We start from the raw sequence: 272,847 nt of genomic DNA, 5'->3' as shown, positions 1-272,847 counted from the left end.
TGTCATCAAATGCGAGACTTTCACTTTATGCGGGCTAAGGCGCCCCTTCTTGGGTATCCCCATCGCCAAAGCTGACGCAAAAATCCCTCCCGGCGAGGCCCGACTCGATACTCCGCTTTCATCCCCTTGACTTATCTCTCTGACGTCCTGAGATGTGAATCCACCTGGGACGCAAAAGAAGACCGCCTCACCATCCTGGAAGCTCCTACCATCGCCGGGCTTTTGTCTTTTAGATGGCTACAATAAAGAAAACCAAACATCAGTACACGAACTTCGTGGCACATTGGCCAAGCCCCCAACAGTTCCACTACTCACCGTCTCCTAAGAAGGCTGGGGTATTGGGCCCCACGCTTTGGCCGCGCCCCGAGGCCGATACCGCCATCGCAGGGTACACCTGAGTTAAGAGGAGAGGAGGTGATGCGGGACTGCTGAAACTTGAGCGGACCCTCGCTCCCCCCCCCCCCACCCCGACTTGCCGCAACTCCTCGGCCGTCGCCAAAGGCTACCGGGATGGTACCTTCACATGGAAAAGGTAAAGGCTTCATCGCAGAGTCCCGTGATACTTGCGGAGGACTCAGGAGGGTGGCAAGACAAGTCTGTCAGCCAGTCGGCGAGGAGTTTGGTGTAATACAAGGGGACTACCTGAAACACACAAATGACAATGGATGCTTAGAGCTGTACCAGAACTTGGCACCCAAGGCATAACAAGTGGTTCTTTCCACCAGTGACTTCTTACCTCATTCACTTGACCTTGACTGCTAAGATCTGGCTTTACCTCCTAAGAACAAAGACAAAGAACAAGCCTATAACACAGCCACCATTTATGTTTGCCCTGCAAAGACAAACAGTGACCGACCTTCATGTGGGAACCCCCTCACACGGTATGGGGCGCCCTGCCGCAGATTTAATCCGTCTGCATCTGAAGAAAGTGATGACAAAAGTCAAAGTGCTGCATGAGAACTTCACAGCTCCAGCCATCCTGTATGAGTCTAGGAATACCATCTTGAGGCCAAGCTACAACCTACACCACAAATTCCACATCCCCAGGCCTTGTCCTATTACACCCATACTCCACAGTATGCTGCAGGGCAGAGCAGCTCTGGGCCAGACCCACTCAGGCACCCGTGACACAGAAGATGACAAACAAGGGGACACAACAAGGAGAGAAAACTCTAGGCTAGATGATCACAAGGACCGAGCAAATGAGGAATGAGATGACCACGGCGAGACCGACGGTGAGCCAACGAGGCTGCAAGAACCCTGGCAGAGGAGGATGATAACAGAAGGGCTTATTCCAAGAACCGTAAAGATGGATGCCCGAGAATTGGACGGGTGGAACCCTCTAGCTAGCTTCACATTCTTACAAGCCTTCATCCTGTATAATGGATCATTGCAGTGCACAGCTGACAATGCAGCTCAGAACAAGACCTGAAAAGACACCCGACTCAACGTCGCTGAAGAGAGACGCGATCCTGATGCACCTCCAAGCTCACGAGTCAAAGGATCAATGGTATCGGCACCACACTGAGGAACACCAAGAACAGAGATGCTAAGAATAATGCCCAGCATTTGCGATAAGCATCTCAAAGGGCTAAGGCAGAAGACCTGTGACATGAGATGCACAAAAGACAGAACGCACAATAGACAGGTGACACATACCGGGACTGCTCTGCCCTGCGCACCTCGGCACTGTGATCAAAAGATAGACTTAAGCTTTATGGGGCCTAAGGGATACCCCTTCTTGGGTATCCCCACCTCCAAATCTGACTCAAAAATACCTCCTGGTGAGTCCCAACTCAACACCCCGCTTTCACCCCTACTGTGGGTCACAGGTCTCAACTTATCTCTTGGATGTCTGGGGATGTCAATCTGCCTCGGGTGCAAAAGAAGGCTGCATCACCATGCGGGAAGCTCGTGCCTTCACCGGGCTGGTTCTCTCTTAGTCAGCTACAATAAAGAAAACCAGACAAACATCAGTGCATGAACTTAGTGGCACCTCAGCCAAAACCTGTCAATTCTGCCACTCACCGTCTCCTAAAAAGGCTGGCCTCCTCAGGCCGCACGCTTTGGCCACGCTCTGAGGCCAACGCCATCGTCATCGTCACAGGGTATACCTGGGTTAAGAGGAGACGAGGTGATGCGGCATTGCCGAAACTTGAGTGGGCCCTCGCTCCTCCCTCCCTCCGCAACTCACTGCAACTACCCGGCCGTTGCCGAAGGCAACCTGGACGGCATGTTCAAATGGAAAAGGTAAAGGCTTTGTCACAGAGTCCTGTAATACTTCCGGCGGGCTAACGACAGCGGCGAGCCAGGTCCATCAGCCAGTTGGCAAGGAGTTTCACCATAATACATGGGGACTGCCTAAAGCACACAAATGACAATGGATGCTTAAAGCTTAGAGTGACAGAACTTGGCATCGAAACAATAACAACCGGTTCAGTACACTCACCACTTACCTCACTAACTTGACTTTGACTGCTGAGATCTGGCATTACCTCCTAAAAACAAAGACGAAGAACGATGCTGTAACACAGCCACCAATTACACTTGCCCCGCAAACAAACGGTGACTGACCTTCCTGCAGGAAACCCCCTCACCTGGTATGGGGCGCTCTGCCATGGATTAATCTGCCTGCATCTGCAAGAAAGTGATGACAAAAGTCAAAGGGCTGCATGAGAACTTCACAGCTCCAGCCATCTTGGGACAATCTAGGAATATCATCTAGAGGCCAGACTACACCATACATTACGGATTTAAAGGCCTTGGGCCTTGTTCTATTACACCTATATGCCAGAGTATGCAGCAGGGCAGAGCAGCTCTGGGCCAAACCCATGCAGGCACCCGTGACACAGGAGACGACAAAAGAGGGGATGCAATGAGGAGAGAGAACTCTCAGCAAAAAGCACGACTGCAAGCACATCAAAGGGCTGAGGCAAAAGACCTGTGACACAAGATGCCCAAAAGACACGGCATGCACAATAGACAAGTGACACAACATGCACTCGGATTGCTCTGCCCTGCGCACCTCAGCATTGCAATCAAATGTGAGGCTTTCCCATTATGTGGGCTAAGGGGCCCCTTCTTGGACATCCCCATCTCCAAAGCTGACTCAAACTCCCTCCCAGCAAGCTCCGACCCAACACCCCGCTTTCATTCCCTCCGTGGGTCATATCCCTCAACTTATCTCTCAGACGTCTGGGGATGTGAATCTTTCTGGGGCGCAAAAAAGGCCGCCTCTCGCTGTCCCAGAAGCTGCTGCCATTGCCAGGCTGCTTTCTCTCAGTCAGCTACAATAAAGACAACCAAACATCAGTATATGACCTACGTGGCATGTCAGCCAAAACCCAACAATTCCACTACTCACTGTCTACTAAGAGAGCCTGGGTCCTCAGGCCGCACGCTCTGGCCGCGCTCCAAGGCCGACGACATCATCGCAGGGTATACCGGGGTTGAGTGGAGACGAGGTATACAGCATTGCTGAAACTTGAGTGGACCCTCGTTCCTCCTCCCTCCCTGACATGCTGCAACTCATCGGCCATTGCTGAAGGCTACCAAGACGGTACCTTCACATGGAAAATGTAAAGGCCTCATCGCAGAGTCCCATGATACTTGCAGAGGACTCATGAGGGCAGCGAGCCAGGTCCATCAGCCAGTCGGTGAGGGGTTTCAGTGTAATACAAGGGGACCGCCTGAAACACACAAATGACAATGGATGCTTAGAGCTGTACCAGAACTTGGCACCCAAGGCATAACAAGTGGTTCTTTCCACCAGTGACTTCTTACCTCATTCACTTGACCTTGACTGCTGAGATCTAGCTTCACCGCCTAAGAACAAAGAAAGAATAATGCTGTAACACAGCCACCATTTATGCTTGCCCTGCAAAGACAAACAGTGACCGACCTTCCTGCGGGAACCCCCTCACCCAGTATGGGGCGCTCTGCCATGGATTTAATCCGTCTGCATCTACAAGAAAGCGAAGACAAAAGTCAAAGAGCTGCATGAGAACTTCACAGCTCCAGCCATCCTGTATGAGTCTAGGAATACCATCTTGAGGCCAAGCTACAACCTACACCACAAATTCCACATCCCCAGGCCTTGTCCTATTACACCCATACTCCACAGTATGCTGCAGGGCAGAGCAGCTCTGGGCCAAACCCACTCAGGCACCCGTGACACAGAAGATGACAAACAAGGGGACACAACAAGGAGAGAGAACTCTGGGCTAGACAATCACAAGGACCGAGCAAATGAGAAATGAGATGACCACGGCGAGACCGACGGTGAGCCAACGAGGCTGCAAGAACCCTGGCAGAAGAGGATGATAACAGAAGGGCTTATTCCAAGAACCGTAAAGATGGATGCCCAAGAATTGGACGGGTGGAATCCTCTAGCTAGCTTCACATTCTTAAAAGTCCTCATCCTCTATAATGGATCATTGCAGTGCACAGCTGTCGATGCAGCTCAGAACAAGACCTGAAAAGACACCCGACTCAACGTCGCTGAAGAGAGACGTGATCCTGATGCACCTCCAAGCTCACGAGTCAAAGGATCAATGGTATCGGCAACGCACTGAGGAACACCAAGAACAGAGATGCTAAGAATAATGCCCAGCATTTGCAATAAGCATCTCAAAGGGCTAAGGCAAAAGGCCTGTGACACAAGATGCACAAAAGACAGAGAACGCACAATAGACGTGTGACGTGTACCAGGCCTGCTCTGCCCTGCGCACCTCGGCACTGTGATCAAAAGCAAGGCTTAAGCTTTCTGGGGCCTAAGAGGTCCCTTCTTGGGTATCCCCACCTCCAAATCTGACTCAAAAATACCTCCTGGTGAGTCCCAACTCAACACCCAGCTTTCACTCCCTCTGTGGGACACAGGTCTCGACTTATCGCTTGGATGTCTGAGGATGTCAATCTGCCTCGGGTGCAAAAGAAGGCCACCTCACCATGCAGGAAGCTCATGCCTTCATCGGGCTGGTTATCTCTTGGCAAACTACAATAAACAAAACGAAACAGACATCAGTGCATGAACTTAGCGGCACCTCAGCCAAAACCTGTCAATTCTGCCACTCACCATCTCCTAAAAAGGCTGGGGTCCTCGGGCTGCACGCCTTGGCCAAGCTCCGAGGCCAATGCCATCGCCATTGTCACAGGGTATACTGGGGTTAAGAGGAGACAAGGTGATGTGACACTGCCGAAACTTGAGGGGGCCCTCAATCCTCCCTCCCTCCACAACTCACTGCAACTACTTGGCCGCTGCCGAAGGCTTCCCAGACGGTGCCTTCACATGGAGAAGGTAAAGGCTTCGTTGCGGAGTCCCGTAATGCTTCTGGAGGGCTCACCAGGGCAGCAAGCTGGGTCTGTCGGCCGGTCAGCAAGAGGTTTTGATGTAATACAAGCAGAACATCTAAAACACACAAATGACAATGGATGCTTAGAGCTGTACCAGAACTTGGCACCCAAGGCATAACAAGTGGTTCTTTCCACCAGTGACTTCTTACCTCATTCACTTGACCTTGACTGCTGAGATCTGGCTTTACCTCCTAAGAACAAAGACAAAGAACAATGCTGTAACACAGAAACCATTTACACTTGCTCTGCAAACACAAAAGGTGACGGACCTTAATGCAGGAACCCCCTCACCTGGTATGGGGCGCTCTGCCATGGATTAATCTGCCTGCATCTGCAAGAAAGTGATGACAAAAGTCAAAGTGCTGCATGAGAACTTCACAGCTCCAGCCATCTTGTGACAATCTAGGCATATTATCTAGAGGCAAAAATACACCCTACATTACAGATTTAAAGGCCTTGGGCCTTGTTCTATTACACCTATATGCCAGGGTATGCAGCAGGGCAGAGCAGCTCCAGGCCAAACCCATGCAGGCACCCGTGACACAGGAGATGACAAAAGAGGGGATGCAACGAGGAGAGAGAACTCTCAGCAGAAAGCTCGACTGCAAGCACATTAAAGGGCTGAGGCAAAAGACCTGTGACAAGATGCCCAAAAGACACAGCATGCACAATAGACAAGTGACACATCATGCACTCAGGTTGCTCTGCCCTGCGCACCTCAGCATTGCGATCAAGTGTGAGACTTTTCCATTATGTGGGCTAAGGCACCCCTTCTTGGGTATCCCCATCTCCAAAGATGACTCAAAACTCCCTCCCAGAGAGCCCTGACCCAACGCCCCGCTTTCATTCCCTCCGTGGGTCGCAGCCCCTCAACTTATCTCTCAGACGTCTGGGAATGTGAATCTTCCTGGGGCGCAAAAGAAGGCCACCTCTCGCCATCCCAGAAGCTGCTGCCATTGCCAGGCTGTTGTCTCTCAGTCAGCTACAATAAAGACAACCGAACATCAGTACACGAGCTTAGTGGCACGTCAGCCAAAACGCAACAGTTCCACTACTCACCGACTCCTAAGAGGGCCCCGGTCCTCGGGCCGCACACTCTGGCCGCGCTCCGAGGCCTACGCCATCATCGCAGGGTATGCCTGTCTTGAGTGGAAATGCGGTTATGCAGCATTGCTGAAACTTGAGGGGACGCTCGCTCCTCCTCCCTCCCTGACTTGCCGCAACTCCTTGGCCGTCGCCGAAGGCTACCGGGATGGTACCTTCACATGGAAAAGGTAAAGGCTTCATCGCAGAGTCTCATGATAGTTGCAGAGGACTCACAAGGGCAGCAAGACGGGTCCATCAGCCGGTTGGTGAGGAGTTTCAGCGTAATACAAGGGGAGCGCCTGAAACACACCAATGACAATGGATGCTTAGAGCTGTACCAGAACTTGGCACCCAAGGAATACCAAGTGGTTCTTTCCACCAGTGACTTCTTACCTCGTACACTTGACCTTGACTGCTGAGATCTGGCTTTACCTCCTAAGAACAAAGACAAAGAACAATGCTGTAACACAGAAACCATTTACACTTGCTCTGCAAAGACAAACTGTGACCGACCTTAATGCAGGAACCCCCTCACCTGGTATGGGGCGCTCTGCCATGGATTTAATCCGTCTGCATCTGCAAGAAAGTGATGACAAAAGTCAAAGTGCTGCATGAGAACTTCACAACTCCAACCATCTTGTGACAATCTAGGCATATTATCTAGAGGCAAAAATACACCCTACATTACAGATTTAAAGGCCTTGGGCCTTGTTCTATTACACCTATATGCCAGAGTATGCAGCAGGGCAGAGCAGCTCTGGGCCAAACCCATGCAGGCACCCGTGACACAGGAGAAGACACAAACAAGGGGATGCAACGAGGAGAGGGAACATTCGGCAGAAAGCATGACTGCAAGCACATCAAAGGGCTAAGGCAAAAGACCTGTGACACAAGATGCCCAAAAGACACGGCATGCACAATAAACAAGTGACACATCATGCACTCTGATTGCTCTGCCCTGCGCACCTCAGCATTGCGATCGAGTGTGAGACTTTTCCATTATGTGGGCTAAGGGGCCCCTTCTTGGGTATTCCCATCTCCAAAGCTGACTCAAAACTCCCTCCCAGCAACCCCCACCCGACACCCCGCTTTCATTCCCTCCATGGGTCGCAGCCCTCAACTTATCTCTCGGACATCTAGGGATGTGAATCTTCCTGGGGCGCAAAAGAAGGCCACCTCTCGCCATCCCAGAAGCTGCTGCCATTGCCAGGCTGTTGTCTCTCAGTCAGCTACAATAAAGAAAACCAAACATCGGTACACAGGCTTAGTGGCACATCAGCCAAAACGCAACAATTCCACTACTCACCGACTCCTAAGAGGGCCCGGATCCTCAGGCCACACTTCGAGGCTGGCGCCATCATCGCCGGGTATACCTGGGTTGAGTGGAGACACGGTTATGCGGCATTGCTGAAACTTGAGTGGACCTTTGCTCCTCCTCCCTCCCCGACTTGCCGCAACTCCTCGGCCGTTGCCAAAAGCTACCTGGATGGGTACCTTCACATGGAAAAGGTAAAGGCTTCGTCACAGAGTCCCATACTTGCAGAGGGCGGCAAGACGGGTCTGTCAGCCAGTCGGTGAGGGGTTCAGTGTAATACAAGAGGAGCGCCTGAAACACACAAATGTCAATGGATGCTTAGAGCTGTACCAGAACTTGGCACCCAAGGCATAACAAGTGGTTCTTTCCACCAGTGACTTCTTACCTCGTACACTTGACCTTGACTGCTGAGATCTGGCTTTACCTCCTAAGAACAAAGACAAAGAACAATCCTGTAACACAGCCACCACTTACACTTGCTCTGCAAACACAAACGGTGTCCAACCTTCCTGCGCGAACCCCCTCACCTGGTATGGGGCGCTCTGCCATGGATTTAATCCGTCTGCATCTGCAAGAAAGTGATGACAAAAGTCAAAGTGCTGCATGAGAACTTCACAGCTCCAGCCATCTTGTGTCAATCTCAGAATATCATCTAGAGGCCAAACTACACCCTACATTACAGATTTAAAGGCCTTGGGCCTTGTTTTATTACACCTATATGCCAGAGTATATGCAACAAGGCAGAGCAGCTCTGGGCCAAACCCATGCAGGCACCCGGGACACAGGAGATGACAAACAAGGGGACACAACAAGGAGGGAAAACTCTGGGCTAGATGATCACAAGGACCGAGCAAATGAGGAATGAGATGACCACGGCGAGACCGACGGTGAGCCAACGAGGCTGCACGAACCCTGGATGAAGAGGATGATAAGAGAAGGACTTATTCCAAGAACCGCAAAGATGGATGCCCAAGAATTGGACGGGTGGAATCCTCTAGCTATCTTCACATTCTTAAGAGTCCTCATCCTCTATAATGGATCATTGCAGTGCACAGCTGACAATGCAGCTCAGAACAAGACCTGAAAAGACACCCGACTCAACGTCGCTGAAGAGAGACGTGATCCTGATGCACCTCCAAGCTCACGAGTCAAAGGATCAATGGTATCGGCACCACACTGAGGAACACCAAGAACAGAGATGCTAAGAATAATGGCCAGAGTTTGCAATAAGCATCTCAAAGGGCTAAGGCAAAAGACCTGACACACAAGATGCACAAAAGACAGAGAACGCACAATAGACAAGTGACACATACCGGGACTGCTCTGCCCTGCGCACCTCGGCACTGTGATCAAAAGCAAAACTTTTGCTTTATAGGTCCTAAGGGGTCCCTTCTTCGGTATCCCCACCTCCAAATCTGACTCAAAAATACCTCCTGGTGAGTCCCAACTCAACACCCAGCTTTCACCCCTACTGTGGGTCACAGGTCTCGACTTATCTCTTGGATGTCTGGGGATGTCAATCTGCCTCGGGTGCAAAAGAAGGCCGCATCACCATGCAGGAAGCTCGTGCCTTCACCAGGCTGGTTATCTCTTAGTCAGCTACAATAAAGAAAACCAGACAAACATCAGTGCATGAACTTAGTGGCACCTCAGCCAAAACCTGTCAATTCTGCCACTCACCGTCTCCTAAAAAGGCTGGGATCCTCAGGCCGCACGCTTTGGCCACGCTCTGAGGCCAACACCATCATCGTCACAGGGTATACCTGGGTTAAGAGGAGACGAGGTGATGCGGCATTGCCGAAACTTGAGTGGGCCCTCGCTCCTCCCTCCCTCCGCAACTCACTGCAACTACCCGGCCGTTGCCGAAGGCAACCTGGACGGCACGTTCAAATGGAAAAGGTAAAGGCTTTGTCACAGAGTCCCGTAATACTTCCGGCGGGCTAACGACAGCGGCGAGCCAGGTCCATCAGCCAGTTGGCAAGGAGTTTCACCATAATACATGGGGACTGCCTAAAGCACACAATTGACAATGGATGCTTAAAGCTTAGAGTGACAGAACTTGGCATCGAAACAATAACAACCGGTTCAGTACACCGGTCACCACTTACCTCACTAACTCGACTTTGACTGCTGAGATGTGGCTTTACCTCCTAAAAACAAAGACAAAGAACGATGCTGTAACACAGCCACAAATTACACTTGCCCCACAAACAAACAGTGACTGACCTTCCTGCAGGAAACCCCCTCACCTGGTATGGGGCGCTCTGCCACGGATTTAATCTGTCTGCATCTGCAAGAAAGTGATGACAAAAGTCAAAGGGCTGCATGAGAACTTCACAGCTCCAGCCATCTTGGGACAATCTAGGAATATCATCTAGAGGCCAGACTACACCATACATTACGGATTTAAAGGCCTTGGGCCTTGTTCTATTACACCTATATGCCAGAGTATGCAGCAGGGCAGAGCAGCTCTGGGCCAAACCCATGCAGGCACCCGTGACACAGGAGACGACAAAAGAGGGGATGCAATGAGGAGAGAGAACTCTCAGCGAAAAGCACGACTGCAAGCACATCAAAGGGCTAAGGCAAAAGACCTGTGACACAAGATGCTCAAAAGACACGGCATGCACAATAAACAAGTGACGCAACATGCACTGCGATTGCTCTGCCCTGCGCACCTCAGCATTGCGATCAAATGTGAGGCTTTCCCATTAGGCGGGCTAAGGGGCCCCTTCTTGGGTATTCCCATCTCCAAAGCTGACTCAAAACTCCCTCCCAGCAACCCCCACCCGACACCCCGCTTTCATTCCCTCCATGGGTCGCAGCCCTCAACTTATCTCTCGGACATCTAGGGATGTGAATCTTCCTGGGGCGCAAAAGAAGGCCACCTCTCGCCATCCCAGAAGCTGCTGCCATTGCCAGGCTGTTGTCTCTCAGTCAGCTACAATAAAGAAAACCAAACATCGGTACACAGGCTTAGTGGCACATCAGCCAAAACGCAACAATTCCACTACTCACCGACTCCTAAGAGGGCCCGGATCCTCAGGCCACACTTCGAGGCTGGCGCCATCATCGCCGGGTATACCTGGGTTGAGTGGAGACACGGTTATGCGGCATTGCTGAAACTTGAGTGGACCTTTGCTCCTCCTCCCTCCCCGACTTGCCGCAACTCCTCGGCCGTTGCCAAAAGCTACCTGGATGGGTACCTTCACATGGAAAAGGTAAAGGCTTCGTCACAGAGTCCCATACTTGCAGAGGGCGGCAAGACGGGTCTGTCAGCCAGTCGGTGAGGGGTTCAGTGTAATACAAGAGGAGCGCCTGAAACACACAAATGTCAATGGATGCTTAGAGCTGTACCAGAACTTGGCACCCAAGGCATAACAAGTGGTTCTTTCCACCAGTGACTTCTTACCTCGTTCACTTGACCTTGACTGCTGAGATCTGGCTTTACCTCCTAAGAACAAAGACAAAGAACAATCCTGTAACACAGCCACCACTTACACTTGCTCTGCAAACACAAACGGTGTCCAACCTTCCTGCGCGAACCCCCTCACCTGGTATGGGGCGCTCTGCCATGGATTTAATCCGTCTGCATCTGCAAGAAAGTGATGACAAAAGTCAAAGTGCTGCATGAGAACTTCACAGCTCCAGCCATCTTGTGTCAATCTCAGAATATCATCTAGAGGCCAAACTACACCCTACATTACAGATTTAAAGGCCTTGGGCCTTGTTTTATTACACCTATATGCCAGAGTATATGCAACAAGGCAGAGCAGCTCTGGGCCAAACCCATGCAGGCACCCGGGACACAGGAGATGACAAACAAGGGGACACAACAAGGAGGGAAAACTCTAGGCTAGATGATCACAAGGACCGAGCAAATGAGGAATGAGATGACCACGGCGAGACCGACGGTGAGCCAACGAGGCTGCACGAACCCTGGATGAAGAGGATGATAAGAGAAGGACTTATTCCAAGAACCGCAAAGATGGATGCCCAAGAATTGGACGGGTGGAATCCTCTAGCTATCTTCACATTCTTAAGAGTCCTCATCCTCTATAATGGATCATTGCAGTGCACAGCTGACAATGCAGCTCAGAACAAGACCTGAAAAGACACCCGACTCAACGTCGCTGAAGAGAGACGTGATCCTGATGCACCTCCAAGCTCACGAGTCAAAGGATCAATGGTATCGGCACCACACTGAGGAACACCAAGAACAGAGATGCTAAGAATAATGGCCAGAGTTTGCAATAAGCATCTCAAAGGGCTAAGGCAAAAGACCTGACACACAAGATGCACAAAAGACAGAGAACGCACAATAGACAAGTGACACATACCGGGACTGCTCTGCCCTGCGCACCTTGGCACTGTGATCAAAAGCAAAACTTTTGCTTTATAGGTCCTAAGGGGTCCCTTCTTCGGTATCCCCACCTCCAAATCTGACTCAAAAATACCTCCTGGTGAGTCCCAACTCAACACCCAGCTTTCACCCCTACTGTGGGTCACAGGTCTCGACTTATCTCTTGGATGTCTGGGGATGTCAATCTGCCTCGGGTGCAAAAGAAGGCCGCATCACCATGCAGGAAGCTCGTGCCTTCACCAGGCTGGTTATCTCTTAGTCAGCTACAATAAAGAAAACCAGACAAACATCAGTGCATGAACTTAGTGGCACCTCAGCCAAAACCTGTCAATTCTGCCACTCACCGTCTCCTAAAAAGGCTGGGATCCTCAGGCCGCACGCTTTGGCCACGCTCTGAGGCCAACACCATCATCATCGTCACAGGGTATACCTGGGTTAAGAGGAGACGAGGTGATGCGGCATTGCCGAAACTTGAGTGGGCCCTCGCTCCTCCCTCCCTCCGCAACTCACTGCAACTACCCGGCCGTTGCCGAAGGCAACCTGGACGGCACGTTCAAATGGAAAAGGTAAAGGCTTTGTCACAGAGTCCCGTAATACTTCCGGCGGGCTAACGACAGCGGCGAGCCAGGTCCATCAGCCAGTTGGCAAGGAGTTTCAGCATAATACAAGGGGACTGCCTAAAGCACACAATTGACAATGGATGCTTAAAGCTTAGAGTGACAGAACTTGGCATCGAAACAATAACAACCGGTTCAGTACACCGGTCACCACTTACCTCACTAACTCGACTTTGACTGCTGAGATGTGGCTTTACCTCCTAAAAACAAAGACAAAGAACGATGCTGTAACACAGCCACAAATTACACTTGCCCCACAAACAAACAGTGACTGACCTTCCTGCAGGAAACCCCCTCACCTGGTATGGGGCGCTCTGCCACGGATTTAATCTGTCTGCATCTGCAAGAAAGTGATGACAAAAGTCAAAGGGCTGCATGAGAACTTCACAGCTCCAGCCATCTTGGGACAATCTAGGAATATCATCTAGAGGCCAGACTACACCATACATTACGGATTTAAAGGCCTTGGGCCTTGTTCTATTACACCTATATGCCAGAGTATGCAGCAGGGCAGAGCAGCTCTGGGCCAAACCCATGCAGGCACCCGTGACACAGGAGACGACAAAAGAGGGGATGCAATGAGGAGAGAGAACTCTCAGCGAAAAGCACGACTGCAAGCACATCAAAGGGCTAAGGCAAAAGACCTGTGACACAAGATGCTCAAAAGACACGGCATGCACAATAGACAAGTGACGCAACATGCACTGCGATTGCTCTGCCCTGCGCACCTCAGCATTGCGATCAAATGTGAGGCTTTCCCATTAGGCGGGCTAAGGGGCCCCTTCTTGGGCATCCCCATCTCCAAAGCTGACTCAAAACTCCCTCCCCGAGAGACCCAGCCCGACACCACGCTTTCATTCCCTCCATGGGTCATATCCCTCAACTTATCTCTCGGACATCTGGGGATGTGAATCTTCCTGGGGCGCAAAAGAAGGCGGCCTCTCGCCGGCCCAGAAGCTCCTGCCATTGCCAGGCTGTTGTCTCTCAGTCAGCTACAATAAAGACAACCAAACATCAGTATATGAGCTTAGTGGCATGTCAGCCAAAACCCATCAATTCCACTACTCACCATCCACTAGGAGAGCCCGGGTCCTCAGGCCGCACGCTCTGGCCACGCTCCAAGGCCGACGCCATCATCGCAGGGTATACCTGGGTTGAGTGGAGACGAGGTTATGCAGCATTGCTGAAACTTGAGTGGACCCTTGTTCCTCCTCCTTCCCCGACATGCTGCAACTCCTCGGCCGTTGCTGAAGGCTACCCAGACGGTACCTTTGCATGGAAAAGGTAAAGGCTTCATCGCAGAGTCCCGTGATACTTGCAGAGGACTCATGAGGGCAGCAAGCCAGGTCCATCAGCCAGTCGGTGAGGGGTTTCAGTGTAATACAAGGGGACCGCCTGAAACACACAAATGACAGTGGATGCTTAGAGCTGTACCAGAACTTGGCACCCAAGGAATACCAAGTGGTTCTTTCCACCAGTGACTTCTTACCTCATTCACTTGACCTTGACTGCCGAGATCTGGCTTTACCTCCTAAGAACAAAGACAAAGAACAATGCTGTAACAAAGCCACCACTTACACTTGCTGAGGAAACACAAACAGTGACTGACCTTCCTGGGGGAACCCCCTCACCCGGTATAGGGCGCTCTGGCACGGATTTAATCTGTCTGCATCTGCAAGAAAGCGATGACAAAAGTCAAAGGGCTGCATGCGAACTTCACAGCTCCAGCCATCTTCTGACAATCTAGAAATATTATCTAGAGGACAAACTGCACCCTCCATTACAAATTTCAAGTCCCCAAGCCTTGTTCTATTACACCTATATGCCAGGGTATGCAGCAGGGCAGAGCAGCTCTGGGCCAAACCCATGCAGGCACCCATGACAGAGGAGATGACAAACGAGAGGATACAACAAGGAGAGAGAACTCAGGGTGGAAAGCATGACTGCAAGCACATCAAAGGGCTAAGGCAAAAGACCTGTGACACAGGACACCCAAAAGACACGGCATGCACTATAGACAAGTGACACAACATGCACTCGGATTGCTCTGCCCTGCGCACCTCAGCATTGTCATCAAATGTGAGACTTTCACTTTATGCGGGCTAAGGCGCCCCTTCTTGGGTATCCCCATCGCCAAAGCTGACGCAAAAATCCCTCCCGGCGAGGCCCGACTCGATACTCCGCTTTCATCCCCTTGACTTATCTCTCTGACGTCCTGAGATGTGAATCCACCTGGGACGCAAAAGAAGACCGCCTCACCATCCTGGAAGCTCCTACCATCGCCGGGCTTTTGTCTTTTAGATGGCTACAATAAAGAAAACCAAACATCAGTACACGAACTTCGTGGCACATTGGCCAAGCCCCCAACAGTTCCACTACTCACCGTCTCCTAAGAAGGCTGGGGTATTGGGCCCCACGCTTTGGCCGCGCCCCGAGGCCGATACCGCCATCGCAGGGTACACCTGAGTTAAGAGGAGAGGAGGTGATGCGGGACTGCTGAAACTTGAGCGGACCCTCGCTCCCCCCCCCCCCACCCCGACTTGCCGCAACTCCTCGGCCGTCGCCAAAGGCTACCGGGATGGTACCTTCACATGGAAAAGGTAAAGGCTTCATCGCAGAGTCCCGTGATACTTGCGGAGGACTCAGGAGGGTGGCAAGACAAGTCTGTCAGCCAGTCGGCGAGGAGTTTGGTGTAATACAAGGGGACTACCTGAAACACACAAATGACAATGGATGCTTAGAGCTGTACCAGAACTTGGCACCCAAGGAATACCAAGTGGTTCTTTCCACCAGTGACTTCTTACCTTGTTCACTTGACCTTGACTGCTGAGATCTGGATTTACCTCCTAAGAACAAAGACAAAGAACAATCCTATAACACAGCCACCATTTATGTTTGCCCTGCAAAGACAAACAGTGACCGACCTTCAGGTGGGAACCCCCTCACACGGTATGGGGCGCTCTGCCGCAGATTTAATCCATCTGCATCTGCAAGAAAGTGATGACAAAGGTCAAAGAGCTGCATTAGAACTTCACAGCTCCAGCCATCCTGTATGAGGCTAGGAATACCATCTTGAGGCCACGCTACAACCTACACCACAAATTCCACATCCCCAGGCCTTGTCCTATTACACCCATACTCCACAGTATGCTGCAGGGCAGAGCAGCTCTGGGTCAAACCCACTCAGGCACCCGTGACACAGAAGATGACAAACAAGGGGACACAACAAGGAGAGAAAACTCTAGGCTAGATGATCACATGGACCGAGCAAATGAGGAATGAGATGACCACGGCGAGACCGACGGTGAGCCAACGAGGCTGCAAGAAGCCTGGCAGAAGAGGATGATAACAGAAGGGCTTATTCCAAGAACCGCAAAGATGGATGCCCGAGAATTGGACGGGTGGAATCCTCTAGCTATCTTCACATTCTTAAAAGTCCTCATCCTCTATAATGGATCTTTGCAGTGCACAGCTGACAATGCAGCTCAGAACAAGACCTGAAAAGACACCCGACTCAACATCACTGAAGAGAGATGTGGTTTTGATGCACCCCCAAGCTCACGAGTCAAAGGATCAATGGTATCGGCAACGCACTGAGGAACACCAAGAACAGAGATGCTAAGAATACTGCCCAGCATTTGCAATAAGCATCTCAAAGGGCTAAGGCAAAAGGCCTGTGACACAAGATGCACAAAAGACAGAGAACGCACAATAGACGCGTGACGTGTACCAGGCCTGCTCTGCCCTGCGCACCTCGGCACTGTAGTCAAAAGCAAGACTTAAGCTTTCTGGGGCCTAAGGGGTCCCTTCTTGGGTATCCCCACCTCCAAATCTGACTCAAAAATAGCTCCCGGTGAGTCCCAACTCAACACCCAGCATTCACTCGCTCTGTGGGTCACGGGTCTCGACTTATCTCTTGGATGTCTGAGGATGTCAATCTGCCTCGGGTGCAAAAGAAGGCCACCTCACCATGCAGGAAGCTCATGCCTTCATCGGGCTGGTTATCTCTTGGCGAACTACAATAAACAAAACAAAACAGACATCAGTGCATGAACTTAGAGGCACCTCAGCCAAAACCTGTCAATTCTGCCACTCACCATCTCCTAAAAAGGCTGGGGTCCTTGGGCTGCACGCTTTGGCCAAGCTCCAAGGCCAATGCCATCGCCATTGTCACAGGGTATACTGGGGTTAAGAGGAGACAAGGTGATGCGACACTGCCGAAACCTGAGGGGGCCCTCAATCCTCCCTCCCTCCACAACTCACTGCAACTAATTGGCCGCTGCCGAAGGCTTCCCAGACAGTGCCTTCACATGGAGGAGGTAAAGGCTTCGTTGCAGAGTCCCGTAATGCTTCTGGAGGGCTCACCAGGGCAGCAAGCTGGGTCTGTCGGCCGGTCAGCGAGAGGTTGTGATGCAATACAAGCAGACCATCTAAAACACACAAATGACAGTGGATGCTTAGAGCTGTACCAGAACTTGGCACCCAAGGCATAACAAGTGGTTCTTTCCACCAGTGACTTCTTACCTCGTTCACTTGACCTTGACTGCTGACACCTGGCTTTACCTCCTAAGAACAAAGACAAAGAACAATGCTGTAACACAGAAACCATTTACACTTGCTCTGCAAAGACAAACAGCGACCGACCTTAATGCAGGATCCCCCTCACCTGGTATGGGGCGCTCTGCCATGGATTTAATCTGCCTGCATCTGCAAGAAAGTGATGACAAAAGTCAAAGTGCTGCATGAGAACTTCACAGCTCCAGCCATCTTGGGACAATCTAGGCATATTATCTAGAGGCAAAAATACACCCTACATTACAGATTTAAAGGCCTTGGGCCTTGTTCTATTACACCTATATGCCAGGGTATGCAGCAGGGCAGAGCAGCTCTGGGCCAAACCCATGCAGGCACCCGTGACACAGGAGATGACAAAAGAGGGGATGCAACAAGGAGAGAGAACTCTCAGCAGAAAGCATGACTGCAAGCACATTAAAGGGCTGAGGCCAAAGACCTGTGACAAGATGCCCAAAAGACACAGCATGCACAATAGACAAGTGACACATCATGCACTCAGGTTGCTCTGCCCTGCGCACCTCAGCATTGCGATCAAGTGAGAGACTTTTCCATTATGTGGGCTAAGGCACCCCTTCTTGGGTATCCCCATCTCCAAAGATGACTCAAAACTCCCTCCCAGAGAGCCCCGACCCAACACCCCGCTTTCATTCCCTCCGTGGGTCGCAGCCCCTCAACTTATCTCTCAGACGTCTGGGAATGTGAATCTTCCTGGGGCGCAAAAGAAGGCCACCTCTCGCCATCCCAGAAGCTGCTGCCATTGCCAGGCTGTTGTCTCTCAGTCAGCTACAATAAAGACAACCAGACATCGGTACACAGGCTTAGTGGCACATCAGCCAAAACGCAACAATTCCACTACTCACCGACTCCTAAGAGGGCCCGGATCCTCAGGCCACACTTCGAGGCTGGCGCCATCATCGCAGGGTATACCTGGGTTGAGTGGAGACAAGGTTATGCAGCATTGCTGAAACTTGAGTGGACCTTTGCTCCTCCTCCCTCCCTCCCCGACTTGCTGCAACTCCTCGGCCGTTGCCAAAAGCTACCTGGATGGGTACCTTCACATGGAAAAGGCTTCGTCAGAGTCCCATGATACTTGCAGAGGGCGGCAAGACGGGTCTGTCGGCCAGTCGGTGAGGGGTTCAGTGTAATACAAGAGGAGCGCCTGAAACACACAAATGTCAATGGATGCTTAGAGCTGTACCAGAACTTGGCACCCAAGGAATAACAAGTGGTTCTTTCCACCAGTGACTTCTTACCTCGTTCACTTGACCTTGACTGCTGAGATCTGGCTTTACCTCCTAAGAACAAAGACAAAGAACAATGCTGTAACACAGCCACCACTTACACTTGCTCTGCAAACACAAACGGTGTCCGACCTTCCTGCGCGAACCCCCTCACCCAGTATGGGGCGCTCTGCCATGGATTTAATCCGTCTGCATCTGCAAGAAAGTGATGACAAAAGTCAAAGTGCTGCATGAGAACTTCACAGCTCCAGCCATCTTGTGTCAATCTCAGAATATCATCTAGAGGACAAACGGCACCCTACATTACAGATTTAAAGGCCTTGGGCCTTGTTTTATTACACCTATATGCCAGAGTATATGCAACAAGGCAGAGCAGCTCTGGGCCAAACCCACTCAGGCACCCGTGACACAGCAGATGACAAACAAGGGGACACAACAAGGAGGGAAAACTCTGGGCTAGATGATCACAAGGACCGAGCAAATGAGGAATGAGATGACCACGGCGAGACCGACGGTGAGCCAACGAGGCTGCACGAACCCTGGCATAAGAGGATGATAAGAGAAGGACTTATTCCAAGAACCGCAAAGATGGATGCCCAAGAATTGGACAGGTGGAATCCTCTAGCTATCTTCACATTCTTAAGAGTCCTCATCCTCTATAATGGATCATTGCAGTGCACAGCTGACAATGCAGCTCAGAACAAGACCTGAAAAGACACCCGACTCAACATCGCTGAAGAGAGACATGATTCTGATGCACCTCCAAGCTCACAAGTCAAAGTATCAATGGTATCGGCACCACACTGAGGAACACCGAGAACAGAGACGCTAAGAATAATGCCCAGAGTTTGCGATAAGCATCTCAAAGGGCTAAGGCAAAAGACCTGTGACATGAGATGCACAAAAGACAGAGCGCACAATAGACAAGTGACACATACCAGGACTGCTCTGCCCTGCGCACCTCGGCACTGTGATCAAAAGCAAGGCTTAAGCTTTATGGGGCCTAAGGGGCCCCTTCTTGGGTATCCCCACCTCCAAATCTGACTCAAAAATACCTCCTGGTGAGTCCCAACTCAACACCCCGCTTTCACCCCTACTGTGGGTCACAGGTCTCAACTTATCTCTTGGATGTCTGGGGATGTCAATCTGCCTCGGGTGCAAAAGAAGGCTGCATCACCATGCGGGAAGCTCGTGCCTTCACCGGGCTCGTTCGCTCTTAGTCAGCTACAATAAAGAAAACCAGACAAACATCAGTGCATGAACTTAGCGGCACCTCAGCCAAAACCTGTCAATTCTGCCACTCACCGTCTCCTAAAAAGGCTGGCCTCCTCAGGCCGCACGCTTTGGCCACGCTCTGAGGCCAACGCCATCGTCATCGTCACAGGGTATACCTGGGTTAAGAGGAGACGAGGTGATGCGGCACTGCCAAAACTTGAGGGGGCCCTCACTCTTCCCTCCCTCCGCAACTCACTGCAACTACCCGGCCGTTGCCGAAGGCAACCTGGACGGCACGTTCAAATGGAAAAGGTAAAGGCTTTGTCGCAGAGTCCCATAATACTTCCGGCGGGCTAACGACAGCAGCGAGCCAGGTCCATCAGCCAGCTGGCAAGGAGTTTCAGCATAATACAAGGGGACTGCCTAAAGCACACAAATGACAATGGATGCTTAAAGCTTAGAGTGCCAGAACTTGGCATCGAAACAGTAACAACCTGTTCAGTAAACCGGTCACCACTTACCTTACTAACTTGACTTTGACTGCTGAGATCTGGCTTTACCTCCTAAGAACAAAGACAAAGAACAATGCTGTAACACAGCCACCATTTACACTTGCTCTGCAAAGACAAACAGTGACTGACCTTCCTGCAGGAACCCCCTTAACTGGTACGGGGGCCCTCAGCCACAGACTTAATCCCTCTGCATCGGAAAGAAACTGAGGACAAAATTCGAAGTGCTGCATGAGAACTTAACAGCTCCAGCCATCTGTTGTCAATCTCAGAATACCATCTTGAGGCCAAACTACACCCTACATCATAAATTCCACATCCCCAGGCCTTGTCCTCTTACACCCATACTCCACAGTATGCTGCAGGGCAGAGCACCTCTGGGCCAAACCCACTCAGGCACCCGTGACACAGGAGATGACAAACAAGGGGACACAACAAGGAGGGAAAACTCTGGGCTAGATGATCACAAGGACCAAGAGAATGAGGAATGAGACAACTTAGGTGAGACCGACAGTGAGCCGACAGGGCTCCAAGAACCCTGGCAGAAGAGGATGCTAACACAAAGGCTTTATCCAAGAACCGCAAAAATGGATGCCTGAGTTGTACGGGTGGAATCCTCTAGCTATCTTCTCATTTTCACAAGTCCTCATCCCCTTTAGTGGATTGTTGTGGTGCACAGCCGTCAATGCAGCTCAGAACAAGACCTGAAAAGACACCTGACTCAACATTGCTAAAGAGATGTGATTCTGATGCAGCTCCAAGCTCATGAGTCAAAGGATCAATGGTATCGGCACCACACTGAGGAACACCAAGAAGAGAGATGCTAAGAATAATGCCCAGAGTTTGCAATAAGCATCTCAAAGGGCTAAGGCAAAAGACCTGTGACATGAGATGCACAAAAGACAGAGAACGCACAATAGACAGGTGACATGTACCAGGCCTGCTCTGCCCTGCGCACCTCGGCACTGTGATCAAAAGCAAAACTTTTGCTTTATAGGTCCTAAGGGGCCCCTTCTTGGGTATCCCCACCTCCAAATCTGACTCAAAAATACCTCCTGGTGAGTCCCAACTCAACAACCTGATGTCACCCCCTCTGTGAGTCACAAGCCTCGACTTATCTCTCAGACGCCTGGGGATGTGAATCTGCCTTGGACGCAAAAGAAGGCCGCCTTGCCATCGAGGAAGCTCCTGCCGTCACTGGGCTGTTCTCTCTCAGTCAGCTACAAAAAAAAAACCAAACCCAACATCAGTACATTAGCTTAGTGGCACCTCAGCCAAAACCCGACAATTCTGCTACTCACCGTCTCCTAATAGGGCCAGGGTCCTTGGGCCACACGCTTTGGCCATGGTCCAAGGCTGACACTGGCATTGCAGGGTTTACCTGGATTAGGAGGAGACAAGGTGATATGGCATTGCTGAGACTCGAGCAGACCCTCGTTCCTCCTCCCTCCCCAACATGCTACAGCTCCCCAGCCATTGCTAAAGGCTGCTCAGAAAGACCCTTCAAATGGAAAAGGTGAAGGCTTGGTCAAAGAGTCCCATAATACTTTCAGAGGGCTCACAAGGGTGGCGAGCCGGGTCTGCCAGTCATGGAGGTTCGGAGAACACAAGCAGACCACCTTAAACACACAAATGACAATGGATGCTTGGAGCTGTACCAGAACTTGACACCCAAGGAATAACTTTTTCTTTCCACCAGTCACCGCTTACCACGCTCACTTTACCTTGACTGCTGCTACCCAGCTTTACCTCCTAAAAATAAAGACAAAGAACAATGCTGGAACATTGCCACCATTTACACTTGCCCTGCAAACACAAACAGTGACTCACCTTCTTGCGGGAATCCCCTTCAACCGGTGGGGGACGCTCTGCCACAGATTTAACCCGTCTGCATCTGAAAAAGTGATGACAAAAGTTAAAGTGCTGCATGAGAACTTCGCACCTCCAGCCATCCTGTGTCAATCTAGGAATAACATCTAGAGGCCAAACTACACCCTACATCACAAATCTCAAGTCCCAGGGCCCTGTCCTATTACAACTATATGCCAGACTGTGCAGCCGGGCAGAGCAGCTCCAGACCAATCCCATGCAGGCACCTGTGACACAGCAGATCACAAACGAGGTGAAGGGATGAGGAGAGAAAACTCTCAGTGAGAAGAATGACTGCAAGCACATTGAAGAACTAAGACAGAAGACATGAGATGCCCAAAAGAGACAGGGCGCACAATCGACAAGTGACATGACATGCACTGGGTCTGCTCTGCCTGGCACACCTCGACCTTGTGATCAAAAGTGAGACTTTCCTTTCATGGGGCCTAAGGGGCCCCTTCTTAGACATCCCCATCTCTGAAGCAGACTCAATATTCCCTCCCAGTGAGCCCCAACCCGACACTCCGCTTTCATCCCCTCGACTTATCTCTCAGATGTGCAGGGATGCAAATCCTCCTCGGGCACACAAAAAGGCCACCTCGCCATCCAGGAAGCTCCTGCCATCGCCAGGCTGTTCTCTCAGTCAGCTACAATAAAGAAAACCAAACCAAACATCAGTGCACGAACTTAGTGACACCTCGGCCAGAACCCAACAATTCCGCCGCTCACCATCCCCTAAGAAGGCCAGGGTTCTCAGGCCGCACGCTTTGGCCGTGCTCCAAGGCCGACGCCATCGTCGCCACGTATTCCTGGGTTAAGAGGAGACAAGGTGATGCAGCATTGCTCAAATTCGAGCAGACCCTCACTCTTCCTCCCTCCCTGACTCACCACAACTACCCAGCCGTTGCTAAAGGGTGCCCGGACAGCAGCTTTGAATGGAAAAGGTAAAGGCTCCGTCGCAGAGTCCCGTAACACTTCTGGAGGGCTCACAAGGGTGGCAGACCGGGTCTGTTGGCCAGTCATGGAGGTGCTTCAGCATAATACAAGTGGACTCCCTAAAACACAGAAATGATTGTGGATGCTTAGAGGTGTACCAGAACTTGGCACCCAAGGAATAACAACTTTTTCTTTCCACCAGTTACTGCTTACCTCGCTCACTTCACTTTGACTGCTGCTATCTGGCTTTACCTCCTAAAAACAAAGACAAAGAACAATGCTGGAACATTGCCACCATTTACACTTGCCCTGCAAACACAAACAGTGACTGACCTTCCTGCGGGAACCCCCTCAACCGGTGGGGGGCGCTCTGCCACGGATTTAACCCATCTGCATCTGAAAGAAAGTGATGACAAAAGTCAAAGGGCTGCATGATAACTTAACAGCTCCAGCCATCCTGTGTCAATCTAGGAATAACATCTTGAGGTCAAACTACACCCTACATAACAAATCTCAAGTCCCAGGGCCCTGTCCTATTACACCTATAGGCCAGGCTATGCAGCAGGGCACAGCAGTTCTGGGCCAAACCCATGCAGGCACCCGTGACACAGGAGATGACAAACAAGGGGACACAACAAGGAGAGAAAACTCTCGGCAAGAAGAATGACTGCAAACACATTGAAGGGCTAAGACTAAATACACGAGACACAAGATGCCCAAACGAGACAGAACGCACAACAGACGAGTGACATAACATGCACCAGGACTGCTCTGCACACATAAGTGTTTTAATCAAAAGTGATACTTCCCCTTTATGGGGCCTAAGGGGCCCCTTCTTAGACATCCCCATCTCTGAAGCTGGCTCAATGTTCCCTCCCGGCAAGCCCTGACCTGACACTCTGCTTTCACCCCCTCAACTTATCTCTTGGACATCCAGGGATGCAAATCTACCTCAGGCATAAAAGAAGGCGGCCTCACCGTCCAGGAAGCTCCTGCCATCACCGGGCTGTTCTCTCAGTCAGCTACAATAAACAAAACCAAACCAAACAACAGTGCACAAAGTTAGTGGCACCTCGGCCAGAACCCAACAATTCTGCCACTCACCGTCTCCTACGTAGGCTGGGGTTCTCGGGCCGCACACTTCAGCCACACTCCGAGGTTGACACCATTGTTGCGGGGTATACTGGGGTTAAGAGGAGACAAGGTAATGTGGCATGGCTGAAACTTGAGCGGACCCTCAATCCTCCTCCCTCCATCCCCAACTTGCTGCAACTCCTCTGCCGTTGCCAAAGGCAACAGGATGGTAGCTTCGAATAGAAAATGTAAAGACTTCATTGCAGAGTCCTGTAATGCTTCCGGAGGATTCACGAGGGCAGCAAACTGGGTCTGTCGGCCGGTTGGTGAGGAGGTTGAGCATAATACAAGTAGACCCCCTAAAGCACACAAATAACAATGGATGCACCAGAAATTGATACCCAAGCAATAACAAGTCATTCTGTCTACCAGTCACTGCTTACCTCACCCACTTGATCTTGACTGCTGAGATCTAGCTTTCCCTCCTAAAAATAAAGACAAAGAACAATGCTGGAACACAGTCACCATTCACACTTGCCTTGCAAACACAAATGGTGACTGACCTTCCTGCAGGAACCCCCTCACCCGGTGTGGGGCATTCTGCCCCAGATTTAACCCGACTGCATCTGAAAGAAAGTGATGACAAAAGTCAAAGTGCTGCGTAAGAACTTAACAGCTCCAGGCATCCTGTGTCAATCTAGGAATATCATCTAGAGGCCAAACTACACCCTACGAAACAAATTCCAAGTCTCCAAGCCTTGCCCTATTACACCTATAGGCCAGACTGTGCAGTAGGGCAGAGCAGCTCCGGGCCAAATCCCATGCAGGATTTGCATGCAGCAGATGACAAAGGAGGGGACACAACGAGAAGAGAAAACTCTCGGCAAGAAGAATGACCACAAGCACATCAAAGGGCTAAAGCAAAAGACATGAGACAAGATGCCCAAAAGACACAGAACACACAATAGAGAAGTGACACAACATGCACTGGGACTGCTCTGCCCTGCACACCTCAGCACTGTGATCAAAAGTGAGACTTTCCCTTTATGTGGCCTAAGGGGCCCCTTTGTGGGTAGCCCCGTCTCCAAAGCTGACTTAAAAATCGCTCCCAGCAACCCCCTACCCAACACCCCGCTTTCATCCCATTGACTTATCTCTCAGACATCCAGGGATGTGAATCCTCTTTGGGTGCAAAAGAGGGCCACCTTGCCATCCAGGAAGCTCCTACCATTGCCAGCCTGTTGTCTCTTAGTCAGCTACAATAAAGACAACCAAATATCAAGGCTTCAACTTAGTGGCATGTTAGCCAAAACCCAACAATTCCACTACTCACCATCTCCTAAGAAGCCCGGGGTCCTGGGGCCACACACTTTGGCTGCGCTCCAAGGATGGCACCGTCATCGTAGGGTTAAGAGGAGACAAGGTGATGCAGCATTGCTGAGACTTGAGCAGACCCTCGCTCCTCCCCCCTCCCTCCCCAACTCGCCCCAACTTCTCGGCCGTTGCCAAAGTCTGCCCGGACGGTATCTTCGCATGGAAAAGGTAAAGGCTTCATTGCAGAGTCCCATAATGCTTTGGGAGGGCTCATGAGGGCAGTGAGCCAGGTACATCGGCCAGTCGGTGAGGGGGCTCAGCATAATACAAGTGGACCCTCTAAAACACACAAATGACAGTGGATGCTTAGAGCTGTACCAGAACTTGACACCCAAGGAATAACAACTTTTTCTTTCCACCGGTCACTGCTTACCTTGCTCACTTGACCTTGACTGCTGAGATCTAGCTTTCCCTCCTAAAAATAAAGACAAAGAACAATGCTGGAACACAGTCACCATTTACACTTGCCCTGCAAAGACAAATGGCGACTGACCTTCCTGTGCAAGCCCTCTCACCCGGTATGGGGCACTCTGCCACCGATTTAACCCATCTGCATCTGAAAGGAAGTGATGACAAAAGTTAAAGGGCTGCATGATAACTTGGGACTAGAAAACTGCAAGATGCCGCCATACCACTCCCGCCGAACCCCGCACCGACCGGCCGTGGTTGCTCCATCTGAGGTGTGGCTCAGGTGGTTATGCAAAGGTAAAGGTTACCCGTAAAGCCTTCTTTCTATTACACCTACCCCCCAGTCTATTCCACAGGGCAGAGCAGTTCCAGGCTAAACACAAACTCAAACAACACATTATGCTACAAACAGTGGGACGCAAGGATGATAAAAAAAGCTCTCTGAGAGAAGAATGACGGTGAGGACCGAGATGACGCCAAAAGAGATGACCGATGGCGTAGCGACAGTAGACGGAAGCGGCTCTAAGGAGCGGAAGAAAAGACTGTAATAGAGTGACCTATTATAAGAACTGTCAGTCACGATGATCAAGACAGCTGCAAAACAATGCTATGTTCAGAATGCTCCCTGTATCCTTACAATGTTATAAGCCCCAGGACATTACAACTCACGGCTGGAAAGGATGTATGGCAATACAGCCAGGAATGAGGCCTCAAAAGACATCTGACTCAACACTTCTGAGATGCGATTCCAAGACATGGCTGAGCCCGTCGGTAAGAGAACAAATGATATCGGTGACATGCCGAGAAGTACAAATGTTTGAGAACCTAGAGATGATGGCTGACACTTGCCATAAGGTCCTTGAGGATAAAAGGCAGACATATCTGATCCAAGGGATCCTGAAGACATGCTAGACAACACAACACAGACTGGAACTGCTCTGCACTGCATACCCTACAGTTGCAATCAAATGTGGAGCCTCTCCCTTTAGCTGTCCTAAGAGGCCCCTTAGAGAGCATCCCTTACCCCTACACTAATTATTAAGTTTTTCCCAGGAATTTCCAACTCACTACCCTGCTGCCATCCCATCTCCAGGTCATAGCCCCTGACTTATCTTTCGGATGACTGGCAATATGAATCCACATTGGATGTGAAATGAGTCCTCCTCAGTTGTCTCAGAAGGCCCCATAATAGCCAGGTTAGCCTCAAAGTCACCTACAATAAAAAAAAAAACACAACATCAATGCACAAATCTAGTGGCATATAGGCCAAATGCCCACAATTTGGCTACTCACCACCTCCTAAGCACATCCAGGTCCTCGGGTCTCTGGCTTCACCCAGAATCAAAAGCTGTGGCCATTATTTCAATAGACACGTGAGACAGCAAGGGGCAAAGTTATATGGTATTTCTATGAGTGCAGTGGATGCATTCGTGTGCTTTAAGATGTATAAATGTATCTGCTGTGCTTGGGAAAAAGCCTTAGGTAGCCCCAAATAGACACCTTTTCCCACCCTATGGCCTTCAAAACCCCTTTTAGCACTTCCTAAGCCAGCTACCCTGCTCACACTCTCCCAGCTGCAATCCATAACTTACCTATCGGAAGCCACAATTTTGGATATCATCTTTGATATGGGCAAGGTCCCTTTTATGACACAATGAATACGCTAAAAAAATTTGAAGCTTCATACTCAATACAACCTGGAAGTTACAATGCTCCTAAAGAAAAAATAAAACAAGAAGAAAAACTGAAATTAGAAAAGCACCTTACCACCCCTGAACACTCAAGCCAAAATTATGAGCCTAAATACTCCCTGTGTTCAACACTATCTTCTTCACAATGTCTTCAAAACCTCTGTTGCTTTAGAGGCTAAAAGCATCTACTGGGGGAAAAAAAAAAAAACCTGATATAAGCTGAAAGGCCCTCTTCATTAAAATGAGAGCAGATCTCCTACCCAGTCACTCCCAGGGAGGAAATAAATCCCCTTGGCAAAGGCTGGGGTTAATATACCCCTGGCCGGGTCCGCCTCTCATTCCCATCATGCCCCAGAAAAGGGAGGAGGCAATTACCACAAGGTATAAAAGCTGTCAAAGGAGCTATAGCTGCTTGGCTCCTCTGATTTAAATTCAAAGTGAGTAAAGGGCTGGAGAGAGAAAAAAAGCTCTTCAGGGAATTGATGATACCTTCTTTTTTACTACAGCTACATCAAGTAAAAGGGCAGAGACCAGGTAAGAAATAAAACTTTGTATTTTGGCAGCGTAGATAGCTAAGTGGGATAACTAGCTGTTAATTTGCACAGTTGTTCCTTAGTGATTAGTAAGTAGTACTTCACATGTGACTAAGTAGGGTGGAGAAGAGTAGTAATTATATGAATGGTGAAGCTCTCATTGGGACCTCTAATTAGGGCTAGATACATTATAAATAAAAATAACAAAACTAATAGACTCCTGGGTGCTGTTAGGGTTACATATGTGCTGGGCTTACTCCCATAGGAGATATTTGGTCCCGGGGCATGGGTAGAAGTGCCCTGAAATGCAGATTTAAACCCTTAAAATGCTGAAAAAGGGAGCACTTCCTTTAACTGAACCCCTAAAATGAGGAGATGGGGTGTTTACTTCCACTTAAGCTAATATGATGGCAAATAAATGGCTTCTCCCCTTTAATTTAATCCCCTAAAATATTTGGAAAAGAGGGGGTTTCCTCACTTTAAATCTCGCAAATGATACAGAAAGAGTAATTTTTCCCTCAGCTCAAACCCTTAAAAAGGGGGGACAACTGGGCTTCCCCCTCCATTTACACATTTGGATGATGAAAATGCAGGAGTTACCCTTAACTCAAACCCATAAAATAGCACAGTCAAGGTTTTCCCTTTCCATTTAAACTAGAAAATAATGAGAAATGGGGATTTGCTGTCAATTGATACCCCTAACAGCATAGAAGGGGTGGGGTTTCCTTCAAATGATACTATTAAAATTGCAGGGGAATGGGATTCCCCCTCAATTTTGATAGAGACAATTATGGAAAAGGAAGTGTTTTCCCTCAATTTAAGCCCCTTTTCTCCTAATAATACCTCTCTTTTCTGGGGCCTCTGGGGAGGGACTGACAAGATAAAAGGGGAAAGTTAAAAGCTTCCCTGTGGCGCCCGGCATGCTCGGGTGCCCAGGTGCATCTGGCTGCTCCCTAGCTCCTGCTAGGATGCTCCAACTGTTGTTCCTGGAGGGACACTTGGGATACCTTCATCAGCCCCTCTGAACTAGTAGCTCCCTGTGCAGGTGTGCCCGGGCAACCCTCTGAAGGCAGCTGGTCATGCCTGGACCTGCTGTGCCTTGGAGCAGGGGGTGAGGTGGAGAAAGGTCCTGCCGGTTGTTCCCTCCCATTCATGGGCCATTGTCTGTCCCTGAAACACTGGGGTGCCGGGCTTTCCTTTCTGTGGAAAAGAACCGGCCTTCTCAGCCAGGTGCCTGTGGCCAAAATTGGGATTCTGCCTCCAAAACTCCCTATGTCCTAGCTTTGTAATTACTGAGGAAATTTCCCTCAGATCATAAGCGATTACAGGTAATTTTTCCTCTGCAATCATTACTGAATTGTGTTTCTGTGAAGTGTTTGACACATCCCTTGAGGGGACGAGGGTTTGGCCGGGTTTTTTATGGCTAATCCTGACAGGCCCCGACAGAACCCGAGCTCCCCATCGCTGGTCTACCCCGAATTTCCGTGAAATATTGATATAGTTTATAAATACTCCCTTTGCCTGATACTCAGTCTTTCCCTGTCCATCCAGGGAGCAGATTACTCCATCCTTTGCTCCTGACCGCAGCTCTCCTGCCCCAAATGCCGGTTCTCACAGAAAAGAACTAAGCAGAAAACTGCTACAAGTGTTGGCTTTTAAAGTAAAATTCTTATTACATCTGGCTAAATGAGCAAAATAAATACAAGTATTGATGGTCATTGGGCGAAAGCTTTTCAGAACAGAAAATAACCATTTTGATAGCACAGATCCCATTTTGACAATAATGCATTCTTTGCATTTGGGAATCCTGCCCATATAGGGCATCTGAAAATTGGTATTTTGGAATTTGATATTTTGAAATGGGGACATGTTGATATTTTGGAACTTAATATTCTGGTATTTTGAAAGGGAATTATTTTGGTATTTTGGAACTTGGTATTCTGGTATTTTGAAAGTAGGTTACTTTGCTATTCTGAAACTTGGTTTTCTGGTATTGCAGAACTGGATTACTTTGGCAATTTGGGACTTGGTATTCTACTGTTTTGGAACCAAATTACTTTGGTATTTCTGGACTTGGTATTTTGGAACTGGATAACTTTGGTATTTCAAAACTTGGTTTTCTGGGATTTTGAAACCTAGTTTTCTGATATTTTTTACCTTGGTTTTCTATTATTTTGGAACTAGGTTATTCTGGTATTTTGGAATCTGATTTTTTTTTTTTTTTTGTATTTTTGTAGGCTGGTTTTTTGGTATTTTTGTGGGCTGGTTTTTTTTGTATTTTGTAACATGGGCTTTTAGTTTAGTATTTTTGTAACCTGGGCAGTTGCTATTTTGTAACCTGTGCTTGGCAGGGGCCTGTGGCATCCTAGTCCAGGCTCTCGGCTTCATTTGCCTTCTTTGACAGTGATTATCCTCTCATGGGAACTGTTACATCACAGACTGTACAATGAGACAGACTTCCCAAAACAGAAATAAATTCCAGCTATGGAAAATCTCACTGCCGCATTTAGAAACACTTCAGCAAAGACTTTGGAAAAAGCAAAGGTGATGTATGATTACCTGGGGCCCCAGAAAACTGAGGTGAAGGTGGGGAACAAGCAGACAGCAAACAGCTTCCACTGCTTCTTGCTCCAGACACTACTGCAAGTGCAGCTTCCCTGGAATTTCATGTCCAGTGTGTCTCTTCCAAGCTCAGCAGGCAAACGAACAGGTACTCCAGGATTTACTTTGTTTGTACTTCAGGCAGCACAGACCCTCCACGAGGAACTGGAATCCAAGGGTAGATCTAAAAATGGTCCTTCCTCCCACTTACCGCTCCACACTTTCTCCTTCCGCAGGTAGGATGCAGGTGCCTCGCAGAGGCAAGAACACTGCCTTTCAATTCAGTAGAAAACCTGCCAGAAAAAAACAGGACACCGGGACCGAGAGCCAGCAGCAATTCCTTAGTGTTTCTGTTCACAGCTGTTCTCCTGCTGCTTTTCTTGACAGGGGCTTTTCTTTCAAGGTCATTCCTGTATGGTTTTATCTTGCCAAATGTTTTAGAAAGTTGAGTTTCTTGAGAACTGTTTCATCCTGACATTTTCAGTGCTGCGCTTGCCACGATCCTTTGGATGCCCTAACTGCGTATCCAATTCAGGGAACACCAGTTTAGCCCTGGGCTGGGAAACAAAAGACAACAAACATTTAAAAATCGTCCCTGCCTTGAGGGTGTTCAGGCCCAGGAGAAAGCCCTTCCCACCACCCTCTTGGCCTCTTCCCAGTCTGAGTAACTGGAAATGTGCATCCAAACCCGAGTTAGACAGATTGGGGTGTGTTTCGCACACCAAAGACCACAGCCCCAAGCACTGGGAGCCTAAAGATGCTCTGGATTACAATTCACAGCCTCAGTGAACCCTGCAGAGTAAAGCCAAGTGGTTTCTCTTTTGTTGAGGGAGGAAAACGCATGACAGCAAGGGCTGTCACAGCTGACCCGGCCCTCGTGGGGTCAGCTGAACAGGATAACCCATTGAGTCTTGCTCTGCTGTTGAAAAACACTACAAACCCTGTGGCTCAAGGGTTCAAAATCTACTTTTTAGGTCAGCCAAAAGGCCTCTGGCTGAGACAATTCACTGAATTCACTGGCAGATCCCAAGATCTGTTTCCAAGTGCATAAAAACCTACACCTACAAAAAGGTCCCAAGCACAGTGGAGTTAAAGGTGCTCTGAGCACGGGTTCCTTGAACTTCAGGGAAATGATCCCGAGTCTGGCTTTGGGATGCTCCCACCTGCACCTTGTGTTCTCCACACCAGCCATCCTGCCTGGGAAGGCCAGGGGTTTTGGATGCCCTCTGGGAACCCCCAGGCCCCCTGCCAGTAAGCAATGGCGCTGTCTGTGCCTGCAGCCCTCACCCCAATTTTTGTCAGTGGGTGGTTCTTGATGTGGCAGTTGGGGACAGGGGTAAGGAGTGGCCCTGGCAGTGCTGGGGCAGCAGTTGGACCTGATGGTCTCAATGGGTTTTCCAGCCTCAGGGATTCTATGGGACAGCCTGTGACTGACCCAGCTGCACAGACAGGCACAGGGAAGCTGTTACACACAGATTATATTGCCATGAGCCAGAGCACTTCAGGGCATCCTTGAGAGAGTTGCAGAGAGCAGGAAAAAAAAATACACAGTTACGGCACTGATCGTGCTCTGTGGTTTGCAAGTGGGGCATGATCACCATTTTGTTTTTGTCTTGATAGCTCCAAAGAAAATAACTGTTGACCTGGCAGCAAAGATGCCACCTTCCTGATACTCCTGGCCCAGAACCATGGCCCAGCAGGCAGCTGCAGCAATCTGAATTATTTGTGCAGTTCAGAAGCTGCACATCCCTAGACCAATCCCTTGGGAGCATGAACCTTCCCACAGGCATTTTGTACTTCAGTGTGTACTTTCAGCACACTGGGACCATTCAAATCAGAATGAGGTCACTTGCTGACAGCACAGCATTAGGTCAGAGATATTGAGAGACTCACCAGACAATATTCATTATGGACTCTCTGTGGATGCTAAAAGGCAGGAGCAGAGAAATTTTTCAGCTCTGTAGTTTGTGAAGTTTTTCCTTTCTCATCCTTTAGCAGAGAAACAGAGAAATCCAGCTTCTCACAGCTTCTCTGTGAGAGCTTTCGTTCTCATGAGAACTGGATGGGTGGTAACAGTTTGTAAGAATGTAAACTATTTCTACACCTGCTATTGTTGTCAGAACACTAGAATTGTTTTCAGTCTTGTGAGAACAATATTTGGAAATGGGTCTCTTACTGCTTGGCCTATCACCTTGAGAGGTGGTGAGTGAATAAGCCAATCATGTAATTTCTTAATTGTGAATAACACTATAAAAGAGGAGAAATTCATTAAATGAGGTCTTAACTCTGCTTTGGCCATATGTCGTGATTCGCTGTTCTCTGGGGATAACAGCGAGAGACTCTCCATTCCCATTGTTCTGGCTGCAGCATCCTCATTTCTCACAGGTCTGTTTCAAGGACTCCCCTCAAAATATGGATTGCTGGTCCCAGTAGGGAATCCCCAAGGGCATTTTTACTCCCTGCAAACTGCAGGAATGACCAAGAACAGGTTCTGTCATAGGAAAAGCAGAGGATTGTGATGATTACACAGCTCTCCCTGTGAGGGCTTCAGTTTCTACCTGCAATTCTTGAGCAGCTCTGCCTTGGTCCCACCCGCCTGCTCCAAAATGCCTCCGTGGGGTTTAACTCCAGCTCTTTGGATCTGCCCATCCCCACGGCTCTGACAGACAGCACAGCAGGGGAACACCTGAACAGGTACAGCCAGGAGCACACCAAGGCCATCAGACCTTGCAGCACAGCTTCTTGTGCTTCAGGGCTTCCAGTTTTTTGGTACAGATTCACTGGAATTTAACCTCATCTAGCAAAATCATCTGGCAAGACTTAACATTAACTCAGGAATTCCAGTGCATCCCTGCACCACTGGGATTGCAACTACTGTACAAGCTGTGAGAGGCAGTGAACAAGCAGTGGATGGAAAATGATCCTCTCCTGGTCCCTGCTGGATTCCAGGAGCAGGGATCCTTTCCCTCTTTCCCCCTACCCCCCGTGGTGCCCTCCTCCCCCTCCTGCCCCACCCCGCACCCTTTCCAGGCTTTGTTCCACAGCTTTTGCCTCCGGACCTCAGATCCTTTCATTCTCCAGGAGCTCCCAGCAGCTCCACAGCCTTTCCTCTCCCATCCTGATCCTTTCTTCAGGAATGGAGCTGTGCATTTCAATTCCCTTCTCTTTTCTCCGACAATTCCCACCAACCCAGACCTAAAGCTGACACAAGGAACACTCGGTGCCCACAAATCCAGACCTGGCCATCCCTAAACCAGCAACTCCTGGACAATTTGGGTTCATTCCAACCTAACACTGAGGACTCACCTAATCCTTCAAAATTCCCAAGAAATATCCCATTGCCTTCAGCTCCCAGGGGATTCTGCTTCGTGCTCACACGGATTTGGGACTTCCCTGAAAAACCCGTGCAGGGCACGCTGGAATCCCCGATCCCGTGAATCCGGGGAGTGTGAAAAGCTCGGTCCAGCCTGGGCCCCCAGAAATTTTTGCCAAATATCCCCCAAGTCCTCGGGACAACAGAACTCTCTGGTACTGCATTTTTGGCATTGTAAAGCCTGGAATTACTTTATTCCTAGTGCTGGGCTCTGCATATGGCAGAGAAAATCCCAGCCTCCACACATACCCAGATTCCAAACTTTTTGATACATTTTAGCAAACCGAGAAATTCCCCTTCCCTGCTTCTTCTTAAGGGCATCCTTCTCTTCCCTTACCCGGCCTGCTCTCTCCCACTGGGCTGGGTTTTTCCCTTCCCATGCTAATTAGTCCCTACTTCTAGGAGGTTTAGGTACCTTTCTTCCCTGGGAGGGATTTCTTAACACAGCTACCGAGGCTTTGGGAGTCTTCTTTATCTTCTACTTTCTGGAAACACACCCTCTGATCCATAAATGCCACAATCCAGATGCCCAACTTCAACAAGACATCCTTTTTACCTAAAAACACTCACTCTCAACTCTTAGATCTTTTAAAGTTTTACCCCCGCAAAATTCCCCTGTTTTTCCACCGCTGAATTCCTCAGTCCTGATTCCAAGAATTTCTTGAATACCACGGGGCTTTTCTCAAGATTTACCCCCACAACCTTCCCTACGTGCCCACTGCTCATCACCTCATTTTTCCCTCAGTGTGTTCGTTCTCCACCCCAGAGAGTTTGTCAAGTGTTGCCTCCAAAATGTTCCCCCTCTGTCCACTACTGAGTTCCCCATTTTGCCTTCAAAATATTCATTCTGTCCCCTCCAGATTGCATCCACTTTTACCCCCAACATTTTACTTCCTCTACAATATTGATTAAACCTTTTCCACCCCAAAAATGTGCATTCCCTCCCTTAAACAGCACCTCAGCTTTTCCCTCAAAAATGCCCCAGAGAGAAACTCCGATTCAGCCCCCAAACTCCCATTTTCCTACACAAACAGTTCTTGTGGCCCCTCTCAATTCCCCCAGGCTTTCAGCTAAAGGAATAACTGGAAGCCTATTCCCTCATCTCTGCCCTCGTTTTGCTTTCCTGGAAAACCTTGCGATCCCACACTTTCTCCAAGAGATCTGCTGGGAGTACTGCAAGGTCTGCTCTGTCAGAGAGCCTGGGGGGTTTACAGCACTTGTTCCTCTGCATCTTCACCCTTTTATCAGGTTTCCCCTGGAATGGTGTTGTGGGAGAAGCTTGGAATTACCAGAAATGGATCAGGTTCACATTTTTTCCCCACCAGTTTTTATCTGGTTTGAAATTCCTGGAATTACCCTCAAATGTGCCCTAGAACACTGCTGTGAAAGGATCAATGAGAAGAACAGCCTGAAAGCAGAAAACCACCTCCAGCAGCAGCCGGAATGATCCCATTTCTGTTCTTACCTGGTCCTGCCAGAGCTCCCAACGGCCCTTCCCATTCCAAAACAACAGCTATGCAAGACATTCCTGCTGTCCGTGAGGGTGAGGTGCCAGTTCTGGATGTTCTTTGCTGTGGAATTGGACAACAAACAGAGCGTAAACGATCTTGGTGGCTCTTCCAAGCCAAACCACCCCGTGATTCCATGCGTGGATCAGCACCTGTCCCAACTCCATTCCAGAAACCTCCTCCCACTAACCCAGAACTTTCCTTTTTCCGCTCAACATCAGGGATTTGCTGCCGAGTGCCCCGGGCAGGGGACGCCTCAGCATTCCCTGGGACGCCTCAGCATTCCCTGGGATACCTCAGCATTCCCTGGGGTGCCTCAGCATTCCCTGGGCTGCTGTTCCATGCCGATCCCGTGTCCAGCGCCGTTCCGGGCTGCAGTGCCGGGCTCTCCCCACAAGGCGGCAGCACCGGGAGCGAGCAGCTCCGGCCGGTCCCGCTGTCTCGGGGCAGCTGCGCCTTTAACCCGCCCTGAGCCGGCGGGGCCGTGAACACAGCGGGCAAAAAACCCACCGATCCCCTTTATTTCACCCCCAGAGGCACAGGATCGCAGCATTCCCTGGGCTGGAAGGGACCCGCAGGGAGCATCGAGTCCAAATCCTGGCCCTGTACCCCAAGAATCCCACCCTGTGCCCGAGAGCCTTGTCCAGACCCAAACTCTGCCCCCAGGATCCTGAAAACACAGCGGGGCTGGGAGAAGGGTAACAAGGGAGGATTTTTTACATAGTTCTCCTTGTACGATCGTTATATAATCTTATTAGATAGTCCAGCAACCCCTCCCTGGGCCGGGACCCCCACCCCTGTCCCGGGACCCCCACCCCTGTCCCGGGACACCCATCCCTGGGCCGGAATACCGATCCCCCGCGGCCCCCACCGTCCGCCTGGGGCTGGCCCCGTTCCCCGCTCACCTCCGAGCCCGGAGCACCTGCCCCGGTGCCCCCGGCCCGGCAGCGCTGCTCCCCGGACTCCCCGCCATTGCCGCTGCGGGCGAAGAAGGGGGGGAAATTACCGGTACCACACCAATGTGGCGATGCGACCTTCTCAAGATGGCGGCGGTGGAGGACCCCGCTCCGTCTATTCGGCTGCCTGAATGCTCCCGCCTACCCCAGGCGCCGCTGACCCCACAGTCGGTGTCCGCATAGCGGGAAACGCCTCAGAAAATTGCGTGCAAGCGCAGGGCTGGCGTCGGTGTCGGCGTCGCATTCAGGCAGCCGAATAGACGCAGCTAGAGGGGGGCCTTCCCTGCCACCATCTTGAGAAGGTCAGAAAACAGCGTAAACGGCCGCCATCTTTTGTGTGGCGATAACCTAACTTCCGGTTTTGACGCCATCTTGGGTGCTGTCAGAAGCCACTTCCGGTCGAGCCGCCATATTTAGTGTGGTACGCATAAGGCCCCCGCCCCTCACAAGGGCTTCTGTCTATTCAGCTGCCTGAATCCGGCCCGAACTCCAACGGCGGCCCCGCGCTTTCCGCGCGATTTTCCGAGGTGGTCCCCGGTGCGAGGATACGGGTGGTGGGGTCAGCGGCGCCGGAGGCGGGCGACGGCCCCGCGACCGGCGGCAGGCATCGGTGGGGACACCTCTCCCAGGGGCCTATTGCGTCCGCCATCTTGAGGGTGGCGGAAGTGTAAACCACCCTCTGCAAGGTCCTGGCAGCTTCTAATAAAAACGCCACTTACGCCGCCCCGAAAGCGCCGAACTGCGCCTTCCTTTCCGAGCCGCCCCCTTGAGAGCGGCACGCGGGCGGCTCTATTCCGACCGTGCTTGCCCGGTGCTCCCCGCCCCGGCTCGCGCTGCGACCGCGCCTCTGCTGCCCGGCAAAACCGGCCCCGCCGGGCCGCCACCCACGCTGTCATTCGTCGCGGTCACCGCCCCGCACGGCGCCCACTCCTTTTCACCGCTCTGGCCCCGCTCATGCACGGCCGTGTCCCTTGGCGCTCCGAACCGTCCTTCGCCCCTCCCCTCCGCTGACAGACGCGGCCCCTCTCGCTCCCGCTCCTTGCCACGCTCGGCAGCCACCGAGGCCGCCGCTGTCTCGGCTCCCCCGGCCCCGGGCGGCAGCAGCGCCGGGGCGCCGTGCCGGGGGCGGCAGTGCCGCGCTCTCGCCACCAGGCGGCAGCAGCGCCCCTAGCTCAGCCCGGGGCCGGGCCGCGCTGCGGGGCACGGACAGAGCAGAGGCAAAAGCCGGCTCAGGGCGCTCTGCAGCTCCTGCAGCCCGAGCCTCTCGGCTCCTGGCGCCAGGCACTTGCTTCTTCCCTTCCTACAGAAAAACGCCGGCTCGTTATTCTCAAAACTTGCTGATCTCTATTCCCAGCTTCTTATATTCCTATATGCAACAGAGTAGAGAGAGAGGGCTGGCTTATTTCAAAATGAATTTACATCTAAATCCGTAGCATTTGTCTATAGATGTAGAAACAAAGAACTTGACAGGTTTGGGGATTCCACACTGTCATACACACATCCCTCTGTTACAGCGGGGATACTGCAACACGCATATATCAAACCAGGAGTCCCGTGGAAAAGAAATATATACACGGACGGATTCTTGCTAGATGTTTCAGAGATGTTTATTTCCCCAGCCGCATGGCCGGGCTCTGCTGAGGGACTCTCACAGTCGGGGCCCGAGCTGCTTTGCCCGCGCAGGGGAACACAAACCAACCAATGGGGAACGAGGCTGAGCAGGGGCAGGGAAACCCCGTGCCTCCCCCTCAGGGGCTACATGGCAGGGGAGGGACCCCAACATCTCACCCGTTTTATTTTAATAAAAGGAGAATGAAGACAATTGGATAAACATAACAAGAACAGTTTCAAAACAAAACAAGCCACCCTCCTGAGTCTTTAAATGTCCAAACAAATTCTGTGGAACATCTCAGGGCTGACAGAAGGGAGACAGAACTCTCTGGACATGCCTGTGGGGAAACTGAGGCAGGAGAGGGTTTAATTTCTTTCCTCCCCCTTTTCATCCCCCCATCGGCATCGGAAAGGGATTTTTGGGGAAACAATTGGCAAAGGCAGGGGTTTGTGAGGGAAACCATGGATGAAAAAACGGATTGGGAATAAACTGGGGATAGGGTAAACTTAGGAAAGGGTTCATATTGGGTATAGGGTAAAAGGGGAAATTAGGCTGTGGGTAGGGAAATTGCTGGAATGGATATTGTTTATAATTTTGTGCATAACGGCTGCCTTTGACGGGAATACCTCCAGGCCCAGTAACATTCGCTGCTTGTAAACCCTTCTTTCCTTGCACTATATCAAATTGAACAACTTCCCCACCTCCTACACTTTGCAGGTAATTTTTAGGGTTATTCCTTTTAATGGCAGTTCTATGGATGAATAAATCTTCCCCTGTATCATCTCGTGTTATAAATCCATAGTTGTTTTTCACATTGTACCATTTCACAGTTCCTGTGATTTTCGTTGCTAGAACGTCTCCTATCACGTGCTTGCGTGTTTGTCGTGGCTGCTGGTCCCGCGTGGCCGCCGCCTCGCCGACTCCGACGTCTCGGTCAGGCCCCCGCGCCGCGGCCGCTCTGCGCTCTCTGCACGGCCCCGCTCCAGCGCCTGTCTGGGCTCTGCACGGCTCCGCTCCGCAAACTCCACGCTGCTTCGAGAGCGGCCCCGTTCCGGCTCGGCGCTGCACTGCACAGCTTCTCGTGTCGCTGTGGAAACCGCCGCTTCTCCCTGCATAGGGCTCTCTGAGCCGTATGCACAGAGCGGGCTTCCACGCTGACCTCCGCTTCCTGGCTGCTCGTGGCCCACGGCACCCATGGCGCCTGCGGCATCGCTCCCTCACTCGCGGCCGCGTAGCCGGGGACCCCGAGACAGGGATGGGGTCCGCGGTAAGGCGCGCGCTCCCGAGGGGGCCGGGCGCATCCAGCGCAGGCACCTCCGCTGGCACAGCTGCAGTCATACACTCCTGGGGTGGCCGCCACGCGGTCTCGGCCACGGGAGAAGTATGATCTTCTGCTTTAGGGGTAATGGGATCATACAGATGCTCCTGAAGAGCGTCACTGATTATAAAGGATCCACGGAGAGCTTCTATCGCTAGTCCATCCCTTAGCTTATCACAGATCTCGTTCCAGAAACACTCCTGAGAATATCCAGGAGGTTTGATATCAAAAAGTAAGTCTCGAGAAATATAGGGGAACTCTTTGAAAAGCCAGATAAAAAAGTGTTCAAGATCTCCCGGTTCCAATACTTTTTTGTTTTGTTGTTCAAGGATCCCTTTTACTTCTAGATACATTTTTTTCTGTGGCTCAGAGAGCCCCATTTCCCACGATTCTTCCATAGTCCAGATATGCAATAGCAAAACAAAACCAAGAAGAGGAATCCAAAGTTTCCAGGGTTTACTCACACAAATCAGTCACGGGGATCGTTCTGCTCGCAATCTTCCACCATATGTTGCAGCGGGGATACTGCAACACGCCTATATCAAACCAGGAGTCCCGTGAAAAAAGAAATAAATATATACGGACGGATTCTTGCTAGATGTTTCAGAGATGTTTATTTCCCCAGCCGCATGGCCGGGCTCTGCTGAGGGACTCTCACAGTCGGGGCCCGAGCTGCTTTGCCCGCGCAGGGGAACACAAACCAACCAATGGGGAACGAGGCTGAGCAGGGGCAGGGAAACCCCGTGCCTCCCCCTCAGGGGCTACATGGCAGGGGAGGGACCCCAACATCCCTCCCGGTGGATTTTCTGGCAGTTTTGGGCCCCTCTGGGGGAGGACACCCAGCATTGGCCCCCCTCATTCCCCACTCACCTGCTCCTCCACTGCATCGTGGCTCTCCCAGGGACATTGGGGTGCCCCAGATGACATTCAGAGCCCCCGAGTCTCCACCCCCTCCGCCAGCCTTTTTTCCTCACCCCCAGAGAATGCACAAAACGAGACAAACTGCCCTGGACAGCAGCACGGCACTTTAATAAAGCCATTTCCATGCGTACATCCCCCAAAAAGGGGCTTGGCTGGAAACACGGGGAAGGCGCAGCAGAGGGATGGGGAAAGAGAGGGATGGGCAGCAGGACAGGGGGCCCTCAAGAGAAGGGCACCATGAGGGAGAGGGACCGAGCAGCCGATGCAGACAGGGACAGACAAAAGGACAGTGAGAGGGACAAAGAAATACAGTCACACTGCAGCACAAAGGAAAAAGGAGAGCAAGAAAGAAGGAAAGAGAATGATGCGGGTGGCGACGGAGACAGAGACAGAACAGGGAGAGGGATTGAGCAGAATTTATTCAATAAAGGTCAGTGTGGATTTCTTAAAAGAACACCAGGACATCCCTATCACGGAACTCTGCTGCCTGCTTCAACTTCACAGCTGTCAGGGAACATTTCTCCCCCCTCTCCTCTCTGCGGTGTTTATTAAATAAAGAGTGAGTATTTATTTCTTAAAAGAAAAACAAGAGAGAGTGAGGCAGTGAAAGGCAATGGCATGGGGAGCACACAGGACAAGAAAGCAACACAAAAGACACACTGGACAGAGAGAAGAAAAGAGCTGGAAAGTTGGATGTAAGGCTGAAAGAAAATCAGGAACAAACGCCAGGACTTTCATTAGAGCGTGTGGCTGACGAACCTGCCAGTAAAGCACCGGCTCGAACAGAACCTGCTGCTGGCACGGCTCGGCCCGGCACTCACTAATTAACATCTGTCTCTCGGCAGGGCCATGAATCCCCTGCTGGAACAGGAGGGGAAAGCCGAGGGGATAATGCGCACCGGGGTTGGTGCCGCTCAGCCCTAATCCCAGCCCGTGGCGCCAGTGAACGCACCCCGATCTCCGAACCTTCTCTCAGGGAAATCTCACCTTTACCCCTTCTCTTCCCCTCCCGGTATCTCTGTGTGCCCGGAACAAACACGAGGAGAGGTTTCTCTGTTGCAGGTTCTTTGGAAATCCTACACTGACTTTAAGAATGAGCAAGAAGAGTAGAAGACAACCAGGAAACTTTGCTGCCAACCAACATCAAACCCCTCGCACCAGAGAAGAACAAACAGCTCGTTTTTACGTGTCCAAATTCCTTCAAGTTTCAGCATCGTCTGTTTCCCGGCACTGTGGGAACTGCTGCGCACAGCACCACGAGTAAAACGCTCTCGTGTTCAGAAGGCACAATTGCAGAGAACAGACAGCAAAGCCATCTCGAGGCAATTTGGGCACACAAAACCCCCCTTTTTGCACCCTGAGCTTTCTGTTAAGCCACACCTGAAATTCCAAGTTTCTCTGTACACTGCCCCAGTGCTTCTCTCTTCCGTCAGCACCGCAGGCAGGACTGATTCCATACTCACAAACCCCCCTTGCCACGATCGGCGCTCTCTGCCCACCAAGGACACGGCACCGGGCAGGGACATTTCTCCCACTCCCCAGCAGAGACCTCCTCCTGCCACATCCAGGGAACTGCAGCCGCTCAGGGAACACCAACTTTCTCCTGAGCTGGGAAGAGGAAGCTGCAGCAATTAAGGCTGCACAGTCCACAGCAGCGAGAGCTCAGCACACGTCCAGAGAGCCAATTCCAGCACCTAAATTAAAAAAGAAGAAAAAGTTGATGACTTTTTTTTAAAGTTACTCTAAGTTCTTAAAACCAAACCAGCCTTTGCTCTTGATTTTGGCTCACTGATGCACACACACACAAGAAGCCAACGGTCACACAGGGCCTGCTTGCATAATTCCTGATCCAAACCCTCGCCTTTCCTGCCCAGCACTGAGGGAAATCTGACAGAGGACTCATAAAGAGCCCTCGCTGAGAGCAGTCATTGCCCCAGGCCTTCAGGCTTGGCAAGATTCTGTAGGGAACGGACCCAAATTCAATTCCCAAATCTCAATCTCTGACAAGTCCTATTAGAAAGACAGCGGACAGTCCATCAGAACACGGAATTAAAAGGCTGCACAAGGAATAACAGAAGCTTTCCCAGGAATAGCCCAAGTTCCTTTTCTCCCTCACTGGTCCGGGGCCGTGAGACCAAACCTTGGGCCCCAGGAGACAGGAGAGTTGTTATCAACACTCGAACCTCCCAAGCGTTGTTATTGCTCAGAGAGCTGCGCCGGTACTGAGCTACTCCCATGCGCCTGCACGGCTTTGGGGAGGGGCAAGACCACGTCCCACTCCTGCCTGGAGAAATTTCAACGCCCTAAAAAGTCATTTCCCTTCTCTCTCTCTGACCCATGGCCAAAGCAGCTGTGTAGAACAACCCAGGGGATTTATGGGAGGGCTGATCTCTCAGGAAAGACCCCAAACCCTGAGGAAACAAAACCATCCCCAATTTCCAGCTGAAAACACGCTGCTTCCTGAACGGCAGCGCACAAAACTCTCTATAGCCAGACAGGAGATGACAGACTGGAAAAAGCCAAAAGATGTGCTCTGCTTGCATGCACTCTCTGACTGGTAATTCCAAAGGAAATTCCCCACAGATCGTAAGCAGTCGCCTACAGTTTGTCCTCTGCATTCATGACTGCCTTGGCTTTCCGCAGAAGTGTTTCAAACATCCAGAGAGGGTTCAGGGCCTGGGCTGGCTCGTTTATGGCTCTTCCTGACAGGCCCAGGCCAAACCCAAGCACCCCCCTCACTGCTCCAGCCCCAGTTTCAGGGAAATATTGACACGGCTTAGAAATACTCTCCTTCCCTGCAACTCACTCCCTCCCTGCGCATCCCCAGAGAGGATTTACTCCGTCCTTTGTTCCCGACAGCACCTCTCCAGCGCAAATCCCACTTCACACAGACACTGACTAAGCAGACCTAAGGCAGTGGTTCCAATCCCCAGCTGCAATCCCCAACTCCCTGTCTCCTGCACAGCTCGTCCAAGCACTCCCAGCAATCTCACCTCGGCCCAGAGACTCTGTCCGCAGAGGGAAACACAACCCGATGGCACGCAGCTCTGGCACCACATTCCCTCTTCCCTTCTCCCTTTTTCCAGCACACCAGGCTGCTGGAAATGGCATTCCCTAGGCAGTTCATCCCAACACAGAGAAAAGGAGCCTGTGACTTACCCACACCATGGGCAGGACAAGGGGGGCCCTAGCTGGCTTTGGCTGCTCCAACACCAAAGCTCTTGGTCCCAAAGATGGGACGAGTTCAGTCCTGAAAGAGAGCAGAAAAGGGAAGTTAATCCCACTGTGGAATCTGAGACTCCTGCATTTCACATTTCCACTCTGGTTGCTCACCGTGGAGTTGTAGCTGTGGAAAAAAAGGGACAATGACACCAAATCAAATAAAAAGTGCCTTTTTTCCACCATTTTTATACCAGGCATTAAAAGGATGCTCATTTCTCTTCCAGCATTGTTTCCCTCATTTTAGCAGAACCGTTTTCATCCCAGACCCCCCTCGTCAGCTGTTCAATCCTCTGGCACTGGATTTGGACAAAGGAAGGGATGCACCTGGATTGCAGGAAATCACGGAGAGAAACCCCTCCAAAACCTGACAGAGAAAAACAACAGGAGATGCAGGAAGACACATCTCTCATTTGCACGTCCGGAGTGCTTTTCTAAAGACTTCTCTGCATCTGGATGCTCTTTGCACTTGGCTTTCTTTACAAGAATGCATTTGCTGCTAAACACGTCTCAGACCCTTATTTGATCAGGATAAGGTGGGATGGAGATGAAGACTCACACAGGGAATAGCCAGGGAGATGCAGGGCCTGGGAACATCAAGGACAGAGAAGAGAAGGAACAGGGATTGTTTTTCTTGTTTAGAGCCAGCAGTGCTGTGAGCTTGGAGAACCCACGGCACCGCAGGGATCCAGGGCAGGAGCGGGATAACTCCGGGATAAGGGGAATCTGCTCCCACTTCAGGGCTGTGCCAGTGAAGGAGGGGAATTTTTTAGTGCCTTCATTGCACACAAAAACCAAACCCAGCGCCACCGAGCTGGACTTTCGTGAGCTGCAACACAAAGTGGCCCCTGGCCTTTAGGGGAACACAACCTCACCGAGTCACGGAGCCAGGGGATGACACTTGGGAATGAGCCTTGCGGCCTGCAGCCAAATCAGATGAGGGAGCTACAGGAGCTGTGGGGTTTCCTGCTCTTCCTGCAACGCCATCAGTCCAGACCAGGAGACCTTTCCTGCAACAGATCTTCCCTGTAAAAGGGAGCTACACCAAAGCTCAAGCCCTCATTTAGAGACCCTTGGAAAAGCAAAGGTGAGAGGGGATTACCTGGAGCCCCAGGGGACCAAGGTGAAGGGGATGAAGAAGCAGACAGCAAACTGCTTCCACTGCTTCTCACTCCAGCAAGGGGAACATCCCTGGAATTTCACGTCCAGCGTCTCTCCCAAGCCCCACCGGCGAACCCACACGTACTCCAGGACTGATCTCCTTTGTACTTCCAGCAGCACAGACCCACCGGGAGGAACTGCAATCCAAGGACACACATCAGCAACCGTCTTCCCGCTTGGCGCTCTCTCCACATTTTTCCCTTTCCAGTGGGATGCAGGTGCCACCCCCCAGAGGCAGGAAAACTGCCTTGCAAGCCAGTACAAAACCAGCCTGGAAAGCCCAGGATGCCCGGAGCCAGCAGCCATTTCTCCTGGAGCTCCTGCTGACAGGCATTTGAAGCCTGCTGGGCCTCACAGCTGCTTTTCTGCCAAGGGCATTCCCATCTCTTATTTTTTAGCCCAAATAAAGGTTTGCAAAGCTGAGTTTTGTGAGAAGTGCTTCATATTTGGATTATTCTTAACTTGGGACTTTCCCTTGGCACCAAAATCAGGGGGTAAACCCAACATGGCCTCAAAGGGCCATAAGATCCCAGATATCCAATCCCCAGTTCCCTCAGGATTGATTCATTAAAGCTTTTCAGGGGTAATTTAGCAAACTTCAGGGTTTGGTGACTTCACCATCAAAGCAACATGAAACCTGTGCAAAAGGAACTTACCTAAAGCTGGCTAAAAGTGGTGCCCGCTGATGACTCATTAAAACACTCCCTTAAAAAGGAGCTAGGATTGATTCCATACTCACAAACCTCCCTTGCCACGATCGGCGCTCTCTGCCCGCCAAGGACACGGCACCGGGCGGGGACATTTCTCCCACTCCCCGGCACAGACCTCCTCCCACCACATCCAGGGAACTGCAGCTGCTCAGGGAACACCAACTTCGGCCTGGGCTGGGAACAGGACAGGGACAAGGAACACTTTGAAGTCATTCCCACCTCAACGCTGCCCAGACCTGGCAGAAAGCGCTTCCCACACCTCTCCTGGAATTCTCTTTCCCGGCCCTTCCAGCTTCAGAAGGCTTCTGTGGGGGCCTCAATTATCGGTGCAGCTCAGAAGCTGCACGCACCTAAAGCAGCCCCACGGGAACATGAAGCTTCCCTCGGGCATTTCATTTCTTTATCCCAAATATTCTCCCCACTCAGCAACAATCCAGAAAGAACAAAAGGGAAAAGAAGGAAGACCAATTAATTCTGACATAAGGAGTCTTGACTATCCCGACACACTGCCAGGTGAAAAAACATCCCTGCCACTCTAACAAATCCCCCTGATACTGTCTCCATTCTGTATCAATTATTTAAATGCTGTATTAAGGAGTGTAAGGACACAATGCTTGGAATTCTCAAAAACAGCTCAGCTTGGCTACTCCAAGCACTTTCCCACCCGGGGAGCTGAGCTGTCCCACATTTAAACGCCACGTTTGATCCAAATCCCATAGAAATCTGATATTGTTTGGCTACTGAGCTTTCCCAAAAGCTGTGCAGTCAAGCCTGGAAATCCTCACTGAAGCTTTGCCATGTCACATCGGGATTTACCCTTGGGAAAACCCCACTCTGAGCACTGGGGTTTCAAGAGGTTGCACCCGATGTTACAGACACAGAATTCCTGTGGGGTTTGGCATTTCCTGCACCTCCAAACATGTGAAAAGAATGAAGTGCAGAGTCCCGAGGCTCCATTATTGCCATTCTCCTCACATCCCTTTCCTCAGCTGCACGTGGCTTTGTGCCTCCTCTGAAGGGCTGGAAAGGAATTTGGGAACCCCCCTCAGCTTCTCTGGTTTTCAGCTTTTTCTCTGAGCCGGCCCAAAAGGCAAACAGGAAAAAAAAAAAAAAAAAACAGAAGTGCACAAAATCCCAGCCCCTCCCAAGATACAGCTCCTCACACTAAACCTTGGGAGAATCCCTGGTGCTTCCAACACTGCCGCAATCCCACCTGGAGCTGAGTTTACGGGGTGCTCTGCCTAATCCACATCCAAGCCTGGATAGCCCAAAGTCTGCAAGAAAAGAGGAGGCAAAGTGAAGGGGAGAGGGGGGAAAAAACAGAGTTTTGAGTTTTCCCCGTTTGCAACACGATTGAAAGGCAGGATGGAGAGGCTTCGTGGAAAAGAAGCACCAAAGGCTGCTTAATTCCCAGCAATTAGCGCTGCTCAGGTTGAATCCAAGAGGACAAATCCACCAGGATCAAACAGGAGCGGCGGACAGGATGGGTTATGACACAGATCTGTGAAGCTGGAGCTTTCTTTCTTCTCCAGGGCTCTCCCAGAAATTCTCCATGTCCGGACGTGCTCCCGCTCTCCCCGCTGGGGAGGACAGACTTGGATAGCCCAGGTGACTGGTGAGCCTAAAACAGTAAGTGATGCAGTGATCCAAGTGTTTTTCCCGAGGAAATGACATATTCTCTGCACCTGGGATAACCCATATCCCATGGCCTTCTCCAGGAAGAGTTCCAGCTGGATATGGTCTCCCAGAAAGGATTCCATAGGGGCTCACCTTCTGCTTGGAGCTCGGCTGAATTCCTCAGCAATGCCAGGGAATGCGGCCATTGGAGGCTTTGGGCAGATTGGGCTCATTTGCCTTTTTAGGCTTTGTTACCATCTCTCAGACTTCCCACTGGATTGTGATCTCCAAGGAATATGTAAATCCCATTCGATTCCTATTCTTTCGGACAATTTTTTGTGCCATTCCTGTACAAAATGAGGCCTCCTGTTCGGATGCTTTTCCCCACCGTTCCCCAGCAGTTTTATCTGCCAGTCCATTCCCTGCGCTCGTTGGGCTCTTCCCAGATCTCTGAGCTCCTTCACAAGGCAGGAGATCCATTTGGCCCAGGAACTGAACCCTCCCGAGGAATTGTCTGATGCCATCTCTGCATTTGACAGCTGATCCTTGTGCTCAAAGGATCCCTCTTTCTTCCCTCCAGCCAATTCCAAGGCTCGCTGCCCCCAGCTGGGAACAGTCCCCAGGCTGATCCCTGCAGTCTTCCCTGCCTGGATCTTGCTCAGGAATCCATGGGCTACAAATTTAAGAATTAATTCTTCTCACCCCTGCCCAGTTCTAATTCCAAAGGATTTGGTGGCTGCCTTACCCGGCTGGAGCCTGCTTCCAACTCTGTTCTTGCTGCTTCTGCTGCTTTCCATTTCCCAGGAATTCCACCAATGGAGCGACAGCGTTTTCCACCTCCTCCTCCAGGATTCCCTCTGTTGCATTTGGGTGCTGGAAGGATATCAAAACCAGGGCCTCACTATCAGGAATTATATCCCCAGATTTGTTCCTTTCCAAATGTCACCTCTTCCCAACAAAGCACTGGCCATCCAAGGAACATAGAGAGCGATGTGCTGACCACTGCTTACTCCTCTGGAATGTCAGAGCTTGGAAAAGTGGGTAGCTGGAGCTTTTCCTGGTGCTGCGCATGAGGTGTATTTTACTTAAGAGCCCCTTCCCGTGTCTTTCCCTGTATCCACCAAAAATCTACCTGTTCATTTCCCAGCTGCTGCCTCCCTCTTTTCCTGGATCCAACAGAATTTTAACAGGTGAATATTCCCCTCTGGAAGAGCACCTTTCATTCCAAACCTAAGAACAAACGAATCACTTTCCTTCGACCTTCCTTATTAGGATTCCACTGAGAGCAGTAGATGGAACATGATCCTCTCCTGGTCCCTGCTGGATTCCAGGAGCAGGGATCCTTTCCCTCTTTCCCCCTCCCCGCAGTGCCCTCCTCCCCCTCCCGCCCCACCCCGCACCCTTTTCAGGCTTTGTTCCACAGCTTTTGCTTCCAGACCTCAGATCCTTTCGTTCTCCAGGAGCTCCCAGCAGCTCCACAGCCTTTCCTCTCCCATCCTGATCCTTTCTTCAGGAATGGAGCTGTGCATTTCAATTCCCTTCTCTTTTCTCCGACAATTCCCACCAACCCAGACCTAAAGCTGACACAAGGAACACTCGGTGCCCACAAATCCAAACCCAGACCCGGCCATCCCTAAACCAGCAACTCCCGGACAATTTGCGTTCATTCCAACCTAACACTGAGGACTCACCCAATCCTTCAAAATTCCCAAGAAATGTCCCGTTGCCTTCACAGCTCCCAGGGGATTCTGCTTTGTGCTCACACAGATTTGGGACTTCCCTGAAAAACCCGTGCAGGGCACGCTGGAATCCCCGATCCCGTGAATCTGGGGAGTGTGAAAAGCTTGGTCCAGCCTGGGCCCCCAGAAATTTTTACCAAATATCCCCCAAGTCCTCGGGACAACAGAACTCTCTGGTACTGCATTTTTGGCATTGTAAAGCCTGGAATTACTTTATTCCTAGTGCTGGGCTCTGCATACGGCAGAGAAAATCCCAGCCTCCACACAGACCCAGATTCCAAACTTTTTGATACATTTTAGCAAACCGAGAAATTCCCCTTCCCTGCTTCTTCTTAAGGGCATCCTTCTCTTCCCTTACCCGGCCTGCTCTCTCCCACTGGGCTGGGTTTTTCCCTTCCCATGCTAATTAGTCCCTACTTCTAGGAGGTTTAGGTACCTTTCTTCCCTGGGAGGGATTTCTTAACACAGCTACCGAGACTTTGGGAGTCTTCTTTATCTTCTACTTTCTGGAAACACACCCTCTGATCCATAAATGCCACAATCCAGACGCCCAACTTCAACAAGACATCCTTTTTACCTAAAAACACTCACTCTCAACTCTTAGATCTTTTAAAGTTTTACCCCCGCAAAATTCCTCTGTTTTTCCACCGCTGAATTCCTCAGTCCTGATTCCAAGAATTTCTTGAATACCACGGGGCTTTTCTCAAGATTTACCCCCACAACCTTCCCTACGTGCCCACTGCTCATCACCTCATTTTTCCCTCAGTGTGTTCGTTCTCCACCCCAGAGAGTTTGTCAAGTGTTGCCTCCAAAATGTTCCCCCTCTGTCCACTACTGAGTTCCCCATTTTGCCTTCAAAATATTCATTCTGTCCCCTCCAGATTGCATCCACTTTTACCCCCAACATTTTACTTCCTCTACAATATTGATTAAACCTTTTCCACCCCAAAAATGTGCATTCCCTCCCTTAAACAGCACCTCAGCTTTTCCCTCAAAAATGCCCCAGAGAGAAACTCCGATTCAGCCCTCAAACTCCCATTTTCCTACACAAACAGTTCTTGTGGCCCCTCTCAATTCCCCCAGGCTTTCAGCTAAAGGAATAACTGGAAGCCTATTCCCTCATCTCTGCCCTCGTTTTGCTTTCCTGGAAAACCCTATGATCCCACAGTTTCTCCAAGAGATCTGCTGGGAGTACTGGAAGGCTTGCTCTGTCAGAGAGCCTGGGGGGTTTACAGCACTTGTTCCTCTGCATCTTCACCCTTTTATCAGGTTTCCCCTGGAACGGTGTTGTGGGAGAAGCTTGGAATTACCAGAAATGGATCAGGTTCACATTTTTTCCCCACCAGTTTTTATCTGGTTTGAAATTCCTGGAATTACCCTCAAATGTGCCCTAGAACACTGCTGTGAAAGGATCAATGAGAAGAACAGCCTGAAAGCAGAAAACCACCTCCAGCAGCAGCCGGAATGATCCCATTTCTGTTCTTACCTAGTCCTGCCAGAGCTCCCACCAGCCATTCCCATTCCAAAACAAGAGCTATGCAAGACATTCCTGCTGTCCGTGAGGGTGAGGTGGCAGTTCTGGGTGTTCTTTGCTGTGGAATCAGACAACAAACAGAGAGTAAATGATCTTGGTGGCTCTTCCAAGCCAAACCACCCCATGATTCCATGCTTGGATCAGCACCTGACCCGACTCCATTCCAGAAACCTCCTCCCACTAACCCAGAACTTTCCTTTTTCCGCTCAACATCAGGGACTTACTGCCGAGTGCCCCGGGCAGGGGACGCCTCAGCCTTCCCTGGGACATCTCAGCCTTCCCTGGGACATCTCAGCATTCCCTGGGACACCTCAGCCTTCCCTGGGATGCCTCAGCATTCCCTGGGGTGCCTCAGCATTCCCTGGGACGCCTCAGCATTCCCTGGGGTGCCTCAGCCTTCCCTGGGACCGCAGCGTTCCCTGGGACGCCTCAGCATTCCCTGGGATACCTCAGCATTCCCTGGGGTGCCTCAGCATTCCCTGGGCTGCTGTTCCATGCCGATCCCGTGTCCAGCGCCGTTCCGGGCTGCAGTGCCGGGCTCTCCCCACAAGGCGGCAGCACCGGGAGCGAGCGGCTCCGGCCGGTCCCGCTGTCTCGGGGCGGCTGCGCCTTTAACCCGCACGGAGCCGGCGGGGCCGTGAACACAGCGGGCAAAAACCCCACCGATCCCCTTTATTTCACCCTCGGAGGCACAGGATCGCAGCATTTCCTGGGCTGGAAGGGACCCGCAGGGAGCATCGAGTCCAAATCCTGGCCCTGCACCCCAAGAATCCCACCCTGTGCCCGAGAGCCTTGTCCAGACCCAAACTCTGCCCCCAAGATCCTGAAAACACAGCGGGGCTGGGAGAAGGGTGACAAGGAAGGATTCTATATATAGATCTCCTTGTACGATCGCTATATAATATCATTAGATCGCCCAGGAACCCATCCCTGTACCTGCACAGCCACCCCTGTCCCGGGACACCCACCCCTGTCCCGGGACACCCATCCCTGTGCCAAACACCCATCGCTGTCCCGGGACAGTCCCCGTTCCCCGCTCACCTCCGAGCCCGAAGCACCCGCCCCGGTGCCCCCGGACGGCCGCGCTGCTCCCTGGGCTCCCCGCCATTGCCACTGCTGGCGAAGAAGGGGGGGAAATTACCGGTACCACACCAATGTGGCGATTCGACCTTCTCAAGATGGCGGCGGTGGAGGACCCCGCTCCGTCTATTCGGCTGCCTGAATGCTCCCGCCTACCCCAGGCGCCGCTGACCCCACAGTCGGTGTCCGCATAGCGGGAAACACCTCAGAAAGATGCGTGAAAGTGCTGGGTTGGCGTCGGCGTGACGCTCAGGCAGTCGAATAGACGCAGCTAGAGGGGGCCTTCCCTGCCACCATCTTGAGAAGGTCGGGAAACAGCGTAAACGACCACCATCTTTAGTGTGGCAATGATCTAACTTCCGGTTTTGGCGCCATCTTGGGTGCTGTCAGAAGCCACTTCCGGTGGAGCCGCCATCTTTAGTGTGTGGCTCTGACGAAATTTCCGCCCTTTTGCCGCCATCTTGGGTGCTGGCAGAAGCCACTTGCGGTTGAGTCGCCATCTTTAGTGTGGTACGCATAAGGCCCCCCTCCTCACAAGGGCTTCTGTCTATTCAGCTGCCTGAATCCGGCCTGGACTCCGATGCCGGCCCCGCGCTTTCCCCGAGATTTTCCGCGCTGCTTCCCGGTGCGAGGATACGGGTGGTGGGGTCACCGGCGCCGGAGGGGAGCGACGGCCCCGCGACCGGCGGCAGGCATCGGTGGGGACACCTCTCCCAGGGGCCTATTGCGTCCGCCATCTTGAGGGTGGCGGAAGTGTAAACCACCCTCTGCAAGGTCCTGGCAGCTTCTAATAAAAACGCCACTTACGCCGCCCCGAAAGCGCCGAACTGCGCCTTCCTTTCCGAGCCGCCCCCTTGAGAGCGGCACGCGGGCGGCTCTATTCCGACCGTGCTTGCCCGGTGCTCCCCGCCCCGGCTCGCGCTGCGACCGCGCCTCTGCTGCCCGGCAAAACCGGCCCCGCCGGGCCGCCACCCACGCTGTCATTCGTCGCGGTCACCGCCCCGCACGGCGCCCACTCCTTTTCACCGCTCTGGCCCCGCTCATGCACGGCCGTGTCCCTTGGCGCTCCGAACCGTCCTTCGCCCCTCCCCTCCGCTGACAGACGCGGCCCCTCTCGCTCCCGCTCCTTGCCACGCTCGGCAGCCACCGAGGCCGCCGCCGTCTCGGCTCCCCCGGCCCCGGGCGGCAGCAGCGCCGGGGCGCCGTGCCGGGGGCGGCAGTGCCGCGCTCTCGCCACCAGGCGGCAGCAGCGCCCCCCAGCTCAGCCCGGGGCCGGGCCGCGCTGCGGGGCACGGACAGAGCAGAGGCAAAAGCCGGCTCAGGGCGCTCTGCAGCTCCTGCAGCCCGAGCCTCTCGGCTCCTGGCGCCAGGCACTTGCTTCTTCCCTTCCTACAGAAAAACACCGGCTCGTTATTCTCAAAACTTGCTGATCTCTATTCCCAGCTTCTTATATTCCTATATGCAACAGAGTAGAGAGAGAGGGCTGGCTTATTTCAAAATGAATTTACATCTAAATCCGTAGCATTTGTCTATAGATGTAGAAACAAAGAACTTGACAGGTTTGGGGATTCCACACTGTCATACACACATCCCTCCCGGTGGATTTTCTGGCAGTTTTGGGCCCCTCTGGGGGAGGACACCCAGCATTGGCCCCCCTCATTCCCCACTCACCTGCTCCTCCACTGCATCGTGGCTCTCCCAGGGACATTGGGGTGCCCCAGATGACATTCAGAGCCCCCGAGTCTCCACCCCCTCCGCCAGCCTTTTTTCCTCACCCCCAGAGAATGCACAAAACGAGACAAACTGCCCTGGACAGCAGCACGGCACTTTAATAAAGCCATTTCCATGCGTACATCCCCCAGAAAGGGGCTCGGCAGGCACAGTCAAGGGGGGAAGCCCCCAGAAGGCTCGGAGCTCCTCCCCAGCTCCGGTGTCACGGGCTGGCGGCTGGCCCGCGACACGGGGGCAGTGCAACCCACGACGCTGCCGCGGCTCCCGCTCAGGCTCCGCTCCGTTCCTGCGCTCGGGGCAGGGGCAGGAGCTGTCCCATCCCTTCCCTACCACGCCACTGCTGCCCCCCTCGAGGCTGCAGCTCCAGGATCCCAACCTGCGCTCACGGACACATCGAGCACTGCAATGGGAGCATGGGGGAGAGACCAGGAGAGGCAGAAAGAGGGAGTGGGAGCAGAGGGGACACAGGAGGAAAAGGAAGAGCAGGCTGCAGGATGAAATTGAAAAAAAACACCACCTGCTATGGGCAGCACGACAGAGAGGGATTAAAAAAGAATAGGGGCAGGGGACGGGACAGAAGGATCCCGTGAGAAACAACGGCACAGGGAGCACGACGGATCCACCGAGAATAAAAAGGAACAGCAGTGAGGCATGGAGAAGGACAGAGAGAAAGACGGAGCAGTAAACACACAGGAAAGACAGAGGGATAATACAGAGACAGAGAGGGAAATAAGGACGGAGGGAGACAATAGGGAGAGGGATTGAGCAGAATTTATTAAATAAAGGTCAGTATGGATTTCTTAAAAGAACACGAGGACATCCCTATCACGGAACTCTGCTGCCTGCTTCAATTTCACAGCTGTGGGGGAACATTTCTTCCCCCTCTCCTGTCTGTGGTGTTTATTAAATAAAGATCGAGTATTTATTTCTTGAAAGAAAAACAAGAGAGAGTGAAGCAGTGAAAGGGAATGGCATGGGGAGCACACAGGACAAGAAAGCAACACAAAAGACACACTGGACAGAGAGAAGAAAAGAGCTGGAAAGTTGGATGTAAGGCTGAAAGAAAATCAGGAACAAACGCCAGGACTTTAACTAAAGAGTGTGGCTGACGAACCTGCCAGTAAAGCACCGGCTCGAACAGAACCTGCTGCTGGCACGGCTCGGCCCGGCACTCACTAATTAACATCTGTCTCTTGGCAGGGCCATGAATCCCCTGCTGGAACAGGAGGGGAAAGCCGAGGGGATGATGTGCACCGGGTTTGGTGCCGCTCAGCCTTAATCCCAGCCCGTGGCGCCAGTGAACGCACCCCGATCTCCGAACCTTCTCTCAGGGAAATTTCACCTTTATCCCTTCTCTTCCCCTCCCAGTATCTCCGTGTGCTCGGAACAAACACGATGAGAGGTTTCTCTGTTGCAGGTTCTTTGGAAATCCTACACTGACTTTGAGAGTGAGCAAGAGGAGTAGAAGACAACCAGGAAACTTTACTGCCAACCAACATCAAACCCCTCGCACCAGAGAAGAACAAACAGCTCATTTTTACGTGTCCAAATTCCTTCAAGTTTCAGCATCATCTGTTTCCCGGCACTGTGAGAACTGCTGCACACAGCACAACGAGTAAAATGCTCTCGTGTTCAGAAGACACAATTGCAGAGAACAGACAGCAAAGCCATCTCGAGGCAATTTGGGCACACAAAACCCCCCTTTTTGCACCCTGAGCTTTCTGTTAAGCCACACCTGAAATTCCGAATTTCTCCGTACTCTGCCCCAGTGCTTCCCCCTCCTGTCAGCACTGTAGGCAGGACTGATTCCATACTCACTCACTTGCCACGATCAGTGCTCTCTGCCCGCCAAGGACACGGCACCGGGCGGGGACATTTCTCCCACTCCCCGGCAGAGACCTCCTCCCGCCACATCCAGGGAACTGCAGCCGCTCAGGGAACACCAACTTTGTCCTGGGCTGGGAACAGGACAGGGACAAGGAACACTTTGAAGTCATTCCCACCTCAACCCTGTCCAGACCTGGCAGAAAGCGCTTCCCACACCTCTCCTGGAATTCTCTTTCCCGGCCCTTCCAGCTTCAGAAGGCTTCTGTGGGGGCCTCAATTATCGGTGCAGCTCAGAAGCTGCACGCACCTAAAGCAGCCCCACAGGAACACGAAGCTTCCCTCGTGCATTTCGTTTCTTTATCCCAAATATTCTCCCCACTCAGCCACAATCTAGAAAGAACAAAAGGGAAAAGAAGGAAGACCAATTATTTCTGACATAAGGAGTCTTGACTATCCTGACACACTGCCAGGTGAAAAAACACCCCTGCCACTAACAAATCCCTCTGATACTGTCTCCATTCTGTATCAATTATTTAAATGCTGTATTAAGGAGCATAAGGACACAACGCTTGGAATTCTCAAAAACGGCTCAGCTTGGCTACTCCAAGCACTTTCCCACCCGGGGAGCTGAGCTGTCCCACATTTAAACGCCACGTTTGATCCAAATCCCATAGAAATCTGATATTGTTTGGCTACTGAGCTTTCCCAAAAGCTGTGCAGTCAAGCCTGGAAATCCTCACTGAAGCTTTGCCATGTCACATCGGGATTTACCCTTGGGAAAACCCCACTCTGAGCACTGGGGTTTCAAGAGGTTGCACCCGATGTTACAGACACAGAATTCCTGTGGGGTTTGGCATTTCCTGCACCTCCAAACATGTGAAAAGAATGAAGTGCAGAGTCCCGAGGCTCCATTATTGCCATTCTCCTCACATCCCTTTCCTCAGCTGCACGTGGCTTTGTGCCTCCTCTGAAGGGCTGGAAAGGAATTTGGGAACCCCCCTCAGCTTCTCTGGTTTTCAGCTTTTTCTCTGAGCCGGCCCAAAAGGCAAACAGGAAAAAAAAAACCCAGAAGTGCACAAAATCCCAGCCCCTCCCAAGATGCAGCTCCTCACACCAAACTTTGGGAGAATCCCTGGTGCTTCCAACACTGCCGCAATCCCACCTGGAGCTGAGTTTACGGGGTGCTCTGCCTAATCCACATCCAAGCCTGGATAGCCCAAAGCCTGCAAGAAAAGAGGAGGCAAAGTGAAGGGGAGAGGGGGGAAAAAACAGAGTTTTGGGTTTTCCCCGTTTGCAACACGATTGAAAGGCAGGATGGAGAGGCTTCGTGGAAAAGAAGCACCAAAGGCTGCTTAATTCCCAGCAATTAGTGCTGCTCAGGTTGAATCCAAGAGGACAAATCCACCAGGATCAAACAGGAGGGCCTGATAGGATGGGTTATGACACAGATCTGCAAAGCTGGAGCCTTCTTCCTTCTCCCGGGCTCTCCCAGAAATTCTCCATGTCCGGACGTGCTCCCGCTCTCCCCGCTGGGGAGGACAGACTTGGATAGCCCAGGTGACTGGTGAGCCTAAAACAGTAAGTGATGCAGTGATCCAAGTGTTTTTCCCGAGGAAATGACATATTCTCTGCACCTGGGATAACCCATATCCCATGGCCTTCTCCAGGAAGAGTTCCAGCTGGATATGGTCTCCCAGAAAGGATTCCATAGGGGCTCACCTTCTGCTTGGAGCTCGGCTGAATTCCTCAGCAATGCCAGGGAATGCGGCCATTGGAGGCTTTGGGCAGATTGGGCTCATTTGCCTTTTTAGGCTTTGTTACCATCTCTCAGACTTCCCACTGGATTGTGATCTCCAAGGAATATGTAAATCCCATTCGATTCCTATTCTTTCGGACAATTTTTTGTGCCATTCCTGTACAAAATGAGGCCTCCTGTTCGGATGCTTTTCCCCACCGTTCCCCAGCAGTTTTATCTGCCAGTCCATTCCCTGCGCTCGTTGGGCTCTTCCCAGATCTCTGAGCTCCTTCACAAGGCAGGAGATCCATTTGGCCCAGGAACTGAACCCTCCCGAGGAATTGTCTGATACCATCTCTGCATTTGACAGCTGATCCTTGTGCTCAAAGGATCCCTCTTTCTTCCCTTCAGCCAATTCCAAGGCTCGCTGCCCCCAGCTGGGATCAGTCCCCAGGCTGATCCCTGCAGTCTTCTCTGCCTGGATCCTGCTCAGGAATCCATGGGCTACGAATGTAAGAATTAATTCTTCTCACCCCTGCCCAGTTCTAATTCCAAAGGATTTGGTGTCTGCCTTACCTGGCTGGAGCCTGCTTCCAACTCTGTTCTTGCTGCTTCTGCTGCTTTCCATTTCCCAGGAATTCCACCAACGGAGTGACAGTGTTTTCCACCTCCTCCGGGATTCCCTCTGTTGCATTTGGGTGCTGGAAGGATAGCAAAACCAGGGTCTCTGGGGCTTTACTATCAGGAATTATATCCCCAGATTTGTTCATTTCCAAATATTATCTCTTCCCAACAAAGCGTTGGGCATCCAAGGACTACAGAGAGCGATGTGCTGACCACTGTTTACTCCTCTAGAATATCAGAGCTTTGAAAAATGGGGCTTTCCTGGTGGTACCCATGAGGGGTATTTTACTTAAGAGCCCCTTCCCGTGTCTTTCCCTGTATCCACCAAAAATTCACCTGTACACTCCCCAGCTGCTTCCTCCCTCTTTTCCTTTATGCCACAGAATTTTAACAGGTGAATATTCCCCTCTGGAAGAGCACCTTTCATTCCAAACTGTAGTGGTTTGGTCTAAAATACTCATTACTGTTTATCTTCTGTGAGATAAGAATTAGGAGAAATGCAAAGCAGGCACCAACTTGAAAGAATATAAAGAAGTTTATTAACAGACCTCAAAGAAGAAAAGGAAGAAAAAATTACACCACCTTCAGAACTCTCCTCCTCCCCCCACCTTCCTCCCTTCTCCCACTGACAATGTAAAAAGACAACCCTTAAGATGTTCAGTCTGTTTACCACTTCCATAATAACTTTGTTCAGTCCATTTAGAAAGAGAAGTCTCTTTTTGCTCGTGCTATGAAAACAGTATCACAACGAGACAGCCACCCACTTCCAAATATTGTTCAGTCCATTTAGGAAGAGGTCTCTCTGCTTGCAATGTGAGTCCCTTCCCCCGACTTGCAGCTTTTCCCGCAACTGCTTTCGAGGGTCCACTCTTGAAGTTTTTTGGGGTACAATTTTAAGGTTGAGCCGTTCAGAAACAAAGAAACAGAGGCCCTTCTCCTTCCCTGGGAGCAAAGGGTCTTCCCCATCTTCATCGTTAGGACTATCTCTGGGAGCATCTCTAGGAATTGAGGTTTTTCTCCTTTCCCATTTGGAGCAAAAGTCCTCATCTGGTTCATCTCTCTCTATCCAAACTTCTCATGAAATTACAGCTGTGTCAGCATCTGCTTATTGCTTACGAGTTGAATACTCCACTCCCCATATCTTCATGAAATTACAATGGGATACTCTGATATATCATAGCTTCACAACAGACTTTCAGCTTTAAGCATCTCCTCTCTCTCTTCCCTTAGGTTTTCAGCTCTTCACAGCAATAAAAGGGTTAATCTCACCTCGGCCTTGCAGCTGGAATGTGGCTTATCGCTGTTGGTCACCTGACCTCTGCCGGACAGAGGTGCCGCTTTGCTGAATCTCGGCCGCAGTGGAGAGGGGGGAGTTCCGAGCCGCTCCAGCTGCCCACGGCAAGGCAGTGGTGGGGGGTTCCATGGCTGGAACAGGCCCATGGCTCCAGGATGGCCGTGGCCTGGCCCGGCCTGGCCCAAGCAGGGCCTGGCCGGGCCCACTGGCCCCCGTACAGGGCCTGCAGCCACCTGTCCCAGCGCCGGAAACGAGAGTGAACTTGGGGGGAAGTTTGTCTATTCTTAAGTGTGTATCACAGAGGCGGTCACAACTTTAAGTGGCTTAAAGAATTGTCCATATTCAAACTGGCCAGCTGATAGGTTCTATCAGGTCCCAGAGGAAGCTGTAAGCACCTCTTAGCAAGGACACCCCTTCCGGGACTATGCTTGCTAACCTATGACACAAACCTAAGAACAAATGAATAATTTCCTTTGAATTTCATTTATAGTGATCTTTATGGCCGTGATTCCAACCCCATCCACAATAGCTACTTGCATACTGTCCTTTCCATTCTCAATCACTCTTATTCAGGCTATTTGCCAGATTTAGAAACGTTTTATTACACTGATACTTAGGAGCTGATTCTAAAAAGCAAACTGGGAGTAGCTCTTCAACTTCTCGTGGGGTAAAGGAGGTATGAAGGAGACATGGCAGAGGTGGCAACTGACCAGAGAGTCTGAAGCCTTGGAAAGTACAATTTAGGTCCCTGGCAGCTAAAACAATTTTATGGTTAGTTATGCTGTAATCCTTGTGCAGACTTTTAAATCTATACTATTTCTGTCCAGCATCTTTCTAACTAAACTTGTTAGAAATTTAGATTTAGGATTTGAATTTGAGTCCATTCACTACAAAATCTTACAAAGCCTGAAGGACTGGGGTGGTGAGTGCTCTCAGCAAAGGTTATTTATTAATATTATGTCAAATTTCCCTCAGCTACGGGCAGGAAAGGCGAGGGTTTCTGTTACAGTTGGGATACTGCAACACGCCTATATCAAACCAGGAGTCTCGTGGAAAAGAAATATATATGGACGGATTCTTGCTAGATGTTTCAGAGATGTTTATTTCCCCAGCCGCATGGCCGGGCTCTGCTGAGGGACTCTCACAGTCAGGACCCGAGCTGCTTTCCCCGCGCAGGGGAACACAAACCAGCCAATGGGGAACGAGGCTGACCAGGGGCAGGGAAACCCCGTGCCTCCCTCAGGGCTCCCGGGGCTACAGGGCGGGGGGAGGAGACCCCGACATTTCACCCGTTTTATTTTATTAAAAGGAGAATGAAGACAACTGGATAAACATAACAAGAACAGTTTCAAAACAAAACAAGCCACCCTCCTGAGTCTTTAAATGTCCAAACAGATTCTGTGGAACATCTTAGGGCTGACAGAAGGGAGACAGAACTCTCTGAACATGCTTTGTAGGGAAACTGAGGCAGGAGAGGGTTTAATTTCTTCCCTCCCCCTTTTCATCCCCCACTCGGCATTGGAAAAGGATTTTTGGGGAAACAATTGGCAAAGGCAGGGTTTTGTGAGGGAAACCATGGATGAAAAAACGGATTGGGAATACACTGGGGGTAATAGGACATAGGATAAAAGGGAAAGGTGGGATTAGGAAAGGGAGACTGTAGGGGGGGTTTACAATGGAGATATTGTCTAACATGACTACGATTTTTTGCATATATACTGCCTTTCTCAGGAACACCATCAGGCCCAGTGACCTGCGATGCTTGTAACCCTTTTCTACCTTGTATGATTTTGAATTCCACCACCTCTCCATCTCCCAAGCTTGGGATGCATTTTTCAGGGTTATTCCTTTTAATAGCAGTTCTATGCACGAATATGTCTTGCTGGTTATCACACCTTGTTATAAAACCATAATTTTGTTTAACATTATACCATTTCACTGTCCCTAAGATCTTAGCTACTATGGTCTTTTCCTTTTTCCGAGTGGCTGCTGTTTTCTGTCTCGCTGTGTCTTTGCTCTCTCTTTCAGTCGCTCCCGTGTTGGAACTGTGGGGGCTGCTGGTTCCGGCGCGCTTTTCCCAGGGTCGTGTTTGGGGCCGCGCGGGCCGGGCCAGGCCGCACCGCTCCGTTCTCCGTGCGTCGCCTCCTCTGCTCTCAGCTGTGTTGCCACTGCCAGGCGCTGCATCTCGGCCAGGCCCCCAAGCGATGACCCCCCCGCACTCTGCTCCAGCGTGTGTTTCGGCTGGGCACAGCTCCACTCTGCTGCCAGCCGCCACCCGCGCGCCGCCCCTCTCGTTCGGGCGCTCATGGGGCTCGCTCCACCACGCGCTGCGCCGGGCGGGCACTGCCGGGTCGCGCTGCTCCTGCCGCGCCTCGCTCCGCCACTGACACTGCGGCTCGCATGGCTCCGCCTGCGCACGGGAACCGTCTCACTGCTGCTCGCAGAGCGCTCGGTGCACGTGGCCTGGGTCACACGGTCCCTGAGCCAGGCTTCCCTTCACCAGGACACAGCTGACATTGCTCAACAGTCTCGGTTATTAAATAATATTCCCGAAAATATTCTTCCATCGGCATATATTTTGACTCAAATATTAACTGGGTCCAAACGGTCTTCCAAAAGCTCTTGGTAAGAATTAAATCCCAAGAAACATAGAAAAAGTCCTTAAACAACCATGCCAGGAAGTGTTTCAGTTCTTTCTGAGCTTGAATCAAGCTAAAATTTACAAATCGTTGTTCAAGAATCATTTTAAGTTTAAGATAAATGTCCATATGCGGCTCTGAAAGCCAAGAGTCTTCCCACGGTTCCTCCATAGTTTAGATATGGAATAGCAAAACAAAACCAAGAAGAGGAATCCAAAGTTTCCAGGGTTTACTCACACAAATCAGTCGCTTAGGGATCAGGGATCATTCTGCCCTCAATTCTCCACCATTATGTTGCAGTGGGGATACTGCAACACGCCTATATCAAACCAGGAGTCCCGTGGAAAAGAAATATATACGGACGGATTCTTGCTAGATGTTTCAGAGATGTTTATTTCCCCAGCCGCATGGCCGGGCTCTGCTGAGGGACTGTTACAGTCAGCACCCGAGCTGCTTTCCCCGCGCAGGGGAACACAAACCAACAATGGGGAACGAGGCTGAGCAGGGGCAGGGAAACCCCGTGCCTCCCTCAGGGCTCCCAGGGCTACAGGGCGGGGGGAGGAGACCCCGACAGGTTTCAGTTAGGAATTCTGCAAGCAAGGCCTGTATGACTGTTGATTTATTGTGTGTGTCACTGAGCCAGGGCTGGGACAAGGACTTGTGCAGGTACAGAGCTGGCACTGGAGCTGTTGCCTTTTGGAGCCATTTTAAAGGTCTGATTATAGAACATTTTGGGGGCTATATCCAGAGTTCAGTTTGTAGCTGGATCTCACTCCAAGTGCAAGCAGTCAGGTGAGGGTTCTTACGTGTCCCACCCAATGCCTTCTGCTCAGCCAGGCTGCAGCTGTTGTTGGCACAGACTGAGACTGGGGCAGCTTTTCCAGGGAACTGGAGATCACTAAGGACTGGTGGTGGTGGCATGAGGAGTGTATGAACCCATGGGCAGGTATCTGTGTTGTCCAAACAGGAAGTTTATAACACCACACTGAATCTGACTTTCTACCATGCAGGAATTTCTTGGGGTTTCTTGGGTTTTCTTATGTGGTAAGTAATGTGAACATAATGAAAGGTCAAGGCACGGGCATTAAAAATCCTGATGGTGCCAACTGACAGGTGGGGAGGAGCTGCCATCCCACCTGGAGCAACATCCCACCTCTGCAGGCACTGCCACACTCCCTTGGAGGTGTTAGCCAAGCTTGAGAATGCTGCCAAACCCGACTGCCCTTTCCCAGGCACACACTGCCAGCCGTGGCCAGCATCACAGCCCCGTACTGCATGGATTACTTGGGGAGAGCTCTCCGCCACGCAGATGCACCAGTAGCAGGGTATGTCGCCCCCAGAAGAGCTTATCTGTTGCTTGTTAACTGGTGACATAACTCAAACAGGACAAGCTGTCTTGTAGCGAGTTATTTTGGTGCCATGGGATCAACACTCCAGGCTGATAATGAACACCTCACCATGGAAGTGAGGTGAAAGACAAGCTGGAAAGATAAGCTGGATTTCTGGCTGACACCTCACTTTACAAACTATAAAAGCTACACCAAACATTCACAAAGCAGAAGCCTTCTGCACATTTCCTGCAAATGTGTGGAGTTTCTCTCCAGAGCAGGGATGCCTGCTTTGTGGTTACTCCTCTGGAGGTTGAGTGAAAGGACTCTGTGTACACTATTGTCATTTTGGTAGTAAGTTCCATTTGACTCCTAATCTATACTCTTTCTTTTGCTAGCTTTAAAATAAGTACCTTGATATCATGCACTTTTTTGTTTATACTGCGTAGTAACTCTGATTAAGACCTTCTGTCTGCTATTTCCTGTCTGTTCAGTAAGTAACTGATTTTATAAATTGACCTGATCTGCCATTCTTAGAACTTGAAGGCCAGAGTGCTTTCTTAAATTTAGCTGTTGCCAAAATCTGAGGCTAAGGCGGGGCTTGCCTGAGGCTCCCACTCCTTCCCTGACATTTTTGGCATAGTCGAAGAAGAGAAACAGACAAAAGGCTTAGCAGATTACCTACGAAGGCACAGTTTTCATGTTGAAACTGACGGTCCTTGTCCAGTAGATAACTGGTATGAGCGGGAAAAAATGCAGGAGAAAATAGATGAAAAATGGGGATCACCAAAAGATAAAAAAGGAGAAAGCATTATTTGTAGCGCACTGGCACTATGTTTAAAACCTGCACGGCAAGGGAGGGAACAGATGATAAAAGAAAACAGTAATTTGAGAAATGAAATAAAGGACAGAAAATGTAGAATTGTCTCTACAATACCAAAATGACCGATTGAAACAACAGTTAAAAGAATCCAAGGGAAAGACAAAAACCTGGGAAGAAAATTTAGAATTTACATTATGGAAAAAACCCAGAGATGATCATATCCCAGGAGCCTGATTTTGGAATGTTTTACAGAATTGGCTAAGTAACTGTTACTTCTTACATTTACATTGTCTGTTCATGGCAGGTCCAGCCTGTGCTTCAACTTAGTGCCACTCTGAGCTCTCAGTCCGCAGGGGAATTAACATTTTGGGAAGTTCTTACAGCTCTACTTAATGCTTCATGGATTAGCCTATCCATCCTGACCTGTTTCCTTCCCTCTCTCTGTCAGACTGTACCTGCGGCAAGGCCGAGGTGAGACCGGGATCTGTAAAATCTGACTCCGCGTCTTCCCAACGCTGAAGCCCTTTGCTATCAATGCTGATGGAGTGCAAGGTGCTAAAGACTGAAAACTTGTTCTTTTCCCCCTGAATCCCAAGACACTGTGCCCATAACAAACTCCTTTCTTTGTTGCACCTTAGGGATACTTCCCAAAGCAGCAGGCAGAGGACACACAGAGCACAGCTGGAGATGCTGGGAAGAGATCTCCCTTTGGGCTGTAGTCACAGATTAGGTCAGTGTGGTTCCTTGTGAACATTCCCATAGGACCATATGCTTCGTGTTTTCCAGGATTCCACCATGGACATGGTGCCATAAAATCTTGGTGGCCACAGTTCAGAATTTGGTGAACTTGAAGTAAAGTTGAGGGGTTTATCCACTAAGAAAAGTGGTGACTTATAAATTAAAGCAGAGTGGTATTCCACACTAGGGATTTGGGCTTGGTGCTAGCAGACCCTGTGCCAGATTTCCACTCAGAGACCTATCCAGTGAGGCCACCACTTCATGTGGAGGAAAAAACCCCAAAGATTCCAGGGTCCAGACTGTTAAACTGCAAGTGAACATCTCCACCTGTGGTGTCTACCAGGGAAAAAAGTATTAGCCAGTCTCCAAGCACTTGTCTATATTCCAGGTAGGCACTCATCTACGGAAATGCCTTTGCTTTAAGTAACCGAGGGATATATGCAGCCAGTATATAACCATGTGTATTTCTGTTCTCAGCCAAATCAAGCTTAGAGCCTTTTTACTACTTTCCCTCTTGGGAACTTTCTTTACTCGGGATTTTTCTGGGAGGCATCTGTACTATGTCTGTATAATGTAATTAAGATGCATTTGCTGTGCATCCATACGGATGGGCTGCAAGCACAGGGGAAAAAGTCTCGCCTTAGAACAGTGCATAAAATGAAATCTCCTTCTATTATTATCACACATTTTTCAGTACATAAAATATATTTAATGGAAACCAAAATCATCAAACAGTAAGTAGATTGATAAAGTTCAATGCAGCATCCCTTGTGCCCTGGCTGCAGCAGACACCTGACTGCACATGCGAACGAAATGTGTTTCTGGGGACCACTTAGTGCTCTGGATACTGATGCTGTCAGAGCTCAAAATCTAAGCTCTCAACAGATAGATCTGAAGAATCTGGAGGAAATGAAACAGCTATCTGATTCCTTCAGCTTCAGGAAGCCACAGTGGTAGATGTCCAAATGTGCAGTCAGTCGGCCACAAGATCTTTAACTCACATGACCAACAGTCACTGCAGAAAGAGAAATAATAATCTGTCAGAGGAAGCTGTTCACAAATAAAGATCTTCATGCATGGTTCCATGCAAGTTTCTTTATGCTGTTCCTTCCAAACCTTCTGTTTGTGAAGGTCTCATTCATTCAGGTTGCTTTTCCTCTGGCATTTCATCCGCATGTCTTGCATGAAGTTTCTGAAGGCTGGTTCTTCATGACTCTCCTCAGTCACTGGGGGAAGAAACGATAGTTCAGCACTATTCTACTTTTGTTATTGACAAAAGCTAGAGTCAGGATAGTCAGAACAAAACAGAACGTCTGTTGGATCTTCACCTACATTACAGGGCAAAGGAAATAAGTGATCCTAAACCTCAATGAACAGGAGAAGAATGAAGATTAAGTCTGTGAGCTATGTAAGAAAAAAACCACCCTCTAAGAACTTAGAAGATTGCTCCAAGACCATAGTCACATCAAAAGGGAAGAGATCCAAGGGCAGAAACTGTAAGGTCAGAAAGATGACGAAACAGCTGTGCATCAATCAGGGTCAGAGGTCACCGTGTGCCCCAAGCCTAACAAGTCCTCCGTTTTCTGTGTGTTATACACCTATCAATTACTTAAATAGAAAAATTTACAATTGAACTTTCACAAAGGTTGGAGAGTGATACCCCTGCACCAAACATTGCAGCTGGGCTTCTATGGATTCTGACACATGTATTTAGGTGACCGAATGTTTGCTTGTTTTCTAGGCTCTCTTTACAGTCCAACCAGGTAAGAAATACAGAGGGGATTTCCTGACTAGATGGGCAGCTTTCAGGCCTCATTCCCTTACCTTCATGGTCAATGTCGTCAGTATCACTCTCCCTCTCTTCCTCTTCTTCATTGAGAGTTCCTCGTGTTAGGATTAGCTCGGAGGGACCCATTGCAGAAGCATCATCGGGTCCTTGATGGGAAAAGAAATGGTTGTACACAAACCAGCTTGCTAAGGGTACGGTATTGTGAACACTGACAATTTCTATCTGCACATAAACACAGCAATTAACACCTGCTCTGAAAGGACAGAAAACTGCTTGTGGATCCCAAAGACACAGGACAGACTTCATCAGCACATACTTCATGTAAGGAACAGTGCCACTAACAGCACAGCTTTCTCATATTCTAATCTGTTTCACCCTTTCGAAAGTACTTCATTATTTTTAGTATGTCTGCTGCTTTAGCTACACAGCAGAGTTTCTTCCATGCCTGTGACTAACACAGGAAGAGCTAAGTGTGGCCAATCCCACAGGAACTAAAGCCCCACTCCTCTAACATGGAGCTGCTTTCACACTCTTGCTGTGAAACAGAGCAGCACTTCTCAATGCAAACTCTTCAGAAAACTTCTGCAGTGAACTTAATCTTCCTGGTGAGGTACCTGCCAGTGTGCTGCCCTGCACACACACACTGCCCATGTCCTTCCACAAGTGTTCCAGCTGCTCTCTCTTTTGTTTCTCTTGAGCCTCCTCCTGTAGAGAAAGAGTTACATGTGGATTCTGAGAACATTTAAAACACCAGTAGAAAAGTAACCTCACCCAAACCCAGCAGTCTGTCCCCCAGCCAGAGTGCAAAAGTCACGAAGCAGGTCTTACATTACAACTAAGGTTACAAAGAGCTTTTGACCAAACATGGACAGCAACCTCCAGTATGGTGGACTTACAAAACATTTTCAGAAGCATCAGGAAGCCAAACTCAGTGCAGCTGTGCCTGCAGAGAACCGTCCTTTGGACAGCTAGGACTCAAAGTGAGCAGAGCTACTGATTTTGGCACTGCAAATCAGTCTCTGTTACTAAGTCAAACCAGTACACTTCACTGGTACAGCAAGATACAGGGATACCCTCAACAAATCACTCAAGAATTTATTTTCAAGAACTCTCTATCCTCCTGAATGGAAGATACAAAATTATTTCCCAATCATTTTCTCACAATTAGCTCAAATATTAGCACTAAAGCAGCGAACAATATGTGTTTTATAAACATCTTTATTCTTGTAAAGATATGCTCCACCACATCTAGGGAAAAAAGGCAGATAGCAGACTCCTTCAGGACAGGAGTTTTCCCACACTGAGTATGACTAGTAAATGTAATGTTAGACCCTCTCAACTTAAAGGCAATTGTGTGCATAAAAGTAACCTCAAGATACACTACCCGCGCATACGTTACCTAAAAACACTTACCAGTGTTTTTCTCAGGCGCTCATATTCTGGACGATATTCTCTGAAAAGATAGAGTGCATTCAGTCTGAATCAACACATGATTTATATTAAGTAAGGATCACCTCAGAGGCTTCCTTCCTATCCCAAAAAAAGTTTTCTCTAGGCTTTCATGTTTGAGAGACATTTCAGAAGGACTAACAGTACTTTTCACCCAGATTTGGACTCTGAAACCAACAGATGCAAAATAAGTGAACATACTTAATTGAAACAGCAACAGTTCAAACCTTGATCACTGTATGGAATTAGAAAAAACTATTACTTCACATATTTGATGGCACAGATAGCTTTTGCTTTTCCTCTGTACAGCTAACACAAAAATTCACCTCTGAATAGTTCCTTTTCACTGCCACTTTTTTGCTGATGCTTGAAGTTTATTAGAAACCCTAAACTATCTTGGCTAAGAAAAGTGTAGAGTCCTTCAAATCAAAGGAGTTTCAAATCAATACCTTCAGGAAGTGTTCACTGGGTTAACTAACCCCTTACCTCTCATATTCATCTACAGCTTTAGAAAGCTGGATAAAAAACTCATCCAGTCCTGTGCCGAGCACTGCAGAAACACCAACCACCTGCAAAAGAAACCACACACCAGAACTGGAGAGTAACCAAACCAGTTTCTAACAACAAATAATTACTAATCTAATGATAGCCATTTAATCAGCACAGTGGCATAGGAATGTGCAGTAACACTTCTGCTTCTATCCATCCTGCTTTCAAACTCTTTCTCCACTTGCTGTTCATGTTTTTCACCTCTGTTTTTTGGTTGTTGCTGGTTTTCTGTTTGGTGAGTTGCTGCAGCATTTTGGGGGAGTGTCTCTTTGGGGAAGGGGCTTTGTTTGGGTTTTTTTAACAAGTTGGGCATTTCAAGAGAAAGTCAGGTCTTTCTATTGCTTACTTGTTTACTGTTAATAATCCAATCTGCACCTAGGGTTATAAGTAGTTAGTATGTATCAGTGTAGTAGAATTAAGAGAGCAAAATAGACAAGAACTGACCTTCTGGCTCTGAAATTACGGCTAGTAATTACGGCTAATAAATGAATTATTTATTACGTCTAATAAATTACGGCTAATTTTATTTAGCCACAGCAGATTTTATGAAGTCCCCAGTCCAACCCCAGAACAGCAAGAGGTGGAGAATTTAATCAGTTACTACGGCAATACATTCAACATGCACATCTCCTTCCTAATTTGAACTTGTCTATCATTACACTTCTGGCCATTTGTTCTGCTTGTATTAAATCAATTACCTAAAAATACATTTCATTAGGACTATTACTGGCCAGAATCAATCATCTTCTAATGAAAACTCTTCCTGTTTTTCAAAAGCAAAACAGTCTCAACTACTCGCTTTCAAATGGAAGACCTTTTGCAATAGAGCCTTGCACTTGATTATTAATACAAACATGAGACAGCTCTCCAAAGGATTTTCAGCATTATAATATGGTGACATATATTGTTTTTTATACTTTCCCTGCACTTAAGTACAAGCTGCAGTCTATGCTATAATCGTTGTATGACCTGCTCTCTAGTCCAGTGTTCTAACAGCTCTGATATGCAGAGAAATATGACCTAATTAACAAGTAAGGAACAGGAAATACTTTAATTCTGTGTATGGCACCACTACAATCCCTTTTGAAATTCTGTATATTGTTCCACATAGAACACTTTTTGTTCTGGCTACATTATCATTACCTATCTGAATGGAATCAATTATTTTCATTGTCTTTCTTTTAATATCCATAAAGCCGAGAAGGCTTGTTTTTACTTTAGCAAAAGCTGATGACAAACACAATTAGCTGAAACCTTTAGCGCAGACTATGGGATCAGTAACAGCCTCCAATGCATAGGGTTTCCTGAGGAACTGAATTACTTTGTCCTCTCAAAACCTGGTTAAGTGGGGAAAAAAACCCCCAACTTCTTCTCGCCCAAGCAAATATGGGGGGTGGGGGGGGAGGGTGTTTGTTTGGGTTTGAGATTCTTTCCGTTCTTCCCATGTACTAAATTGCACAACTGTACTAGACGCTTTCTGAACAAGGAAGATCACCTCAGACAGGAAACGCTGCAACAAAGAATGCTGCCTCTCACCAGCCTATCTTAGCTTTTTTCTCATGATTAATCACAATTCAGTATTAAATTATTCAGGCTGCCAATCAGCGTGACAAGTTACTAAAGTTACTGTGTTCAAATTAGCAAATCCTCAACATGGCTCATCAACAGACTACAGTTCAAAAGGGCAGTGCAAAGACCCTTTACGGAAGGACAGAATGGTTACAGTTGGATGATACCTCTGGAGATTATCTAGTCCAACTTCTCTGTTCAAAAGGCAGAATTAACTAGAACAGGTTGCTCTCGACTTTGTCTCCAGGGATGGAGACTTCACAATTTCTCTGGACCATCTGTTCCAGTGCTCAATCAGTAAAAATGAAGTAACTTTTTCTCCTCTTTTCCTGCATTTCACTTTGTGTCTATTGCCTCTTTTCCTTTCCCTGAGCACCAGTGAACAGAGTCTGCCTTTTGCCTTCCTTACACTCTACTCCCACCCTACATCAAAAACATTATTCTTGAGCTTTCTCTTCTCCAGGCTTTTATGAGAGGTGATAAACAGAAAGAAGATTCATACCTTCAGTGAACTGTAAAATTCATCTAACACTAAACTCATAGAACGAGTCAGGTTACTGACATAGGAGGTCTCTTGATTCAGGGCATCCTGAAAAGTCTCGAAGTCCTGCATCCATTCCACTGCGAAACTGTGGTCAATTATGTCAGTCTGGAAGGAGAAGGGAAAATATTCAGAAGTAATAATCTTAGCCGTAGGCTGTTATGTGCTCAAATAAAAAAAATCCATGTTTCAAAATGTTCATCTTTTCAAAATAGTCAGCCCTGGTCTGAAGTTTCGCAAGTTCTGTTTTTATCAAACCAGCTACATGAATACTTGAAAAGAAGACAAACAACCGCCCAGGATAAGAAGGCAACAACTGTCTAAGGAAACAATCGCAGGTCTAAAGCCTTATATGATTTACTGGAAAGGAGCATTCAAAAATTGCATACTGTACAATAATGTTCACAGTGTAAATAGTAGATCAGTGTAAAGAGTAGGTGTATATAGTATGACTGAAGCCAGACAAGAAAGTCCTCACTGAAATCCTAAGCTTTCCTGATTGCTTGGGGGCTGGGGGAGCAAGTGCCACTTCCACGCTGGGTAGCAGCCCATGGGGTCTCTATAAACGTGAGCTGTGTTCCGACCCAAAGAAGTTATAACCCAAACTCAGTGCAAGACAGTGGACACAAGCAGGTGAGATGGTTCCACAATTTTACATGGATTCATATGCACACAGTCTGAAGAGTTTCATAAACATCTTACCACATGCATATCCACTCAGCACAATATGAGGTGCCTAAAACTCTGATATATTTCATTTCCCTGCACCAGTGGGAACGAGGAAGATGAAGTATTGCCTAGCATTACTCAAGAGATTTGAGACAGAACTGAATCCACCAAGGGCCAAAGCCCGAGTACTTAGAATTCTATAAATAAAATTAAATCACCTCTACAAATTACAAATTGCTTTTTTTTTCCCTCTGCAAATCTTAAAATTCTAAAATCTGTTTGTCACTGCACATGTATCAGTTGCCCAGGATTCTTCCATTCTTATTAAGAGTAAATTTTTAAAAATTAAATTTAATTACATTTTGCTAAAAATTCTTAAAATGTTGTTGCCTTTACTCGTTAGAAAAAGCAAACATGAAATTAAAATAAGGTTTGAAGTTATGAATCCTAAGCCTCGGGCCTACCTTTCCTTACATATACTGATCAAGTCCCACTTCTTTTAGTCTCTTAAAAGGTGTATTTTCTTAAGAGAGAACGACTTTCCTACCTTGTGCCTTTTTCTATGGAGAAAAAAAAGCTTAGGAGCTTATTCTAAAATTACTGTCTAGAGTTAGAAAAAAAACAGTGTACAAAATCTTGCTCAGTAAGCAAGCAGGTATCAAAGATATGCATGGTTTGGGTCACTGGGCAGATGGGCGGAGCTGGGGCACAGTAGACATTAATACTACTTGGCTGGTGTGAGGAAAAATGTCACAGTCAAGGCACGGCCTATGGGAAATGTATGTGTGTGCACACAGAGCTTGCTGTGTTGGGGATCAAATACAAATTATGTCTGTGGGGAGCAGCACTCACACCAAAAATCTAATGGGATTATTTTAATATCTGAAATGATTATGTTTAAAGAGACAGCTGTTAAGCTCAAAAGCATTCCTTTAAGGCTGCAAGCGCATTACACAACAGTGGATGTGTATCTTTAGACTAGTGTCTGCCTCCCAGCAAATACTGGATCAAACATCTTTTGCTAAGTTTTGCCTGGTACAATATGTGGGATTCCTTCCTCAAAACATGCAGGTGTTACACCATTCCCACTGTGAGTCAGCCTGCTGCTGAGCAGAAACAACACTGAAGACAAATATTCTGTGGAAACAGGGAGTGTAAGAGCAGATTCCATAATGACCTCCCCCTTACATTACAGAGTTAAGTTTCCCTATAGCCCAGGCTTAAGGTCCAAAACATGTTTCAAAGTGTTAGTATCCTCTCTGACTTGAGAGTTTGGGTGCAACTGCCCATCCCTGATTATTCTTGTGCATTTGGATACCAGGTTAAAGACCTCTTTTAGATTTGGTTGTCAGCCTGCAGCCCCCTCTGTCTCTGTTTTCTAGAAAAATCTATTATTGTGGTAAAACAAAAACACCACAGCAAAGAAGCTAAGCAGAACAATATCCCACTAGGAAATGGAAACCAAAGCTTTAACTTACTTTGTTCATAACTACGATGAAAGGTAGCTTTGTCTTGTACAGGATACTGGGCAGGGAGACACAAAATAAAAAGTTTAACATTAATTTAAAACTCACTAGAATAGAAAGCAAGTTAAGCATAAGGCAGACAAGACTTGTGCAAAACTGAATACATTCGATATCGAAAGAGAATTATTTTCCTCTGCATCAATCAGAATGTAATTTTCACCCAGGTCCTGCTTACAATCGTTGAACAAAATATGCCTCCCCAAGACATAAGCACACATCTGTGAGACAGAAAATCTCTGACACACCTGTAGATACAAAAATTTTGCTAGCAAGGATTTTCTTGCTATTTTCTAAGTCCGTGAGAGACTTTACTCTCACAGAAGAGGTAGCAGAGTATGCAAACAACCAAGCCACCTGCAACCTTGAAAAGTCTTGTTTATGGTATAGTAGAAAAATATTTTGACAATGGATGCTTTAGGATTTTGGCCAATCACCCCAAGGGGTGGCTGATCCTTTGTCCAATTAGACTATGAAGAAAAAAGTCTATAAAAGAGTTTGTAAAATAATTAAATAAATCCATCTTGCTGCACAATTCCTGCCTGCTGGATCTTCTCTCCTCCTCCTCCCTATGGCTGCGGGACACAGTGATATACCCTAGGGCCTAGGCCTGCGGTAATACACACCCAGTTGATTTTGGTTACCATTTTCTATGACTCTCAGACCCCAGTTTTTAACTCCCTTTGCATTTTGCATTTGACTCAGACCTCAGGTTCTAAGAGACTGTGAACTCAGCGATGAATTCAAATAACACAGAACATCTATAAAGAAAAACTACATCGACGCAAGAGCTCACACATTCATTTCACCGTATATGTGCTATCACCTTTTGCTCAAACTAATGTCAGAAAATGAAGCATGCAATAAGACACGTTTTGCGCACTATTACAGTGATACAGCTCCTGACCTTGGTACAAGGATTGTGAGGGGTTTTGAAAACCTTTTACCAACATTTGCCATGAATTATGACAGCTCTAGCTATGCTGATCATTCCATAGGTATTCTGTCCCTGATTTAACATGAAAGAAAACAGATAAATTCATGTCTGAGAAAAAAATACAATAAATCAATAACTCTTTGCTATGCTGAACTCAAAACAAATCTTGAAGAATCTCTTAAAGTACCAATAACATCAAAAAATAGAGTAAGAAACTACGTATTTACATGAAGGAGCTTAAACTAGACTATCCTGATACGTCTTAGATAAACGGGTTTATAAGCAATAGGCAATGTTAAATCTATTGTAACTAGCATTCATCACGCCAAGGTCTCATGGACTATTTAATGCTTTCAGTGGGAGTTTTGAGCCAATGACCTCCAGATGTCCATTGAAACCTAAATTATTCTGCTTTTTCAATGAGAAAATCACTAAGAGAATAACCAAGCCAGTAGATTAAGTGGATATGAGACATCCAAGTGCAAAACTAACCGCACCCTGGACTGCATCAAAAGCAGCATGGGCAGCAGGGTGAGGAAGGTGATTCTCCCTTTTTACTCTGTTCTCATCCCATCTGGACATCCAGCTCTGGAAACCATGGTACAAGAAACACATGGACCTGTAAAGTGGGCCCCCAGGAGGCCATGTAAACCATCAGAGGACTGGAAGGACTCTCCTATGGAGACAGGCCAGAGTTGGGATTGTTCAGCCTGGAGAAGGCTTCAGGGAAGCTTTACTGCAGCTTTTCAGTATACAAAGAGGTTTATAAGAAAAATGGAGAGTGACTTTTTACCAAGGCTTGTAGTGGTTTTAAGCTGAAAGGGACATGCTGACAAATTTTTTCATGATGACAGTGGAAAGATATTGGAGCACACTGCACAGGGAAGCTGTGGTTGCCCCATCCTTGCAAGTGTTCAAGGCCAGGTTGGATGGAGCTTCGAGCAACCTGGTCTAGTGGAAGGTATCCCTGCCCACAGAAGAGAGCATGGACTAAATGGCCCTTAAAGGTCCCTTTAAACCCAAACCATTCCATGATTCCCCTCCAAAATGACTACCAAAGAGACACAGCAATTGAAGCAGATGGGCTGCGTTTCCAGCTTTTCTTACCTGCAGGCATACAGCATGTTGGACATAAAAGTGATAGGGCTAGTACTGCGAGAGGTGTCCATCACGTAGACAACAACTGACGGAAAAGAGGAAGCCTGGGAACACAAAGTAAAAGACAGTTTAATTAGAAGCTCACTGCTCAACAGACAGGTCATTCACACAACTTCACTGTCCAGTCATGTCAGAAGCACTTACCAAGGCCTCAGTTATGATGGCTCCTGACGCTGACCAAGTAAATACCTCAATTTGCCCTGGTGTGTCAATAATAACATACCTGGTAAGAAGTTACCCCCAAACAACAAGGGAAAATTAGTCAAGCACAGGGTCCTGTTCTGACTAGATTATCACCAGCATACAATGGTAAATGACATGGTTATTCTTTAACAGATGAGAAAAGCTTCTCCCAAACACCAAAGAGATTTATGGGCATGCCTGAAAATCTCCTGTGTTAATTTTGTAACTAAGAAGCATGTACTCTCAGGAGTTGAAGGCATCAACTTGAAAGACAGTTAGTAGTGCAAAATATTCAGAAAAATAATTAAATTGCTGCCTATTTGAACAGTGTGTGAGAGAAAATGATAGTCCAATGGAAGACAAGAAAACCAGAACTGTAATAAGAAGGCTTTTTTTTGGATGTATCCAAACAAAATCTAGTTTATCCATTCTATTCTCTTTTCTACATAAAATTTATATCAAGGCTGAAAAAGCCAACTAGAAATCATTCAGAGAAGCTTTTTAGAATTTCGCAATTTTCCCACAATGATGCCAGAAAAGCACAACTCAGTAGAATGTACTCACTTGGATGCATTTTGTCTTTTTTCAATAAACTTCATCACCTGATTGAAAAGGCAGAAATATATTTTGTATTTAGGCTCACAACAGGAAACTTTAATCTTCATTTCATAGCAGAAACTACATCAACTTGCACAGCTGCAGGTGTATATTAAAAGGTTAAAGTCTTTACACTTTTCAGAATGTGAAAACGCCCTACTAAGGAGGGGTGAAAAATGCTCAGACGCTGCATAGGTCAAAGATAACCTTGATTTTGTGTGTGTTCTAGTACCTGGCTAAAGAAATTAGTACCTGGCTAGAGGCAGCTGTTCCCTGCCTTTTCACCAAGAGATTGTCTCAATATCTGACATCAGTCCCCACCCCAGAGCTGATTTAGTGTTACGATTTAGGAGGTCTGTCAATTATCAAACAACCCCAGGAAAATTTAACAGGTTTCCAGAAGTGAGCTTCCCTACTGCAAAACCAGAGCATTCACATGGAAGATTTTATAGTAAACATGGTGCAACAACAGTCCTATACAAAGACTGAAGAATGCTCCGTACATGTGGCTTCTTAATTTTACTTTAAAAAAAGCTGAAAAACTGAAATCTCTCATATGAAAACTAGTGTGCTCTGACAGCATTGTAAAATACATGGTTCTGTATGGAGAGTAACTCCCCAAAAATATTAGAAGGCTAACCAAACACAGTGACCTCTGAGACTCGACATACACAAAACCCCCCCAGTCTCCCAGCACAGCATCATAGGAACAGCACATAGAAACAACCTTGTACCTGGTCAAATCTTGTAGCAAAGAGATTGAGAGAAGTCACTATTCCGCCATTTGGGCCTAGCCCATATCTGATGCTTCATTTAGGAAAGCAGATGGTTATGCAGACCCCAGAGGTCTTCTTTCTCAACTCTGACAACAGATGCACACTGGAAACCTTGAGATCAAGAGACAGCAGCCCTAATACGTGATTATGTCTTCTAAGTCATTCAGCAAGGTAACAAATACTCTCTTACCCAAACACGTGTGATTGACAGAAGGAAGAGGGGCTATGTGGCTTCTCCTTGCCATTTTTGCTTTAACTGCACAAGAACCAGTATTGACTCATAACATACTGTCTTCTCTATCACTACTCTCAATATCCAAACATGAGGCCAGATATCCCCTTTAGGCCCCTATTAACAAGGCACAGAAACTCCAGTAATGGCTAACAGACACAGTGAGGCAAATAATGCACTTACATATTAATTTGAAACTCATATTTAGGATGCTTTGCTGATGACCCCAAATCAAACAACAGCCAAAATCAAGAATCCTATCCCCCACCACCCTTATTCTTGTCTAAAATATTGAATTTAAGAGTCATACTTGCAAGTCAAAACCAAAGATTGTTGCACAAGCCATTACATAAGAGACCAAGGACCTCCACAGCCCTCTGGAAGTGCAGCCACTTTAGTGCAATGTTACTGCACTACAGTCACCAACACTGCGAGCAAGAGCAAACACCCCGATGTCCCTGAGATTCAGAGAGACAACAGTGCTTTGATTATGGTCAAATGGAGAAACAGTTTTCTCCATCTCCTACAGGCAAGTGGGAATTTCCATATTAGTCTATGACAAATAAAATTAGACTAGTTAAAACATAGGGGAAAGGCTGTTGGCTTCCACAAAAAAAAAAAATCTACCTAATAAGTATCAAATCTTGTAGAACACACATTCCTAACATCACATGCAAGAAATACACAGTCAAAACCTCTTGAGCTTCACACACCACTCTGCATTGGTGCAATCTCCCCCACCTCCTGCTCCTTCATCACAGTGTGCATGGGACAGCTTATTTTCAAAAACTTAAAATTTCAAATATCATTATTGAGACAAAAAAAGGATACTGTTTCATAACTTCTTTGTACTTCACAGTGTCCCTGATATCTAGGGGAGAAAGACATATAAGCAGTTTTCCAACCCCCAACTGGTTACCATCAGCTAACAAAGCATACCTACCTATCTGCATTACTAGAGAGCCAGCACTGGAACAGATACTCCAATCATTCCTCTGACATCAGCAAAACAACTTGGGTACCCACACTGTCTTTCTTATCCTTTGGAGAGGCTGGCTGGCATACTTCTCAGAGTGTAAGAGACAGGATTATCACAAAACTAGGGATTGGTATGCTCTTTGGAACAGCTAAACATAAGATCTGTTTCATTGCTAAAATATTTTCTCTAAAATTCGTGTCTCTTAAAGTGCTTTAAAAAGCTGTTTGTTGGTAGCATATGTGGATGTACGGAACCAGATCAAATCTGCTAATACTTTCATCACTGACAAAAAAAAGGCCTCTGGAACCCAAACACCTCCAATCACACCAGATGATATAAAAAATGTAAAAACGCGTTGGAAGGATGGCTTTGGTTCTAAAAATACCCATATCAGCGACTTTTTGGAGAAAAAAGCTACAATAAAAAAAAAAAAAAGTCTCCAAATCCTTCTTGTATTAGAACTTGGACTCTCTTATGGGAACACAAGCAGCCCAGCTGAACACCTCACGTATCCGCGTCAGGGGAACATACGAAAAGCACTCTCCGCAAACCGGTTCTGTCTCTATTTATGGCCCTACGTACTTGCTCTCTCCTGGAGGACTCCAGGCCGCTCCTCCAGCCCTGGCCCACCCGTCCCACAGGGCGCAGCACTCACCGATGTTGGCGGGGAAAGGCAGGTTGTGCACGGCAGGGTCCAGGTTGATCACGTACGGAGGGCAGCGCTGCCCGTGCAGGTGGGCGGCCAGGCGCTGCGGAGACACGGGGAGGTGTCAGGCCCCGCTGGGCACGGAGGTAGCCCCGGGGGCAGCCGGCGACTCCCCGAGACCCCTCGCGACTCCCGCAGCCTCCCAAGGCCGCGGCCTTCCTCACCTGCACGAAGGTGGTTTTTCCGGAGCCGGCCATGCCCAGCACTAGCACGCACACCGGGGCCGCCGCCGCATCTCCCGCCGCCGCTGCCATCTTCCCAGAGCCCACTTGTCCTTCCGGGGCGAGGGGCGGCTGCGGTCTCGACGTGACGCGCACGGACCCGGTTGTGGCCCAGCTGCCGCCCGGGACGCACCGCGGGCCCGCGCGGCCTCCTGGCGCTGCACGGCCCGGCGCAGCCCCGCGCGGGCGACAACAGCGCAGCTCGAGGTGGCCGCGCCGCCAGGGGCAGCCGGAAAGAGGCGGGCGGGACCGCGCGGGCGGGTGTGGCGCTGACGTGGCGGCCGCACCGGCACCATGCGGGGCGGCGGCGGTGGCGGCTCGGTGAGTGCCCGCAGTCTTTCCACTGGTGCCGCCGGTGGCTGCCCCGGGGAGCCTGGCTGGTCCGCGGGTCACCGCGAGATGGGCTCCGATGGCGGGACAGCGGGAGCGAGCCGGCTTCCCCGGGACCGCCAGCGGGGCTGTGCGGCCCGGCCCGACGCGGTGAGCGGCCCTGAACGGGCGGCGAGTGGGACGCGTTCTGGGCTCCCGGGTAGCAGCGGCGGGAGCGACCCCTCTCCGCCCGAAGGCCAGGCCGTCCCCCGAGAACTCGGGCCGGGCCCGGTTTTGTTCGGCCCGGAAGCGGGCAGGAACCCCGAGCAGGGCGCTGTTGGCGCCGGCGGTGCGCTTTGTCCGAAAGGCCTTCGTTTACAGGAGGACGTAGTTCGTGGAGTGTGCGGGTAGGATCGGGAACGTGGGGCTGGAACAGGGAGTTCCCCAAAGGATACTTAGCCTTCCCGCGCTTCGCGGGGACAGTCGGGGCCCGCAGGATGCCCGGTGTCCCTACTGGCACTTTCATCACCTCCTGTTGCCATATCAGCCTCCTCACCTCTGGGAGTTTCTCTGCTGTGCTTACGCATCGTCTTGCCCGGCTGGATGCTGTAGAGCAGCCCGTCTCCAGCAGCAGCAGTGTTCCAGCTCACCGGAATGGCCCACAGTCTATAGGCAGACAGAATTCACCACTCTCCATCTTTTCAGGCTCTGGGCCCCTGTTTCCCTTTTTCTCCCCTGTGCAAGGAAGGTGACTTTTTTGTTTTCCTTATGTCCAGCCGTTGGGCATTCCTGCATACATTAGGTCTCTGTTCTTTAGGTAAGAAGTAAACTGTAAATGAAAAAGCATGTAGAACTTAAACACCAGTTTGTGTAGGTGTTTCCTTCATAATTGCTGTTATTAACTTCTCAGAAAGGAAAGCCTGACAGATCATTTGCACTCTCCTTTTTTATTGCGCATCCTTAACTGCCACCGAAGCTCTTCATACTAATCCTCGCTCTTATGCAAATTTTTTTAGTTATAAAACCCCCATGAATCTTGAAACACATGCTACGTTTGCCAGTCATTTCCGTTCTAGCGGTAGATTAAGCCAACGAATTGCAGCAGACTCTGCCTGCCTGTTTATTAATTTTTATCATTGAAACCTCATAGCCCTGATTTTTTCTGGCTGCTGCTCAGTGAGGTTTCTCCACATTTCTCATGTGGGGATTTCCCAGATAATGCTGTTGACACTACTGTTTGGGAGTAAATAATACAAACACAAACATCCAATTGACTTTACTTTCAAAGGAGACAAGATTTGATTGTGAAGTCATTGATCAAGCAGTTACGAATTTCTCTCCTGCTGCTTCCCTGACAATTCCATGAGAAAACTCTGGGGCTGGAGGCCTGACACTCCATAGGCACAGTTTAATCATTCATGTCTTGCTATCAGTGCCTGCTACTGAACTACTTAACTGGTGGTTGGGGTGTCTCTCACCGTTGATAGCGTGCATCACATTTGACTATAAAGAAGACAGGTAATTTAGCCATCATTTCCTTTTTTTTCTGTTTTCTTTTTTGTGTGTGTGGTTTTTTGTTTGTTTTGTTTAGTTGGTTATTTCGGTTTTTTGCTTTTGGGGGCTTTGGTTGGTTGTTGTTGGGCTTTTTGGCTTTTTTTTTTTTTTTTTTTTTTGTTCTTCCAGTTTCTTAGCCGGTTCCTGTACATGGCAAAATACTGCCTTTGTTCCCTGGGTTACAGTTTTGGTATTATATATACTTCCACAGGGCAATGATTTTTATTTTCTAGTTGGCATAACTACTATTTTTTGTCCTGAGTTATCTAACGAAGAATGGCATTGAGTCGTGATTAGTATTTGGAAGAGGGTGGTGGTAAGTGATTGTCCACGCAATAGGAGCAGTGTACAGCAAATGAGTTGTTCATACCGACTTGGAAATGTACATTTAGATAGATGTGTTAAATTACATGTCTTAATAGGAGCATAGCAAGTGATAAGTGACAAAAAATCTGTTAAATAAGAAAAAGGATTCTGTGATGTGGATAAAGTGAACATCTGGGCAGCTGATGGAGTATGACAAAGTGAGATAAAAAATGAAAAGAGGGCATGGAGGAGACTAGTAACAACATTCTTGGCAGGATAAATGCAAGAATTACTTCATTAAGGAAAAATAAGTACTATGTAAAAACTAGCAAATTAGTATCTAAAATATTCGTCATGTGGTAAAGTATAGGCAGAAAACATGTACGGGTGAATGTACTGGAGACAAAGAACACTCCATCACATCCTGTTGCAAGGGGAAAGATTGGCTTTCACGTGGGGAATGTGGAGGGACTCATCCCTGTTTTGATTCCAGTTCCAATTCAGCTGGAGTTGGAAAGGTTAAGCACTCCCAGCTGCAGAAAACAGTGGTTTGTTTTTCAGAGGATGATGTGTGTACATCCTCAAAGTGCAGGTGATTGTGCTTGGCTGCATAGTGAAACATGCTAAAAGGAAACAAATGATGCTGCTAATGTGAATTATTCTCCTTGTTAGGATGCCAGGACTGGACATCACAGACAGCAGAAGCTCAAGAAGTCCTTGGGAAATAAGAAGTATGTGAATGGTTTTTTGTCCAGTTTGACTGAGGGCAAGAAAAAAGCTGAGAGGATCCTAGTGGAAAACCGTATCTGGTCTTTATATAATATTCTGAATTTTAAGAGCTTCAACAATTTTAATTAGTGTGTTGAGAGTCTCAGCTGACTTCACTTACTGGTTTGTAGGAAAAGTCCTTTTCTGATACTTCAGTGTGTATTAGCTTCCATTTATTTTTTTTAAGGATTTTAACATTGTGAAGATAAATATTTTAAGTCCAAATGGTGCTCCAAAATCTATGCATTTTGGGTGTGATTGCAACTTAAAGACAATAATTTGAGAATTCCTCTCCCCATGCTTCTGCAGTACCTTCTGAAACCTAGTATTTAATGACCTGAGCTGGTGTCATCAGTGTCCCCCCCCCTTATTAATTCCTGGATTGATGTGTTAAAAGGCGAGCTCCACAACTCAGAGTATTAATAGAATGGCCATCATAGTCATCACTCAAGTGATCTAGTTATTTCAGTTGGTGATTATAGTAGCAATGGGTTACATTGCAAAATGTTTCTGTTCCCTTTCTTTCATCTTTACATAAATGCTATTTGCCCAGAGAATAGATATTCTGTGTTTCTTTGACCTCTCATTCAGTTTTCTGTCATGTACAGGAATGTAGATGTCCAGGCATTTCAAGGCCTGAGAGAAAAACTTTGGAACGGTGAAGCAAAGTTCCCTCTGATCTCTAGGAAAAAAATTCAGTGCTGCTTATTAGTCTAAAGTAGTCCTAAGGTAGTGTGATTTGTGGGATATACTGGAAGATTGTCTTCACTGCTGAAAGCCTTGCTAGTTAAAATTCTTACTGGCATTAAATCTTTAATTGCGTAGTGCCAGCCCTGACTCTGGGAATAGAGACTGAAGGAGATCTTGCCCTTCGTGGGATGACAAATGTCTCTTTTGTAATGATGGGCTGCAGAAATATTCTTATATTCCAAGGATAAATGTATATATTTTTAATTGAGATTCACTTGACCCGCTTCTAAAGTTGAAAGTTTGAGGTAGGAGGAATATTTTTTTCCGTTCCTCTTGAGAGCTTACTAATGTCATTATCAAAAAGATGTACTGAAAAACAGCACTGAGGATGTTTTATCTTGCTGGCACTTTACAGTTCCCAAAACTCAGGAGATTCATTGAACTGTGAGATTAATTTTTAGAATACTTGGGAAGATGAAAAGGATGTTGTCTGTCAAGTTTATTGTGATTGTGTGTTTATGCATCCATATACACAGGAACTCAACTTGATGTTTTACAGGTCTAAGCAACTTGAGGAGGTGGAAACTGCTGTTCTAGGAGTGAACAGTAACTATGATGACACAGTCAGCAACATTTCCTCTGCCTCACCAAAGGCCCCAGTGAACGGGAGTGCAGAGCCCAGAAGCAAGCGGACCATTCGCAGGCCTGCTTACTGGTTGGAAATGAGAGGAATGAAAAGCAGTGTTAACAAATCTTCAGAAAAAAAAGGTATTTATCGCTGTTTGTTCAAGGCAAAACTGTTTTTCTCTCTGGTTCTTTTGTGAGAGATTAGTGTGCTTCTGAAAGACATGCTGCAGTTCATCCACAAATTACAAGCTTGCTAGTGCTTCCCATGTATTAGAAGAAATGAACTTGCGCCACTGCACAAATACGGATACAGTTCTCTGACATGATGCAGTTCCTTTTGAGTGACTTGTCTGTTAAAATAATCATTCTGTGGCTGAACTCGGTTCTGTCTGTAGAAGAGAGATGATGTAAAGAGTTACACCAGTCATATCAGAAATATGCTTCAAGAGCTTTAAAAACCTAACCATCTACACTAAAGATGGCAAAGGGGACCATTCAGCAGTATTTGGGATTAGACAGCTTTTGTGGTTGGTAGATTAATATTTTTTTAAGGATGTCTTTAATTCTTTTATTTTCTCACATTTGTCAGTTATTATTTTCTGATTTGGAATGGTTTGGGTCTTAGGTTGTTGCAGGAACATTCAGATTTGGCCTAGAGCTGTTTTCCAAACTTCTTGTGTGGAAAACGGAGTCAAAACTTCAGAGAGTCAAAACTTCAACCTTCTTTAATGCACTTTCTTCTTACCTCTTAAGTCAGAATCTGTATTCCATTCTGTTGTGGGGAGAGGCAAATTCGGTAGCTTGATAGAAATGAGATTGCTGTAGCTCCACACCCCCAGGTCCAGTCAGTAGCAAGACTAAGTATTTATTCACGTAGGAACAAACACAGACATACGACGTACGTAAACAGAAGCCACACAGATCAGCATTCACACAAACAGCACCAACAGCCTCCATCATTAAATACTCAATCTGCTCAGTACCTGACCTTTGGATCCCAGTCTCCTCAGCTGCTGGTCCATGGATGTACTGGCCCCTGAGGCTCACAGAGCTGTGCCAGTAGCAGGTGAAGACCTCCTTACAAACAGGCTCATACTCACAGACCCTGCTTGGTGTCGGACATGACAAGATTTGTATACTGACCAGTCACCTATTTACAAGCAGGTGTTCTTTGCTATCCTCCTACACCTCTTTTCCCACACTTGATCAACCCCAAACTGGGTAATTCTTTCCCTCCCTTTGATAGTACTCCTAAACATCCCAGTCTTGTGTAATCCTGAATTGTTCTCCACTCGGATACCATGTGCTACATAACCCTAGGCGTTAACACCATGCTCTCCCTTCTCACTGTTCCCCCCTTCCCCCTTCCAAAGGGTGCTTCAGAGAGGGGTTCCCACTGACTCATCCTTGTGGGGCTCCTGGGACAGACCCAGGATGAAGCTGTCCGTTTCTTCAAGTCCATAGTTGGTGTTCCCTGCCTACCATTGTGCTTCTGTGCTCATCTGTATTCATGGAGATAAGACTTTGCTAGGCTTGGAAATATTCAGGGCAGGCATTATATTATTTGGCTTTCTCTGTGCTCTTTTTTGTGTGAGTGTGGGTGAGGTTTTTATGACATAATCTAGCACCTTCTGTCTCTCTTCCTGAGGATTATTTTTCCAGGCCATGCTGTGGCACTGTTTCTTCCCTAGCTGCTGTATCAGAGGATTGTGGGTGGTGGGGTGCCTAAATGTTGCTGAGTTAGAAGGCTGTGTCCAGTTCAGGTGCCTCACAAGAACTACTTTTTTTATACTAAGCATTGAATATGAGGATAAGATGAGGCAGCAGTAAGACTCAGAGCTGTTATCCAGACTGAATACCAAGACTGAAGCATATCTGTTCTTACTTATCAGGAGAAGTACTTTTGAAAGGCAAGAGGAAATCTGAGGAAAGGGAAGGCAAAGATGTTAAAGAGTCTCCCAAGAAGAAGCAGAAGATTTCGGGTAATACAAATAACTTGTAATTCCTAATTACAAGCCTCCAGATACTTCAGACTTCTCTGCCGAAATGACATCTTCTGGAGTCTTCAAACTCTATTTCTAATTCTAAATGTTTTGTTCCAGGAGACTGTTGACTAGTGTCTGCCTAATCAGTGGGAGGTGATCTAATTTCCGTCTGTCTTAGAAGCCCAGCAAAGGGAGGGAGGAAGGGAATTATGGGAAGTATAGGCCAGTCTGCATCATTTTAATGTCCTAAAAGATTATAGACTAAATAATCAGACACATTACTCATAAATACCTGGAGATTGAGTAGCTGATAACAGTAATATGGGTTTGTTAAGAAGAAATCAAACCCAAACACTTTTCTTTTGCCACAAAGACCAAAGGGAGAAATGCTTGACATCATAGATCTTTCATTTCTTCAAAAGGTTTGTCAATCAGTGGTTAGATGCAAAAGAACGTGTACAAGTGGTGAAAGTAGGAGCAGGTGACACAGAAGTGTACATTTGTTGTCCAGTCCTGCGAGGATGAGGTTAGGAAAGCCAAGGCCAGCCTGGAGTTGAATCTGGCAAGGGATGTGAACAGCAACAAGAAAGGACTCTACAAGTACATGAACAGCAAAGGGAAGACCAGGGAAGGTGTGAGTGCACTGCTCATCAGAGGAGGAGAGCTGGTGACAAATGACACGGAAGAGGCTGAGGTACTCAATGTTTTCTGTGCCTCGACCTTTATCAGTTAAAAGAATCTTTCAGGAATCCCAGGAGCCTGAGACCAGACAGAGGGAAAGTCTGGAACAAGGAAGTCCTACACTGAGTGAAGGAGGAAAAGGTTAGAGCACTTAAACAAACTGGATTTACCAGATCATTTGCCAGTAGTCCTGGTTAAGTGGGAAGGTCTGAGAGGACTGGAGGTTGACCTGTGTGACACCCATCTGCAGGAAGAGTCAGAAGGAGGATCCAGGGAACTACAGACCGGTTGCTCTGGCTTTAGTGCCAGGGAAGGTCATGAAGCAGATTATCTTGGGTACCATCACATGGCATCTACAGGACAATGTGGTGATCAGGCACAGGCAGAATGAGTTTAGGAATGGCAGGTACTGCTTGACTAACCTGGTGTCCTTTTATGACAAGGTGATGCACTTAACAGATGAGAGAAAGGCTGTGGATGTTATTTACCTGGATTTTAGTAAGGCCTTCTGACACCATTTCCCACATCATTCTTCTGTAGAAACTGGATGCTCATGGCTTGGACAGGCACACTCTTTGCTGGGTAGAAAATTGGCTGGATGGCTGGGTGTACAGAGTCATGGGGAATGGAGTGACATCTGTCTGGGGCTGGTCACTAGTCATCTTCCCCAGGGCCCATTATTGGGCCAGTCCGGTTTAGTATCTTTATTGATGATCTAGATGAGGGGATTGAGTGCACCTTCAGTAAGTTTGCAGATGACATCAAGTGGGATGGGATGTGGATCTGCTAGAGAGCAGGAAGGCTCTGCAGAGGGATTGGGACAGGCTGGAATGATGGGCCAAGGCCAACAGTGTGAGGGTCAACATGGCCAAGTGCCAGGTCCTGCCCTTGGGTCACCATAACCCCAGCGCTCCAGGCTGGGGCAGAGGTGCTGGAAAAAGCCCTGGGGGTGTTGGTCAACAGTGGCTCAACACAAGCCCAGCTGTGCCCAGGTGAGCAAGAGGCCAGCCAGTGGCACCTGGGCTGTCCCAGCACTGGGGTGGCAGCAGGGCCAGGACAGTGCCCATCCCTGTGCTGGCACTGCTGGGGCACCTCCAGTGCTAGGGGCAGCTCTGGGCCCCTCCTGACAGGAGAGACCCTGAGGGGCTGGAGCGTGTCCATGGAAGGGAACGGAGCTGGGAAGGGGCTGGAGCAGCAGAAGCAGCTGAGGGAGCTGGTGGGGCTCAGCCTGGAGAAGAGAAGGCTCAGGGGAGACCTTCTCACTCTTTACAACTTCCTGACAGGATGGTGGAGCCAGGTGGGAGTCGGGCTCTGCTTCCACGGAACAAGTGACAGGACAAGGGGAAATGGCTTCAAGTTGCACCAGGTTTAGATGCGATACTGGGAGCAATTTTTTGCCCCAAAAGGACTGTCCAGCCCTGGCACAGCTGCCCAGAGCAGTGGGGGAGTCCCCATCTCTGGAGGGATTTGAAAGGCGTGTGGATGTGGCACTTGAGGATATGGGTTAGCGGTGGCCTTGGCAGTGTTGGGGGAATGGTTGGACTTGATGGTCTTAGAGGACTTTTCCAACTTAAACAATTTATGATTCCGAGTCCCGTGGGGCCTGACAGGTTGCACTGAGTGCTGAGAGCTGGCTGATGTCATTGTGAGGCCACTCTTGATTATCTTTGAAAGGTCGTGGTGACTGGCAGAGGTTGCTGGAGGCTGGAAGAGAGAAAATATCACTCGTATCTTCAAGGACAGAAAGAAGGAAGATCTGGGGAACTACAGGCCAGTCAACCTCACCTCGGTCCCTGGGAAGCTGATGGAGAGAATCATCCCAGAAAGCATTTCTGAACGCGTGAAGGGATTTGGAGTAGTCAGCGTGGATTCATGCAGGGCAAATCATGCTTAAATCAACCTGATAGCCTTCTACGATGAGGTCACTAGCTTGGTGAAATAGGAGTATGGAATGATGGTTCACGGTCGGTCCCTATATTAAATTCTAACTATTGTTTTTGTCACCGAGGACTTGGAAGTATGTAGACAGCACAAAGCTGAAAGTGACAGCAAGTGTACTGGAGAAAAGGCTAAAAGTGAAAGTGGTCTTGACAATAGAGAAACAATTTAAAAATAGAACAGAGAACAGTGTAAAATTAAAGGTGATATCATTTGGGAAGAAATACAGTCACAGCTGAAAAACAAAGAACAACCTCCCAGGAGTCAGTGCTTCAGAAGAGGATTCAAGATCTATATCAGATCAAAAGCTGGGTAGGGACCTGCAGCGTCATAGTTGTTTTTAAGAAGGCAGATGTTAGACTGAAAGCTTTGAGCAGGAATGTAGACTTTGTGAAGTAATTAGACATGTGAAGTAATTCTTTTACTCTAATGCAGGGTCGCTCATGGAATGCTGTTTCCAGGAGTAGGCACTGCAGTTCAGGAAATGTGTGGGCCAGCTGAAGAGGACAGGGATATGAGAGCAAACAGTATAACCCATACTGAAACAATAAGAGTTTTTTAGTCTAAAGAAGACGGGAATTAGTAGAGAAATGAGACTCTCCATTTTGGTTGTCATCAGGTGGACTCAGCCAAACTGTGCACAGAGGATGTTTCCATGTGAAGAGTTACCATTGCCTGAGCTTTGTGTATGAACAACCATAGAGCTTACAGATATTTGGGTGGGACTAATGCCTGCCACTGTAAATTAATTTTGGAAGGGAGTAGGAAACATAATCTTGACATTGCTTTAAAAAAAAAAGCATTGAACATTTCTCGATAACTTTGAGACAGCAGACTAAATAGCAGCCTTCTAGCAAAAAAATCTGCTTTTTATTGTAACAAAGCTAGCAGAACTGAATCTTCTGGCTTGTCTTGTTTGTGTTATAACAGGGAAAAAACAGCACGCTGGAACAAAACAGAACTCTAGAACGAAAGGCCACTGTGCTCAGAAAGAGCCAGAAACCTATGGCACAGGTAAGAAGAGGCAGTTGCTAAGAATTGTTTATGAAACAGATAAATGTGATTCTAGGATTTGAATCTGAGCAACAGCTGTGTTTCTGGTGTTTCTATTCAGTAGTTCACTTTACTGTTGACAAGGAAGAGCTGGCTGCTGTCCTGGCACTGTGTCAGTACTGCAGAGCAGGACTGAAAGGACTGCACACTCCCTGAGTGTAGTTCCACGTGCTCTTGCCATTGCCTAATGTAATAGTGAAGGGGGAATCACTTTTTGAGCTGAACAAAAGCCTGTTAAAATAGTTGCATTATTAAACTCATAAAAATATGTATAGTTTTTACTCAGCAGAATCTGTTTGCAGGAAAAACTCTGTAGCTGTTGCTGTTCCTTTTCTGGGAGCCAGAGACCCAAGCAGTCTGTCCTAGAAAAATAAAATTAGCCTTGATTCAGTGAGTGGAATGCCTTGGTATTTGTAGATCACAGCACTCATTAAACACTGCAGTTTTCTGCCAAGTGCTGTTTGATTCACAAACTTTTCCCCCAGCCTCCTGGAGAGGGACAGTCTGGGCCTGTTATTATTGGGAAAAGAGGAAAGCCTTTGGATCTTGTTAGAATTGGTAAGAATTCAGATAGATGGCTGCTAAACCACTTTCTTCCCACTACCCATTTCAGTAATTTATAATCCTTGTGGATTATGCTAAACTTTTGCCTGGGATTTCACAAAGAGGCCAGAAACTGGAAACCATGCCACACAGGCTGCTTTTCCCTGGCTGTTGAGTAACTTGACCTGGTGGTCTGTGGCTGCTTTTACTGTGAAAACACTTTTGCCCAAAGAAAAGTTTACTCAGCATGCTAAAGTAACTGTTTGACAGAAATTAGCAAAGGAAAAATGTTCATTGGTCAAGTAAAAGAAGGCTCCTTACAAGGGAACGGTAGATTAAAGAGTGTTTGTAAAATGGTCTTTGAAAAGGAGTGATGTGTGCCTTGTGACATTACATTCCTAAAGCTGTAAATGAGCTACACCTATTGAAGTGTAGCTGGACACAAGTTTGGTAGCATGTGACCTGTTTCTTTCTAGGGTTCATTGTGCACATCAGAGGAGGAAAAAAAAAGATCTTGCGTTAGCACTTGTATTCTAAACATAGTGTTTTGACAGGTAGTATGGAAGAGCAATGGTCTTTAGAGATTCAGGACAAAGGCCGAGTTACCTGTCCAACATGCCGGGCTGTGGTGAGAAAGACTGTAGAAGGACTGAAGAAACATATGGTAAATTGCAGGAAGGTAAGAACACAAGAGATGGGCAATGGTTTCTTTACTCCTCTTCAGCTTACCGATAGAAATGCCTGCCTGTTTTGTGTTGTATTTAAAACCAGTTTCATCTCATCATCATGTCCCTAAGCAAGAGTCCTTTATACATCTGTAAGAATAGTGCTTGGTGCTTCGTGCCTAGCCTTTTGCTGGAGGTTTGAGGTAGTGAACAAAGGTATAGTTATTTCATTGTTCCGCTAAATTTTACTCTCCATAAAATCTGTTCTTAGAAGACAGTTACCAGGCCCAAATAAATTGTTCTGCTCTCCTGCTCCTTTCCCCAAAAAGGTTTTTCCACTGCTTTGGTTAATTTACAATTACATGCGCCATGTCCCTGTTTATTCCTAGGAAATGTTCACATGTCATCACTGCGGGAAGCAGCTGAAGTCTTTAGCAGGGATGAAATACCATGTCATGGCAGACCATAACAATCAGGTAACACAACTGCTGTGTATTTAAAACTCCTACAGGCAGAACAGGCTTTGGTCCTTCCCTGGTACACACAGAAACAGAACATGGAGTGGCTTTTTTCAAGTGGTGTAGCTGTTCAAATCTAGTTTAACTATTCTTTTTCCAGTGAGACTTGACATCTGAAAACCAGTAGAATGTTACCAGACATGGTAGGCGTGCAAGATCATAGAAAGAGGGGATGAATTTCTGTTTAGGCTGGTAATAAGTCACACGTAAAAGGCATTCCCAATCAGAAGGGAAAAGATTAGGCTGCAATTTTCAGTCCTTTGCTAGAAAGCAGGAGGTTTTTCTACATCCAGAGCAGACTAGATTTGAGGTAAAAAAGCAGAAGCAGCAATTAGTTCTTGTCTCTCTGTACTGTAAAAATACTAATGCTACAATCTGCTTTTCCTCTTTGCTCTTGCTTTAAAGAAGGCAATGTCTCCTGTTGTAGTAGTGAAGAATTAGAAAAGGTCATTTGGAAGTTTGGGTAAAGTTCAGATAATTCACTCTGAAATTTTTTGCATAATTCCCAGTACTGCAGTTTCTGAACCTACAGCTGTATTAGTAAATGATGCAGGTCAGGGATCAGGTTCTGGCCCTGAGGATTAGGTCTGTTGCTCAGTTCTAACTTTTTACTCAGTCTAGGCGTAATATTAGGTAATGTAGGAAATAATATACAATAACCATCAGAGAGAGAATAAGGAAATTGAGCCGTAGTTTAGCACTGATGAGTAACTGTTACAAGCAGTCTGCTTCACTTTAGTCAGGCTAAGTGGAAGTGGTAGGACCAGTAAATGTTTAAGATGCATCATTTTCTGTCAGTTTACTCCTTTTAAAGATAATTCCTTTTTGGTTTGACCCCAGCCAGCAGTCAAGCCCCATGCAGCCCCTCGCTCTCTCCCCCACCCACAGGATGGGGGAGAGAATCAAAGAGTAAAAGTGAGAAAACTCGTGGATTGAGATAAAGACAGTTCAATAGGTAAAGCAAAAACTATGCACACAAGCAAAGCAAAACAAGGAATTCATTCACCACTTTGGCAGGGAGGTCCAGGCACCTTCAGGACCACAGGGCTCCATCTGGCATAATAGTGACTTGGGACAAGAAACGCCATCGCTTCGAATGTCTACCCCCTTCCTCCTTCTCCCCCCAGCTTTATATGCTGAGCGTGATACTGTATGGTCGGGAATATCCTTGGGGTTGGGTATCCCAGATATGTCCCCTCCCAACTGCTTGTGCACCCCCCCAGGCCACTTGCTGGCAAAGCAGTATGAGAAAAGCCCTTAGCGCTGTGCAAGGGCTGCTCAGCAACAGCAAAACCATCTCTACACTATCAACTCAGCACAATTCCAAAACACAGTCCCATACCAATTTTCACCCCAGCCAAAACCAGCACAGATATAGAAAGTGATCATTATAGTAAATACCTGTCTGTAAAATCCTAAGTTGCAGAGATTTAATTATTTTAGAAGCTTTCCTGCGCCAGTGTGTTGAGTAGTGAATTCCCTGTGAGAAGAACTGTAAATGCTGAGCATCCTGTGTTTTTCATTCATCTTTCTGCTGTGCTTTAGCCAGTTGTGAAGGAGGGAGAAGAATTGGATGAGCAGCTTGAGCGAGACCGCCTTCGGAAGGTTTTGAAGCGTATGGGAAAACTAAAGTGTACAAGGGAGGTAAGCTGCATTGTGCAAAGCGTGGATTAAACAGCAGTGGATGCATAAACATAAAACATGAGAGCACTGTTGAGTATGCTCTGGTGCTGGCCAAAGCAAGATTTGTTTCAAGATCTCAGCTGTGCTTTTAAGGCAGAGTAGCATAAAATCATAGAATAGTTTGGGTTAAAAGAGACCTTTAATAGTCATTTTAGTGCCAATTCTTTGTTGCAGATTTTGTCTGTCTGAATAGACTAACATTAAAGTTTTATACCTGCCTGTCTCTGCTCTGTTAGGAAAAGTGATAGTGCTTTGGTCAGCAAACTGTGAATCCTGTACACACTGGTTGTGTAATCCCTTGAAGAACTGTTTTCTTCCATGTATTTTTCTTCTGTGTTGACAGGGCTGCACGGGCAGCTTCACCAGCATAATGGGATACCTATATCATGTTAAAAAATGTGGGAAGGCTGCTTCTGAGCTGGAGAAAATGGCTATGAAGTGCCATCACTGTGGAAAAGCATACAGATCAAAGGCAGGACTTGTCTACCACCTCCGATCTAAGCACGGGCCGGTGAGTGCACCCTGCAGTGATTGTCAGGGGACTGTGATGGGACTTCAGCCACTCAGACTTGAGACGTGTTTAGGCTTTTGTCTGCTACTTTGATGGGTAATTACAGATCACAAATCTTTGCGTTTTCCTGCCCCTGGATTATTTTGTCCTTGATGGTTTCCTTCTAGCAGCAGCTGTTGCTTGTTTGTGACTAGGATGAAGTTTTTAATAGTAAATCAGCATGGCAACAGTAAATGACCTGATGAAAGACTGATGCTAACGTAACTCGTGAGATGCTTTCCTCTGCTCTTAAAAGACTCACCACTGGAGCAGAACAGGCAGTGCTGTGCTTGTTGTCCATGAGGGTTTTACAGTGAATGATGGAATACCTTTCAAGACTAGCAACTGCGTGAAGCTCTCTGCTTAAGCCTCACTGCTGTGACCACTGTGAGCAGATCTGGGGGCCTGTCTGACTAGTAGGATACGCTTCTGTCCTGTGTCCGTGACAGTGAACAATAGCTGCTGCAGCATATTTATGAGGGATTTGGCAGAACATCTGTTCCCAGTATTTAGTGTAACTGAAGTAGGAAGTAGTGAAGGCAGGTCACCTTTTTGGGCCTTCATTGCAGGTCACTTTCCTCCATGAGGAGAGAAGAACAGAGAACCTGAAAGAAATGAAACGGGAGCAAAACAACACAGGCAGAGTTCAGAGGAGATCTGCAAAGGTGGCGATCTACTATCTCCATGAGCTGGCTGGAGAAGAGCTGGCCAAAGAGTGGCCCAAAAGAAAAGTTCTGCAGGACTTGATTCCAGATGATCGGAAGGTACAAGGCCTTAAAAATGCTTTATAGGGTTCAAGTTTATACCTCCACATCTGATGAGTCTTGTACAGGCTCCTACCCCATGTTTATGGCACATGGAAAGCAATATGTTGTGTGGGGGATTGGGTTCTGCTCTCTCTTGTCTTAGATTACAGTATTTCTGCAGCAGCAATTGCTGTGGTGTAAGTGTTTTGTTCAGGCAAGCTGCAATGACTGTAAAGTCCTATTGCTGGAATTCTCAATGGGCATAAGGAACGTGGGCAGTTATGGGCATGATGTTGCTCACAGGTGATAGGCTCAAGATCACTCCTGCCATGCTGTAAGGCCCCAGCAACCCTTCCAGTCTCCCATACATGCTGTGGTATTTCACAGTGTTTTAGGCTTCAGAATTTCCAGGAGCATCTTTTAAGCTGTGAGGGAAACCCAAGGGAAAATGATGCTTTATGATTTCAGCGGGGTAAGTATATTTAGAGGAATTGTTGTAGTCAAGGCAGTGGGAAGTTTCAGATTCTGATACTGTGGGGGTCTTCTAGATTCAGTTATGTTTCTAGAGAGTCGGTGAGACAGGAAAACATTGATTGTTGGGAGTTTGCCTGTTAGAGTAGGAGAAGAGATAGCACTTCTCTCTCAGCCTGGAAGAGGAGGAGACTTACTTGGCATTCTGTGTAGCCAGCATTACTTCTAGCTCTCGATTCCGTCTTTGTCTCAGCTGAAATACACTCGTCCTGGACTGCCCACATTTAGTCAAGATGTGCTGTGCAAATGGAAAACGGAGATAAAGATGTACCGAAGAGTCCACTGTCCAAATCAGGTAACCCTTAACTGTTACTGAAGCCTCAGAGGGAACAGATTTCAGGTCTGTTTGAGCCAACAGCTTCCCACAACCTTGAAACTGCAGCTGGTCTCTCTGTGGGAGACAAATCCTGCTCTATCTCAATATGGTTGTTCAATGTAATCAAGACCCTGTTTAGTCTTGGGGATGTTTGGGGATGCTCCTTTTGTCCTTTGCATCAAAATGCCCTGGGGATTATCCTTTTGGGAACGTGTGTGAACACTGGAGAGCCAGTAACTTGGTGTCAGGCTGGTACAGTTTTCTCTTCCAGGTGGGCAGTTGGTCCATTTGGAGGTTTGAATAGTGGAAAAATGACAGGCCCCTGCTTTTCTATCTAAATCTAATCACAGAAGGAAGGAGTAGAGTACAAGAGTAAAGAGACTTTGTCTGGCACAGCGTTTAAGTTTTATTCATTGCACTGGACCAGCTTTAAGCCCTATTCAACCTGGCCTTGAGCATTTCCAGGGATGGGGCAGCCACAGCTTCTCTGGACAACCTCTGCCAGGGCCTCACCACTCTGACAGGGAAGAATTCCTTCCCAGTATCCCATCTACCCCTGCCTTCTGGCATTGGGAGGCCATTCCCCCTTGTCCTGTCATTCCAGGTCCTTGTCCAAAGTCCCTGTCCAGCTCTCTTGGGCCCCTTTCGGCACTGGAAAGCTTAGCTTCTTACAATACCTTACAGTCAGATCCAGTGAGAACAAATGGCCCCATTGGTGGAGGTGATGGTGGACATCTCCATGTGATGCATGCTGTTGGAGAGCCAAGGGTCAGTGGCAGCTGCCCTGTGGGTTTGGGGTACAGGGGATGCCTTCCCCCTGCCCTGCCCTACCCCACCCCCAGCGCTCTCTCCCCAGTATTCAGGCTAGTGTCATTTTCAAGTATCAGAATTGCAGCACCATGTTGTATGTGGAGCTGTCTCCAGAGAGCAGCTGTCCTGTGTCACCAGCCAGTAGCCCAGCAGCATGTCTTGCTCCTGCCTCCTGTTCCAGGACCTGGGCTGCGAGCTGAGCACAATGTGGTACCCCAAGACTGATGCCTGAAGCTCCCCATGGGACAGGCCTATAAAGCTGCCCTTTAACTGAGACCGGGAATGTTGTATGCTGTACTTCTGCTCTGTGCCACTAGAGACATGAGCAGTGCAGGAGGGAGAAGTGCCTTGTACCTGCCCCTGTGTGCTCTGTTTGAAATTTTTCTCTGTTGCAGAAAGCAAACTACCATTTTAGTCAGGCTTTTGATAGAGCATGAGTGTAACTGTCGCAGGAGTCTCTTTATTATGTCCAAGTGTGCTCAGAAACTGGAAATAAAAATACTAAGCTTAATGAAAACTTAACTCTTATACTGGTCTTTTTACCAGAACCTTTCTGGCTTTGTAGGATTAGTATCTGCCTCCCTCTACTTCTCTTTTGCGCTTTTGGGATTGCCCTCCTGACATAATAATGCTTTATTGTCCAGGAAGAAGTGATTTTTTGCTAGCATGTTGCTGACATGCTTTTTTTTTTACTGTTTCAGGGTTGTGAATCTGTGTATGGCAGTGTCTCAGGACTCAAATCTCACCTTGGCACATGTACCTTGGTTGGTAGCCTTCCTCTTAATAGCCCCGCTGTCCCTGTCCCTCTGATAACCCTTTATTCAAGCTCTTGTCCTGCCATCTGCTAATCTGAGATCCTCACAAGTTCATGGATTCGTAGAATGGTTTGGGTTGGAAGGGACCTTAAAGATCATCTCATTCCAACCCCCAATTTAGGTGCTCCGCTATGTGCTAAGGAGGTTGCCGTTGCAAACAATACTTGAGACCAGGAGGAAGCACCTTAATGGTATTCCTTTTAATGATACGGCAGTTCTACCTGTAGATTCACAGCTACAAGAGCAGTTTTTCCAGGTGCACTGCCAGAGACCTTACGGCATCTCAGAGAGCAGTCCTGTGCTTCATGGGCACAACTGCTCACTCATGTCAGTGCTCCTGTAGCTAAAGCTTTGTCTAGTGTGGATGAGAGTTTCTAGTTTTTATTGCCGGGTTCTTTCTGAGCAAGATTCAAATGAAATATATAGGTTTATCATCCTCCCAGTCCAGCAACTCTTGATGGATTTTTTTTGTTTGTTTGTTTGTTTGTTTGTTTGCTTTGATGCCAGGGAGACTTTGTGGCTGGTAAATACAAGTGTCTCCTGTGTGAGAAGGAGTTCATTTCAGAGAGTGGGGTCAAGTATCACATCAACTCTGTGCATGCTGAGGTAAGACAGAGTGGAACCTCAAACCCCAGGCTGTTGGAGGTGGGGAGTGTCTTAAGAAAATGCTGGATGTGTGCCCTGTTTTACTTTTTACTTGCTCACCGTTGGGAACAGGTTCCCTAAACTTAGCTGGTCTTATGTATTAGTCTGGGAAGCAAGTGTTCTGTCATATCACATGCCTTGTCCCAAGCTGCTGCTGCTCTGTTCAGCTCTGCAGCATTTCCTGTGCCTTTAACTAGGCAAATATCAAATCAAATCTGAATCCTCTGAGACAGAGTGACACCTGAGGAGACACATGAAAGAGCAGAGCGTTGTTAGGCAGTTGTCTTTCCACATTTCACATTTCAGGGAAACCTTGTCCCACAAGGCAGCTATATTTTAAGTTCTGGTAGGCTTTATTTGGTATTTCCACCACCATCGGTACCAACCTGTTGCCTTCTAAACCTGCAGGACTGGTTTGATGTGAATACAACGACCACCAAAAGCTTTGAGAAGCTAATGAAAATTCGCCAAAGGGAAGAGCAAAGGAAGCAACGGAAGAAACGTCCTTTGACCAGGGGCAAAAAGAAGAGAGCTGGCACCCTGGCTGCCAAGAAGCTCCCCACTGTTGGAGTTGAAAAAATGAGGAGAAGTAAGAGAGGTTGTCCACAGCGAGTGGACAACGAGAGTGCGAGCAGTGAGGAAGGGGCGCCCCAAGTTGCACAGAGAGCTGAAGTTCCAAAAACCAGCCGCAAGCGAGGCCGAAGTAAATCCCTAGAAGATGAGAAGGAGTAATTCTAAAGCTTTTCAGTTACAAGCCCCACTTCTGTCAGGCTCATTACCCACAGCACTAATATAAGCAACCGGATGTCTTTGGGACTGTGACTCAATTCTGCGGGTGACTTTGATACTGAAACTTCTGCATCTGGTCAGTTGTGAGGAATACAAACCAAAGCTGTGGTGCAGAGGCTGCTTCTCCTGGTGTGGTTCCTTTGGACAGTGACACTAACAGTGTACCCAGTGTATTTCCTGCTCTGGTTGCAGTCTCAGTTTGGTCATACTAGTTGCTTGTTTAGTGATTTCCCATACAGCAAGTGTCTGTTTTGTCATCTTCCTCTGATGGGTGAGATCAGGGTTCTTTTTTACAGTTCTTCCCAGAAGGGACTGACTAGCACAATGTTTAGGTGTCTTCAAGGGGGAAATCCTTTCTTGCACAGAATGCAAACTAAACATGAAAACAGTGCTGTGCAGAATGCAAAGGCTCTGGCTTGCCCTATCACTTTCCTGTCTGTTGTCAGCAAGGCTGCCACAAAAGCGATCTTCTCAGTGTTTGCTGTAGCCTGTTGCACAAGGCTCTATTTCGTACACTGGTGTTTAGGCTCAGCACCAGACAGTAACACGTCTACTTGGAAGGGATGGAACGTCATTATTACCCTTGTCAGGAGCCCACTGTTCCCCTGGCATCTGTCTCCTGTAATGCTGGACATTAAAGATATGTAGAAAGTCTTCCAGTGCAGCAAGGAGTGAATGCTCTCAAGCCCTTTGGAGATTCACTGGCCTTACAGAGCCCCCAGTAATTAATGTACTGAGATGGCCTTTGTGTGCCCTCTGAAGCCCACTTGTTTCATACTCGCCTGGGAAGCATACTGCAAGACAGTGCATACGTACATGAGCAGCCTGCTAGTGCTGGGACCATGTTCCATGGAGCTGCCTTGCCAGCATGTGGTTCTTTGTCATGCCAGTGCTCCCACAGTGTCCTTTTTCCCTGCTCGGTGGCAGATACTTCATTGTCTTACATAACCTGTTTCTTTTCAGTATCACCTCTCTGTTCAAATGAGGTATATTAGCAGTGGCTTCCCTGTGTAGAAAAGGTTAAAAGAAGAAGGGTCATTATTTTAAGTCATGTGTTGGCATTGTCTCTGGATCGTAAGGAATGATATCTTCCTGTGCTCCATAAATCATAGAATGTTAAGGTATTGGAATGGACCTTAAAGATCATTTAGTCTCACCCCCCGCTGCCACGAGCAGGGACACATCCCACTAGACCAGGTTGCTCAAGAACTTATCCAACCTGGCTTTGAACACTGCCAGGGTTGGGGCATCCACAACCTCCCTTGGGCAACCTGTTCCAGTGTCTAAATGCAGCGGATGTCATAGAAGCTAGCAGGAAGCAGCAGCACAGGCAGTCCTATTTTTCAAAGAATGGATTCTCCAGAATCTCTGTTATCCAAAGACCCACTGTACCAGAAAATTGCAAAATTTGCACTGTCTGACAAAGTTGCTGGTGCTGAAATTCACAGGGAAGCCATTGCAGTTCCCCAGTCTGGGGAACAGGCAGGTGTTTGTACATGTGTGTTAGTACCAGCATGATCACATTGTTCTTGACAGGGGGGAGTACTTTAGGTCCAAGCTGGTCTCAAGAACTGCCTTTGGAATCAGGTGCTACTGCCTATACAAGTGCTGTGCTGAAAGCAGATGTGTGGACTGTGCAGGGTTTGTTAAGTCTGCAGTGAGATGGGCAAGATCAAAAGACAGCAAAATAAAATGTCACCAATGCGAGAATGTGGTTTCTTGTCTCTCTGGTGCATGGCGTTCTTGGTACCGTCCCTCCTCGCACAACACGCCCCAGCCTGCCTATGAGGTTGTCCTGCATGCTCTGGCGGTGTTCAGTTGCCTTCATGGTTTCTCCTCAGAACTCCACAGCGCTGTACTTTGAGCAAACGTTCACTACCTTCCCACTCAGTACAATAAACCCAGGAATTAAATAAGGTTTTTCTTAGTGGTTTTCAGTCTAGAGTCCTATTTTCTGTCATTTTGAGTCCCTAACTGGACCTGCTCTCTAGATGTGGGTACTTTGTGACTACCTGGGTTTTGTAGTTTCAGTAACATACTCCTCCACATAACATGGCATGTGGGGAAAAAAGCATTCTCCAACAGTCCAGCCCAGTCCATCAGCATTAAAGCAGATTGTTTGCTGGACCGGCTCAAGCTGGTATGAAGTGGTGGCATTGCTGCCACTCCGCAAGCAGGAGAGAGATCTGTCCCGGAGCACCCGCATCCTGCTGTAGCGGGGCTAAGGCAGCCGTGCTCCACTGCTCTGAGGGCAAGGAATTTAGCAGAGGAGCAGAATCCCCTCCCTCACCTCCTGTCCACACTGCTGGATATGCAGCCCCGGATACTGGTGCTTTCTGGGCTGCCAGTGCACATGGCCAGCTTGTATCCAGTTTTGCTATCCCTAGGACCTTGTCCACTGTGCTGCTCTCCATCCATGGATTCCCCAGATTCTTCTGGATGACATCCCTCCTCTCCAGCAAATCAATTGCACTGAGCAGCTTGGATGAAGACATTACACAGCGTGGGCAACAGACCCTTGAGGAATGCTGTCCACTGCCCCAGCAAACTGGTCCTTGCTGTTATCAATTCTACTTGAGCAAGTACATATTTAGAAAGAGATCCAGTTTTGAAGGAATCAGAAGTGATAAAAGAGACCAGCTAGTCACTCAATACTTGTTGCAGTGATTCATTGTACTAAAAAATGCCATGTCTTCTCATTGGAACTTGTTTTCATTTCAGCCTCTGTATCCCATACTCCTGAGTCCTGGTAACTGAAATAGCTTTCCTGCATATTTGTAGTCATAATTAACTCCATACATAATTTGCTGTATGAGCTAAAGAGGCTTGCTAGTCTCAGTCAAAGCAGGTTTTTCTCTTTTTTTTTTTTCTGTTGTGCATTGTTCTTTGCTGACATGTTACATATTGATGGGTGCATTTTTCACTTTTTAAGTCCAGAGAGATGAACCAGGAACCAGCTGCAGTGTTCTGTAACAGTCTGGTTTATATAAGATCCAAAGATAACCTTGCTCTGCTCTCACCTATCTCTTTTTGTCCTCAACTCCACTACACTGTTGATAGTTACTTTTACCGTCTTAAGCACATTTTTCAGTTGTTTTGCAAATGCCTTTGAGGACCCATTTCTTTTGTTTTTAGAAACTCAGCAGGGTTTAAGGCCAGACGGCATATGATGAACATATTCTGAAACATTGTGGTGTATTTCACGAACTACTCTAGCAGAGACCTTAATAACTATGTTTTGTACAGTAACTTTTGAAGAAAGCTTGGTTACATAATCAATTTTTCATTGCTTTAATTTGTCATCAGCTTTTTTAATCTGCAGATTTTCTTTGCAATTGTTACATTATTTCATTAACGTTCTTGATAAAGATGTCAAATAGCTGCAGACTCTGGGATTCTTTAGGACAAATCCTTATTTACGCATTTAATGTATTCTACCAATGCTTGTATAACATGTGGGGCCAAGAACAAGGCCTTAGAGAAATTTATGATGTCAGCAGCTACTTTTACCAACACGGACTTGTAATGAATTGAAGAATGATGTTTACAGAAAACTCTTCTCTGTGAAACCACATGGGTTGGGTCTTACTTATGATGCCCCTTAATGTCAATTGTTGGTGTGTCTGGAAGATTTCAGACTAAACTGTACTTATGCTCATCACACAGCTTATCTTTTATAAAGTACTGGCACTCTTGCTTTGGGGGCCTGGAGGATTTTGGTTTTTTTGGAGGAGAGAGAATATATTTTGGTTTGCAAGTTGTTCAGTTGTTTTGTTTTTTTCTTAATCCTCGAGTGTTTCCCCAGTGTTCCAAGATTTGTTAAAAGTCATTTATAATTCAGTAATTTTCAGGAGATCACTTACCATCCTTCCCTGCAAGTTATGCAATGCAGTAGCTTTAGAATGGTTTAAGCTCTTTTAATAATGCCAAAATGTCAAAAAATTGGAGCTGTTCTATTGAGAGGAAACTGTAACATGGGATGCACTTCACACAGGGACATCCACTTAAGTTTGTCATTCCTGCCTGCAGGGAACAGTCTGATGCTGAGTGTGGCATGTGAGAATGAAATCATTGCAGTCATACACTTAGCTCTATCACTGTATCAGGTTGGGGTACATCCTATTAGTTTGTCATATCCCTATTGGTCAGGACACCACACCTGTGCCAGGCAAGCTCTTCCACTGCTTCGCTTTCCTTGGAGTGACATTACCTATAAATCAAATGTTTCCCTGTGCCGCTGCAGGTGTTTGGGAGCAGAGCCATGGCCTGGGACCAGCTCCTGGAGCAGTCTGGTCCTCAGTGCTTGCTTGGTGACCTTCATGGCAAGTGGAGGGTTAATGTCATCCTGGGATGCTGTGTGACTGATGCTGGTAATGAAACCAGCACTAAGCATGGCATTATTTCTTGAAGTGCTGCTTGACTCTGAAAGCCAGCTGCCTTCAAAATTAAGTAGGTCAATCTCATCATTAAAATACAGTGAAATGAGAGTGAGATTGGAGGGGGTGGTGGTTATGTTGGACAGCTCTGCTGAGACATTAATTAGTGCAGTGTCCTCTTTTATGCATGCTGTATCAGGTCCAAAAACCCATCTGAATTATGCTCAAAGGTCGTCTAAATCAGAGGCTTTTGTTTTCAAAAAGTGCAGTTGCATTTCAGAAGCAAGCCTCTGTCTTTCTTTGGAAGCAGGTAACAAAAGCTAGGTATTACTCAAACGTAGCCTGCATTGAACCACAGAATGACCATAACCAGAGACATGGTCCCAGTGACTGCCTGGGGAGACAGAGCCAAATTAAATTAAAGGAAAATCACAGCCAGTGCTGTCAGCTTTTTTTCCTCAGTTCTTCCTCATGGCCAAGGAGGCTCTTGGCCCTCTGCGCCACTGCAGTGTGGGCTGGTCCCTCATCTGCTGTTGGCTGGCCCTGCTCCCACTGGGCCACAGCCCAGGCACTGCCACAGGCAGTCGGTGCCTGGATGGGTGGTACCTGTGGTGCTGTTTTTGTGGACTTGGTAAAGAGGTAAACCTCAAAAGAAGACTTTTCCACACATAGAATCATAGAATGCTTTGGGTTGGAAGAGACCTTTAAATCTCAACTAGGACAAGGCCCTGCCATGAGCAGGATTGTCTTCTACTAGATCGGGTTGCTCAGAACCCCATCCAACCTGGTCTTGAATGCTTCCAAGGATGGGACACTCACCACCTCTCTGGGCAGCCTGTATGTGTGTCCAGCCACATACATTGTGAAAAACTTCTTCCTTACATCTAAGTTGACTCTCCTTTGGTTTAAACCATCGTTCTTTGTCCTATTTCACCAGGCCCTACTAAATAGTCCATCCCCATCATTCCTGTAGGCTTCCTTTAGGCACTGGAGGGGCTCTAAGGTGTCCCCAGAGCCTTCTCTTCTCTAGACTGAACACCACCAGTTCTCCCAGCCTGTCTCCAGAGCAGAAGAGCTCCAGCCCTCAGAGCATCTTCATGGCCTCCTCTGGTCTGACCCCAGCAGCTCCATGTACTTCCTGTGCTGAGAACCTCAGAGCTGAGTATCTTCAATTAGATTTTGCTGCAGCTGCAATTGGAATTTCCAAAAAAAATTTACAAGGTCCTAGACATCTTTAAAAAGCAAGACTGCCATGAATTAAACAGGATGGTTGTCTTGATGAGGGCTAGAGGAAGCATTTCGAGGAGACATTTGGCATTTTCAGGAGAGTGAGGCCACTGGGGGAATCCTGCAGGGATCCACACTGTACTGTTCAAAATGTTTCCCTCATGATACAGGAAGTAAATGGGCAGGGACTAAAGTCAGGTTTGAGGATTACACAGAGCAGTAAAAATGAAAAGGTAACCACAAAGAAGTGCTGAAGCATCTTAGAATACTGAGTGCTTGGAAGATGAAATTCAGTATTATAAAATGAAAGGGCCCAAATAACATCTATATATTGCCCTTGCAGCCCTTCAAAGATGGTTTGCAGTGGTGTTCAAGATGAGGATATCCTGAAAGCCTACAGGGTTACTTCATAACTTCTTACTGCTGAACTCTTTCCTCTTCAAAACATTTTGCCATGCTACATCAAATACCATCTTTCAAGACAGACTCCAACCACCCTGGCCCTGGCCCCTGCCTCAGAACTGCTGCTGTGCAGAGTACAGGCAAAGCAGGGAGGACACTTCCAGCCTACATGCACTGGCTCCAGGTGCTGCATCAGAGCCCACCTGCCTACTGTAGGGACATCACTGACATAAGTGGCTGGCTCAAAGGTCTGAGGCCAATCTGCACAGCTCCCTCCAGATGGGGTGGCTGGGTCCATGCCTCCCAAAAAATTCTAGTCTCTGATGTTCCTGGCCACCTCTCATCACCAGCCACTTTGATGCAAGGACTACTGCAGAACAGTCCCTGAGCAGGAGAGGGAGGTTCCATGGCACCACACCACTGCCAGGCCTGGTGCACACGTGGCTCTCCATCACACGGGCTGCCTAGTCACTGCCTTGTCTCACTGTCCCATGTCCCTGACAGCTCCCTGTCCTATGCCGTGGAGATACAGGTGTCACACGGGTTTGCCCTCCTTCCCACGCCACTTTGGCTCTGCACCTGGCCTTGTGGAGCACTGCACTGAGCAGAGACGTGTGGCAGAGCCAGGCTGCACAATGGCAAGCACGTACTCTCCCCCTTCTCCAGGAACTTCATCTCTGCTCCCAAAATATGGGAACAGTCACACAGTCAGCGCAAGCAAACACAAGGAGTGGATCCCAGTGCCAGTGATGCAGATGGCAAATTACTGGCCTTGTCAGAAGCAATGCCAGGGAGAGGGCGCTAGGAGAATGGCAGCAAGACAGACCTTGAGGCGGAGGAGTGTCTGGAAACTAAATCAACATTCCCCAGTCTCACACTGAGAGGACAATCAGCCCTGGTCTCCATGTGGGCCAGGCTAACATGGGCTGAAGTTCTACCCCAGACATGGAACAGGCCATTCCAGTCTCTGCAGCAGCCATATATATGCTTGGCAGCTGTCAGGCATCTAAAGAGAAGCTGTCAGCACATCCCCCTCAGTTTCATAGTTTCTAGGCTAAACAACCCAGGCTAATTTGGGCTTTCACCATAAGCTGCTTTGCCCAAAACTCCCTCTTAAGGGAGTTGTATTGGGTTTTCATGGCAGGGTTTTGGTAGTGGGGGGGTTACAGGGATGGCTTCTGTGAGAAGCTTCTAGAAGCTTCTCCCCATGTCCAGCAGAGCCAAAGCCAGCTGACCCCAAGACAGACCTGCTGTTGGCCAAGGCAGAGCCCATCAGCAATAGTGGCAGTGCCTCTGGGATTTAAAAAGGGAAAAAACTGTGCACAGCATCAGCCAGAGATAAGGGTATGTGAGAGCAATAGCCCTGTAGCCCCCCAGGCCAACACAGAAGAAGGTGCTCCAAGTGCTGGAGAAGAGATTCTTTTGCAGCCTGTGGGGTCCAGGGGTAGCAGGGACCCACCTACAGCCCACAAAAATCCACATGGCAGCAGAGACCCACTTGCAGCTACCAGAGGTCCATCGGGGAGCAGAGACCCACCCGCAGCCCATGGAGAAGCCCATGTGAGAGCAGAGGAAGAGTGTGAGGACCCTCCCCCTGAGGAGGAAGTAGTGGCAGAGACATGCTGTGATGAATTCATCTCATTCCCTGTCCCACTGCATTGCTGGGGGGGAGGAGGGAGAGAACTTGGGAGAGAGAACTAAGCTGGGAAAGAAAGGAGGTGTGGTGAGAAGATGGTTTTACGATTTGGTTTTATTTTTCATTACCCTACTTTGATTTGATTGGCAATAAATTAAACTAATTTCCCAAAATTGAGTTTGTTTTGCCCATGACAGTAACTGGTGAGTGAGCTCTCCCTGTCCTTATCCCAATCCATGAGTGTTTCATTATATTTTCTCTTCCCTGCCCAGCTGAGGGGCGGAGTGATGGGGCAGCTTTTGATGGGCACCTGGTATCCAGCCAGGGTCATCCCATTGAGTTTTCCAGCCAGTCCCAGGTGAGTTTTCTCCCTCCCTGAAGCCCAAGCCCGTGGCTGGACACCAAACCCAGAAGAGATACCAGTACTAACAGGCAAAACATCAGGCATCAGAGCCAGAGCAGGTTTCCAGAAGGCTGTATGCCCATTACAGAGGGGCATGACACCCCCTTTTTCGTGGCAGCTGGTCACTACAGAGCAGCATCTGCCTTGGGGTGCAGTGTTTGCCCAGTGCTCCCATTCTCTTGATGAAGAGGGTTAGCTTTCCTGCGTCACATTCAGTGCTTTGTGCTTTTATCTGAGCAATAACAAATAACCTTCTTTCACGGGCTGGGCTTTGACAGAGCTGCTCATCAACTTCCATCAGTTGTATGTTCACTGACCATGACAGTGCTGAATGCTTTTGCGGTTGATACACCTGTCAGATCACTTTTCAGCTTTACCAGGCTCTTGGCTTGTGTTGACTTCATGTGGTGTAAATGATCTGGGAAAGGGCTGAGTGGTAACACTATTATGAATATATTGACACACAGGAAACCCACGTCTCAAACACCATATGCTGTCTAGTTGTCCCATATTAAAAGGGTAAAAAATAAATGATCAGCTGTGAAAGATGACCAAGGTCTGCTGTGTTGCAGATGGTGCAGTGCAGATAGATAGCAAACTGTTATTACTTGTTTCTTACAATAGAAGCTAGGAAGCGCCAGAAGAAGTAATTGGGCATCTGGTCTAAATGCAACAGAATAAATTACTTTTCACATAGCACATAATTACACAGCAAAACTCTTGACTTCACAATACCCTGTGATAATAAAAAGTATAAATGTCTGTTCTTGGGCAGCACTGAATTCCCCAAATCCAATTATGCAGCAGATGGCAAAAAGATGCCATCACAAAATAAATAAACAAACACAAAAGGAGGATCAGGAATTATTAATGATTAGTGGGTATTAATGATTAGCAGATTGACTTTCCACATTTCATAAAGTTCACGAAGTGTTGATAAAGTGCTGATATCCACAGCCTGGTGACAGGTCTGAACCTGTTCCTTGGGTGAGGACAATAGGGGACTTTCCTGTAGCAGCTTTATAGAAAATCTCTGTGGTTTGCTGTACCTTTGCCCTCCATTATTATTATCACAGGGAATCAGTGCGTTAATTCCACTTCCATGGGAGAGAAATGGAGGATACAGCAGTCAGCACACAGACATGACTCAGTGGATGGGAATGAGCCCTCGCAACCAATTTGGAACATGGAGACAGCTTAATGTGAAGCAGCAGCCACAGAAGCCCTGGTGAGAGGGCATGGTGGGCAGGCATGGGGCTGGTGGGGAGACAGTCTGGGGTGCAGGGGCAGGTCTGGCATTCACACCCTGCCCAACCCTCCTCTAGGCCAGCCAGCAGCTGGTTGAAGGGCAATGCTCACCTGGAAAAGGCCATCTGAGTCACAGTTTCAGTTGCCAGATGCTTCCATAGGCACAGCTAGGTCACAGATGGCCATCAGAGGCTCTGGAGCAGGAAAAGGGAGCAGCCAGAATATGGGGAAAATAATTGCATGAGTGTTGTGTCCCCGGAGGAGAACAGTTACAGAGGTCTAGGACCCCCATGTCAGGACCCAGCTACTGCAGGTCATGTTGTGCTTTCATAAATCTGTGAATGCTCGCCTCACTAGTTAGAGGCTAACTAAGGCTTAGATTAGGGACAAAAAAAAACCCATGCATCCTTTGTGGGTTTCATTTAATCAATAACATTTATAGCCTATGAAGAATGGGGCAGATTCTGCACAGGCATATCATCAATCCAAACCTTTCCCAGTTGCAGAAGTCAGTTCCTGATGTGCTGGGCAGAGGAAGATGACAGCAGGGTGATGTGATGCAGGTACATGAGGCTCCTATATTGTGGGCAGGGCATCCTCTTGCTGCCAGCACCTCTCCCAGAACCTCACATTTGCTAGGGGCAGGCTGGGACTTTGGAGCCCGCAGGCCAGGCTGTAGAAGTGAGGATGGGATCTCAAGGCTGCTGCTGGATTTCCCCACTGAATTCCAAGTACATGGCACTGCAAGGCATATAATACAATTTAGATGCATTAGTTCCTGATCTGTGATTGCAAATTGAATTTTGCCTGGCCAAAACCCCAAATACTCAAATGATAATTAAATGTGTGTGAAGGGTTTGCACTCTCAGTATTTATTATTTATAGACTGAACCCACAAATGCAAATGTCGTCACCTGCTCCCAAAGCACACTATGCTCCCTGTGCACAGTCACTGAATTCCCAGGATTGTCCAGCATGTCCTTTCCCATGTCCAGCACTGATCTGGAAGGTGTGTGAAGCCTGGGAATGCCAGCCAGCCAACAGTGATGCCTAGGGTGATCAGACACAAAATTCCCCAATCACAGCATAATTCTCACCCTGCACAAGCAATAGGGCTGCAGCCTGGAGCATAGGGAAAGGACATAGAAACCGAATCACTTTTAAGTATTTTGGGGGAGGATGCACAATAAACTGTCCCACACTGCTAATGGCTACCTGTTTCTGCTATCAAAAAAATGGCATTACTCACTGATACCCAACACTGACAGCACTGAGCTTTTCAAATAACATTTCTGAGCACTACTGTGCAGGCCAGAGCAGTGCTGGGCAAGCCAGGGATCCTTGGCTGGTGGCAAAGACAGGCTATGGAGCAGTCAACATTAACATCAACAGCTAGCTCTGCAATAACCAAGTGGTTCTCACAGTGACCAAGTGAGAATGGACCTTGCAGAGAAGACATAACTGGCAAACTGTTCCTGTAAAATCTCTTGCAGTCACAGTTTTACAGTTGCCAGCTCTACCCCTGGTTTTCCTGAAGTTCCCTCTCCATAATGCAGACAGAGGGAGAAGGAGCTTTGAAACAGGACTCTGCTGGGAAAGCAATATCAGGCTCACCCTCCTCCTCACTGCTGTGGACTGCAGCAGCAATGAAGCTCAGCACAGGAAAGAGGCAGTCTCCTGATCTGCCAAGAGTGTCTGAAAAGCAGCATTGAACAACCTAGACGGGACCATTTTGATCACCTAACCTGCCATGCAGCTGCAGAGAACATAAATTCTGACAGGCTTCAGTTTCCACTTAGCTGGAACTTGTCTCTTGAACACAGGCACTGCAGATTAAATCCTTTGCATGGCAGTGTGACTACCCTGGTCTTCCACTGCTCTCCCCAAAGCACAGACCAATTCTCCTATAACTAGTAAAGACCTTTTGAAGTGACCAAATAAAGACTTTCAGGGGCCCTAGGGCACTGAACTATGGATGTCTGTGCCCACATGTCTGCACACATGCAAGCACTGATGTACTTTTGCTGTGGGCTGACCACATCCAGGGCATGGTCTAAGCTGCCATTTGGCTCCAGCTATGCTACACAGCAGGACAACACAGGCTTTAGCCAAGGACATCAGCTGGACAGAGAGGAGCCTCAGGAGTCCCCAGGTCTGCCCAAAATCACAGCTAGGCTGAGCCACCTTAGCAGCCCCTTGGAACCATACATTCCATCTTGGCTTTCAGTCTGCATTGCTCACAGAAAGTAGTAGGTTACTGCTGTAAGGTAGTAGAGGATGATTTGGATGAATTTCCTTATTTCTCTACCGCTTCATTAGGCACATCCAGTGCTGCCTTTCCTGGGGGTGGGGCAAGGCCCATGCCTGTGTCTTCATGCACACATGGAGGAGCACCCTGGAGGGTCAGAGCACCCCCAGCTGCAGAGAAGCTGTGGGACTGTGCTGGGGGCACCAGCTCGAATGTCGGCATCTGTCAGTGACCAAGAGTCGTGACACCAGTGCTGCTCGCTGCCATATGCGTGACCATGGGCCCACGGCCCAGGACACGTGCCTGCATGTGGAGCCTCTCGTGCTGGGGAGAGGGGCCGCTGGGGGTTATTGGGGGTACAGCATGGAAATAGTTGGCACTGAGGACTACTGGGGGTGCAGCACGGGGAAAGTGGGCGCTCGGGGTTACTGGGGGTGCAGCCTGCGGCAGGGCTTTGGGAGTTACTGGAGAACGATGTCGAGAGTAGCGCTGGTGGTTCCGGGGGCCAGGTAACAGGGTGGAGGCGGTACTAGCGGTTTGGGGGTACGGCTCGGGGGACTGGGGGCGGTGCCGGCCACTCCGGGGCACGGCTGAGAGGCGGCGCCGGAGCCGCCGCGGTGTCGGAGCCGCTGCGGTGCCGCTCGGGGGCGGGCCGGGCCGGGCGGCCGTTCCGCCGCCCCGTGCTGCGGCCGGGGCTCGGCCCCGCTCCGTCCCGCGGCGCAGGGAGCCGGGCCGGTGCCAGGGCCGCCGCCCGGCCGGGCCGTAGCCCCCACCGCCATGGCCCGCGTCTCGGCGATGATCAGCCCTGTCCTGGTGCTCTTCGGCTGCGACCTGTGTTTCGTGCGAGCCAGTAAGTGCGTCCGGGCCGGGAGGGGACCGGGGCTGCGCGCCGCCGCGGGGCTGGCGCCCGCCCCTGCTGTGGGCTGCGGTCCTCGCCAGATACCCGCGCCGACCTCACTGCATCCCCGGCGTGGCCTTTGCCGCGATCCCCGAGGACTCCTCGGGCACCCCCGGGGCGCCGCGGCCTCCGAGCCCCCTGTGCCTTCGACAGTGTTGCGTCCCCTCCCCAGGGGACGGCTGCTACCGCGCTGCCCTTCCCGGGGGCTCCCAAGGGCTCCCGCCACGGGCGGGGTGTGGGTAGCAGTGGGTGTTCTGCGCCCCGCGGAGCGCGGCCCCCGTGAACCGTCCTGCCCCGAGGGAGCTCCTGCCCCGGGCAGGGACACTCAGGGCTGCGGCGGGCTGGGGCCGGCCGGATGACGGGGATCCTGTCCCTTCCTGCCGGTGTTCGCTGGGACATCGAGCTCAGTGCACCCGAGGCGCCGCTGTCCTTGTGTCCTTTGACTCGCCGGGATGGCCCGCTGTGAGCAGCCGCTTCCTGCTGTCTGTTTGCCCCGCGACAGGTTACTGAGATATTAAATCGAATTGCGAGTACCAAACGTGTTCTGCTACATTCTGCCGTGTTGCAAAACACGGCCTGACAGATTCATGAAGAGATGCGGTTGGGGTGTTAAAAAGGGGCCACTTATTTTTAGATGTGCAGTCTGGTGCTTACTCCCTGCTGCAGCAGTAAGTTGGGCAAACATCTGGGTGCCCTTGAGCAGCAGTCCCAAGGGCATGGGCCAGGGGGCAGGGGTGGTCCACTCTCCGGATCACAGCAGAATGGGGATGGCACCGGTGGAGCCGTGCCCTGTCCCTCTGCAGCACCAAATCTGCCAGCATCTCTCGTGAAGGGTATCTGTCTGTTCCCTTTGCTGACCCATGGAGCTGGGATGCATGGTATATCTGATCCCATGTCCAGCCGCCCACCGGCCATCCCTCCCACTGTCCACTGCCTATCCCTCCTGCTGCTCACTGGCCATCCCTCCCACTGCCCTCTGGCCATTCCTTCAACTGCCCACTGGCCATAACTCCCTCCCAGTGTCCAGCCACAGGCTGCAGTGCTGCTGGCTCCTGTACACAGCCCAGCTCTTCTCACCCCTTAATCAGGCCCAAAGGAGCACACTGCTGTACAGACAGGACAAAACCTGTGCCAGGCCTTAAGTAAATGACTGTGCTTTCTGTGGGGGTACCCCTTTGGTAATATGGCTTTAATAAAAAGTGAAGCTGGATCATTTATAAATGATGTAGAATCATTAGCAGTTAATACATTGAGCAAAACAGTGGCACACTTTTCCCAGAGAGCCCAGCAGCATCTTGACTTTACAGCCAGAATGTGTTGGCTTCAGAGAGCGTGCTTTTTGGAGCCCTTGCGTTCACAGACCTTTATGGCAACAGCTCTGGCACGAAGCTGCCCTGATCTCAGCTGCAGAGCAGGCTGGACAGTATTAGATGCAATGTGGGGATTATACACAAAGCTTTGTCCTTTTGAGGTCTTGTAACAACTTTGAGGTCTCATCTGAATTTCATAGAATCCTGGAATGGTGTGGATTGGAAGGGACCTTAAAGTCCATCTCATTCCACCCCCCTGGTATGGGCAATGACACCTTCCACTAGACTTGTCTGCTCCAAGCCCTGTCCAACCTGGCCTTGAGCACTTCCAGGGATGGGGCAGCCATAGTTTCTCTGGACAACCTGTGCCAGGGCCTCACCACCCTCACAGGGAACAATTTCTTTTCAATATCCCATCTAACCCTGGCCTCTGGCAGTGGGAAGCCATCCGCTCCTTGTCCTGTCACTTTGTCCAAAGTCCCTCTCCAGCTCTCCTGGAGCCCCTTTAGGCACTGGAAAGGGCTCCAGTATCTTACCAGAGCATTCTCTCCAGGCTCAGCTCTCCCAGCCTGTCTCCAGAGCAGAGGTGATTGGCATTAAACATTGCTCTGTGTATCTGGGGTGAACTTCTCAAGTTTTGATTTCTGAGGCTTCTTGTCTTGTCTCTTCCTGATGGGTGTGCAAATCCCGTGTGCTCAGAAATGTATTTTCTGTAGTTCATTCAGCATCAAACTGATCAAGGAACACTGGTTTTTCTAATGCAGAACTGTAGCCTGGACACCAGGTCTCCTGTCACATAGGCTCAGGGCTGCTGGCCTGGAGTCTGCACCAAATGTGCTTAGGATGAGTGAGTTCTGGTGCACTGACAAGCCATGTGAATTGTGGCTCCATTATGCCCCCATGTCCTCTCACCCTTCTACTGCCAGTGAGGGACAGTCCCTGCACAGGGCCTGTGCAAGCTCTGGCTAAATACAGCTGGAACACTTGCCAGCCCTGTGTGGACTCAGCAGCATGGCTTGTGAATTGGTGCAGTGCCTTTGTTCTCAAATCATCAGGTGACTCAGTCCCAGGGCAGTGTCTCAGCATCCCTAGCCTGAAAACCTCTGCTGGGACAGGCTGGGCTCCTTGCAGAAGCCTAGAAAATTCTCGATCAGAGCTGGACAGCTGCTACAAACTCCATCCACAAACTTCTGTGTCACAGAGATGTCAGACCCTGTCTTTAATTTCCTCACATACACTTAAAAGGTTGGTAGTCAAACTGCCCCCATTGCGCATATTCAGGACTTAAAATTCTGTTAGATGTAAAAAAACCACCTAATTCATTACGGTGGATGTATCCTGGAAGCACCATGTCCTGTTCTTGTCCCGAGGCCAGCTGGCAGAGTCTGGTCATACCCATGGTATTAAACTCATGAGTTCCAAAGAAGGAGGCACATCAGTGCTACCTGTGAGGAATGGTTTTCTGGCTTGTCCTAGCTCCCAAGCCATGCCCAAGAGTGGCTTGGGCACATATTGGCTGGTGCAGACCAAATCAGTCCTTGGACCAATCTCCCCCACTGGATTCTTGGGCTGTTCTGACCCCATTATGTTTGCTAGCACATACCTAGCTAGCTACCTAACTAGTGGTAACCTAGGTCAACTGTTCTTACGCTTGAAGACAAGCAAAAACATGCAGCCCCCCATACACCCACACTTTGAAATGCCTGTGTCTGGGACAGTGCAAGGGAGCAGTTGTTTGCTGGCTGACACGGTATTAGCTGAGCAGCTGACCTGACACCAGCCGTGGCTGGGGTGGAAAACCAGACCAGGCTGGAAAATGGCCCAGTGGAAAAGGACCTGGGGGTGCTGGTTGACGGCAGCTAAACGTGATCCGGCCCAGAAGGCTAAGAGCATCCTGGCTTGTGTCAGCAATAGTGCGTCAGCAGGACTGGGGCAGTGATTTCCCCCTTCTGCTGGACACTGCTGAGGCACCTCGAATCCTGGTGTCAGTTTTGGGCTGCTCACAACAAGAAAGACACTGAGGGGCTGGAGTGTGTCCAGGGAACAGGTGACAGAACAAGGGGAAATGACCTCAAGTTGTGCCAGTGGAGGTTCAGGTTGGGTATTAGGTAAAATTGTGCCAGTGGAGGTTCAGGTTGGGTATTAGGTAAAATTTCTTCACTGAAAGAGTGGTTAAGCATTGGACAGGCTGCCCAGGACAGTGATGGATTCAGCATCCATGGAAGTGTTCAAGTAATGACTGGACACGACACTTTGTAATATGGTTTAGTGGGCATGGGGTTATTTGGTCAAAGGCTGGAGTTGATGATCTCAGAGGTCTTTTCCAACCACAGTGATTCTATAATTTCATCTGCAGGAAGCTCAGCTCCTCTGCCAGCAGAGTACCTACACCCCGAGCAGTGGACAGGGCTGAGTCTATGGCTTTGTTCAGCCTGTTTTGCTGTTGGCTTGTAGGCGAGCAGGGTGTGCACGCAGACAAAGCTTAGAGACTCCCTCCCTCTCATAGGTTAGTTATGAACCAGATTCCCACAGGCAAAACTCTACAGAGACACACTCTCTGTGGGATAAAGGATGTTTGAGTGTATCTTTGAATCCTTTCCAGTTTTCCAGACTCAACCTGTTATGAAGGAGAAAAACAGAATCCTGTGGTGTCCTTGTCTCTGGTGACCCTCTCTCCTGGTGGTGTGTCAAACTTCTGGAGACACACTCAGTCCCAGGGTCTCTCTTAGAACATGTTTTCTGGCCTCTCCTCTCTTTTAATTGCCCTTGGCAGACCACAACCCTGAATTTCTCAGAGTGGGAACCACAGCCTTCCTCTGGTTTGAGCTGAAGCTGGGTATATTCAGATCTGAATGAATGCACTTAAACAGCTAGCCTGCAAAAATCACCTTTCCTTGTCACTCTAACTGGGGTTGTTGTTGGTGTCATGGTTGTCCTTTCTCTTGTTCTCAGGTGCCCCCTGGAACTCTTTTTCTGTACAAATCACAGGACTGACCGTGTGCTACACAGGCAGCTTGTAGAAGGGCACTGACTTATGTGTGGGGAGTGAGAACACACAAACAGCAGCCTCAATGTCTTTCATGTGCTCCTGTGTCTAACTTCCAGACAAAATTTGGCTTTGTGTGCAGGACTGTGTGGGATCCTGCTGTGTTCTTAGTGCTGTGAAATCTCAGAGTGGCAATGGTGCAGACCATGGGTCAGTCGGGTCCACTTTCCATAGAACAGCAATGGCCAAGCATTGCTGCCAGCTTTGCAACCAACAGCACTGCACTGCTGGTGATGCCTAAGATTTTTAGCTTTTTATATTTTTCATATGTTTGGGGCTTTGTAGATTGTTAATGCATGGTTGTAGCTTTTAGTACTTTTCCTGTCTTTCTTCCCTACATTTAGGAACAATAAAATAACCTTATAAACACATTCCTAAAAATATTATTTAGTCTTAGTCCAAGAAGAGAACCAGGTACAAGGACATTCTGTTTTCCAACCAGAATCTGGAGCAGGCATAACAAAACTGGGGCAAAAGAAACTTCTGGACTGCTTCCAGTGGGGCAGGACCCCAGGAATTATTAACTAACCAACTAACCTTTTAATTGGACTGTATATGATAAGCATACTAATCGACTAACCTTATACAAATTGTAACATTACTATACCAAATATGATTTTTGCCATATTGTGTACCTGAAAGCTTTCAAGTAAAAGTTTACTTTTTTATTCATTCTAACGTTGTTGGGAAGATCTATTCTGTTTTCTAGGCATCACTGGGACAGCCAGCCCTGCCTTCAGCATTGGCCTTTCCTCCATGCCCTGGAGCAAGGAGTAATGCCAGGCAGAGGAGATGGCCAGATTGAGTCATAGAGTGTGTTTATTCCAAGGTGCCCCATTTCTGTGTCACAATCAATATATCATTGCTGTATCTGGGCTGCTTCCTACACAGTTCTGGGTGGTGTGCCATGCATTTGTGGTGTGCCCATCCGTGGGGCAACCCCACAGCTCTGTGCCTGTGTACTCATGCACACAGTGGGCAGGTGCCTGCCAGCCCAGGAAGCACCATGCTATGTGTGTGTTGCTGCTGGCAGGTCTCATGCTTGCCCATCTGCTGTGCCACTCATCTCCTGGGGACAGGTTTACCAAGGAAGGCGCTCCCTGTAGCCCTAGCCAATATGCTGCTATTGGCAGGTGTTGGAGAGGCCCCATGGTGATGTGCAGGGCTGAGTGCCTGTTCTGAGACATCTTCTTTTGCCTCTTTCCTGTGCCTCGCCTTGGTCCATGCCTGGGTCACCCAGACAGGCCACCGTCCCCTGTCAACGTGACTGTGACGCAGCTGAAGGCAAACTCTGCCACAGTGTCCTGGGATGTGCCAGAAGGAGACGTGGTCATCGGCTATGCCATTCTTCAGCAGGTATCCAGGATCTGTCCCCAGGGGGCTGGGGACATTGATTACCAGCATGCTCCTATGTCCTTCTGCCACAGTCCGGGGCTCCTCTGGCACCTGCCCGAGGACATCTCTGCTGCTGAGCAGCCCTTGCTAGGGTGCCCCATCTGAGCCATCCATCCTGGTGGGAGGCAGAAGACTGTGGGCTGCATTGGGGGGGTAGTCCCTCCAATGGCTTCCCTGGGATTTCTCTAGGTAAGGATGGTGCTTCAGCCATGACATAACCCTTCTTTGCTTGCTTTGCTCTGCCTATGAAGCCCTGGGTGATGGTGGCTTCTCCAGGGAGGTGCCTGGCTCTCAGGCCACACAGGGATTGCTGAATAAGCAGTGCTGGCCAGTCTGGCCCACCCTGGGGTAGATGGTTGCCTGGGAAGGGAGGAGTGAGGGCATAGCCCTGCAGCTGGGGACCTGTGCCTGGTGCAGCTGGAAGCAGCCTCCTGGGAGTGACAGCTCTTCCCTCTGGCAGAGGCAGGATGGGCAGATGCAGCGCTTCATCCGGGAGGTGAACACCACCAACCGTGCCTGTGTGCTGTGGGACCTGGCAGAGGATGCTGACTACATCATCCAGGTGCAGAGCATTGGCCTGTACGGGGAGAGCCAGGCTAGCAAGCGTGTCCACTTCCGCACCCTGAAGGAGACTGATCGCCTGCCTTCCAACAGCTCCAACCAAGGTGAGGCACCTCCTTCCAGCTCGCCCAGGTGCTGCTGGTGGGGCCATACCTGGAGGCCTGTACAGCAGATGAGCAGGGATTCAGCAACCAGTGAGGAAGGTGCTGCCCTGAGCAGCAGGCTGCTGGGGACACACAGGGTTGTACAGGCTGCTGTTGTGTCCACTATGTGTCCACAATAATGTCCCCAAGCTGTGGTTTGCAGCCTTCCTAACCCAGGTCTTAGAACTCATTCAGCTAGCCAGACTGGCCAGGACAGCTGCTGAGGCCTGCCCAACTGCTGCCCGTAGGAAGCCAGAACTGAACAGACTTTCAGATCTTCCAGTCTGCAGGCTACCAAAGGACAAATGACTGAGTCCCATGGTCTCCCTTACTACTCACACCTGTGTTGCCTTGGGGTTGCCTACATGCTGGTCCATGAGAGATAATCCAGGAGTCCCAGAGAGATGGTGCCCATAGAGGGCATGGGAGTCTGTCTCCAGCACTAACCATGAGAGGGATCTTGAGTATGGCAGGGCAAGCAGATGGCTGACTTTCCCCAGAAGTTCTGTGTTCAACTGACCTGACCTACCCTGGTCACTGTGTAGAAAGAGACCTTACTGATTCCCTACATGAACCCAAACAAGCTGTTGGAATCCCTGACTATCTTTGTAGCAAGGATGGTTTATCTGTCACAGGAAAGCTACAGGATGTCTGGGGGTCCTCTCCCCAGACAGAATGTCATCCCATACCCTTCCTTGTTTGGGGGAGGTGGGCTTCTCTCCTTTGGAGTTCCTCAAATCCTCCAGTGTTGCTGTAGTGGGAGAATATCTGCTACCAGCCCTGCTTGGGGGGGGTCTCTTCTCTGCAGGTGACATCACCATGGAAGGGCTGGACAAAGACCGGCAGCTGCAGACAGGCGAGATTATTATCATTGTGGCTGTGCTGCTCATGTGGGCAGGTGAGTGCCACAAGCAGTGTTCTGGTGGGCTGGGGCAAAGGTACAATCCGTGGTTCAGAAAGACGATGTGGCTCAAGGGAGTGCAGAGGCACATTGGTGAGGGTCTGGCACCCTTTCTAGTAAGTCCATTGAGTCTCTGTAGGAGTTGGAGACAGTGGGGTAAAAGGAGCAACCACAGCCACTGCTCAGCAGTAATGGCCTGGAGTATGTGGAAGAGCAGGAGACAGAATGGCACCTGGAATTACAGGGTGAGAGCATCCCAGCTGACAGTGAGGATTGTGTTGCTTGGGCCTTAGATGTCATGACTGATAACACTATCTGGTAGAGGCTGTACCTCAGTCTGCTAAAGCTGTAAAGTGGGTGATTTGCTCCTGTACAGCATGATTAAGGCCAGTGCTCCAGCAGGCAGCAGGTTGCCCTGGGAGCATGGGAGCCTAGAAGGTAAGTCAGCTCCTGACTGGTCACATGCAGCCGCTGTGAATGGGAAGTCATTGATCTCCTGCTCCCTTCCCAGTAAACATGGATTTTGTAATGGCATCTTGCAGAAATTTCTCCTTGCCCTGGCCTTGACACTTTTCTAGTGCGCTGGAAGAAAATACAAGATGACTCCTGGTAGTTTACATCTGGCATGGGTTGATGTGTCAGGATGCCAACTGGAAGGAGTCAGGCCCAGTCTGTGTGTGTCTGTGTGTTATCACACACACACTGGGGGTTGAGTGAGTCCAGCATGGTCACACCTGGGGGCATAGCTCCAGACTCCTGTGTCCAGGGTTCCCAGGTGTGGGACATGCTGCATGAGATGCATGCTGTTAAACCATGACAGAATGACTGACCCCAGAGCCAGTTTGCACAGACAGAGACAAAGGCTGGCTTTTGTGAGGGTCACAAGCTCAGTAACTTTAATGCCTTGCTGGAGGCACTCCAAAACCCATGCAGCTGCCCACTGACCTCACTGTCCCTCTTTGAGTGCCTCAGCATCTGCCTTTGGTGAGTGCTGAGCACCTCACGTGTGGCCCAATGGCCTTAGCCACATCCATGTCTGTCTGTCCAAGGAAACTGGCCTGGCCACATATGCAGAGGTACCCGAGGTGGTGTAAGCTGATGCAAGTGGGGGTGTGGGTGTGCAGCACCCCAAGGAGCCCTGGGTGCAACTGCTCTGCAGCTGGGATGCCATCGGGAGGGGAGACAGAGGCAGCCACTGTGAGGGAGTCCTTCATCCAGTCTATCTTTCGGCAGCGGTGATTGCCCTGTTCTGCAGACAATATGATATCATCAAGGATAATGACTCCAACAACAACAAGGAGAAGACAAAGCCGTCCTCAGAACATAGCACGCCAGAGCGACCAAGCGGAGGGCTGCTGCGGAGCAAGGTGAATGGGGAGGGCTGGCAGTGGGGATGGCATGTGGCATCTGCTGGGGCTTGCAGCCTGGACAGATTCTGACTCTCTCCAGAAATGGAAACACCCCAGCTTGTGCTCTCACCCCAGAGACTGAGGGCTTTTAGGGTGCAGTGAGCCCTGGTCTCTGGGGCAGTGTGTGTGCCCCATGGGTGATTGCAGGAGAAATATTGGAAGAGGTGATAGGATATAACAGCTGGGAGAGCTCTTGCATTGCAGGGTGGTACCTGATCTCTGACTGTAACAGACCCTTCATCATGCCCCCTCCAAGGCTGCACCTCTCCTGCACTGATGGACAGGTCTGGCTCCTGCCTGTTCAGGCAGGAGTGGACATGCTAGGGAGCTGTTCTCATGGTTCCTGCACTAGTCTGTCACTGCTCCCTTTCTGCCTTCACTTCAGCTGGCTCCAGGTCATCATCACACAAGTCATTCCAGAGCCCCTTCCTCACCCTGATGGGAGTGCTGTGCCAGGCTGTGGATGGGGAGGGAGCAGTACCTTCATCTGGCTGTTCCCTCAGCACCTGACATTTCTCCCTTTGTTACCTGCCAAAGACAGTGATTTATAGCCCTGATGCTCTAATGGGACCGTATGTTAGGTTTTTGCTTGTGTCTCATCTGCCGCCTCTGTCAAGGGTGGGAACTCCCCTCACTGTGTTGCCTGACTGCTCCACTGATACCACATCTTGGTTTCCAGCAGATGTCAGGAGCAGAAACTTCCTGTTTGGACTTCAAGGCCCCAGTTCCCCTCCTCCAGATTTTTCAGCTTGCTGATTACTCCTTGCCAAAGAGATCCCTCCTCTTGGATCCCTACTCCAAACTGACCCTGCTCTGCTGAGGTCTGCTGGTCTTAATGCCTGCCACAGCCTGAGGGGCTCTGACATGGGGTCTGATCCCAGTGGTGCAGCAAAGCAGGGTCTTAAAGCAGATTTTTCTCTCATAGAAGAAATCTCCCTCGGTCAATATCATCGAGGTGTAAGTGCAGCACCAGTTCTGCCGTCTGGGATCTTGGGTGTCCTGCCAGAGCCAAAGCAGGCCTTGGAAGAAGAGGCCAGCACCAGGCGCCCAGCCTGGAATTCAGCATGCGACGATCCACGTATCAGAACTCCCGCTTTCCTGAGGGTACCTGTCTGGAGATGTGCATGGAGCCAGCTCCCAAGCCATGCATGCAGAGTGTGGCCCTGCCCATCCCACATACCTGGCCCCCCTCCCCTCCCAGTGCAGAGCATGAAGTTGAGGACGGGTGGGGGCCCACACCACCGGCTAGGGTCGGGGGGAGCCAAGGGGAGCCAAGGGGCTGATGCACTGGCCTGAGGGGAGGCCACGTCCCTGTGCGCGGGCTTGTCCAAAGCCCTGGGTGCAGCTGTGGCACTGGACCCCTGCCCAGCATCAGGGGGCAGACCTTGCTCTCAGCTGCCTGTTTGGCCTTGGGGGTTGCTTGCAGAGAGCAGGAGCTGCTCCCCTCAGGGCCCTGGGGCTGAGGGAACAGGGCAGTGCAGGCATTACCCCAGCACTGCCAGGAGAGCTGTGCCCAGGTGGTAGGAGGGTTTGTCTGTGGGGCTGGGCCCAGCCAGTACAGGGGATGAGCAGATTGCTGCTGAAGAACAGGGCTCCACTGCACCTTGGCATGGCTGTGCAGGGGCTTCAAATTCTCTGTCTACTACAGAGGACAAAGACACAAGGGACAATGAGGAGCTAGTGCTGTCACAGTGCCTGGCCAGCCCACAGAGCCTGCAGCCGGGGCAGGGAGTGCTGGTGGGAGCTCCACAGGGCTGGGGGAGTGGACAGTGTCAGGGCATGGCTGTAGCTCTGCTGTGTCCCCAGTAGGGCTCAGTGCTGGCACATTCAGGCTTGTTGAGGGCAGCTGCCAAGCACTTTTGAGCAGCACCAGTGCCTGTGCTGCCTGGAGGAGACAATGTGGTGAGGCGTGCAAGATCTCAGTTGAAGGGAATAGGGTGAAACAAGGAGGCTCCCTGCTGCCCTGGCTGCTGCTCTCCCTCCATGCTCTGCTCTGCAGCCTGTCACATACAGGCTCTGCAGCCCTGGACTCAAGCATCACAGGATCCAGCGTCTTCCAGGAATAAATCTCCCAGTAAAAGCACTTTCAGGACTTTTCCTTCCAGGTGCTGCTCAGCTCCTGCTGCAGGACTAGGCGGGGAACGGACAGGATAAGCAACTCCTGTGGCAGGGTCTTTTCAATAAAAGCATCCTGGCTCAAAGGCAGCATCAGAGCTGCAGGTCTGTGTGTGTCCATGCATGCATACATGTACGAGTTCTTGAATGCATGTGTCCTGGCCTGTAGGAGATCTGTTCCTGCATGTTGTGCAAGAGCTGGAGGTCCTCCATGGTCACCTCACACCCCTCTGGCCCTTAGGGAGAGCTGCTGCTGCAAGCTGGGCCACATGGTGCTGCTGGACCAGCTGCAGGCTTTCCCACTGAGGGTGACATCTCTGCAGAGAGCAGAGGTGTCCCAGCAGCAGGACCAAGAAGAGGAACAAGGTCTGACCCTGACAGGCTGCTGGCCGGAGTGACCTGTGCTGCTCTCTGCTCAATTGAGAAGAGGGGTATCTGAGGAGCAAAAGCACCGTGGCGGTGGGATGCAACTGCTGCTGGGCTGTAACCTGGGCTGCAGGGAGCATGGCCACAGCTCCAGAGACACAAACACCTTGCTTTGCCTGCTAGCTTTTTTTTTTTTTTCAAGGAGGTACGTCAGAAAAAAACTAGGGCTGTCAGGGAAGTATAAGAGTTTTAAGGATGTTCTAGTGCCCTGGAAAAGGTTTAGAAGTTCTGTCTTAGAAGGTCACAGCAGACATGCCTGCTGTTATGAGATTTTTAGCCAGGCCAGAGGCACACACAAAGAATCAAATGTGTAGCAGAGGTGAGGAACTAGGGAAGGCATGAAAAAAGTCAAAACGCAGAGGTTGTAACCAAATAAAACAAACAACACAAAAGTCTGACATTAAATGTAAAATCAGGGTGTGTTGTTGAGGAAAAAACCCTCTCCCTCTGCAAAAAAACAAACCAAACCAAACCGAACCCCAATCCACCACTTCTTCTCAGGCTATGGTGGTGCAGGAGGGCAGGGAACTGCAGAGATGAGTGCTGGAAGCTGAGAGCCTGACAGTGACCTGCTTAGCCTAACAACAGTTACATGTTGCTCTGTACTGCCAGCTGAGGGAGAAAAGGCATGAAACCACATTCAATCTGTGAAACTACATTCAATACGCAAAACCACAAGTGAAAAAAAACCATGCACAGCTCCTGATTGATCCATGGCACCCCAGGCATCCCCAGTGCCTATGGCACTCACTGGGAGACTGGCCCTGCCACCCCAGCTGCAGCCAGCGATTGGTGCTCAGCTAGGTTGTCGGTGCCACCAGCCTGAGAAGGGCAGCTGTGCAGAGATGGGACAGGAACCTAGTAGTGAGGGCCTCGGCCAGAACACAGCTGCAAGCTGTCAGCTTCCAGAGAAACCAGACGTCCTGGTGGCTGCAGCCTCCCCTGCCCCATCTGGGGAAAGAAACCAAGTGCATGGCTTGCCTCTGTAGAGCACAGCTGGGGTGCAGCAGGGTACAGACACTTCAGAGCAGCTGGCACACAAGGGCTTGTGTCTGCCCTGGCCTCAGCATGGTCAGCGTCAGCTCCTGTCAGTACAGGTGACATTCACAGGTGCTCAAAACACCAGCACAGCACAGCAAAGCCTAAACCTGCTCCTCCCAAGTCACAAAGGCACCCTGAGCCCTGGCAGCCCTCAGCACAGGAGGAACAGCTCCCTCAGGGCTTGCAGCCAAGGAAGATGTGGGAGTTCCAGGCTCCATGAGCTTGGGGCACAGCAACCCTCACCACAGGCGATGGCAGCAGACACAGCACCCTGCATGCTTATGCATGGTACCCATCCAGCACTCAAACCCAAATGACAACAGTAAAAAACTCAGTTTATTTCTCTATAAAGGCAGAGCTTTCCTTTAAAAACCAGGTTGTTTCACTCGAGAGAGGGTATGGGGCTGAACTGCAGGGGCAAGGCCTTCATCATGCCAAGAGCTATTGCTCCCTGAGGGTGTACATTGCCTGCCTCAGGCAGGCTCAGAGCACACGGGGTGGTCCTGTGTGACCCAGGAGTGAGCAGAGTGAGGAGCATGGGTCCCCCAGCCCAAGCTGGGAGCAGCTGCAGCTTGAGGCAGGTTCATGCAGGTGGCACAGGACAAGGAGCAGGTGTTGCAGCCTGTGCACTCTATGGCAGCAATGCCAGCAGCCCCCGTGCCAGGAGGGCAGTGCCAGGGCAGGGGTGGGCACTGGCTGGCCCAGGTGCAGGCACAGGGTGAATCCTGAGTGGCTGGTCCGTTGTTGCAGAGATTTGGCTTAGCCCAGGGGAGTCTTGGGGCCAGCAGTCCTGGGACCAGTGCTGGGGGAGTTTCCAACCCCTCCCAGCACCTTCCAGCTGTCCGGGGGCGGCCCCAGGCGGTAGCACAGTAGCTGTGCTGTAGGAGAGCTCAACTGGGGCACAAGAGGTGTTAATTCTGAAAGGTGAGAGAAAGGAAGACATGGACCATAAGGCCTGCGAGGGGAAGCAGACGTTCCCAGGTGAGCATCAGCCCCATTTGCCTTACAGAGGACATGTGGGAGGATGAGCCAGTGCAGCACTGAAGGAACTTACCTGCTGGGCTGTGGGCTCCCCTCCCCAGCTCCTCCATGCTGCTTTGGAAGAGAACACAGCATCCATCATACTCCAAGCATGGCCTTCTGAGAGACATGGCATGCTCATGACGCTGACAAGGCAGGAATGGTGCTGCAGCACCAGGCACTGGGAGTGCAGAAGGCCCTAAGCCTCATTTCTACCAAACTCCCTCCCCAGGCCAGCCTGTCCTGAGATTGCAAAGCCATATCTCCTTCCCATCAGGAGCCCCATGTCCAAAGGGGTGGTGCTTCATTGGGCTACACGTACAGCTCCAGTCTGTGCATGCACTGGTTCCTGGGCGACACCAGCTCAGTCCGAGCTCAGACCTGGCCAGACCCCAGCTGGGTGCCCGCTGCCACGTATATGGAGAACAGCCATGATGGAATGGGCCGCTCAGGCCCACCACCAGCACTTCTGTAGACCTGCAGGTTAATTCTCTGCTGCTGGACTGTTCCATCAGCTCCTCAGCATAGGACACACATCATCAAGCTCAGCCCACATCCCCAGTCCATCCAGAAGTCAGCATGACCAGGCCTCCAGCCTGGTCCAGCCCCCAGGGAAATCAGTGGGAGAAGAGGGACAACTCCTGAGTCCCATTTGGGAGGCATGTCTGGACAGGCTGGCCTCAGCAAAGACTGGCAGAAACAGAGTAAGAAACATCTCTGGGTGCATCCTGGGGGTCAGCATCTGTCTCCCACATCTCTGCTGCAAAAGCTGGACTGCATGGTCTGTCCCTCCACCACTCAACCCTCTGTTCACTTGAGCTTTCGGCTGATAGTGGCAGAGAAAGAGCAGGAAGCTTCCCCCTTGGTTCCATGCAGCTCTCCTCCATGGTCCCACCATGCCCATGGCCCCAGTAGCTCCCTTGCATGGGGCACAGAGAAGGAAACAAGACAGGATTCACCAGAGAGATCCCTGAACACAAACAGCAGCTCACCACCTACCCAGATAAGGTTTCACTGACATTATCATCTTCCTCCTTCTCCTCCTCCTCCTCCTCCTCCTGGCAAGCAAACAAACAAAAACCCACCATGACATCTCACTGCATGGGCAGGCCTCTGCCAGGAGTGAGGCTGGGCTGCTCAGAACCCATCTGGCCCCTTTACAAGACAGTCACTCCCCAGGCACAGTACAAAGGCTTCCCACAGGCAGTGGGGGAAAGACTGGAGTGCTGGGCTGCCGGAACCCTCTAGGCTTGAGCACACAAGGACAGACAGGCTATAGCTTGTCCCACATCCCCTCCAGGAGTGAAGCCCCAAACACAAGCTGTGAGCATGGACAGAGCTGCTGACACAGTGCAGCTCTGCCCAGGGACAGTGGTGGGTGGGCACACCCTGCAGCTGAAGGGGCAGACAGAGACTACTGGGAGCAGGCTGCACGCAGGTACAACCCAAGCACTGCCAGGCTGGACTCACACGGGAAGCATGAGGCCAAGGACCAAGCATCCAGAAGCTCCCAGGCAGGGATACAGTGAGACCAGCATGACAATGCTCCAATTGCTGTGGCCATGCAGGAGGTGCAGTGCAGATGGGCTGGGCTGAGCCTTAGCCCAGGCTGGCAGGATGATGATCCAAGGGTCCTCCCCTTCAGAGGCAGCTCTCACCCCAGCCATGAAACCAGGTGTGCAGCCCAGGTCCTAGGACCCTGTGTGACAGAGCCAGCAGAGCAGGGCTGAGGCTGCAGCAGTGCTGGGCCTGACAGCAGAGCTCCAGGAGTACAGACACTAAGGAACTGCACCTGCTGTGTGAGCCACACAGCATAGTGCACCTCCTCACATCAGGCTGCCATGTGCGATGGGGACTGTGCAGGTATCAACAGGGTTCTGGGAGGGCAGGAGCAGGGAGCTGCAGAAGGGTCACTCTGTCCCTGGCCTAACTCCAGACAGCCCTGGGCATGGACCTGACTTGCACATACTGTACCCCAAACTGGTGTCTGAAGGGAGCGCTCCCTGGGGGGGCTGGCTCACAGGGTCTGCCGGGCTCACTGCTCTCCAAGACACATGAAGGGTGAAGGGGCTGATCCTGCCTAGAGCCTGGGACAGGGCAAAAGCAGCAGTTAGTGCCTGCAACCTGCAGAAAGCCCAGCTGGGAATGTACAGGCAGGACTGTGGGTGAGGAACAGGGAATCCCTGCCGTGCTGGCAGAAGGGTGCAAAGAAGGGTGAGGGGTCACTGCTCAGGGCAGGTACCACCAGGCCCTGAGCTGGGCTACAGCTCAGCAATGCACAGCAGTTCAGCACAGAGAGCAGGTACACCTCCCACCCCAACCCACCCCAGCCAGAGATGGGGGAGTGGCAGAGAACACAACCACAAGGACAACACTCTCCCTGCCTGGTGTGTAACACCAGCCAGGCAGCAAGCCATCTCCCCTTCCACACAGCCCAGGATAGGGTCCCACACCAGAGACACTGATCCCAGGGCTATGCAGAAGGACACATCTGAGAAATTCCTCTTACCTGCGTGTGTTGCTTCCCAGAGATCCAGCGCCATCTGAAAGGCCTGGGCCACAGTCAGAGTCACAGCCTGGGCCTGTGTACATGAAAGAGAGGGAATGTCTGCTTCCATCTGGGCCCTCAATCCAGGATAACCTCACTGCCTTGAAATCTGAGACCCCCAGCATCCCTTGCTGCCTTTCCCTGCAGAACACACAGATGGAAGGCCAGAGCTCAGTTCTGTGTCTGTCTGCCCCTGGGGGCCAGCCACCCCCAAGAGCAGACCCTCAGGAGCTGGGACAGGAAATCCCCCTTTGCTTACTCCCTGCCTCTGCAGCACATGAGCACACCCGCTCCCTGGCTCCTAATCCATCTGAGGTTTGCAGAGGTAATGGCCCTCTCTCACTGAAGGGAAAGAAAGCAGGCCCTTGCTCCCACCCATACCTCATGGAGCCAAGAGCAGAAGGCAAGTGCTTACAATCTTCTTCTTGGGTGAGAGGAAGGCATGGCACTCCAGTGCCCCACTCTCCTGGCTCTGGGCAACATAAGCAAAGACTTTATTCTGCAGCTTGTCTGTTGTACAGTAGGAGATCCTGTGGGCAGAAAGGAGCTGTCAGGACAATCCGGGACCCTGGCACTGGACTTCTGCTGCACTCCCAGCACATCAGCAAGCACTGCTGACAACCTGAGGCTTTCACCTGCCCAAGCTGACCACACAGCCCAAACCCCCAGCAAGGGCCAGAGGCTGCCTGGCACCTGCAGCAGGTAAGAGATCACTGCATCCACAGGCACTCCCTCCTGCACCGTCCCAGTGTACCTTGTAGTTTTCTGATGGCCAGCTCAACCCAGTGTGTGAACTCAAGCATTGGGACAAGAAGAGCACAGAGGGGTAGGCGATTGCCTCCAAGGACACAGCTGGAGGCCAGGCAGAGGGATGTTCTGACCTGGCACATCAGCTCTGGCGCTGAGACCTACATTTTGCAGCAAAGAGATGTCCCGTCTCTGCTTCCCATCTAGCCACCAGACTTACTGCCCTCACACCCAGCACCCACAGACACCCAACCCAGCCAAAGGACAAGTGGCAGCAGGAGAAATCAACATCAGCTCTCACAGCAACTGCCTTTAGCCCACCCATGCAAGCTGCAGTTTCTGGCAGCCTACAGCCAGAAGGGTGGTCCCATGGCAGTGGAGGCAGACATGCAGTCCTGTTCTAACTGTGGGGCTTTCCAATCACGAGCCTCAAAATCCTGCTGAATGCCAGAAGAGACAAGCAGGGCAAAAGGAGATGATGGATGGGCTGATGAACTCAAGGCCACCCAGGACCCTGCCTACACTCAGCCTCAGACAGTGTTGGGGGCACAGCACAGGGAGGGTACAGGCCTCAGGGAGCCAAGGAAAGACCTAAGTTTGAAGGTACTGCTGACAGAAGGCCCAGCCCTCCTTGGCTACTCAAATTCCCATCAGTCTTCAGCTGACTGCTGGGGAACACCCAGCCCACACCCATGACATGCCCACCTGTAGATGGAGATGTTCTCCACCATCTCTTTAGTGTCTGCATCCTGCAGCGAGATGCCCCTCGGAGACACTGTCAGAATCACCTTCTGAAACTTGCGAGCTCCGACCCGTGCCTGGCAGTAGAAAGACACCAGCAATTTCTGCAAACCTGGCAAGGGTCTTCACTTCACTCCCTTGCTGGAAGGAGCCCCACAGACTCTGTACAGTATCACTCACTTGGATACTTGCTGCAAAGACTCCTGCTGTAGGGATAGGACAGCAGAGTCTGGCAATCAGGCATGCCCTGCACAGAACACTCTTCGAATCTGTTCACACTACTGCCACACACACAGGAAGGGATAGACCCCACCTCCCCCAGAACTCCACCCTCCTCTCTGTGCTGTAGCAGGCACAGCTCTGCTCCCAGATAGGTTCAGGTGTGGGAGTGGGTGGCTGGGGCTGTCCTGCAGGAAGGCAGCTTCCCCACATCACACAGGCAGACACCAGTAGCCTCCTGCATGCCACCCTCCTCTTGGGAAGGGCACAGTCCCTCACTAGGAGCTCAGGGCTAGGACACAGACACCTCCCAGAGTCCAGGGGCTGGGCTCTGACCCCAGCACACCAGGGCCCCAGGACTGGGTCTCACCGTGGCCACGATCCTGCGGATGGCGGCAGCAGCCATGTCTTCTCCTTTTGGTTTTTCTACCAGCGTCATGCCCAGATACTTGAGGGTGAAGCACATCCCCTCAAGCAGCGGCTCCTGCATTTCGCCCCAGCTCTCAGGAAGCTCTGCGAAGACAAAAGCCCTTACAAGCCATGTGCCAGCAGCCCCACAGCTAGTTCCAGCAGAGCCACCCCATGCGTGGCTCACAGCAGCAGTGTTGCTCCCTGCCCCCAGCAGGACACTCTCCTGGCTCTGTGACACTAAGAGGAACAGAAGGAGTGGGCAGTTCACCCTTGAAGCTTTAGTCCTCTAGCCCTGGAAGTCCAGGCTCTGTCAGCACAGACAGCTCCTGCATATCTGCACAGGGCTGAGGATGCTGCAGCCCTCACTGCTATCTGCAAAAACCTTGCATTCCTGGGTCTCATCTGTTTCAGTCTCTGTGGTGCATTCATCTCAGCCACCTGAGCTGCTGGCACACCCGAAGAGCAGCAGCACTTACTGCCACGCTCAGATCAAAATCCCCAGATTGTCCCAGTGTAAGCAGAACCAAACACTTTGGCATCTCACTTGCAGCAGCAGGCTGCCAGAGCAGGGGCAGCTTAGTCAGCACTTGTGATCCCAGCTGGGGTGACTGGGAAGCAGCTGCACCACAGAGATGCTAGAGAGATGGGAATTGCCAAGGTATGTACTGTTCATGCTAAGCTAATACTTTCCAGGGTTATTTTCACCTCTTCCCTGGGATTTGCCCCCTGAGCATTACTGGCACACTTGCAGAAGGGTCCAACTCATAATTGGAATAATCTGAACCCACAGGAAAATCAGAAGCCTTTATTTGCACAGTGTACTCTTGCACAAGTGACAACTATCAGGGAGCCTGCCTGGTGCCATGCAGGCACCAGTGACCTCCACCCCGGGCAGAAGAACCCTGTGTCACTCCAAGCTCTGAGGACAGTCCACGTATACCAGGGCTGCCAGGGCAAGCGCTGCTGCTCCAGCAAAGCCTTGGGCAGCCAACTGAGAACAGCCAGACATGGCCCTCCTGTGCCACAGGGTGCCTGCGGGGTCATGGAATCATGGAGCGGTTTGGGTGGGAAAAGACCTTAAAGCTCATCCAATTCCACTCCTCTTCCACAGGCAGGGACACCTTCCACTAGACCAGGTTGCTCCAAGCCCCGTCCAGCCTAGTCTGGAACACTTCCAGGAACTGTGTCCTTGGGTCGGTCTCGGATCCTGCCGTGCCGCAGATAGCACGGGCTGGCCTGGCACACTCGCAGAGGACCAGGCGCGGCGGCCCGAGGGGCCCGAGGAGGCCGGGGAGGTGCCCTGTGCAGTCCAGCGTGTTCCAGCGCCTGGCGCAGCCGCCCGGGCCCGTAAGCCCACTGGCGCGGACGGCCTCGATTCACAAGTGGGGCAAGAGGCGACAGCCCGGGGAGCGGGGCAGGGAGGGCCCGGCGAGCGGCTGCAGCGCTACCGTGCCCCGCGGCCAGCAGTGCCCCGGCTCCCTCGGCCCGCCCCCCGACCCCCTCGCCTCCTCTAGCTCGGCTACCCCTACGGCCGCTCCCGCCCCCCCAGTCCTCCAGGCCCCTCGGACTGCCCTGCAGCAGGCAGCGGCCGCACTCCGAGCCCGACTGCGCCGAGCTAACGGCTCCCTGCCCGGAGCGATGCCCGGCCCCGACCCCCGCCCCCCGTCCGCACTCACTGCGCCGCCGGCGGAGACCCAGGCCGTGCCGGGCGAGGCGCGGGCTCCGCAGCACGGCGCGCCCCGCCGCACGCAGCGCCTCCATAGCGGAGCCGGGATCGAGCCGAGCCGATCCCTGCCGGTGTGGCGGGGGGGGGGGGGCGGTCCCCGCGGGCTCGACGCACTCGCGTCAGCGCGGCGGAGGCGACGGAGTTGCCGCGGCAACGGGGGCGGGGCGAGGCGGGCCCCGTGGCGGCGGCGGCGGCGGCGGAGTGGGCCCGTGGGACCGTCCCGGCCCAGGTGTAGGGCGCGATGCAGCTACGGCACGTGCGGACCCTGCTGGCCCCGCAGGTTGGGCCGGGCTGGGCCGGGCTTGGGGAGGATCAGGCCGCGGGGGTGCGGGCCGGGCCAGGCCGGCTTGGGGGGAGCGGCCCTGACCGGTCTGGGGGGCGTAGCGGCGATGCTGAGGCTGTCGTGTGACTGCTGAGCTGTGTGTGCCCAGCTGCTGAGGAGTGTGTGCCCACTGAGCTGCATGTGCCCGCTGGGGCTGTTATGTACCCGCTAAGCTGTGCGTGCCTACAGGACGGGACGGCGCGGGTGACCTGCATGGCCTGGTCCACCAGCAGTGCCCGGTTTGCCGTGTGCACCGCGGACCGCGTGGTGCTGCTCTACGACGAGCAGGGCGAGCGACGTGACAAGTTCTCCACCAAACCGGCAGACGCCAAGGTGAGTGGAGCCGGGCCGGGGCCGGGGCCGGGGCCGGGGCCGGGGCCAGGGCCGGGGCATGGGCATGGGCCGGGCAGCACTGGGGCAGCCGACCTTCCCGCGGTCACACCGACCCTCTCTGCAGTACGGCAGGAAGAGCTACGTGGTCAAAGGCATGGCCTTCTCCCCGGACTCCACCAAACTGGCCATCGGGCAGACGGACAACATTGTCTACGTGTACAGGATTGGCGAGGAGTGGTGAGTCTGCGGTGGGGTCCAATACGCTCCATTCCGCCCTGCCACGGGCTCCCTTAGCCTGATCCTCGCCCTGGCACACACTGCAGTGCCCGTCACCTGACCCGCAGGGAGTCACACAGGTGTCCATGGGGAGCAGCAGGTGAGGTTTCCTCGGCAGGGCCCTTGTGGAGCCCTGGCTGTGCATGCAGCTAGCTGGAGCCTGTAGAGCCGTGGCACACAGCTGCCCCACTGCAGCCTCATTTGCTGGCAGGAATAGTGCTAACAGCACTCAGAAAGGCAGTTCACCAGAATTTTGGAAGCTCAGAAGCTGGGGTCTTTCTGATTTTTTGCCTAAAGTTATGATAGACAAGCAGCATTGCAAAACTTCATGGGCTCTGTTTGGCAATATCAAACCAGACTGCATATAAACAGTAGGGTGACCAGAATGCACAGTGTTGCTGATAGTAATTTTTGTTCATATTTTTCTGCAGGGGTGACAAGAAGGTGATATGCAACAAGTTCATCCAAACGGTGAGACCCAGACTTCTGTTTGACTCCATTTTCTCTGGCATATGTAAGAAAAGAAAATGAGAGGTCTCTCTGCTCATACTCACAGGTGTACTTGGCCAAACTGTACTTAACCTTTAAAGATCCTAAGAGAATCTCTAAATTCTGAGGCGCGTATTGCTCATCAAGCTTCAGAGGTGTCCTAATGCCTAGGTACAACACAGTAAATTGTTGAACGATCAGTGCGATCAGTTACAAAACTTTGGGGACTACTTCAGGCATCAGTGGACAGACTGTTTTAAGGGAGTTGAAAGGGAAAAATAGGAGACACTCAGAGCCCAACTATTTTTCACAGGTTGGCAACTCTAAACTCCAAGATGCCTTATTAAACAAAATGTAAAGTGTGCAGAATTCAAACTGTGCAATTTACACATGCTCAATTGCCTCAGGTTTGTGATTTCAGTCAGGTGTGCTCCTTGGCCACTGTTGTGTTCTGCTGCTCTGGCTCTGCCTGCCTGTGTCAGAGAACAATCTCCCCAGTAGGCATTTGCCAAGGGTTGCCCCGCGATCTGTCTGGAAAAGGAAAAGGTGTTATGAATTCCTTGCACGGAAAGCCATCAGAGTGAGAAAATACAGTGCACTGACTACTTCTACCTTCAGAGGCAAAGCTCCAGCAGCTGCTCACGGCTTTCCAGGCAAGTGCCATCACACCAGGACCACCATACTCTCTGTGTCACCGAGAAAGTTCTCTGCAGGGTAGGAGGACTCATCCTCCATGGCCAAATCCCCAGAAGACATAGACAGAGCTGCTTCTGATGGAGTTGCTGGAGTCTCTGTGCCCAGCTTTCTCAAGCTGCCTCTCAGGTGAAGGGCAGCCTCAGCTTCTGGGTTGAAAGCTTACATCTCAGAGTTGGGTCATAGCCTATGGCTGTGGCTGCTCTGACTGCTCTGGGGAGCCCAAGGAATTCTGTGTCTCTGGCAACAGGAAAGCTGCTGGTCAGGCTCTGTTTCTCTATGGTTGAGCTGCTGCACTGAGTGGTCATGAGAATAGAGTGTCATGAGGAAAAGAGAGCAACAGGGACTTGGTGTCCATTTGTCCATTTCCTGAACAGGGTGGCTATCCCAGGTGTGGGCACCTTTAGCCTCCCTGGAGAGCTCTTTCCTTGTGTACTGCTTGCTGCTGGCCCCTCCAGCTGTCAGCCCATTGGGGGCCTGCTTGCCTCTCACAAGCTCAGATGCTGTGCATGGCACATGTACAGGTTTTTGTATTTTTAATGTAGAAATTCAGTCATTTTTTTTCTCTCATTCTCCTATTTCCCCATGCCTTTTCTGCCATTTGTAACATCCTTTCTTTTTTCTGGTGCTATATGTCTGGGGTTTTACCACCATGTCTGGCTTTCTCCTGTAACTAAATACTGTTATTTACAAATTTTTGATATGTTCAGTCAATATGAGAGATCATTTATTGAGCCCTTTCCCTCTCCTGCCACTGGGCACTCTTACAGTGATCACAGTGTGTGATCACACTGGCAAGCCAAGCCTCCTGCTCGAGAGCCAGGAAGCAATGAGCACATCACCACTGTGTGAGGCTTGTTCCAAAGATTTTGTTGTGTTAGACTGGAGAACAAGACTCTGTCAGATAATGAGGGAAATACACAAATTCCTGGGAAACGGGTAATGAAAATGGGTCTTGGTCATTGGTTGGACATTTTAATTATGAACAGTTTGGTCACCTTGGGGCGTTTTGTTGCCTGATTGTAGCTAAGTTTGCTGATATGGATGATCAGAGCAGGGATGGAAGATGAGATGAATAAATGAGGGTGTATATGTATCTTAAGCAGTCCCAGATGCTCAAAATGGGACAGAGAGTCAGTGAGGCTGGTGCTGGTGGCACGGTGCCAAACACCAGCCATCTTACGGACTAGAGTTCTGCAGGGTAGATGTGAAGGGCTTTCATAAACTTTCTTGGCCCTCTGTTACAATTGAGTTTTGTGGTCAGCTTTATTCATCCTTGTCAGGAAAATTAATCCACAAACCAGAGGTTTATGTCCAAAAAGGAGACAGAGGAGTCCTGTTACTTTATTCTAATAAAGGGAGAGGCCATGGGTCATTCCCCTGGGGTCTCAAATTTTTGGAGGACGAAGCCTCCTATTTATCCTAATTTTCCTGCTGCATTTCCCTCTCTCTTTCCCCATTGGCTGAGGTAGTTGAGAGGTACAGACTTCCTGAAACCTAAGACTCCCTTCTAACATATACCTCCCCCCCCCCTTTTTAAATTCCTATAGAGTTTATGGTTCTTCCCATTGTTTATTTCATCTCTCGGTATCCAGTTTCATTTATCCGTAGACCTACGGGCCTTTGTTTGTGAAGACAAATCTCTTTCATTCCATTCATCAATCAGTGGAATCCTTCCCATTGTTTCTTCTATCTCTCAGTGCTAGTTGTATCTCAGTGCTACCTGTAGCAGGCCCACCATTTGTTTGTAAAGACAAGTCCCTCATTTCTTTCATCCTGACCCCACCTCAGATTTCGAGAATACCTTTGGTTTGGATTTAATGAGCCTGTTTCTACCTGACCTACTTGGTAGCATCTAATAACCATTTTATGAATAATAACTCAGCACTGAAAAATAAAGGCTATTTCTTATTCATCAAATGAAGATCCAACAGACAACTATTCTCATAGCTATTACAGAAGTTGGCACAGTCTAATTAGTTTTTATATTTTATACTTGTTGCAAAAAACCTTTTAAAACAGCCATGATTTTATACATTCACCAATGGCATGTGGCAAGCCAAGTACCTGCTCAGTAAGTAATACTTTCAAAAGAGCTCTAAACTAAACACATCCGTATAACTTTGTTGCCCTCCCATAGTCCTCCTGAGCTCAATTACTTTGCCCCAGCTCTAGTTTAAGCTTCAGCATGGAGTAAGTCTTGTCCAGTATCTTCAGCTACTGTAAGGCCTGTCCAAATGCCTCATCTCTCCTGCCTGAGTGATGTCTGTTCATGAACTATTTTATGTGGCAAAAAGCAGGAAGCTGAGTAGGATGGAGCTCTTACCTCTCTTTTTATCTCCTCCTTTGCAGAGTGCTGTGACCTGTTTATTGTGGCCAGCAGAGAATGTCATTGTCTTTGGTCTTGCTGAAGGAAAGGTAGAGAAACTTGTTATTTGCATGACTTTTTTTCCCTTGCTGGGTCTGCCAGGTCTGCAAGCAGCTGGGCTGTGGGGTAAGAGCCATCACTGTGTGCCACAGTAATAGCAACAAAGGGATTACACCATGGATTTGAATTTTCTGGTTCCCAGTTAGTCCCAGGAGGTTCTACTAGATCATTTGGCTCTTTCTCCAAGCCTTTTTTGAAGTGTGAAAATGTGACTCCAACTTTTCCACTTCTAGAACCTACTGGAAGGCAATGAGCTTCCTGTGATTTCTTTCACTAGTCACAAACTGGGAAACTTCTGGGAATGTTACTTACAGTGAGGGAGATCCACAGACAAAAGCAACATTGATAATTTTCTCTTTCTCAGGTTCGTTTAGCAAATACAAAGAACAACAAGTCTTCCACCATTTATGGGACAGATTCCTATGTGGTCTCACTAACTTCCAAGTGAGTATGGCATTGCTTTGGCCTGCCCTGCTTTGGCTCAGTCTCGCACCTGCTGCTGGCTTGGCATAACTGGGACCAGTGTGGGAGGTTGACAGTGTCCTTGCTCTCAGTTACTTGTCGAGATAATAACATACTGTGCTCTCCAGGAGTTCCTTCCTAAAACCTGGTACCTGGCTGTGCCACACTGGCAGGCTGGTTATTCCTCAAACAGTTGAGGATGAAAGTCTCCGTGAGCTTACTTATATACCTTGATGTATTTGCATCTGTGACTTTATAAGGATTACATTTGTCAGCTTCATCTAGCTAATAACTAACATTAATCATGGTTAAGGGCTAAAAAAAGTAAGAACATTCTGCCAGCTAAAACTCCTGACACGGCTATAATTAGGAAAATAATCATAAAGTGCAATTTAAAATTATTTTAATTAATAAGATTTCATTTTAACTACTTTAGTATTCTTTATCCAAAAAAAAAATTAAGATATGTCATGGTCCTAGGAGTGGAATTTTCACTAAATGCTGTCATTCTGGTGACAGATACATGATTGCTGGATTGCTATAGTGTCCATAGAATTTGTATTCTGTTTTTGCATCTTCTAACCTTCATTAGAAAGTGTTTTTCTGGGTACATGATCTTTGGCCTGTTTCTTCTTCCTTGCTCTCTTCTCCGTGCTTGTGTCCAGAAGTACAAGACATCAATGATATAAACAATGGACTTAGGCCTGGAGTGTTTGCCCAGATGTTTTTTGTCTACATTATGTTTCTTTTAGGGATTCCCAGTATCATAATATCCAGCCTCACTTCTGGAACAGTTCCAGTGCAAGAGCTGTTTGATACACCTTGCTGGAAGCACTTGTGAGCAGAGTCATTATTCCACTGAAGGTCACTTAGCTTCTCCAGGTTTCTAGTAATAAAGAAAGTTGTTTACTGTGATTTTACATGGTGAAGATACTTAAATGGTCACTCTCCTTTCCACTCTCAGTTCTTATGTCTGCTTTATTTTACAGACACTGGTGCAGGTATTTGATATTTGTCTTGTCTTTGGAGAAGGTTCCTTTCATGAGGAACATCAGTGATGACCCTGGGAATGGCTGCTCTGGGCAGGGATATGAATATAAAGGTTCAAGTCCTACTGCAACATTGCATCATCCTGTCTGTGTTTTTCTCTAGTGTGTCGGGGAGGGGAATCCTGTCTGGCCATGCAGATGGAACCATAGTGCGCTTCTTCTTTGATGATGAGGGCTCAGGTGAATCACAGGTATCAAAGATCCTTTTTCAGTGAGCGAAATTCCTGTTTGCACAGCCTGTGTCCCAGCTCAAGAGCTCAGGAAAGGGATCAGGCTGTGGAGGGAGTGCAAGGCTAGAGAGAAGCTGCAGACTGTGCTTGCTAGCAAAGGTTTTGGGAAGCATTGATGGAGGCAGAACAGTGACTAGATGCTTTGGAATACACTAAGGGCAGTGGTAAGGGGGGAATTCATGTTTTTGCGTATGAGGCATAAGGCTGTTCAGGTGTCTGGAAAGATCTGATGTTTCAGTGTTCAGGAGAATGATGCTCGAAGAGGTAGGGTTCCATGGAATGGCTACTGTTGTCTCCACACTAAGCAGTGTATAGTTACCATAGTCAATGTTGAATTTTGGCTCACATTTTGCCCTTGGACACCCAGCATTTCTCCTGAGCCTCCTGCTCCTCTGTGCCAGGAGTCTCTCTGTGCTTCAGGCTGTGGTGAAGGGGATGCTGTTCTCAGATCTTTTTCTCCAGCTGAAGCAGTTTGAGCGTGGCTGCTCTCTGCTGTGATATCTTGAAGGTCCATCTATACTCTGCTGTGTTGGAAGCTCAGTCCCAGTCTAGTTAATGGTATCAGTCTTCTTACTGGCATCAGTATTCTTCTCTCACAGTTAAATGAATGTAATAGTTGATACATCACTCAGTTGTGGTTTCTGTCTTCCCACAGACTGAGCAAGCAGACAATGCTGCCCCCATGAACTGGGCTTTACAGAAGGTCCCATACTGGTCCCACTGGAATAGCTGAGTACAGAGGCCAGCTAGGGTTTGGGGCCATTCACGTGTTCAGGGTGTTCTTGTCTGTTGTAGGGTAAGTTGGCGGTGCATCCCTGTCCTCCTTATGCCCTCGCCTGGGCTTCCAACAGCATTGTGGCTGCAGGCTGTGACAAGAAGATTGTTGCTTATGGGAAGGAAGGCAGTGTGATTCAAACCTTTGACTACAGCCGGGACTCGTCAGAGAAAGAATTCACCACAGCAACCACCAGTCCCAGTGGCCAGTCCATTGTTATTGGCAGCTATGATAGGTACCATGTACCTGATGGAGAATTCTCCTCTTTATAGTCCTCCCTTTGTCAGCCACACACAGTTTTTCATGTCTCTCTTACCTCCTTTCTCTCACAGGTTACGTGTGCTGAACTGGAGCCCACGCCGCAGTGCCTGGGAGGAAGGAAAGCCCAAAGAAATAGCTCACCTATACACCATCACAGCTCTGGCGTGGAAGAGGGATGGCTCACGGATCTGTGCGGTTTGTATCATCAGTCAGGAAGCCTGAACCCTCAAGTCCTACACCAGGGTCAGCCTTATGCATGTTTGTGCATGGAAACAAAGTGGTGTGGTACAGGGAAGGCTTTGAACATGGTCATACTGATGTGGTCACACCGTCGCCCAGGGGTACAGTGCAGATGCTGAGGCCAAGACCTTATGCTAAGGAACTGCTGCAGTCGGGTGTGCGAATGCGAAGCTGTAAAACCTTGTGGCTGTTGGTGTGATGGCTCACTGGTTGCAGCAGCCCTTCTCTTTTCTCAGAAGCATGATGAGATCGGCATAGCTTCTCCAGAGCAGTCTCAGGAGAATTCTTTCTTCTGGGTACCTGTGAGAAGCAGTATACAAACTGACCTGCTAATTACACTTTGTGTTTCTGTGCTGTGTGTTCAGTTCAGTGTTCTCTTTCTTCTACTTTCAGCCACCGAGCCTTCTCTAAAATCAGATAGTTCTTTAAATCTCTTTAAATTAATCTTTCTGCATATTTTTCTCTAGTAACTTGAATAACTAAAAACACTTAAATTATTTAGGAAAGATGTTATTTACGACTTTAATAGTTTTTGCATATTTTTGTGTTCAACAATCAAGAATCCTTGAAATATTTTCAGACCAAGAATTACTGAATATGTGAACAAGTATTTTCAGAGAATGGAAAGGGGCTAAGGGGTAGGAGATCAGTGGAAAGAATGTGGGTGTTATAAAGAAAGAAGGGTAAAAGGATTCTGCTGGAAGGGAGGAGAGACTAGGAGTCTGGGAAAGGAAGAAGTGGGAAACTGAGAAGAGTAATGGGAAAGATGAGGATAAAGGTGGTTTTTAACCCCACGTCCTCCTGTTCCAGATTCATGCCAGTGTTTGGTAGTCTCCATTTTTCTGAGAATGGCTCAATCTTTCTGTTGTCTGGTCCTCCTGCATCTAACCTTGTCCTCCAGAACAGCTAGGGCCGGTGTGTTTATGTCTGACCTCTGATCCTCTTCATGGGTCTGAAAGCAGGGTCTGAAATATCTCTCCTTAACAGAGTTCATTGAGCACATGATGTGTTTTTGTCCCCAGGGTACGCTGTGTGGAGGAGTTGAACAGTTTGACTGTTGCCTTCGCAGAACCATTTACAAAAATAAATTTGAAATGACATATGTGGGACCAAGCCAGGTAAGAGAATATCTAATAAGGTATGAAATTCCTGATGAAAATGGCATGTTTGCCAGAACTAGACATGATTGGAGTTCTGCACCACCTGTGGTTTGTTCATACCAACTTGTTGAGAAAGGCTGGGTGGGAACTGGCTAGGATAAAGGACCATTGAGGTTATTTCCTACCTTGTGAATTTCTGTGAGGTACCTCCATGTCAAGTGCAGACTCCTGAAGGGATTTAATTCCAGCCAAATTTACCTTGTTCAAAATGAGGCAGTAAGGGAGAGCTGGCGGTCTGGGCACCCCACCCCTATGCAGTCAGGGGAGAGAGTACAGGACTCTTCAAAGGGGGCTTCTCCTTGGGGGCGTGAGTGGGCCTCCAGTTAGGCTAGTAACTAGTAACTTGTAAATGGCAAAAGTAAGAATCCTGCATGTCTACTACACCTGTCATCCCATGCAAAAGGAAAGGTCAGGTTTTTAAAAAAAGCAGAGGGAAATGATGTGAGGGGATATCCAAATATCCTAGTATCATCTACTGCCTAATCTTCCATGGGGCAAGAAGTCTGCGCTGTTCCTCTGTGCATGGCCTCATATTGCTATTTCTCACTTTCTCTAGGTCATTGTGAAGAACCTCTCAACAGGAACTCGAGTTGTGTTGAAATCTCAGTATGGTTATGAGATTGATGAGGTGAAGATCTTGGGGAAGGACCGGTACCTGGTGGCCCATACCTCAGACACATTACTGCTGGGTGACATTAGCTCCAACAAGCTCAGTGAGGTACTGGAAAATCTGTCATTTCTAGAGTGTCAAATGTTTAACTTCATAACTCAGAGGATATGATTTCTGCATGGGAACAATACCTCTATTTTCCAAGAATCATAGAATAATTCAGGTTGGAAGAGGCCTTGGAAGGTCTCTTATCAAACTTACTGCCCAAAGGAAAGTCAGTATTACATTCAGATATTGTTGCTCAGATCCCGTGGTTTCTCTAGTCCCCTGTTCCAATGCTTTACTGCACTCATGGAGGAAAGCCTTTTTCCTAAGTCTTGTTGGTATTTTGACTGCTGTTTTATGGCCACTTTTCATCCTTTCACTCCGTATCTGCCAAAAAAAGCCTGGCATCACTATATTAGAGGTTTCCTAAGCCTTTTCTTCTCCAGGCTGAAGAAGCCAAATTCCTTCAGCCTCTCTTCACACTGTAAGTGCTTCACTCCCAACCATCCTGATAGCAGTCTGCTGAACTTGCTCCAGTTTATCGGTCTTTCTTGTATTTGGGACCCCAAATCTGGATGTTTTACATATATACATTCCAGAGGTGAATGTACAAATCTTAGTGTGTTTAAAAGAAACAAAATAAAAAAACATCAAAAACCATTCGTGCCTGCATCCTGTTACCACAGCTTATGCCAGTGCCATTTCTGGTACCAGACAATTCACACAAAATCATCCATCCCCTGAGCCTCACAGTGCACTGAGTGCTGAGCCCATGTGCTGAGCCTGGAGAATGTGGGCCATAGGCTAATGTCTGATGAAAGCATTAAATAGGCTTCAAGGACATACTTGCTTTGTTCACAGAGGCATCACATGCTTTTAATCAGACTGATGGTGAGCTCATCAGTCTCTCTTGGAGCAGGAGCTCTGACTAGAGATTTGAGCTGGAGAATGCTGAGACTTGGTAATATAACTGAGAATTTGGCCAGAATGAAGCTCCCAGCTTTCTCTGCATCTTACTGTGCAGAGTTTTTCTTTCAATTGCACAGCTATACTCGCTTCTCAGAAGGAACAGGGCTGTGAGATTTCCATTTGCCCTCTTGCTGTCTCACTGGACTTCCGTTGAAGCCGTAACTTGGAGTTCATACTCTGTGAGGGAAGAGAACTGCTGTAGCCTTGGCTTTCAGTTTTCTGCTTCTCTGGCCACTTGTCTGTTGTTACCACAGGAGTTACTGTTATCCAGTGCTCTACTCAAATTTCCAATCAGTTGTTCCCCACTGGCACTATGCTGATCAGCTGTTGCTACCATGACCCTAAAAAACAAAAGGGTTCAACTACATGTGGTGTGGAGATTCTGCTCCCACCAGTGGTAGCAGTGATTCTGTGGCTATGATTAACAGAGGCAAAGGAGCTGTTTGAGTACTTCTTGTAATAAAGCTGGTCTGGGGAAGGTGGAGAAGGGCCTGTGAAGGAAAAGGGTAGAGGGAGTACCTTGGTCACACAAAGGCCTCTTGTTCGGAAGGCAGTAATATAATACACAAAGAGAGCTGGAGTCTGAAGCTGAGTCTAAAGAAAGGAGAGGAACGTGTGGAATTTGCAAGCTGAGAATGACTGAAAAACAGTGTTGGCAGCTAAAGTGATGGAACACCATTCCTTGTGCAGTGTAACTCTTGCTGTCTGTTGTGGAAACCGAAAGCTGGACAATGGACCCCAGCATGTGCAGACTGGTCCTGGTGGAGCTGTCAGCCTGTCAGCCTCACCCCGTGCCGTTGCTTTGCAGGTGGCCTGGCAAGGATCTGGGGGGAATGAAAAGTTCTTCTTCGACAACGAAAACGTAAGTAGGATGAGACAGAATGCTCCCCATGAATGGTGTGTAAAGCTGTGTGTGCACCAGCAAGAAAAGTGTCACCTGCATTTCTGGAAAACCCTGTTTCTCAGCAGTTTCCTGGATTTAGCCTCTTCATGCAGATCCCAATCTGCTTCCTCCCTGTACTTGCCTTTTCCACATGCCAGGTACAGAACAAGCTCAGTGTGTGGACTGACAGGTTAAATAAATCATAACCCTGAAGGAGAGAGAAGCAATGAAAAAGCAATGGCCAGAGAGGGTGTTAGAGATACACAATACAGCTATCATGGGGAGAGCTTGACTGCTGCAGGACTGGTAGGCCCACAATTAAAATCCCCAATCTTGAGGAAAAGCTGTCAGTCACAACAAGAAGCCAAGGACAGCTCCTTAGTCCTCCCAGAGTATTTAAATTTAGATTTGTGTGCAGCAGAGTTCTTTTCTGTGCCACTCACTGGCAGGTATGAGTGTTTGTGTCACTTTACTCTTAAGAGTGTATTCCCCTCTCACTATCAGGTCTGCATGATTTTTAATGCTGGAGAGTTGACACTGGTGGAATATGGAAGCAATGACATTCTGGGGTCTGTCCGCACAGAGTTTGTGAATCCTCATCTGGTCAGGTAATGGTTACATCTGTCTCTGTAACCAGCACAGGCATTTAGTAAAGTGAGCTCCGACACACAACTTTGGAAGTGTCCCACTCTGTAGAATGCAGCCCCCAGACACCCACTTCTAACAGTGGCCAGTGATGGGTTTAGTGGCTAGGTTATTGGCTGTCAGGTTTTAGAAGCACAAGAGCCTCTTTTCCTCTGATCTTAGTTCAGCCTGCCATGGCTGTTGCTGAAGAGGGACTTCCCGTGCATGTTCTCAGGCAACTCTGCATCCAGCTAGTCCTGGTACAGCATCATTAGGGACTCAGTTGTCAGCAGGACCTCCTCTGTCCCTCTAAAATTCTATACCCCTTGTTCTGATTTAGGAGAAGGGAGGATCATGGGCTGCTCAGAGCAATGTAACTAGTAACTAATTGTTATTGGAGACCCCTACTCCAGAGGGGTAGCTTCAGTGGGGGGAAGCCACAGATCAGAAAGCTTTATTTTCACTTGAGGCAGGTATAGGTACTGGGCAAGTGTTACAGGTTATAGAACTGCCAGAGGCTCCAGGTGCTCAGGGAAACTGCAGGCAAGTCAGGGAGGGACTATGTGACTCAAAGGACTTTGAGAGTAGTGAGAGTAACAGTCATTCCCTTCAAATCACAGTGTCCGTATCAATGAGAGACAGCAGCGAGGCGTGGATGAGAACAAGAGACTGGCTTACCTGATAGACATCAAGACTATAGCAACAGGTGACTGTAACCCTCCCTCCCCTTTTTTGCTAGCCTTCCTGATTCCTTTTCATTTTTTGTGCCAGGCAGCATATCCCTGAAGGTCCTCTGTGCATTCCCTCTGCCCAGCAGCAGATTCTTGAAGTTCCCCTTTGCATTCCCTCTGCCTAGCAGCAGTCTGCTGGAGATCAGGCTGTCCTACTTTCAGCAGGATGCTGCCTGTTATGGACACAGCCATGGGTGTCTGTGACTGTGTCCTGGACCCAGACTCTGTGTTGCCTGCATTGCCCATGAGCTGTGCTGTGCATGCTCATAGACAGTAGGAGAGAGTTGCTGCTGCTGAGAAGGCATCAAAATAAAATGTCACTGCTGTTTGGTGTTCATGTCAGAGTGTCTTTGCTGAGGGTCTTACCCTCAATAGGTCCCAGGCATCTAATTCCCCTGGCACAGCTTTGAATGTTGAGCATTTTGAGATACATCAGGTACTTACACAGTTTCATTTCTTTCCTTCCCAAGTGGATCTTGTTGGTGGCTACAACGCTGGCACGATCAGTCATGACAGCAAGATCGATTGGCTGGAGCTGAATGAAACAGGCCACAAACTGCTCTTCAGGGACAAGAAGATGAGGGTGAGGCAGGCACCTCAGGCCATGTGACAGGATGGCATGTGTGGGGAGAGGTAGAGACAGATATGCCTGAATGGAGGGAGGGAGGTGAGAAACACATGTGAAATACTCCTGATTTTTCGCTTACTGCTCCTTTGAGGAAGATTGACCGTATCCAGATTGCATGAGCTGGCAGTGTTGCATTCTTGAGTCACAGCTAATGCTGAACTTAGTTCCTAGACATTTTGCTTCATCTCATCACACCTGAAAATGAAAATCATAGATTCTTCTGTGGTACGTGTGTCTATGGTATTCAAAAAATCATGTCAGTCAGGTGAAGCCCCAGTGACTGGAAAAAGAGTAGGAGGGAGGACCCTGAGAAGTGCTGACCTGGGAGCCTCACCTCTGGGGTTTGGAAGATCATGGAACAGTCCCCCTAGAAGCGGTGCTAAGGCACATGGGGAACAGGGAGGTGATTCAGGACAACCAGGGAAGGTAATTCAGGACTGCCAGCATGGCTTCAGCGACAGCAAGTCCTGCCTGACCATCCCCATGGCCTTCTCTGATGGAGAGACTCCGTCAGTGGACAAGGGAAGGGCTATGAGTGTCATTTATCTAGACTTCTGTAAAGCCTTTCACACAGTCCTCCACAACATCCTTCCCTCTAAACTAGAGAGAGATGGATTTGATGGGTGGACTGTTTGCTGGATAAGGAATTGAGTGAACAATCACATCCAGAGAGATGGATTTGATGGGTGGACTGTTTGCTGGATAAGGAATTGAGTGAATAATCACATCCAGAGGGAAGCGGTCAACAGCTCAGTGTCCCAGTGGACATCAGTGACAAGTAGTGCCGCTCAGGGGTCTGTATTGGGACAGTGTTATTTTATATATTCATTAATGATACAGATGAAGGGATTGAATACACCCTCAGCAAGCTTGCAGATGACATCAAGCTGAGGGTGGAATGACACACCTGAAGGACAGGGCCATCCAGAGGAACCTGGACAAGCTCCAGAACTGCACACATGGGAATCCCATGAGATGCAACAAGGCCTGGCATAAGTTGTGTGCTGGACCAATCCCACAGTGAGGGCAGCAGGGGAGGATGGATTCTGTTCCTCTGCCCTGTTCAGGTGAGACCCCATCTGCCGTGCTGCTTCCAGCTGTAGGGTCCCAGCACAGGACGGACATGGAGCTGCTGGAGCAAGTCCAGAGGAGGCCACAGAGATGGTCAGAGGCCTAGAACACCTCTTCTATGAGGAAAGGCTGAAAGAATTGTGGTTGTTCATCCTGGAGAAGAGAAGGCTTCAGGGAGACCTTAGAGCCCCTTCCAGGGGCTCTGAACGAGCCTCTGAGGGGGCTGGAGAGGGGCTTTGGAGAGCCTGGAGTGAGAGGAAGAGGGGGGATGGCTTCCCACTGCCAGAGAGCAGGGTTAGATGGGATATTGGGAAGAAATTCTTCCCTGTGAGGATGCTGAGGCCCTGGCACAGATTGCCCAGGGAAGCAGTGGCTGCCTCATCCCTGGAAGTGTTCAAGGCCAGGTTGGACAGGACTTGGAGCAACCTGGTCTAGTTGAATGTGTCCTTGCCCATGGCAGGGGGTTGGAACAAGATGATTTTTAAGGTTCCTTCCAACCCGAACCCTTCTGGGATTCTATGATTTCTCCATCCATTTTGTTACAGACTGAAACAGGGACTTTCTTGTTCTCTTTTGATAGGTGTGTCATGAGACTAGCACAGTTCTCTCTTCTTTTTCTCATCTTGTCCTAGGTGAGGACAAGAACAAGTCTGGGACTTTTCAGTCATAAGACATCATATATATATAACAAAGTTATGCCATTTGTCAGGTTACACCTTCCAAACTGTTATGTTTGTTTTTGGGTAGTGTGTTCTACAAACAACCAACCTCTCACCTTATTGGCAGCAGTCCTTGCAATGGGACTGTGCCTGGGATGGACAGTTCAGCCCAAAATTGCAGAGGAAGGCCCTTCTTGGTCCCTTAGTTTGTTTCCGTTAAGGACTTTAGAGCCCATCTTCCTGTTCCAGCTCTGCAGCTGAGAGGGAACTGAAGTAGCACAAGGCAGCTGCACCAAGCAGTAAGGGAGGCAGGAATGTGCTGCTTAAAATGCTGCAAGGGTTTATAAAGGTCTTATAGCAATGTGTAAATGAGATTTTAGGATGTGTGTCTTGGGAAAAGTCTATTTCCTGATGAGTGATGTCTCTTTACAAGATGCCTGCTCAGATGTTCCTGTGATGTTTGTGTGAGCTAGCAGCCCAGCCACAAGTCCAGCTGAGCCTGTTCTCCTCTCCCACCTCCAGCTGCAGCTCTATGACATTGAAAGCAACACCAAGACGACCATTCTGAACTATTGCTCCTACGTGCAGTGGGTCCCGGGCAGTGATGTGGTGGTTGCTCAGAACAGAAGCAGTCTCTGCATTTGGTACAACATCGATGCTCCAGAGCGAGTCACCATGTTTCCTCTGAAGGTAAAAATCTGGAGACTTTGATTGCCTCCTGCAGTTTCTTACTTCCTCATGTGTGTGGGAGTAGCAAGGATGGTATGGCAGAAGGGAGACAGAAGGGAACTGTTAGTTTCTTACGGACAAAATGTGAGCTCATTTGTCAACTTTGTGGCAGACATTTCTGGCAGAAGATGGAGCAAGGAGCTGCTTCATGGCTCAGTCTGCTCAGTGCAAGCTCATTCAGAAGAACCATGACTGGCAGAGCTGTTGTGGTTCTGCCCTCACATCCCTGCAACCCCACATACTTCAGGTGAACAGGGGAGTATTGACAGCTGGTACTCTTTCTAGGGGGATATCGTAGGCTTGGAAAGGAGTGACGGAAAGACTGAAGTCATAGTATCTGAAGGGGTCACCACTGTGTCCTACACCCTGGATGAAGGCCTCATAGAGTTTGGAACTGCCATTGATGATGGGGATTATCACAGGTAAGTGCTGGATACGCCAATGGGGATGGCAGGTAGCTCGTATCACATGCCAGACACCTGAGAATCAGTGATCCGTGAATGGCAGCAGCACAGCTTTCCAGAGTTGAACTTCAGACTCTCAGCATGATGTGTGTGCCAGGTCTGGCTATAATGGACATCAGAGCCCTCCAGGAGAGGTTATTCAGCTTTTGTCTCCTTGCAGCTTTGTGGTTTCAAACTCAGGGAGAGACTGGCCAGTCTGGTCCCACAGACACAATAGGGCTTTGCTTAAGGTAGTTGTCAATTAATTGCAGTGAATAAGAGTGTCTCCAGAGCAGCCAGATGTGAAGTGGTGCTTGGGTGCTTTTACTGCTGCCCTTCCAGGGATGGTGGCAGTATTATGGAAACATCCAGGAGCTGTGCACAGTAAAAATTGACTGCCTGAAGTGGTCATGGCAGCCACCTGGGTACTGCTGACACTGTTACAGGGCTTTTAAAAGCAACCAGGGGAGTGTTCATAGATAGCACCATTGCATCTTCAGAGACTTTTTCAGCAGGGACTTGTATCAGACACAACACTTTAGACTTGTCCCACACTGCTACAGCCTTCTGCTGGTCATCTGCCTCTAAGTGCCTTAGCCCAGGTAGGAATAACCTAGATCTCTGAATTTTCCCTTGCTCTGTTAGGCTCTGTGTTACACTGTCCTCTTCAGAGCTGGCCACAACCAGCTGGCTTTGTTTTCAGTGCCACTCTGGTTACGAAGATCCTGTCTCACATTCTGGGATTTTCCTCAGAGAGCTCTTCTGTCGCTGAAAGTCTGCAAATCTCTCTATCTCAAGGGCTACTGCATTTTTGGAGACGCTGGAAATGTCCACAGAGACTGAAGCCATGTGGAAGACTCTCAGCAGACTGGCTTTGGAAGCGAGGCAGCTGCACATTGCAGAGAGGTACATCACATTTTCATGGCTTCAACATGCTCTTCGCTGAATCCCAGAAACCAGGGTCTGGCTAAAGGTGTGGCTCTGTGTATGGTCTGGAAGATTCACTGCATTGGAGACTTACATGTTCTCTATGCCAGGCCATGACTTGGCTTTTTCATCCCAGCCGGTAATGCCAGAACCAGGGGTGGGAAGACATCTCTCTGTGGCATAAATTTTTGTTGATGGTAGCCCAAAGCTGTGTATAGCAAGGACTCAGAGAGTTGACAGGCATGAACAAGCTCGAGGCATCGTGAAGCCTAGGGAGGTGAAACATGAGCCTTGGTCATGCTCCTGGATTCTCCCGTGGAGGAGGGCTAGAGGGTACATCTGAATATAGGTCTTGCCAAAATCCTTCTCTTGAAGTAGGGCTACCCCACCTCTCCCATTGTTGAGCTGGGTCTGCTGCCTGGGTTCTGATTTTCTTTTGGACCAAAAGTGGGCAACAAAACCCAACTATTGACTAAATGCTTTGCATTTTCCAGGTGCTTTGCAGCTCTGGGAAACATGGCAAAGGCTCGATTTCTGCATGAAACCAATGCCATTGCTGACCAGGCAGCTCAGGAGCATGTAAGTCAAACTTCTCCTGCTCTGCAGGGCAGCAGTCTTCCTGTAAACATTCATATGCACGTTATCTTCTGTGTCCTTGCCCATCAGTGTCATGCTACAGACCAATACCTCGTAGAAACTGCTGACATTGTCTTCCATCCACAGCTGCCAGGTCCCTCTCAAGGCTGGCCATTTTATACTGTCCTGGTTTGTCACTGCTATGATTCTCAACTGTCTTTTGTTTCTGTAATGACCCAGCCTCCACCTGCAGTCCCCTCCATGTTCCATTCTAGAACCTGTCCTTTCCCTCAGCAAACTGAACTTGCTGCTGTTGTCTGCAGGGTGGGGATGGCACAGACCATTACCTGGTGCGGGCCCGCTTGGCCATGCTAGACAAGAACTACAAGCTGGCAGAGATGATCTTCCTGGAACAAGTGAGTAAAGGAACAAGGAGTGTGTGTGCCCTATGCTGTAAGAGGATAGGAAGATGTTGCCTGTTCCTAGAAGACTTTTCTCCATGAAGTAGAAGGAGAACATATTCCTTGTTCTGAGGTGTAGGATTACCCTGAGATGCATGAGTGTGAGGGAGGATGTATATCCAAGTAATGGAGACAGTGCACTTTTTAAAGTGTTTTCTGCACATCTAACCCTGCCCACTGTGAGAGCTCCATGGCAATGTGTCTGCTCCTAACCTGGAGCATTCAGGTTTATGCTTTGCTTTCTGACACAGAATGCCACAGAGGAGGCCATGGACATGTACCAGGAGCTGCACATGTGGGATGAATGCATTGTGGTGGCCAAGGCCAAGGTACAGAATATTACTGCACTGGGCTGTGGGCTGGTCTGGCGTGGTAAATCTTCTGGTTGGGAGTCCATTCAGGGTCTGTGTTCTTTTCACCTGCCCTACCTTGCTTCTGCTTAGAAGGGTTCCACGTAGAAGGGAAGGTTGCACTGGTGTAAGTACAGACCTGGATGAATAGAGATAAAAGCTACTGAGATTGGTTTAGGAGTATCTGTGGCTTCAAAAAAGAATGGATAGTGCCATAGTACACAGGGGTGGCATTGTAGTTTCTGATAACTGGACAACAAGAGGCCTGGTGCTATGACCAGGTGTTCAGAGCCTGCAGGATGAGTTGGACAATATCTCATCCTACCCAGCTACACCAGTTCTGTGTTTCTCCATAGGGACACCCAATGCTGGAGAAGTTGCGTCGGGGTTACTACCAGTGGCTGCTGGATACCCAGCAGGAAGAGAAGGCTGGGGAGGTCCAAGAGGGACAGGGCGACTACCTGGCAGCCATCAGCTTGTATCTGCGGGCAGGGCTGCCAGCCAAAGCAGCACGGCTAGCCATGAACAGGGATGAGCTGCTCACCAATGGGGATGTCATCGATAGGATCTCCACAGCACTGATCAGAGGGGAACTGTATGAACAGGTGAATGGCCCTTCCCGCTGGGCTTTCTGCTTAGGGGCATCAGGGCCCTTATGCCATCCTCTGTACCTGTGAGACACAGGGGGACTGAGCTGGAAGGTAGCAGAGGTAATTCTGTGTCGATAAGTTTGGAGTTAACATTTATGAGGAAATCCTCACTGTATCTATTGTACATGCATGACATCTAGAATTACTGTTACTAATCAGGGAAAAGGTCTCATCTGATTGGCAACATGTCTCCAGAATATAGAGTGTCAGTAATAGTTAAGGAGGCCCTTAGGAAGATGGGAATCAATAGGAACAGAATTGTGAATCAAACGAAAACTTGGTATCACTATGGAAATGTCAGTGCTTCTTCATATCAGAATAAAATACAGCGTAAGGATAGTCTAAATGGAAAAGTTAAGGAAGCAAAACAAAGGAGTTGAAGACTGTCTGTAAAGCCATGAGTATCATAAAGAAGGGATATGATTATTCTCTGTGTCTAATAACACAAAAAAATTGAAAACTTATTATTAGGTGACAGTTTTAAAACCAAAAGGTGTTTTTCCCACAGCACATAATCATGTTAATGTAAGAAAGCAGTGCTGAGTCTGCCCAGTGCTCAATATCCTGGCCAACTGGCCTCTGGCAGGTGCTTAAGAAAGGAAAATAAAGAACAGGGCAAGCAAATATAGGGTGGCACTTTGCCTAGTGTGTTTTCATGGAGTCCAGCAGTTTGCAGCCTGTAATGTACCTGAACAGTTCTGTGTTAGAGCTCTTGACAGACTTTACTTCCATGAGCTTGTAAAATTATTGCTTGAAACACATGTAGATTTTAAGTTACAATTTTGGCTATGAGTTAGCCAGCTCAGTTAGATGTTGTGTGAAAAAAGACACTGCTTTTTGTTAGCTTGTTTTATGTCTCCTTTATAAATTACATTTCTCTAGTCTCAGTTTATCTTCAGCATTTTCTGGCTATTTCATTTTGACCCAAGAGAACTTTGTGCTTTTCCAAACCTGTCATTTTTTCTTCAGCTTTCAGTTGAAAGAATAACTGGAGCTCCCAGCTACTGGATGGTGTTACCAAAAGTATAAATAGTCCAAAAGTGATTAGACAAGTAATGGAGGTAGAGTCTGTCAAAAGCCATTAAATACGATGATGTGAGGGCATCATGACACAAACTCAGGCAGCTTCTACTGTGCAGGTTGTCAGAGACGGACAGATAGAGGAATGGCTGGTATATACTTGCTCTGTTATTACAGTCCTTCTCTAGATATGTGGTCTTGCCGCCATTCAAATACCGAAGGGAATGAGCCTTTGGTCTGCCAGGGTGGCTGTGCTGTGCTGGAGTCAATCAACAGAGAGGACAATGGTCTTGGCACGTGCTGACTTTCCTAGAAGTTCCTTAATCCCCATGCACTTGGTTAGTGGGGAAGGCAGAGCTGGTGCAGGAGTGTGTGTGGAACTGGTAGGGTATGATGATGTGGGGGGTGGTGGCTCTGGAAACTGGCAACTTGTATTTGTCATTAGGCTGGAGACCTGTTCGAGAAGGTTGGGAATCCACGGAAGGCTCTGGAGTGCTATAGCAAGGGCAGTGCCTTCCTGAAAGGTACTGTGCTCAGTATGTTCCTCCCCTTCATCTCCAGCAGGAACCTGGGTACTCTGGCCTGGTGGCAACACAAAATACTGCCCTGGAGCCTGGAGATGCCTGGATGCTCTGCAGCTTCCAGCTATCATATCATTCAGTGTATTTTCACTCAGTTGTACTTGAACATGCAGTCCCAGGAGAGTGTCTTGCTCCCAAGCCCTTGACCTTGCTGACTGCACCAGCATGGATTTGACCCAGCTCTCCACAGGGTCCAGGTTACTGGTAACCCATTGGAGCTGGAGTGACTAAGACAGTCGCCATTCCCCTCCTTCTGTGCCAGATCCAAGGCCCATGTTTGCCCCACAGTTCTGCTTCCCTGCTGGCCTCAGCATGACAGCTCTTGTGTCCCCTTACAGCCGTGGAGCTGGCTCGCCTAGCATTTCCTGCAGAAGTTGTAAAGCTGGAGGAGGCCTGGGGAGACCATCTGGTGCAGCAGAAACAGCTGGATGCTGCTATTAACCATTACATCGAAGCCAGGTGGGAGCAGGGAAAGGCTGTATAAGCAGCAGGATACTGGCAGGGTATGAAGTTGATACCTTTGTCTCTATAAGCAGGGGGTTTCCCTGAGTGAACCCCCACTACCCCGCTTAGCAGTGCCCCGATTGCTTGTGTGTGCCAGCCATTGATGCCTTCCCACATCTCTCCCAAGGTCTTTCAGTGCTGATTGTTCTTCCCTGCTGTCCCAGTTCTTTCATCCCCCTCAGTGCTGCCAGTTACTAAGCTCCTTTATGCTGCTTTAACTCAGGAAGCTGAATCAAGCAGCAGAGTGCTCTAGTCTCCCTGGCATAGTGTAGCTAGAGGAGATGCCTGCTGCCTGGCTCTAAAGACCGATGGGTTTGGTGCTAGGTGCTCAATTAAGGCCATTGAGGCAGCTTTGGGAGCCCGGCAGTGGAAGAAGGCCATCTACATTTTGGACTTGCAGGACAAACAGACAGCAGCCAAATACTACCTCAAGATTGCCCAGCACTATGCAGCTTTACAGGAGTATCAGGTGAGGCCACAGACCACAATCACCACTTGTCTGTGTGTCCCTTGGATATATTGAGTGTGGTCTTTTCCTGACAGGTTGCAGAGGAACTATACATCAAAGGAGGCCAGACCAAGGATGCCATTGACATGTACACACAGGCTGGGCTCTGGGAACAGGCTCACAAGGTAGAGCCAAAGCTTCTGGGAACCTCACCCCACTTGGTGAGATGGGTCTTCCATCAGGAGGTGGTAGTTCCTTGTGCACCAATACCTGATCAACCAGTACTCTTCCCAAATATGCATGCAGAGCCATCCAGTAGCAAGCAAGAAATCTGTTCCAAATATTTGCATCCTGTCTGTGGCCTTCTCTCTCTCACAGCCCTCTGTGGGTGCACCTCTGGCACAAATGGCCCTCTCCTGTGTGCTTTGTGACAGTGACAAGTGACTGCCCATTCTTTGCAGAGCATATAGCATGGATACCTGTTTGTCAGATCGGAAGGAAATTGGTTTTCCCCTTCTCCTTCAGTGCCATGTGTCAGGAAATTGCTGTTCATATTCTCCCCTGTGTGTTCCTTTTGGCAGCTGGCACTCAAGTGTATGAGCCAGGAGGACGTGACTGTGCTGTACATAACCCAGGCCCAGGAGATGGAGAGGCAGGGCAAGTATAAAGAAGCAGAGAGGTGAGTTCCTTCCAGTACTGGTAGCAGTCCAAGACTGAGTCCTGAAAAATTGGCTGTAGTGAGGAGGAGCCCTTTCCTGGGTTAGGAGTAGAATTTGGGAGTGGGGTTTGGAACAGTCAGAGGAACTTTCTCCACACACGGAGAACTAAAGCTGCTATTTCAGGATGTGGAAAGATTTCAGGGACTGGTCATGTGTTCGGCTGAGCCACTTGGATATGCTTGTGTTCCCAGGCTGTATATCACTGTGAATGAACCCGATTTGGCCATCACCATGTACAAGAAGTGTAAGATGTATGATGAGATGGTTTGCCTAGTAGCCAAGTACCACAAGGACTTACTCGGAGATACTCACCTGTACCTGGGCAAGGTGAGTACATCTCATGGCAGGGGTTCAGCTACACCAAGCAGGGGCAAGATTGTTGCTATGAACAAGTATTTGAGATCACTTAAATAATCAGTGGCAAGGGTATGAGCAAAAGTCGGGTTTAATATTAAGTGACAAAGCACGACAAGTTCATTGTCAGGATTCACTCTACTACTTACAGGACAGCTAAGACACAACAAGGGAAAACAAGCAACAACAAAACCAAACAAAATCCAGGCAATCAAAACAGAAATGAACTGAGTACTATTTAGGGACAGGGGGGTGTGTGTGTGTGTGTGTTTAGGTACATGTGACAAAAGTCAGTGTGGGCAAGGATAAAAAGGAACACGGCCTAAAAGCTTAACAGCATTCAAACTTAACAGTACATTACATTTGTTGCAATAAGGAGAGATGCAGATTTCCTAGGCTAGTGCAAAGGAGAGCCCTTTATTGCAAAAACCCAGCTTTTTTAAGCAGTTAGCCGGTTATCAGTTTACATAGTTTTAAGGCATAACAAACATAATTCAACCAACCACCATACACCATGATGTGAGCACGCAACAGTCATGCAGCATATTTTTCTACCCCTAATTCAGCTGTGTCTCTTTGCCACAGTCCTTTTCTACTTAGCCAAAGTAACAGGCCTGAACCATGAGTTTATGATGGCAACAAGGCCTTTGGTTTTACCTATGTGCAACACACCTTAAGCCTAACAATTTAACACAGGAAAACATTTCACTTACACCTAACTTCATTTATAGCTTAACAACAATCTAACAGAGAAATAACACTTAACAGCATTTAGCCTTACTTACAACTTCCAAGTTATACTTAGCAACTCAGCAGAAGGATAACACTTAGTAACACTTAGCTTATAACTTATGTTTAACAACTTAGCAAAAGAACAACACTTGACAGCATTTAAGGAAGTTTATAACTATAACTTAATCTTGCTTACAGGCCTAACTTACTTAGCTATCCAAGGTACTTAAACATCTAAGAAAGCAGCATTTCTCCCCGATTTAGTGTAGCATTTGGGCACATTTATGCACCAAGACAGAACGAGTCAGTGCCTACAAGGTACCTGTGAAAAATTCCCCTGAGAGGTCAGTGAAATACTCACTTCAGATGCTTTTGCATCTCCTGATGGGTGAAAGATCAGCCCTCGAGGAGTGGGGGTATTGGCCCAGGACACATCATTTTTCGGTGATCCTCCAAGAATAGCAAACCTGAGAGTTTGCTGGCTCTGAGAGGTGTTCCACTCAGCGGGAGATTGCTGGTCACAGCCTGCTGCGGTCCAGGAGGGCTCAAAAGGGTCTCATTTTGGTCTGCTGTTTATAAGACCACAAGAGAGTGGGCTTTAGTCATAACAGTGTTTCATCCTGGCCACAGTTTGGGTCAGTATTTCCTTTGAAAGTGTGACAACAGGAATGTTGTGCCATTCAGGCCAGAGGGATATTTTCCAAGGCTGGTCATAAGGAAAACAGAAAGAAGTTCATTAGACAACAGCAGTTCCTGGGAGCAGACAGTGTTTCTGATAAGCTCAGGAAGAGCTGAGCCCAGGTGCTGTTTTAAAGGCCAAGGCCTAACAAGCATTTCTCAGATCACACTGCAGCCTAGAAAGGAGGAGGGGGGAATGCACTACCACAAGTGTCACTATCTCATTGCCTCTGACTGCAGGAGCTGGAGGCAGAGGGACGCTTGCAGGAGGCTGAGTACCACTACCTGGAAGCCAAAGACTGGAAGACCACAGTGAACATGTACAGAGTGAATGACATGTGGGAAGAGGCATACAGGGTAATAATCCTTCACATCTCCCCGCCTGTGCAGGGGTCAGGTTCTGGCTGTGGGATCCTGGTGGGAACTGCTTTGTCTCTGTTCACTGCAAGATCAGAACATTTGGTGTACACTACTCAGCCTCAGAACTGCCCCAGCCCTGGAGGCCTATGGGCCTCCCACTCTGTGGCATTGAAGTCCAAAAGCAGGTTTTGACCCTTGGCCTTTCTGCTGTACTGCCTTCCTCCAGGCACTGCTCTGCCCCTGATCACTGCATCCTGTTGTACCTCAGAGGTGTTGCTCTTGCCACAGCCCCCCCCAGCACTGCTCTCCTCAGTGTGGCCATAGAATGCTGGGGTCACTTCTGCTGTCCAAACAGTGATGTGGGCTGTGCTGAGGCAGCAGCTGTTCTGCTCCACCATACATGCCTTTGTCTTTTTCTCCCACTCACCAGTACAGCGGTGGTCACAGAAGGGTTCCTCGGGAGGGAACAAATGGTTTTGGTGCTCCCTCATGCTGGCAGGCAGCATGTGAGAGGGGCTCAGTCCACTGAAGGTGAAACAGATACGCTGGGTTCTTCCACTTCCTTTTCTTTGGACAGGTGGCCAAGGCACACGGGGGTGCAAACTCCCATAAGCATGTGGCCTATCTGTGGGCGAAGAGCCTGGGTGGAGAGGCAGCTGTGAAACTCCTCAGCAAATTTGGACTTCTGGAGATGGCCATTGACCATGCAACAGACAGCGGGTGTGCAGGTGTCTTCGCCCAATACTTCCCTCCTCTCTGCCTAACCAGAGAAAAAATGGGTGGGCCAAGATAACTCTGTGCATGTGGTAGCTGCAGGTCCAGAAAATGACATGTCTTCCCACCCCACCATACTTCACACAGGCCTTTCACATCCTTGACACATCCCATTTCCCATCTTTGTGTCAGTCTCTCAAATGCCAAGTCTGAGCTGGGCAGGCAAATGCAGTTTGTCCCTTAACCTGTGCAGGGGAAGGCTTGTGAGAGGCTCTGAGCATGAGAGGAGGTACTCCTCATGTCACTAGAAGTAACTGCCTGCCACAAAAGCTTTGGCCCTGCTCTGCAGCTGGCCAGGTGTCTGCCTGTATGGCTATTCATTACTGCTCTTCCCGAGGCTCACACATCTCTCATCTTCTGCCTTGGGCTCTAACAGCAGGTGTGAAAGAGCCAAATTTCCTTACTGGGGACTCTAAAAGCTCCTGGTCAGGAACAGGAGGAACAGGCAGTGCCAATTCATGTGCAACCCCTTGTATTCCCCTCTCTCCTCTGCAGTGTCTTGTGCACTACTTGATGTCTTGTTCTTGATGAAGGCATACTCTGACAGCACAGAGTCCTTCTCTCTTTCATTGCAGGGTCTTTGAATTTGCTTTTGAGCTGGCCCGCCTCTCCATGAAGCAGAAGATGCCAGACATCCACTTAAAGTATGCCATGTTCTTAGAAGATGAGGTAATTTTCCCCCTGGAACAGGTGCAAGTTCTCTGTCTCTCAGGTGACTGTCCCTGGGCTGCAGCAGCAGTCACAGTTCTGGCTGCAGTAGTTGCATATCCAAAAGGCTCCATGATGACAGCCCCAAGCTCCAGACACCTTTGTTTCATAAATCCTCCCTCCCTTGCGGTAAGTAAAGGAGGTCATGTGATGATACCAGAACAGGAAGGTGTGCAAACAAATCACTTCCTCTCTTCTAGGGCAAATTTGAAGAGGCTGAAGGAGAATTCATTAAAGCTGGGAAGCCCAAGGAAGCCGTGCTGATGTAAGTGTCCTCCACATCCTGGCCTTCTGCATCTGCTCTCTCCATGCAATGCCAGCCTGATTGCCTCTCCAGCATTGGCCTGCTCCTTGTCATCCCTGTTACATCTCATGTCCCTGTTACATCTCATCCCCCCAGGTTTGTGCATAACCAGAATTGGGACGCTGCACAGCGTGTGGCTGAGGCTCATGACCCAGACAGCGTGGCTGATGTGCTTGTCGGACAGGCACAGTTTGCCTTTGAGCAGAGAGAGTTCCAGAAGGCAGAGGCCTTCCTCCTGCGAGCACAGAGACCTGAGCTGGCCATAAAGTACTATAAGGTGAGCGCAGTCTGTAGTAACATCATTGCCTTCCTCACTGGACAAGAAACCAGTTTAGATGAAGGAGTGAAATTCACCTCCCAGCTCTCTCTGTCAGCTTAGTAGCCAAAGAGAAACCATTTGCTCAGGGTTTCTAGAGGAACTTAATTCTGGCCTGAAGATTGAACCAGTGGATTTCACATCATAGCTTCATGCTCTCACAGTTCCTGGAGGATGTATCCTGCCAGAATATGGATGGTCCTCAGGGTAGCACAAGTGGGTGCATTTGGAGACTTAAGTCCCCATTCCACTGAGGCAGCTGGAATGGATGAGCGTGTTCCCCTGAGGTAGTCAGGGTAGGTGGGTCGACATAGGTGCCATTTTGGGGGAGGAAAGAATTGGGTGGTACTGCTGTGGTTATTTCTTCTAGTTGGTTCTCTGGCAAGATGACATGAGAGGATAGATGTGTTATGTGGTGGCAGGAGTGTGGGGGATCCTGGTGAACTGGTGAAAATTTCTTGCCATTGTGCCTGTGCAGGAGGCCGGCATGTGGAGCGAGGCCCTGCGGATCTGCAAGGAATACATGCCTAGTCAACTGGGAGAGCTACAGGAGGAGTGTGGCAGAGAGGCTGGCAAGAAAGGTTCCAGGTAAGGAGTGCTGTGGTCAGGCTGCAGGAAACAGCCCGGTAGCTCTTCCCCATGGCCATTTTGCTGATGCCTTACAGAGACAGCCTGATGGGATCCCTGACATCCACTTGTTTCCTTCTTGAGGACTCCGGACTTCTTGCTGCATAGGTTTCCTATCATCCTTCCTTATTGCTTTGGGAGGCTTTTTTCTGCCATCCAAGGTCTCCTACCCACATGGCTTCTTGCCGCACTTACAAATCTCCATGGTCTCCTGTACTGCCATTGCATCTCCCCAGAGTCTTTGGTCAGTTCTCTCCTCAGCACTGTTCATGTTCTCTGTCACATGCTCTGCTCTGAGGTCCCTGCTTACCTGTGCTATGCACCTCCCTGCCCACAGCCTACACACTGTCTTCAGGATCTCTGGCAGCATCCCAGTCCTGCTCACAGCCTGCATTCCTCCCTGCAGTGGAACGGAAGGGCTGCTGGAGCAGGCGCGGGAGTGGGAGCAGGCTGGGGAATACGCCAGGGCAGTGGACTGCTACCTGAAGGTGCGGGATCCCAGCAACAGTGTCCTGGTGGAGAAGTGCTTACTGAAGGTACCGTTGGGGGCTGCGATTCCCTTCACCTGCTCTTCTGCGTGGAAGCTCCTCCACAACCTGAGTGCACCTCAGAGATCCCTCTTGCTGCAAGGCACAGCAGAGCCTGCAGGCTGCAGTGACTGCAGGGCTGAAAGCCTTCATAGCTGTTCTCTTGAGCATGTCAGGCTGTGCTTATCCTGCATGGTGCTGCCTTCCTTACTCTGGCACCATTGCCTGATGCAGGCCCGTGCCTGTGTCCCCACAGCTCCCTGCACTGAAGAGCTGCACTTTATGACTCGGCCCTTGCTAGAGGAGCACCTTCTTGTGCTCTGTGCCACCAGCCTTTGTTGTGTTCTTGCTCATACTTCTTACTCACACCCATGTCCTTGTACCAACTTCAACAGCAATTATGTCCTTGTCTGATCTTCTCCCATGTGTGAAAGTAGCTGGGCTTTGCTCCTCTGACTTGTCAAAATGACCTGCCATTTCTTCTCCCCTTCCCCCATCGTTCGAGTGCTTCCACTGTCAGTTTTTTAGCTGGGACTGAGCACTTCCCAGCTTCATCCCTCTCTCCCACCATTTTTATCAATTGAGCTGCTGACAATTTCTCTTCACAGGCTGCTGAGTTGGCCACGAAATTCTTGGATCAGTCACGGAGCATGGAGGTGACACGGACTGTGGCTCCTCAGCTGGTGGCCATGAAGAAATACAGCATGGTGAGGGCTGGCTCCTGCCCCCAGACTGCTGAAGAAGTAGTGACATTGGAAGGGAGAGCTCTATCCAAGGGAAGGATGTTAAGTCACATCCTGGGGTGATGGGTGGAGGGATGGCCTTATCTAGAGCTAGGCCGTGCAGAGTCTTCAAAGAGGATAAAAGAGGACAACGAACCAAGTCCTGGAATAGTGTGAGTGATCCAGGCCTTGGGAGGAGGCAGGAAGCAGAGGAGAGGCTTATCTTTTGGGAAGAGACTTTCTGTTGTGTTTGCGTGGTGGTCCAGCACCAGCTTCAGCCTGGGATACAGGGAACCCATGGGGTTTTGTCTCCCACGGAACTGTCTCTGGCCTGCAGGCAGCTGAGCTCTACCTAAACTTGGACCTCATCCAAGAAGCTATCGATGCCTTCATTGAAGGGGAGGAGTGGAGCAAAGCCAAGCACATGGCCAAGGAGTTCGACCCCAGGTATGCCCTGAACTTTGCAAACTATACCCTTCTTGTTCCTCCTCCCACCCCTAGATGATCCCTTGTCCTGTCTTGTACTGTCCTGTTACCCCTAGGTTTCCTGGATTCTCCCCACAGTGGCCTTCCCAGGCTTGACAGGGTACATTCTCCACAGCTGTCCTTCCCAAGCCATTTAACATTCTGACACTTTCCTGTTGCCACACATCCCATGGAAATTGTTATCCCCTTTTGTTTCATCCCTACCCCTATCTCCCTTTCCCTTGCCATAATTCTGTGCATGCACTTCCTTCTGAAAGCCCTGCGATCCCTTGTTCTCCTCACATACTATATTGTGAAAAGCTGCTTAGACCCTTTCCTTCCCCGTCCATCTGTGCACCAGCAGCCTGCTAGCAAGACATGGCACAGCTGGACGTCTTCTAGTTCCAAGGTTGAATCCATCCTCTGCACTGATGAAAGACATAAGTCTTGCTGCCTTTTGGGATTCTTTTTACCCACAGGTCAGAGGAGTACGTGGACCAGCGTTATAAGGAGTATTTAAAAAAACAAGGAAAGGTGGATTCGGTATGTGTTTGGGATGTCTCGCAGGCTAGGGAGTGATGTCAGGACCTGTGCAGATCCTTGGGGCCTTTCTCATGGGCCTTTTGCCTGACTGAGTACGAGTGAGAAGTCTGTATGTGCCTGTGAGCCATGGCTACTGCATGCCAGACCACAGAATCACAGAAGGGTTTGGGTGGGAAAGGACCTTAAAGCTTATCTCAAGCTCATCTCATTCCACCTTCTGCTTTGGGCAGGGACACCTTCCACTAGATTGGGTTGCTCCAAGCACACATTGCTGGGTCACGTCCAATTTGTTGTCCACAAATATCCCCAAGTCCTTCTCCTCTGGGCTGCTCTCCATCCGTTCTCTACCCAGGCTGTATCTGTGCATGGGGTTGCTCCGACCCAGGTGCAACACGTGTCAACTTGGCCTTGTTGACCTTCATAAGGTTCACACAGGCCAACTTCTTCAGCCTGACCACATCCCTCTCAATGGAAGATGGGTCACATGGGCTCTGGGTTTTCATGGTGTGGAGGGGGAAAGACTGTGTGTCTGGGAAAAAAAGACATGGGTGACCTGATGCCTGCCTGAATGTGAGTAGGAAACCTGGCCTGCACAGTGAATTTATGGCTGTTTCCATCCTCAGCTGGTGGGAATTGATGTCATGGCAGCTCTGGATATATATGCAAAGCAAGAGCAGTGGGAAAAGTGCCTGGAGGTCGCAGCTAAGCAGGTGAGTGCTTTTGTGAGCCCTCAGGGACAGACCTGGGGTCCTGGCATGCTGGAGTGGGTGGGCAGCATGGAGAGCCAGTGCAGGGGCTCAGGAAGCAGCACACCACTGTACCCACTGTGGCCAGTCAGGCTGAGTGGGGAAGTGTTAGAACCTAGAAGCATGTTGTGTTTAAATTTTGTGATTAATGGAGCATTGGAAGAAGCTAAATGAGTTGTTTGGGCTGGAAGTAATTGGTACTGTGGAAACAGGGATTTGTAAAAGAAAGCCTTCTTTCTCTGTGTTCTTGAGAGTGGTGGTGTCAGAATGAGACATCCTAGTCAGGAAAGCAAATTTGACATTTTTTCAGTCTTACTGACCTGAAATTAACAAAATTACCTCAACAGAGTAATAAAAATGGAGAAAAGCAAAATGAAACTGTTTTACAGTGCTCTTTCAAGGCAGTAACAGGAGAAGAAAGCTCTCAATTACCAGGATCTACTTTGAGGGATGGTTTGTGGTTATTGATTATTCAGTGGTTATTGATTGGTGATTGGTTATTGAATGGTTATTGGTTCAATGGTTGTTGATAATGGAGGTAACCAAGGGCAGGCAGTTCTTTGGAGTGAGGTATTGGTTCAGATTGAATAACAGGGCAGCCTTGGCAACAGCACCTGCAGTTAGTGGGAACATCACAACTTATCACTCACGCTAGCACTGAAGCCTTTGAAAAGCACTGGGAATGTCTGGGACTGTGGTTTTATAACTTTGGTTCCAGTAACTTAAGTTTGGGTTCTACTAGAGTGAACTTGATGTCTCTTAGACTTGGGCTTCTCTGTGATACAGATGGTCTCTGTTGTAGTCATTGTTCTCTTGTGAGGCTCCCCTACTGATAGGCTGTTTATCAGGAGCCACAGAGAATAACTGCACACTCCATTTAATGGGAAAGACTCGGTAAGTTTATTGTATCAGGCACCACAAGGCCACATTGAGTCTAAGAAGATCTTGGTGTCTGCTCGTGCCTCTAACAGCGCATTAGCATGACCCTTTTCCATAACCAGTGCAGAATATAATCACTTTGACTCAGCTGTTCCACAGTGATTATACAGCAAAAATGTTACATTTATCAAAACAGGTCACATACCAGACTTAATCTTTATCCCAAGCTATACTGAACATGGTGCTTCACCAGCACTCCATCTGGGTGTTTGAGTTCTAGACATCTACTGGGACACCAGTCTTTTTTCTGCATGATAAACTTGCTTCCATTGCTCAGGTTTTAACAAGATTGCACATTTTGTGCCATTTTCTTCCTCTCATTACTATATTTATGCATGTGTGAAGCAGTTCTTTCCTCACTTGAATTTCTATGAGGCCAACAGCAGTCCTCAGCAGTGTCTGTGGGGTCAGCACAGGTATGAGCAGCACTCTAAGAGGGTCTGCAGTCCTGAAGCTGTGACGGCGTGTGGATAATGGACTAGAGCAGCTTTGTAAATTATAAACATCTTCACACAGGATTTTAGTTACTTTCTTTGTTAGACTAAGGGCTGCTTTACAGTTGGTAGCCTTGTTGACACACAGTAGAGGTGCTGCAGCCCTCAGGTGTTTGGCAGTATTCCTTTGGCAAGTGGTGAACAGCTGGAAAACAGCTGTATTTGCATGTGTGAAGGACCAGCACAGCATCAGCTAGCCAAGATAAAGGTGTCAGTGGAGCCCAAATCAAAACCCAGGTGTGCTTAGGGCAGTCTGGCTCTGGTTACCTCTTTCACCCTTTGGGACTCAGGTGTGTGGGGTTGTGCACACATGGCTGGATTCATCCCCACTAAGTGGCAAGTGTTCAGTTCATGAGTCTTATGATGCTGCTTTCCATGTGTCTTCTCCAGAGCTATAAAGTCCTGCACAAGTACATCGCTCTGTATGCAACACACCTGATCTGGGAGGGCAGCTGGGATAAAGCCCTGCGCCTGTATGTGCACCATGGAGCACCTGCCAACTCACAGGTAATGAGGGCAGCACGACATCCCAAGGTGAGCTGTCCCAGTGTGCTGTGATCTGCTGCAAGTCAGGCTCCCAGTCAGAACTGGGATTGCCTGGTGTTCAGCATGTCCAGCCCTGCAGTGGATTCTTACAGAGGGCTGAAGGAAATCCCCTGGCATGTTCTCCACGGGAAGGAACAGGGGACGTTGAGTGTTTGTGTTTGTTTTGAACACCTTGAGCACCAAGTTCAGAACAAAAGGAACCATTTGCCTCTCCAAGAGTACTGGTTGCAGAAAGCATCCTTCCATCCTTTCCTGTTTCCCTGCCTTGTCCTCAGCACCCCTTCTAGCCAGCAATCTCCAGCACTGCCTCTCTGGGAGCCATTTTCTTGGCCTGTGCTTGGCGGCAGGAGAGCTTTAGAGTCTGTTGACTCCCTGTCTGTCTCTTTCCACACTTCTCTCCTTTTTGTTGCAGAATTTCAACATTTATAAGCGTCTCTTTGTGGAGATGGTGAATGCATCTGGCATGAACTGTGCTGAGGCATACTCCAGCTGGGCTGAGCTGCGGGATATGCTCCTTAGTCTGGTAAGTGTGGCCATGGCCACCGCTGCCTGTTCAGCCCCCAGGGGGTCTTGACTGAGCAGGAAGAAGAATCAGTCTCCCGCCAGGTGACATGGGCAGTGTTTTTAGAACACAGGCTCGGGGTAAAGAGCTGGCAGTGTGGACAGCAGGAAAACAGGATCCTGTGAAGTGGATGTGGCTGAGCAAGAGAAGGCAGAGAAGAAGAAGACCCTATGCTGCAGGCCAAATCCGAGGAGTGGGTCTGGACATTGGCCCTTGCAGAGCTCCATGTGTCACTACAACATGGGAGCTATCATGACATATCCTCTTCTCATCCTCCACCCATATTCAGCAGCTTGTGTGGGGAAAGCACAGAGCTACTAAGCGTGAAAAATATGAGTCCTCCCCATCTCCCCATGGATGCTTAGAACCTTCTGCTCCTCATTCCTGTCCAGAACACCTCAGACAGAGCCCATGATTGCCTTTTCTCTATTTCTGTCCCACAAATACCTACTTTGAGCATAAGCAAAATCAAAAAATCCTCCCTTTGTCCATCCAGACTCACCCCTGCTTCCAATGCTGGCTATTGCAGTACTGGTGACTCTTCCTGGCTCCCACAGCCTCCTTCCTTCAGCATGCAGTTGGACCCAGAGCACCCAAGGCCCAGCACTTGCTCAGTCCCAGAGGTGTCTGGATATTTCAGATCCTTCTCTCTCCTGACTTCCCTGGTCTCATGTGGATAAAGAGTGCCCTCGTGCTCTCCTGCTCTCACTTCCTTTCATTTTCTCTTCTCAGTGTGAAAACTTAGTCAAGTCCAGCGAGGCAAACACTCCGGTACATGAGGAGTTTGAGAGGATGCTGCTGATCTCCCACTACTGCGCTACCCGCTCTGCAGCACAGGGCCTGAAGCAGCTGGTGAGGCTTTGAAGTTCCTCTGCCAGGTCACCACCCAGAGCGGGGAACCCCATGGGGATGTGCAGATTCAGGGCTATTCATAGGTTACTATTCCACTTCACAAATCACACATCATGGATGCATGAGAATGGGACTGCAGTAATCTGTCCCAGATTATCTGCAATAATCTGTTACCACTAGCCGGTGAAACTGTAGATGGTCTTCTCTACTTATCATGGGTACTGCCCCAGCCACTGTGGCTGAGCTGTAAACCAGGGGAGGAGCTGATCGATATGCTTGGCATGACATGTGAGAGCAGAGGTGGCAGTAGAAAATTAGGGATCACAAAAAATCTGGTCTTCCCAGGAGAGGGATGGCTTCCTCTCTGCTGTCCTGGGCTCCAAGAGCTGCTGGGCTTCACACATGGTTTTCAGAGCAGATTGTCTGCCCAGGGCTTTGGCAGGTACTGGTCCTGTGCACTGGGCCTCTTGGGGGGCTTTGGGAGCTTGTGGACCTGTGTGGGGGCATTACAAGGCCCTGTGAGTATTTTGGAGTCTCGTGTACACTGGGATTTGTTCTTGATCTCCCTGCTGAACTCTTGATCCATATGGGATTGTGGAATTGTTCTAGAGCTCTGGATGGATGTGGGACTGGAGTTGTGATGGAGAAGGCTGTGAAAAGGAAAGGTTGTGACAGCTAGGACCCCAATGAAAGCCACAGGGGAGATTCGGGCTTCCCCATGGCTCTGTTGTGTGGATGTTGGGGGTCCAGAAACATGTCGGACAACAAGAGCCAAGCCTGATGTCTTGAAAACCTGTACAGATCTCCACAGCTGTGGAATGTTGAGGTGTTGGGCAGTCTATTTGGGACCATGAAGGAGGAGTGGCCTTGACAGTTCTGGTGTGACTATGGGTATCTGGCAGCAGAAAAGTGAAATTACCTTTCAATTCCTCTGCTCCAAAATTCTTACATAAGACAAAACTTACTGAGACTGTGGCTGGAATAGGTTTCTTGGAGAGGTTGGAGAGTCTCCATTCCTTGAGATGGTCAAAACCTGACCAGGCATGTTCCTGAACCTGCTGTAGCTGCTTCTGCTTTGACTGGGGCTAAGGGCAGGATTTGGGAACTGCCAACAATCCCTTCCAGTCAACCTCACCTGTTCTGTGACTCAAGTAGGGGATGTTTGGGTGTGGCTTCTAGTGAAAGCAAGACTTATAAAGCAGAAGAATTTCACCCTCAGGTGATAGTCCCGTGTGGTCTGTAGTGAGGGAACTCAGAGTCAGGACTGAAGTTTTTGACCTTTTTTACTTGTAGGGCTTGTATGGGTGCAGAGTCCTTGCTGTGATTCTGGAGTGATCTCATGAGATCCCTTCCAACCTGTTTTTTCTGTGCTGAATTGTGGCTTTCCTGTCCTCTGTGTCCACAGGACACCATGGTTGCCCAGCTGTCCATTTCCCTGCTGCGCCACACAGATCTGCTCCCTGCAGACAAGGCTTTCTATGAGGCTGGGATAGCTGCCAAGGTAAGAGCTACCTGCCACTGGACCAGAGAAGGGCATAGGGCACCCTGGGCTCAGAGATTCTTGACTTTATCTTCCCAAATCCTCCCTTGGCTGCTGGACTCTGCCACTGGAGGCTGTTCCTCAAGCTGGCCAGACCTCAGCCAGTGAGCAAACGGGACCTACAGACCCAGGGGTGGACAGAGGCCATATTATGGCTCTGTCAGTGTGGATGTGAGACTGCTCAGCTCTGCTCTGCATCACTCAAGTGTCTGACAGTCTGCCCAGGAGTCGTGACACACGGCAAGGACAGCAGCGTGTCCCCACTGCCTGGACCTGGCTGTGCAATAATAGAATCATGGAATGGCTTAGATGGGAAGCGACCTTAAAGCTCATCTTGTTCCATCCCCTGCCTTGGGCAGGGACACCTTCTACTAGAGCAGGCAGCTCCAAGCCCCATGCAGCCTGGTCACAATGCCTGTCTCCATTTTGTGTGACAGCCTGTGGCAGTGAACTGGTTGTCCAAGGAATTCGGTCTTCAGGGATGGCGAGCTGGAATGTGCAGTGTCCTTGTCCATTCCCTGGGCTGCAGGCAGGACACTGTGGCACAAATAGAGCCACATCCTTCCCAGCCATGGCTCTGGGAGAAGAACTGTGGCAGTGAGGATGAGCTGCCCAGTCTCACTTAGGGTTCCTCTCCATACCAGGCAGTCAGCTGGGAGAACATGGCATTTGTCTTCCTGAACCGCTTCCTGGACCTCTCAGATGTGAGTATGGTCTGTGGGGGGAGGGCTGTCTCTCTAAAGTGACAGTGGGCTGTAGGGCCACCACAGACCCCCAGCCTGGCCAGGGCACACCTGAGGCTCCTGTGTGGCAGCACATTGGAGCTTGTACTGATGGAGAGAGCCCCCGAACCCCACTCAGTGTGTCTGGAGAGCAATGGGCGCCCTCACAGTACCTGTGGGAGGACCTGCCATGCCGGGCACCTGCACAGCCCTGCCCAAGTCACCCTGGGCATGCCAATGCCACCATGCACATGGCAGCAAAGAGCACATTGGCCTGACAATTTAGGCCTGAAATCCTCATGGCTGCAGATGCCATTACAGCTTTCAGGGTGATCTCACTCTAGTTGTTCCAACAGAAGAAAAACTACTTGCAGGGTGAAGGCCATGTCCCAGTGCTTTGGCCACTGTGATACAAGACTCGGGAGCCCTCTCAGCCCCTTCCTTGACCAACAGGTTGGCCATCAGAAACACCAAATCCAAGGGAGCTGACAGACCTCACTGTGCCAGACTCCCAAGTGCTGTCAGCAGCTGCTGGGGAAAAACAAAAGTCCCCGATTACATCTTTCCCTTCTTTGATGCCACCTGAATAGGACAGTGTCTGAGAGACACTGCAGAGTGTTGTCATGGATGACAGGAGGGCCTGGTCACCACAGCACGAACAGGCAGGGGCCTCCTCACCATGAATTGTACTGTGAGCTCTACAACTGGCGTTGCCTGGTGCTCTACCACTTCTTTCCCAGGCCATTGAAGAAGGGAACCTGGATTCCCTGGACCATTCTGATTTTCAGAGGACAGACATTCCCTTTGAAGTGCCACTTCCAGCCCATCAGCATGTGTCTGTGAGTGTCACCTGTCTTTCTCAGCTCCTGTGAGGAGTGATGCTGCTTCAGGGCCCTTTGAACAGGGATTGGGGTGAGGCTGGGATTGCAGAGACTGCAGGGGGTGGAAACAGACCCAGCACTGCCACCTTCTGCCTGTCCCCCCACTGCAAGCACACACATGCACAGACGTGTGCACACACCTGTGTACACAAACATGTGTGCACCACACGTGCACATAGCTGTGTACACACATACACACACGCTCTCCAACATACACACACTCAACCACCATTGTGCACCATGCACGTGTGTTGTGTGCACATCATGCACGCCCAAGTCCTGCTCTCTCATGTGCTCCCTGGTGCTGCGGGGCTGCAGCTGGGCAGCAGCATCACAATTCCAGGCCATGCACTGGCCTTTGCCCACAGGAGGAGCAGCGGGAGGAGGTGAGGGACTGGGTGCTCACCATGTCCATGGACCAGCGGCTGGAGCAGGTGCTGCCGCAGGATGAGCGCAACACCTATGAAGCCTCTCTGGTAGCAGCAGGTACCGGCGTGCACTCCCTGCCCTGTGTGCTGACAGGTAAGCTCCAGGCCAGCTCACTCAGACAAGAGATGACACAGTGCCGTGCAGGGAGTGGGAACATGCTGCAGGGTAGGTCTGGGAGGAGGTCTGGGCTGTGCTGTAAGAGGAGTGGAAAGACTGTGTGGCTGTGGGGAACCAGCTCTGCTGGAGGAGATAGGATTCTCTGTTACTGTGGGGGTGAGTGAGTGCTGGAACAGGTTGCACAGCAATTGTGAGATCGCCATCCCTAGAGACAGTCAAAAGCTGTCTGGACACAACCGTGGGCTGGGGTGGCCCTGCCTGAGCAGGAAGTTGAACCATACAGACCCCAGAGCAATTCTGACCTCAGCCACTCTGTGATTCAGTGATGGCTCGGGCTGGCACAGGTCTGCCTAGGGACTCCAGGATGGCCAGCAGAGACAGTTGTGAATGGGCAGCACCTGGTCCTGCTCTGCAGTGCAGAACTTAAAAAGGGTCAGAGATGGGGGAGCAGGGATGGGCCACCAGGAACAGGGCTCTAGCTCCAAAAGTCAGAAGCTGGGTGCCATCATTGGACCTACTCACTTGGGTGTCATTGCCCAAGGGCAGTTCAGCCTTCATTTGATCCTACCACTCTGGGCACTCCTGTTTAATTTTGGTCTCCTAAAGACCAAGGCAGCATTATTCCCAACACACTCTGCTGTTGGGGCAGCCCCAGCCACAGCACAGGGAAAGGGTGCACCAAGTGGGGGTCTGCTGTGGGTCTCAGCTTGTTCTGCATATGTTGCTTTGTGCCCAGGGTACCCAGTGCTAAGAAACAAGATCGAATTGAGGCCAGGCCGAGAAGTGAAGAAGGATGTGTGGTACAAGTTCATGATGGCTGTCAAGGTGAGCCAGAACCCCATAGGCAAGGAGACAGGCTGTGGGTGGGGTTCAGCCCCTCATGCTGACAATACAGCATCCTTCTGGGTGAGCCATTGTCTCAGGGCAGTTCATTGCACTCTCCTGACAGTGCTGCTGGGTGGGGATTAACAGACCCAGTCCTGCCAGTCCATGGGGTGCCTTCAGGCAGGGGGGACAGAGGTGCCCACTTTTAGTGCCAAGGCCTCTCTTGTTTTGCAGACATCCCACAGTCCTGCGGGCCAGGATGTGATCGAGTTCCTCCGACGGTGGTGTGGGGGACTGCCAAGCACCAGCTTCTCATTCCAGTGAGCCCGACTGTGGCAGCTTTCAGGCCTGTTCTTCACCACCTTCCACATCCAATAAACATGTTATCTCAACCCTGCAGTGCTCCTGTTTTCCAGGGGATGCTGAGCCCAGAACACCTGCAGCTGCTGCATACACGTGTCTCAACCCCCACATCCATGGGTGACTGTCACAATGGGACCATGGCTCTGTCAACATCCCTGTGCCTGGGGAGTGGCAAGCAGGGAGATGGGCTCACAGAGTAGCTGCATTCTCCTTCCCTTGGCAGGCCTCACTCCCACCCAGCACTCACCTGGCAGAGCCACTCAGAACAGCCAGTGTGGAAAGGAAAAGTTTATTTATTCAAAAAACTAGAGATCCACACCACAGGGATTCTTCCCCTTCTGTTCCCTGACATGCCTGAGCACAGGCACAGCCAGCTGACATGCCTGCAATGACAACAGGACTTGGGCCCCAGCACCTCTGCCCCCCCCATCCCTGCTGACAGAAACTGACAGCCTTCAGCATACCAGGATGGGCCTGGCAGCTTGGGGAGAGGATGGGAGAGCATCTGGGGCCCACAGCACCTGCTGACCTGCAGGGTCCATCCCAAGTGGGGTGGGGGAGCTGGGGGGAGGGGGGAAGGCACACCTCTCACCCCTGCAGCCCACCTTATGCACACCAACACTGCAGAAGGTGTGACATCACCTTGCTGGATCACAGCACTCCTGCAGCACCACCTGGGAGTGAAGGAGCACGTGTCAGTGTCAGGCTGTGCTGCAGGGCCCAGCATCATGCTGACTCCTCTGCCCATGTTCTTAGGAAGAGGTGTTTTGGGGGGGCTAGTGTAGGCATGGACCCTCTTGATGGCAGAGCCTGCTCTCCCTGTCCCAAGTACAGCCCACGTGGTGTGCTCACCTCTCCAGCTACACATGAGACTGAGCAAGTCCTGCCAGGAGCTGCTGCCTCTCACGGGGTGGCTTCTCTATTGTTGCATTTGGCCTGGCCAGCTAGAGAGGAAAAAAAAGACAAAAAAGAAGTGGAGTGGGACAAGGATATGTGATGGGCAGTGTTCTCACAAGAAAAGAACAGGCCTGGCTACCAAGGGGATGAAGAAGAGGGTCCCTCTGCAACTCCCCATGAAGGGCTGCTGGTCTGGCACCCAGGCTGGCTAGAAGAGGTTCCAACTCAGCATCACCCCCCAGTAGTCCTGCACAGCCTCGTTGTTCCCAGCAGAACCCAGCACCTTCCAAATGCAGCACAAAGGCAGCAATCATGGGGGAGATACAGGGAGATCCGTCCAGCTCAACACGGCGTACCTGCTCTTTGCCATAGCTGTGTGCACAGGGCCCGATGCCCTGGAAGACTAGAGCCACCAAACAGCACCTGCCCGACAGCACAGCTTCTGCAGCTGCCAGCAGCAAGGAGGGGAACCAGAGGGCCAGGGCTGTGTCCTGTGGAGCAGGGGATCAGAGGAACGTGGGCACTGCACCAGGCCATCTGAACACACTCAGCAGAGACTGTGTGGGCACCAGGGGAAAGAAGGGGGAGAGGGAGAGAGAAGGGAAGCAGGAGGGAGAGTGAGAGAGAAAAGAGACGAGAGGAAGCAGAGACAAAGAGGCTGATGATGAGAGGACCGGGGGTGTGCAGTGACCCTGCAGACTCACATAGATGCGCGTAGTGTTGAAGGGACAGTCATTAGTCGCAATGGCTGAACGGGCATCCATGGGCAGCGCGGAGCTGTTGCAGCCCCTGACCAGGTGTGTGCCCCGGCTGTGCACCGTGAGGGCAACGGCCAGCGCCAGCCCCACACTGCACGCGGTGGACAGGAGGCAGTTCAGCAGAGATACGCTCAGCAGGGTCCAGTGCTGCAGGCAGCAAGAATACGAGTGGGACTGGCACGAGCGTGGGGAAACGCTCAGGCCGGGCACCTACGTCTCTGCAGAGCTGCTCCCCCGAGGGAGCACACACCATCTCTTGCCTCTTCCAGGATGGCTCAGCCTTGCCCTCGGATGAGGCTCTCGCACCTTCTGCATCCTTCACCCCCTGTGAGCTCGGCACCACTGGACGCCCCTTCCCTCGGGCTCGGTGGAGACCCCCGCACAGGCCACACAGGCTCAGCCGAGTGCCGGGAGCCCCCCAGTCGCAGCCCAGCCCGGCGCACCCCGAACCCTGTCCGCCCACTCTGCGAGCCCACGCAGGACCCCCGACCCGGCTGCAGCTTCTCGAAGCGCTTCTGCTCCAGGACGGTGCACCCACTGCTCCCACCCTCCCGGGGCCGAGCCGGGCACAGGCGACACGTGCAGCTCCGGCCGCCGACGCGGAAGGAGCTCGCGGGGCCAAGGTCCAGGGGAGCGGCTGCCGGCGAGGCAGGGCCGCGCCGAGGCCCCCCCGCCCGCTCGGCCCCACAGCCCCGCACTCACCAGGGCCGCCCGGGACAGGTTGTGCGACACCAGGATGGCGACGATGCCCGCCGCGATGCTCTGCGGGGAGACCTGCGCTCAGCAGGGCCCGGGCAGGGCAGGGCCCGCCGCCCCCCGCCCGGTCCGGCCCCGCTCACCAGCAGCCCCGAGCACACCGACACCACGTTGGCCGCCGCGTATTCGGGGGTGACAGCGCGGCGGGTGCCGGCCACATGCCGCAAGACCGAGCCGTGCACGATAGCGCCCAGCACGAGGCTGCCGTGGCCCAGCACGATCAGCCCCAGTCCCGTGCGCATCAGCCGCCGCGGCTCCGCCAGCGCTCCCGGACCCCGCTGCCCCCGGGCCATGGCTGCCGCCGCCGCCCCGCTGCGCGCCACCGCCCTCGCCCCGCCCCGGGGAAGGGACGGGCGGCCTCGGCCCGGCCCCCCCGCCCCGCCCGGAAAGAGGCGGCACTCGCGTATTTACAAAACAGTTTATTAAAAATAGGAAATGATAGAAATGAGATGCAGGAGCCGCGGCTCAGCCCCGCTGCGCGCCGGGACGAGCCTGGGCCCCGGGGCCGCTGCAGGCCCGGGAGTTCGCGGAAGGGCGGGGGGGCTGCAGGGGCCGCGGGGCCGCAGCCCGGGGCCAGCACACGCCGCGGCCCCAGGCGGGTGCGAACCAGTAAACAAAGTGCAGCCGGGGGCGGGAGCGAAGCGCCGGGCGGGGACGGGGGGACGAAACCGGCCACCCCTAGGCCCAAGGCGCGGGAATGGGGGGGAGTGACGGGGGGTGCAGGGCTTAGGAGCTCACCCCTGCTTACCTTTAAATAAAAAATAAAAAAAAAAAAAGAAAAAAAAAAGAAAAAACCCATTTCTGTGCTGTGCAAAAGACACTTTGTACAATTCAAACAGAACAAACTCCATGCACATGAATGGGGCTGCAGAACACCCCAAGCCAGGCCTCAGCTCCGCAGCACAACCTGGCAAATCCCAACAAAAACAGGGCTGGAAATAATACTGATGCGCAAAGTCCCCTTTATGAGGCGGGCAGGGAGGACTGTCGCTGAGCCCAGCCACGGCACATGCAGGATGAGCTTCCAAGCACTGCAGCTGGGGTCTTGCGGATGCCCGACAGTGGTGGGCAGACACAGATAGGTCGCAGGCAGCGAGGCCACGCTGGCTGCCCAGGAGCCATGGGGTTAAGATGATACAGTCACTGCCGTCAGGGCTCCATTCCGAGTGTAGTAGAACTTGCTAAATGCCTCTTCAAGTAAACAGGTGAGTCTGCTCTGGTCAGCCTGGGGGGAACAAAGATAGTCAGGGGTAAGCCCCATCCACTCAAAGCTGAGAGCATGGCTGGAGTCCCCCAGGACAGGGACATGGCTTATTTCTCCTGCCTCCCCCTCCCCAAAAAGGGCTGATGTGGCATAAACCATTGAACTCTGAAAAAGAAACACAGGCCTATAGTCCTACCTGAGCCCCTGCTTACCTCACTGATGAATCCAAGCTGGACTAGTTCAGCTGCCAGCTCCTGGATGTTGTCATCTGCAACACAAGGAAAGGTGTCAGTCCTTGGGTCCAAGGGTGCTGTTGGCCCCAGTGAACCTCGGCAGGGGCAGAAGGGTACTTACTGGGCTGCAGGTCACAGCTCAAGTGTCGATTCAACTTGTCTTCCAGTTTCAGCAGCAGTGTCAGCTGCAGGGCAAAGAAATTCTCATGAGGGACTGCAGTCCTGCAGGCTGCCACGGCAAGCTCAAAGCAACCCTAGAAATGCTCCCTGGGATGGGAACCACCCCTCCAGAGCCCCACAGGGATCTAAAAGAACAGCCACTGCCAGTTCCATCCTAAACTGCAGCTGGCAGCATCATCCTGCGCTGGAAGCCAGGTCAGCAGCAGGTACAGGCCTGGCTCAGGCTCTGGGTCCTGACAGTGGCAGCTGTAGCAGTGCAGGGGTTACCCCAGGCACCTGCAGCACATCAGAGCCATGAGCCCTGCACAGCTGCCCCAGCCTCCCCCAGCTCAGCCAGACGTAGAAACATACGTGGTGCTTCACCCCCTCCTCCACGGACTCGATGTTGCACTGCATCAGTACCACCTGGAACAGAGGCACAGACCCCATAAGCAGCTGCCCCACACACCTGCCTGGCGATGGGAGTGGGAGACGGAGCCCCCAGCGCTCACCTTGCGGGTCTCCACCTCAGCGGGCTCTGGAGTTGGGGTTTTCACTGACGGGGGAGCAATGGGAGATTTCACCACGACCTGCTGAGGCTGCTGGGGTCGTGGCATCCCAAAAGCTGTGAGGGGATAGATTCCATTCCTACAAGGAAGGAGCAGCATCTCAGGTTACACCTCTCCAAATTTTTTCCAGTCTCCCACACAATGAAAGGTGTCTTTTAAAAAGCCCCTCTTACCTCACATCCTCCAGGAACTTGTCCAGCTCCAGAGCTGGAGATTGTGAGAAACTGTAAAACAAAATGTCCTGAGATGAGAAATCATCTCACAGTACCATCCACTTGGGTCTCTTGGGGTACAGTTTCAAATCCCCATGTCCTGAGCTGTGTCCATGGGCAGGATGGGTGTGGACAGAGGCAGCTATTGGTGTGACAAGCTCTAATCTTCCCTTAAGGACACAACTATCCATAGGAGCTAAGGATGAGGCAGCAGTTATGGCAGAGCCAGTGTCACATCCCTCAGAACTGTCCAACACACAGTTATTTGGCCCAATGACACCGTTCCTGGCGAGGTGTTTCACAAACACCTGCCGTACCAGGTCCCTGGTTGCAACAAACACTTGGAACAGCCAAACCCCTGTCTCAAGGCTGCTCTGAAGCATTGCAGAGATGAGGCAAGGACTGCAAAGCTGCTGGAAGCCTGACAGGATATCCACAAGTGCTTTGCGGTCCCACAAGTCTGGTATGGGCTGCATACCCGCCTCAGCTCCCACACCACTCCGCAGCCCCTCCCACACCCCCAGCAGCTGGGATCATCCCAGCAGTAGTTTTCAACAAAAATTTACAACTTTTTTCTGGCAGCTTGGTTTGCATGACAGTCTCATGAACCATCCAGAAATGATGCTGACATTTCAAGTCGTTGCTGCTTTCTTTTCCAGCACCTCTGAGGTACAGCACTACCAAAAAGCGAGTTCCAGGCTGGCACCCATAGACAGCCAAGCCTGCAGAGATTGACATCCCATGTATGTAAACGATCTCTCTTGCACAGCTTTGGCTGTTCACTTGTTGACCTCCATTTTGAACTTATATCAAGAACATTCCAAAGGGAATTCCATACTACTGTTTCCTAGTGCTGTGACAACTGGAACCTCGGGTTTTTGAAGGGTCTCTGTGGCCCAGAGAGCTACTTAAATGGATGGAGGTGTTCTTCCTTGTCATCTTGGTTACTCTTGTTCAGCAGCCTGAGCATCCCAGAACTCTGGGCTCCCCTGGAAGCACCCTAGGCTTCTCTGGGAATACAGTATTCACATCTTAGTCTTCAGCTAATCCCTCGACTAGCCAAGGCTTTGTTATCCAAAATGTACATCACTTTTTGGCACTCTGCTTGCTCCATACATATTACAGTCACTCCCTCAGGGAGCCTCCCCTACGGTGTAGGTAGTGCTGTGTGTCACTGACAGCTGCCTCAACTGCCTTTCCCTGTGCATACTGTGGAATAAGAAGCTCCATTAGGAAAATGCTGAGGAACCCTTTCTTTGAAGTGCTGGACACCATCTGGCTAGCCTGTGATTGGTCAGAGCACCTCCTCAAACTGTTCAGCCATGTTTTGCTGGGGACTGATCCAACTACAGTGTGTTCATTTCACCCCCCCATTCTGGGGAACAATTCATCTCAGCTGCAAATAATCTGCTCTCAGGACATGGGTGCAAGGTCTCCTTCCACCCAGGAATCATCCTCCCCAGAAGTGTGTGTGCCCAGACAGTGACTGCTGCTTCACCTCCATCTTCACCAGCTCCCATTGGCACCCAGTTGTTGGGGTTCCTCCCCCCTGCCATGGGGTCCTGGGAGAGGGAACCCTGGGGTAGAGGCACGGCCCAGGCACGGGGTCTCCCTGCTCCCCGGTCACATGTACCCTAATCCTGTTCACCACTGGTTATTTTGTGTTCCCCTGCCTGGGGAAGACCCTGCTGGTCCCATGATTAAGAGTTCCTGGGCTGGACCCCAGCCATGTGGCTGGAGAATAAAGATCTCTGAAACTTCTATCAAGAATGGGTCCCTATTTCTTTCCACAGGCCTCGCTGCCTAATGCATGTTGCAGGAGACCCCACTGCAACACCCCGTCAGTGGTGAAACACCAACACTGAGCTGATGTGCAGAGTCCCAGGCAGAGCCTGTGGTGCTCACACCAGTGCCCCAGCACTGCTTCCCTGGGCAGCCCTCCTGAGCACACCATGGGGACTCACATCATCTTGACTCCTTCCCTGTCCTCATGATTGATCTCTGCCAACACTGCGTTCATGTCAAGGTTTTTGGTCATTTCTTCTAAAGCATTTTCAGGAATCATATCTATTAAAAAAAAGGAGTAAATTAGAGCAATTGCAGTTCCTCTCCAGCCTCAGAAAAGCAATGAAAAGTGCAGAGGCCTTATGCACTCCGATGCTCTCGGAGCAGGTCTGGCACCATGGCCCTCCTGGCCCCACAGCAATCACAGCCACATCTGACAGCCAGGTACCTGCAGAGCAGCAGGGGGGTGGGGAGGGGTGTTCCCAGGGTGCCAGCTCAGTGGGGTGAGCACTGACAGCTCAGCAAAGCTCTGCAGAGCACTGACTGATGTGGGGACGTGGCTCCCAGGGCTCTGTACTCACGCTGGTGCCCAACGATGCAGTGAGCAGCCAACAGCTTCAGCGATGGCACCTCAAACAGCGCCTGGTGGAACAGGAGCTCCCGGGCCGTGGGGCGCCTGCCAGGGTCCTGTTCTAGACACTTCTGAATGAACTCCTAAAGACAAAACCTGCGTGAGACAACAAGCAATGCCACCAGAGCAATTCAGGGCGCTGACCCCCTGGCTCACCCGCTGCAGGGGATCCTCCAGCAGCTGGATGGCACTGTTGATGGCCTCCTGCGGCACATAGGACGACTCCCCGTTCCCCTGGATCTCCAGCACCGCCATCTGCAAACAGAGTAGAGCATCAGACTCCACTGGGAATGGCAGACTGCATGGGAGATAGGCTCAAGGAGACCACTGCCAAGCATGAGATCACCACAGCCAAGTTGTTTGGGGGTACTTAAGGTCACATTTGGAGAGACAGAGAGAATGGCTGTCTCATTACAACAGCTTGCACCTAGCACTGCAAAAGACTGCCGGGGAGCCCTGGGAGCTCTGCCAGCAACAACCTGGACAGTAAGTGTCTCCATTCTGAACCTCATGATTCATTGGCCTGTCATTCTGTTTGATAATTCCATAATGAAGCGGTGACTGGATCACTGCCAGGATCTGACAGTGTCCCTTCTGGTTCTGTGAATAGCTCTGCATTACAGAACAAGAGCAGCACACAACACATCAAGAATGGGCTCCAGCCAACTACACAGACATTGATTCCCAGTTAGAAAAGGCTGGAAAATATTGCAGAGAACATCTCTGCATTCAGCTTAAGTTTTGTTTCCTAAAAGTTGCATCTTTCCACAGTTCTCTTCCTGCTTCACTTACGGAACGTGCAGCACAGGTTGAGGGTTCCTTGTGTTGGCTCTTTCTGACAATTCTCAGAAAATACACCTAACAACAACTCCCATTACCTGGACTTGGACCTACTGACTGCAAGGACAGAGGAAGCACAAAGCTGCTACGACCAGGTATGTCAGACACATTGACTGCAATCAGCATCTGTATCAGATGGCCACAGGATAGCCCAGAAAAAGTGATAGACTGCAGCTGTCCTCTGTTCCAGACACCCCAGGCACTGAGCACATACATAACAGCTTGCAGCAGTGACTATTCCTTCCAGTCAGTGTGTCCCACCTCAGGACTGGCTAAGACCTGCTAAGTAATTCATTACCTGTTAGGAATTTCGGGAAGAACTGCAAATCACTGAGCCATTTACTTCTCAGTGAGGCACTTGGGGGAGCCTCCATAGGGATCCCTCCAAGGCAAAGTGCACTTGGCTCTGAGCAAAAAACACACTTGTTACCGAGCAAACCCACGCATGGCCACAGCCTTTCCAGAGCTATCTCCTTCCTGAGATTCATCACTTCTGTCCTACAGCCCATGTTCAACACTTACCTCCAGTGCACACATCCCAAAGGAGTAGATGTCCACAGCAGTGGTGACATTGGCAACTTCTGTAACACAGAAATAGCACTGTTATCAGTCAGCTCTTCACTCAGCAGCACCACTGCACCAGGCTGGGACAGTCCTGCAGCTTCTGCCTCCTCTGCTACCAAAGAACAGAGATGAAGCATTTCAGCAGGCAAATGGCTCAGAACTGTTAATGTGCCATCTGTCAGGAGCCTGGAGCTGAGAGCAAGGTGCAGAGCAGCTTGGAAGCATCATTAAGGCCAAAAAAACCCTGGGCTTGCAGCCACAGCCACGCCATACCTCCATATTCCGGGGCAAAGAAGTGCAGGTTCTTCTGCTCCTCACGACAGGTCTTCACATGGTTGTTAATTGTGTCTGGTGCCACTAGAAGAAAACCAGGAATGCTTAGAATACAGGAAACCATAGCCCATTCCTGATGAAATCCCAGGGAACACCTGCAACTCCAGGCCCTTGGTGCCCAAAGAGGCAGAATGGTGGCATTAAGGTGACTCTTCAAAGTCCTCATCTCTTGTCACCTGCCCCAATACAGTCCTGCATTGTTTCCTCGGCAGCTTAGCATCACTCTCCAAGGGAAAACCTGGAGACCACAGCTGCTGCCTACTGGGAAGACAAGCTGGGAACAACTCCCAGTTGAAATGCCTAAATTCAATCAGATCTATAGCATTTGTCACAAGCAACTCGTTCAGAAGAGCAGCCTAAGGAACAGCCAGAGATGCCAAGGTCACTGCAGTTGGGTCACCACCTCGGGGTTCTGGGAGGCTGGACCTACCAGGCGTCTCTTCCACTTATCAGGAGGATCCTGGTGCCAAAGTACCTCCAGACAAGAATCAGGCCAAGCTGCTGAAGGAGGGGAGGTGCCCACCCAGACAGCAGAACCTCCCAGCAGCCAGCACCTCCACAAACCACTCGGAGCTATGGGGAGGAAATAACTCGCAGCCACAACAACAGTGAGCAGAGCACAAATATGGATGCCCATGAAAGATAAGCCTTTGGGACAGCCACCTCTGCAGAGACTGAAAACAACTCTCCAAAACTAAGCAGCTGTCTCTGTCAGGGAGAAACACTGAGGTGGGCAGGGGGCACAGAGCCACCACCCATTTGAAGCTCTACTGTCACACTGGAATGTGCCCAGTCCCAGAGTCTCAGGCCCATGTTCCACCTGGTCACCCTCCCGGACAATCAAAATCGGTCCTGGTCTGTACTCGCACAATGTGGGCTGACACAGGACGTGCCAAACCACTTGTATTTTTCCACACCCAAGAGGATTCCCAGCTGAGTGACTAGTTACCAGTCTCAGAGGAAAGATGTTCTTTGGGCTCTAGTCAGACAAGAAGTATCTCCCTCAGTAACTCAGCTCAGTCTTGCTGCGTCACACATACCCAATCATATAACCTGATCCGAGCACTGGAAGCAGAGCTTGCTCCAATAGCCAGGGGCTTCTTTACCAACCAACCATTCACAAGTAACTGCTTTCTGTTCCCTGTGTTACCTCTGATCCTAGGAGTCCAGCAAGGTGACTTCATTCCTAGTGCTCACCTGTTCCCAGACATCACCAGATCCTCCTACCTTCACATCACCAAGCAGCATAAGCTACATTCTTTGCCTTCTCCTAGGACCTGTTCTGTTTTCCCAGTGACACTGACTGCTTTAGACAAGTTCTAGCCATGGCCATGCACAATCACACCAGTTCTCTCTACTGGGGACTCTGACCCAAAGGATCTCAACACCCCCCCACATGACAAGAAGCTCGAAGCCTCCCTTGAGGGGCCAGCAAATGCCTGATCCTCATCAGTACCCAAATGATGAGCTCTGGACTTTTATGCACCTTTGTATTTTACATTCCTGAGTCAGTTACAACTGGAGTTTGTCCAGTCCTATGGACTGGACAGGATGTGTTCCTGTGCTGCTGGAGCCAACCCCTTAGCCCCAACCCTGTCACCACACATCCATCCAGTGCCAGACTTGGAACACAGAGTAAAGCACCTATGGCTTGTCCAGCACACTGGGTTCTCATACCAGGCCTTCTAAAGAGAGTATTTAAGGCTTCAGAAACCCTTCTGTTCTAACATCAAATTTATATTGTTGTTTATGGGATCCTGGATGTCTCTGTGCCCAATGCAGTGTACAGGAACTATCATAGAGATGTTTGTGATACATGTTAAACCTGCTGCTGCTGCAGGCATGTCAGAGGGATTCCCAGTGGTGAACTAGACAATCTGGAGAGACAAAATAACTTATTTTTTAACTCTTCTATTCGTTCTGCCTTTCTTATCAGTAAAACACATTGCAAGAGGAAACAGGAACCAAAAACTCAACAACCTGGTCCTGCCAAATATGGAGCAGAACCAGCCAAGGATAAAGTCACCCTCCACACAATGTTGTGATCAGCTTCATTTTCCAGTGTGTCTTTAAAACCTATTAATACCACATGTTGGATGGCAAGGGCCAGTCCACTATCCAGGCACTCTGTTCTTGGCTCCTGAGCCCATTTAAGGACAGGGATGAGGCAGTAATCAATCACAGAACAGATTATCAAGAGAAAGCTCAGCAGTGACAGCTGATGCACTCCCATACCAGACAGGCAGGTAGAGTGGAAGCCCAGCCTCTATCTACAGTGTCCTCAATGAGGTCCAGCCAGCCTTGATAATGAGCTACTCTGCATCCAGGTCTTACAGACCTTCTGCAGTAGCACCAGCATTTCTGGAAAGAACCAAGCTCACCCTGTCTGTGGGAACCTCCAACTCAGATACACAGAACTGACACACAGGCAGCTCTGAATTTGCTGCTGTGGGTCAGCCAGGGACCTGTCCCCTCTGGTACTCTGGTCCTTGTGCTTCACAACTTGCTGAGTCTCACTGGAGTGTTTTTCCATCACTGTTGCAGAGATTGGCTCTGTGGCTGGGTTTGATCAGCCACACTTGGCAGGGAATCTGCCTGTTCCAGCCATTTATATCCCAGCTCATGTGCAGCTTGACTGAAGTGACAGGTGTCACCTCACTCTGTTATCGCAGAGCTGAGGCAGCACAGGATCAATGATATCAGACCCCCAGAATCTCCTATGTTTCTCAGAGCTAAGCAGGGACAGCCCTGCCAGACACAGTTCTGCTCTATGTATCACTGACAGCACAACCTGCTTCTGAGGTCAGCTCTGAAAAACTCCCTGCAGGTGTGCTCAACACAGCAGGCAGAAGTGCTGTTACAACTGTGACAGGATTTTAGATGCTAAGACAAGAAACTTTGGGTTTGGTCTGGTCACTATTGCAGGTCATCTTGGTGCATGGGTCACTTAGCACTGACAGGCTTGAGAGCTTCACCTGAGCCTACATTTAAACCAACCTCCTGACTGTACAAGGTAAGAACACACACCAGAAGTTACTCTGACACATGCTGTCCTGCCCGACTCACACACAGCTGCTATGTGCCACCTATTCCTATATTCTCAAACTGGCTCCATGATGTGCATCATTGGATGGATGAAGGCTGAGGATGGTTATGTTAAGTGAGACAAATGATGAAGACCACAAAGGAAAGTCAGATCACCAACAATAATGGATGTGTCTTTCTCAGCCACAAGAAGGTGACTACAAGGGGCAGATTACAAGACACAGCCCCATGGGACTGACAAATCTGGTGTGCAATTAGCAGAGATTAATTTTAGAAAAAGATTCAGCCAAATACAGTGTCTGAGCAGGGCAGGTCATAGGAAGAGATGTGAAGCACAGCAGAGGGTAGGACAAGCAACCTGTCATTGACAAGTTGAACTCAATCTGACAACAAAAGCATAAAAAGAGATAATCAGCACTCCTACAGGAACATGCTGTAGCTGGCCAGACTTCCCAAACCCTCAAAAACATGCAAAGAGCTGGCCAGAATAAGTGGATAACCTGTGCACCCACTGGTTGTTAGCAGTGCCAGCCAAGGGCAATGGTGGCATTCCTTCCTAGTTGTCCCCACAGCAGGTTTAGCAGAGGTGCCTGGGCCTACAGCCCCCTGCTCTGGAACACTCAATGCTGCAGAGGACATTTCCCTCTTGTGCAGTGTCCATCTCACACTCGCCTTTATTCTGCATTCAGAACTTCCTCCTTGCGGGCAGGAAAGATAGCCTGTCCCACAGTCCCCCCCATGGCCTTGTCCCATGGCTCTGCCTCTCCTCCTGCAGCAGCCACTGAGCTGCTCAGGTTCTTGCAAGCATGTCAGCAAGCTGCAAAGCAGAACATGACTCTGCTCCTCAGCAAAGGGCTCAGTGCCCTGTCCAACAGAAAGCAGGGGGAAACCAGGTGTCAGTGAGAAAGATCAACAACTGAGCTGTAAGATTGTCCCAGGCTTGCTGTGCAAGCCATCAATGGGACAATTAACTGCTGCACCACCAGGGACCCAGAAATTATCAACTGAACCCAAGATGACCTCTGCAGCTATAAAGGGGTGACCACAGGGCCAGGAGAGGCATGAGGCCACATTATTATCCCCTGCACTCATATGACCCAGACACTTTCATTCCTGCAAAAGGGTACAAGACTGCACAAACCCATGACATTACACAGTTTGCTTTCTCTGCACACAGTGATGACAAAAGCTTTTTTATTAGGGAGGGCAAGGCCTAGAAAATAAGGAACTAGGAAGCTATTTGGCACAAAAAGCATACAGCCATTAAACAAAGAGTCAAACAGGAAGAAGTGTCAGATTTATGCTGATCACATAAAAGCTCCCTACAGCCCTCACATCCCTATCAGGGATTGCAAACAGCATTTGCAAAATGTCTGCAACCCTGAGTCACCAGAAGCAACAGGATTTTATTATTTTTAACAGTTGAGTATCATTAGCTGAAGAGGCAAATAGGTTCAGTGTATGGAAAGTTCACTACACACTGTTCTCAGTGCCAGGTAAAGCTCCCCATCTGCTTACACACATATGCACTCCTGCCACATCTACTGACATTGTTTCCCAGCAGGAAACCAAACTCTGCTAAAACACTGCCCATGGTTCAATCCAGAGGAAACACTGCTGGAGCAGAATCAGTGGTACTGGCAACAGAGAGTTAATGTCACACAAAAACTGGAGAAGGCTACTCTCCACAGAAACTAATGCAGAATCAAAATCATGGCATGGTTGATGTGGGAAGAAACCTGTGGAGGTCACCTTGTCCAACCCCCCTGTTCCAGCAGGGACACCCAGAGCTGGCTGCCCAGGACCATGTCTAGGTGGCTTTTGGGTAACTCCAAGGATGGAGACTCCATCACTGCCTTGGGCAGCCTGTCCTTGTGCCACCACCACACTGAGAATGCCTGGGGTCCAGAGCGCTGAGCAGAGGGCCAGGAACATGCCCTCCCTCCTCTGGCGAGGCTTTGCCTAATGCAGCCCAGGGCATCATCAGCTACTTTTGGGACAAGGGCACACACTCCTGTCAATGAGCCACAGAGGGACATGATCACACTGTGTCTCATTTCTCATGAAGCAAGCGGGTGGTATTTTTGTATTTAAAAGAATACTTCGGGTTCTAAGTTGACGTGTTTGACCACACCCATTACATGGAAGCAGAAAGTGGAAGTAGGCAGAGCAGGAAAAACAAGAACAGATAAAGAAGAGCTGTAAGATTAGTACCTGTCAATCCTGGCTGCATGAAGGCTTTTAAGCAGGGACTTAGGAGCTTATTGGCACTTTATCTGGAAGAGTTCATGATACAAACAACTCCATTCCTAACAAAGTGTTGAGAGATCTGAAATCTGCACCCAAAACCAAGTTCCACGTTCTAGACCAGAAGAATGAAGGTCTCACTGACCGTGCAACCCCCTGCTTGGGCTACACCATCTAACTGCAATGCAATATTGATATGAAAAAGATATACATCTTCACATCACACTGCAAGAATTACATGCAATCAGAAAAAACAAGAACAAACATTCACTGAAATGCTACTGACTGAGCTACTCTGGAGGAATCATCTACTCCCAGAAGACAGACATACACTAGAAAACAAGTCCTCAGAAACATGACTGTGAAAATGATCTGTTGTGAGCAGCTCTGCTTAGCAGAAACAGGGATTGAACCAATATAAATGCACATTCTAAAATGCAATTAGGGTCCACAAGTTCCAAGAATTTCAAGTACAACTTTCCCAAATTTCAAACTCCACATCTGTGATTATCATTGTTCCACAAAATGCCAAAGGGACCTTGGGAGATTTAACCCACAGCAAAGTTCACCCGTGGAAGCAGGTGTCAGAGTGCAAACACTGCTTGGCCCACACAGTTCCACACCTAAACCAGAAACCTGTCCAGGCTGGGAGGGACCTCTTGAGAAGACGGCTCACTCCCTGCTCAGGCAGAGCCAGCCACCACAGGCTGCCCTTGCTTGTTTGTATTTAAGTGATTTTTCCAGAACTGGCACAAAGGAGCTTCCTGAACTGCTGAGGTTCCCGAAGCCTTCAATCAAAGGGCCCTGAAAGGAGAAGACATCTGCAACTGCAGTGATAATATCAGAATGGGTGAATGAAGACCTGGATGACTATAATCCACATACCCATACCCACTGGGAAAGTCACATAAAAGCAGAGAAAAAACAGAGCCAAACAAAACTGAAGCAGCAATGCCTTCGATGCAACACAGAAATAACAATGACCTCAGAAAATGGGTATTTCATAACCTGGAGCACTGAACCAAGACATTTAAACCTTTTAAAATATCCTATTTAACTGAAAACAACAACCAGTCTAGATGAACAGAGTTTTCTGGTGTTTTCATGAATGAGGTGAACCACACAGAGGGTACGCTAAGCTAGGGAAGTAAGTACTAGGAGCAGCAGCCAGCTTTTAAATCTTCTGCAAAATAAAAATTAGTTTATTACTATCACAGCATAGAAGGAACATCTTTGCCATCAAGGTCACCAGTTCCTACCACTAAATTGGACCTTGAAATCCCACCACCCTCCCCCAGACACACACACTGAACATGTGGTCAGCAGGAGGCACCTGGAACTTCCAACATGGACAGAACCCATGGACTGCCACTCACTCATGGCTGCTACTCCTACCTTGAGCTCTGTGCTTACAGAAAAACCCAGGGCAGCTCTCTGGAACTGTTTCTGCCACTCTAGTAATCACAGCAGCAGCTACAGCATTGTACCATTACAATTAAAATCAACCTCATGCTATTCAACCCAGTTTGTTCAACGGTTTCTCAAGAGCAACCCAAATGAGAAGCGTCTTCACTTGGAGACAGACTTTTACACCAAGAGCCTCACAGACAACACAGACCCATGGCAGACAAAGCTTTTAAAAAAAAAGCCAGCCCCCCCAAAAAGGTAGCCTGGATCTGACCTTGGACTTTCTGAAGCCTTCTAGACAAAAAGTTCCACTCAAAACTATTTCCTTGCCCAATCTCAATACCAGCAGCACCTGTAGTCACAGACAAACCTTACTAATATCTGCCTTAGTTTTGCCAAGTTCCTAAGGAACCAAAAATGTTTGGCTTGGTAGAGAATGTGCTTGACTCACACATAAAACTGTACAGTTAGAAAAGCTAAAGTACATCAATTCATGTTACATCTTCCTAAATCAATGCCAACATGCCATTTTTATGGCAGATTTTTCTGCCTGATGACTTCAATTATCCATTGTTTTTCCTTTAAAATCACACTTGCCATAGTTGAAAAAATAAAAAAGCCAGATCCAAAATATCCTACTAACCTCTTATTTCTACATCACCTCAGGTGTCTGTTGAGAATGTGGAAACCAGCATGACATTTAAAAATCAGTCAACAAAATCCAAGGGAGTGAAGTGATGACTAAAATAAGATTAGTTATGAAAGCATGTCACTCACAGCCTCATTAGCTCAATGCTCAAACAAAACAGGAGCCTTACACCCTATATTTAGTGTTTTCAAACGCAAATCACTGTTCAAGATCTACGGCTTAAACAATTCCCAGCCCTTGTATCAACAGTACCTCTTGGTACAACAGACTGTTAGAACAAGTTCACAACTAACCATCCAGGAAAGCTCAGTATTCCAAGGCCATCTGATGCTGTTCCAACGCAGGTGAGGTACCACAGCATGTCCTTATGCCTGCCGAGTGCTGGCTCAGGCTCCTCCTGCCCTTCTAGAACCAGGGCCTTTGATTCTGTTCACAAGGTTGACTTCATTTTGGAGAAATGGCTGGCCAGCCCTCAGCCTTGCTGCCCTCAGTGTGACTGAGCCCAGGCTCAGTCAGGCTCCCTTTTGTGGGCTTTTTCCTGGACCAGTCTGCTTGCTGCTGCTCTGCCATCCTGCCCAGCCTGTAGCCATCCCCAGGGACACCTGCCCTCCTCAGGATGCAAGCCCTAACTACATCACCATCCCCCTCAGCTACATCAGATCTCAGATTCAGCTTTCCGGGAGCCTCTGATCAGCTGGGGATGCAGAGTGGCACAGCAGGTCCTCCCACCAACACCTGGAAGGCACAGAGCCCATCTGGTCAGGCCCTTCCCCTTTCCACCACTTCCAGCTGACGGTTGGTGGGTTCCCAACTCAGTAGAAACAAACTCTAACCATTGAGAATAACCCTGATGGCAAAAAATAAAATAAATAATTATTTTAAATGTAACATGGTGTTCTATGCAATAGAGTTACAAAGTGCAGCACTCGAATCCTTCTCTGGCTCCCACCAGCCCAACTCCCTCCTCATATGCACAGATCTCCCCAAAACCAGAGATTTGTCTGGGGAAACATCAATAGCCAAGCTTACTTCAACTCAGGGACTCATTTGGGGCAGGAAGGCTCTGGCCATCAGGAGCCAGACACATTCACTGAAACATTCATCTTAAAACCAACACATCTAAGGAGTTCAAACTACAAGCAAGCAATTGGATAGCCAAGCACACAGTGGGGGCTAGTCCAGGGCTGGGTCCCAGCCAAGGGCAGCAGAGCAGCAGCAGGGAAGAGCCTAATGGATGTGGGAAGTTCAGCTGGGAAGAGCTCAGAACAAGGCATGGCTTGTTGACATGCAGGAGCCAGCATGCACAGGGCCCGTGGACTAGCATACGCTAAGAACATGGAGAGGGAGAAAACTAACAACCAGGAGACTTCACAAAGGGCAGTGCTCCCTCTCTGTAAGGCTCTGGCCAAGAGCACAAGGAACAGTTTGCATCCCAGCACAGAACACAAGCTCTCCAAGCAGGATGCACCTAAGCCAAACAGTTTTACACACAGCCTTATAGCAAGGGAACACTGTAAATAGATCAGTGTGTATGTTTGTGTGTTACAAATATAGATATACACACACATATATATATAAAAATATATATATACAGATATACACAGAGATAAAATCATGTACATGACATAAGTGGAGTCACATCACAGGAGCGGAGAAGTTTGCTCACCATTAGCAAATATCCTATGAAAGACTGTTGTAACAGAGCAGCCCGTGAGCGGGAAGTAAAACGAGATAAAGTCAATGAGTTGGTGAACAGCAAAGCACTTACATCCATAGAGACAGCTGGGTCAGAGTCAGGGCACACAGGGACAGGACTGAGCACCAGGCCCTGCCTCCAGCCACCTCTTCAAAAGAAATTTACCTAAGGAACATCAGAGTTTCTACCTGAGAACCAGACTGGGCAGGGGAGACAAGGCATCTCTGACCAAGCAGAAGATTATGGCTGACTCTGAGACCAAGAAGCTGGAAATTCTGTTCTTCTGTGAGTGTCCTACAGTCCCTTAGCCCCACCCACCCTACCCCCTCAGCAGAAAATTCCCTTTCCCTACATCCCAGCAGCTTCTGGCCACAGATCTCAGCAGAAGAACCCACACTTACACACCTGGCCCCATGATGCCACAGCAGAGCTAACACCCATAAGAGTCCTGGCTCCATGGCCTGGAATTGAGGGCAGACTCTGAGCAGACACAACTAAATACAGACTAAGTCCAAGGTCAGGTGTAGTGCAGACAGGAGAAATGCACAGCAGCAACACTTGGAGGCACAAGGGGGAAATCTGCACTGCACTCCACGGAGCTTCCTCTGTGCTCCATCAAGGTCTCACTCAGCACATGCTGATACATCGCTGTGTCTCAGGGGCACCAGAGGACACTGAGACTCTCCAGCTTGAGGCCTCCCTTCTGTTGAGGCACTCCAAGAACTGCCCAAAAGGACTTTTAGTTCAAACACATCACTTCTTTCCACCTGTGAACGGTTCTTATACTGCCAGTGAGAATTCCATGAACAGCTCCCAACAATGCCAACACAAGCAGGCAGCAGCACCAGGCACCCTGTCTGTACACGCTGTTCTCTCCACACTCAGAGCACCTGTAGCCTGTCCCAAGAACACACCTGGCGGCATATCCCCTTGTTAAACAGCACAGACACCCACGGAGGCACAATTGTGTGGCACGTGGGTTCTGTGAAGAGTACACAGGGCACAACTTGGACTTATCACAAGGAATGCTTTCATCTGACCACAGCTCCACAAAGCAGGTGGAACATTCCAGTCTCTGGGAACACCAGGGGCAAGTTTAAGAGCTGTAAATGTCTTTCCTATCTTCATGACAAGTTCTCCAAAGCTCCCCACTCATTTGAAACTTATTCTCCTTAAATCTATTAACTGCACTTTATGGCACTAAAAAAAGGTTAGCAAATGAATGGATTACGGATGGCTTTTGCATTTAAGCAGTATGCAAAATCTTTCCTCCTTCCCACTCCCTTTTTCTTCCACAGCTGACCTCCAGCACACAGATTTACATACTGAACAGAGAAACAGTGATCAGTCCAGCCAGTGCACATGCTCCGGCATCTGAGGAAGCAGCAAGGAGCAAAAGGCTGTTCCCACACCTGAACATGTGTCACAGGAACCACTACCAGACATTTCCAGTGTGACACTGCTCTCCTGGCACATCCTCCCCGGGCAGACAGCAGGATGTCCTGCAGTGCACACCAACAGCTGCCTTAGCCAGGTTTTTGCCCCACATTCAGCAAGTATTCTCTTTGCCAAAGCCACAGGAAGAGGAACTCTGGGACCAGCACCCAGCACAGTACTGGGGACAGAGACAGCACCAAAGCACAGAACACAGTGCACTGAATCCTTGTTCCCCATAAATCCATGGAAATTACTGCCCTGCTGTTTTTAAGTAAACACAGGGAAATGCTCAGATACCAGCCAGCTGTACCAAATAAGGACAGGAAGCAGCAAACTTATGTCTGGCATTGTCAGTGACCCTGGAGCAACTGTCATTGCAGGGCCCAAACTCAAACCCAGCCCATCTGGCACTGTGAAGGCAGCAGTGCCAGGGAGAAAGGCCCAAGCTCCAACACCATCAGCAGTCCTGGGGATGTAGCTTTGCCTCTTCTGGTTGGGCAGGCACTGCAGGAACAGGATACATCCTGCAACACTGCCAACTCTAATTCCAGCCTGCACTGGAGCCACAGCTTTCCCATCTGGAGAATTCCTCTTCTGACCACAAGTCCATTTGTACTCACCTCCTTTTTTAATTTAGGAAACAACCAGAATCTTCCAGATAAATCACTTAACTTCTGAACATGAGGTGAGCCAGGCAGCCCACAGCTATGGAACAGAGAGGTCTGCTCAGGAACAGCTGCATTTGAGCACTGCAGCTGCACACACTCCAGCACATCTGGCAGCTGTAACAGCACAGACACCCACTACTCCTGGCATGAGCACACATGTGTGACCGCCATGTCCCTCCTGCTGCACCCGACAGAAGCAAAGCTTTGTGAAACTGAAGGGAGCAAAGGTGTAACTGTGCTTAGGCCACCATTTGTACCCCACACCTGAAGAGCCATCTTCCTTCTACACAGCCTCTGAACAGCACCACTGGAGTTGCATGCTCTGGGCACAGCAGGTCTAATGACCTGCAGGATCTCCCTCTGGTGAAAGCCATGGCTCCAATGCAAGCTGCAAGCTCCATGCGTTTGGTTTTACAGACAGCACTGGCTGCCCTGCAGAAAGATGGCAGCTGCATGATACTTTGAAAGTACACTAAAAAAGATAATTTCTTGAGTACTCAAGTCTTCCCATCAGTCTGAACTGAATGCCAGGGAGTTTGCCAGCATACGGGTACTAGATGTACACACTCTTGGAAATTTCTCCCACTTGGGACAAAGTCTAAAGTCTGTGTGACGACACGATGACATCAGTCTGTGTGAAGAGCAAGTCCCCAAGTTTACAGGCAGGTCGGGAGCGGAGTGCTCCTTCTGCCATGACCCTGTCTCCCTGGTAAACTCACAAATCTGCTACCCCAATTCTGGAACAAAGCAACGACATAGGAGTTCTTTGATGGGAAGAAAAGCCACAGGTCTGCAGCTGATGGAGAGGCTATTTCTGGATGACAGGTGATGCAGAGCCTCTTTCCCTGTACATTGCCACATCAAAGCAGAACTCACACAGACAACAACTCCAGGAAAGCAAAGACATACTCCTCAGATCGAGAATACTTGCAGAAGTTGAACAACAGGTAGCAAAGCTGTCCCTTGAAAGGTCATGTCAAGGTGTGACATAATGCATCCTGACTGCAGACAGATTTTTAGAGACATGGGAATAGCAGGAAAAAACAGAGCATGCAAGGATGCATTGCACTGCCAGGAACATCACTGCTTACTTATGAAATAAACCATTTCTGCACAGGGTGGCTGCCCAAGCAGGGCATGTCTGTGCCAGCCAGGTGCAGGACAGCTCAGCAGCCTGAAGGCAGGCCCACGGGAGGGATACTGGATAAGGATGTCAGGACAAACCGCTCGCTGCAGTCAGAGTCTGTCCACTTCATTATAAACGTGGGTTGCTACAAGCAGCACTCTCGTGGCCCTCATGGACACAGCTCCCCAGGCAGTTCCCAAAGCTCCACAGTGCTGGGAGGAGAACTCCATGTGTATTAACATAAAAACCTGTGGGGTGAACCCACAGATGATGTGCCTACAAAACTTCACAGTTTCAGCATCATTTCATGGGTCAGCCCCTTGAGACACAACGTTAAAGAAGAGGCTAAAAGGCAAACAGTATCCCAGTATCAGTCTTTCCTGCACCTGACAAGGGTCCAATCACCAGTGAATTCTGCTCCCAGTCTCTGGCACATCTGATGTGGACAAGCACATGTACACACATGCCTATCATGCCAGGGAACCTGGAAAGGAGTAGATGCATTTTTCTGTTTGGGCAGTCTGTCTGACAGGCAGGAGAATCCCCAGCAAGCATTACCTGACCCAATTTTGATCAGTCCGTTGTGCTGGATGAAGATGGTGTCACAGGTCAGGTTGCCGTGAATGATGGGGGGATCACAGGAGTGGAGGTAGCTGGAGATGCAGAACAAAGCACTGGTCAAGGCCTTGAATCCCTCCCTTCACCCCTTCCCATCTCAAGAAACATCAGAAGAGAACAGGAGAGCAAAGGGCACATGCCAGGGATTTACAGTAGCCAGGAGGTAAAATTCCGTGACTGTACATCAGCCTCTAGCTAGGTGAGAACCAGGAATAAATAGGAATTGTCTCTAATGATCAATTTCCAGAACATGGGGGGGAAAACAGAAAGCTTTCTCTGATCAGTTCCCAAGAAACTCAGAGTACCACAGGTAAAGACACAATTTCATCCAAGCCAGTACTGCTGAATGGATTCTAAAAGGGTTACAACTTCATACCCAAAAATATCAGAGCCTTACTCTGTCCCTACGCAAAGGGGACCAAAGAGGCACTTAGTGCTATAAACACACAACTGGGCATGTTTGCCAGCAGACACAAATAAAGCTTTTCAGTGCTGGGTCCCAGGTACACTCTGTTTTTGTGTCTCACTCTGCCTTAGGTTTATGTTAGCAGCTAGCACAAATGAGGACAGTCGGCTCCCAGAAGCTTATTAGAAACCCAGCTATTCACCAACAGCTGTAATTTGGCCAAATGACACCAGTTTTCTCTGTGGAGTGAAAGCCATGCTCTGTCATCCAGGCTACTGTTTTTCTAAGGTTCTAATTAGCTACTCATCAACTCTAGCTCAGGTGGAACAGAGTTTTTAAAACCCAAAACACATTCTACTCAGCTGTATTGAGCTAAGATGACTGCAGAAGATCTGTATCATCAAGAAATGTACACACACATCTAACAACACCATGCCTCAATATCCATGAATCCACTGCCTGCAAAAGGGCTGCAGCCTGCCAACACTATGGAAGTTTTTCTCAGTCCTCTCACATGGAACTTGATTTCCCAGTCATCTTTGCAAGATCCTCCTGACCATGGTGAAACCTGGGTTATAAAGCTGGATACTCTGGAGAGCTTCCTAATACTTAACTGCCACACTCACTGGCCATCAGTCCCGATTGCTGGGATCTCAAGGTCAGTACCCCACTTACCTGAGAGCAGAGAGGATCTGGGTACACCATCGCTTCCAAGCCTGCAGACACAAGAGGAAAAGGATAAAAATCATCCACAAGGAGCTAATCTGTAGTTCTGTGATTCACAGCCCACTCGTAGGAAGAAATACACGCTCCAGCTTTTACTCAGTGCAGGTGTAAAGAATCAGTACTCTTATGGTCAGCTTGTTTCTACATATTCCCATGGGTGCAGAAAAACACCTGTCCTTCAGAGTCTCCCATGCACAGGCACCTTCCTCCTTTACTGTGAGGGCCCCTGGAGAGGGACATGCCTGTCACACCACACCTAAGAAGCTGCAGAGCTGCTAGCAGTAAAGCAACCAGCACAGAACTGCTGTCCCAGAGAAATTGCAGCTGAACTAGGTTACAGGGACACGAGGGAACTGCAGCAATGTGTTATCACCAGTTCTCACTGGGATCCTCTGCTGAAAGGGCTTTCCAGGGGCTGATGGCTCTAAAGGAATATGGTCATACAGGAGAAAAGAGTTACCTTTTCATTCATAGTTTTGTGGTTTTTCTTTGTCTTCTTCAAGAACTGTTTCAAGCTCCCTGAAGACATGTACTCAGTGATGAAGATCACCTGCAGGGCAGTAGGACACATTACCCTCCACCTTGCTAATTACCTAACAACGCAAAATGAGAACCCAACAGCCTGATGGCTGCACTTACCCTGGCCTTGTTCTCTTTCACATCAGCCCAGTATTTGTGGAACTTCACAATGTTGAGATGATCCAGCTGAATTAAGTTGTCAAACACTGCTTTAACTTTTTCCTTAACATCAGAAAGACAAAGACATGTCACATCAGAGACCACACCAACCTGTATCCTTCTTTCTTCTTGGGTCTTGGTCCCCTCAAACACCAACATGTATGTCAAGCCCCTATGCTAAGAACAGACAGCATCCCATTTCCTTCTGCACTGCATCTCAGCAGAGTGAGGTTTGATTGCTGCGTCTAAATGAACACAAGAGCTCATGGAAATAGCACAACAGCTTTCCAGTATATTTCCTGGACAGGCCAGGCTTAAGCCAAATTTGCTACATTTGGACATCACAGCACTCCAAACCAAGCCAATAGTCCACACAAAAAATCCCCAGTATCCATAATCCCACCCTAGGGCAAGGTATGTTTCTCACATCCTGTTGGGAAATACATCAACTTACTTCCTGAAGCTTAAAGTTCTTCCGCTCAGAAAACTGAACTTCATTCCAAACAACTTCCACACCTTCCTCCGTATCCATGGCCAGGTAGGCACTGTCAATCCCCGGGACATTGCGCTGGTTCACCTGGAGGGAAGGGTGGAGAGACCTGTGAGCTCTAAGCCAGCAAGACCAGATCATTGCCACGCAGCACTCATGGGAGAATTATGAACTCTGCTCATTAACTTTTAATTAAATGAGAATTCCAGGACAGGATTTGCACATGTATCTTGGAGCAGGGCATACCCAAAACATAAGTCACTGTAGGCCCTGTGAGCAGCAAGTCCTGAGCATACCAGTGGGAAAACCTCTTGTGCACAAACACTGTGTTTTAGCAAAGCCGCCTTCGGCCAACAATGTATTAGATTTTCATGGTTTAGGATACCTGTAGTTCATTCCACCACAAAAAACCCACTCCAACCATACAAAAGGGGTAGAGAAATGTCTCAAGAACTCAGATCCAACTTTGTGGAGGAATCCTCTAAAAGGTGACGATACCTGAAACTCAATCAAAGACAGGAATAAGGGGAAAGCTGCAGGTTCAGAGGTGGGAACCGACACAAGGGAAATCACTACAGTAATTTCTTTAGTTAATAATTGTAAACATTGACCCAGCACAAGTACATCCACACCAAATATTAAAGACACAGATGAACACTTAGAAAGCAGCAAGGTAAGGGGAGGGAATTGAGAGTTTAGAGCCTGGCACGAGAATGGCAAGGGCTGTGGGAGGACATAAGGCTGAAAGACCTGCAGAGATCAGAGGTGAACCCTGCTCCCAGCAGCAAAGTTTTCCATAACACTGTTTTTCTTCAGATATGTAGCAGCATTCAAAGATATATTTGCAGCATTCACATGATCAAATTTACCCAATTTCATCATTCCAGCCGAACAACTCTATCCCATTCTACTCCTTCAGCAGCCTGACAATACAGAGTGACAGGCCACCAGTACAGGTGGGACTCCTTATGATCTCCCAAGGGAATCTGAACAGGCCTGGTGACATTCAATACCCTGACACTGCAGGTGACAAATGACGCCAAGCACAGCAAAACCATAATGATACAGACTTCTCTGGCAACTGAGCAGTAAATGAGTATGACACAAGCAGCTGCAAGGTGTGGCACAGGCAGGAATAAGGGATACAGGCCATAATTACATAAGGAGAGCCTGAGCCACAGAGGTTAACTATGGAAAACCATCACAGGAGGTGACAACTGAGTATGAACCACCCCACTTCCTTCTACTTGAGCTGCCTACATAACTGAGGGGTGAAAGGACTGAGATTTGGTTTAGGAAGATGTTCACATTAATCTTAAAAACTTGGTATTATATATATATGTATATATATATATGTATATACACACATACTGATACCAACAGGCCAGGGCCGCTATGTTTCATCATTAAAGGAAGCTGAAGGAATAAAATAATTAAGGATAGAACATTTATTCCTTCAAATTTTAGAATAAGCAATATCTTAGGGATGACAGCAGCATAAAATTGCCCAGTACAATTACTAAAGCTGAATGGCAAAAGGCTTTAACTTCAGGGAAGTTTGAAGAAGCCCGAGGCAGCAGAAAGGCAGGTGTGTGTAAGCAGTGCAAGGACAAGGTAACAGCCACCACACTGACACACAGTGCCCTTGCATCCCTTCATCCCTTTGGATTCTTTTCCTCTGTCCCACTTGCTGCCTGTACGCAGAAACATCAAGGTTGGAAAAGACATCTAAATCACGGAGTCCAACAGTTAAAGGCCCTCTCTTGAAGGGCCTCCAGCTTTACTGGATTGAGTAAGTCCTCAAGTACTAGCAACTACTCAAAATCTGCCCCAATAATGCAGCTGGGGCTGTGGACTTGTCACATCTCCCAGTCCTGGCCAAGCTCCTCAAGCGTAGATGATTTCCATGACTCATAGGCAATATTCCAGAGCACGAGATATGACTCAAGACACAAAACCCAGCTGACATCACCAATGGCAATTCTGTTTCTCAGGAGATTCTACAGCTTGGGGAGAAGAGTAAAAGGGGAAAAATGCAGACAGACAACTGAAAGGCAACAGCAGAGTCCTCCTGCTTGCCAAATCCCTATCCGACATCCCTCTCCATGCTCGGCAAAGCAGAATCCTAAACCCTCATGAAAGCATTGAGATAATGTATTACTCTGGTGTTTGTCCCAGACAGCCCCAGACTAGGCAGCTTTTACACTCTGAGGGAGGAAGTGACCTGAGCCCAGCTTAGCCTGAATTTCTGCAGCACAGCAGAGGAAGCAGCTCCACACTACAAAAGTACCAACACAGCTCTGAGTCCATGTAAACAGGAGGCAAGGAAACTCAAGAAGAATTTCAAGTGAATTACTTAAAGGAGTATGGGTGGACTGGTACAACAGCTCTAAGGGAAAAATAGTTTGGAAGTTAAATTTCCCTTTGGAAGGTTATTCCATTGTCCAACATGTATTTTTTCTATAGCTCTCAAACATCTCTGTATCTGTTGCTGCAAGAACACAGACTTTTGGAGAGACATTCCGTAGTTCACATGATCTGTCAGTTAAACAAAAAATAAATACAGCCTGAATCACAAGTGACAGCAATGATTTAAAGTGTAGAAAATAAAGGTATAAAACCTGGGGAAAAGTCCACAATAACTAGTATATCAGCACAGAATGGACCTGCACATTGAAAAAGAGCTGAGGAGTGGCAGCACACCAGGCCAGACCCTCACAAGAAGCCCCAGGTCTGGTTCAGAGTAGCATGAATATGTTAACCAGTTTCCCTGACCACTTGTTTAGGCCAGAGAAATGTGAAAGCTCTGCCCAATCACCTGGCGAACAGTTGGGACTAGAGATAAGAGACCACCAGAGCCAGCAGCTGGGCTGTGAGGAGCTCAGCTTCTCCTTGAGCTGTGGGAAAACAAAAGGCAGCAAATTTACCAACAGAAACTGAACAAAAAGGGCTCTCTGGGATCTGAGGCTAATCCGGAATGTAACACAATAAGGAATGCCAGGTCCACTGCAGGCAAAGGGAAAAGAAATCCAACAAAGAAAGAAACAATCCTACTTCATGTTTTAATTAAACTGGCACATTGGCCTTGACAATTGTAGTCATGGTAGTAAAATGCTTGAAAGGCTTTAATTTAACAAGAAAATTAAAACAGCCAGCGTAATTTAACAGTGGCAAGGAAAGGAAGGTATTGATTATTACCATGGCTGTACAGACCACCTCATGCAGCAACTTAACTGTAAGGAAAAGACAATCTGACCATCAGCAATATAATAATTGGTTTTTCCAGACACGCTGCAACAAGCAACAAGATCAAACACATCAGCAAGACGTTAGTTGTTAACCCAATGGACACGTCCGGACCATTTAAAGACAGGGTTAAAAGTCCTCCATGTGTTGAAGTTCTCCCTCGCTTGTAACTTCACTGCACCTGTTCAGGAGATGCTGTGCTGAGACCCAAGCCAAAAGCTGACACATCCTTTAGGCACTGACAGGACACGTCCCTGTCACTTCTCGTGGGTCCTGCTCTGTGCTGACCCGCACAGCTGAGCCCCGCTGGGAGCCAGGACACCCTGCACGGAGCCCAGGCCCCTCCTGCCAGCCAGAACTGCATCTGCTCTGCAGGAAAAGGGGCAAGTTTTGAACCACTGCATGGTGTCACACTGCCTGTGTCACACCACCATTCTACAGGCTGTCACCCAGTGGCTATCCAGCCTCTCCAAAAGCACTCTGACAGTTCTGGCTAAACAACACACTGCAGGACAGACCTAACTACAAATTCCCACCAGGTAACTCCCCAGGCAGTATATCAGCAGTTTACAAAAACACAAAAGTATGACAGGAGTTAAAGTCCTTTGAACAGAAGCAGCACTTCTCAGGATACAGTCACTGAGATTGCAAAAGCGCTCTCAGATCGAGTCCAACCACTCCCCCAGCACTACCAAGGCCACCACTAACCCATGTCGCAAAGTGCCACATCCATACAGCTTTTAAATACCTCCAGGGATGGGGACTCCACCCCTGCCCTGGCCAGCCTGTTCGATGGCTGGACAAATCTTTCAGGGAAGGAATTTTCCCTAATACCCAACCTGAACCTCCCCTGGCCCACCTTGAGGCCATTTCTACTTGTCCTGTCCCTTGTTTCCTGGAAGCAGCGTCCAACCCTCACCTGGCTGCAGCCTCCTGTTGGGGAGCTGTAGACAGTGATAAGACTCCCCTGAGCCCTCTTTGCTCCAGGCTGAAACCACCCCCAGCTCTCTCAGCCGCTCCTGGGGCTCCAGCCTCTTCCCCAGCTCTGTTCTCTTCCCTGGACATGCTCCAGTCCCTCAATGTCTCTCTTGTTGGGAGGGGCCCAGAACTGACCCCAGGACTTGAGGTGCAGCCCCACCAGTGCCGAGTATCCCACAGGGAGACAGGCATCATTCCCCCTATTTAATGGATACCAGAAATGAATACAAATTGCCTAATGCAAGACCAAAGGGACAAGTGCTCAGTCTCACTTGGTGCTTCAAAACAAACAAGCAACCCAGTGGAGCCTGAGAGCTCAGTCATACTGAACTGGTCTATGGAAGGAGGAAGAGGCAATGATTCTTCACCCCTAACTCCCAAAGGGAAACAGAAACAGCACAGCAAAATAAATAAGCAAGTGTGGAAGAAAACCCAATATCTGTAAATAAGCCCATTCAGACAGAAGTTCATCAAGAAAGTTCTGGTAACTGCACTGGGGCAGTAAGTTCAGATGAGTGCCAGCAGTGTGAAAACTCCAAGGAGAGAGGGAAAACCAGACAGGATAAACTCTATGTAAGCTACTCCCAGTCTGCTATAGCCCACCCTGTTCTTCAGTGATACTTTCACTTGGCAGAGAGATCTTCAAATCACTGCAGGCAACTCTGAATAACATCAGTCACACAGGAGGGGTTGAAAGATCAGTACACTGAACAGAAAATGCCATAAAAATTGGTATACTGTGGAAGTACTGGTCTTGGAAACAATCCCTGAAACCACATGAAACACTAACAAAAAGTGATTATTTAATGTTTTCTGGTAATACTGGAGAAAGCAGGCAATGAAGTGAGCAAACATCGTATTTTAAAGAGGACTATGAATACCTGATCTTGACACATATATAAATTGCAAAGTTGACTGCCTTAAGATGTCGGAAGTAAAAATGGCTTCAAGGTGAGATTATGGGTAATTTTGAGATGGAATAAGAATATTTGGGTACACTATTCATGGGATGTTTGAGGGAAGTTCCGAAAGTGTGGAAAAAGAATGATCAAGATGAGTCTCAAGCCAAGCCCTGAGCCTGGTCACCATCACCTGTACTGTCTTTTTGTTAAACTATTTTTCAAACTATTTTCTGTGCCAATGTGCTTCTCAATCTCAATGTATGTGCACAGGCAAGCACACATATCTGCAAGCAAACTTCATACCAGAATAGCCAGAAAGTTGGGACAAGAGGTCTTGGGGTCAGATTTTGCATAGACAGAGGGCCTGGGAGACAGGTACTAGACACCTGAAATGGGATTTTTCCTGAGCACTGATAAACAGGATACAGCTATGCCTGTCATCCATGTTACCATGGGATTCTTGAAAATCACCATGCTTCCACAGCTAACCTATGTCTGGCTGTGCCTCTGTCCATCAGGATTTGCCATGCAGCCTCCCTGCAGGCAGGTTCTGGAGTCAGAGCCAGCACACGGCCTCCCCCCTCTCCTAGCCCAGCAGGAAGCCTCTTCCCAAGCCTAAGCTCCACCAAACCTGTGGCAGTTGTCAGGATACCACAATCGCTGCCTGGGCTTCCCAAGACAGAGGGCTGACAAGGGAAGGCTTTGGTGCTGCTGCACAGACCACAGTATTTTTAGAACAGTTCTGTAAGGAATGCAGAGAGAACTCCATCCCTCGGTTGCAGGCAGCCAGAGTGTGACCACCACCTCCAGCCTCCCAGGAACGCTGGGAGAGCAGCAGCCAGCCACCCCTGCTCCAGCCACTGCTGCAAGGAGTGAGTGCCAGCTGTCCGTCACAGCCTGTGAGCAAGGACAGAATGGGGCTGTAACAAAAGCTCAGTCCCCTCTGCACCCTGAAGTGTCCCTCAGCTGATTCTGGCACATCCCAAGGGTTCATTTTTCAGGAAGCCCCCACATGAATCAATAAAAATGTTAAAAGACCTCACATACTCCCTTCTCCTTAATATATTCCCTATGGTCAAGGAACACTATAAAAATTACAGCATGTGATTAGTTTCCTCCACCAACTGGAAAAAAAACAGGTCCATTGTCAAAGCCTGTTAGGGAGCTGGCAGCCCTCTAAGCACCAGCTTGCTTGGAGGACTGGTGCTTATCTTTTACTACCTCAGCAAGTTTCTTTCCAGTCACAACAGAGGCTGAGAAAACCAGATTCCAGCATCCCAGAATCCAAACACTCAGTCTGTTAGCATTTTTTCTCCAAGAATCCTGCACTCTGTCCCCTTGAAGAAATGTAAATCCAGAGGCAGAAAAGTCACCAACTGCCTTCAGATGAAAAATTATTCAAGCAACTGAGACTCCCCCCAGAAGTGAGAAGACAACAAAGAGATAAAGATGCAGCAGACTCAGGGTTTCATTTCCTGTCTCTCTGAGTTCAGGTCCTCATGAATCACAGCTCTTTTCTTAATACTGGATAGTTACAGCATAGATTGAGAGCATCTGTAAGCCTGAGCACTGAAATCCAACTGTAACTCCAGCCATCAACAGCTGGGAAGTGCCAGTCCAAATGACAGACAGACCTTCCATAGAAAAAAGAGAACCAAACTAACAGCAGTGTGCTACCTGAATTAATTTTTTGAACTTCCAGTATCCAGTGAAGAGCAAGATGGGACTCACATGCACAGATGCATACTGTCTCAAACTCTGCTCCCTGAGTTCTGCTCCTGACCTGACACCGAGAGGCACACAGAACTCCATCCATCACCCTGTTGTAGTCTGCATGCCATTGTAAGGGAAGCTGTGAAGGGCTGCAGCTCTCATCTAGCTACCTGACAGTGAAAAATCCCAGACAGAAAAACAAGAATTATTCAACATGGCAACCGCTGCATGCCCAGCCACACTGACACATGAGGCGTGTGCCCAGAGATAAGGCAGAAACAAACCTCTTGATCTCAGCAGCCACTGAAGTGGGGCAGAACATGGAAAGTGCAGCAGGGGAAAGTCCAGCAGCTGAGTTGCAAATGAGTTACTAATACATCAGCCACAGAACAACGATCAGCCACAAAGTCACTGATGGCTATCAGGAACTGAAACGTCACCTTCAGCCACCCCAAAAATCCCCCTCAACACTTCAGAATCTGTGGGACAGATGCACAACCCCTGTGCCTGCCATCAGCGCAGGACAGCATGATCAGCACTGGGATGAGTTTCCAGACGACAGACAGGACACGAGCAGGGCTGCAAGAACAGCACAAGGTTCCCCCACTGCTCTTGGGCAGCCTGGCATATTCTCTGGGAAAGGGCAAAGGTATTTAAGCAGAGACCAGTGCTCATTCTCCTGTTTTCTCCCTCTTCTGCTCTCAGTGCCAGGCTTCACGTTCTTGTAAAGTCTCTTGCGCTGGAGAGCGCAGCAGCACTTGATGAGAACAGCACCACCCCAGGATGTACCCCATGACGAGCCTACAGAAGAAGCAGCCAGACCCACCCAGGCCTGTCGGGCCTTTGCCCTCTTCACCTTGACAGACACGCTCACACATGCCCCCAAAAGGGGACCTGCTTGTGCCCACACTGACAGCATGACACAGATTCCTTCTTACTAAAGTATACTACAAAGATGTCAACAAAATACTTCTCATAAAGTTTTGGCTTACACAGTCACATAGTGCTTTCCTCCCCAGAAAAGGTACATGAAGAAACTTGGTCAATAGACAGCTATCATATATGGCAAACCCAAGGACATCCCCATCTAGGAAGGGTTGAGCCTCTCCTACTCACATGAGCTTGCCAAGCCAAACACCGAAACACTGGGTTGAAAATAAAGATTCTGCTGCAGCAGAGCACAACTTTTCCTACAGTTATGTTATGTGTCATCCATGTAGCTGCCAGGGACAGGAGGCACGAAGCTCTCAGTTTCAGGTTCACCACTAGCCAGCTTCAGGAGGCTAAACCTGACCTGCTAATGCAGTGCTGCGGTGCTGCAATCCTGCTCCATTAGAAAGTTTCTATTCCTAGGAGGCACAGCAGATAATTCTCAAGATACTCGGACAACCCAAGAAAAGTAAGTTATGCATGCATGCTGCCTTCAAGAAGGAAATGGAGTGTTACTGCAGAACAGCAGAAAGAGAGGGGTTGGTTTGTAAGGGAGAGCAACCAGAAGGGACCCAGGCAAGCACAGGCTGGGAGACCCCATCAGTCCTGTGACCACCCCTGCTCTCATGCTGTGGGGCCTTGCCCTGTGCTTCAGCCATGGGACAAAATACCCTGTAAAGCCTCACCTGTGCGCTGGTCAGGAAAGCAACCAGGGACATGGGCACAATTCCAGAGCCAGATTCACCTCTGGGAGGAAAGCAGCACAGTCCACAACACTGCAGGAACCACAGGTACTGCTCCACGTTCCACCAAAAAATGGAATTTGGGGAGCATAAGTGTTTTCTGTCTTGTTAAAATGTCACAGAGGTATTAGATTTTAATAAAACTACTCTGAACTTTCACAGGAATTAGACTCTTTGCACTACAGAAGCTCCCTGTTTCTAGGAAGGATTACAATCAATGAACTCAACACTCAATCCTTTTTTACATATGAAGTTTAAGCAGGAATAGAATACAGAATACAGAACAGCCAGCTGGAAGGGACCTACACAGATTCCCTGGTTCCACTGCTCAACCCCATCAGGGCTGGCCCATGTCACAGCATGCTGGGCATTGTCCAAACTCCTCAAACACAGATGGGCCTGGGGCACCGACCTCCTCTGCAGGAAGCCTGGGGTAGGTGTGACCCTATCAGTAAGGAAATGCTCCCTCTTGTCCAGTCTGAGCCTCTCTAGATGCAGCTTGGAGCCATTTGCTGGTGTCCTGACCCTGGATCCCAGGGAGAAGACCTATATTGGGACCATCCCCTCTCACGAACATCTGGTTCTGCTGTGTGTAACTACCCCAGGATGGGATTCTGTGCCCTCCCATTCTGCTCCCGCCTGAACGAGGTTTGCCCTCTGGATGCCAGGGCACACACTCGCTGCAGCCGAGATGCGGCCGACCAGCACCCGGGTCTCTCTGGTCCCTTTCTGCAGGGCTGCACTCCACCCGCTCCTCTCCCTGCTCAGACTTGCGCCCAGCACCATTTCCCCTCGTGAACCAATGTATTTTCATTAGCGGATACGGTTCAGCCCAGGCGGCTGAAGCTAAGCTATGACCGTATCTTCCCTTCAGCAGCTACTGCTGGGCGGCTGGGCCCGGACGGCGCTCCCCACGGCCCCGCCAGGACCCCGCACCCGGCCCCGGCCCGGCCCCGAGGGTGCGGCCGCCTCGGGGCGCGGCCAGAGCGCGCCACAGCCAATGGGGGCCGCCGGCGGTGATGTAACGCTCCGCGCCGCCTGTCATTGGCTGACGAGACAGCCCCGCAGGCTCCGCCGGCCCCGCCCCGGGACCGGCCCTGGTTCTCGTCCCGGTGCCGGTGCCGGTCGGGGCGCCAGCGGGGGGACCTGAGGCCGCTTCCCTCGAATCGGGAGCAGGCGGCCAGGGCGTCCAGCCCTCGAATCGGGAGCAGACGGCCAGCGCAGGCCGTCCTGCCGCCCCACGACTGTTCCGGGACCGGCGGCGCGGGCACCGTGCCGCCGAAATCTGCTCGTTTCGGTAAATAGGCACCGACATCCCCGGCTCACAGCCAGCCCGCTCCTCCCTCCTCACGGGCCCTCTCTGCACTGTCTGCACAGCCCCACCTCTGCTGCAGCGAGTTCATCACTCATGGATGGTAAAACAATCTTTTTTTTAAAAAAAGCGAGGCCATTACATTTCAAAACCTACACCCGAGCTCGGCACTCGGAGCAAGCAGGAAAGAATGTCACACACAGGAAGTACCAGAGCACAGGCAGAACATACTGTCTCACTCTGCAACCACGTGCGTCCATTCCTCTCCAGATTATCATGTCTCATTGCTTCCACGGTGCCATCTAATCCAACATCCAGGAGATACTTCCATAATAAAAGATCGGGATTGCATCACCGGGGAAAGGTTGGCAAATGCCTTTTCCAGAGTAACACCATCTCCCTGTTAGGGGTAGCGAGTAAGAGCCTGTTCATAATACTGCGCTGACAGGAAAAACCAGTGGAGACTGAGGTGTCACACCTCCCCGGGAAAAAGGCCATGCTGCTCTGGGATGCTCAGCAAGTAAAGTTGTTATTCCAAATAAATTTCATGTTACAACATCTGCAGTGCAAGAGTTTACTCCGGAGAGCAGATCAGCCCAAATACTTAAGACAGCAAAGAGAGTCTGATGTCATGCAGTTCAGGGAACAAAAGCCTCTCCACAAGCTGGGGGCTAATTGAGCCACAAATTCACATGTGAAACCCAGAGACACGCCAGGATTTCACTGCAGGGTCACAGCTGCAGCTGAGGCCGCTCCCAGTCAGAAAATAATCTGTGCAGCCCTGATGAGTGAAGGCTTCAGCAGCAGCCCTGAGCTCACCCAGATCACTCAGCAATGGCCCCAATGCCCATCCCTCAACCTGTGGTGGTAAGAGCAGAGCTCTGACCTCCACAGAGGCAGCCTGAAGCCATAAGACACTCATTTAGCTACACCGAAATTTCAATGAATTTCTTGTGCCTGGGCCTTAATTTTTCTGCTGAGGGGGAACTGAAATCCAAAGAAAACACTAGAGCATCCCAAATCTTACTTGTCATGTAGGAGAACGCAGGAACTTCTGTGTCTCTTTGTGTCAAAATGATCAGTACTAAATAAAACACATTGAAAAGATGACACAAACCAGCTTTGTTCTCCAGCATGTGCCTATTCAGTGCAGAGCAAGAGATAAAGCACTTCAGGTGTGGAATATATTGTGAAGGACAGAACCAGAGCTTCACACTTCTTTAAAAAAAGGGGAAAAGGAAACTTTTTTTTTAAATGTTAAAGCTACATATGCAACCAATCTGCAGAGCCCTGCCAGAAAAGGCACATTCTGACCACACCATGCCAGCGTTTGGCTCACGTTAAACCAAACCATGACAGCTCTCAGCAAGCAAAGGTGAAGAACTGCGGGGAATCCCTGACCTTACTTTGACCTCCAAATTTACATCAGAACAAATTACTCTCTCACCACCACTGGGGTTTGCACTGCCCTTCCTGCAGTGGTGGACAAAGCAGACAAACCCCTGTGCTTAGCCCCTGATCTGGCTGAGAAAAGCCCCATCAGCACTTGTGCCGCAGCGCTGGAGCGAGCACACTGCCTGACTGTCAGCACCTGCCAGGGCTGCACAGCCTGCCCAGCTAGGGCAGGGGCACTGTGCCAGCACAGAGCAGAAACCAGTTTGTACAGACAGCCCCCAGGAAGAAAAACAGAGCCCAGCAACGTGCAGAAAAAAGGAAATGTCCCAAACAACATGATCTAATCTCCTTGTGCCTTTACACACTACACTGCCAGCACACGCAACGAACAGTGGGTGCGGGTAGGACAGGCCAAGAAACAAGCCTGTGTGAGCTGACTCTGCTCTATCCTGATTGCAGACGACAAAGCAAACCAAAAGCGAGGATTCAAAAGCTGATGAGACCGGGTAACTGGCCCAAGTAGCTGGCCACCTCAGCAGCAGGTACCATCCACACTCCCCAGTGAACAGCAAGAACTATCCAGTCATTCCTCTTTACCATTCCCAGAGCGAAAGATCTGTGAAACGCGATGCACACCGGGAGTGCCGGAGCCACTCCCTACTCCACAGCAGCAACAGCTGGCCGCGACACCGGCCTGCGGCAGGGGAAAACATCACTGGCTGTGCTCCAGCCGAGACGCTCCGGACCCGAGGAATGGCAGCCCTGCGGCTGGCGAAGGGCCACCCATCTCCCTGCCTCCCGGGAGCGTGACGGACCCCCACTCTTGGGCGCGCTTATCCCGGGGACAGGTGGCAGGAGGAGCGGGGCGGGGGGCGGGACAAGCGGCCGCCCGGGCCCCGCCTGGGCTCCCCCGCAGTCCAGCTCCGGGAACCGGCCCCCAGCACTGACCTCCTCGCGCCGCTTCTGCCAGCGGCCGCACGGCGACTCCTCCAGGATCTCGGACTCGTCCTCGCTCTCCTCCTCCTCCTCCTCTGGGGGCGCCGCGGAAGTCACCGGCGCAGACACCGAGGTCATCCCCGGGCCAGATGAGGCGGGCTCCGGCTTGGGGTCGGAACCGCTGCCGGGCACCTGCTTGGACTCGCCCTCCGACATGCTGCGGTCGCACACCCTACGGGAGAGGCGCGGTCCGTGAGGCGCGGTGGGGCGCCAGGCCTGACTGGGCCCGCCGGGCCGGACCGGGCCGCGCCCGCCGGGCCTGTCAGCCGGGACCACGCCCCAGGCCTGCCAGCGGCGCCCGACCTAGCCGGTCCCGGAGCGAGGCAGGGGGCGAGGGGCGGGAGCCACGCACTTACCGGGCCCACGACACCTCCCGGTCCCGAGCACGTCCCCGCCGCAACCGCCGCGCTGCGTAACGCGCCGTGCGGGGTGGGGCCTCTGCCGCAGCCAATCAGCGCCGGGAGTGGCGCGTCAGCACCCGCCAATGGCCGGCGGGCGGAGTTCCGCCGCGCGTCACACGACAGGGGGCGCCCTACGGAAAGGGCCCTGGGGGGTGGTGACTAGGGCGGGGCAGCCCCGCGCAATAGCCAATGAGAGTGCGACAGGGGGCCCGCAGAGTCGCTTATTGGCCGGTGGGCGTGACTGAGCTTATATAAGGCGCTGTGTGCGCGGGGACCCTCTCATGGAAAGGGGCAGGGCGATATCACTGGCCGCTGTGAGCGTGCGCGGCTTTAGCTGTGTGCGTGGCCGCGTGCGGCGCCGGTGGTGGCATCGCCCGTCCCAAGTCCGCTGTTCCCCCGGAGGAGCCTCAGGGCAGGTCGAAGCCACCGGCGGGCCGTGTAGGTAGTCCCAGGGCGGAGCGGGCCGCGGTGCCGCTCTGGCCGCGCCTCTATGGTCGGCGCTTCCGGCCGCCGAGCTTCCGGCCGCGCGACTTCCGGTCGCCGCCCGCCGGTGCGAGGTCCCGCCGCCCCCGCACTCCGCCCGCGCCCCCCGGTCCGGTCCGGTCGCCGCCGACCGAGGCCGCCGCGGCCGCAATGGGCGCCTACTTGTCGCAGCCCAACACGGTGAAGAGCTCTGGGGACGGCGCTGGGCTCGGGCCGCGCCCGCTGCACTTCGGGTTCAGCGCCATGCAGGGATGGCGCGTCTCCATGGAGGTGAGGGGGTGAGGCCGGTGGGGCGGCGGCATTCACACCCGGCACTCCTCGGGGTCCTGCGCCGACAGGCCCCGACGGCGCCGAATAGCGAGGAGGTCCGGGGGCTCTCGGTCACCCCCTCCCTCCCGAGGCCGGCAGAGGCATTTTGCCTCTCCCGGTGCCGCCCCAGCCTTTCCCGAATTCCACACGGCAGCCGCGTGTTCCGGCTCCTGCGGGGAGAGTCCCCCAGTGTCGTGGGGGACACGTGCGGCTGGATAAATCCCTGCGAGAAATGAGGAATTCGGGGTATAAAACGAATGAAGGAGCGTTTGGTGCTTGGGGTGAAGTCGTGAGTGAAAGCAAGTGGGAAATTATCAGGGAAAATGCCTGGTTTTCTCCCCTGAAATGAAGTGTCGATGTCTTGCTGTGCTTCATCCTTGTTTTTATTTGTTTATAGGAAAATTCGTAGGAAGAATTCTTATGGCTACTCTGTCTCCTTTTGCCAGTCCCGGCTTTGCTGGGCTTGTTGTGGGCAGATGAGCTACCACCAGATCCACACGTGGCTGAGGATCCAGGTGTTTGCCCGCATTCCCCTAGTGCAGGAGGCTGCAGGAACTGCTCTTAAAGCTCTTGGTTGGTGTGAGGGCAGTGTGGGGCTGCTGGCCCTGCAGCTCTGTGAACTTCAGACCCTCTGTGAGTACTAGTAATGTGCTGGTTTGTTTTCCCTTCTGGGCAGCCAGCAAACAGCTGAATTCAGTAAGGATTAATCCTTGTCGCTGCAGCCACCACAGATACATCTCTCAGTGTCTGTTTCGTAGCCCTGTGGCTGGTTTGGTGAAATTGTCCCATTCAGGCTGTCAGATGTTGAATTTTTGCTGGTATGGGTTCGTGAGCCATTTTTCCAGACACTTCACCACTTCTTGGAGTGAGACAGCAGTTGTACAGGTGACAAACCAGTGACAAGAGGTGTTTCCTCCTTTCTGTGTGTAAAACTCTGGGCTCTGGTTCTTGGGGTAGAAGAGGTAGAATTGGTGCTTGTGTTCCTGAGATACACTCAGAGTATGTGTGTGCCGAACTGGCTGACAGTATCTGAGCTGGTCCTTCCCAGTGACCTATGGAGGGGGGAACTGATGGCACAGGGACACTCCTGGAGCACCGAGTGTAATCTCAAAGGCGATTAACGTGTGTGTAAGCCGCTAAATGCAGGCATGGCTCTGGCATCCCTTTGCACAGAGCTGGGATGTGTTAAGGAGCCAGGATGCGATGAGGGAGAGCAGAATGGCCCTGATTTATAGTGCTGGTGGGCTCACTCAGCCCTCCCACAGTTGGGACATGGCTCTAACCTCACTCACTTGAGGGCTGTCACTGGTACCTTTGCAGAGGCTGGACGAGGCCCCAAGCTGCAGATGTGGGTTCTGCACTACCCAGCATCTCTGGCTTATCCCTACTGGCAGAGGCAGCACTGAGGCCATCAGTGTGGACATGATTTAGTTGAGTTATCCCAAGAAACAAGCAGACGGCAGGAGCTGAACCTGCTGCAGATTGCTTCTGAGCCTGATGGGAGAGCACACAGCTGAGCAGTCCATTTTCTTACATTCCAGCACTCTGTGTTCTGCTCTCTGTCTTGTCTTGTTTTGTTTTTTCATTTTAATCACATTCAATTGCACTTTTACTCTTCTGCAAGGCTTGGAGAAAGTTCTAAGCAAATTGTTTGTGCTTAATGCTGTAGTTCTGTGTGTGTTGGTGAAGCCAGTCAGAGTTTGCACGCGGTAAGACACAGGTATTTTGGGTGTAATGGAGCTTTTTGTCGCCTTGTCCTTGGGTTTTAGGAGCCTTCCAGTGAGGTGGATGTACAGGGCTCTGAAGAAATATGGTAACTTAGTCCAGAGAGGTTGCTTTGGGAGTAAGGAAATGTTTGGGGCAGATGAGGAACCCAAAGGATAAGGATACAAAAAAAAAAAAAAATTGTATTAGGTACTAGAAGCAACAAAGAAAAGGGCTGAAGTCAGTTTTATGGTCCGGAGGAGTACTCTGGGATATAGCAGGAGGCACAGGATGTGGTTGGATGGGGCTTCTCCAAACTCTTTGCTCCTGTTTTGGCTGTACCCCCACAGTGAGACACCAACAGCCCAGTTTGCAGTTTCATTCCTCTCCCAGGCTCAGAACAAAAGCCCTTGCTTCAAAAACTGTAAGAGTTTGGTTCAAAAAATGGAGATTTGTTAAATTAACTCTCAGGTTAATTTATTAATTTGCCTACTCATTTCAACTGAATTGGATGTTTGATGTTTCAGACACACTGTTCTTCACCACTGTTACAGTAACCACTCAGGTGACTGGGGAGAGTGAGGGATCCCAGAAGGTTGGATAGCAGGAAGCGGACTTTTGGAACCTTTGTGAACTCTTTCAGCGCCCAACATCCCAGTCACTGAGAGGACAGTCACTGCAACTCACTGGCCGGGGCTGGGGGCTGCACTGGAGGCTGGTAACTGGCAGCACATGGTAGTTTCGCTGCTCTGCTCGTGGCATTGGCAATGTCAGGACCTGGCTTTGCCCTGTGTGCAGAGCCACCAGCACTTGTGCTTGGAGCAGGGCAGAGCAAGCCCCATGCACAGTGTGGGAGCTGAGCCCTCCTACCTGCATGTGCCAGTCGTGCCCATCGCCCCCTTGGGATCGGGGCTCGGTGAGGGGACAGATCAGGACAGGCTGCAGTGGGGGCTCAGCAAGGGCAATACAGACCATTTTTGGTGCCAGTGCTGGGTTTTCTCCCCAGCAGCATTTGCATCTCTTTAATTACACTGCTATTTGGTCACCTGAGACTTATCCCAGTTACTGTGTTGAGGGTTCACTGTCTCACTGGCTTCTGTGAATGCTCAGGAAAGTGAGCACTAAAATGCTGCTTCTTGATTTATCCCTGTTTTCATTTGCTCTCTCCAGTGAGGGCTGGGGAAATTTCCTGCGTTACAGTCATTACTCGTTTTGAACTCAGATGGTCACTTGCCTGTTCAGAAGCTCTTTTCATCCCAGTGCCAGCAGTTTCATTGCAATGAGTGCTACAGAAACCCAGAACCTCTCTGTTCCTGTTTTCCTAAGCAAGGAATAAAGTTCTCTTCCACAAGATGCTGGAACTCTGGAGAGCAAAGAGACCTTATCCAAGGAACCTTAAAAAAAAAAAAAGCAGTAGAGCTCAGTGGGTGCTCGGCTGTGATCTAGTTCCGTGTGTGTGTGAATTTTGGAATATTGTTGGCAGCATGGACACATCCAGATATTTGAGCCTGCTGTCTTGGAGTAAGTACAGTGTTTTGGGGCAATTGTAGCACGTTCAAGGTGATGAACCACAGAAAAGATCACATTGTTGAACATATCACAGGATACATGTTCTTCCTGAACACAGGTGTGTGGGATGTGTCAGGTGGTGAGGTGATAAGTGAGGGTTAGACTTGAAGGAATGTCAGGAGGTTAGCTGAGCAGGGGGAGGGCTTAGGAGAAAGGTTCAGCCTGGCCATCTGTTTGTTCCAGGCTCTGCATTGCAATAGCCAAGGTGGGTTTGCCTGCCCATAGAGGAAAGAGTTCAGGCTCTTGGCTGTAAAATCATGGGGGCACCTTCCTCAAAGCTGGCTGTTCCACAGAGACCTTATGGAGAGAAGGGCTGCGCAGCATACATGGCTTGTGTTATTGACCTTTGTGTTTTTGTCCAGAGATGGGAATGGAGCTAGGGAAGGGTCTGGAGCACGAGTCTGATGAGGAGTGGCTGAAGGACTTGGGGAGGGCTCAGCCTGGAGAAAAGGAGGATCAGGGGAACCTTCTCCCTCTCTACAACTCCTTGACAGGAGAGTGCAGCCAGGTGGGGGTCACACTTGTCTCCCAGGAAACAACGGATGGGAGAAGAGGAAACAGCCTTAAGCTGTGCCAGGGCAGGTGCAGGTTGACTATTGTGAGCAATTTCTTCATGGAAAGGTTTGTCCAGCCCTGGCACAGGGCATGTGAGGGCATGGGACAGCAGTTTGGGTTGGCAGTGCTGGGGCAATGGTTGGACTCAGTGTTCTCAAAGGGCTTTTCCAACCCAAACAAATCCATGCTTCTATGATTTTCTGTGGGTCTATTGCAATCCCTGTCATTCCAGACCTTTGCTCTCTCTTTCAGGATGCCCACAACTGCATTCCCGAGCTGGACAGTGAAACAGCCATGTTCTCTGTCTACGATGGACATGGAGGTAACTGCGTCTGCTTTGCTCTGTCCTGTCCTTCGGTGTGACCCCCTCTGGGCTGTCCATGGCTGCTGGGGCATCCATCTATTGTTAGGAATTCTGCTCTTTGATGGGAAGCATTTTCTTTGATAGATGCCATCAAGAGAGGTTCTGAACCTCTTAGGGGTCCTAGAAGGAAGGTCAGGGTTTGATCCGAGATTGAAATCAGATTTGTATTCCATTTTTTGTACCTTTTGAGAATGACTGTTTTTGTGGTGGATAAGCTGGGCAGGAGAGTCACAGAAGAAAAAGTGGTAAGAAAAATCACCTGAGATTGACTCTAGGCAGTGTGTTCTGGTGGTTGCCCAAGGAAAGAATGAAAATCAAAACAGGCAGATCCATTTCCCAGGTAAGGGCTCCTTAAACTGGAGATTGCAGCCATTCCATCCTGGAGACGTGCTGGAGTCTTCTGGATGAACTACCTCTTCATGAATTCGTCCAATTGCATTTTAAGAAGGTTTCTATGTTTGGTGATTGTTTGCACTGTGCATTTTGCATTGAATCATTATTTGAAACAGATATGGTTAAATCTGCTGCCTGATCATTTCACTGCAGTATCCATGACACAAGGAATAATCACTCTGGTAGTACTTTTCACTTTTACTATTTTGGACTCCATGTCTTTTTTTCCAGTCAGAGGAGCCCTAGGCTTATCTCTGCTTGTATGACTGAATATTGCTATTACATATTATTGCTAATATTATTACAGAATTTCCTCTGCCAGTATCATGTAAGAGCTCAAGATCCTACTGTTAAATCTTGCAAATTATTTTAATTTTGATCATCCTGAGTGATCCATCATGCTTTACTGACCTCTTTCCCTGCTAATTTATGTAGATGTTGAACAACACAGCTTTTCAAGGAGCTCTCCCAGTGGCCATTCTCCATTCTGAAAACTGCTCCTATCCAACCTCCCTGCTTTCCTTGTGGCAGCTTAGTATGGAAAACATTTGATGATTTATTTGAAAGCTCTTTGAAAATCTGTGTGGAGTAGATTAACTGAACTGCCTGTTTCCTCCTGTTCATTGGCTCTATAACACAGGGGCCAGTTTGTGACTGTCACTGCTGCGAATATATCAAGTAGCTCTTCCAAAGATGTCGTCTCAGTCTGAAGAATGTATTTGATGTTCTGAAATTATTTTTTTCCTGAACTTCTTCTTAGAGGGTGTAGAGACCCATGTGGAACAGTCACTGATGTCCTGAAGGGTATCTTTGAGAACGTGGGGATGATGGGTTGGTGCTGAGAGGCAGAGAATGGCAAGGAAATGGGATGTAGGGGTCAGGAGCTACTCACCTCGGGAACTGTTTGTGTGTGTCAGGCAAAAATATAGATAAGGAGCATCTACCAAAAATGGGTCAAGAATGACTAGTATCAAACCATCTATTCTCCTCTGAGCTCTGTGTTGGTTTCTCAGCTGCCAAGGTCTTACTCCATGGGTTTTAGAGAGACTTTGGACACACATGACATTCCTTTTAGTGTAGGACATGAAGTATTGTGTTTAGGATTCTTAAATACAATAGGGAAGATTCAAGGTAGACATTAGGGAAAGGCATGGAATGGCAAAGCACTGGCATGAGTTTCTAACTCATATTTTAGATTTCTGGTGATTGAATCTCTACAGCTCTTCCTTGACAAACCGTATCAGGAAGGGTGTGGATATAGTTGAATCTGATTTAGACTAACAGCTTTTGCCCATCCCTACTATCGTGTGATTTCATTAATGCATTAGTTCTTCAGTTTGAAACAATTTCTCACGTCTCTCCCATGTAAGAGTAATGTTTTGGGTGGGAACCTTGCTAAGCTTTATTAGCTGCCAGTGTAAAAACTGAATTTAGCTTCTCTTATATACCTTGCTCATCTCTCAGCCTGAAACTCTCCAGTAAGCTTCCTGCTCCAGATAAGTTGGGAAAAGTTTTTATTACTGTGTTATTTGAAAAAGGGTGAGTTTGGGTTTTTTTTTACATATTAGCATTTTCTATTTCATTCATTAGTTTTTCTCTTATGTTCCCCCCTTGTGGACAAGCCTTCCAGTACTTGAAAGATGCTGCTGGGCCAGTTTTTTGCCTTCCCCAGCTTCTTTTTTATGTGCTCTGGCCTTCCTGCCCCCAGATTCTGGAGAATGATATTTGGGCACTCTGCCCCTTGAGGTGGGGGTTGTGTTTGATCAGTCTCTATTGCTGTCTACTTGTGCTTTAGCCTTTCTTTTAATAATGTGTCTTCATTGACACGTATCTTGCATTGCTTGTCTGTCTTGAGGTTTATTTCTCTCTCTTTGTTATTTTCTTTTTCACTATTTTAAAAAAATTATTATAACTGTTATTGTTTTAAACTTCTCTCAGCTCAAGGGTTTCCTGCCTTTTACTCTTCCAATCCTCTCCCCGGTTCCACGAGAGGTGGGCAAGGGGCTGGGTGGTGCTTAGTTGCCATCTGGGTTAAATCACCACAGTCCTTTCTTGGCACCCACCATGGGGCTGGAAGGGTTGGAGCTAGTAATGGATAGACCAGAGCATGTTAGAGGGGATTTGTATCTGTTAACAGCTGCAGGTTACAATGGTGGCTCAGGTGTTCCCAAGAGCAGTTTACCTGACCCACACTGTACTCTTTTTTGTGCTGTACCTGTTAAAGGCTGGTGTTGGGTCCTGCTGTTTGCTGGGCTCTGCAGTGATTAGTGGTGTTTGACTGAGAAGATCTGTTACTCCAACACTGACCTTGAGCCTCATCTGCCATTTGGGCTCTGCACTGAGGCCATCACTATCCTTCAGGTTCCATCTCATGGAGACAACAATTTTTCGTCTTCCTCCAAGAGGTTTTTTTGGAGAAAACACAGAATGGCCAAGGCCTCACAACTCTCACAGGCAAGACTTTCTTCCTAATATCCCATCTAACACTGCCCTCTGTCAATGTGGAGCCATTTCCCCTTGTCCTGTCACTCTAGGCCCTTGTCACAGATCCTCTCCAGTGTTCCCAGGTCAGACCCAGTCTCTTTGTTCCCTGGATCTGTACCGTGGAGTGCTTTGCAGCACTGTGTAGCAGCAGCCATTTTGCTGTTTCTGTTCTCTCTCAATGACCACTTGATCCCTTCTCTGCAGGTACATTGGAAAAGTCCCTTGTCTGCTTTTTCTGTCTTTCTCCCAAATCTCCCTACTTCTCCACTTCCCACTGCATTCCCTTTGCTCAACTGTTGGCTGGCTGCTGCTTTCCTCTCACTTCCCTTGCTTCCCCATTCCTTCACAGAGCTTTGCTCCTGCCTGCACAACTCTTCGTCATGCCCAGCTGCCCACACAGTTTCTGTTGGGCTCAGAGAAGGGCAGGGAAGTTGGGATGTGCAGCAGGAAGATCAGGAGTTGTGTGGCTGGTCCATCCTGTGAAAAACCCTGCTGTGTGAAAACGGACCTGTAGCCCAAAGGAAAGGAGCCCACATGGCTCTAGTTGTACCTACAGCCACAGGAAAGCCCCAGGTGCAGGTAGGCTCTGGAATGCTGTGCCCAGCCACCCACACTGCAACTTCTTTGTACTATGACAGGGAATGACTGGTCCAGCACAGCCTCAAGATGTTTCTGGACCCTGCAGTGGGACCCTCCACCTGCGTGCAGCTTGCCCTGTTCCTCTCCCTCTTTTTGTGCAGTCATTTCATTTGTTTATCAGTTTCTGGTTCTAATTTTTCTTATTCATGAGGTGTGAGCCACGTTCCTGTGTCCTACAACTCACACTACTCTTTCTGGCCCTGTTCAAGATAAACTACAGAAATTCATCATCCCTCACTATTTACTCTTCCTTCTCTCTTAATAGCACCTTCAGGTTCTAAACAAATCCCTCCCATGCCCTATTCCATACCTGACACTGTTACTTAGCAAGCTAGGGGAGTTTCTGGCTTTTAAAAATCTATCAGCTGCTCTAGGATGAGCACTTGAGTTGTTTCTCAGTCCTGGTTATCCCCTGTGCTCTCAGCACAGTGTTCTGACTGCTGTTTATCTTGCTGTGCTCTTTCCTGTACCAAGGTGACTGCCCTGTCTCCTGAAAGGTTCATCTAAATCTCTGGGATCTCATTGCCATTGGTCTGGAACACACACTAGAACACAGGACACTTTTTATGTGCTCTCTGCATGTTGGTAATGCTCCAAGAGAGTCTACAGTGAGCAAAAACTTCCCTTTCCTTCTGCTTTTACTGACATGTGAAATTAAAGATTTCCAGGTAGTCTGGACCTAAAGAGTCAGCCTAAATGTCATTGTGGGCCTAAGCTCCCTCTCGGGAAGCTCACGGCATTGGCCAAACCTGCTGGTTTGGAGCTCTTTGAGGATTGCCAGGGCCATCTGCACATCCTACTGGGAAGGTGTGAGTGGGATCTCCAGACTCAGCTGCTGTGTCACCATTCTGTGACACAGCTCTGGTTTGTGTGTCAGGATTTACCTTGGGAATTCAGCAGGTTCTGTCTGGAAGGATCAGCCTCTTTAAATAGTTTCTTCTCTTTTTCAGGAGAAGAAGTTGCCCTGTATTGTGCCAAGTACCTCCCTGAGATCATCAAAGACCAGAAGGCCTACAAAGAAGGCAAACTGCAAAAGGTAAGGAGCCAACTCTGCCCTGGACTGAGTAAGTGCCAACAAAGAGGAAAGCCCTTGTGTTGGGTATGGGTTGTCCAGGGAGGTGATGGGAGTCTCCATTCTGTTCAGAGCTGTTCAGAATCTGTCTGGGCATAGTCCTGGGCAACTGACTCTGGGTGTCCCTGCTCGAGCAGGGGGTCAGATCAGGAGAACCCTGTAGGGCCCTGCCAGCTGCAGCCATGCTGTGATTAGTTATGGTGTGCAAGCTGGAAGAGACTGGATTGCACAGTATGGCTGGCAGGCATCCTGTAGGGAAGGGGCAGCTGCCCACTCATGTCTGTGTTCACACACAGGCCCTGGAAGATGCATTCTTGGCCATTGATGCCAAGCTCACCACAGAGGAGGTGATTAAGGAGCTCTCTCAAATGGCTGGGCGGCCACAGGACGACGAAGATGAGAAGGAGAAAGTTGCTGATGAAGATGATGGTAAGTCAGATGCCACTGAACAGACAAGGCTGCAGCTGCAGGACAGGGACGTAGAGCAGAAAGGTCAGGTCTCCTTGGGCACAAGGTTTTCTGTCCCAGTTTCTCAGTTAAATTTTGGCCAAGTTGAGCTTCTGCCCCTTAGTATTGTCCATGGCTTTGGGCTGGTGCTAGGAAAACCGTTATCCATTTGGGAGCCTAATGCTGTGGATAACAAAACAGCCCGTCACCATTTTCTATAGAGCTTCCTCCATGGATTGCAGGGTTCCAGGATGTGTCAGGAACTCTGATCTGGGCTCAGTTGTGGAAGGGAAATGATGTGTGCAGTGCTCAGCTCTCCCTGGCTGGTGGCAGCCACCAGCTGCAGGTAGGATTGAAGCAGATCCCAGTCTTTTCAGCAATTCTTCTTCCCACAAAGAAGCAAGTGTTCCACCAGCAAGTGGTTGCCAGCCCAGGAAGTGTTTCCTGGGTGGAATGCTGTGCTGCTCTTGCTGAGTACCTTGTGACCAGCCTTGAGGCAGATGCAAGGTGATCCTGTCACTTTGAACAATATGTCAGTCTGAAAATGCTGAATTTGTTGGTTGGTTTTCTCCAGGTGACGGGGATGAAGTGGGTGGGTGGTTGGTTGCGTTTTTCTTTCTTTCTGTTCTGTATTTTCAGGAGCATGTTTTTCTTTTGGGATTAAATAGCAAAGCAAACTATATGCAAGGGGATGTCAGTAGGGAAGCAGTGGTCTTTGTCTCACGGTCATTGCGGAACGGCATCCCACTTTCTGTCTAGTCCCATTTGGGAGATGCGCAAAGCTGTGCTCTCACCTGTTGAACCTGTCAAAATGATGGTTGGTGGGCATCCCTGAGGTATTTCAAGCCCGTGGAGCAGCTGCTCTCTTGTTCCCAGCTGCAGCATTAGTGACCAAACCTGCACATGGAAGTGGTGACTCTGCTTCCCTGTGGCTCCCAAGGAGCCTGTGCTTGGGAAAGTGAGGCTCTGCCCCCCAGCTACACACCTGATGTGAACACTGTGCTTCCACCAGCCCTTACACCTGATGTAAACACTCTGTGGTGCTCTCAGCTGGCCAGGGAGCACTGGGTCTGGGGCAATGGGGGCACTGGCAGGCTGCGCTGTGGTCAAAACTGTGGCCCTGCTGTTCCCATTCTGCTCACCTATAGCACCTGGGAGCTGTGTGAGGGCACAGGCCTGGCTGTGTGCTCAGAGTCAGTCTGGGGAGCACTGCTGGAACTCTGCCAGCAGCAGCCTTAGCTGGGGCAGCTCACCACAGGACCCAGTGGGGCGGATATCCTGCTCTCTGACCCTCTCTCATTGTCCCCTCCCTTTTCCATTTGCAGTGGATAATGAGGAAGCTGCTCTTCTGCACGAAGAAGCCACAATGACCATCGAGGAGCTTCTGACACGTTATGGACAAAACTGCACCAAGAACCTCAAAGCCAAGTCTGTAGCTGCAGCTGGGGATAACGCTGTGGAGGGGACAGGCAAGCAGCATGATGGGGAGTCAAATATGAATGGAGAGGCTGACCCAGGGGAGCTTCCTGACCACAAGGAGAGGAAGAACGGGAAGCCAGACGAAGAAATCACGGGTATTTCCTCCACCTCAGACAAAGCCAGCGCTGGAGGCAACAGCCCTGCTCTGCAGAAGCCTGAACTAGGCAAAGGTGACGAGGCCGTCACCTCTTCTACTGGGGAGGCCGGGCCCTCCTGCTCCTCTACGGGAAAGCCCCAGCGCACAACCAAATCCAAATTTTTTGAGGACAGTGAGGATGAGTCAGATGAGGTTGAGGAAGAGGAGGAAGACAGTGAGGTAGGAAACAGCACTGGCACAGAGTGGCCTTCTGGCTGGGCAGAATGCATTGCTTATGGTGGTACTTGAGACGAGCCTCTGGCTCATCCTAGGTGTGTTCCTAGGAGCAGGTGTTTCAGGCTGATCCTTTGAGGCCATCCCATGGGAATGTTTGGGATTGTTGAGCTAACCCCGAAGGACACACACTCATCCTGCAGCGGCCATAGCTGATAGCCCTTGGTCCTGCTGCATGCACCATCCCTTCATCCCCTGCCGTAATGATACCAGCTGCTCTGGTTGTAGCCATCAAGTGTGGGGGACACATGGCAGGTCACCTCACACCTCTGGGGGAACTGACCATTGGTCCCCAGGATGGAGGGACCAGCGGGGGGACAGCACCAAGTGTCCTGTGTGACTCCTGTGGTATCTCTCCTTCCTTGTAGGAATGCAGTGAGGATGAGGATGGTTACAGCAGTGAAGAGGCAGAGAATGAAGATGATGAAGATGACACTGAAGAAGCAGAGGAGGATGAGGATGAAGAGGAGGAAATGTTGTTGCCCGGCATGGAGGGGAAAGAGGAGGTGTACACCCTGGTTTCGTGTTCCGCAGCTTAGTGTGGAGCCAGGGGCACTTGGGAGACTCAGCTAGGGGTTTTTCCTGTTCAGGTGGGGATAGAACACCCTGTGCCCTCGGCTGGGGCCGAGGGAGCTGCTGACAGCCTGGGTTTGTGCAAAAGCTGAGGGATGGGCCTGGATCCAGACAGCAGGCTGAGATCAAAGAGGCTGAGCCTGCTGCTGGGTGTGGGGTGCTTGGAAAGCAGTGTGGGGGGAGAGCATGGGGCAGGAACAGGAGAGCTCTGCTGGCACCACTGCTCTGGAGCACAGTATCACTCCTCACCAGGCCTGTGGCTCTTCAGCCCTTGACAGTGTAATCAGGCAGGCCAGGGACCCAGGAGGTCAGGTAAAAGGGACATGGCTTCCAAGGTGCCAATTTCTCCCTTTGAGGAGATGTCCTGACTTGAAGTGAGGATGTGCTCAAGCTGGGCTGGGGCTGGAATTAGCACATTAGAGTGGAGGGGACAGACATATGGAACGCTAGAGAATCCTGACCCACTGAGCTGCATGAGACTGGGATGGAGGTGTTGCCTGACCCTGCCCTTCAGTGAACACACTCCTGGTGTTTCCCACTTCTCTCAGGCTTTCTCCATTGTTCCATGTGTGCGTATGGGGTGAGATGCAGCATCCTGGGATCTGGGACACTGCTGGGGCTGTGCAGCTGGTGCTGGTTCCCTTAGGGACCTGACACGGAGACAGAGAAAGGAATCTCACCAAAATTCTGTCTCTTGCAGCCTGGCTCGGACAGCGGGACTACCGCTGTCGTGGCACTGATCCGGGGCAAGCAGCTGATTGTGGCCAATGCCGGGGACTCGCGCTGTGTCGTGTCGGAGGGTGGCAAGGCTGTCGACATGTCGTACGACCACAAGCCAGAGGATGAGGTGGAGCTGGCCAGGATAAAAAATGCTGGTGGCAAGGTCACCATGGACGGAAGGGTGAACGGCGGCCTCAACCTCTCCAGGGCCATTGGTAAGCAGGAGGAAGGATGATGGCAGGCCTGGCCTTGGAGCGCTGGCCTCAGGACAGCCAAGCTGACAGCACTGCCAGCCACTGAGGTTACAGAACACTGGCATTCCCACCTGCTATTTTGTGGTGACCCTGGAAGTCTCTTCATAGGATGATTCCTGATAAGCTGCTAGCCAGAGCTGAGGGCCAGTTTTCTCAAGTGAACTTTGAATCAGAAAAGGAACCCTGGAGTGGTTTGGATGGGAAGGGACCTTAAAGCTCAACCTATTCCAGCCCCTGCCATGGGCAGGGACATCTTCATTAGAGCAGGTTCTCGCAGGCCCCATCCAGCCTGGCCTTGAACACTTCCAGGGATAGGGCAGCCACAGCCTCTTCAGAGGTGACAGGTGCTCTGTGCTGTTGGCCTGGTGTTGCCCCAGGAGGTGGGGAAGGGACACTTGGTTTGGAGTAAAGAGAGTGTGAGCTGGCCAAGGCCCCTTTTCCCTGAGTTTGCCAGAGCTTACACCTGGAACCTGCAGTGGTTCCTCTGCTCATGGCCACAGCCTGATCCAGATTGTGGGAGCACTTGCTGATCCCACTGGGAATGCCCTGTGGCAAGGTAGTGCTGCTCACTGTCGAGGGCAGGCAGCACTGCCTGTGCCCAGACATCTTCCTCCCCACCACAGGGGATCACTTCTACAAGCGGAACAAGAACCTCCCTCCAGAAGAGCAGATGATCTCTGCCTTGCCTGACATCAAAGTGCTGACAATAAACGATGACCACGACTTCATGGTCATTGCCTGTGATGGAATCTGGTGAGTGGTGAGGGAACCGTTGTGCCTCTGGGGCATCACTGCTCTAGCCTTTCTCCAGAACTGGGCGTGAGGAAGGCCTGTTGGGGACACTATGGCATGTGTGCTCCCTTTGCCTGCCTTTCTGACTCTGTGCTCTGCAGGAATGTGATGAGCAGCCAGGAAGTGGTGGATTTCATCCAGTCAAAGATCACCCAGAAGGATGAGAATGGAGTCCTGCGGCCACTCTCCTCAATTGTAGAAGAGGTAAGATTGGAGCTCTGCTGTCCCTCCAGCAATGTGGCGTTTCTGCGTCCCAGCTCAGTGCCTGGCTCTGCCCTCCCACTCCCTCAGATGGGTTCCCTGGGCACTCCAGCCAGTGTCTGACCTCAGAGGCGCTGTCCTGCCAAAGGAGTTTCTGCCCACATTCAGAAACCTGGGCCTGCCAAGGCTATCTCTGTCCCTTGTTCAGTGGGAACAGCATTTGACTCCTGCACAGGTCTGGCCTGGCAGCCCCTGAGCCACTGTCAGATGCTGGAATGGGCCCAGTGCCTCAGGGTGGTCCCAGTGTGTATCTGTTCTCTCTGCTGACTTGCCCTGTCCCTCCCCAGCTGCTGGATCAGTGCTTGGCTCCAGACACCTCAGGGGATGGCACCGGCTGCGATAACATGACCTGCATCATTATCAGCTTCAAACCCCGTAACACACACCCACCTGCTGAGAGTGGGAAGCGGAAACTGGGGGAGGCAGCAGCACCAGCAGAGGAGAACGGTGGGGACAGCACCAAGAAGGCCAAACTGGAGTAGCAGTACCCACCTGGGGACTGGGCTGTGCTCACCAGACTCTCGTTTCTTACCCATGCTGAACTCAAGACTCCAAGTCTTGTCCTTTTTTTAGCCTTAGCAGAGGCCTTGTTTGTCCGTGTCCTGGTCGGGGGGTGGGGGCGGGTCTGGTTAGCAAGGGCATGTCGCACTGTTCATCCGTAACCATTCCAGAGAGGGAGCGAGGATGGAGCTGCGCCTGGGAGCGCTGCGTCGCAGAGTCCGTGGTGAGGAGGAGGATGTCCCCCCCATTGTCTCCATGTGGTTGTTGCCATTTCTGTGCCTGTGAATTTCTGTTCAGAGGGAAGAACTTTTTCACTGTTGAGGTTTTTTTAATCTGCACCCAATTATTTAAGGCCCTTTTCTGTTTTTATTTGTGAAACAATCTGGCGGTGGTGCTGCAGCCACCCCATGTTCAGTTGTACACTTTCAATCAATACTTTTTTCAAACTAAAAGACCAGAAAATACAGGTGTGGTCTTGGTCCTTGGTTCTTTCCTGGAGGGGGAGGTGAGGAAGGTGGGGTGGGGAGGAGAACATTTGTCCCTGTGGTCTTGTATCACAGCAAGGCTTTGGCTTGTGGCTCCCAGTTTCCCCAGGGTAGCTCTTCTGAGGAGTCTCACACAGAGTAGACATGAGTCACTGGAGACAGTCTGTGTCTGCTGGAGGGATAGGGGTACCAGTCATGCCCCTGAGCTCACCTGCCTACAGCACCCATAGAGCTGCACCTTCTGTCAAGGTGCGTCAAGAGGCAGCTCCTCCCTGATGCACGGCTCATACAAGGGCTGTCAATACCTGTGTCTGCTCCTGCAGGAGTGAAATCCCTGGGCTGTAAAACACTGATGGAAGGGTGGGCTATACAGGTGGGCTCTCCCTGTGTAGCAGAAAGAGAGCCCATGCACCCGGCAAACCACTGGAAAAGAAGAGTACTCTGTAGTGATCCGTTACTTCTTTTCTTTTTACACACAACTGGCCCCTTTTATGTCTGTTTCCCACATTTGTTCTTTCCCCCAGTTCCTCCTTCCCCCACAGCCTGGAGCTGTCCCACCTGCCCCAGGATTCCATGGGAGCCACAAGCTCTGTGGGCAGCAGACTGCATTGCTGCCAGGAGGGGTCTCACTGGCCCCCAGACCTCAGGCACCCCTGTCTCTGACCATCCTGGGGTCCCTGTGGCAGCCAGGCCAGAGCCTCCATTGGCTCTGCAGAGAGGTGATCAGGGTGTCTCCCTTCACAGCCTCCAGGATCCTGTGCTCCTCTATGTTCTTGGTAAGCTGCCAGCACTGAACCTGCCAGGCAGCCATAGCAGAACCCCTGGATCTGTTCCCTGAGCAGCTGCAGCAAGGTAAGGCAAATACCTGCAGCTCTAAGAGCCTTTGCTGTGGCACAGGACCCACCACAGAGCATTTTGAGTAAAAATCAGCATGATAAAACATCAACAGAGCACACAGAAAATGGTCTAAACCCAGTAACTGTTCAATAGAGGTTACTAATGTGAGGTCACCACAAATCAGAGCCATTTTGTGGACTCCACAGAGACTGGGGGAACTCCTTCATCACAAACCTTAATGACCAGGAACAAAGTTTAGAACCAAACCCTCTGGAGATGGATGCCTGGCAGCAGGAATGGGGTGACAGCACATGGTAACTGAGACAAACTGGTTTTAGTGCCACCAAGCAAAGCTGTCTCAGCACAGGCTCTCAGGGACTGCAGGAATAACTAATGTTTTAGGACTGCTTGTCCCTGTGACTATTCATTCTGTTTATTCAAAATCTGAAGTCACCTTGGCCAGGACACTGAGAGCAGGGAGAAGCATGAGGTACTGAGCAGCCCCTTCCCAGAATGAGCCTGAGATAAACCTACCCGGCAGCAAGTGGAATATGCCCTGAGAACAAACCCACTTTTGCAAAGGAAAAAGTCTTCCTGGGAGGCCTCCTCAGGCAGCCCGATTCCAGGGGAACACACCAGCTCACCCAGAGTTCCTCAGCATGGGAACAGCCTGGGCAGCAAATCCCAGGGGCTTGTTGCAGCACTGGGGCTTGTTGGTGGCTCTGAAGCACCAGACTTGCACAGGGCTGCAGGAGCGCAGCCTGGACACTCCAGAGACCAAAGCAGTTCAGAACTGGACAACTCACTGCAGAGCCACCAGACAGGATGGGGAGCTGAAGCTTGGGGCCACCAGGGAGGGGGGGCAAAGGTAACAAGAGAGGCACCACCTGGACTGGTGAGGGACAGACTGAACTGCAGAAGCTGAGACAACAGCCCAGGACCAGAAGGGTGGAGTTCATCTTCAGAAACAGAAGCTGTGCAGTGCAAGGCAGTGCCAAAGGCACAACCCCATCCCATGGGAATCCCAGAGCAGCTGGAAGAAGTGGTGCAGGTGAGCCAACTCACAAACCTTATCTCCTATGGAGACAGGCTGGGACAGCTGGGGATGTTCAGTCTGGAGAAGAGAAGGATCCAGGGAGACCTTCGAGTCACAGTGCCTAAAGGGGCTCCAAGAAAGCTGGAGGGCTGGGACAAGGGGAAATGGCTTCCCACTGCCAGAGGGCAGGGTTAGATGGGACATTGGGAAGAAATTCTTCCCTGTGAGGATGCTGAGGCCCTGGCACAGGTTGCCCAGAGAAGCTGTGGCTGGCCTGGATCCCTGGAAGTGTCCAAGGCCAGGTTGGACGAAGCCTGGAGCAACCTGGTCTAGTAGAAGATGTCCCTGCCCATGGCAAGGTACAGCGATAAGTTTTAAGCTCCCTTCCAACCCAAATCCTTTACTCATTCTGTAACTGCCCAACTCTGAGCAGCAAAACACTCAGAAGCAGCTTTTTTCCCCCAGGACGCTGCAGTGGAGTCAGAGCAGCAAGGATCCCACTGCCTGAGACTATGCAACCCATCTGGCAATAGGTCCCCACCTACAGCCCATGGTGTTACCTCATGGTCCTTCCACATTGGCCTTGCTGCAGGATGGATCCCTGCGGGGATTGGCACCAGAGATCAGAGCTGGGGGGCTGCTGCCCTCCCCCAACCCTGCAGCCTGCTCTCGGGGCAGATCAGTTGGTACAGGCAGGGCAGAGGCCATGACAACCCCTGCATCACCTGGGTGGCCTCTTCCTCATGCAGGTGCAAATGCAATGTCTGTCGTCCACACCAATGGGCTGCCAGGGCTGTGCTGTCGGGAGTTTTGCCACAGGAGACAGAGGGACCCTCATAAAGCAGCTTTATTTCCTAGTGGTGCCTCTGGGAAAAGGGCAGGCAGGGCTAGTGTAGGGTGCAGCAGTGCTGGGTGCAGTTGGCACCCACCCATGACCCAGCTCCCAGAGGCTGGGCATGCTGGCAGAGGGGGATTGGCTCTGCCACAGGAGGGCACAGGGCCTGTGTGTGTATCAAGGCTCTCCCCCTCACACCTTCATCACTCCACAGGGACACCCACAGAGCTGCCCCTGTCACTGGTGGCTCCCAGGGAGTCCCCAGAGAGGCTCTGCCCAGAGAGGGCACTGCTGAGGCTCTGCTGCCGGGCAGAATGCGGCACCGCTTCGACCGACACCTCCACCTCGATGGTAACACCTTCCCTGCAGACAGACACTGGTCTGAGGGCAGTAGCCCAAAGGGGGACATCACCCATCCCTGCCCAGCACAGTGGGAGCGGGGAAGGCTGTTTGGATGGGATGTGCCACTCCCCCAGCCCCCTCAGCACAGCCCCGCTCACCTGTCGGAGACGTCCTGGCCCTCACTCAGCATACTCCCCGCAAGGGCCACTGTGCTGGCTGACTGGCTGTCCCCTTCCGGCCACACTGGCCCTGGGTGTGGGCTGCGGCTGCTGCTGGGGAGGGAGGCAGCGGGGTCTGGAGCTCCATCCTCACCTGGTCTGGGGCTGGGCAGCACTGACCACAGCTCATTCACTGGGGAGAAAGAGGATGCTGTTCCCAGGGTCTGCTCCTCGCTGGAGCAGGGAGGGCACAGGCCAGGGCCTGCCACCTGTGTGGGACTTGCCTTTGGCCAGGTTCTCCAGCTCCACCACGCCGAGGTCTCCAGGCGTGCGGCTGCCCCTGCAGCCCCAGCGGTTCCGGCACAGCGACAGCACCACAGTCCCGTACACGTAGGTGAGCATCAGGGGCACGCCGACACCTGTGGGCAGGCAAGTGGTCACTGCCCAGCCCCAGCCCTGGTGCCTCTGGTCCCAGACATCCCCCACAGCCCGACTCCCCAACATGGGCAGTGCCCTTGGCACTCACCCACAGTCAGAGCTGTTATGATAGGGGACACAAAGAGAGAGAGGAGGACACTGCTGGTGACAGAGAGGCACTGCTGGCATCCGGATAGGCTGCTTCGCCGGCTCTGGCCCAGCACCTCAAGGAAAAGACAGAAAGGTGAAGGGCATTTGAAGGGCTCTACAAAGACCTCGGCATAGCCCCAGGGGCACAGCCTCTTCCCAGCCTGGCAGAACTCCAGACACCCAGACACCCCTGCCTCTCCTCAGAGACAGGCAGACACAACAGCACTGCTGCCACAGCACAGGTGTTCCTGGAAAGTCCCCCCACTCCCCAGGCTGAGCACATCTGCACTGGCAGGGGCTGCTGGGGGCCAGCAGAAGGTCCTGGCAAGGAGGAACTGACCCCATCAGGGGTGGCACAGGGATGTGCTGTGGGCAGTAGGGAGCACTGTGGGTCTGTCCAGGCCGAGGGCCATAGGTGGCTGCCAGGCTCAGTGGGAAGCAGGACCACAGGGACTCCAGGACCGCCTGCCAGTACCTTCCTACCCATGTAGATGGGGATCCCAATGGTAATAACAGGGACAGCAACACCTGCGGCAAGGGAGATGACCATGGGCGCTCCCAGCACCATGCCCAGCTGCCACAGGATCCTCCGGGTCCGTGACCATGGCCTCTTCCCCCAGAAGGTGCAGCCAGAAGGGCTGTGGGGACAGAGTGGGGCTGAGCCAAGGCTTCTGTTAGGGGCAGGCAGAGACCAGCACAGCCTGGTCCCATGCCAGGAGACACCCACAGGCCCACCGGAGATCAGGCAGCCAGGTTCCCCCAACCCTGAGCTCCAGCTGCCTCCTACGGGGTGACAACAGCCAGCCCCAGCCCTCCCAGACCCAGCGGCACAGATCATCCCGCTCCCCCAGCCAACCCCAAACCTGGGGCAGGGCCTGGCTGCCCCCATCCCAGCCCCCACCTCCTGTCAGAGCCCCCAGCCCTGACCCAGGAGAACCCCCAAACCCCATGGCCCTGCACTGACCTCAGAAAGTGCACATCAGAGATCTCACGCAGGCAGAGCCAACAGAAGAGGCACCCGCAGACCGTGCAGTTCATGCGGTTGCAGCTCCCGTCATTGATCTTCATGATGAAGGCGCTGCAGCGAGGACAGACCTTGATGTCCTCGGCCTCAGCTGGGGGGAAATAAGACAGGATGGGGGAGGGGGACAGAATAGTGTGCACCCAGCCCCACATCCTGTCCCAAGCTCCTCCCATCCCACAGGTATCATGGCAGGAGCCGAGGTCCCTCTACACACCCCAGCCCAGCTCACACCCCAGGGGCTATGAGACTGCAGCAGAGGCAGTCAGAGGGAACTCAGTCCTGGCTCCAGCAGCCCTGTAGGCAGGAGGCACAGAGGCACACGACTGTGCCAAACCCCAGCCCTGCTGCTCCCACCCTGGGCCAGGGCCTCACCATGGGCCAACTCCTCCGGTTGGGCCAGCTGTGCTGTGGGGCTGGGGACCAGTGGCACCGGTGCACAGGGGCCGTCAGGGTGCCAGGGCTGCCGGCAGTGGTAGCAGAACTCGGTGCCACAGCCCTCACGCCCACAGGTGAGGCGAGGACATTCAGCACAGCCATGGGCAAAGACAGCGTAGCTGTGGGGAGAAGGAGGTTGGAGCTGGGATACAGCAGGGTGCCCCCTCCCAGCACAGCCAGGCAGGGTTGTGGCAGTCCCAGTCCTGCACCGAGCTGGAGCCACAGCCCCGGCTCAGGAGAGCTGGGATACACCCTCACCAGCCCACCCTGTCCAGCACCCACAGCCCTGGGGCTCACAAACTATCTAGTACAGCCAAGGGCACCAGCCCTGGCAGACAGAGCTGCACAGGCTCTGCAGTCAGACCAGGACTGGACACTTCCCTGGGCACGCCCAGCCCAACATGGGACCAAGTGATGAGGAACCTAGCCTGGGAAGGGCTCACAGGACACAGGCACACACTGCTGCTGTGGGGAGGGGGACCCACCCCCCGTTCCCATCTCTGTGCTGGGGCAGGTGGTACCTGCAGTCAGGTGCAGGGCACCAGCGGATGCCAGGATCAGCCACTAGCAACCGTCGCAGCAGGAACTCTTCGTACTTGTCTCGGAGGGCGGGCTCGGGCAGGAACCGGTGGACATCAGCGGGCTGGAGCGCCGCGGGGCAGTGTGGGCAGGACACTGGCACCCGGCTCTCGCTGACAGCGAGCCGCAAGTACTGCTCCAGGCAGGCCCAGCACGAGCGGTGGGTGCAGGAGGCCAGGGTGGGAAAGGCGTCGGGGGGCTGGGGCAGCAGGCACAGGGGACACTCCTCCAGCGCCTGGCCCTCGCCCAGGGGCAGCACCACGTGTGTCTCCTCAGGTTCCTCTGGCTCTGGCTCCAGTTCTGGTGGTGTTTCCCCGCCGATGGCCTGTGGCTTCCGCCTGAAGCAGCCCAGAAGCCGGCGGGGCCCAGGCACACGTGTGGGCCGGTCCATAGTGGCCCGTCAAGGTAGCCACCAGCTGCTGTTAGGCTACGGAGGGCAGCGGGGAGGTGCTGGCCCTGGTGCAGCCCCCATGGCCCACATCCTACCTGGGTCTCATCACAGGTAACAGCAGAACCATCCCCAGCTGCAGTCGGTGCCGCTCAGCCTGCAGAGGAACTGCTCCTGAGAGCAAGCCCATGCTCCAGGAACAGGCCCTTGGCACCCACAGAAGCCCAACAGCACCCTGCCAAAAGGCCCCAAGCATGTCCTGCCCCATCCTGTCTCCTTCAGCTTGGCATGACAAGTCCAGGACCACAGAACTCCCAAATCCCCACGGTGGGGAAGACAGCAGCAACACCGTGACAACCAGCCCAGGCACAGGGCAGTGTGACACTCACACCCATCCCCATCCCAGGGCATCCTCTTCCCCAGTGTGAGACATGGCTAAAGCACTTTTCACTGGAGTTTATTCGCCAAGGGACCCAAGACCCAGTTCATTCAGTGACCAGGAGCCAGGTGATTCCAGCAGTGAGGTAAATTTGTCCATTTTCCTTACTTAGAGCTCGCAAATCCACGGCCACACCACATTCCTTCCCTATGGTCCTTCCCTCTCTACACCCCAAAGTTGCCCCCTGCCCTCCCCACCTCAACAGCACTGCTACACCCCACAGCCTCCACACCATTCCCATGTCAGCTCTGCCAGAGGCAGAAGCACTGGCATAAGAAGAGGCAGGAACCAGTGACACCAGGTGAGACTGAGGAGTGCTAACGTACCTGCTCTGCTGGGCCAAGCACTGGGTGGCTCCGCATCCCCCCAGGGGGTGCAGCACTTCCCAGGGGATACAGTGCTCCCCGGGGAGACGGCAACTGCAGAGCTCAGAGAAACTGGGCTGAGACGGGGTTTACGTGGTGGCTGGACAGCGAGAGACGGTCAAGGTTGTACCTGTCAGCGGGGAATCATCGCTGGCAGCACGGGACGGCCACGGCTCCCCCGGGACGGCCACCGACTGACACATCCAGCGCCCTTGGGACCTGCAAAGGGACAGCAGCGATCCGTGAAGAGGCCGAGCCGCGGCTCACACAGCCAGGGCCGCCCGGACGCGGACCGGAGCCACCGGGAGAGCACAGCGAGTGAGGCGGGTGGGGATCGGGCACAACCCCGGGACACGGCTGGGCTGCACTTCCGCACCGATCACCTTCGGGACCGGCCAGAGCACGGCGTGACCGGGCAGCCAGCGGCCCTTTGGCCCAGCGGGCGAGACGCAAAGCCCTGGGTGTCCCCGGTCTGACCGCGCGGGGACACCAGCAAGGGACTCACCGGGCTCTGCCCTCGGCGCCGGCGCTGGGCGGGGCCGGACCCGGCGGGCACCAGGGGAGGAGCCGCAGCCGCCTCTGAAGGAGCACAGAGACCGTCAGCGTCCGGTAGCGACCCCGGTCCCCCCGGTGCCACCGTCTCCCGCGAGCCGGAAGGGGCGGAGCCGCTGTTGTTCCGCCCCGCCCCAAGCCCCGCCCGAGCCCCCGAGCCCGGCCCGCTTCTCCCGTGATCCGGCTCGGCCCAGCCTCACGCCCCCGCCGGGCCCGGGCCCGCTCCCGCTCCCGCTCATGCCGCGGCCGCCGGGCCGGGCGGGGTCGGGAGGCAGCGGCGGCCTCCGCGCACGCGCCGGCTCCGCTTCCGGGTCGCGCGGCCGCTTCCGGCACAGCCTCCGCGCGCCCGGGGGAAGCGGAAGCGGAAGTGTCCGGTTGAGGCGGGGCGGCGGTGGCCGCCCCGGGCTGGCGGGGGCGGCTGGCGGGCCGCGGGCGGGCGGGCGGCGGGGCCGGGCCGGCGCCGGGGCCCGCCACGATGCCCCGGCGGAAGCAGAGCCACCCGCAGCCGGTGAAGGGTGAGTGCGCGGCGGGCCCGGGGGGCGGCGGCGGCGGCCCGGCGGGGACCCGCGGCGCTCGGGGCGCTGCAGCGGACGTCGAGGATGGCACCGTGGAGACGGCAGGAGCGGCGGTGGTGCTGCCCGGGGACCTGCTGATGGGCCGCGGCCCGGCCTCCGAGAAGGGACCGCCAGGTGCGTGCGGCCCCCGCGAGGACGCCGCCCCTCTCCGGCAGCCCTGCCGGCGGGGACGCGGCCCGGCCGGGCCGCACCGGCCCCGCGCTCGGCGCATCCGGCAGGGCCCGCCCTGGCACGGGCCCGCCCGGCGCGGGCTCCGGCCGAGCTTCCTCTCACGGGGGAGGCCCGGCCCCCAACGGGGCCCCTGGGTGGGTTCTGTCCGCCCGGCATTGAGCCCCGGCACCGATCCCCGAGTGCTCCTTTCCGCGAAGGGTCCCGGGCATGACGTGTCCCCGCGGTAGGTTCGGGGCCTCCCCCGCAGCCGCCGCCGGGCTCACCCCAGAGCCACCGCACCGCTCAGCCCCGGCTCTGCTGCCCACCCCGGGAGCTGGGCCCGGCCTCGGGGTCCTGTTCCACCGCTCCCCTCGGCACTGCGGGGTGCATGGGGTGCTCTCAGTCCCGGGACCCCCGGCCCGGTGCGACTGGGCAGCGCCTGTCCAGCCGGTGCCCTCGAGCTTGGGTCAGCCCCGGCCGAAGCAGCCGGAGGAGCGAGCGCTGCTCAGCTCCATGGAGCTGCCTCACGGGGACTGGTGGGAGTCACTCCCCGCCCCAGGCACTGAGCAACGTGGGAACAGAACGGCGAAAGAAGGGGGCATGGACTGTCCGGCCCCGTGTCTGTGTCCCCTCACTGCTCCCAAGGGCTGTGCCTGGGCCCATGTGCTCAGCGGCTGCACTGGGCTGTGCCCTGCTCCTACGCTGGTACTGAAGCTCAGTCCCAGCTGCCTGGCAGATGCGGCTGCTCCAAGGGCTGTGCTTCCCTGCACCGGGACAGCTGCTTGGTAGCCCCAGGAGCCTGCCAGGGATTTGGTGACAAAGCTACCAGGAATACCTGGCCTCCCATTCTGCCCCAGCCAGGGAGCAGGACTAGGACCTCAGCCCACTGATCCAGTCAGGACAGACAAGCTGTCCCACCTGGGCACTGACATAGCCATTTAGGGACAGTGCTCTGGGGATGCTGTGGCACTGCTGGGCTGAGGGGACAGGGGGTTCCCTCAGTGTAGGACTAGGCTGAGGGGACAGGTGGATCTCTTGGTATGGGTGGGGCTGAGCTGAGGAGAAAGGGGTCCCTCGGCAGAGGGCTTGAGGCAGGGTCAAGAGTTCCCCTGTAATAGCCAGGCCTTAGCGGGATGCCCTTTTCTGATGTCTGCATTTCAGGCAGTGCTTGTGGAAGGGGCCTGGAGGCTGGAGCGGCCGCCCCGTCCCACAGCACAGGTCAGCCTCGCCTCTGTGCCTGTCTGGGGCTCTGAGAGCTGGACCCAACCAGAGCAGCAGCAGTAAGGGGACAGTCCAGGCTGCTTCCCAGGATGGTGGGCTGCTGCTGAGTCTGACAGGCCCCAGGGCGGCAGGTCAGGGACAACATGGGGCCAGCAGGGCATGGCTCGCAGCTGGTAGCGGTGAGCTGTGCCTCCAGCCCCAAGCACCAGTCTGGGGGAACACGTGGGGCACAGGGGCTGCAGAAGGATGAGTCTGTGCCCAGCTGAGAAGTCCCGTTTTGAGAGCCTGGCACAGCCTTCCCCCTGCTGCCACCAAACAGCAGCACTGCATGGGGCTGGGGAATGTTTCCTACAGGATAGAGGGGGCTGGTGTTGGAGCTCCCTGGTGCCAGCCATGCAAGTGTGACCAGCTACCAACCCCGGGGCTCGGGCAGTGGCACAGTGAGAGGGGCACAGAGCAGCTTTGTGGGCACCCATTTCTTCAGCGTGGGCCAGGCTGTGTCCACCACCTTCCCACCCACCACGCCCAGCAGTGCTGGTGGGTGACAGATCACCGGTCCTCTCACCCTTCCTGGTGCCAGGGTCTTGGCCAGCCACGCAGAAGCGTCAGGGTTTCCCAAGACACCCAGAACAGGCCCTCAGCAGGATGCTGGGGCAGGCCGTGGCTGTGGGGCTCCTCCCTGCAGTGCACAGTGCGGTGGGCTCCTCCTGGGTGCCACAGGGTGGGTACAGCTGCCTGGACCCTTCTGGGACTGGGGGGCATAGGCAGAGGGGCTGTGCCCAGGCCAGCCAGGCTGACCACCCCATCCCCACGGTGTTCTCAGCAGATACACTGGTGGGGAAGATCGCTATTCCAGCATATGCCCTGAGCGACGACGACTGCTCCTCTGGGTACCAGCAGCTGAGCGTGGAGAGTGACCCTGAGGAGGGGGGTGAGCCTGGCCCTGCCGCCCTGCCCTGCCGCCAGTGCGGGCTGCAGCTGGCTGCCAGCCTGGGCCAGAGCTGCCTGCAGTGCGCCGGCGCTGAGGGCGGCCGCAGCCAGCGCATCGTCTACTCCTGCCAGCTCTGTCCCTTCGCCTCCCACTACTCCAGCCACCTCAAGCGCCACATGAAGACACACAATGGGGAGAAGCCTTTTGCCTGCCCGCAGTGTGCCTACGCCTCTGCTCAGCTGGTGAACCTGACGCGGCACCTGCGCACACACACCGGGGAGAAGCCGTACCGCTGCACGTGCTGCAGCTTCGCCTGCAGCAGCCTGGGCAACCTCAAACGCCACGAGCGGGTCCACAGCCAGGACAAGCCCTTCCAGTGTGCTGCCTGCGACTATCGCTGCAATCAGAGCCGCAACCTGAAGCGGCACATGCTCAGCCACCGCCTGCCCGAGGGCGAGGGGCCGCACCGGCGGGACAAGGACCCAGGTAAAGGTGGGACGGTGCAGGGATGTGGGGAGAGCTGTTGTGGGAGGGCTTTGGAGTTGGGGCAGGGCACAGATCGTGCCATCAACCCAAAGTCAGGTACTGCCAGGCTCACTGGGGCACTGTGGCTCATCACAGAGCCAATCCTCACTGGTGCTGTGCTGCCCAGCTCACAAACCCATCTGTTTGTCCTGCAGAGCCACTGCTGCCAGAGCTGAGCCTGCACGTGGGCAGCGGCAGCGGCCCCTTCCTGCCCGGCTGCGCACGGCTGCGGGGCGAGGAGGCAGCTGCACTGCCCGAGCTGCTCTTCCCCTTCACATGCCGCATGTGCGGGCTGGTGCTGGATGACGGATTCGCACAGGATGAGGGCCTGGCTGAGCAGGTCTGTGGGCGCTGCAGCTTGGCGGTGCTGGGCACCGAGCCAGGTGCCAGCCCCCGCAAGGGCGCTGGGGACAAGGGCTTTGCCTGCAGCCTCTGCCCCTTTGTCACCCACTACCCCAACCACTTGGCACGGCACATGAAGACACACAGCGGGGAGAAGCCCTTCGCGTGCCCGCTCTGCCCTTATGCCTCCGCCCACCTGGACAACCTGAAGCGGCACCAGCGCGTGCACACAGGCGAGAAGCCCTACAAGTGCCAGCTCTGCGACTATGCCTGTGGCAACCTGGCCAACCTCAAGCGTCATGGGCGCATCCACTCAGGCGACAAGCCCTTCCAGTGCAGCCTCTGCAGCTACAGCTGCAACCAGAGCATGAACCTGAAGCGGCACATGCTGCGGCATACGGGCGAGAAGCCCTTCCAGTGCCGGAACTGCTCCTACACCACTGGTCACTGGGACAACTACAAGCGCCACCAGAAGATCCACGGCCACACAGCCGAGAGCTGGGTGAACCCACGCAATGCCAAAGCCCTCCTGGCCCCCCCAGCCGTGGGCACGGCCCTGCCCTGAGACAGCACTTAGCCCGGCAGTGGGCCTGGGGTGCCTCGGTGCCTGCCCTCCCTGGGGGAGGGAGGACAGGCGGGCAACTCTACAGGGGCTTAGGGCTGCCTTACACCAGGCACACTGGGGCCTCCAGCAGCCCTGTCCTGCCTGGGCAGGGTGAACTCACGACTGGCAGCTCTGACCCCTGCCTGTGCAGCAGCACTGCCGTGTCCCCAGCTACCCCTCCTGTTTCTGCCTGCCGGAGCCTTCCTCTGCCGGGGTTTGGGGGAAAGGGGGGAGGGGGGAACAGGACTGGTTCCATGGCTGCTGCCGTGCTGGTCGGTGTAATTTATATTGTGTATAAAAGCATTAAACAGTCAGTTTTGTTATCTGCTCTTCACCCTGGGGGCCTTGTTCTGCTGCAGAGGAGAGCACAGGGCTGGCATGGGGAGGGGAGGGACAGCAGCCACCCCCCAACAGACAGCCTGGTACCAATCAGGATCCATTTTAATCATTGTTGCAGTGTGTAAACATCAGTTACTGTCCATTAATGCTCTGTCGGGCTGAGCAGCAGGAGATACGTGGTTACAAGCCTAGATTACGCTGGCGTCTATGAGCGGGTTAGAGGGGACTCAGTGTGGAGCCCCCCCGAGACAGCTTACTGCACTCTTGTCTCGGAGCACAAACCTAAATGCTAATTTGGCATTATGGAGCCTGCCTGGGTCCGCCCCCACGCTGGGCCAGGCCTTCCCAGCCGGGACAGGAGCAGCTCTGCCCCCGTGCTGGGCCAGGCCCTGCACTGCAGCTCTAGGGCTCTGCCCGGGCACACTGTTCAGGTCAAACAAGCCCTCTCCCAGCTGGAGCCAGCAGCGGGAGGAGTTCAGCTGCCCCCACCCCGAAGGCAATGGCGGGCTGGGGGTGAGCTCCCAGCCCCGGGGAGCAGGAAAAGGTGGATGTAGCAGGTGAGAGGCACGTTGATTGCAACCTGGCTGCAGGTCGTACATTCCTCAGCGAAGGCCCTTGCTCAGGCCAGGGCTGTCCTGGGAAGGGGGGCACTACAGATCCTCATCGCCAATGCCCTCAAAGGCATAATTGCCGTGGAAGTCATTAGCACCCACATCATTAGCAGAGCTGGAGTGGCTGATCCCACGCAGGCTGACGGAAGTGAGCTTGCTCTGTGAAGAAGGGAGATGTTAGGGGGCCACCCCAGCTCCCCTACCCACTTAGCCTGCGGGCTCTGGCACACCTGCACGCAACTCACCGAGAGTTTGGCCATGGGCTCCCGAGAGGCATCAGGTGAGTCCTGTGAGGACAGCACAGTTGGGCAGCGTAGGGTCATGGGACACAACACCTACCTGTCCTTCTACCTGCCCCCCTCCCTCCCCAGTGAGTCTGGCTCACTGACTTGGTCCAGGAGCTCTTTTCCCTCCCAAGGCTCTGGAAGCAGGGCACCACAGTCCTGCTGTCCTCTGGGCTTGCCCCAGCCCTGCTAAGGAGACAGTGGCTCCTCTAGAGGCAGTGAGTTCTGGTACACAACACGTGTCAGAGCCCCTGGTTGCACGTGTCCCCCCACCCAGGGCTGCAGGGTCCCACTCACCAGCAGCGGGGGTGACTTCACAGCTTGCTGGCTGTCCGAGCGCCGCAGGGCCCCATTCACCCGCCGCCGAAACATCTGCAGGGAGGAGCTCAGCTTGGCCACGGGGTCCCCAGCGTCAGCTCTGGGGCTTGTAACTGGCCTTGGGGATCTCTCTGCTGGCCCCATCCTGAGGGGAGCACTCAGGACCCAGCCCAGACCTCAGGAAGTCACAGGGCCAGGTTGGGACCCTGCCCCAGAGACATCATCCGGCCCCAACACTCACCTTGCGGATGCTGCCTCCAGATTTTTTCACCATCAGCTCATCTACCATGGACTGCAAGCAGATGCTCAGCATGATGGCCTGCAAGGGAGAACTGTTACAGGGCTCTGTGCACCCCACAGCCTTCCCACACCCCACGCAGGGCCCAGCCCAGCCCTTCCCCTCACAGCCCACCTCGCAGGCAGCTCTACCTGCGGGCTGGTGATGGTGACCCACTGCAACCGGTCCTTGCTCATTAGGTACTCAAAAGCCAACTCCAGCTTCACCTCGGACTTCCCTGGGCTGCTCCCTGATGGGCCGTTGCTCATCGGCACCTGCAAGGACACACACCAAGGCTGGGAGCCTCCAGAGGGGAAGTAGCAGCTCCCCAGACGCCTGTGCAGATTGAGGGCAGCACCCAGCCAAGTGTGGGACACCTGCCTAGTGCCCACCAGTCTTCTTCCACTGTCAAGTCCCCTCAAATGTCCTCACACGAATGATCCCCTCAGTTCCAAGGCATGATTCAGATCCTCTCCAGGCCTATGGGGCCGGAACCTGGCATCAGAGCCAGCAGCTTTCCCAGAGAGAGGTATCAGCCCAGCCCAGCACAGCCAGGTCCCTCCAGCCCCCCAGCCCCCTCCCTGCTCTCCAAGCATCACTCACCGAGGATGTGACCCGCCAGCACCGCATACGCGTGACCTTGAAGCTGCCCTCTTTGATCTGCTCATTCGGCAGCCGCACCTGGAAGTTGAGCTCGTTGTTGCCGGCACTGACAACGACATGGCAGCCTTTCTCAGGGAAGTCGGTGACACAGGGGTCGAACTTGAGATAGCCATAGTACTTTAGGGTCTGTGCCAGGCGGATGAACTGTGGGCAGAGCCAGGGATGCTCAGCACTGCTGGCCACCTTCCCGGGCCAGGAACAGGTGACCAACCCGGTACCACACGTCACATGGAGAGGGGCTAGTTCAGTGCCAGAACTGCCCCACTCATGGCACTGCACCCTCTCCTACCTCCTTCTTGGAGACCTTTTCTTGCAGGGACTTCAGCTGCCGGTGCTGTTCCTTGTTGACAAGGATCCATCCATGTTCAATGTCTGACACCGTCTACAAGCAGCACAGGTTGGTGGGCACCTGGGACTGGAGCCACCCAAGCCCCGGCACAGCTGTGGCCAAGGGGTGGAGTGCCCCTCCTCACCTGGCTGTGCCACACCAACCCTCACCTGCGCATACAACAAGTTCAACCCCACACGATGCTCCATCACATCGTCATCATAGGCCGAGTCCCAGTAGCTGGAAGGGAACCACATGGGTCAGCCTATTCCCCACCTCCTAACAGCGATGCAGAGAAAATCACCCTCCTGTGGGCTGGCTCTCTGGCCAGCTTCTCCCTAACCATTGGTCACTGTGCCCTGCTCCCCATCTAAACTGGTTGCCATGGAAAGGCAGAAATGGGCTGAGCACATCAGGGCAGCCCATGCTCCAGTGCCGTGGCCAGGGATGCTCAGGTGTGTTCCTGGGGTCCAAAGCATCTGTGGGCAGCAATGGCAGGAGGGGAGAGTCCCTCTGTGGAACAGGGAGCCCTGGGCACCACCCCACTGCTGCCCCACAGTCCCCCACGCACCTCTTGCGCAGGATGATCTGGAACTCAGGGTTGTGCAGGCTGGTGACCGACACGTACGGCAGCTCAAAATCCTGCAGCTTTCGCACAACTGCAGGGAAACACCGGCTCAGCAGCAGCTCTGGGCAGCAGGAGCCCCTAGGCCCCCACTGCCAGGGTGCCCCAGGGAAAACAGGCGGGCCGCCCACCCAGGGTAGGGTCCAAACACACAGCCCGCACTCCAGGCAGGGGGCAGGGCAGATGTCACACCGCAGTGGGCTCTACTCACAGGAGAAAGCTCCATCCTTGGTCTCTCTCACTAGAAAGAGGCTGAAGTAGCCAACCAGGTCATCTGGCAGATCCAGCTTGGAGGCCACAGCCTGTGAGGAAGAGCAGGACAGTCCTGATACAGACCCAACGTGGTGGCAAGACCCAGCCTGTGTGCATTCTGGGGCCTCCCAACAGCAGGAAGGTAGCACCTCTGCTGCCCTGTGGCCAGGCCTGGGGCTTGTTGCAACCAGGAAACAGCTAGGGGACCCCAAACATCAGTCTGGACCCAGACACACCCATCAGCACACCCATTTCAGCTCCCAGCTTTCCAGCCCCACCAAGTCAACCCTGCTCCAGGGTGGGCAGATGGCAGGGGAGGACACGGGGGCTACTAGGCTGAGAAACCCCCACACATGTGGGAAACCACAGAACACAGCAGGAGGGGCTGGTCCCACCCAGCATGAGAGCTCTGGCACCTCAAGGACATCCTCCGTCTGGTCCGAGGTAAGGATGGTGACCTTGACCTTCTGCCCGTTAGAGAGCAGCACTTCCAGCACCACCTCCTCTGTAGGGATCTGCTGCGTCTCCTGGAGAGAGAAACAGGACTGGCACCCCAGCCCTTTGCCACAGACTGAGAGCCCCAGAGCGCCCACAGCTCTGCCCCCTCACCTGCTGGGCCTTGCGCAAGAAGCTGTTGAAGGTCTCGCTGCCTCCCAGTGTTGGGTCCTGCCGCACTGCAGGAAGGGGCACGAGGAGTCAGAAGTCCCATGGGAAGGGGCAGGGATCCACATCAGTGCCTGGCCCTTCTGCAGCCCCTCAGTTTGCCCTCAGACTGTGTGCTGGCACAGCCAGGGACCCCCCCTGCACATTCCCCCTATGCCGGTGCAGGGCAGGGGCTAGGACAGGAGCTGGCATCCAGGGGACAAGCCCACCAAACGCCAGCACGAGACCAGGAGTTGCAAGATGGGCCACAGTGAATGGAGCAGTGCAGGGGGGAAGCCATGGGCAGTGCCCCAGTGCCCTGCACAACTAGGCCAGAGCAGGCCCAGCTTACCAGCCTGCATGTACTTCTCCAGCTGCTCCCGTCGCTGCTCTACCTCTGCTGGGGTGAGCGTGAAGATCTTCTTTGGGGGAAAGGCTGGGACCACGTTGGCGCCATACTCCTTCCGTAACTAGGATAGAAACACAGTGCTGCAAGACCCTCCAGGGAGATGGTGGCTGCCCTGATCCTCTACCCTAGCTGATCCCCAGGGACCTAGCAAGGGGAGCAGAGAGCTTGCCAGCATCCCTTATCCACGTGGGAAGCCAGCAGCATGCAAGAACCCAGGTGGAATGTCACAGCCCAGGAGTGGGCACCTCAGCACCCATTGCCCTCCCTACCTGCTCATGCAGGCCCAGGAGCTGGCTGTAGCGCACTCGGCAGTGCAATACCCCGTTCACGTGGATGTTGTAGGCCTGTGGGGAAAGAGGCCAGTCAGATCCCAGCACCTGTCAGATGGAGAAATCCCAGGACCTGCCCAGCTTGGAGCACATAGGGCACCAGGGAGCACCCAGGAAAAGACAATACACCTGAGGACCCTGCCGAGGGTCAGATGGTCAAAACTGTTCAGGAAGTATGAGCACATCCAAGAGATGTGCCTCCTGGACACCAGGAAGATCTAACCTTGTGGCTGCCCAGCCATGGGAAGTAGAGAGCCACACTGCAGCCCCACAGACATGGGTGTCCCCATGCCAACAGACAAGGACACCCCTCCCCACTCCCAAGGGTTCACAAGGAGCTGGTGGTCCCTGGCTGTGCCTCCTCTGCTCTGGCTCAGCTCCTGCTGATGCCACGGGCAGAGCGCAGCTACAACTGCAGAACACTCAGGGCCTGGCAACTCCCAGCACCTCACCATAGCTGGAGTTCTTGCAAGGGACAGCACTGTCCTCTCAGGTGCTGCCATCCCCAGAGCAGTGTTTGAAAGGGCGAGAGGATAGACATGAGCCTCCAGCCAGCCATGGCAGCCCAGCCTCCCAAGGATGCCCCCAGTGCCCTCCTGCTTCTGAGCGCCGGGACTGCCCAAGGCTCGGCAGAGGTGCCAGCCCAGCCAGGCTGGAGCTCACACTGGCACTTTCCAACTCAAAGGCACCAGCCTTTGAGTTGGCAGCAGGGTTACTGCGGAGGAACAAGGAGGGACGGGGGAGGTACAGGCAGCACCCACGCCTGCCCACTTCACATGAGGTCACAGCTCCTGCCCCAGCCCCCGGGCTGCCCAAGGGCTCTCCCAAAGGTGTGAAGAGCCTCTGAAACAGCGGAGGGCAAAGTGCAGGGGGGTCACGGGGCCGAAATGCCTCGAGGGCTGCCAGCTCCTTTGGCCCTTGAGCAACTGCACCTCCTGCGGACCGCCAGGTCTCTCCATCACTGCTCACCACCGCGTCCGTGCCCCAACTCAGGCTCCCGAGGGGGATCCCCCGGAGAGGGATTTCGGCACAGCGGGGAAGCGTGGGGGTCTCCGCGGGGTCGTGAAGCCCAGGTCTGCCCACCCTTATCCCGAGAGCACTGATCCGGACCCTCCACCCAGCCTGGGGGCTCTGCCCGCCGCTGCCCGCCCCGGGAAAGGGGTCCGGGCACTCGATGGCCACCGCCACTCGGCAGCAGCGTCCCCCGGCTCCTCTCCGGGGGCGCTCACGGCGCAGGCAGCAAAACAGGAAGCCGGGATAAACGGACGGACGGGCGGGCCAGGATGAGCCGGAGCTGGGGATGAGACCGGACGGGGCCCTTGCGAACTGCCCACCCTGCCCGCGGCGCCCGGGGCAGGGCAAGGTCCGGACACCCCCGGGGGGGTTTCGGGGACCTCCCGCGCCCGATCCGGAGGCGCGGGGGCGACGGGGCCCAATCCCTGCCCGGCCCCGGCACAGGGCGCCGGCTGGGGATAGCGGTGGGCCGGGACCTGCCCGCCTCGCCCGGCCCCGGTCCCGGTCCTGATCCCGACCCGCCACCGCGCCGGGGCTGCGGCTCCGCACGGCCCGACGGGGGTCGCACCGCACTCGGGCCGCGGGGCCGCACCACCCACTCGGCTCCGCGGGACGGCTCCGTTCCGCGGGACAGCTCCGCTCCCTCGGCCCCGCTCACCACGTAGGCGGCGGCGCCGCCGTCCCCGGCGCGGGTCTCGGTCTCGGGAATGGAGAAGTGCATGGCCGGGCCGAGCGCGCCCCCGCTACCCGCCTCCCGCCGCCGCCATCTCGGGCCAGCACTCCCCGCGATGGCGCGGCCGGCAGCACCGCCCGCCCCAGGGCCGTCCCGCTCCGCCCCGCCCGGGGCCGTCGCTCTCCGCCCGCCCCGCTTCGCCCCGTTCCGCCCGCCCCGGGGACGCCCTGCCCTGTCCTGCCCAACCCGCCCCGAGCGCCCCCGCCGCGCCCCCGCCGCGCCGGGGCTGAACGCGCGCCCGACCGCGAGTGCCCGGGGTGGGACCGGACCGGGAGGCGGGGCCGCGGGGAGGGACCCCGGGAGGGACCGGCCCCGCACCGGGGGAGTGACGTCATCCGCGTCGGGCAGAGGGCCTGAGCGTCACGGCGGGTCCCGCGGAGCTGTCCGGCCGGCAGGGGGCGCTGAAGGCGGGCCCAGCGGCGCCATGGCGGAGCGGGAGGGTGAGTGCGGGACGGGACACGGGACCGGCACCAGACCCGGCCCCGCTCACGCTCCCATCATTCTAGGTAAGAATCCCGAGGGAGCTGCGCCAGTGCCGGCGGGACAGCAGGTGAGCGGGGTCGGGGCTGGTGTGAGGCCGGGGCTGGGGAGGGGTCGGGGCCGCCTGACGGTGTGTGCTCACAGGCCCCGGAGCTCTCCCGGGAGGAGAAGCAGCAGCTGCGGAAGGAGAAGAAGCAGCAGAAGAAGAAGAAGAGGAACGAGAAAGGGCCGTCGGCCGAGCCCGCGGAGCTGGGTGCTCCCCCCGAGCCGGGGCAGCCGCGGGGTGAGCGCCGCCGTCCCCGCAGAGCCCCGAGCGGGGCAGCGCTGGGCCGGACCCGCGGGTGTGCCGGGCCGGCAACGCCCGTAGCCGAGAGTGTCTTCCGGCGGGACCCCGGGGTGTACCCCCGCTCCGTGCCCCAGTTCGGGCCCTCGGACACCCGCGTTGCCGTAGCGCGGGGCTGAGGGCGTGGAGCCCCTCCCAGGGCACAGAGGGCCCTCCCTGCCGCGGGCTGCCCCTCGCGCTGGGCTGCATCTCCCGGCGAGGCTGGGCACAGACTCCCCCTTTCTCCCCCGCAGCAGCTGTTCAGCCCACGTCCCCCCCCGCCTCGGCTGATGGCCCCGGTGACGGCGAGAAACCCACGGGGGGCAAGAGCAAAGCGGAGCTTCGAGCCGAGCGCCGGGCCAAGCAGGAGGCTGAGCGGGCCCAGAAGCAGGCCAGGAAGGCAGAGCTGAGCCAGGCAGCCACGACGGCCAAGCCCCGGCAGAGCCCCACTGAGCCCCAGTCCAGTAAGGCTGTCATCACCACGGGGTGCAGAGGGTGGGTGAGTGGGATGGGAGGGTCTGGGGTGGACGCAGGCAAAGGATGCGCGTGTGATGCATCCACGGTCTGGGTTCTGCCTTCTCTGGGTGCTGCCTCTCCCTGCTCTGCCTTCCCTGAATTTGGGGGTGCAACAAAGCAGCTTGGCCTCACCTCAGCTGTCCTCACAGTGGTGAAGCGGCTGCCGGAGCACGTGCAGGTGGATGACCCTGCTGCCCAGAGGAAATTGGCCAAGAAGCTGGAGAGGCAGCAGGTAGGAGGAGGACTGGGTGACAGGCTGCACACCTGGGGCAGCTGTGCTGCAGAGGGCCTGGGCAGGCCCATGGTGGGACCAGGGCCTGCTCTCTGAAGGCAGAGGGAAACTCTGCATGCCCTGAACAAGTGCTGGGTATGACTGGTGGCCCTGGAATGAGCAGAGCACTGGGTGAGCCATCACAACACTCGGCTTCAGGTACCTCTGAGGCAGGACTACGGCACCAAGGTCAACCTGTTCTCCCACCTCCACCAGTACAGCCGGAAGAAGCCACTGACACAGCAGATGAGGTACAAGGCCTCCCCAGCCCAGGGCTCTGGCAATGCTGGGCTCTGCTTTGGCTGGCCTGGCTGCAGAATGGCTCTGGAGGAGGGGTGTCATAGTCCTGCATGTGGGATACACCTGATGGAGTGGTGGGGGACGTTTTGCTTGCTTTGGGGAGTGACAGTAGGGGCAGCCCAATGTCTTTGTTGTGGGGTGAGTGCAGGGCCACAGAAGAAGAGGCTGTGGGGTGAGCCTGGCTCCTCAGGTTACCACCAGCTCCCTTCCTGGGACATCCCTCAGGTTGTTGGGCTGGGGCTCATCAATGGGTTGAGTATTTTGGGCTGCAGAGGTGCTGACAGCTCCCTCCCACTGGTCCCTGCAGCATCCCCTCCACAGTGATCCACCCAGCAGTGGTACGCCTCGGCCTCCAGTACTCCCAGGGCATCATCAATGGCTCCAATGCCCGCTGCATTGCACTGCTGGAAGTCTTCAAACAGGTACCTGAGCAGCTACCTGGCAGCAGGGACATTGTGCTGGGTGCAGGTGTGTGTTCCTGTTCCCTGACTACCGAGGCTGTGTCTGTGGTCAGTCATCATCAACCTCTTCCTTTGGATCATGCCAGGGTGGGGTCCTTTTCTGGCACTGCCACTGCTGTTTTGAGTCCTTGGAGCACCCTTGGCCCCTCCAGGCAGTGTGTCAGGCTGTGCAGGACGTGTATCTCGACTGCAGCCTGTCAGGCAGGGTGCTTGCATACCCTACCATGAGATGCCCTGAGGTCATACTCCCTTTCTACTTGTCTCAGCTGATCCGGGATTACTCCACTCCCCCCAATGAGGAGCTGTCACGAGACTTGGTGGCCAAGCTGAAGCCTCATATCAGGTGAGGGCTCCCGACGTCAGAGCAGAGGGCCCAAAGCTCCACAGAGTGTGGTCTGTTGTTCACGTCTGTGGGTCCAAACTTTGGCTGACTTTCCCAGGGTTCTGCCTTCCTGCCCACCCTCCCTCTCCCTGTCTTGGCCCTCCAGGCTTCTTTGGAGCTAAGTCCATTCCTTCTGCAGTTTCCTCAACCAGTGCCGGCCACTCTCAGCCAGCATGGGCAATGCCATCAAGTTCCTCAAGAAGGAGATATCATGCCTACCTGACACCCTGAGAGAGGAGGAGGTGAGTGGCCTTGCTGAGTAGCAGGCTCCAGGCCCTGGGTGAAGGCACTGAGCAGTGATGGGATGCAGACTGGGAACAGTGCTGCAGTGGAGTTGAAAGCTTGTTACCAAGGGAAAGAGTCTGATCCCCACCTGGCTCAAATCAGGGAGTTGCAGAGAGCAAGAAAGTCTGTATGTGATGTCTGTCTGTCCCCAGGCAAAGGAGAAGCTCCAGGACATGATCGACAAATACCTGCGAGAGAAGATTGTCCTGGCAGCTGAGGCCATCTCAAGGTCTGCCTTTGAGAAGATCAATGACCATGACGTGATACTGGTGTATGGATGGTGAGCACAGAGCGCAGGCAGCCAATCCAGCGGGTAGGAAGGGGGAATGGAACAGCATGGGAGGTGAGGCCGTGATGGTCCTGCACAGGGTGCAGCACTGTCCTACCTGGTATGTCTGAAGTTGGGTTCCAAGAACCCCAGAGTCACAGCTCCCTTCACCCAGGGCACTTACAGAACAGCCAGGGTTGTTCACTGGATTTTAAACAAACTGCAACAAAGTCACATGTCGGGAAGCAAAAATATAGAAGTTTGCATCCCAGGAAGTAGAGGTGGGGAAAAGAACCAGAGATTGCTGAAGCAAGAGTCCAGGTATGATATGTATCCTGGGCAGAGGAAGGAGCAGGGGGCAGGAGGCCAATGCAGGCCTGGAGTGTTGTGAGAGGGAAACTGGGAGAGGGTGTGGGGTAGCAGAGTCCCTTGTGGTGGTCAGCGCTGCTTCCAGGGAGAGCTGAGACATCACCTTTCCCAGGGGTGCTTCCTTGTGCAGAGACGGGGAGACAGGCCCTGGCAGCCATCATGGGCAGGAGGGTCCTGGAAGGGGCAGCACTCATGAGGATGAGGGTGGATATCGTGGCCAGGTGGGAGCCTGGTCTGATGGGATGGGGCAGCTCCTGACTGGCGCCCATCAGCTCCTCCCTGGTGAACCGTACACTGTGCGACGCCCACGCCAAGAAGGGCCGCGCGTTCCGCGTGATCGTGGTGGACAGCCGGCCACGCCTGGAGGGGCGGGAGACGCTGCGCCGCCTGGTTCGGAAGGGCATCCACTGCACCTATGTGATGATCAACGCCATCTCCTATGTGTTGCCTGAGGTGAGGGGCTGTGCCAAGGGCGAGGGAGGTTGCAGTGTGATCGAAGGTGCTGACAGATCCCTGTGCTTCTCTGACAGGTGTCCAAAGTGCTGCTGGGAGCCCATGCACTCCTGGCCAATGGCTCTGTCATGTCCCGGGTGGGGACATCGCAGATCGCACTGGTCTCCAAGGCCTACAATGTGCCCGTCCTGGTCTGCTGCGAGACCTACAAGTTCTGCGAGCGGGTGCAGACAGATTCTTTTGTCTCCAATGAGCTGGGTATGGCTTCTGTCCCCTTCCTCCCACCTGGGACCTTCTCTTCCACTCCCTGCTGTGGACCCTGACAGGCTGCTCTGCCCTGCCATCCCTCTTCCTGGGCAAGGGGCCACCACTTGCAGGCAGGGGCACCTGGCAGGCAGCAGTGGTGTGTGCTAGTCCAGGGACAGGGTGGAGAGGTGCTGTCCCTCCCCCGATCCTGATGGCTTCTCCACTCTCTGCAGATGACCCTGATGACCTGATTGTGCTCCGGAAGGGCCAGGCCCAGCTTGGGGGCTGGGCAGAGAACAAGTCCCTACGCCTTCTCAACCTGGTCTATGATGTGACGCCCCCAGACCTGGTGGATTTGGTCATCACAGACTTGGGCATGATCCCATGCACCTCAGTGCCTGTGGTCCTGCGTGTTAAGAATGTGGATCAATAGTCAGGACAGCTGCATGGACACTAATAAACCAGGCCCCCAGTACTCTGTGTGTGCCATCTGTGGTGCGGCAGAGCCATGGCACTCATGTCATCCACGTCACCACTGGCACAGCTCTGCACCTTCGCTGGGGCCTCTCTTCCTACTCCAGGCTCCAGCAAGGACGGGTCTTCCCTGTCCCTAGGCCCCTCCTCTGGGAAAACGGTGATAGTGTGGTGATGGCCTCTGGCTTACCCTCCTCGGAGATTCGGTGACACTCGGGCTGTGCTTCTAGCAGATCCCCGAGCTGGGCTGGTGGAGGAGAGCCCGGGTCCCTCTGGCCGTGACCTCTGGCACCAGCCGCGGAGCGAGCCCTTCCCCGGGGCCCGGCCGGGCGGTACGCGGTACCCGGGGCGCTGAGGCCGCGGGGATGCGCGGCCGGTGCTGCCCCACGGCTCGAGCGGGACCCGCGCGTGGCTCCCGGGCCGGCGGGGGCGGGGCCTGCCGTGAGGGGGTGGGGCCATGCAAATCACACCGCTGCCTTCCCAGCCGCAGGGGTGGGGCTCAGCAGAGCCCTCGTGGGGCGTGTCCATGCAAATGAGGCGGCGCCGCGCGGCATGACGGGACACAGCCCGCGCGGAGACGCCGCTGTCCCCGCGGAGCGGGGCCGTGCGGGAGCCGCAGTCGTGCACTTACCGCGCAGGGGAGAAACTGCTGCCAGGCTGTCCCGGGTCGGGGGTCGTTTCCTGCACTCCGGCTGTGCCGACCCCTGCGGCATCCCCAAATGCAGTGAGCTCGGCTGCATAATTTATGGTAGGGGAGATTGTGTTCACGTTCTCCCTGATTTCGTTGTTTGGAGGAAGAGTTGTTGTCAGGCTTAGCTGCAGGTAGTTGCGCGTGTTGTTTCTCGGTATTCCCAATTGCAGCCGATATTCCTGAAACCATCTTTCTCCACTTTCTTCCCGCACTGATGTGCTATCGCTTGCCAGGATCGGCTGCAGGAGCGGCAGCAGTGTTGCTAGCCTGACTCCAGGCGGCCTCGGCGCCCGGTCCCGACCCCATCTCCCATGTGCGGAAGGGGCCCAGCCTGGCCTCTCCCCGCTCCAGCCCGAGGGCCGAGAAGCGCCTCCGGCCCGACTGCGCGCTCGGACTGCGGTGGGACGGCAAGACTCGGGTTAGCGTCCTGGCCCGCACACCGACCTCGCGGGAGGGGACGGACGGGGGCAGAGACTTCGTCCGACTCGGGATGCGTGAAATTCCTGCGCTCTGGAAGTCCGGCTGAACTCACGGACTCGACCGGGTGTGACCTGGACAGTGCTCACCGAGCGGGGCCGGCATCTTCCCGGGCCCCTTGCTCAACGATTACCCGTTCCACCGGGGCGTTTCCCTGCTCCTGTAGACATGGCGTGGGACAGGCCGGAATCATCCCGGCTGAAAACACAGCAGTCCAGAGGCCCCCTTTAGGGATCCACTGGCGAGCTACTGCAGGGAACGGGGATATGTCTCCCGGGCACCGGCAGCGCCTGTTCGGAGAGACCGCCCTGAGATGCCCCCGAACCCCTTGCTATTCTCGAAGTGCGCACCGAGAGCACGGCCAGACTGCCCTCGCTGCTCTACCACCCTGCCGGAGAATCCCGGACGCCTCGCGGATCGCCCCCTACATCCGCGGTCCCAGATCCCACAGCTCCCGCGTCCTTTGCCCCATCCTCGATGCAGCGCCGGGCTGTCCACTGTGCTCTCAATCCTCAGCGCCAGCAGTGCCCGCGACCACCTTGGTCTGAGGGTCCGCTCCGCTCGACGTAGGACAGCACCAGGGTATAAGTAGCTGCGTGCAAGGGACAGCCAGGGGTACTTCACAGCTCAATTGCGCAACATCTGTCCTTAAACTGCCATACCAGGGGAGAGCGCGAACGCAGTCCCCCACTACCACAAATTATGCAGTCGAGTTTCCCGCATTTGGGGAAATCGCAGGGGTCAGCACACCCGGAGTGCAAGGGATGAGCCTCGCCCTGGGAAAACCACCTGCCTGATCATGGTGTCTCCCCTGCCAGGTAAGTATGAGACCCCGCCCTCGCCGCCCGCCCGCCCCGCCCGCCGCACGCCCCCACAGCACACGGCCACCCCGAGCCCAGCCCCGCCCCGAACCGGCCCCGCGCTGCGGCGCGGCCCGCACGGCCCGGCCCGCGCAGCGCCCGCGGACGCGCGAGGGCAGCGGCGGCTCTGCGCGGGCTGTGTCCCGGCGTGCCGCGCGGCGCCGCCATCTCATTTGCATGGACACGCCCCATGAGGCCCGGCTCATGGCCCGGCCCCACACTCGTCGCGTCCTTGTGACGTCATCATCCGGACCATCCCTGGTTCCGGTTCCGGCTGGTGGCGCGGCCCGCAGCGGGGCGGCGGCTCCGCGAGCCCCCGATGGCGTCGAGCGCCGCCCGCGGGCCGCCGTGCCGGGAGCGGAGTCTCCGGGAGCGGCCGGGACGACGATCGGGTTCTGCTGGGCGGAGTCGGAGCCGTAGTGGGGAGCGGGAGGGTGAACAGAGAGTACTCCGTATGTACCGGGGGTGGACTGGGCGAGGCGGGGTTGCTGCCCGGGATACGAGGGGGTGCCACCGTACCCGGTGCTGCGGGACACCGAGTCGTGCTAAGGGATCTTGCTGCGTTCTGGTGCTAATTCCGGTGTTTTGCGGCAGGGGAAGGGCTGCCGGCGGGAGATCTGGACTGCGAGGATGAAAGAGAAGCTGCCAAGTCCCCGAAAAAACCTGTGCGGCCCCAAGTCAGTCCCGGCGGGGCGGTGGAGGGGCGCGGCGAGAGCTCCGCGAACGGGGCGGTGCCATCCCCGGGGGCTGCCGGGAAGCGCGGCAGGAAGGGCAAGGCCGAGGTGTTGCTGTTGGAGCTGTCCCAGGCCCCGGAGCCCATCCGGATGCAAAAGGTGCTGGGGAGCAGCGAGGAGGGGGACGGCCTTGAGACTCCTCGGGGAGGGCGGCCCAAGAGGAAGGCGGCCAAAGTGTAAGTGATGGTGACACTCGGGGCCTGGGAGCACCTGTGCTCTAGAGACACGTGGAAGCGCTGGGAATGTTCAGCCTGGAGAACAAAAGGCTCCAGGGAGACCTTAGAGCCTCTTCTGGTGCCTAAAGGGGCACCAAAAAAGCTGGAGAGGGCCTTTGGACAAGGGCCTGTAGGGACAGAACACAGGGGAATGGCTTCCCATTGCCAGAGTTAGATGGGATATTGGGAGGAAATCCTCCCCTCTGACGGTGGGCAGGCCCTGGCACAGGCTGCCCAGAGAAGCTGTGGCTGCCCCATCCCTGGAATTCTTCAAGGCCAGGTTGGATGGGCCTTGGAGCACCCTGGTCTAGTGGAAGGTGTCCCTGCCCATGGCAGGGGGTTGGAACTGGATGAGCTTTAAAGTGTCTTTCAACCCAAACCATTCCCTGATTCCATGAGCTCTGTCTCCCCAGAGAGTCTCAGTGTCTTTCCTGTAGGACTGTGTCCCATGTTGGTGGGATGTACTGATTCCTCACAGACCAATCCTTTCCCAGTTTAGGGAATGTGTTTGGATCCAGGAGTCCCAGGCAGGGGGCAGCAGCTGCCCGTGGCAGGAGGAATTCCCTTGGCTCCTGACAGAGCAGGAGGAGCTTATCGGTGGTAGCAGGGCAAGCTCCAGGGAGTTTGGGGTGGGGGGAGGCTATGTGCTCAGGGCCTCTGGCACAGCTGGAGCAGATCCACTGCCCAGACCATGGGCTGGAGGGTGCATCCACCGAGTTCTGGAGGGAGGGAGTCTGGCCCACCCCTGTGTCATTCCACCACTCACCTCCAGGCACTGCTCTGGTGCCCCAGGGCTTTGCTGTACCTGCAGGAGCTGGCCGAGGAGCTGATGTCCGCGTGCCAGCCCCCTGCTCCAGCCGAGGGGGCACCGGAGCTGGAGCCTGAGCATGTCCAGAGGAAGCGCCGGAGCCGGAGGAGGAAGGAGGAGGACACAGACAGCGATGACCCCACACGAGACGCTGACTTCGTGCCCTCACAGGAGGTGCTGCGGGCAGAAGAGGAGGAGGAGGAGGAGGAGGGCAGCGATACACTGCTCAGTGAGGCATCAGAACCAGAGCTAGAGGCACCTCGAGGGCACAGCGGGAGGACAGCGGCCACAGGGGTGAGGGCAGGGGCTTTGCCTGGGCCCCTTCTTGCCTGTGTCCCAGCACCAACAGCTCCAGATGCCTGTTCTGTCCCAGAGTCCCTGCTGCCAGGGCAGGACAACTGGGATAGGGGTGGCACATGGGGGTGGCACAGGGCCAGAGGCAGCTCCAGGTGAGAGCCAGTGGAGATGGGAGCAAGAACAGGTCTTCTGGGAGAGAAGCAGGGCCTGTGCTCCCGCTGGAGCAGTGGGAGGTAGAGGCAGGTCCTGAAGGGGCCCTGGCCTCCTGGAAGTTCCCATAGTGGGGCTGTATGTCTTTAGCCCAATGTGGTATGTTGACAGTGGCTGGGGAGAGCTCTGTTCTCGGGGGCTGTGGTGGTTCCCTTTGGGACAGCTGAGTCCCCCAGGGCTCAGGGCTTGCTCTGAGTCTGCTCTTGTGCCCAGAGATCCAAGCCCCAGTGCCGAGGCCTCGCTCCCAATGGCTTCCACAACTCCATCATGGCCCCGGTGGAGAAGAGCTCCAGCCTTACCTGCAGCCTGTGAGTGGGGGCTTGGGGTGCTCAAGGGTCTGGGGGCTACAGGGAGCAGTGAGTGTATGTGTCCTGGTACCATCACTGGCACAGATACAAGGGAATGTCGATATTCCACTGGGATGGGGCACAGTTGGGTTGGGGGGGGTTGCAAAGGGCAGGGGCTGTGCTGCAGAAGGGGAGGCTGTGCCACAGGATGTGGGCACGAGGTGCTGCTCGTGCCGTGGGAGGGGATGTGAGGAGGGGATGCTGGACGTGCCAGGTGCAGGGCCATGGCTGAGATTTGGCATGCACTGCAGGCGGGAGCAGAAGCACTCACAGTGGGAGTTCCCCGACTGGATCCCGGTGGCACACAGATGGATGTGTCTCTCTGACAGGTACCATGGGACCAGGGAGGGAGCAGACCCAGAGAAAACGTGGGGCAGTGTCTGGGGTGAGCAAGGGCATGGGGGGGCTGTGCTCCCATACCCCTTTATGTGTCTGCTGTGGGCTTCGGGGGTCTCTTGGATTTGGCTGTGGAGCCACGTGGCCAGCAGCAGGGCCTGTCAGGCCGTGTGGAGGCTGGGATGGTGCTGGGGCACGGGGCTGTGCTGGGGTGATTGGGTGAGGGGTGGGGAGACCTCCTCTCACCTTCTGCCTGCACAGCGAGGCTGCCCCGTACCTGCCGGCAGAGGAGAAGTCTCCCCTCTTCTCCATTCAGCGTGAAGGCATCAAGGACGATGGTGCCTTGTACAGGTTAAACAGGTGTGTGATGGGGTGTCCCCAGGCCCAGCAGGGTGTTGGCTGTCAGGCTGTGCCCTGCCTGTCGTGGCAGTGGCTGTCAGGTTGTCCCCAGGCCCAGCGGGACAGTGGTTGTCAGGGTGTCCTCAGGCCTGTCTGGGACCAGTGGTTACCCCCAGGGTTGCGTCCATGAGTTGGGCATCCAGCCCATACTGTGCCCTGGGGTCCCACCAGCCCCTGCCCCAGCTCTGCAGAAGCCCTCACCCCCCTCCCCCCAACAGGTTCAGCTCTCTGCAGCCCCACCCAGAGCGCCTGGATGTCTCCTTCTTCGTGGGTGGCCCAGTGTGGGCGATGGAGTGGTGCCCAACCCCAGAGGGCTCTGCAGCCCCGCAGTATGTGGCCGTGTCCTGCCACAGGAGCATGGAGGAGACACACAGCGTGTCTGGGCTTCACTCAGGCCCTGCACTCCTGCAGCTCTGGGGCCTGGGTGTGCTGCAGACAGAGCAGGGGTGAGTGGCCAGGCCTGGGGCTGGGGCCTGCCCAGATCTTGTGTCCCTCTCTGGCTGAGCGGGTGGTGAGACTTGTACTTTCCCAGAGCCACCAGCCACAGCCTGAATCCCAAGGAGGCTGTGTTGGTGGCCAGCTCTGCTGGTGGCGTACTGGAGCTGCTGGGCACCAGCTGCCGTGTTCCTCATGGCCGAACTCATGCCCGCAGCTCTCCCAACAAAGCCAGGCTGGCCTATGCCATCGCTGCTGACTACGGCTGTGTGTGGGACATGAAGTTCTGCCCCAGTGGTGCCTGGGAACCACCCACCACAGCCCGGACGGTGAGTGCTGCTCAAGGGCTGCCCTTGGGTTCCCCAAGAGTCCTGAGAGGTGATCCCATGTCTGAGCCCATCTGTCCATCCCCAGCACCCACAGATGAGCCGTCTGGGCCTGCTGGCTGCCGCCTTCTCCGACGGCAGGGTGGTGGTGTATGCGCTGCCGCACCCTGGGGCCCTGCACCATGCCAAGACAACCCAGGTAAAAGGTAGGAAGAGCCACACCGCCAAGCAGGGGCGTCCTGGCCCTCCTCCTGCCGTGTCAGGGTGGGGCTGCAAGCCCCAGGCTGGGCACCTCTGCCCACAGGAGCCTGCTGTGCTGGGGAGCTGCCAGCAGGACTGTGCTCCATCCTGGGAGCTGCATGGTGGGGAGGTGAGCCCACCTGATCCCCAAGATTGGAACCCTGCTGCCCCAGCCTGGCATCTGTCACAGGTGTGGGATCTGAGGCTGCTTGTTTGGGGCCTGCTGTGAGTACTCTTGTGCCCAGAGATCCAAGCCTCAGTGCCGAGGCCCCACTTCCAATGGCTTCCACAATTCCATCATGGAATTCCAGTGGAGAAGAGCTCCAGCCTTACCCTCAGCCTGTGAGGCTGCTTTGGTTCCATCTCCGGGACACTGCAGCACCCTGGCTGGGATGTAGCTCCTGGTCAGCCCCCCAAAGCTGGGCACTGGGAGGAGACTCACAGCAGCGTCACTGTGGCCATAGTGGGGTGCAGGGTGTGGTGCAGCCACAAAGCATGTCCCCAGCCATTCCCCATCTCCTGCTGCCAGAGCTGCTCACTCCAGCCTGGCCGAGTCATGTGTCAGGGCAAGACAGGGAGCTCTGGGCCAGCTCAGGCTAATGGTGCCTGTAATAGACTGTGCCGGAGCTGAGCGGGATTGATGGCTGGTGCGTGCTGGCGGTGGGCACTCAGCCATGGCCGACAGCCTGCGCTTTCATGCTGACAGTGGGAAATGGACTCCCAGCCCCCCCAGCACGTTGGCTGTGCCTGCGTTGGCTGCGGGTGTCTGGGCTGGTGCCGCAGCCCCCACGTGGCCCTGTGTGATGGGGGGTCCACCCAGTTCCTGCCAGTGACAAGCCCGGCACATCATTGGCTGCAGCTGCACGTACGGTCACTGCACCTCACAGCTGGGCTGGAGCGCTGGTTCCCAGCCACAGGATCAGTGCCAGGCTCTGGTGACAGGCCCTGCTGGGAGCTCCCAAACTGGCATGGCTGTGCTGGCTGCCCTGAGGCACTGGGGACCTGCATCCCTGTGTTCCTGCCTGGCAGAGCTGGGGCTGGTCTCCATGCCTCATCCCAGCTGTCACAACTGTGCCAGGGAAGAGGCACAGCTCCTCCATATGGCCCATGGCTGCCACGCTCCAGGCTGTGATGGAGAGGACAGCCCCCCCGGGGGTTAGGGACCCCAGGCCTGAGGGATGTGGGACGGGGTTCCCACAGCACTCATGCTGGGTGTTGCTAATGGGGGGGATTCTCAGGTAGACAGAGCTGGTGCGTGGTGGTCCTGTGGGAATCCTACCCTGAGCTGTTGTGTGCCGGGTCTCTGCAGCCTGCCCTCCCCAGCCTTCTCTTTCCCTTCCTGGAGTGGTCACAGTCAGGTCTGGCCCATGTGTCACTGCATTACCTTGACTTTGGTGCCAGCCGTGATGGGGCAGGAGCACATCATCTCTGCCTACAGCACATTTCAGGGGCTGCTTCCTCCAACACACAGGCAGGCCTGGCTCCTGGGGGTCCTGCTGCTGCCACTCTGCTCTTCCACATGCTTCAGTCCCTGCTGTGCTGGGGACACTGCTCTGGGGGGACAGCAGGACAGAGACCGGGTGCCCTGGCCAGGGCTGTGAGGAGCTGCAGTCTAGGCTCATGGCTGGGAGCTCTGAGGACAGCCAATGCCTGCCCTGATCCCTTTTTGCTCTCTTCTAGATGGGTCCCTCCACAAGCACCTTATCTGCAAGGTCAGTGTTCCCTGCCATGATGATCCCTGTCAGGGCTGGCACCCGCCGAGCCCCTCAACCGGTGCAGAGCCTGGGGAGCCGAGGCACCTGCAGAGTGTTGGAGGGGCAGAGCAGTGTTGTGCTCCCACCCCAGGCATCCCGCTCTTGGGGCATGGATGGCACCAGTGTGGGGCTCTGACCCAGGGCTCTCCCTTGGCCCCCAGGTGCAGTGCATCGCCACACTTCAGGTGGGCTCCATCCAGGCAGGTAATGCATCTGAGTGTGGGCAGTGCTTCAGTCTCTCCTGGATGCCTTCCAAGCCCCACCATCACCTGGCAGCAGGGTTTTATGATGGTGAGTCTTCCTGTGCCCTGCAGCAGCACTCAGGGAGCAGCTGTCACCCTGGCAGAGACACTGGAGCCTTGTTCTCAGCCTCAGCTGGTGCTGGAACCTCTGCCCATCCCTGGGTCAGGGGAAGGCTTCTCTGGGCTGGCTATTGTCATTCTCATGTATCTCCAGGCTGGTCGCTGGTTGTCCCTGTCTGTGGCTCTGGCCTTATCCACATCTGTTGAACTTGCCTGGATGGAATTTTCTGCTGGGCTTCCAGTGATCCACAGCTCTGTGCTGTGTTGCCAGCAATTGCTACCGTGCTGTCTGCTTGGAGCCCCAGCTCCAGCCTGGCCACCATGTCCCAGCCTGTGCTGCTGCTGTGTCCTGCCACTGTCCTGTCCCACTCTCAGCCCCAGCTCCAGCCTGGCTGCTGTGTTCTGCAGCTCCTGCAGCCCTGCCTGTGCTGCTGCTGGTCGCCGGTGAAGCACCTGTGCCACTGGCAGTGCCTCATGGACACAAGTCTCTCCACAGGCACCGTGGCAGTGTGGAACCTGCTCACCAAATCCCTGCTGCAGTGCGTGCAGCAGCCTGACGCCTCCCTCAAGCTCTACCCTTTCCAGTGCTTTCTAGCCCATGACCACGCAGTCCGGAGCATTGAGTGGTGCAAGGCTGACAGGTAAGGGCAGGAGCAGGCACAGGTGCTGCCAAGAGAGGGGCTCCCTCCAGCAGGAGAAGCTCCTTTGTCAAGAAGGGCTCGGGAGGCTATGGTGCCATTGGCACCTGGTTCTCTGCAGCACTGGGGAGGTTGGATTGGGCTTTCCAGGGTGAGGGCAGTTGAGCCACTGCAGGACTGAAGCCACTTGCTCCCCGTGGCAGGGCAGGGCACAGCTCCATGCTGGGCTCTCAGTACTGCCTTTCTCCTGGTTCTCAGCAACTTCCTGGTCACGGTAGGCAGCGATCGCAAGATCAAGTTCTGGGACCTGCGGCGGCTCTACGAGCCCATCAACAGCATCAAGCGGTTCCTGAGCACTGAGGTGGCCTGGCTGCTGCCCTACAATGGCATCACTGTGGCCCAGGACAACTGCTACGCCTCGTGAGTGCTGGGGGCCAGTCCTGCTGCTGGGGCCTGGTCCAGCTTCCCAGGGGCCCCTCTGGCTTCCCTCTCCCTGGGACTGTCCAGCTGTGCCATGGCAAGGGCAAGCTCTGCTTGTTTTGGGTCACACCGCAGCATCACAGTGTGATATTCCCCCCTGCCTTGCCATCCTGCAGCAGAGGCAGGGTGGGCCAGGGGATGGCCTACCCCTGGACTGGGCAACAGGGGTGCTGCGGGTTTGAGGTTTGGGGTCTCAGTGAGTTCTTGGCCTCTGGGAGCTGCCTTGAGCAGCTTCGACTCTGTGACATCCTGCGAGAGCAAGAACAGCCCCCTCACCACCCTGGGCTGGTTCTGGGGGGAGGTGGGCTGTGCCTGGCTCTCACAATCCTGGTAACGGCACACAGTCAGGCATCCCATGCCTCATTCCATCCCTTCCACCACAGGTATGGGCTCTGCGGGATCCACTACATCGATGCCGGGTACCTGGGATTCAAGGCCTATTTTGTGGCCCCTCGCAAGGGCACTGTGTGGGTAAGGGCCAGTGCAGGGCCATTCTGTCCCAGGGGGCAGGTCAGCACCAGCTGGGGCCCAGGCTTGCGGGTGGGGTGACACTGCCTGGCTGGGGGTGGTGGGGACCCTGTGCCCTCCAGCCCTCTGTCCCTGCAGAGCATCTCTGGCTCGGACTGGCTGAACACAGTAGCTGCGGGTGACATCACTGGCGAGCTGGTGGCAGCAGTGCTCCCTGACCTGGCTGTCAACCCCCTCAATGTCAAGCGCTCCTCGGACCGCAGATTTGTAAGCAGCCATTGTACTTGGGTGGCCCAGCCCAGCACACAGGGCCAGTAGGGGTGGGGAGGGGGACCATGGGATAAGTGTCCTGGTCTCCTATCCCACTGGTCCCTGGTGGTTCCTGGATCTCCGTCCGCCCTACTCTGAGCCCCCTCTCACCCGCAGCCAGTGTACAAAGCTGACCTTCTGCCCTGCAGCCCTGATGGGCCTGAGGGCACCGAGCAGGCACTGCCCAGGACCCATCGCTACAGTGAGATGATAGCCAGGAGCTACATCCGATTCCAGGACACGGACCTGGTAGGAGAGGGCAGGGGGCAGCCAGGGTCCAACCCATGAGCAGGACTTGTGGGGCTGTGGCTGGGTGGTGAGGGTGGCAGGGCCAGGAGATGTTCTTGGGGCATTGGGGCAGCCCCTTCCGTCCGGCAGAGCTGAGGTCATGGTGCATGCAATGCTCCTGCCTTGGGCCCACAGCCCAAGGTGCTGCCACCACTTTCCAGCGCAGCTTCCAGAACTTCCCGAGCCGGGAGCCCATGCGCCGGATGCACATGCAGGAGCTGAAGGCAGAACTGAGCCTTGACCGCCTGCAGCTGGAGGCCCTGCATAAGGTGAGGGGCCAGGCTGAGCCTAAGCCCCAGCCTTGCATGCAGATGGCTCTGCTTTGGGGGCCAGAGTCCCAGCATCGCAGATCCCTCCCTTATGAACCCCTCTTTTCCCACAGGTGCGCTTCAGCCCCAACCTGGACTCGCAGGGGTGGCTGGTGTCGGGCGGGCAGGCAGGCATTGTGCGGGTACACTGCCTGGCAGGGCTGGCCTCCAGCGTGGGCCACCAGCTGCTCCCAGAGTGCCGGGCCCGCTTCAGCTTCCTCTATGGGGATACATCCAGCAGCCCTGGCCCCCCCGAGGGCTCCCTGCTGCCAGCGGAGTAGGGGTGTCAGTCCCTCATGCTGCTGCCATATGCTCACCCTGGGCAGGGCCTGGGGCTGGGGCCAGCTATGCTGTCCAGGGGCTGCAGCCCCTCTCAGTGCTGCTTTCCCGATGGGTGTTTGCTGCAGGAGGGACAGCTGCTCCCAGCCATTCCCTGGGATGCTCTGAACACTTGTCCTCATCCTCGGGGCCTGGAAGGATCTGTCTGCACTGTTTGGTCTGAGCTGGGCAGGGGTGGTGGGACCTGCACATGTCCCAGGGTTGAGCTGTGGCTCTGACCCCGCGGAAGTGCCCGTGGGCTGCACCAGCACGGCGCTGTGCTTGTGCTCGCCTCCATCCCCACTGTGCGCCAAAGGGCAGGGAGGGGGCCGGGAGCTGTGGAGTCGCTCACATTGAGCTTGTGTTCAGCTGTGCAGAATAAACGTGGTTGGTTTTGTATGGCTGTGGTGGTGCCGGCACCAGGGCGGGTGTGGCTGGTAGCTGTGGCTGTAGGGGTCCACCCCCAACTCCACCATTTCCCTCCCCATGCCCTTCTGTCTGCTGCACTGCTGCTGCTGCTCCAACACATTTATTGGCAGCGCGGGCACCGCTGCTGGCACAGATGGACACCAGGGGCACAGACACGACTCAGCAGAGGGGATGGATCAGGCCCAGGCACAGCAGGATTCAGATGGAGCCCAGGCAGCAGCATGGGGGGCTGGGGCCAAGGCCAGGTCTGAGGTCCTCCATGGGGGATGTCCCTTCCTGCCAGGACAGACAGGCTCCCTGGGGAGTGGGTGGTGGGGCAGGATTCCACCTCAGAAGCTGTGGCACAGCAGGGAGTGGAAGATCTCGGGGAGCCCCTGTGCTCCACAGGCCAGGCCGTGTGTCCATCCCCCCTGGGACGCTGCACTGGAGTTACTGTCCCAGCTCAGGGCTCTGCAGCCGTGGGGTGGGTAGAGGGGATGTTGGGATCTCAAGCACTGCCCTGCTCTAACACAAGGAGCTGGGGCCAGAGCCAAGCCTGGCCCAATGTAGCAGCAGGTGGGGGTCTCAGGCATGGGGGTCCTGACAGTGGGGACAGCCCGCAGTTTCCTCCTGGTGCCGCTCCACCTGTACCGTGCAGAAGGCAAAGCCAAACCTGCTCTGGAGCCGGGCAGTGACCTCCTGCAGCACCATCTCAGTGTCAGCGCTGGCATCTAGGAGCAGCAGGGCAGGGGGCTCGTTCCTGGCATGGCCAATGAGAACCCCTGGCCATGCTCTGTGCGAGTCACTCACCCACAGCCACGTGCACCGACACCGCGGGGTGGCTTGGCGTCAGCGCCCAGAGATGCAGGTCGTGGACACCCCGCACCCCGCTGGCCCCCAGCAGCACCTCCTTCACTGCATCGAACTCGAGGCCCTGTGGTGTCCCTGCCAGCACCACCTGTGACCAGGGGGCCACCCTTGGCCCCCAGCCATAGCCCACACCTGGGTGAGAGCTCCCAGTGGAAGCCACTGGGGCTGGGGGCTTCCCCAGGGGAACCAGGCTGGGCATGGTGGCTCTGGGTGAGACAGCCTCACCTTGGAACCAATGCACCTGCCTGGGGTGGAGAGGAGGGACTGGGAGGATTCAGGTGAGGCAAGGGAAGGACAGAGGTAAGCTGCCTCATGGGCAAAGTGGTGCAGCAGCTGCAGCTCCAGGAGCTCCTGTGCCCACCCTGCACCTGTGGTCTCGCACCCCTCTCACTCACTGCTCACCTTCCATGAGGACCCTGAAGACGTCTCTGAGGATCGTGATGGTGGAGCCAAGGACGAAGACCGAGAAGAAGAGGGTGCTGATTGGGTCTGCAATCTTGCACTGGGGCTGCAGAGACCAGGATCTCTGTGAGTCTGGGGGCAGAGCCCACGTGGCACCCTGGGTGCTGTTCCCACCGGCAGCACTGGGGCACTCCAGCCCGGGCACCTTGAAGTAGATGATGGTGGCAGCCACGAGGACACTGATGCTCTGCAGCAGGTCACCCACCACGTGGACGAAGGCTGCCCGCACACTGGTGCTGCCAGGCAGGGGCCCATGGCTGGGCTGGCAAGCCACAGAGTTCTCCAGCTGCTCATAGGCCCCTGTGCCATGGCCATGGCCAGCAGGGGACTGGTGCAGGATGTAGGCCATGCTGGGGAGAGAAGGGCTGGCTCAATGCCACACTGACAGGACATGGGGGCCCTGCTGGCCCTGCTTGGGGAAAGGGGGCACAGGCAGTCACACTGGGTCTTGGGATGGTGGAGAGGAGTGGGGCTGGAGACGCAGCAGGGCTGGAAGGTGTGCAGGAACAGGGCAGGGGTTTGGTTATGGGGCTCGTTACAGGGCTTGGGACGTGCTGCTTGGGGGACCAGGGAATGTGGGGCATGGAGATGTAGACACAGAGACTGGAAGCCCCGAGTATATGGGGGACAGGGAAGCGGGAGAGACAACGCCTGCGGACACAAGGCTGGCACACAGAGACATAAGGTGACCTGGGGGCACAGTTGGGGTTCTTGGGGTTCCAGAGGCATAGGTGGGGCAGGGTGATGGTGCACAGGGACCATGACTGAGTAGCCCCACGTGGGACATACACCAGATTGACGCCGACAGCGCAGGCAGATGTGGCCAGCATGGCTCGTGCCTCAATCTCGTAGTCATTGCTGATGATGCGGGCAGCCGCCAGATAGACGAGGGCTGCAGTCACAACCCAGATAGAGAGGACAGAGGCCAGCGCACCCAGTGTCTCTGTGGGATGGGATACATTAGTACGCACCTCAGCCATGGAGGTCCCATGGAGTCCCACAGGGCCGTGCCCCTCAGCTCACCAGAGCGGTGCCAGCCAAAGGTCATGGTCTTGGTGGGCGGACGGTTGGAGACCCAGAGGGAGAAGAGGCTGACAGACATGCTGCCCATGTCTGTCAGCAGGTGGGCTGCATCCGTCATGATGGCCAGGCTGTGTGCCAGGTACCCACCTGTGGGCACAGAGCAGCTAGCACCCCACGCCCCGCCGGCAGCCCCCCACCCTGGCCCAGCCACCATTACCTATCACCTCCCCGACCATGAAGAGGCAGCAGAGAGCACAGGCAACACTCAGCTGCTGGTGGGCCTGGAGCCTGCCCTGCCCAGGGCTGGGGGTTGGGGGGCAGCAGTGGGAAGCTGGAACCAGGGGGGCCGGCAGTGCTGAAGGGTCTCGAGAGCCTGTGAAGAGACTAGGGGCGGGGGTCACTGCCGGCAACACCGGATCTGGTGCTCCTGCCCAGAACCCCCGAGGGTCCTGCTACTGCCCAGTGGTACGCAGCCAGGCAGCCGGTGGGGCACCTGCAGAACCCCCCTAGCGGGACAAGCAGCCACGGGGCCGGCAGCAGCAGCAGGAGGCGGTGGCATGGGGCTCCCACCGGAATCGGAGCCGGGAGTGGTGCGGGTACCCGCGGGGAGGTGCTGCTGGTGGGAGCGAGGTGTTGCGCCTGGGGCCGGGCTGCGGGATGGGCCACCGGTGCGGAGACGTGAGGCGTGGGGAAGGGGCGGCGAGGGCCGAGGTGCTGGTGCGTGGGGCAGCAGTGCGGGATGGGGGACGGACAGCCCACCGGGACGGGGACTAATGGATGGACGGTACCGGTGTGGGCAGGTGATGGATGGATGGTACCGGTGTGCGTAGGTGACGCTTGGGCACCGATAGGTGCTGGACGGACACCCGAGGGGGGAGCGGGGCTGGTGCACGGTCGGGCTGGTTCCGCTTGAGCGGAGGTGCCGATGTCAGGGTGAGCGTGCCGGTGGCGGGGTGACGGTGCAAGTGGCGGACAGTCAAGGCTGGTGCGGGGACTGCGGAGCTGCCGGTGTCCGTGTCGGATGGATGAAGGCACGGGGGCGGGCGGGGAGGGACGTGCCGGGGGTGCCGGTGTCGGGTGGGGGGTGGGAGCTGGGCGGTGCGCGACGTGCCGTGGGCTTGCGGGTGCCGGGGTAGCTGAGGGCGATGGGGGCGATGGAGGTGCCAGGGGTGATGGGGGAGCAGGTACCAGCCGTGCGGGTGCAAGAGGACCGAGGGTTGCAGATGCGGCGGATGATGGAGGTGGCGGTGCGAGGAATTGCCGGGGGCCCTGGGAGGGGATGGGGTGCCGGGGGTGGTGGTGCCGGGGTAATGGGGGTGCCGATGAGGGAGGTGTTAGTGCCGGTAATGGGGTTGTCGGGACGATGGTGTGCCGGTGGTGATGGAAGTGCCGGTGGTGATTGGAGTGTCGGAAGTGCCGGGGCAACGGGGGTGCCAGTGATGGGGGTGCCAGTGATGGGGGTGCCCGTGATGGAAGTGCCGATGCTGTCGGTGCCGGCGGCGCCGGTGATGGAGTTGTGCTGGCGGTGGTGGGGGTGCCGGGGTGATGGGGTGCCGGGGTGATGGGATGCCAGGGTGATGGGTGCCGGTGATGGATGCCGGGGCGATGATTGCCAGTGCCAGCGGTACCTCTTGAGGCGCAGGCTGCCGTCGGCGTGGCCGCCCCGCGGGCTGACCAGGCGGGCGCTCTCGGTGCCGGTCGGGGGCTCCATCCCGGGCGCGAGCGGCACCGCGGGTACCGGCACTGCCGGGCCCCGCCCCTGCCGTGACTCCGCCCCCACTCGCCGGGCCCCGCCCCACGGGGGGGCCGGGTGGTCCCGCCCGCGGGTGCCGCTGTTCCGGGCTCTGAGGAAGGGGCGTCCGGGGCGGGTGCACGGGGCAACTCGGGTGTTGCGGTCCAGTGGCAAATCCAGTGTTTGCTCCAGGCAAATCCGTGTGATACGCGGGAGCTGTGTGTAAGGGGCGCTGCTTTCACGGGGGAAGCTCTTTGGGGGCAGGGCTCAGCCTCACCTCTTGTCCCTGGGAAGGTGATGACACAACTGATCCTGAAAGCCGTCTGAGCACGGGAAGGACAAGAAGGGAGCTGAAGAGAAGCCGGCATGGTGTCACCGACGGAGATCGTACCTGACCATGCCGATCACCTTCCGCGGTGAAATGCCGAGCCCGGTGTACGAGGGGAGTGCAGGGGATAGTGTCTGCCCAGGCTACAGGGAGACTTTTGACGCTGTACCCCATGGGATCCTCCGAGAGAAGTTGTGGGAGTATGGGCTGGATGAGCCGAGAGGGGCTGCACTGAACAGGGGCGGTATGGCCGAGCCCAGAGCAGGGCGTTCCGCGGACAGTAACGACCAGTGAGCCCCGGGGTTAGTACTGGGTCCAGTCCCGTCTAACACCGCCATTAGAGACCTGGAGGTCAGGCAGAGCACCCTCAGCACGGTGACAGATGACACGGAGCGGGGAGAGGTGACTTCACCCGGCGGGTCGTGCTGCTCTGTAGTGCGGAGGGATCCTGGATGGGCTGCAGAGACGGGGGGCAGGAGCCTGGGGAGGGTCAGCACGGGGCAGTGCTGGGTCCTGACCTGGGAGGAACAACCTCAGGACGGGCCGGGGGCAGCCGGCTGGGAAGCAGCTCTGCAGAAAAGGCTGCGCGGGTCCTGGGAGACACCGAGTTGACCCTGAACCAACAACGGGCCCTTGGCGCGTCCTGGACACCATCCCGTAGCGCCGGGCCCAGCGCTAGCTCCCCAGGACGAGAGGGACACAAGCTGGGGAGAGCCCGCCGAGCGCCCTGCGATACTGCAGGACTGGAGCGTCTCTGCTGGGGTAAGGCTGAGGGAGCTGCGGCTGCTCAGCCCGGAGCAGAGCAGGGCTGCACGGCTGTGACACCTCTGGGGAGGGGTCTGGGGGTGAGCCCAGCGCTCCCGGGGGTGCCCAGGGACAGGACCAGAGGCGGGGGCGGGGCCTCGGCCAGGGGCGGGGGCTCACCCGGGGGCGGGGTCTGGGGCGGGGCCTCACCCGGCGGCGGGGCCTGTCCCGCCCGGGCCGTGCGCAGCGTGACGTGTCCCGGCAGTCCCCGCGGCCGCGCGCGGCGATGGCGGCGGCGGGTGCGGAGGAGCGGCGCGAGTGGCGGGGGGCGCCGGGGCCGGAGCGCGGCCATAGCCCCGGCCCCGGCCCCGGCCCGCTGGGCTCCCTGCTCAGCCGGTTGCCGCTGGCGCCCGCCCCGGCCCCACGGCGCCGCACCGCCAGCCAGTGCAAGCCGGAGCCGCCGCTGCTGCGCACCAGCAAACGGACCATCTACACGGCCGGGCGGCCGCCTTGGTATAGCGAGACCGGCGCGCCCGTGGACGAGGCCTTTGTCATTGGTGAGCGGTGGGACGGGGCCGGGGAAGGGATGGAGCCGGGCCAGAAAGGGGATGGAACCGAGACCGGGCCGGGGAGGGGATGGAGGCCGGACCGGGGCCAGGGTCGAGCTGCAGTCGGAAGTCGTGGAACCAGGGCCCGAGCGACGGCCCAGGAGGGGCTGGGACCGGGCTGGAGCTGGATCCGGGGCCGTGACGGATCCGGGGCCGGGGCGGTGCCCCGCCGCTCCCCGCAGGCCTGTGCGGCGGCAGCGCCTCGGGCAAGACCACGGTGGCGACGCGGATCATCGAGGCGCTGGACGTGCCCTGGGTCGTGCTGCTCTCCATGGACTCCTTCTACAAGGTGCGGGACGGGGGTCCGGAGGTCCGGTACAGCGCCGAGCGCTGCCGATACTCGCGGTTCCAGCGCATGGCAGAGCGGTGCTGATGCTCGGGGCTCCAGGGATCCGGTGCGGCACTGAGCGGTGCTGGTGCCTGTGGATGCCAGGATCCGGCGCAGTGCTGAGTGGTGCTGGTGCCCCGGTCCGGGCATCCGGCATGGCGCTGAGCAGTGCCGGTGCCTGCAGGTGCTGGATGAGGGGCAGCAGGCGCTGGCAGCCCGCAGTGACTACAACTTCGACCACCCCGATGCCTTTGACTTCGAGCTGCTCGTCAGTGTCCTGCGCAAGCTCAAGAAGGGCAAGAGCGTGAAGGTGCCGGTGTATGACTTCACCACGCACAGCCGGCGCCGCGAGTGGGTGGGTGCTGCAGGGGCTGGGCTGGGCCTGGGTGGCAGAGTAGTGGGAAAGGGGAGCACCTCTGGGGTCTGCAGGGCCTGGAAGGCTAAAGGGAGGGGGCGGCTGGGGGTCATCAGGAGTGGGGGACATCAGGATTCTGGGGAGACTGTGGGTGGATCTGCAAACAGGCCTGCACAGATATGAGGAAAGGGCTCCGTGTGAAGGGGTGCCGGGGGCTGGCATTGAGGAGAGGATCTGTAGCAAGGTTCAGGGTCTGTCCTGGGCTGGAGCATCATGCACAGGGATGAACTAGGGCTCCAAGACATTGGGTGCTGTGGAACAGTTATGGGAGCCCCAACACAGTGGTGAGAGCCCAGGGGCATGAGTGCACTGTCTGTGTCAGTGTTGGTGCTGCTGTGGCACGTGAGAGAAACAGGACAAGCCCAGCTCTTGTCTGCCTGCAGAAAACAGTGTATGGGGCCAACGTCATCGTGTTCGAAGGGATCCTGGCCTTTGCCAACAAGGAGCTGCTCAAGGTATCGCTGCCTCAGGTGGCCGCTGGCCCAGGAGGGGATGTGCTGCAGCAGGACAGGCACTGGCCTGCATGCCACTGCAGCAGTGGGGGCTGCAGAGGGAGAGGTCATCCCACTTGCTGCCAGAGCACTATGTGTCAGAGGCCTCAGGGGAGGTGATGCTGGGTGCCATCGCTGCGTGGTAGAGGGGAGTAACACAGGTATGATGAGAGCTGCATAGGGGGGTGCTCACCCCTCCCAGTTTTCCAGCTCCTGGACATGAAAGTGTTCGTGGACACAGACTCCGACATCCGGCTGGTGCGGCGGCTGCAGCGTGACATCATGGAGCGCGGGCGTGATGTGGCAGGGGTCATCAAGCAGTACAACAAGTTTGTGAAGCCAGCCTTTGAGCAGTACATTGAGCCCACTGTGCAGGTTGCTGACATCGTGGTGCCCAGGGGTGAGGGCAGAGCTGACCCCAGTGTTGGGAGCGGGTGTTCTGGGGCAGGGGTGTGTCAGCGTTCGCCCCACCCGGTTCCTCTGCTCCACTCTCAGGTGGTGAAAACTTTGTGGCGCTGGACCTCATTGTGCAGCATGTGCACAGCCAGCTGGAGAAGGTGAGCCAGGGGTGAGGAGGAGAAGGGTCCTGCACGCAGAGGGCGGGATGTGGCTGCGCACAGACCTGTGCTCCTGGAGCACCTGGGGGGAGTCTTGACATCACCCCTCTGTTCTCAGAAGGCCCCAGCATGGTGCTTGGGGGAGCAGATCTGTGAGGCAGGCAGTGGGGAGGAGGGTGGGGAGCCACCTGGGTTGTTTTGGTGGTTGTGCTGGCCTGTGAGTGACTGACAGGGTGTCCTTCCTGTTCCCCTGTGCTGCGCCGATGACCTCTCTACCTTCCAGCGGGAGATTACAGTCAGGTATGTGGGACCCACCACTGCAGAGGAGCCAGTTTTGGGTTGGGGTGGGGGCCTGCTGGCATCCACTGGATTCCAAGTCTTGCTGCCTCTCTGTCCCTGCTGGCAGAGCTTCGCTGAGGTGCCTAAGTGTAGCTGCTGCTCCCCGGTGCTGCAGAGGCTGTTGTCAGCTCCCTGGGGCCTGTCTGGCTGCAGCTGTGGGCTGTGTGTGACACATCCCACACTGTAGCTGATGCATGTGGCCAGGTCCCTGTCCTGGTCCCATCCCTGTCTGGAGCAGGGGTTCTGCCACAGCTGCTGGGTTGTCCTGGGCTGTTCGCTTCTGCAGGAAAAGTGCCATGTGTGGTCCATGTTCCTGGCAGTTCATGTCCCATCTGAGCAGGACAGCCCTCATCCCTTGCATGGTGTGCAGCCTGGTCCTGGGGTGCGTGGCAGTGTCCTGCCCTGCAAAGCTGCTGGTCCTGGTGCTGGCCAAGGCTGGTGCTGCAGAGGCTGCAGCACCAGGATGTGTAGTCCAGGAGGTTCGCCCCAGTCTTTTTGGGTAGTCCAGCTTTGGGATCTCATACCTGGTATCAGACTTGGGGCCTTCTTCAGGATCCAGGCAGGAAGGCCAAGCACGATGCCCACCTTGTATGGGGGTTCTCCTGGAGCCTTCCTTTGGCGGGGTCACGTCCCTCCAAGGGCCCTGTGTTTTGGCTCTGCGTGTGCTGCACAGCTCTGACCCCCTTCCTCACTGCAGGGCAGCCCTGGCCTCCGCCCACCAAGGACAGCCACTGCCAAAGACGCTGAGTGTCCTGGAGAGCACGCCGCAGGTGCGGGGCATGCACACCATCATCAGGTACATCCCTGCCCCCAGGCTCGTTCTCTACGCTGTTTGGTGGGGTCACACCACATGGCCTGGGGTGAGTTTTTCCCCTTTGCCCCTGGGACCTCAGTTGTGGGTGTTGGCCTGGAGCAGAATAGCTGAATGGAGCTGGCCCTGGCCCCACAGGCACTTCTCTGGTGACCAGATCTCTCTACATCTGCTTTGCGTGATTCCTGAGCCAAGGGCAGGCTTTTCCTACAATGGGAGGGGACTGGTTGGCTCTTTCCTCACTGGAGCACAGGTGGAGCAGCTGGTGGCATGGAGCAAGGTACCCCTTGCCCCTCTCCCAGGACACTTGCATTTAGAGCCATCTTAGAGAAGGGACCTGGGCAGGTGTTTCTATGACTTCACCACTCTTGATCTTTTCGTTCCCCTCTGATGCTCCTTTTCTCCAGGTGACTGTAGCATTAGTTAGTGGAGGGTCAAGGGCTGAGGCCTTCAGGACTACCGAGAGGTTCCTTGTTTTTATGGCTGCAGACCCTGGCAGCCGCCACATGTGTTTCTGCACAGCAGAGAGGGGATGTTGAGCTCAATCAGGTCCTCCTGTGCCTGCTCATTCTGTGGCTGCTATGGCACCTGTATGTTGGTTTGGAAAGTGTAACCTCGTGTCCTTATCAGAGACCTGGAGAGGATTGAGTGCACTTTCAGTAAGTTTGCAGATGACACCAAGTTGGGTGGGATGAAGGCTCTGCAGAGGGATTGGGACAGGCTGGATCGATGTGCTGAGACCAGCGGTGTGAGGGTCAACATGGCCAAGTGCCAGGTCCTGCCCTTGGGTCACAACAACCCCATGAAGTGCTCTAGGCTGGGGCAGAGGGGCTGGAAAGCTGGAAAGGCCCTGGGGGTGTTGGTTGACAGTGGCTCAGCATGAGCCCAGGTGGGCAAGAGGCCAATGGCACCTGGGCTGTCCCAGCTGGGCACTGCTGGGGCACCTCCAGTCTTGGGGCAGTTCTGGGCCCCTCCTGACAAGAGAGACATTGAGAGACATTGAGCATGTCCTGGGAAAAGAACGGAGCTGGGGAAGGGCCTGGAGTCCCAGGAGCAGCTGACAGAGCTGGGGGGGCTCAGCCTGGGGAAAAGGAGGCTTGGGGGGACCTTCTTGGTCTCTATAGCTTCCTGACAGGAGGATGCAGCCAGGTGAGGGTCAGGCTGTGCTCCCATGGAATAAGGGACAAGAGGAAACTGCCTCAGACTGGTCCAGAGATTTAGGTTGGATATTGGGAACAATTTCTTCATGGAAAGGTTTGTCCAGCCTCCTCACAGCTGCTCCAGGTAGTGATGGAGTCCCTATCCCTGGTGGAATTTAGAAACCACATGGATGTGGCACTTGGGTAGGTGGGCTAGCAGTGGCCTTGGCAGTGCTGGGGGAGCGGCTGGGCTTGATCACAAAGGGCTTTTCCAACCCAACAGTTTATGATCTTCTGATACTCATGACCACGTGCAGGCTGGGCACCTCCTTTCCTTCTCCTGACTCCTTCCTCCTGTGGAAGCACAGGCTCCGAGACAGGTCACAGCAGTAGAACAGGTGATGTGGCAGCTCAGGTGGCCCTCTGCCAGTGCCCATGTCCCTCCCCCAGGCTGTGGCTCCACCTTTGTACCACAAGTGCCTGATGACCTTAATCCTCTGAGGCTTAGGCTGTGTTGAGCTGCCCTGGGGGTGGGTCAGGCTTTGCCTGGGACTGCAGGGCTGCAGCACCATTGGCCTCACGTGGCTGTGGCTGTGCTGATGCCACGTGGGAGCAGGGCCAGGGGTGGCAGGGAGGCAGCTGAGCCCATTCCAGATGGTATATAAGAAATGCCACTTTTCTGAGGAGCATTGACTCGGCCTGTCAGCTACCCCCTCAAATCCTGCTGGGGCAGTGCCTTTTCTGAACCTGTGAGCTGAGGAGCTCCCCTGGGTGTCTGTGTTAGGGGACGGCGAGGCAGCATGCATTTCTGGTGAGACTTGGCAGCACTTGTTGGCTTCTGTGTCACTTGAGCATGGCATGGGGGCTGTTGCTGGTCACCACATATGACCCTCTACTCCCGAGGTGCTGCTTTTGCCTGCTGCCCTTCTCTCGGGCTCTCAGAGACCTGGTGAGGATCAAACACACCTTTTGCCACATTTCCTGCACCTCCATGTGCAAGGTTACTGCATCTTGGCAGATCTGTCTCTTGTCTTTATTAATTGAATCACACAGTGGTTTGGGTGGGAGGGACCTTTAGAGGCTACCTAGTTCAGCCCCTGACATCGGCAGGGAACCTTCCACTGAACCAGATTTCAGCTGCCGTGGTGCCACTGGCCCTACACACAGCAGCAGTGCTCATGGAGCGCTGCTGCTCCCACCAGCACAGCCTTTCCAAGCGTCCTGACACGTCAAACCCTGTGCCTGCATCACCGCAGAGCTGTGAGCCAGGATTCTTCTCCCTCCTTTTCCTGTCCAGTCTTTCCCAGTGCAGCTCTCTAGGATGCAGATGGTCAATCCTGGCATGCCAGTCAGCACCATTCCCTGTTGTTCCGCACCAGAGGCTCCTCATGCTCCACCCCTCTGTCTGCTGGGAGGGTGTTGGTGGCAGCAGATGAGCATCGTCATGGCAGATCCAGGCTGGCATCTGGGGGAAGCGCTTTCTAGAGCAATTTTCTGCTGTTGTGGAGAGACAGAAACTGAAAATGAGTCCCACACTGGAATAGCTGCACAGTTGGAGTCATGAGGCTGAGAAGAGATGGGGTATGAAGGATGCAGTGTCAGGATGAGGGGGAATGGTATCCCATTGCCAGAGGGCATGTTGCATGAGATACTGGGAAGAAGTTCTGTGAGGGTGGTGAGGCTCTGCCACAGGTTGCCCAGGGAAGCTGGCTACCCCAAGGTCAGGTTGGACAGGGTCTGGAGGAATGTTGTCTAATAGAAGGTGCCCCTGCCCATGGCAGGGGGGGTGGGACAAGATGACCTTTAAGGTCCCTCCCAACACAAACCATTCTGGGATTCTGTAACCCATTCATGCCCAGATTCATGCCTGGCTGTACCAGATGGCTCTCAGCTGCAGAAATCCAGTTCATGTGCAGAGCTAATGCCATGATCTGGCCCCAGGTAGATGCTCTTGGTCCCTCTGTCATCTGAGCATGCCAAGGAAAGCTGAGGTCCTCGGGAGAGCCAGCTGTGGTGCTGCCATGCCCAGCTGCAGGCTCCTAGTGTGCTGCAGTGTGCTGAGGTTCATTTGCCTCCTCTATGGATAGGAGCAGCATGTTTCCTCAGGCTTCACCCAGGCAGTGACGCCGCGGGGTGAGGGGACTGCTGTGGGGACAGCGATGGCCCCTTTGGCAGGGCTCTGCCAGCTGAGGAGGTGGGATGGCAGCATTGATGGAGTGATCCTGGTACCCTGCTGCTGCCAAGCATATCTGGGCTGTCCTCCCTTGCACAGCCCTTCCCCATGCACTACTTGCGTCCTGGGCAAGGAGAAGCTTCAGGGTTGTTTGTGTCTCTGCACTGGGACCAGGGGTGCTCCCCCATCCCCAGAGAAACCTGCCTCTGTGGGAGCAGTGTGGGGCCCGTCCCACCCAGCCAGGGGCCAGCACAGCCGCTGTGGGTCTCAGTGGGGGCAGCTGCCTGGGACAGGACAGGCTGCCGTGGAGGCAGGGAGGCTGCCAGGCTTGTGCTGTTCCTAAGCTGCTGTGGGTGGATGTGGGGGTGCAGTCCACCTGTGCATGCATGCTGACAGTCCACACTGGGAGCCGTAGGCAGGGTGCCTGTTCCTTCCAGACCAGAACTGATTTTCTGCCTTCCCTAGCGGTGCTGGCTGTACCCAGGGATTTGGGAATGCCCGTATGCCATGGTCACTGCAGGTGCTCAGCTGTGAGTGACCCTGGAATGGCTGCAGGAACACACAGGGACAGCAGTGACTGTTGATCCTCCTCCGAGCACCTCATTGGGGCTGTCTGTCATCCAGCAAGGTGTAAGAAATGGCAGATGATGTCTTAAAATACAGAGTAAAAATACTCAATATCCTTCTGCCTCTTCAGGAGTGTTGCCAGCTCCACCTCTTCCATCTGGGAACAAGGAGTGTCTGTGGGACGTCTTTGTCCTCATGTTCCCTACGAGGCTGGTGGCCAGGGGTGCTCCCAGTATGAAAAGTCGTCCACTTCCCCTCTGCTGTGGGGTTAATGCCCTGCATGCAGGGCTGGCTTTACCCCTCCTGAGGGAGGGGAGAGGTTTCCTGGGAATTGCAGTCCCATGGTAGCTTTGTTCTAGTTTGTGTTAGTTTTACTTCTTGCTGCCTTCAATACATCAGAGCTGTGAAAAGGGCACTATGGGTATTTCAGAGTCACCTGGTTCTTGGCAGTGCTTTATCTCTGACTTGGTATGTAGAGGGGAGAGCTGGGGACATGTTCAACTTTTTTCTGTCACCCAGCATGCTCAGCCATGGTACACTATGTCCCCTTCCACAGCGGGGTCCTAGTCCATCCTGGCTCTGCTCCTGTTCCCCCCCCTGGGCTTCCCGTCACTCACCCACTGCTCCTGAGTTTGTGCTGCTCCAGGAGTGATGGTCCTGCCTGACCTGTTCCTACTCCCCATTCTCTCCCAGGTCTCTTTGATGTCTGTAGCTGGTGTTGCTTCTCCCTCCCAGGGTAGCTAAGCCCCTCTCTTGGCTCTGTGGTCCTGTCTAAGACTACAGCTGAGGTCTCAGTGAGCCCCTAAACGCTGGTGATCACTGACTGTGTCGCTCCAAGAGTGCTGTGGTTCCCACAGACTGGGACTGCTGGCCATGCTGGTTGGCCTCTGGGAGCCCCACCTGTTGTCTGCAAGGGATGGCAGGGGCTCTGTTCCTGCCTCACATGTGTCATCCCTTCCAGGAACAAGGACACGACCAGGGATGAATTTATCTTCTACTCCAAGCGCCTGATGCGGCTGCTGATTGAACATGCCTTGTCATTCCTGCCACTGAAGGTGAGTGACCACTCTTGGGTGCAGCCACAACTCCATCCCCATCTTCCCTCCTGGGTGCCCCCAGTCGCATGGGGTCTGGCTCCCCCCACACTCACTGCGCTCTCCTTTCTGCAGTCGGTCACTGTGGAGACACCCCAGGGCACGATGTACGAGGGGAAGCGGTTCCACAGGCAGCGGGTGAGACACGATCCCTGCTCCCTGCTCCCCATGAGTGCACAGCTCCTGGGGCTGGCACGCATTTAGGAGCACCCAGCACGTGTCCCTGCCCTTCTCCCAGATCACTGGCGTCTCCATCCTGCGAGCAGGCGAGACCATGGAGCAGGCCCTGACCGCTGTCTGCAAGGACATCCGCCTGGGCAAGATTCTCATCCAGACCAACCTGGACACAGGGGAGCCTGAGGTGCGTCCTGCTGCAGCCTGGCACACAGCCATGCACCACTGGCCAGTCACCAACCACCCTTCTTCCCTCCCCAGCTCCACTACCTGCGCCTGCCCAAGGAGATCAGCGAGGACTACGTCATCCTTATGGACAGCACCGTGTCCACGGGGGCCGCGGCCATGATGGCTGTGCGCGTCCTGCTGGTGAGGGGCCGGGTAGGCAGGTGGGGCATGGGACCCTCTGGGCCCAGCTGGGTGCTCATACCTCCATGTTCCACAGGACCACGATGTGCAGGAAGATAGGATCTTCCTGCTGTCGCTGCTGATGGCGGAAATGGGGGTGCACTCCGTGGCCTATGCCTTTCCCCGCGTCCACATCATCACCACTGCTGTGGACAAGCGGGTCAACGAGGAGTTCCACATCATCCCAGGCATTGGTGAGGGGGACCAGGGCGTGCTGTACCTCATGGCCAGGGTCAGCAACCCTAGGGGTAACCTTGTGGCCACACTGAAGGGACTCTGATGGGGCTGGTGCTGCTGCTGACCCTTCACTTTGTCCCTTTCTCTGCCAGGTAACTTTGGAGACAGATACTTCGGCACCGATGGCCCCTCGGCCTGGTGTGAGAGTGACAGCATAGACTGCTGAGCTGGCTGGCCACAGGACCACAGGCCAGGCCAGCTGTAGGGCTGACCCCTATCCCTGCCCCCAGGAGAGGCCCTGAGCTGCCAGCCCTTGGCTTTCTGGACCTGCACAAGCCCCTGCTGCTGGCCTTCCTCTGCCCCAAAGGACCAATCCTCCCCAGGGAGGAGGAGAGAGGGATGGCCTCTCCTGTGGCCCACGGAGAGGGGACATTTAGGGACATTCCTTGCTCCCAGAGCCGTGCCTCAGAAGGGAGTGGTGGTCTCCCTGCGGCTGTGCCTGAGGGGGTGCTCACCCTCTACCCAGGGGAGGAGGGGGATGGGGTCCAGTCCAGGTGAGCTCCATGCCTGGAATCCGTATTTATTTGTATTTATTGTGGGCAGCCCCCGGCTCCAGCGGGACCCTCCGACATCAGGGACTGGATCTCATGGATCTGCTGTGTCCCCACCAATCCACACTCCATCCCTGCCCCCTGGTCCCAGGACCTGGGGGCTTGGCACCCGGCTGCTTTCCCGGTGCTGTCCCATCCCCGGTGCGCAGAGTGGTGCCGGTGACCGGGGGATGGCGAGGTGTCCGCGGTGCTGCCCTTGTTGCTCAGGTTCTTTTTCCAAAGGGCAGCGGCAGCCTTGCCCCCACCCCCTCCCCCACGGGCGGCAGCAGGAGGTTCCAGGGGCGGGGGTCCGCCCCCCACCTCGGGCTGTCCCGGGGCCCGGCCGTGCCGTCACCACCCCCTCGCCGCCGTTTTGTACCAATAAAGGAGCAGCGCGATTCCCGTGTGCCGCCTCGTGCTGCCGCCGGGTCGGGGTCGGGGCCGGGGCGTTCCCGGGGCCGGGCCGGTGTCGCCGGGCGCTGTCCCCGCACCGGGTCGCGGGCGGCGCCTGCGCAGAGCGGCGGCGGCGCGGGCGGAAGCGGCGGCGGGCGCGGGCAGGGCCGTGGCGGGCGGTGGTGCGTCCGGTCCGGTCCCGCGACCCTCGGCGTGGCCATGGCGGAGCCCCCGCGGCCGCAGCGGAAGCTGTCCCGGGTCGGGGAGAGCCTGTACCGCGTGCTGGGGCTGCAGAAGGGCAGCTCCCCCGAGGAGATCAAGAAGGCCTATCGGTACGGGGGGGTTCCGGCGGGGTCCGCGGGGTCGGCCTGGGAGCCCAGGCGTGCAGGTCCGTCCCGCGAACGCGGCCGGGATCTCGTCCGGATGGCCCTGGTCCCATCCCGGCGGTCAGGGTCGGTTCTGGGAAACAAGGTTGTAACCCCGTGCTGGGGGTCCTGGTTCCATCCCGGGGGTCTGGGATCTGTCCCGGGAAGTGAGGCTGTGACCCCATGCCGGGGGTCCCCCCGCTGCACTCCACAGGAAGCTGGCTCTCAAGTACCATCCAGACAAGAACCCCGATGACCCAGCGGCAGCCGAGCGGTTCAAGGAGATCAACAGCGCCCACGCCACGCTGAGCGACGCGGACAAGCGCCGCCTGTATGACCAGTACGGCTCCCTTGGCCTCTACGTGGCTGAGCAGTTCGGCGATGATGCTGTCCGGCACTACTTCCTCATGTCCAAGTGGTGGTTCCAGGTGAGCGTGGCATCATCTGGCATCCATGGGGCTGGCGGCTCGGGTGAACTTAGTGGGTTGCTGTCCTGGCAGGCTGGTGATTTGAGTGGGCTCACAGGACTGGTGTGATGGGCCAGGGACTTGAGTGAGCTCACAGTGTCTGTCCCTGATGCAGGCACTGGTGCTGTGCTGCGGTGCCCTCACCTGCTGCTGCTGCTGCTGCTGCTGTTTCTTCTGCTGTGGCACATGCTGCCCACCCAAGGAGGACGAGTCCTACAAATATGTGGACCCCAAGGACCTGGAGGCACAGATGCGTGCAGAGGACAGTGGTAAGTCCAGCTGGAGCCCAGCAGCTGGGAGCACCTGTGTTTGTTTTGCAGGGGCTCTGGGGTCTCCCCATGTTCCATCTCATGTTGGGGACAGAGCTCTGGCTGAGGGCTTGGGTTGGTTTTAGACTCAACTCTTACTTCTAGCCAGCCCTCGGTGTTCCCTGTGTGGGCCAGGGCTGGTGACAGTGACAGAGGGAGCCACTGCAGGGGCTGTGGCTACACCTTCTCCTTCCCTCTGGGCAAGGGCCCCCTGAACAGGCCTGAAGCTTAGAAACCCTTGGGCCTGTGCCCTTTGGGGCACAGAACATGGGAAGAGGGGCTGTGGTCCAGGCCAGCTCTGTTCCCTGGCACTGGCCATACTTATGTCAGTGGGGCTGGGTGACTCCTGCAGGTTTCCTTGGGGTTGTGGCACTCCCACACGGCTCTGCATGGGCCAGGGGTGTGGGAGCTTTGGGCTGTGGGAGCCCTCGCGGGGGTATTGTAAGATTCCTGCTCACTGGCACCACAGTGTGGACTGAGCCACTGATCTGCTGCTCTTCCTTTCCAGATCCTCAGATCCCTGTTGTAGCACAGCCCCCGCCTGCCAGCACGGAGCCGCTGCCTGCCAGCACCAGGAATGATGCCTGAGGCTGACCCCATTCCGCCGACTCCCCCAGGACTTGGGGCAGGGATTCTCTTTTGGGACTGTCACTTTCTGGGACCATGGTCCCACCCCCCGGACTGGCTCTTCAGTCTCGGGAGGGATAGAATCTCAGGTTAATTTGGCCAGCATCAATGCACAGGCTCCTGGGCCCCCGCTCGAGCTCCGGGGCAATGCCCCTGCATCCCAGCACTAGTGGTGGCAGTGGCCTGGAGCCCGTGCTGCTGTGACCCCCTTTAGTGCCTTGCCTGTGCCCACGTCAGGCACCGAGCACCAGGCACGAACAGAGGCTCCAGGCCGAGCTCCATAGCTCACGCAGGGGAGCTGAGCGCGTCCAAGACCATTAGCACTGTAACCTCTGGGGCTGGGCTGAGCCCGCTGCCCCCCTCATGCAACCCTCCCGATGGGTGCTGGGTGCCAAATGCTGCTGTGGGGTTGGGGTGCTTCTATCTGTACCCCTTTCCTCTGCCCTCTGGGTTTGTCTGGGGTTTTGTGGGCACCATTAAAGGCTGACGGGAGGGCAGTGTGTCTGCCTGGGTTCTGTCCAGAGCTACCAGAATGCTGCGCAGCAGGATGTGCCTCTGCCTGGTGGTGTCCATGCTGTGGGCTGTGCCCATGGATCCTGTGGGGTGGTGGAATGAGTGGGGTGTGGTGTAGACAGGTCCTGTCCCAAGCGGAGTGAATGTCACTTGTCTCCTGTCACCCACCTGGTCCCACTCTCTGTCCTCTGCTGCTGGCTCCCACAGGCTCTGCTCATCCCACTCCTTGCTGCTGCAGGCCCCCTGCTCCTGTCCTGCTCTCTGGGGAGCCGTGGCCCTGCGGAGGGCTAGAACTGGCAGGGATGGGACCAAGGGGGACGCAGTGAGCCCCTTGCCCTTTCTTCCTATTTCTGGTCTCTGCCTCTGCCTGCAGCTGCATGGGCTGTGCCTCACTCCCTAAATATAGATAGAATGCCAGGGT

At 52.5% G+C, this 272,847-nt stretch overlaps 18 protein-coding genes, 3 long non-coding RNA genes, 1 other non-coding gene and 1 pseudogene across 60 annotated transcripts; 11 read left to right on the top strand and 12 right to left on the bottom strand.

The window, feature by feature from the left end:
* Nucleotides 1–24,888: 24,888 nt before the first annotated feature.
* Nucleotides 24,889–26,160, bottom strand: LOC138107470 (uncharacterized). The gene is made up of 4 exons (XR_011149522.1): nt 26,020–26,160; nt 25,900–25,941; nt 25,486–25,805; nt 24,889–25,408 (listed from the first exon to the last, which is right to left on the bottom strand). It is a non-coding gene; the product is annotated as an uncharacterized lncRNA (long non-coding RNA).
* Nucleotides 26,161–28,061: 1,901 nt separating this feature from the next.
* LOC138107469 (uncharacterized) lies at nt 28,062–32,970 on the top strand. The gene is made up of 3 exons (XR_011149521.1): nt 28,062–28,159; nt 30,158–30,258; nt 30,563–32,970. It is a non-coding gene; the product is annotated as an uncharacterized lncRNA (long non-coding RNA).
* Nucleotides 32,971–41,818: 8,848 nt separating this feature from the next.
* Nucleotides 41,819–51,558, bottom strand: LOC138107467 (uncharacterized). 8 transcript variants are annotated; one of them, XM_069008701.1, is made up of 11 exons: nt 51,469–51,552; nt 50,380–50,485; nt 47,900–48,027; nt 47,308–47,501; nt 46,708–47,158; nt 46,354–46,557; nt 45,571–45,711; nt 44,769–44,964; nt 44,542–44,676; nt 43,607–43,697; nt 41,819–42,141 (listed from the first exon to the last, which is right to left on the bottom strand). In XM_069008701.1, exons 7-11 carry the CDS (start codon nt 45,665–45,667, stop codon nt 42,079–42,081), a joined length of 582 nt encoding a protein of 193 aa, XP_068864802.1. In that variant the 5' UTR covers nt 45,668–45,711; nt 46,354–46,557; nt 46,708–47,158; nt 47,308–47,501; nt 47,900–48,027; nt 50,380–50,485; nt 51,469–51,552; the 3' UTR covers nt 41,819–42,078. The 8 variants fall into 8 exon arrangements, 6 of the variants coding, with proteins under 6 accessions (XP_068864802.1, XP_068864798.1, XP_068864796.1 ...); XM_069008697.1 differs by having other exon boundaries at nt 45,567–46,557; nt 46,708–46,811; nt 46,931–47,158; XM_069008695.1 differs by having other exon boundaries at nt 45,567–46,557.
* A 5,089-nt stretch (nt 51,559–56,647) lies between these two features.
* On the bottom strand, nt 56,648–58,959 carry LOC138107466 (uncharacterized). 2 transcript variants are annotated; one of them, XR_011149518.1, is made up of 3 exons: nt 58,189–58,959; nt 57,377–57,501; nt 56,648–56,978 (listed from the first exon to the last, which is right to left on the bottom strand). It is a non-coding gene; the product is annotated as an uncharacterized lncRNA (long non-coding RNA). The 2 variants fall into 2 exon arrangements; XR_011149517.1 differs by having other exon boundaries at nt 58,694–58,959.
* A 5,973-nt stretch (nt 58,960–64,932) lies between these two features.
* GPN1 (GPN-loop GTPase 1) lies at nt 64,933–78,167 on the bottom strand. The gene is made up of 15 exons (XM_069012025.1): nt 78,068–78,167; nt 77,853–77,946; nt 77,050–77,089; nt 75,945–76,011; nt 75,178–75,215; nt 74,575–74,653; nt 74,380–74,474; nt 72,291–72,336; nt 70,105–70,251; nt 67,971–68,053; nt 67,449–67,488; nt 66,650–66,740; nt 66,071–66,181; nt 65,363–65,472; nt 64,933–65,261 (listed from the first exon to the last, which is right to left on the bottom strand). The coding sequence occupies exons 1-14, from the start codon at nt 78,155–78,157 to the stop codon at nt 65,381–65,383; spliced, it is 1,113 nt and encodes a 370-aa protein (XP_068868126.1). The 5' UTR covers nt 78,158–78,167; the 3' UTR covers nt 64,933–65,261; nt 65,363–65,380.
* Nucleotides 78,168–78,356: 189 nt separating this feature from the next.
* ZNF512 (zinc finger protein 512) lies at nt 78,357–98,356 on the top strand. 3 transcript variants are annotated; one of them, XM_069012023.1, is made up of 14 exons: nt 78,357–78,445; nt 80,966–81,024; nt 82,311–82,519; nt 84,271–84,360; nt 87,913–87,996; nt 89,133–89,257; nt 89,633–89,719; nt 91,307–91,405; nt 91,788–91,955; nt 92,564–92,758; nt 93,465–93,566; nt 95,099–95,161; nt 95,720–95,818; nt 96,266–98,356. In XM_069012023.1, exons 1-14 carry the CDS (start codon nt 78,419–78,421, stop codon nt 96,587–96,589), a joined length of 1,731 nt encoding a protein of 576 aa, XP_068868124.1. In that variant the 5' UTR covers nt 78,357–78,418; the 3' UTR covers nt 96,590–98,356. The 3 variants fall into 3 exon arrangements, with proteins under 3 accessions (XP_068868124.1, XP_068868123.1, XP_068868125.1); XM_069012022.1 differs by lacking the exon at nt 78,357–78,445 and adding an exon at nt 78,456–78,604; XM_069012024.1 differs by lacking the exons at nt 78,357–78,445; nt 84,271–84,360 and adding an exon at nt 78,456–78,604.
* A 10,469-nt stretch (nt 98,357–108,825) lies between these two features.
* FNDC4 (fibronectin type III domain containing 4) lies at nt 108,826–120,062 on the top strand. 5 transcript variants are annotated; one of them, XM_069012018.1, is made up of 7 exons: nt 108,826–109,036; nt 114,681–114,796; nt 115,296–115,500; nt 116,348–116,437; nt 117,674–117,807; nt 118,532–118,670; nt 118,775–120,062. In XM_069012018.1, exons 1-6 carry the CDS (start codon nt 108,964–108,966, stop codon nt 118,667–118,669), a joined length of 756 nt encoding a protein of 251 aa, XP_068868119.1. In that variant the 5' UTR covers nt 108,826–108,963; the 3' UTR covers nt 118,670; nt 118,775–120,062. The 5 variants fall into 5 exon arrangements, with proteins under 5 accessions (XP_068868119.1, XP_068868118.1, XP_068868117.1 ...); XM_069012017.1 differs by having other exon boundaries at nt 118,529–118,670; nt 118,778–120,062; XM_069012016.1 differs by having other exon boundaries at nt 118,529–118,670.
* Nucleotides 120,063–121,745: 1,683 nt separating this feature from the next.
* LOC138108834 (low density lipoprotein receptor adapter protein 1-like) lies at nt 121,746–128,909 on the bottom strand. Of its 5 annotated transcripts, none has more exons than XM_069012011.1 (9): nt 128,794–128,909; nt 127,077–127,219; nt 126,452–126,564; nt 125,415–125,529; nt 124,961–125,033; nt 124,426–124,538; nt 123,451–123,509; nt 122,486–122,597; nt 121,746–122,386 (listed from the first exon to the last, which is right to left on the bottom strand). In XM_069012011.1, the coding sequence occupies exons 1-9, from the start codon at nt 128,876–128,878 to the stop codon at nt 122,063–122,065; spliced, it is 1,137 nt and encodes a 378-aa protein (XP_068868112.1). In that variant the 5' UTR covers nt 128,879–128,909; the 3' UTR covers nt 121,746–122,062. The 5 variants fall into 5 exon arrangements, with proteins under 5 accessions (XP_068868112.1, XP_068868113.1, XP_068868114.1 ...); XM_069012012.1 differs by having other exon boundaries at nt 122,109–122,348; nt 122,486–122,526; XM_069012013.1 differs by having other exon boundaries at nt 122,109–122,348; nt 122,486–122,523.
* Nucleotides 128,910–129,036: 127 nt separating this feature from the next.
* On the top strand, nt 129,037–167,344 carry IFT172 (intraflagellar transport 172). 2 transcript variants are annotated; one of them, XM_069012009.1, is made up of 48 exons: nt 129,037–129,123; nt 129,355–129,498; nt 129,623–129,735; nt 130,206–130,245; nt 133,309–133,374; nt 133,749–133,828; nt 134,999–135,086; nt 135,921–136,135; nt 136,233–136,356; nt 137,424–137,519; nt 138,118–138,279; nt 139,994–140,047; nt 140,573–140,676; nt 141,313–141,398; nt 141,894–142,006; nt 144,304–144,471; nt 144,796–144,932; nt 145,752–145,859; nt 146,375–146,459; nt 146,780–146,872; nt 147,169–147,246; nt 147,624–147,872; nt 149,383–149,461; nt 149,857–149,977; nt 150,347–150,491; nt 150,566–150,655; nt 151,052–151,149; nt 151,381–151,516; nt 153,194–153,310; nt 153,891–154,033; nt 154,663–154,756; nt 154,996–155,060; nt 155,196–155,376; nt 155,894–156,003; nt 156,449–156,578; nt 157,178–157,276; nt 157,629–157,738; nt 158,236–158,299; nt 158,923–159,009; nt 160,869–160,985; nt 161,437–161,547; nt 162,319–162,438; nt 163,844–163,939; nt 164,623–164,682; nt 165,441–165,539; nt 165,950–166,103; nt 166,864–166,952; nt 167,187–167,344. In XM_069012009.1, the coding sequence occupies exons 1-48, from the start codon at nt 129,085–129,087 to the stop codon at nt 167,274–167,276; spliced, it is 5,247 nt and encodes a 1,748-aa protein (XP_068868110.1). In that variant the 5' UTR covers nt 129,037–129,084; the 3' UTR covers nt 167,277–167,344. The 2 variants fall into 2 exon arrangements, with proteins under 2 accessions (XP_068868110.1, XP_068868109.1); XM_069012008.1 differs by having other exon boundaries at nt 156,380–156,578.
* Nucleotides 167,345–167,590: 246 nt separating this feature from the next.
* KRTCAP3 (keratinocyte associated protein 3) lies at nt 167,591–170,054 on the bottom strand. Of its 2 annotated transcripts, XR_011149516.1 has the most exons (7): nt 169,810–170,054; nt 169,673–169,732; nt 168,917–169,117; nt 168,569–168,703; nt 168,168–168,259; nt 167,921–167,989; nt 167,591–167,698 (listed from the first exon to the last, which is right to left on the bottom strand). XR_011149516.1 is itself a non-coding variant. In XM_069008694.1 (6 exons), the coding sequence occupies exons 1-5, from the start codon at nt 170,017–170,019 to the stop codon at nt 168,176–168,178; spliced, it is 690 nt and encodes a 229-aa protein (XP_068864795.1). In that variant the 5' UTR covers nt 170,020–170,054; the 3' UTR covers nt 167,591–167,989; nt 168,168–168,175. The 2 variants fall into 2 exon arrangements, 1 of the variants encoding a protein (XP_068864795.1); XM_069008694.1 differs by having other exon boundaries at nt 167,591–167,989.
* A 78-nt stretch (nt 170,055–170,132) lies between these two features.
* On the bottom strand, nt 170,133–204,117 carry NRBP1 (nuclear receptor binding protein 1). Its single transcript, XM_069012007.1, has 18 exons — nt 204,021–204,117; nt 203,617–203,836; nt 191,414–191,536; nt 190,921–191,022; nt 190,742–190,831; nt 190,231–190,271; nt 189,090–189,184; nt 176,197–176,280; nt 175,882–175,940; nt 174,676–174,774; nt 174,470–174,602; nt 174,068–174,170; nt 172,065–172,115; nt 171,835–171,970; nt 171,695–171,748; nt 171,285–171,348; nt 171,143–171,198; nt 170,133–170,951 (listed from the first exon to the last, which is right to left on the bottom strand). Exons 2-18 carry the CDS (start codon nt 203,818–203,820, stop codon nt 170,853–170,855), a joined length of 1,593 nt encoding a protein of 530 aa, XP_068868108.1. The 5' UTR covers nt 203,821–203,836; nt 204,021–204,117; the 3' UTR covers nt 170,133–170,852.
* Nucleotides 204,118–204,349: 232 nt separating this feature from the next.
* On the top strand, nt 204,350–219,500 carry PPM1G (protein phosphatase, Mg2+/Mn2+ dependent 1G). Of its 4 annotated transcripts, none has more exons than XM_069011997.1 (10): nt 204,350–204,503; nt 208,938–209,007; nt 213,516–213,601; nt 213,934–214,066; nt 215,410–215,879; nt 216,302–216,439; nt 217,207–217,441; nt 218,104–218,233; nt 218,374–218,476; nt 218,821–219,500. In XM_069011997.1, the coding sequence occupies exons 2-10, from the start codon at nt 208,980–208,982 to the stop codon at nt 219,013–219,015; spliced, it is 1,518 nt and encodes a 505-aa protein (XP_068868098.1). In that variant the 5' UTR covers nt 204,350–204,503; nt 208,938–208,979; the 3' UTR covers nt 219,016–219,500. The 4 variants fall into 4 exon arrangements, with proteins under 4 accessions (XP_068868098.1, XP_068868096.1, XP_068868099.1 ...); XM_069011995.1 differs by lacking the exon at nt 204,350–204,503 and adding an exon at nt 204,536–204,818; XM_069011996.1 differs by lacking the exon at nt 204,350–204,503 and adding an exon at nt 205,525–208,082.
* A 2,721-nt stretch (nt 219,501–222,221) lies between these two features.
* LOC138108831 (E3 ubiquitin-protein ligase RNF19B-like) lies at nt 222,222–227,355 on the bottom strand. 7 transcript variants are annotated; one of them, XM_069012000.1, is made up of 11 exons: nt 227,030–227,355; nt 226,486–226,743; nt 225,819–225,877; nt 225,275–225,670; nt 224,691–224,872; nt 224,259–224,409; nt 223,770–223,932; nt 223,254–223,368; nt 223,012–223,146; nt 222,728–222,920; nt 222,222–222,590 (listed from the first exon to the last, which is right to left on the bottom strand). In XM_069012000.1, the coding sequence occupies exons 2-11, from the start codon at nt 226,519–226,521 to the stop codon at nt 222,431–222,433; spliced, it is 1,590 nt and encodes a 529-aa protein (XP_068868101.1). In that variant the 5' UTR covers nt 226,522–226,743; nt 227,030–227,355; the 3' UTR covers nt 222,222–222,430. The 7 variants fall into 7 exon arrangements, with proteins under 7 accessions (XP_068868101.1, XP_068868106.1, XP_068868103.1 ...); XM_069012005.1 differs by having other exon boundaries at nt 226,655–226,743; nt 227,030–227,354; XM_069012002.1 differs by having other exon boundaries at nt 225,275–225,877; nt 226,655–226,743; nt 227,030–227,354.
* Nucleotides 227,356–227,508: 153 nt separating this feature from the next.
* ZNF513 (zinc finger protein 513) lies at nt 227,509–231,747 on the top strand. Of its 4 annotated transcripts, none has more exons than XM_069011992.1 (3): nt 227,509–227,591; nt 229,849–230,439; nt 230,634–231,747. In XM_069011992.1, exons 1-3 carry the CDS (start codon nt 227,552–227,554, stop codon nt 231,383–231,385), a joined length of 1,383 nt encoding a protein of 460 aa, XP_068868093.1. In that variant the 5' UTR covers nt 227,509–227,551; the 3' UTR covers nt 231,386–231,747. The 4 variants fall into 4 exon arrangements, with proteins under 4 accessions (XP_068868093.1, XP_068868091.1, XP_068868090.1 ...); XM_069011990.1 differs by having other exon boundaries at nt 227,518–227,591; nt 229,846–230,439; XM_069011989.1 differs by having other exon boundaries at nt 227,518–227,765; nt 229,846–230,439.
* Nucleotides 231,748–231,847: 100 nt separating this feature from the next.
* SNX17 (sorting nexin 17) lies at nt 231,848–238,343 on the bottom strand. The gene is made up of 15 exons (XM_069011994.1): nt 238,174–238,343; nt 236,442–236,516; nt 236,116–236,233; nt 235,731–235,795; nt 235,538–235,648; nt 235,081–235,171; nt 234,816–234,903; nt 234,415–234,484; nt 234,206–234,298; nt 233,857–234,060; nt 233,406–233,528; nt 233,218–233,295; nt 232,956–233,030; nt 232,620–232,661; nt 231,848–232,533 (listed from the first exon to the last, which is right to left on the bottom strand). The coding sequence occupies exons 1-15, from the start codon at nt 238,234–238,236 to the stop codon at nt 232,414–232,416; spliced, it is 1,416 nt and encodes a 471-aa protein (XP_068868095.1). The 5' UTR covers nt 238,237–238,343; the 3' UTR covers nt 231,848–232,413.
* LOC138108843 (uncharacterized) lies at nt 236,525–238,160 on the bottom strand (the record flags this gene model as incomplete). Its single annotated transcript, XM_069012031.1, has 1 exon — nt 236,525–238,160. A coding segment is annotated over one exon (1,170 nt), but the record flags the coding sequence as incomplete, so codon positions are not given.
* A 231-nt stretch (nt 238,344–238,574) lies between the features above and the next one.
* On the top strand, nt 238,575–243,076 carry EIF2B4 (eukaryotic translation initiation factor 2B subunit delta). 3 transcript variants are annotated; one of them, XM_069011988.1, is made up of 13 exons: nt 238,578–238,688; nt 238,755–238,798; nt 238,873–239,011; nt 239,305–239,514; nt 239,716–239,798; nt 239,997–240,088; nt 240,445–240,559; nt 240,865–240,941; nt 241,120–241,222; nt 241,418–241,545; nt 242,175–242,355; nt 242,433–242,613; nt 242,835–243,076. In XM_069011988.1, the coding sequence occupies exons 1-13, from the start codon at nt 238,673–238,675 to the stop codon at nt 243,032–243,034; spliced, it is 1,569 nt and encodes a 522-aa protein (XP_068868089.1). In that variant the 5' UTR covers nt 238,578–238,672; the 3' UTR covers nt 243,035–243,076. The 3 variants fall into 3 exon arrangements, with proteins under 3 accessions (XP_068868088.1, XP_068868086.1, XP_068868089.1); XM_069011987.1 differs by having other exon boundaries at nt 238,575–238,798; nt 239,308–239,514; XM_069011985.1 differs by having other exon boundaries at nt 238,577–238,798.
* Nucleotides 243,077–243,698: 622 nt separating this feature from the next.
* LOC138108860 (U1 spliceosomal RNA) lies at nt 243,699–243,852 on the top strand (annotated as a pseudogene).
* Nucleotides 243,853–244,905: 1,053 nt separating this feature from the next.
* Nucleotides 244,906–245,069, bottom strand: LOC138108857 (U1 spliceosomal RNA). The gene has a single exon (XR_011150080.1). It is a non-coding gene; the product is annotated as a U1 spliceosomal RNA (small nuclear RNA).
* A 301-nt stretch (nt 245,070–245,370) lies between these two features.
* On the top strand, nt 245,371–254,714 carry GTF3C2 (general transcription factor IIIC subunit 2). 5 transcript variants are annotated; one of them, XM_069011979.1, is made up of 18 exons: nt 245,371–245,555; nt 245,698–246,013; nt 246,845–247,154; nt 247,581–247,675; nt 247,966–248,043; nt 248,312–248,410; nt 248,668–248,895; nt 249,102–249,213; nt 249,299–249,416; nt 251,131–251,162; nt 251,366–251,495; nt 252,003–252,147; nt 252,403–252,564; nt 253,008–253,095; nt 253,231–253,359; nt 253,519–253,650; nt 253,851–253,958; nt 254,072–254,714. In XM_069011979.1, the coding sequence occupies exons 1-18, from the start codon at nt 245,423–245,425 to the stop codon at nt 254,276–254,278; spliced, it is 2,622 nt and encodes an 873-aa protein (XP_068868080.1). In that variant the 5' UTR covers nt 245,371–245,422; the 3' UTR covers nt 254,279–254,714. The 5 variants fall into 5 exon arrangements, with proteins under 5 accessions (XP_068868080.1, XP_068868082.1, XP_068868081.1 ...); XM_069011981.1 differs by having other exon boundaries at nt 253,825–253,958; nt 254,072–254,159; XM_069011980.1 differs by lacking the exon at nt 248,312–248,410.
* A 359-nt stretch (nt 254,715–255,073) lies between these two features.
* Nucleotides 255,074–258,789, bottom strand: SLC30A3 (solute carrier family 30 member 3). Its single transcript, XM_069008693.1, is given in 8 exon segments — nt 255,074–255,300; nt 255,303–255,368; nt 255,996–256,101; nt 256,201–256,405; nt 256,845–256,998; nt 257,079–257,225; nt 257,296–257,462; nt 258,707–258,789. Coding segments are annotated over 8 exon segments (1,155 nt in total).
* Nucleotides 258,790–260,165: 1,376 nt separating this feature from the next.
* LOC138108822 (uridine-cytidine kinase-like 1) lies at nt 260,166–270,151 on the top strand. The gene is made up of 14 exons (XM_069011976.1): nt 260,166–260,439; nt 260,673–260,779; nt 261,003–261,173; nt 261,617–261,688; nt 261,935–262,124; nt 262,220–262,281; nt 262,565–262,581; nt 263,318–263,416; nt 268,272–268,365; nt 268,480–268,542; nt 268,643–268,765; nt 268,840–268,947; nt 269,024–269,180; nt 269,316–270,151. The coding sequence occupies exons 1-14, from the start codon at nt 260,169–260,171 to the stop codon at nt 269,387–269,389; spliced, it is 1,608 nt and encodes a 535-aa protein (XP_068868077.1). The 5' UTR covers nt 260,166–260,168; the 3' UTR covers nt 269,390–270,151.
* Nucleotides 270,152–270,281: 130 nt separating this feature from the next.
* DNAJC5G (DnaJ heat shock protein family (Hsp40) member C5 gamma) lies at nt 270,282–272,405 on the top strand. The gene is made up of 4 exons (XM_069011978.1): nt 270,282–270,478; nt 270,726–270,939; nt 271,094–271,247; nt 271,795–272,405. Exons 1-4 carry the CDS (start codon nt 270,366–270,368, stop codon nt 271,872–271,874), a joined length of 561 nt encoding a protein of 186 aa, XP_068868079.1. The 5' UTR covers nt 270,282–270,365; the 3' UTR covers nt 271,875–272,405.
* Nucleotides 272,406–272,847: the final 442 nt, after the last annotated feature.

Source organism: Aphelocoma coerulescens, chromosome 3, assembly GCF_041296385.1.
Source record: "Aphelocoma coerulescens isolate FSJ_1873_10779 chromosome 3, UR_Acoe_1.0, whole genome shotgun sequence".
Classification (NCBI taxonomy): Eukaryota; Metazoa; Chordata; class Aves; order Passeriformes; family Corvidae; genus Aphelocoma; species Aphelocoma coerulescens.
This window is presented reverse-complemented; position numbering and strand designations above follow the sequence as displayed.

Bases quoted from the DNA above. Each gene is read 5' to 3' on its own strand.
- LOC138107467 (XM_069008695.1), bottom strand. From the start codon at position 45,750: ATGACTTCAAAGTGTTCCTTGTCCCTGTCCTGTTCCCAGCCCAGGCCG. The intron at 44,677-44,768 runs GTAATCCCCTCT...GATCTGTTGCAG, and splicing joins TTGGTCCCCTGGGGCTCCAG to GAAAGGTCTCCTGGTCTGGA. The intron at 43,698-44,541 runs GTGAGGTTGTGT...GCTCTCTTTCAG, and splicing joins TCCCCTGGCTCCGTGACTCG to GACTGAACTCGTCCCATCTT.
- GPN1 (XM_069012025.1), bottom strand. From the start codon at position 78,157: ATGGCAGCGGCGGCGGGAGATGCGGCGGCGGCCCCGGTGTGCGTGCTA. The intron at 77,090-77,852 runs GTGAGTGCTGCG...TTTCTCCCCTAG, and splicing joins GCCTTTCCCCGCCAACATCG to ATATCAGGGACACTGTGAAG. The intron at 68,054-70,104 runs GTATGAATCTTC...TTTCTTTTGCAG, and splicing joins AATTTTACAGTTCACTGAAG to GTGGTTGGTGTTTCTGCAGT.
- ZNF512 (XM_069012022.1), top strand. From the start codon at position 78,524: ATGGGCTCCGATGGCGGGACAGCGGGAGCGAGCCGGCTTCCCCGGGAC. The intron at 81,025-82,310 runs GTATGTGAATGG...GATGTTTTACAG, and splicing joins AAGTCCTTGGGAAATAAGAA to GTCTAAGCAACTTGAGGAGG. The intron at 95,819-96,265 runs GTAAGACAGAGT...CTAAACCTGCAG, and splicing joins TCAACTCTGTGCATGCTGAG to GACTGGTTTGATGTGAATAC.
- FNDC4 (XM_069012017.1), top strand. From the start codon at position 108,964: ATGGCCCGCGTCTCGGCGATGATCAGCCCTGTCCTGGTGCTCTTCGGC. The intron at 109,037-114,680 runs GTAAGTGCGTCC...TGGGTCACCCAG, and splicing joins CCTGTGTTTCGTGCGAGCCA to ACAGGCCACCGTCCCCTGTC. The intron at 115,501-116,347 runs GTGAGGCACCTC...TCTTCTCTGCAG, and splicing joins TTCCAACAGCTCCAACCAAG to GTGACATCACCATGGAAGGG.
- LOC138108834 (XM_069012011.1), bottom strand. From the start codon at position 128,878: ATGGAGGCGCTGCGTGCGGCGGGGCGCGCCGTGCTGCGGAGCCCGCGC. The intron at 122,598-123,450 runs GTAGGTGGTGAG...CTGCCTTGTCAG, and splicing joins GTCAGTGAAACCTTATCTGG to CGTCATGAGCATGCCATGTC. The intron at 122,387-122,485 runs GTAAGTTCCTTC...TTCCCCTCGCAG, and splicing joins GGGAGCCCACAGCCCAGCAG to GCCTTATGGTCCATGTCTTC.
- IFT172 (XM_069012008.1), top strand. From the start codon at position 129,085: ATGCAGCTACGGCACGTGCGGACCCTGCTGGCCCCGCAG. The intron at 149,978-150,346 runs GTGGGAGCAGGG...GTTTGGTGCTAG, and splicing joins AACCATTACATCGAAGCCAG to GTGCTCAATTAAGGCCATTG. The intron at 156,579-157,177 runs GTACCGTTGGGG...TTCTCTTCACAG, and splicing joins TGGAGAAGTGCTTACTGAAG to GCTGCTGAGTTGGCCACGAA.
- KRTCAP3 (XM_069008694.1), bottom strand. From the start codon at position 170,019: ATGGCCCGGGGGCAGCGGGGTCCGGGAGCGCTGGCGGAGCCGCGGCGG. The intron at 169,733-169,809 runs GTGAGCGGGGCC...GTCTCCCCGCAG, and splicing joins CGGTGTGCTCGGGGCTGCTG to AGCATCGCGGCGGGCATCGT. The intron at 168,260-168,568 runs GTACGCCGTGTT...TTTCCTCTCTAG, and splicing joins ACAGCTATGGCAAAGAGCAG to CTGGCCAGGCCAAATGCAAC.
- NRBP1 (XM_069012007.1), bottom strand. From the start codon at position 203,820: ATGTCGGAGGGCGAGTCCAAGCAGGTGCCCGGCAGCGGTTCCGACCCC. The intron at 174,171-174,469 runs GTGAGTACAGAG...TTTTTTTAATAG, and splicing joins CTGCATCGTTGGGCACCAGC to ATATGATTCCTGAAAATGCT. The intron at 171,349-171,694 runs GTATGTTTCTAC...TTTGCCCTGCAG, and splicing joins AGGAGGGGGTGAAGCACCAC to CTGACACTGCTGCTGAAACT.
- PPM1G (XM_069011995.1), top strand. From the start codon at position 204,699: ATGGGCGCCTACTTGTCGCAGCCCAACACGGTGAAGAGCTCTGGGGAC. The intron at 204,819-208,937 runs GTGAGGGGGTGA...TCTCTCTTTCAG, and splicing joins GATGGCGCGTCTCCATGGAG to GATGCCCACAACTGCATTCC. The intron at 218,234-218,373 runs GTGAGTGGTGAG...TGTGCTCTGCAG, and splicing joins ATTGCCTGTGATGGAATCTG to GAATGTGATGAGCAGCCAGG.
- LOC138108831 (XM_069011999.1), bottom strand. From the start codon at position 225,988: ATGGGGCAGGACATGCTTGGGGCCTTTTGGCAGGGTGCTGTTGGGCTT. The intron at 223,933-224,258 runs GTCAGTGCAGGG...CTGTCCCCACAG, and splicing joins TCTGATGTGCACTTTCTGAG to CCCTTCTGGCTGCACCTTCT. The intron at 222,591-222,727 runs GTGAGCGGGGCT...GTCTGTCTGCAG, and splicing joins GGCCAGGACGTCTCCGACAG to GGAAGGTGTTACCATCGAGG.
- ZNF513 (XM_069011989.1), top strand. From the start codon at position 227,552: ATGCCCCGGCGGAAGCAGAGCCACCCGCAGCCGGTGAAGGGTGAGTGC. The intron at 227,766-229,845 runs GTGCGTGCGGCC...CGGTGTTCTCAG, and splicing joins CTCCGAGAAGGGACCGCCAG to CAGATACACTGGTGGGGAAG. The intron at 230,440-230,633 runs GTAAAGGTGGGA...TTTGTCCTGCAG, and splicing joins CCGGCGGGACAAGGACCCAG to AGCCACTGCTGCCAGAGCTG.
- SNX17 (XM_069011994.1), bottom strand. From the start codon at position 238,236: ATGCACTTCTCCATTCCCGAGACCGAGACCCGCGCCGGGGACGGCGGC. The intron at 234,904-235,080 runs GTGAGTAGAGCC...GTTTCCCTGCAG, and splicing joins CAAGGATGGAGCTTTCTCCT to TTGTGCGAAAGCTGCAGGAT. The intron at 232,662-232,955 runs GTGAGTGGGACC...CTGTCCTCACAG, and splicing joins TGAAGTCACCCCCGCTGCTG to GACTCACCTGATGCCTCTCG.
- EIF2B4 (XM_069011985.1), top strand. From the start codon at position 238,673: ATGGCGGAGCGGGAGGGTGAGTGCGGGACGGGACACGGGACCGGCACC. The intron at 238,799-238,872 runs GTGAGCGGGGTC...GTGTGCTCACAG, and splicing joins CAGTGCCGGCGGGACAGCAG to GCCCCGGAGCTCTCCCGGGA. The intron at 240,560-240,864 runs GTACCTGAGCAG...TACTTGTCTCAG, and splicing joins TGCTGGAAGTCTTCAAACAG to CTGATCCGGGATTACTCCAC.
- GTF3C2 (XM_069011979.1), top strand. From the start codon at position 245,423: ATGGCGTCGAGCGCCGCCCGCGGGCCGCCGTGCCGGGAGCGGAGTCTC. The intron at 248,896-249,101 runs GTGAGTGGCCAG...TCATGCCCGCAG, and splicing joins GTGCTGCAGACAGAGCAGGG to CTCTCCCAACAAAGCCAGGC. The intron at 249,417-251,130 runs GTAGGAAGAGCC...GCTCTCTTCTAG, and splicing joins CAAGACAACCCAGGTAAAAG to ATGGGTCCCTCCACAAGCAC.
- LOC138108822 (XM_069011976.1), top strand. From the start codon at position 260,169: ATGGCGGCGGCGGGTGCGGAGGAGCGGCGCGAGTGGCGGGGGGCGCCG. The intron at 268,366-268,479 runs GTGAGTGACCAC...TCCTTTCTGCAG, and splicing joins TGTCATTCCTGCCACTGAAG to TCGGTCACTGTGGAGACACC. The intron at 268,543-268,642 runs GTGAGACACGAT...CCCTTCTCCCAG, and splicing joins AGCGGTTCCACAGGCAGCGG to ATCACTGGCGTCTCCATCCT.
- DNAJC5G (XM_069011978.1), top strand. From the start codon at position 270,366: ATGGCGGAGCCCCCGCGGCCGCAGCGGAAGCTGTCCCGGGTCGGGGAG. The intron at 270,479-270,725 runs GTACGGGGGGGT...TGCACTCCACAG, and splicing joins GAGATCAAGAAGGCCTATCG to GAAGCTGGCTCTCAAGTACC. The intron at 270,940-271,093 runs GTGAGCGTGGCA...TCCCTGATGCAG, and splicing joins TGTCCAAGTGGTGGTTCCAG to GCACTGGTGCTGTGCTGCGG.